We start from the raw sequence: 265,421 nt of genomic DNA, 5'->3' as shown, positions 1-265,421 counted from the left end.
TGTAATCACCACTACCATTCATCTACAGAAGCCTTTTCATCTTGCAAAATTGAAATTCTATGCTCATTAAACAATAACTCTTCATTCTCTCCTCTCTCCAGCCCCTGGCAACCACCAAACTGACACTTTATGCCTTGTGATCTTGACTGTAAGTGACTCTATAAGTTTCTCACATAAGTAGAACCATACAAGTGTTTGTCTTTTTTGTAACTAGCTTATTTCACTTAGTATGATGTCCTCAAGGTTTACCCAAGTTGTAATATATGTCATAATTTTATTCCTTTTAAGGGGTGAATAATATTCCATTGTATATATACACACATTTTGTGCTTCCATTCACCTATATAAGTTATTTTTCTTACTGACAATTTTTTGACAGATATAATAAGATCTTATTTGGCTTCTAGAACCTAAAAGTATTATGCTTAATGTCTGTAATAATTAAAGCAACAAACTTTAACTTTATTACTAAACATGGCCCCACCCATCAGAACAAGAACCGTTTTCCCCCTCAGTCAGTCTCTCCCATCAGAAAGTTTCCATAAGACTCTTATCCTTATCCATCAGAGGGCAGACAGAATGAAAACTACAATCACAGAAAACTAACCAAACTGATCACATGGGCCACAGCCTTGTCTAGCTCAACAAAACTATGAGCCATGCCATATAGGGCCACCCAAGATGGACAGGTCATGGCGGAGAGTTCTGACAAAACATGGTCCACTGGAGAAGGGAATGGCAAACCGCTACAGTATTATTGCCTTGAGAACCCCATGAACAGTATGAAAAGGCAAAAATATATGACACTGAAAGACGAACTCCCCAGATTGGTAGGTGCCCAATATGCTGCTGGAGAAGAGTAGAGAAACAACTACAGAAAAAATGAAGACACAGAGCCAAAGCAACAACAACGCCCTGTTGTGGATGTGACTGGTGATGGAAGTAAAGTCTGATGCCGTAAAGAGCAATATTGCAAAGGAACCTCAAATGTTAGGTTGATGAATCAAGGCAAATTGGAAGAGGTCAAACAGGAGATGGCAAGAACAAACATCGACATTTTAGGAATCAGTGAACTAAAATTGACTCGAATGGGTGAATTTAACTCAGATGACCCTTATATCTACTGCTGTGGGCAAGAATCCCTTAGAAGAAATGGAGTAGCCCACAGAGTCAACAAAAGAGTCTGCATTGCAGTACTTGGGCGCAATCTCAAAAACAACAGAATGATCTCTGTTCGTTTCCAAGGCAAACCATTCAATATCATGGTAATCCAAGGCTATGCCCTGATCAGTAATGCTGAAGAAGCTGAAGTTGAACTGTTCTATGAAGACCTGCCAAGACCTTCTAGAAATAACAACCAAAAAAGATGTCCTCTTCTTTATAGGGGACTGGAATACAAAAGTAGGAAGTCAAGAGATACCTGGAGTAACAGGCAAATTTGGCCTTGGTGTACAAAATGAAGCAGGCAAAGGCTAACAGAGTTTTGCCAAGAGAACGCACTGGTCATAGCAAACACTCTCTTCCAAAGACACAAGAGAAGACTCTACACAGGGACATCACCAGATGGTCAATACCGAAATCAGATTGATTATATTCTTTGCAGCCAAAGATGGAGAAGCTCTATTAGTCAGCAAAAATGAGACCAGGAGTTGACTGTGGCTCAGGTCATCAACTCCTTATTGCCAAATTCAGACTTAAATTGAAAAAAGTAGGGAAAACCACTAGACCATTCAGGTATGACCTAAATCAATTCTCTTATGATTATACAGTGAAAGTGACAAATAGATTCAAGGGATTAGATCTGATAGAGTGCCTGAAGAACTATGGATGGAGGTTGGTGACATTGTACAGGAGGCAGTGATCAAGACCATCCCCAAGGAAAAGAAACTCAAAGAGGCAAAATGGTTGTCTGAGGAGGCCTCACAAATAGCTGAGAAAAGAAGAGAAGTGAAAGGCAAAGGAGGAAAGAAAAAGAATATGCAGCGTTCCAAAGAATAGCAAGGAGAGATAAGGAAGACTTCCTCAGTGATCAATACAAAGAAACAGAGGAAAACAATAGAATGGGAAAGACCAGAGATCTCTTCAAGAAAATTAGAGATACCAAGGAAACATTTCATGCAAAGATGGGCACAATAAAGGACAGAAATAGTATGGACCTAAGAGAAGCAGAAGATATTAAGAAAAGGTGGCAAGAATACACAGAACTATACAAAAAAGATCTTCATGACCCAGATAAGCACAATGGTGTGATCACTCACCTAGAGCCAGACATCCTGGAATGCGAAGTCAAGTGCACCTTAGGAAGCATCGCTACGAACAGAGCTAGTGGAGCTGATGGGATTCCAGCTGAGCTGTTTCAAATCCTGAAAGATGATGCTGTGAATCATCCAGCAATCATCCATCAAAATGCCAGCAAATCTTGAAAACTCAGCAGCATCCACAAGACTGGAAAAGGTTAGTTTCCATCCAATCTGAAAGAAAGGCAATGCCAAAGAATGCTCAAACTACCACACAATTGCATTCATCTCACACACTAGCAAAGTAATGCTCAAAATTCTCCAAGTCAGACTTCAACAGTACGTGAATCATAAACTTCCAGATGTTCAAGCTGGATTTAGAAAAGGCAGAGGGACCAGAGATTAAATTGCCAACATCAGCTGGATCATGGAAAAGCAAGAGAGTTCCAGAAAAACATCTACTTCTGTTTTATTGACTACACCAATGCCTTTAACTGTGTGGATCACAACAAACTGTGGAAAATTCTGAAAGAAATGGGAATACCAGACCACCTGACCTGCCTCCTGAGAAATCTGTATGCAGGTCAAGAAACAACAGTTAGAACTGGACATGGAACAACAGACTGGTTCCAAATCAGGAAAGGAGTATGTCAAGGCTGTATATTGTCACCCTGTTTATTTAACTTCTATGCAGAGTACATCATGCAAAATGCCGGGCTGGATGAAGCACAAGCTAGAATCAAGATTGCTGAGAGAAATATCAATAACCTCAGATATGCACCCTTATGACACCACCCTTATGGCAGAAAATGAAGAAGAACTGAAGAGCCTCTTGTTGAAAGTGAAAGAGGAGGCTGAAAAAGTTGGCTTAAAACTGAACATTCAGAAAACTAAGATCATGGCATCTAGTCCCATCACTTCATGACAAACAGATGTGGAAACAATGGAAATAGTGAGAGACTTTTTTTGAGGGGGCTCCAAAATCATTGCTGACAGTGACTACAGCCATGAAATTAAAAGACACTTGCTCCTTGGAAGAAAAACAATGACCAACCTAGACAGCATATTAAAAAGCAGAGACTTAACTTTACCACCAAAGGTCTGTCTAGTCAAAGCTATGGTTTTTCCAATAGTCATGTATGGATGTGAGAATTGGACTATAAACAAAGGTGAGCATCAAAGAATTGATGCTTTTGAACTGTGGTGTTGGAGAATACTCTTCTTGAGAGTCCCTTGGACTGCAAGGTGATCAAACCAGTCCATCCTAAAGGAGATCAGTCCTAAATATTCATTGGAAGGACTGATGCTAAAGCTGAAACTCCAATACTTTGGCCACCTGGTGTGAAGAACTGACTCATTGAAAAGACCCTGATGCTGGGAAAGAATGAAGTCGGGAGGAAAAGGGGATGACAGAGGATGAGATGGTTGGATGGCATCACCAACTCAATGGACATGAATTTTAGTAAGCTCTGAGAGTTGGTGATGGACAGGGAAACCTGGCATGCTGCAGTCCATGGAGCTGCAAAGAGTCAGACACGACTGAGAGACTGAACTGAGCTGAACTGAAATTTAATATCAAATATTAATTTAATGTTGAATATTTCCCAGTTTATGTGAACCTGAAATGTATTGGGGTTAATTTCTTTTATATAGCTAAGAATTTATATATTCCTTTAAGTTAATTAAATCATGTTCATTTATAAATAAATTTTAATACCATTCATAGGTAAATATATATAAGGCCTACTACAGATGGTGATTGCAGCCATGAAATTAAAAGACGCTTACTCCTTGGAAAAAAAGTTATGACCAACCTAGATAGCATATTCAAAAGCAGAGACATTACTTTTCCAACAAAGGTCCGTCTAGTCAAGGCTATGGTTTTCCAGTAGTCATGTATGGATGTGAGAGTTGGACTGTGAAGAAGGCTGAGTGCCGAAGAATTGATGATTTTGAACTGTGGTGTTGGAGAAGACTCTTGAGAGTCCCTTGGACTGCAAGGAGATCCAACCAGTCCATTCTGAAGGAGATCAGTCCTGGGTGTTCTTTGGAAGGAATGATGCTAAAGCTGAAGCTCCAGTACTTTGGCCACCTCATGAGAAGAGTTGACTCATTGGAAAAGACTCTGGATGAGATGGTTGGATGGCATTACCGACTCGACGGACGTGAGTCTGGGTGAACTCCGGGAATTGGTGATGGACAGGGAGACCTGGCGTGCTGCAATTCATGGGGTCACAAAGAGTCGGACATGACTGAACGACTGAACTGAACTGATAATGTACACATAGGCATATAGACAGATACAATCAGAGATCTCATTAGCTTCATTTTTAAAACAGTCATGAATCAGGTATTACAATATAAAACTCACTAGTTTATAACAGTTGGAATAAGTTAAGTTTACTCATTTGAGTTCCAAAAGAATTTTTTTTCCTTTTATTTTTTTCCCAGTCTCAGGAATTAGAGATGGTCTAGACAGGATAAGAATTCCTGAGAACCCTAATAGGACTTTTACATCTCAAGACACAGAAAGAGAAATGCAAGCTCCTCTAAAAGGACTTGTTCTCTTAGGGTCAGAGTTCTGAAAAAATAGTATAACAAGCTGGCTTTCTCTAATTCTAACTGCATATGCAAAAAACTGGTATTGGAATGTCAAAAGATCCCCTATTTAGCCACTTTCAGAGCAAGATTTTCTCTAACTCCTAATTAAGTACTTGTAAGTATAAGTTTCCCTTGGACATAAACCTGGCAGGGGTATTAGTTGGAGACTGGCCTTCTGATGTCCCAAAGCTCAACATTCAGAAAACTAAGATCTTGGCATCCAGTCCCATCACTTCATGGCAAATAGATGGGGAAACTGGAAACAGTGGCTAACTTTATTTCTGGGGGCTCCAAAATCACTGCAGATGGTGACTGCAGCCATGAAATTAAAAGACACTTATTCCTTGAAAGGAAAGTTATGACCAACCTATCTAGGTTGCATATTCAAAAGCAGAGACATTACTTTGTCCACAAAGGTCCGTCTAGTCAAGGCTATGGTTTTTCCAGTGGTCATGTAGGATATGAGAGTTGGACTATAAACAAAGGTGAGCATCAAAGAATTGATGCTTTTGAACTGTGGTGTTGGAGAAGACTCTTGAGAGTCCCTTGGACTGCAAGGAGATCCAACCAGTCCATCCTAAAGGAGATCAGTCCTGAATATTCATTGGAAGGACTGATGTTGAAGCTGAAACTTCAATACTTTGGCCACCTGATGTGAAGAGCTGACTCATTGAAAAGACCCTGATGCTGGGAAAGATTGAGGGCAGGAGGAGAAGGGGACGACAGAGGATGAGATGGCTGGATGGCATCAATGACTCGATGGACATGGGTTTGGGTGGACTCCGGGAGTTGGTGATGGACAAGGAGGCCTGGCGTGGTGTGGTTCATGGGGTCGGAAAGAGTCAGACACGACTGAGTGACTGAACTGAACTGAACTGTTTATGAAAGACATTAGGCCAGCCTCCCACCTAATCAACCCAGTCCAGACCTTTCATTGTGTTTCAGTTGAGCAAATCCCAGAGTATTCCAATCAGGTTCCCCCAGTATTTTTTTCAACTGGGAGGCATTTTTCCCTAGTGTCTTTCAACTGGGTTCTCCCAGTATCTTTCAACTGGGAAGTCAAGTACTTGTGTTACATCACCAAATAAGATCATGAACAATAGTTGGGAGGTTGGAGAACCAGGAAACACTCACCCAAATTCATCTGGACTTGCCAAGGAGTCAGATGGGCAAAAGAGCCTGCTGGTACCAAGGCTCCTGATCCTTGTAGAGTTCAGGCAAAGGAGAGCAGTCTGCTCTAGGTCCCTTCACAGTTGCCAAAACTTGTCAACTGAATTAAAAATGCACAACACGAGAACTGTGAGTTTCAGTTTCATTGAGGAACTTACTGAGGAATGTAGCCCAGGATACAGCCTCTCAGATAGGTTTCAGGCACTGCTCCAAAGAGGTAAGGGGAGAGGTCAGTATATTTGTGATTTTGGAGAAGGGGTATGTGCAATTAAACACATGTCTCAGTAGAACGCTACTGCTAGTCATGGGGCGCAAAGATCTCAGTTAATGATTTTAGTGCTTTCTAAGTATGGGGATATATAAAAAAAATTGGGTTCATAACATTTTCTCTTGAAAATATCTGACTATCTGTAGCCCTTTTCTGATAGTTTTCCCAGCACACGGAGTGCCTCATTCCCGATCCAGGGGGTGTTGAAGATCAGTGACTAATGACCTAGTCCTTATAGAGCTTAATGGTGAGTGACATTCTCTGTTTGGCAGTGTATTACACTAAATGCATATTGCACTGTTCTTCACTTGGTCCTTAAAAAAAACTGTATAATTTATTACTATAATTTTATAGATGGGGGAACTTGGGCTTAAAGGGGTTATAATTAATTTGTCCAAGGTCACACACCCGACAAGTGATAAAGCTGGGGTTTGCCCCTAAGTATGGCTTCCAACATTGTAGCCTTCTCTCTTACTCTGACATTTTCAGCTAAAATTCCCTGGGTTTCTCATGGCACTTTAATGTGTGTGAGTCATTTGTGCACAATCCAGGATGTGTTTCCTGGGTAGGAGATGCAAAACCTACTTGGCATTTGAGGTCAGTACATTACAGGAATAAATTGTGCTTGTGTCTAGGCTTTTAAGTATCTAAATGACTGAGAGTTTGTCTTCAAAGGGGAAAAATAACAGCCTTGTAAAACAGGATTACCAGTGCAGAGCTTAGCATCTTAGAATCTTTAAGCCTCAGAACACAGAGAGCAGAAGAGAAGAAATGTTTCTAGGTACAAGAGAACTAATAAGCTCCAGAGGAAAGAGCCTGTCCTTTTGCTTAGCAACACCAAAAGCTGATTATTTAGTGCTTCCTCTCTGGGCAAAAGGCAGAAAAACCAAGTGATGAAAAGATACCACCTCATTTAACAGGCACTTAAAGCGTTACTACGCATGCTACTTTACCAAAAATAGTCTCCATTTTAAACACTAACCTTAGTTGAACATCAAGTGTCTTATGCATGCTGGGTGCTCAACAGATCCACAGTCTCAGAATAATTTTTATCACCACCTAACATAGCTGTGTACAAATACAGGTGAGAAAGCAAGGCCAAGAGGTGAACAACCGGCCCGAGGTCACACAGCTCTTTTCAGTAGAGCTGAAACAAAGCCTAGGTCTGTGGCAGGTAACAACCCTGGACTCCGAAGTCAGACTGCCTCAATCAAAGGCAAATTTAAGAGTTGAGAGTTGAGAGTTCAGCTCTTAGATTTAGTGATAGTTACCCAGGCCAGTGTACTTGATCATCATGCCTGACTCACAGAGTTATAGTGAAGGGTCCTGTGATAATACAAAGGAAAGACTAGCCACGTGGTACATGAGCTCTCTGTAAGTTCACTACCCTTAATGCCGTTGTTACTGACCGGATTCTCTGAGCACCCTCTACCACACAGCTTGACAGTTCCACACAGCTTGACAGGTCTTTCTTTTTATACAGATTTTTTTGTTGTTGTTTTATGTGGATGATTTTTAAAGTCTTTACTGAATTTGTTACAATATTGCTTCTGGTTTTTGTTTTTTTTTAAGCTTTGGTTTTTAGCTTCAAGCAGTGTGGGATCTTAGCTCCCCAACTCAGGACTGAACCTGCACCCCTTGCATTGGAAGGTGAAGCCTTTACCACTGGACCACCGTGGAGGTCCCATGACAGCTCTTTCAATAATGTCTTGAAGGCTACCAGACTAGCCACTCCAAAGTATAACTATTTGGCACATGGATTATTTTGAGCTACAGGGGACTTCCTTCACAGGTGAAGAATCTGCCTGCAATGCAGGAGACCCTGGTTCGATTCCTGGGTCAGGAAGATCCACTGAGGAAGGGATAGGCTATCCATTCTAGTATTCTTGGGCTGCCCTTGTGGCTCAGCTGGTAAAGAACCCACCTGCAATGCGGGAGACCTAAGTTCAATCCCTGGATTGGGAAGATCCCCTGGAGAAGGAAACGGCTACCCACTCCAGTATTCTGGCCTGGAGAATTCCATGAACTGTATAGTCCATTAGGTCACAAAGTGTCTGACACGAGCAACTTTCTCTTTCACAGGGAATTAAAAGCCAACAGATGCAGGAAAAATTCCTTACCTCCCCTTAACTGACTATAATAGAGTATATATTTCCTCATAAAGGAAATTTCTGGGACTTCTTTTCAGTCCAGTGCTTAAGACTCTACAATTCAAACGCAGAGCAAAAGTGTTCCATCCCTGGTTAGGGAACTAAGATCCCACATGCCACATGGTGAGGCCAAAAAATAAAAAGAAAAGAGAAAAAATGCATATATATGGAATTTAGAAAGATGATAATGACGACTCTATATGCAAGACAGCAAAAGAGATACAGATATAAATAATAGACTTTGGACTCTGTGGGAGAAGGTGATGGTGGGATGATTTGAGAGAATAGCACTGAAACATGTATGTTACCGTATGTGAAACAGATGACCAGTCCAAGTTCAATGCATGAAGCAGGGCACTCAAACCCGGTGCACTGGGACAATCCAGAGATCTGGATGGGATGGGGAGGAAGGTGGGAGAGGGGTTCAGGATGGGGGGCTCATGTTCACCCGTGGCTGATTCACGTCAATGTATGGAAAACCCACCGCAATACTGTAAAGTAATTAGCCTACAATTAAAATAAATTAATTAATTAAAAAATAAAAGAGGAAATTTGCATTTGTGAAGTTGCTTCCATGTCAGGAAGACGACCACCCCCAGACACAACTCTGATCATCTGAGACCTTTAACTGCATAATATATTTCCTCCCTTCAACTCCTCCTAGTTTGCCTTTACTCTCCCAGAAGCGCTGAACTTTTTTCCTATGTTTAGTCTAAAACAGTATTTAAGCCTCAATCACTTGGCCATGACTGAAGCGACTTAGCAGCAGCAGCGGCAGCAACACTTGGCCACAATCTTGAGTATATTTTCCTTGTGAAACTCAAACACATCTTAATTCCTACAAGTCTTTTGTCAGTTTAATTCCCAAGGCCCTTCTCAGGTGGCACAGTGGCAAAGAATCCACCTGCCAACGCAGGAGACGCGAAAGTCGTGGGTTTGATCTCTGGGCTGGGAAAATCCCCTGGAGTAGGAAATGGCAGCCCACTCCAGTATTCTTGCCTGGAGAATCCTGTGGGCAGAGGAGCCTGGCATGCTATAGTCCATAGGGCCACAAAGAGGTGAACATGACTGAGCAACTGAACACACACACACACACACACACACACACACACACACACACACATACACACACACACACACACAGCTGGAGAACCTAGCTGGGTAGAAGAAAAAGGTTTCTGCCTCCTGTACAGTCTGCTTGAAATAAAGTATTTGTTGGGCTCATCTATTAAGGAGAAAATTCTGGGTTCTTTTTAAATACTATTGCCAAACTTGCAACCTAGCAGAACCCTATGGGACCCTCCTGGAAGAGGACCATCCATTCCCCCATGTCCTCTGTCTATTTCTTATCTGCAGAGGAACTTTAACCTCCTAGGCCTTCCTTAAGTTTCAAAGAGTGAATTTGATCAAAGAAGTGAGAAAACACAAAAAAAGGAAAACAGTCAAACAAGACAAAATAATAATAGTTTAGCCATTAAATAAAGTCAAGGAACTAAAGATTCCTTTAGTTCCTTCTCAAGGGCTACAGATACTATTCTGAGCCATACACTTTAAGTTATTTTGTGGACACTGAAATCCTTACCAGGTAGAAGTTAACCATATGCTGCCAACAAGCACATAGACCCCAGACTGGTTGGAACCAGAGGCTGATGACGGTAACTCCCAGTTTCCTCACTATCAACCAATCAGAAGAATGTACAGGAGCTAATCACAAATCCCACAACCCCTCTCCCTCACCCAGTCTTTAAAAACCTTTGGCCAAAAGCCCGCAGGGAGTTTGGGTCTTTTAAGCACCGGGAGTCCCAGACTCCTTCCTAATAAGCACCTTATATAAATACTGCACTTTCCTTCATCACCACTAGGTGTCAGCAGATTGACCTTACTGCTAAGCTCCCGCAGGCTAGGGGACCCAAGTTTGGTGTCCTAACAAAACCAATAGAAAGTTGTCAGCAACCAGAACTTGGAATTGGAATACTTTGTCACAACCTAAACTTGAACTAGGTTCATTCAGGGGTGTTATCAAGAGAAAGACTGCAGAACGGGGCAGACAGCTTCCTTACAGGAGGTTCATGTGTGGCAGTTCATCCGGCAGTCGTGTGAGCCAGGCAACTTGTAAGTAGGTTTTGGTCCTCGTGCTTGCAAATATGGACTACGCAGGTGCCCGGTTTCTGAAAGCAGCCTCTGTTTACAGTAAGACGAAGGGCCGGAGGGCAATCCTATTTTCCGAAAGATCAGGCCAAATCCTGGGCCCTCAGGGCTGTGTAAGTTCAGGGCAGAAGTGCAGAAGTCTGAAGGCTGTAGTGTGAAGTCTGTCACTGTTTCCATTGTTTCCTCACCTATTTGCCATGAAGTGAAGGGACTGAATGCCATGATCTTAGGTTTTAAATGTTTTTTAAATGTTAAAAACATGATCTTAGTTTTTTAAATGTTGAGCTTTAAACCAGATCACTCTCCTCTTTCACCTTCATCGAAAGGCTCTTTAATTCCTCTTCCCTTTCTGCCATTAGGGTGGTGTCATTTACATATCTGAGGTCATTGATATTTCTCTGGGCAATCTTGATCCAGCTTGTGCTTCATCCAGCCCAGCATTTTGCATGATGTGCTCTTTTCTGAATATTATTTTAGAAAAGCTTAAATTTAGGAGTTCATCCTAGCAATTTGTTAGCACACTTCCTAGAGTGGGGATGAAAGAAAGCACAAATGGTGACAAGAACGCCTCCTTCCTGAACAGATCATGTTCTAAGGTGCAGAGTTTGGTAATATAGCCCACCACACACTCCCTCAACTACAAGCTTCCTCATCTCTCTAGCTCACAGATATCAAGCAGAAACACTGATTTGCATTTTTATTTTACAGGTTTTACAGGCACATTAACAAGTCTTAAAAAGGTAAAAGTTGCCCTAACATTCTGCAAACAAACTCTTGTTTGAGGTAATTGGCATTTTCTTTCTAGATTCCACATTCATATTATATGATTTATGTAGTTTTACTTGTAGTTGAATTTGAGAACTGTCCACTAACTTATGCTCTCTTTTTCCAAAATTTTTGTTGTCAATCTAAGAGTAGAAAATCAAAAGTATATTGGTTTGCAGGTGAAACTTCTCTTGAAATTATTCTATTTAATTACTGGGAAGTTGTTCATCAATGTAAAATTATGAACAATGAGAGAAGAGAAAATGCCATCAAATTTCCCATTCAGAAGGAATTTCTTTGAGGTTAGGTTATTCTTATGTGTGAGAGAGAGAGAGAGGAGAGAGAATAAATGACCAACTTAGAATAAGTTCAAACTTACGTTGGAAAATCAAAAGCCCTTTCTAAATGCCTCTCTTATAAATAATTATATTAAAATAGCAAAACAAATAGAGTACAAATTTATTTGTTCCCAAATATATACCCTTGAACTTTTATTATCATGTAGAAAATTATCCATTTGCCATTGGTTGGAATTTTAAAAGGAAGCTAGTGTATAGAATAGGATGGGTTTTGGCATTGAGTGAGGGCGAGGAAATGGGTCCCTTAATACTGCCTGCAGAGTGTAGCAGCAACTTTCTGAGGTCACATTCTGATTTTGGATGGCCATCCTTTCCCTCAAGGAGATCCAAGACTCTGGAGGTGTGCCTATTTCATCCCGTAGTGGATGAAACTTACCTTTGCACGACAGACTCTAGTTAAAATCTGCCACCAGCTATTTACAAATTATTACAGGCACTGGACCTTCAGAGACCTTTGAAACCAGGTACAGTCCTGGCTGTTAAGAACACAGAATAGGGTACTATGTAGCATACATTATGTGAAAACATGACAGTAGTATTCGCTCAGTGGTTTCAGTAAGTTGTTGTCCACTAGACTGTAGGGGTGAGAAACATCTGGAAGGTTCTCAGAAAGTAATGGGTTAGGGGGAAAGAGGATGAGAGTAGGATTACCAGGTTTAGGAGGTGATGACTAAAACGTGAGAGGTAGGCTTGGAATCATGAACTTTCGCTGTTGTCTTGGCAGGAGCTGAGGTGTAAGAGTGTCCTGGGGCTGCACTGAAGTGAGTCGACCATGGGGAGATGGTGGAGTGACTACGCAGGGGAATCACCATCTGGGTTTGGTATCAAGAAACAATCAAAGAAGAAAAGTAAAAAAAAGACAGAAACTTCCGTGGGCAGCCCAGTGGTTAACACTGAATTTCCAATGCAGGGGGCGCAGATTCAATCCCTTGTGAGGGAACTGAAATCCCACAGGCTGCGAGGTGTGGCCTAAAAAATTAAAAAGAGAAAAGAAAACATCAAAGTAATTTAGCCAGAGAATCCCATTTGCAGGGTGTGTCTGTGTGTTAACTCTTCATAGCTGAGGATACTGTGTTGGATGGTTACAGATACCACTTCCAACATTCCTCTTGTCTGGGCTTTGTTCTCCTGTCAACCAAACGTGAGACCTCAGGCAATTCCTCGACCTCTGATTCTATCACAATGTGATAGGTAAGGTCCTGTGTCCCAAGCCCCAGGGTTTGTTTTATCTGTAACCCGATGCAGTCCTTTGGTCCCTAATCTGTTAACTGGACCATCACGGTGCAGAAGGTGCGGGTGAGAAGAGATGGTTCACTTCCCCTCGAGGACAGTGGACAAGCTCAAAGAGAGGTCAGACCACAAGGGGAAATCCAGCCAGCCCCTGGGGGCACGGGGAAGGGTGTGCTGACAGCAGACTTCTGGAAGGAGGGCAGGAGGGGCCACCAGTGGCTCCGCTGCAGTCACGGAACCGGGGCTGGGGCAGAACGGGGAGGAGAGAGGTGATGGAGCAGCATCAGGCATGCAGAACGACTGAGCCGAGTAATTAGAAGGGAAATGTCTTGTTATCGTTTTTGATTTTATGAGTATGTATATGTGTGTGTGAGAGAGAGGAGAATGTGCTATGTTTTAAAGAAGAGAGAGAGGTGATATTTACTTTTGTTTCCGGCAAGATCTTTTCTGTGATCATAAGAAATTCACATGACGGGAAGTGGAGTGGTGGTGCTGGACCTCATTCACAGTTTCAAAGAGTGGAAGACGGACGTCTAGAGAGCCATTCTCTTCTTTAAAAAAATTTAGTTTTGTTTTATTTTGACTTTTATTTTTAATGCAGCATGTGGGATCATAGTTCTCTGCTGCTACTGCTGCTGCTGCTAAATCACTTCAGTCGTGTCTGACTCTGTGTGACCCCATAGACGGCAGCCCACCAGTCTCCCCCGTCCCTGGGATTCTCCAGGCAAGAACACTGGAGTGGGTTGCCATTTCCTTCTCCAATGCATGAAAGTGAAAAGTGAAAGTGAAGTCACTCAGTCGTATCTGACTCTTAGTGACCCCATGGACTGCAGCCTACCAGGCTCCTCCGTCCGTGGGATTTTCCAGGCAAAAGCACTGGAGTGGGGTGCCATTGCTTTCTTTGCTTTTCCCTCATAGGTTATCACAAAATATTGGAGTTCCCCATGCTTCACAGTAGGTCCTTGTTGTTTACCTAATTTATATATATATATATATATATATAGAGAGAGAGAGAGAGAGAGAGAGAGACATTCTCTTAATAAGAGAGGTAAACGCTAGTCACAGTAAGATCAGAGATCCTACATGACTGATGTCATCTGGACCTTGTTACATAGGTCTGGCTGTTTCTAATCTAGGCATATCATTCTTCATTGTGTTAAGTATAACGGACCTTGCTGCAGTGGAGTGAGGGAACCAGGGGCAGCTGTGCCATAGGGGCCTTTGTGGAAAGTACTTGGTAATATGAACAGCAGCATTATCAGTTTTGGAGGTACCCTCCTCTTCTTCTTTTGCACTGCCTTTCTTTGGGATTGGAATGAAAAGTGAACTTTTCAGTCCTATGGCCACTGCTAAGTTTTCCAAATTTGCTGGCATATTGAGTGCAGAACTTTCATAGCATCATCTTTCAGGATTTGAAATAGCTCAGCTGGAATTCCATCACCTCCAGTAGCTTTGTTTGTTATGATGCTTCCTGAAACCCGCTTGACTTCACACTCCAAGATGTCTGACTCTAGGTAAGTGATCCCACCATCGTGGTTTCTGGTCTTTGAGATCTTTTTTGTATAGTTCTTCTGTGTATTCCTGCCACCTCTTCTTAATATCTTCTGCTTCTGTTAGGTCCATACCATTTCTGTCTTTTATCGAGCCCATCTTTGCATGAAATATTCCCTTGGTATCTCTAGTTCTCTTGAAGAGATCTCTAGTCTTTCCCATTCTATTGTTTTCCTCTATTTCTTTGCAATGTTCATTTAGGAAGGCTTTCTTAACTCTCCTTTCTATTCTTTGGAACTGTACATTCAGATGGGCATATTTTTCATTCTCCTTTGCCTTTCACTTCTCTTCTTTTCTTAGCTATCTGAAAGGGCTACTCAAACAACCATTTGCCTTGTTGCATTTCTCCTTCTTGGGGATGATTTTGATCACCTCCTCTGTTTATAGTTCTTTAGGCACTCTGTCAGATCTAATCCCTTGAATCTATTTGTAACTTCCATTGTATAATCCCTGGAGGCTCAAATGGTAAAGAATCCGCCTGCAATGCTGGAGACCTGGGTTTGATACCTGGGTTGGGAAAATCCCCTGAAGAAGGGCATGGCAACACACTCCAGTATTCTTGCCTAGAGAATCCCCATAGACAGGGGAGCCTGGTGGGCCACGGTCCATGGGGTCTCAAAGTGTCAGACACACTGAGCAACTAAGCACAGCGCTGTATATCATAAGGCATTTGATTTAAGTCATACCTAAATGGCCTAGTGGTTTTCCCTACTTTCTTCAACTTAAGTCTGAATTTTATAATAAGGAGTTCATGATATGAGCCCCAGTCAGCTCCTGATCTTGTTTTTACTGGCTGCATAGAGCTTCTCTATCTTCAGCTGCAAAGAATATAATCAGTCTGATTTTGGTATTGACCATCTGGTGATGTCCATGTGCAGAGTCGTCTCTTGTGTTGTTGGAAGAGGGTGTTTTCTATGACCTAAAGGAAATCAACCCTGAATATTCATTGGAAGGACTGATGATGAAGCTGAAGCTCCAATACTTTGGCCATCTGATATGAAGAGACTGACTCATTAGAAAAGCCCCTGATGCTGGGAAAGATTGGCAGCAGGAAGAGAAGGGGACGACAGAGGACGAGATGGTTGGGCACCACTGACTCAATGGACACGAGTTGGAGCAGGCTCCGGGAGGTGGTGAAGGACAGGGAGGCCTGGCATGCTGCAGCGCTTGGTTCACAAGGAGTTGGACACGACTGAGCAACTAAACAACAGTTCCTCTTTTCAAAGCACTGTGCTATGACCTGGGTTTATAGAGGTGAAATAAACGCAGAAATAAAAATAGATGTGGGCTCTGTTCCCAATGAAGCTGAAACCCATCTGTTTTTTTTATTATTATTATTTTTTTCTGTCCATTCTCTCCTGGTCTTCTGTGGGCACTGTGTAGCCCCACTAAGCACTTACAGGGGTGAAGTGCCTGATTCTGCAAAAGGATTTTGCTGTCCTGAGTGTGTTCACAAGGATGGCTCTGCCTTGGGGTTGGTGTTTTTTTTTTTTTTTTTTTTCCGACTGCACCCTGAGGCATGCGGGATCATAGTTCACCAATCGGGGATTGAACCTGTGCCCCATTGTATTGGAAGTATGGAATCTTAACCACTAGACTGCCAGGGAACTCCCAGGATGGCTCTGCCTTTGAACCACACGAGAAGATGCAGGGCATTTCTTCCTCATGTTTGTTAGTGATTTTATCATCTGGGGGTGGTTTCTGGTTGCTGCAAGCTGGAGACATTATCTGGTGTGGTCACATTTCTAAGTGCAAGATAAGAGTGTTGGAAGATAGATATTGTGGAAGAAGAGCAGTCCCTGAGGGGTCCCTCGCACTCATGGGCTAAAAGCCCATTCCAGAAACTTGATCAGTGACCTGAGGATGGCAGGCGTGCTTTGTGGAGTGGGTGGGAGATAAGAGAGCACTAACAGCCCGGTTCTATGACCTGATTTTCTGAGTGCATTTACGGGAAGTGCCTTGTGTTAGAAGACAGTTTGTGGGACAGAGGGGCAACTTTAGAAAGAAAGTTTTACCAGTCATTGAATTTATTGCATCTTTCCATCCTGGGCTCAGCACTCATTAATCTCCAGTCCAGTCAATCTGTTGGTTATAAAAATAAGCTTTCTTCTAACTGGTATTTATCATTTTGTAACCACTTTGAGCAGTGTGAATCATTCTAGCTTTATCTCCAAATACCTAATATTGTCTAGTAAAGAAAACTTGAGAGTTTTATAACTCCATAAACATTTAAGAAAAACAATAGATTCATTCTAGTTACTTTTTAATCCTGTTGATATGCCAAAGAAAGGAGATAGTAAGTATTAAAAGTCTTATTACAAAGCACAAATTGCAATTTATACTTGTCAAGATGTCATCGGTAAATAAATATTCTGCCTTCTCCAAAGCCTTTTTCCCACCTTCTAATATCTCTATTATGCTGTATAAATAAAAGCGGTTACCAGTATCCAGCTGTCATTAACCACAACTCAGCTTTCTCCCAGAAGTACAAATAAACTGTTCATTGTTTTTATCCCATCACTTTGCCACTGTTGTGGAATTGTTCATTAGCTGATTCCTAAAATCAGGAACCACAAAATTTTAATAGAACAGCAATATCCTTGATGGTATCATGGAGCTGTAAGTGCCCAGTGTAATTTTCTTAATTCATAAAATTACATTAAAATTACAGTAGATGGGCCAAGGCCATCATAAACCTCCATCAAGAAGGGTCATTAATTTGAGAAATATCCCCTTGTTTTTTTAGGATGACAGCCTCTGAGTTATGCCATTAGTTGGCACACATGTTTGACAGCCATGTGGACTTTTGGACAACTGAACAGCGTATCTGTGTTTAAAGCATTCTGATCCATTTTCTTAGTACAAAAATGCCAGTTTTTTCACCGTTCATGTTACTGTCCTCATCAGGAAAGTTCTTGCCTCAGAAGGTTGGACCAGGTCTCCAAGGGAATTTTCAGGAGACCTGCTTCCAAAGTGACCACCTGAAATATCTCCAAGATAAAGCTGAAATTCTAAACATCCATAATAACTTTATTAATATTGTTAAGGAAAGGATTTTCCCCTTAATACCATAATACTACGCACATGTATATATGGAAAGATTAAAAAAAAACAGAGCACCTTGATTAACAGAAAGAAGAATAAACACGAAACCTCAGAGGAGTGACACCACTGATACATGAGCTCCACAAGAGCAGGATTTTGCCTATTTTTTTTTTTTTTACACTACTGTGTCACCAGCACCCAGAACAGTGTCTGATGCAGTAGCCACTCAAACTTAGATTGTTTTGAATAATTCACTTTGGCCTTTGACAGCGAGATAGTTCATATCCTCAGGCAAGGCGTGGGATTTGGGGTGGGTCAGAGTACATTTCAAACATGATTCATAATGATTGTGGTCTGTTCACATGTTGATTATTTTCTTTCTTTTAAGATTTTTTCTTTTTTGATGTGGGTCATTTTTAAAGTCATTTTTAAAGTTTCTATGTTTTGGTTTTCTGGCTGCAAGGCATGCGGGTTCTTAGCTCCCTGACCAGGGATGGAACATTAGAAGGTGAAATCTTAACCACTGGACTGCCGGGGAAGTCCTGATCACTATCCTTGGAAAATGTGAGGCACACAGATGTTGTCCACATTGAATTCTCTTTGTTCATATACAGAATTACATAACAAGTCGTCCTGACTGGGCTCAACCCACACACTCCAGGATTATACATATCTCTCCCCATGTCTTTCTGGGAAATTGGATCTTGAGGATTCATATCAAAGATGAAAAAGGATTGATGCTCCCTTACTCTGATGGCCCATTCATTTTTGCTTTCTTGGTTTGGGGGGTCTACCATAGTTCCTGATTTTCTGAAGACAAGGACCACTTGACTGAGAATGATGTTCACAGAGTCCCTCTTCAGTGGCCCATGTCGGTCAAGGGTGGGGAGCACAGTGGATCTCTGGAAGTTTTTAAAAGATGCCTTTGTCCCTGTTGTAAAGGGCCATTCAAGACAAAAGTTTCAGGTAGAGTAGAGGATGATTAGAAAAGGTGAAGTTACAGCTGCTCACTGATTTTGTGGTTGATGGAGGGACAGAACTACACCCAGCTACTGGGCTGAGGTGTAGAGGTGCAGTGAGGTATGGGAAGGGAGAGACAGTCTTTCAGAACAGCCCCTGAGATCTTCCTCACAATGGAAAATGCTGCAGCGAGGTTCTTCTAAATTCTGGCAGATGCCTTAAATTGAACTGACTACTGATTCTGCCATCTCTGGCCAGATAGTCCAGACCATGATTTGATTACCATCCTCTTTTTTTTTTTTTAATTATGCCTCACTGTTTTAATTTCTATTTGCAGAGACATTTTGGGATGGTCCTGTAAAACAAGTGAGAAAATATAGTATGTGAAGGATCCTACTCTCATTTTAAAATGTAAGAGGTCAGCTTCGTGGTGATTTACTATAGCTATTAGATGCATTTTATCACAGTTGCTTAGACTGAATTCAATTCAGCAGACATCTGAAAAGATTCATCAAGTATTACTATATTACTAAATACATCAAGTATTACCTGAAAAAATGAAACAAAAGACATACAAAGTTAATGATGAATTCCATATAAATGGAATGTTACAGTTGTAACATTAGGAAGTGAACTGTTACCAAATAAAAAATTTTTTAAGGTTATACCCAAAGCAATAATTCATTATAGGGATAAATTTTGAATACCTGTAATGAATGGTTTTTGAATTGCTTCCTGCATGCACAGTCATGTCTGACTCTTTGTGACTCTATGGACTGTATCCCACCAGGCTACTCTGTCCAAGGGATTTACCAGGCAAGAATAATGGAGTAGGTTGCCATTTCCTCCTTCAGGGGATCTTCCCGACCCAAGAATCAGACCCGTGTCTAGTGTGTCTTCCGTATCGCAGGCTGATCCTTTACTGCTTGAGCCATTGGGAAAGCCTTGCACTGTTTGATAACCCAGTTAGGAAAGAGAGTGAGTCTAGACCTAGAGGATAGACATCTGGCTGCCATCGGGGAAGGAGGCTGAGAGAAGGCTGGATTGGGAGTTTGGGATTAGCAGATGCAAACTATTATATGTGGAAGAATGCCATCCTCTTAACCTGATGGAGGAGACCACCAGAAACAGCAGGGAATGCCCCCAGCTTCTGCACCTCCCATGCAATCCAGCTGTCAATACCTGTGGCCATGTTGCCCACCCCACCCCCATTCCTGGGGACATTGCTCATTCTGTGAGGTGCACAAATGCTGCTGACTAGTGGGGTGGACAAACTGGGCAAGCTGGGCTTGCACCAAAACAAGGACGAGACTCATTACTGAAGCTGAACTAGGAACTCTAGGGCTCACCAGCCTGCCAGGAAATCCCGTGGGAGGCACTTAACCTGTGCTCTTCCACTGATATGGGTCACACTGGGGGTTTCCAACAATTGTTGACAACACTCATTCTGTTGCCACCATGTGGGCCTTCTGGGGCCACACGTCTCGTGTAGAAGCCAAGCTTTAATTTACCTCCTTTCCAAAACCATACAGCCTAAGAGACCCTCAAGGATTTAAGGAAACACCACAAGGAAGTCATGTAGTCCTAAGGTGACTGCAGAGATCTCCCCCAAATGAAGCTATTCATGGGTACTCAGGGAAACCTTCCAGAGGATTAACTGACTCATTATTTATTCTCACGTTGCAGACGGTTTTCCCTACAGTGACTATCAGCCAGTTAGAAAAGTTGATTAGAAAAGATTTGTCCTGACTTTGATGAAGTGATCACTAGTTTGGCCCAAGGAGGTCATCAGGTCAGCCTCTACTCACTGGCCAGGGTTATAGTGGGTGTCAGGATTTCCCTAGACTTTTTCCTTGTGGGCCAAGGCAGAGACTGTGCAATCACTATTACGTATGCTGCACTGAGGGGGAATGCCTTGCGCCATGTAGAAAGGTCAATACAGACCCTCAATGACAATGATGGCTTATGAGATTTGTTCAGCTGGTTGGATCCAGGATCCTGAGGGTGCGTGGTTAAGGTCAGTATTATGGGTTGGTCTCATCCTGCTGCTTGGGTCCTGCTTTGATCATAACTTTAAATGCTCTATGAGACAAAATCAATGGATTTGATCCCCATCTCTACTGGTCAAAGTCATCGCAATGTCTCATTCATCAGAAAATTCCCCAGAAGCCAAGAGAATGTAGAAGTAGGGAGTGGATATTGTTGGGAGACAATTTTCCATGGATCTCTCTATTTCTGCACATCTTGTGAGCAGAGGCACTGAAAGCCCCTGTTCCAGACTGCTTTTCAAAGTTGTTTATGTAGTGAACGTCCTTGAGATATAGAAGGAATGTCTCTTTGGAGAGCAGAAGACAGGTTTGCTTACTGTGCAGTAAGACAAAGTTAATGTCTCCATCTAGGGAAAGGTCAGCCAGATTTAAAATCTATTATAAAAGATTTGGGGTCCCTATGTTCAGGGCTCCTCAACTGTAACGCAGACCTACTGAGTGCCCAGCATCTGCCTGGCTGCTCCATGTTACCCCCGAGGCACCTGAGGATTGAAGATTGGAACCAACATGAACATGAATCTCATGCCCCTTGCTTTGCATGAGTAATAAAATCCTTTGTTATTTTGACCTAAATATTGAGAAAGCTAATTCTTTGGTAGATTGATAAGGAGTCCAGGGCCCTCAGGGAGGAAGGGATCCAGGGTCCTTGAGGAGGAGAAAGGGACAAACATTTTTTTCTACACTGCTTTGTCTTAGTGGTAAGACTGACTTTCTTTAAGTCCAGAGCTAGTGATTATACAACAAGACAACTCATCTTGCTCAAGGGTATGTTTTTCCTTAAGCTCTGTACTAATTATTATATAGCAACAAGGTATATTGCTTAAGGACATGTTTCTCCTTCTTGACAAGAACCTTCTGGCTAATCTTGTTAATTGAAGATGTATTTTGTGGGAGTGGGTCTGGTAAAAGTATACAAGGCCTTGATAAGACTAGTGAGTCGGGCACTCTCCATCTCCCTTCTAATGTCTACGTCAGAAGCTTTCTCTGCTCTTTTTCACTGTAATAAAACTTCTGCCGCACAGAAGCTCTGAGTGATCAAGCCTGGTCCCTGGTCCTGAAGCTAAATCTTCTTCAGAGATCATGAATCTGACATCCTTCACTGTAAGCTGTCAATATATTGTGTTTTCTGACAACATCCATGAAACGGCAGGCTAGTTTCCAGGTAGGCTAAAATTTCAGATGCTTGCATCTCTTGGTAAAAAGTCAAGGAGGCAGTTGAATGTGCAAGCGTGCAGTTCACAGAAATAGTGTGGAAGGTGTAAGTCCTGGAACATCTCTAAATCGTGGACGAAGAGCCTGACCGTAGAGATGGATAGCTTATCCCTAGTTATGGCAAGATTACAGCAGAGCTGAAACGAGAGTCATGTCTATGTGCAGCTAAACCTGACTGTAAAGTCCATCTGTCTCCAATCTTGGTGCTTTTGCCACTTCTTATTCTCTGACCCTGTTTTGTAACTTAGGAAATAAGGATAATAACAGTACCTGCCTTAAAGGGTTATTCTCTCTCTCTGTCTCTCTTTTTTTTTCCCTTTGGTTGTGCTGCCCAGCATGTGGGATCTTAGTTCCCTGACCAGGGATGGAACCCAGGCCCCCTGCACTGGAAGGACAGAAGCTTAACCACTGAACCAGCAAGGAGGTCCCTAAAGAGCTATTCTAGTTTTTTATATTCAGTCCTTGTCAGACATTTTCCGCAGGGCTTAGCACACGCATGGAAAGTGCTTGGCCCTCAAAACACTGTTTTCCAATGTTGAGACTACTTATCAGTGCACTTTGTACCCACTGCCAATTGGCTCTTTTGCCAAGAACTGATTAAAGCAGAATTGTCATGTGAGAAACTTCTAAGCCAAACAGTGAAGGCTGTGAGAACCGGCATCTGGGAGGTTTTGTGTTGGCCGTGTACCCGTGGTTAGAAGGTGGCAGAACAGGCCTCAGAGACACAGTTCACCCCTTCAGGAGCCAGTCATTCAGGGACTTTCCAAGATTGTGAAAGCCTCAAGTTGCAAAGACCACCAGTAACAAGGCTGTTGTCTGTTAAAATCAGATGTTATTGACTTAATATGGTGAGAGGAGGGACTTCCCTGGTGGTCCAGAGGCTAAGACTCCATGCTACAAATGCAGGGGTTCTGGATTGGATCCCTAACCAGGAAACTAGATCCCACATGCCGCAGCTAAGAGTGCTCTTGCTGAACTAAGATCTAGTACAGTCAAATAAATTAATTTTAAAAAATACAGTGAGGGGGGCTTCCCTGGTGATGTTGCTGTTCAGTTGCTCAGTCATGTCCACCTCTGCGTGAACCCATGGACCACAGCACACCAGGTTGTCTGTCTTCACTATCTGCCAGAGCTTGCTCAAACTCGCGCATTGAGGCAAAGATGCACTCTTTTCCCAATTTTGATCCAGTCTGTTGTTCCATGTCTGGTTCTAACTTGCTTCTTGACCTGCATACAAGTCTCTCGGCAGGCAAGTAAAGGGGTCTGGTACTCCCATCTCTTTGAGAATTTTCCAGTTTGTTGCGATCCACATAGTCAAAGGCTTTAGCATAGTCAATGAAGCAGAAATCGATGGTGTGTGTTGTTTTTTTTTTTTTTTTTAATTCTCTTGCTTTTCCTGTGATCCAAGGATGTTGGCAATTTGATCTCTGGTTCCCCTGCCTTTTCTAAAACCAGGTTTTACATCTTGAAGTTCTCCTGTTAAAGCATAGCTTGAAGGATTTTGAGCATTATCTTGCTAGCATGTGAAATGAGTGCAATTGTGCAGTAGTTTGAGCATTCTTTGGCATTGTCTTACTTTGGTATTGGAATGAAAATGGACTTTTTCCAGTCTCGTGGCCACTGCTGAGTTTTCCAAATTTGCTGGCATATTGAGTGCAGAACTTTCACAGCGTCATCTTTTAGGATTTGAAATAGCTCAGCTGGAATTCCATCACCTCCACTAGCTTTGTTCATAGTAATAATTCCTAAGGCCCACTTGACTTCAGACTCCATGATGTCTGGCTCTAGGTGAGTGATCACACCATTGTGGTTATCTGGATCATTAAGACCTTTTTTGTACAGTTCTGTGTGTTCTTGCCACTTCTTAATCTCTTCTGTTTCTGTTAGATCATTTCCATTTCTGTCCTTTATTGAGCCCATCTTTGCATGAAATGTTCCCTTCATATCTCTAATTTTCTTGAAGAGATCTCTAGTCTTTCCCATTCTATTCTTTTCCTTTATTTTTCTTCATTGTTCACTTAAGAAGGCTTTCTTATCTCTCCTTGCTATTCTTTGGAACTCTGCATTCACATGGGTATATCTTTCCCTTTCTCATTTGCCTTTCGCTTTTGCCTTTCGCTTCTCTTCTTTTCTCAGCTATTTTATGGCCTTCCTTAGACAACCATTTTGCCTTGTTGCATTTATTTTTCTTGGGGGTGGTTTTGGTCACCAACTACTGTACAATGTTACAAATCTCCATCCATATAGTTCTTCAGACACTCTGTCAGATCTAATCCACTGAATCTGTTTGTCACTTCTACTGTATAATTGTAGGGATTTTATTTAGGTCATACCTGAATGGCCTAGTGGTTTTCCCTACTTTCATCAACTTAAGTCTGAATTTTGCTTACCTGGTGGCTCACTGGTAAAGAATCTGCCTTCCAATGCAGAATACTTGGGATTGATCCCTGGTCCAGGAAGGTCCCACATGCCTCATAGTAACTAATCCCATGTGGCACAACTACTCAGTCTGTGCTCTTAGAGCCCAGGTGCCACAACGACTGAAGCCCATGTGCCCAAGAGCCCGTGCTCTGCAACAGGCGAAACCACCGCAATGAGACGTCCGTGCATGGCAACTAGAGAATAAGCCCCTGCTCACTGAAACTACAGGGGAAAAAAGCCCATGCAGCGATGAAGACCAAGCACAGCCAAAATAAATAAACAGTAACATAGAGTGAAAGAAGACATTTCTCAGGATGCTGCTGGCCAAGAGCATAGAGGAAAGCATCTTTTGGAAGGTCTGAGCTCCCTTACAAATAGCTGTGAAAAGAAGGGAAGTGAAAAGTAAAGGAGAAAAGGAAAGATATAAGAATCTGAATGCGGAATTCCAAAGAATAGCAAGAAGAGATAAGAAAGCCTTCTTCAGCGATCAATGCAAAGAAATAGAGGAAAACAACAGAATGGGAAAGACTAGAGATCTCTTCAAGAAAATTAAGGATACCAAGGGAACATTTCATGCAAAGATGGGCTTGATAAAGGACAAAAATGGTATGGACCTAACAGAAGCAGAAGATATTAAGAAGAGGTGGCAAGAATACACAGAAGAACTGTACAAAAAAGATTTTCACGACCCAGATAATCACGATGGTATGATCACTCACCTAGAGCCAGACATCTTGGAATGTGAAGTCAAGTGGGCCTTAGAAAGCATCACTAAGAACAAAGCTAGTGGAGGTGATGGAATTCCAGTTGAGCTGTTTCAAATCCTGAAAGATGATGCTGTGAAAGTGCTGCACTCAATATGCCAGAAAATTTGGAAAACTCAGCAGTGGCCACAGGACAGGAAAAGGTCAGTTTTCATTCCAATCCCAAAGAAAGGCAATGCAAAAGAATGCTCAAACTACCACACAATTGCACTCATCTCACAATAGTGATAGCTAGTAATGCTCAAAATTCTCCAAGCCAGGCTTCAGCAATACATGAACTGTGAACTTCCTGATGTTCAAGCTGGTTTTAGAAAAGGCAGAAGAACCAGAAATCAAATTGCCAACATCCTCTGGATCATGGAAAAAGCAAGAGAGTTCCAGAAAAACATCTATTTCTGCTTTATTGACTATGCCAAAGCCTTTGACTGTGTGGATCACAATAAACTGTGGAAAATTCTGAAAGAGATGGGAATACCAGACCACCTGACTTGTCTCTTGAGAAACCTATATGCAGGTCAGGAAGCAACAGTTAGAACTGGACATGGAACAACAGACTGGTTCCAAATAGGAAGAGGAGTACGTCAAGGCTGTACATTGTCACCCTGCTTATTTAACTTCTATGCAGAGTACATCATGAGAAACGCTGGACTGGAAGAAACACAAGCTGGAATCAAGATTGCTGGGAGAAATATCAATCACCTCAGATATGCAGATGACACCACCCTTATGGCAGAAAGTGAAGAGGAACTAAACAGCCTCTTGATGAAAGTGAAAGAGGAGAGTGAAAAAGTTGGCTTAAAGCTCAGCATTCAGAAAACGAAGATAATGGCATCTGGTCCCATCACTTCATGGGAAATAGATGGGGAAACAGTGGAAACAGTGTCAGACTTTATTTTTCAAGCTTGTTTGAAAAAAATCAGTGATTGGGCTCCAAAATCACTGCAGATGGTGACTGCAGCCATGAAATTAAAAGACACTTACTCCTTGGAAGGAAAGTTATGACCAACCTAGATAGCATATTCAAAAGCAGAGACATTACTTTGCCAACAAAGGTCCGTCTAGTCAAGGCTATGGTTTTTTCTGTGGTCATGTATGGATGTGAGTGTTGGACTGTGAAGAAAGCTAAGCACAGAAGAATAGATGCGTTTGAACTGTGGTGTTGGAGAAGACTCTTGAGAGTCCCCTGGACTACAAGCAGATCCAACCAGTCTGTTCTGAAGGAGACCAGCCCTAGGTGTTCTTTGGAGGGTGTGATGCTAAAGCTGAAGCTCCAGCACTTTGGCCACCTCATACGAAGAGTTGACTTATTGGAAAAGACTGATGATGGGAGGGATTTGGGGCAGGAGGAGAAGGGGACGACCCAGGATGAGATGGCTGGATGGCACCTCATGGACATGAGTCTGAGTGAACTCCGGGAGTTGGTGATGGACAGGCAGGCCTGGCGTGCTGTGATTTATGGGGTCTCAAAGAGTCGGACACGACTGAGCGACTGAACTGAGGTGAACTGAGCTCCCTCTGAAGGAGTTTGCAGCACATCTAAGGAAGTGGTTCTGTACTGGCTACTCTTTCTGAGGTGGAATGAGTAGGAGAGGGATTAGTCAGGACTCGGGTGCTGTCGTAATTCAGGCTGCTGTCAACCACCGATCAGCACTTGTCATGAGCACTCGTCATCTCCCTGTACAAGGATCGAATCATGTGCTGCTGAAGCTGCTGACCTCCAACAACCCCTTGAAAGAATTCAGGGTGGAGAGCAGAAATGAGGCACTTTGTGCTCTGGGAAAACTGACAGGACAGGTCTTCAGAGAGTCAGATATCCTCAAGAGCAGATTTTATGAGCCCAATTCTTGTATCTCCTCACATCTCGAAAAGCACTGAAGTCCTTCATGGTGTCGATTGTTTCTCGTGACTAGCAGAAGCTTCATGAGATCAGAAATTTTCTACAAAAAATGTGATTGATGGCGTGTACTCCCCCTTTACCAAAATCACGTATATACTATCCTGCACACACCCCCACCCCACCCACCCCCTACACACCCCCTACCAAACCTCTTCTGAGCAGTTTCTCAGAGCGTCTGCGGTGCTGTCTTCTGGGCTGCAGTCCTCACATTGCCCCCAGATACTTAATTTGCATCTCTCACATTGTGCACTTTTTCTTTTTTTAGTCGACACTACTATAACAAGTAACCTTACACTGGGTGGCTTTAAACAACAAACCTTTATTACTCGTGGTTCTGAAGACTACAAAGTTCAAGATCAAAGTGCTGGCAGATCAGATCTGATGCCTGGTGAAGACCCGAATCCTGGTTTGCAGACAACCATCTTCTCATGCTGTCCTGATAGTGTGCACGGCAGAGAAAACAAGCTTGCACGTCTTTTCTTACAAGGACAATTATTCCATTCATGAGGGCTCCATCCCCGTGATTTAACCACCCCAAAGACCATGCCTCCTACTCCCATCACTTTGGGGGTTAGGGTTTCAACACATGAATTTGGGGGATCATAACCATTCAGTTTCTAAAAAGTGCTGCCATGAGAACAGGGTGGTTTAGCAACTGGGTATCCCCAGTGATTTGTTAATTTTGTTGGTCCTTTAAAAAAAACCAACTCTTAGTTTTGTTAATTTCCCTTATTGTTTTTCTATTCTCTATTTACCTCAGCTATAGTTTCCATTGTTTCCTTCCCTCTGCTAGTATTGGGTGTTTTTTTTTTTTTCCCTAGTTTTTTAAGATGTAAAGTTAGATTTGAGATCGCTCTTCTTTTTTAATATAAGGACCTACAGCTCTAAGTTTTTCTCTTAGCACCGCTCTCAGTGCATCACAAAAGTTCTGTCATTAATGTGTTTAATTTTCACTTGTCTCAAGATATTTTCCAATTTTCTTTGTGATTTCTTCTTCGGACTGTTGGTTAGGAGTTGTTTAATTTCCACGTATTTGAATTTTCCTATGTCCTTCTGCTGTTGACTTCTAGTTTCATTCTATTTTAATCAGAAAAGGTGCTTTGTATGGTTTCAATAACTTTAAGACTTGTAGCTTAATAGATGGTTTTTCCTGGAGAATATTCCATGCCCCTTGAGAAGAATGTGTATTCTGCTTTTGTTGGGTGGATGTTCTCTTTATGTCTGTTCAAGTGTTCTATCTTCTTATGGACCTCATGTCCAATTCTTCTATTCATTATTGAAAGGGGAGTACTGAAGTCTCTTACTATTAATATAGAGCTGTCTATTTCTCCCTTCAATTTTATCAGTGTTTGTTTCATATATTGAGGAGCTCTAATTGGCACATACATTTTATATATATCTCACTGTATAATTGGTACATATATTTTATAATTGTTGTGTCTTTTTAGTGAATCAACCTTTCTATCACCATATAACATCCTTTGTCTCTTGTGATGCTTTTTTGCCTAAATCCTACTTTTTACATTGGTATAGCCACCTCTGTTCTCTCCCGGTTGCTATTTGTATAGAACTAATCATCAACTCTTTCCGCATTTGACAAGTCAACCGAAAGGCAGGCATGGTAGGATGACAATATATTTGCTGGTGTCATGGAAATGCAAATATTGAGTGCAACTTAATTCACCCAATCATTACAGTAATCTAACAAGGAGCTAGGAGGATTTGGTTGTTTAAAAAATCCTTAGCCATTTGAAGTAGTGCTTCAGAGAAAACTTTGAGCTGACAGGATTCTGTGCATTGGTACCAACATGTAGGATAACCAATTAGACATTTTGTCTTTCTGGTGTCCTTTATTTAAAGGAAGCTATAATTCTTTTGTTAATGAAAGATCACTTTCCATCTTATTGCCTTTTCAAGAAATGCCATATTAAGCCACCTAAAAGAAATATTCAGGATATCGGAACACCAAGATTCACATTTTACTGTTAAAAGTCATAAAATGTATTTTTCTGAAAATGACTTGAGAAAGAATATTAGGAAGAATGTCTTAGAGTTTCCTACCTAAAAAGTAAATTTATGCTAAATATATATTGGTGAAATTGTAGAACAAAGGTATAAGGTCAAATGGAAAATTAATCATCCCACTGATGGTGTATAGATTAAAGTTTGGGTGAGTAAATTGAACTTCTACAACAAAGAAATCTAAAAATTATATCTCCCAATAGTAATCACATAATAAATACAGTGAAAGTGAAAATGTTAGTCACTCAGTCTTTTCCGAGTTTTTGTGACCCCATGGACTGTAGCCTGCCAGGCTCTTCTGTCCATAAAATTTTCCAGGCAAGAATACTGGAGTGGGTAGCCTTTCCCTTCTCCAGAGGATCTTCCCAACCAGGTCTCCTGCCCTGCATGCAGATTCTTTACCATAAGAGCCACTAGGGAAGCCCAAAATTAACACAGTATCTTACAACAAATATGTAACTCTAGATTCAAAGATTAAATTCCATAAGAGACCACAATTTTACATTTAAAAATAGATTATTATAGGAGGATGTTTTCCTTTTCACAAAAAATAATTGTTAGAAGCCCAACTTCATAATGCTAAAGTTAAAAGATTCAGAACATTTCAGTCCATACCCCCTTGTGTCGTTATGGTGACTGATAATATTTTTCAGCCTTCTCCTTTTTCTCTGTCCAAGAGTAATGACAAGTTCAGTGTTGCTTTCTCAACAGCGCTTGCATCATTTATTTTATCCTTTCAAGGAAATGTTATTCTGTTGTTTTGTTTTGTTTTGCTGATGACATTGAATTTAGTAAGAGCTAATTCAAAATATTTAAGGTTTATAATTTTCTCTTTCCACAAGGGGCACCAACTCTAGGATGGTCATTTGGGATATCCTTTGAGATCAAAAAAAAAATTCAGGGACTTTTCTGGTGGTGCAGTGATTAAGACTCTGAACTCCCAATGCAGAGGGCATGGGTTTGGTCCCTGGTTGGGAACTACCCACATGCTGCTCGGCACAGTCAAGAAAAAGACAAAAGAAAATTCAAACAATATAGTGATTCAGTCAACAAAAGTTTATGGGCAACTGTGTGTGGGTACTGTGGTTAATAATCAGAGAGCTATTACATAAATAAGGAATTCTCCAAAGACATTACAATCTGAAAATTCCCTGGTGATGCACTGGTTAAGTCTCTGAACATTCAAGGCAGCGGCTGTGGGTTCAATCCTTGGTAGGGGAACTAAGATCCCACATGCCTGGCTCACTTCAGCTCAGTTCAGTCACTCATTTATGTCTGACTCTTTGCAACCCCATGGACTAAAGGACACCAGGCTTCCCAGTCCATCACCAACTCCCGGAGCTTGTTCAAACTAATATCCATTGAGTCAGTGATGCCGTCATACCATCTCATCCTCTGTTGTCCCCTTCTCCTGCCTTCAATCTTTCCCAGCATCAAGGTCTTTTCAAATGAGTCAGTTCTTTGCATCAGGTAGCCAAAGTATTGGAATATTCATGGCTGATTTCCTTTAGGATGGACTGGTTGGATCTCCTTGCAGTCCAAGGGGCTCTCAAGAGTCTTCTCCAACAGCACAGTTCAAAAGCATCAATTCTTCAGCACTCAGCTTTCTTTATGGTCCAACTCTCACAGCTATCCATGGCTACTAGAAAAATCATAACTCTGATGAGATGGACCTTTGTCAGCAAAGTAATGTCTCTGCTTTTTAATATACTGTCTAGGTTGGTCATAGTTTTCTTCCAAGGAGTAAGCATCTTTTAATTTCATGGCTGCAGTCACCTTCTACAGTGATTTTGGAGCCCCCCAAAATAAAGTCTGTCACTGTTTCCATTGTTTCCCCATGTATTTGTCATGAAGTGATGGGACCGGATGCCATGATCTTAGTTTTCTGATTATTGAGTTTTAAGCCAACTTTTTCACTCTCCTCTTTCACTTTCATCAAAAGGCTCTTCAGTACCTCTTCGCTTTCTGCCATAAGGGTGGTGTCTCTGCACATCTGAGGTTATTGATATTTCTCCCAGCAATTTTGATTCCAGCTTCTGCTTCATCCAGACCAGCATTTTGCATGATGTACTCTGCATATAAGTTAAATAGGCAGTGTGACAATATAGACAATATATAACCTTGATGTACTCCTTTCCCAATTTGAAAGCAGCCCATTGTTCCATGTCTGGTTCTAACTGTTTCTTCTAGACCTGCATACAGATTTCCCAGGAGGCATGTAAGGTGGTCTGGTATTTCCGTCTCTTGGAGAATTTTCCAGTTTGTTGTGATCCACACAGTCAAAGGCATTGGCATAATCAATAAAGCAGAAGTAGATGTTTTTCTGCAACTCACTTGCTTTTTCTATGATCCAACATGTGTTGGTAATTTGATCTCTGGTTCCTCTGCTTTTTCTTAATCCGTCTTGAACATCTGGAAGTTCTCAGTTCATGTACGTTTGAAGCCTGGTTTGGAGAATTTTGAGCATTACTTTGCTAGTGTGTGAGATGAGCTGCAGTTGTGCGGTAGTTTGAACACTCTTTGGAATTGCTGTCTTTCTTTGGTTGGAATGAAAAGTGACTTTTACCAGTCCTGTGACCACTGCTGAGTTTTCCAAATTTGCTGGCATATTGAGTAAAGCACTTTCACAGCATCATCTTTTAGGATTTGAAATAGCTCAGCTGCAATTCCATCACCACCACTAGCTTTGATCGTAGTAATGCTTCCTAAGGCCCACTTGACTTTGAACTCCAGGATATCTGGCTCTAGGTGAGTGATCACACCATTGTGGTTATCTTGATCATTCAGATCTTTTTTGTATATTTCTGTGTATTCTTGACATCTTTTCTTAAAATTTTCTGCTTCTGTTAAATCCATACCATTTCTGTCCTTTATTGTGCCCATCTTTGCATGAAATGTTCCCTTGGTATCCTTAATTTTCTTGAAGAGATCTCTAGTCTTTCCCATTCTATTGTTTTCCTCTATCTCTTTGCATTGATCATTGAGGAAGGCTTTCTTATCTCTCCATGCTATTCTTTGGAATTCTGCTTTCACATGGGTATATCTTTTCTTTCCTCCTTTGCCTTTCACTTCTCTTCTTTTTTCAGCTATATGTAAGTCCTCTTCAGACAACCATTTTGCCTTTTTGCATTTGTTTTTATTGGAGATGGTCTTGATCACTGGCTCCTGTACAGTGTCACAAACCTCTATCCATAGTTCATCAGGCACTCTGTCAATCAGATCTAATCCCTTGAATCTATTTGTCACTTCCACTGTATAATTGTAAGGGATTTGATTTAGGTCATACCTGAATGGTCTAGTGGTTTTCCACACTTTCTTCAATTTAAGTCTGAATTTGGCAATAAGGAGTTCATGACCTGAGCCACAGTCAACTCCTCATCTCATTTTTGCTGACTATACAGAGCTTCTCCATCTTCAGCTGTGAGGAATATAATGAATCTGATTTTGGTATTGACCATCTGGTGATATCCATGTGTAGAGTCATCTCTTGTGCTGTTGGAAGAGGGTGTTTGCTATGACCAGTGCATTCCCTTGGCAAAACTCTATTAGCCTTTGCCCTGCTTCATTCTGTACTCCAAGGCCAAACTTGTCTGTTACTCCAGGTATCTCTTGATTTCCTAATTTTGTATTCCAATCCCCTATGATGAAAAGGACACCTTTTTTTTGGTGTTAGTTCTAGAAGGTCTTGTAGGTCATCATATAACCTTTCAACTTCAGCTTTTTCAGCATTACTGGTCAGGGCATATACTTGGATTACTGTGACATTGAATGGTTTGCCTTGGAAACAAGCAGAGACGATTCTGTTCTTTTTTGAGATTGCACCCAAGTACTGCATTTCGGACTCTTTTGTTGACTCTGAGGGCTACTCCATTTCTTCTAAGAGAGTCTTGCCCACAGTAGTAGATATAATGGTCATCTGAGTTAAATTCACCCATTCCAGGCCATTTTAGTTCACTGATTCCTAAAATGTCCATGTTCACTCTAGCAATCTCCTGTTTGACCACTTCCAATTTGCCTTGATTCATGGACTTAACATTCCAGGTTCCTATGCAATCTTGTTCTTAACAGCATCAAACTTCACTTCCATCATCAGTCACATCCACAGCTGGATGTGGTTTTCGCTTTGGCTCTGTCTCTTCATTCTTTCTGGAGTTACTTCTCTACTTTTCTCCAGTAGCATATTGGGCACCTACTGACCTAGCCAGTTCATCTTTCAGTGTCGTATCTTTTTGCCTTTTCATGCTGTCCACACCTGGTAGTGTAACGAAAAAAAACAAAACAAAACAAAACAGTGTTACAGTGTGAGTAGTCTAGGAAGCCCGCCAAACTCGTCTTCCCGAGGGATTTTTCAGGCAAGAATGTCGGAGTGGTTTGCCATTTCCGGCTCCACTGTCTCCTGCATTGAAGGTGGATTCTTTACCCGCTGAGCCACTGGGGAAGCTCTTAGGTCAAAGGAGAGAGGATTATTTTGACCTGCAGTCGTGAGATTGGCTGCACCTCAGGCTAAAGATGGCTTTGGAGCCACGAGAAGAGTTAAAGGATCAGTATCGTATGGAGAGAAGGGAACAGCTAATATTGAATTGGGAGAAGGGGAGATACTTCCAGAGCAAACTGAAAGGATCTGTCATGAATTGAAGTGTGCTTTAGTAGGTTGGAAATTAATTTAGTATATTTCTAATATATTCATCTGTGCATATTTTCACACCATCCCTTTGGAAAGCTGGAACATTTATCTCTGCCTCTGTTGGCCCCATACAGAGGACTCTGCCAAGGCCATGATGGAATCACCCTACTTCAAGCCTTCCCCCACTCTTAATCTCTTTCATGTCCTAGATATTCAAGCCACGCCCCTCTTCCATATCCAATACTTTGCTTCAATGTGTATTAGGATTTATAATCTTATATCATCAGGTCTCACAGAAAATTCTCACCCTTTGTCTATGTAACAATCTTTTAAATTGTGGCACTGCTCAGAATTCCATCTCCTAACAGGACCTGGGTCAATGGTCATTTTCACTTCAAAAAATCTCATTATCAGCTTCTCATTAAAGATTTGAGTTTCAGACTTGAGCCATAATTTTATTAGTCAGGATCAGAACAAAGGGTGAGTGGGGCTCCAGAAATAAAATAATCAAATTAAAGAATTCAGAGGAAAATTCCACTAATGTCTGCCTGTACACAGACATCCCTCCCTGGAGGTCCATTGTAGGGGGCTCAAGAGAAAGATCATAAGTCCCCTCTCACACCCCTCCCCGACTTTGTAAGCCTGACATTTGCCTTCCTCACTAGGGAAAGCAATGATCCCCAACTGACTGTTGCCAGTAATTTGTGATGCAAACTTCTTTAACTTGCTGGAGTCTCAGTATTAACTTCATGGGTTGTTGAGAGAATTAAATAATAACTTCTAAAGTGAAAAGAGCACTAGCGAGTGGCAGCAGCGATAACAAGTAGAAGCAGCTGCTCACCATATAATCCAGTTGCAACCTCAATTTAGCCCTGGTATGATAGATAGGGGGCTTGCCGGGTGGCACCAGTGGTAAAGAACCCACCTGCCAATGCAGGAGATGCAGGAGACTTGGGTTTGATCCCTGGGTCGGGAAAATCCCCTGGAGGAAGAGATGGAAACCCACTCCAGTATTCTTGCCTGGAGAATCCCTTGGGCAGAAAAGGCTGGTGGGCTATAGTTCATGGGGTTGCCAAGAGTGGGACATGACTGAAGTGACTTCTCATGCACACATGTGATGGATAGGAATGGTACAGAATAGGAAGAAGGGACAAAGAAACCATGGGAATTCACTGCTTCATTTCTCAAAAATTGGTGGAATATCTGTGGAGCTTGAATTTTGAAGATGTTTGATGAGGAGGATGATAATTCTTTTAGATTAACAGGGTTTTTTTTTAATGGTTATTTATTTTATTTATTTGGCTGTGCCAGGTCTTAGTGGCAGCATGTAGGATCTAGTTCCCCGACTGGTGATTGAACCCAGGACCCCTGCATTGGGAACACAGAGTCTCAGCCACTAGACTACCAGGGAAGTCCCAATAGGATCCATCATTTTGAACCCAGATGAATGTATTCCTATTGGTATAATCACCACAGTCTTCATTCAATATGTTCACCTTATTAACAGGTTACATTTCAACAGTTTCCTGGGTTTGCTACTGCAAGCTTGGACCTAATGGTGCATGTGTTAAATTGTATAAATAGGTAAGAAAGCTACCCCATGACGGAGCAGTGGTTCTTAGGCAATTTGGCTAACATTTTTGACTGTCACAACTGGGAGGGTCCTCCTAGCTTCTAGTGGGTAGACCAGAGATGCTATTAAACACCCTACAATGAGCAAGACAGCACCCCACTCCCTCTGCAAAAAGACTTATCTGGCCCAAATTGACTAACTTGCCAAAACTGAGAAACCTGATGTAGAGGAAGAAATACCAAGACTTAGAGTGATGGGGATGCTGGTTTTGAGCCATATGAGTGTTCCTCTCATTTATGCCCTCACTATGGCTCCAAAGGGCCAGAAAATACACTTCTATCCTATTGTAGATGAAAATTTTTAATTAGGAAACAAGACAACCTGTTTCCCTTGCCAGCCCAGTGTAATCATGAATCTATCATCCCTAGTGGCTGGACTTCAAGTTATGTGAAAGCTCAGTAAGACAGACTTTCAGTCACCAAAGCTGCCACTGTGCAGTACCTAATTTGCTTAATTTGTGGGCCACCACAATTCACAATGAACCCTCCATCTGGCACCCTGATCTGACATCACCAGCCAGCTGTCTAGTGGTAGGCCAATAACTCTGGACTCTTTCTTCTCAGAAAGAACAGCAACTTTTCCTCGACTGGGACAGAATCTGGACTCGTGTTTTTACCTGTCCTGTTTCTACCTGTCCTCTCCCAAAATCATTTTCTGTGAATTCACTTTTGCAACAGGAAATGAACAAAAATGAAGTAATGGGATGACAAGGCAGTTTGAACTGTAAACATAGTGGGAATGCATTAGAAAGAATAACTGAAAGATTTTTTGAAGATCCTTAATCTGCTATAACGGAGGGGGCAATGGCATCCCACTCCAGTACTCTTGCCTGGAAAATCCCATGGATGGAGGAGCCTGGTAGGCTATAGTCCATGGGGTGGCTAAGAGTCAGACATGACTGAGCGATTTTACTTTCACTTTTCACTTTCATGCATTGGAGAAGGAAATGGCAACCCACTCCAGTGTTCTTGCCTGAAGAATCCCAGGGACGGGGGAGCCTGGTGGGCTGCCATCTGTGGGGTCGCACAGAGTCGGACACGACTGAAAGGACTTAGCAGCAGCAGCAGCAATCTGCTATAAATCGTTTTATGATGGCTCAAACTTGATTTCTAGGAAAAAGAAATAATATTAAGGCCAAGCGTTCAATTAGTCATTGAAATGTTAAGTAACGAAAAATGTTCTATCTTGCCTTTGGGTAATTTGGAAAAACAGAGTTCTGCTTTAAGCAGTGTGCTTTTAAAATAAACTAGAAGTGAGCGGCAGGAACACAGGGTTGTAAATCTAATAACCTTTGTTAAATATTTAAACAACATCATAGAAAAGATCGCAGACTACCTTCCCTCAAGATCACAACTTAGCTGCTAGTAGCTTGTAGGACAAGACACTTCTTCACTTTCTAAATCCCAGTTGTAATGAAAGCTCTTCCCATACACCTGACTAGACCAGCTTTGGTCAGATCCCTATCCCTACGCCAATAATCACTGCTTGATGTTGTCATGTGTTGACTGCTTCCAAATTGGGTTTCTGATTCTCTTATTGTGAGGCAAATGGAATCACTAGTCAGGACCCCTCTCTGTGGCTGGGAATGGGATTTTTATCTCTGAAGTCACATGAGTCATAAGGGGAATAAATGGATGATTGGTGGAAATTGGGGTTCTGATGCAAAGGAGGAAGAGAGAAATAGATGCTAAGGAAAGGTGTCCATAGGAGTAGAACTCTCTTTCTCTTGTAGAGAGAGTCAGGGTCACAGTCCCTCCAACACTTACACCTTCCATCTCATCTGTTTTCCTGATTGTGCAAAAAAGCCAAACACAGACAAGTGGCGGTGTCAACTTCTGTTTCAGCGACAGACTTACTGTCTTGAGGATGGAGTGGGAGGGACGGAGAACATGTTGGTAAAATCTCAGATCAACAGAATCAAGACACTGGGGAAAGAAAGCAGGCAGTTCATGAGCTGTAATGGCATAAAGACTCCTCTTGTCCATTTCTCAATTCTACTCTTGGGTTCCTATATCTGTGCATTTTGCCATGAGAAATATAATATATGCCAATAATTCAAAGTACATGTTGCATCTGAAATGTGGCAGACAATCCCCCATTGTGTCGCTTTTGATAGCACAGATAAAGCTAACCACAGAGAAGGTCAGAGTAGAGAGAAGACATGAGAAATTAAGCAGGACCTTTGATCAAAATGTGCCTGAAACCTATTCTACCTTCTGACCTCATGTTCTTGAGAATATAAAATTCATTGGTTTTGATTCAGTTTTCTAAAATTTTATATTTTATTGAAGTATAGTTGATTTACAATGCTGTGTTAATTTCTGCTGTACAATAAAAGTGATTCAGTTGTACATATGTATATGTACATTCACTTTCTTTTTTCAAATATTCTTTTCCATTATTTAGGATATAGAATATATCCTAGGTTTATAGGATATAGATTTAACATAGGATATTGAGTATAGTTCTCTGTGCTATACAGTACAAACTTGTTTCTTCGTGCTAATCCAATGCATCAAAGTTTACACGTGCTAACCCCAACCTCCCACTCCATCCCTCCCCTAAGTCTTTCCTTCTCGGTTACCAGTCTGTTCTCTATATCTGTGACTCTGTTTCTCTTTCACGGATAGGTTCATTTATGTTCTATTTTAGTTTCCACATATAAGTGATATTATATGATGACTTACTTCAGTTAGTATGATAATCTCTAGGTCCATCCATGTTGCTGCAAATGGCCTTATATCATTCTCTTTTATGGTGAAGTAATGTTTCATTGTGTATATACCACACTTCTTTATGCATTCATCTATCAATGGATATTTGGTTGTTTCCATGCCTTAGCTATTGTGCTATGAACATAGGAGTGCATTTATCTATTTGAATTAGAGTTTTGTTCAGATACATGCCAGGGAGTGCAACTGCTGGATCATATAACTCTATTTTTAGTTTTTTAAGGACCCTCCATACTATTCTCCATAGTGGCTGCACCAATTTAAATTCTCACCAATTCCAGCATTTGTTAATTGTAGACTTTTTAATGATGACCATTCTGACAGGTGTGAGGTGGTACCTCTCTATAGTTTTGACTTGCATTTTCTAATAATTAGCAATATTGAGTGGTTTTAATTCAGTTTTAAATGGTATTTCTGTTATTTATTTTCCTCCCCAAAGATCTAAATAAATATACTGATACAGGGGAGGCCATGAAGAGAGTTGAGAGGATCTGAGGTTCACTTTGGGCTCTTCCTTAATTACTATTTCTGATGAGAAAAGTGCATGGAGACTGCTCTCTTTCTACACTGGCAGAAGAACTGTGGAATATGGTGATGTTGAAATAGAAGTGTTTTTTCTTCCCATCATTTGGAGACCAGTCCTCACCTACTCCACATGACGCTTGATATCTTAATCCAGTTTCTTTAAGATCAGATGAGAAGATGGATTTAAATGTGTGAGAAATTTGTTGGGGAAATGCTTAACAGAGAAAATGAGGGAGGAGGCTGGAGATGATGGGAGGGTGGTGAGACTTGGATACAGGTCTGATTTAAGAAAAGAGAGAAGATAGGAAGGAGGTGGAGGAGCATGGGCTTTGTGCTAACCTAGTGATGGCCCTCAGAGCACAGCATCAGGGCCCTGCAGTTGGAGATCTGAGAGGCACCTTCCCTTCGGCTGCACAATCAGTAATAGAAGGGAACTTGCTGGACTATGCACACCCACCACCAGGGCAGTGAGACTGGGTTGGGTCAATGATATACCCTTTCAGGAATTTTCATTTCCAAAAAGAAAACCTATACAGAACTTAAGGTGCCAGAAGCAGAGTGACAAAATGGCAGGGCCCACTTCTGCTGAGGACTTAGGTACTGCCTTGATTGCATTTCAAGATTTTATGGTTCAACATTTTCTTTAACTATGTGGGTATTTCAATATGAGTGCAATACATCTCTTTGTTTTGAAAAAATTTAGTTATTTTCTATTGCTTATAAACATCAGAGACCCTTGGCTGAGGTAGGAGGAAGGGGTTAGTTTTCAAAATAAGTAAATGTTTTTAGAGAAATAACAGCAGGTATTGCTACTGCTAAGTCACTTCAGTCATGTCCGACTCTGTGTGACCCCATAGATGGCAGCCCACCAGGCTCCCTCGTCCCTGGGATTCTCCAGGCAAGAACACTGGACTGGTTCCAAATAGGAAAAGGAGTACGTCAAGGCTGTATATTGTCACCCTGCTTATTTAACTTATATGCAGAGTACATCATGAGAAACCCTGGGCTGGAAGAAGCACAAGCTGGAATCAAGATTGCTGGGAGAAATATCAATAACCTCAGATATGCAGATGACACCACCCTTATGGCAGAAAGTGAAGAGGAACTAAAAACCCTCTTGATGAAAGTGAAAGAAGAGAGTAAAAAAGTTGGCTTAAAGCTCAACATTGAGAAAACGAAGATCATGGCATCTGGTCCCATCACTTCATGACAAACAGATGGGGAAACAGTGGAAATCATGTCAGACTTTATTTTTTGGGGCTCCCAAATCACTGCAGATGGTGATTGCAGCCATGAAATTAAAAGACACTTATTCCTTGGAAGAAAAGTTATGACCAACCTAGATAGCATATTCAAAAGCAGAGACAATACTTTGCCAACTAAGGTCTGTCTAGTCAAGGGTATGGTTTTTCCAGTGGTCATGTATGGATGTGAGAGTTGGACTGTGAAGAAGGCTGAGCGCTGAAGAATTGATGCTTTTGAACTACGGTGTTGGAGAAGACTCTTGAGAGTCCCTTGGACTGCAAGGAGATCCAACCAGTCCATTCTAAAGGAGATCAGCCCTGGGATTTCTTTGGAGGGAATGATGCTGAAGCTGAAGCTCCAGTACTTTGGCCACCTCATGAGAAGAGTTGACTCATTGGAAAAGACTCTGATGCTGGGAGGGATTAGGGGCAGGAGGAGAAGGGGACGACAGAGGATGAAATGGCTGGATGGCATCACGGACTCGATGGACGTTTGAGTGAACTCTGGGAGTTAGTGATGGACAGGGAGGCCTGGTGTGCTGGGATTCATGGGGTCACAAAGAGTCGGACGCGACTGAGCGACTGAACTGAACTGAATAGTAGGTTATAAAAACACTGGATATTCTTTTAGAAAGTATCAAATCTGTAAAACAACAACAACAAATTCAGGCCACATATTCCAATTTGGAGGACTGAAAAACTTCTCATAAAGAATTATCATGAAGAAAATTCTCTCTATGAAGGATTGTCTTATTCAGTTATATATCTTCTATTTCAGGAATTTTCAATAGTCCCTTCATAAGTTGGCTATACCTGATCCTCATTACAGCTTTCTGCAGGCAAGACCTTTGGAGCATATTATCTGTATAATTTTGGCACTTCATCTGTGAAATGAAACACAATTCCCTAAAGTCTTAATGTATATATTTTATGCTCTGAAGACTATTTATCATCAGGTAAGTCCTGCTGAAAGGCCATTTGATAAAATGGATTTTCTGCATACCTGAAATCCTCATTATTAACACCATTCCCTCAAATGGCTTTGAAGGAGATGTTTGCATTTTAGCAAGTCTAAGGGTTTTTTTTTTTTTTTTAACCTGGATATAGCCCCTAATTGAGTAAATGAAGTAAACAGATCACCCAGAAAAAGTATTAGACATCTGGTGAAAGGGGGCTGATGTCAGGGAAAAGGGGTAAGAGGCTAGAATAGGGATGGTCACTTCGGTTGCTATTAGGAATCCAGGAGGTCTGAACATTAGTGAAATGAGCTGCTGGGGGTGGAAATTGTGTTCATGTCTGTTCCAATGACTGCAGCATCTGTTAAGCTCCAGTTGATGGCTGATTGTGGCACTGTTGTCAGAACTTCAGATTTTTCAGTAGGCCGACAACTTGGATATAACTGTGAACACTTCCATGCCGCCTGCGTTGGAAGCGTCAAATGTTAAAATGTTAACCACTGGACCTCCAGGGAAGTCCCCGTACTCTTCTTATTGCCAAATGTGAACAACTAATAACATTAAAAAGAAAATCTGTAGGTCAACAATTTCCAAGCCAAACAGGTTAGTTCTGTGGGCCATGTGAAGCCACAGGCCACCAGTTTGAAATTCTCACAGTAAAACATTTTCCAAAAGGAAGCTGGAAAATACTGGGGACAAACGTTGGTCTCTTCTCTGTTGAACCTGCAACTGACACCATAGGGAAGCTCACCTCTGCTCTTTGCAAGTGTCTCTATGAGCTAGGCCAACTCCCTCCCTAAAGATGGAGTTCAAAGACAGTTTTCCACTCTCAACATGTTTAGAACAAGCAGACACCCTGTCCTGTCTCAGAAGTCACAAGTCAGTCCTTCTGAGTTGAATAGAATTATGGGGGATACTGCTGTTACTTCTACCAGGGATTTAAGAGCATGAAAGTTCTTAGATATTTACCTTGCTCTTCATCCCTCCCATATACTGGTTAGTACTTGGTTTCTTCAGTGACAAATCAGTGGGAGCTGAGAGTATGAAAGTCTAACCGGGGACTCCCCTGGTGGTCCAGTGGCTAAGACTCCAAGCTCCCAATGCAGGGGGCCCAGGTTCAATCCCTGGTCAGGGAACTAGATCCTACATACAACAGCTAAAAGATCCTATGTGTCACAATTAAGACCTGGTGCAGCCAAATAAATAAATAAAGTCAATTAATTAATTTTAAAAAGTCTAACCAGGGAGCTGGGAGTTGACGTTCTATATATGACTAAAGGGTCAGACACGACTGAGTGAACTGAACTGAAGCCAATCAAGGTTCTGCTATGGTTAACAGCATGAGTCTGATTCATGATAATGTTTGGCAGAAACCAACACAATGCTATAAAGCAATTATCCTTAAATGAAAAATAAATTTTTTTTAAAAAGAGTGTGAATTTGGAGCCAATTGCCTGGTCAAATTCTGACTCCACCACTAACTTGGTAACTACTTAAACCATCTGTAAAATGGGGAAAACAAAATACCTATATATGAGGCTGTTGTGAGGATGAAATATATTGTTACCCAGTGCTCTAACAGTTAGTTTGCTCTTATAGGAAAAAAAATTATTTTGGAAATTTGAGAAAACCAATGCTCCAAAAAGCTAATTGACTTGTCCAAGTCATACTACTTAAAAAAAAAAAAAAAAGAAAGCAGATGTCAGAATTTGAACTCCAGAAGGAAATGGCAACCCATTCCAGTATTTTTGCCCGGGAAATCCTGTGAATAGAGGAGGCTGGTGGTCCATGGGGTCGAAAAGAGTCAGACACGACTCCGTGACTGAACACATACACTCTTGAATTCCAAGTATGGTATTCCGGTCTACTTAGTGCACCCCAGATTTTCTCAGAATTACATCAGGTTTATCTGAGTGCTTAATAGAAGTGATTTGTACAAAACCAGGTTTTGTTACAGATCCTGGTTGCATTGGTATGTAGTATATTATAGAAATCATTGGTGGTATTTCTAAGCAAATTGTCATCTAAATGATTAAGTTTGAGTTCCTCAAAGAGGAAAACAGGTAAAGGCAACAAGGGGAGATTCACAAGGCAAAGCTGGTCCCACAACCAGACAGCAAGGGAGAAAAGAAACCTCTCTGGAAATAGAGGTATGTGTGTATTCAGTCATGTCTGACTCTTTGCGACCCATGGACTACAGCCTGCCAGACTCCTCTGTCCGTGGGATTTCTCAGGCAAGAATACTTGAGTAGGTTGCCATTTCCTCCTCCAGGGGATCTTCCCAACCCGGAGATTGAACCCAAGTCTCCTGCATTGCAGGCAGATTCTTTACTGCTGATCCAGCAGAAAAGCCCAAATATAGGGGACTTCAGATTTAAAGATTTGTCCAAAAGAGGAGAAAATCAATGTTTATCTTTTGGTGCTTGTTTGGGGATGGAGTTGGTCATTTCAAGATTGAGTAGAAACCTAGGCAGTAAAACCCAGTGATCAAAAGAGGCCTCCTGAACTAAGTGGCCTTGCAAAATTCATGGACATGAAAAGGTACGTTTCAAACATTTTTATTTATTAAACATCTATCCACTAAAAACTTCTAAATATCAAGTGCTCAAATAATAGTCTTAAAACTTCAGCTCATAGGCAGCTTGATCACTGACAGGGAAGGAAAACAAAGCCAGACTTATGAATGACTTACACAAGGTCACGTGGGAATCTGTGGCAGAAGGAAAACTAGACTCCGGGAATATGCACATCAGTGGCTGGGACTATGACCCCGGACTCAGATCACACACGGACCATGTTATTTTAAGGATTTTTAAAATTAAATAATGAACTAGGCTCCATTGGGTCTTAGCTGTGGCATGTGAGAGCTTTAGTTGTGGCATGTGGGATCTAGTTCCCCAACCAGGGATTGAACCCGGGCCCTCTGCACTGGGGGTACAGAATCTTAACCACTGGTCCACCAGGGAAGTCCCTGGAGTGTTTTACTGAGCTGAGATAGAAAGGTGCCTCCAGGCATTTTCATCACTACCTCAGCTCACAGCAGCAAAAGTCCTGGGCCGTTCATACCTGCTAGATTTTATCAGGCCTACAATGAGGCTTCCCAGAAACCAGGCTCACTTAGGGATCCTGAATCCATCAAAAAGGGGTGGTGAAGAGGGTTTCCACGGGGTAGTCAGACTCTGTGGACAGGTCCATTACGTTTCTTTTTAAGACTGAAAAAAATCCATTGAATATATGTACCATATTTAGTTAATCCATTCATCTATTGATGGCCCCTAGGGTTTTGAAACAACTAGATATTTCATTTCCAAGATCTTTAAAAGTTTGAAAAATATCCAATAACCTTTCATGTATGTAGTCTCTTTTCTTAAAATGTTTTTTTAATATAAATGTATTTATTTTAATTGGAGGCTAATTACTTTACAAGATTGTATTGGTTTTGCCATACATCAACATGAATCCACCACGGGTGTACACGTTTTCCCAATCCTGAACCCCCCTCCCACCTCCCTCCCCATACAATCCCTTTGGGTCATCCTAGTGCACCAGCCCCAAGCATCCTGTATCCTGCATCGAACCTGGACTGGCAATTCATTTCATGTATGATATTATACATTTTTCAATGCCATTCTCCCAAATCATCCCACCCTCTACCTCTCCCACAGAGTCCAAAAGACTGTTCTATACTTCTGTGTTTCTTTTGCTGCCTTGCATACGGGGTTATCATTGCCATCTTTCTAAATTCCATATATATGCATTAGTATATTCAAAAGCAGAGACATTACGTTGCCAACTAAGGTCCATCTACTCAAGGCTATGGTTTTTTCTAGTAGTCATGTATGGATGTGAGAGTTGGACTGTGAAGAAGGCTGAGTGCTGAAGAATTGATGCTTTTGAACTGTGGTGTTGGAGAAGACTCTTGAGAGTCCCTTGGACTGCAAGGAGATCCAACCGGTCCATTCTGAAGGAGATCAGCCCTGGGAATTCTTTGGAAGGAATGATGCTAAAGCTGAAACTCCAGTACTTTGGCCACCTCATGTGAAGAGTTGACTCATTGGAAAAGACCCTGATGCTGGGAGGGATTGGGTCAGGAGGAGAAGGGGACAACAGAGGATGAGATGCTGGATGGCATCACGGACTCAATGGACGTGAGTCTGAGTGAACTCTGGGAGTTGGTGATGGACAGGGAGGCCTGGCATGCTGGGATTCATGGGGTCGCAAAGAATCGGACAGGACTGAGCGACTGAACTGAACTGAACTGAACTGATACTGTATTGGTGTTTTTCTTTCTGGCTTACTTCACTCTGTATAATAGGCTCCAGTTTCATCCACCTCATTAGAATGGATTCAAATGTATTCTTTTTAATGGCTGAGTAATACTCCATTGTGTATATGTACCACAGCTTTCTTATCCATTCATCTGCTGATGGACATCTAGGTTGCTTCCATGTCCTGGCTATTATAAACAGTGCTGCGATGAACACTGGGGTACACGTGTCTCTTTCAATTCTGGTTTCCTCAGTGTGTATGCCCAGCAGTGGGATTGCTGGGTCATATGGCAGTTCTATTTCCAGTTTTTTAAGGAATCTCCACACTGTTCTCCATAGTGGCTGTACCAGTTTGCATTCTCACCAACAGTGTAAGGGGGTTCCCTTTTCTCCACACCCTCTCCAGCATTTATTGCTTGTAGACTTTTGGATCACAGCCATTCTGACTGGCATGAAATGGTACCTCATTGTAGTTTTGATTTGCATTTCTCTGATAATGAATGATGCTGAGCATCTTTTAATGTGTTTGTTAGCCATCTGTATGTCTTCTTTGGAAAAATGTCTGTTTAGTTCTTTGGCCCATATTTTGATTGGGTCATTTATTTTCTGGTATTGAGCTGCAGGAGTTGCTTATATATTTTTGAGATTAACTCTTTGTCAGTTGCTTCATTTGCTATTATTCTCTCCCATTCTGAAGGCTGTCTTTTCACGTTGCTTATAGTTTCATTTGTTGTGCAGAAGCTTTTAATTTTAATTAGGTCCCATTTGTTTATTTTTGCTTTTATTTCCAGTATTCTGGGAGGTGGGTCATAGAGGATCCTGCTGTGATTTATGTCAGAGAGTGTTTTGCTTATGCTCTCCTCTAGGAGTTTTATAGTTTCTGGTCTTACGTTTAGATCTTTAATCCATTTTGAGTTTATTTTTGTGTATGGTGTTAGAAAGTGTTCTAGTTTCATTCTTTTACAAGTGGCTGACCAGTTTTCCCAGCACCACTTGTTAGAGATTGTCTTTTCTCCATTGTATTTTCTTGCCTCCTTTGTGTAAGATAAGGTGTCCATAGGTGCGTGGATTTATCTCTGGACTTTCTATTTTGTTCCATTCATCTATATTTCTGTCTTTGTGCCAGTACCATACTGTCTTGATGACTGTGGCTTTGTAGTAGAGCCTGAAGTCAGGCAGGTTGATTCCTCCAGTTCCATTCTTCTTTCTCAAGATTGCTTTGGCTATTCGAGGTTTTTTGTATTTCCATACAAATTGTGAAATTATTTGTTCTAGCTCTTGTGAAAAATACCATTGGTAGCTTGCTAGGGCTTGCATTGAATGTATAGATTGCTTTGGGTAGTATACTCATTTTCACTATATTGATTCTTCTGATCCGATCTCCATTTGTGTCCTCTTTGATTTCTTTTACCAGTGTTTTATAGTTTTCTATATATAGGTCTTTTGTTTCTTTAGGTAGATATATTCCTACGTATTTTATTTTTTTCTTTGCAATGGTGAATGGAATTGTTTCCTTAATTTCTCTCTCTATTTTCTCATTATTAGTGTATACGAATGCAAGGGATTTCTGTGTGTTGGTTTTATATCCTGCAACTTTACTATATTCATTGGTTAGTTCTAGTAATTTTCTGGTGGAGTCTTTAGGGTTTTCTATGTAGAGGATCATGTCATCTTCAAACAATGAGAGTTTTACTTCTTCTTTTCAATTTGGGTTCCTCTTATTTCTCTTTCTGCTCTGATTGCTGTGGCCAAAACTTCCAGAACTATGTTGAATAGCAGCGGTGAAAGTGGGCACCCTTGTCTTGTTCCTGACTCTAGGGGAAATGCTTTCAATTTTTCACCATTGAGGATAATGTTTGCTGTGGGTTTGTCATATATAGCTTTTATTATGTTGAGGTATGTTCCTTCTATTCCTGCTTTCTGGAGAGTTTTTTTTATTGTAAATGGATGTTGAATTTTGTCAAAGGCTTTCTTTACATCTATTGATATAATCATATGGCTTTTATTTTTCAATTTGTTAATGTGGTATATTACATTGATTGATTTGCAGATATTGAAGAATCCTTGCATCCCTGGGATAAAGCCCACTTGGTCATGGTGTATGATCTTTTTAATGTGTTGTTGGGTTCTGATTGCTAGAATTGTGTTAATGATTTTTGCATCCATGTTCATCAGTGATATTGGCCTCTAGTTTTCTTTTTTTGTAGCATCTTTGTCAGGTTTTGGTATTAGGGTGATAGTGGCCTCGTAGAATGAGTTTGGAAGTTTACCTTCCTCTGCAATTTTCTGGAAGAGTTTGAGGAGGATAGGTGTTAGCTCTTCTCTAAATTTTCGGTAGAATTCAGCTGTGAAGCTGTCTGGACCTGGGCTTTTGTTTGCTGGAAGATTTCTGATTACAGTTTCAATTTCTGTGCTTGTGATGGGTCTGTTAAGAATTTCTATGTCTTCCTGGTTCAGTTTGGGAAAGTTGTACTTTTCTAAGAGTTTGTCCATTTCTTCCAAGTTGTCCGTTTTATTGGCATATAATTGCTGATAGTAGTCTCTTATGACCCTTTGTATTTCTGTGTTGTCTGTTGTGATCTCTCCATTTTCATTTCTAATTTTATTGATTTGATTTTTCTCCCTTTGTTTCTTTCTTTTTATTTTCCTCTCCCTTTGTTTCTTGATGAGTCTGGCTAATGGCTTGTCAATTTTATTTATCCTTTTAAAGAACCAGCTTTTGGCTTTGTTAATTTTTGCTATGGTCTCCTTTGTTTCTTTTGCCTTTATTTTTGCCCTAATTTTTAAGATTTCTTTCCTCTACTAACCCTGGGTTCTTTATTTCTTCCTTTTCTAGTTGCTTTAGGTGTAGAGTTAGGTTGTTTATTTGACTTTTTCTTGTTTCTTGAGGAATGCCTGCATTACTATGAACTTTCCCCTTAGCACTGCTTTTACAGTGTCCCACAAGTTTTGGGTTGTTGTGTTTTCATTTTCATTCGTTTCCATGCATATTTTGATTTCTTTTTTTATTTCTTCTGTGATTTGTTGGTTATTCAGCAGCGTGTTGTTCAGCCTCCATATGTTGCAACTTTTAATAGTTTTTCTCCTGTGATTGAGATCTAATCTTACTGCATTGTGGTCAGAAAAGATGCTTGGAATGATTTCAAGTTTTTTGAATTTACCAAGGCTAGATTTATGGCCCAGGATGTGATCTATCCTGGAGAAGGTTCCGTGTGCACTTGAGAAAAAGGTGAAATTCATTGTTTTGGGGTGAAATGTCCTACAGATAACAATTAGGTCTAACTGGTCTATTGTATCATTTAGAGTTTGTGTTTCCTTGTAAATTTTCTGTTTAGTTGATCTTTCCATAGATGTGAGTGGGGTATTAAAGTCTCCCACTATTATTGTGTTATTGTTATTCCCCTTTCATACTTGTTAGCATTTGTCTTACATATTGCAGTGCTCCTATGTTGGGTGCATATATATTTATAATTGTTATATCTTCTTTTTGGATTGGTCCTTTGATCATTATGTAATGTCCTTCTTTGTCTCTTTTCACAGCCTTTGTTTTAAAGTCTATTTTATCTGATATGAGTATTGCTACTCCTGCTTTCTTTCAGTCTCTATTTGCATGGAATATCTTTTTCCAGCCTTTCACTTTCAGTCTATATGTGTCCCTTGTTTTGAGGTGGACAACATATATAGGGGTCTTGTTTTTATATCCATTCAGCCAATCTTTGTCTTTTGGTTGGGGCATTCAACCCATTTACGTTTAAGGTAATTACTGATAAGTATGATCCCGTTGCCATTTACTTTATTGTTTTGGGTTCGAGTTTATACACCCTGTGTTTCCTGTCTAGAGAAGATCCTTTAGCATTTGTTGGAGAGCTGGTTTGGTGGTGCTGAATTCTCTCAGCTTTTGCTTGTCTGTAAAGCTTTTGATTTCTCCTTGATATTTGAATGAGATCCTTGCTGGGTACAGTAATCTGGACTGTAGATTATTTTCTTTCATCACTTTAAGTATGTCCTGCCATTCCCTCCTGGCCTGAAGAGTTTCTATTGAAAGATCAGCTCTGATCCTTATGGGAATCCCCTTGTGTGTTATTTGTTGTTTTTCCCTTGCTGCTTTTAATATTTGTTCTTTGTGTTTGATCCTTGTTAATTTGATTAATATGTGTCTTGGGGTTGTTTCACCTTGGGTTTATCCTGTTTGGGACTCTCTGGGTTTCTTGGACTTGGGTGATTATTTCCTTCCCCATTTTAGGGAAGTTTTCAACTATTATCTCCTCAAGTATCTTCTCATGGTCTTTCTTTTTGTCTTCTTCCGGGACACCTATGATTTGAATGTTGGAGCATTTAACATTGTCCCAGAGGTCTCTGAGATTGTTCTCATTTCTTTTAATTCATTTTTCTTTTTTCCTCTCTGATTTATTTATTTCTACCATTCTATCTTCTACTTCACTAATCCTATCTTCTGCCTCCATTATTCTACTATTTGTTCCCTCCAGAGTGTTTTTGATATCATTTATTGCATTATTCATTATATATTGACTCTTTTTTATTTCTTCTAGGTCCTTGTTAAACCTTTCTTGCATCTTCTCAATCCTTGTCTCCAGGCTATTTATCTGTGATTCCATTTTGATTTCAAGATTTTGGATCATTTTCACTATCATTATTTGGAATTCTTTATCAGGTAGATTCCCTATCTCTTCCTCTTTTGTTTGGTTTGGTAGGCATTTATCCTGTTCCTTTACCTGCTGGGTATTCCTCTGTCTCTTCATCTTGTTTATATTGCTGTGTTTGGGGTGGCCTTTCTGTATTCTGGCAGTTTGTGGAGTTCTTGCTGTGGGTGGAGCTGGATTTCTTCTCTCTGGAGTGCAATGAAATATCCAATAATGAGTTATGAGATGTCAGTGGGTTTGGAGTGACTTTGGGCAGCCTGTATATTGAAGCTCAGGGCTGTGTTCCTGTGTTGCTGGAAAATTTGTGTGGTATGTCTTGCTCTGGAACTTGATGGCCCTTGGGTGGTGCTTGGTTTCAGTGTAGGTATGGAGATGTTTGATGAGCTCCTATCGATTAATGTTCCCTGGAGTCAGGAGTTCTCTGGTGTTCTCAGGATTTGGACTTAAGCCTCCTGATTCTGGTTTTCAGTCTTATTTTTACAGTAGCCTCAAGACTTCTCCATCTATACAGCACCATTGATAAAACATCTAGGTTAAAGATGAAAAGTTTCTCCACAGTGAGGGACACCCAGAGAGGTTCACAGAGTTACATGGAGAAGAGAAGAGGGAGGAGGGAGTTAGAGGTGACCCAATTGAGATGAGGTGGAATCTAAAGAGGTGAGAGCAATCTAGCCAGTAATCCCTTCCCTATGTGCCCTCCACAGTCTGGACCGCTCAGAGATGTTCACGGAATTATACAGAGAAGAGAAGAAGGAGGAAGGAGACAGAGGTGGCCAGGAGGATAAAAAACGGGAATGCAAAGGAGAGAGACAGATCCAGCCAGTAATCAGTTGCCTAAGTGTTCTCCACGGTCTGGATCACACAGAGATTCACAGAGTTGGGTAGAAAACAGAAGGGGAAGGGAGGAGATAGAGGCGACCTGGTGGAGAAAAAGGAGAGTCCAAAGGGGAGAGAGCAATCAAGCCAGTAATCTCGCTCCCAAGTAAAAATGGGTACTGAAGACTGGGTTCTTAAAGGTACAAAATTGATAAGAAGTACCAAAAAGCAAAGATTAAAAATCTAAAGTAGAGGTTGGATTTTCAAAACTACAATATTAAAGAAAAGAAAAAAACAAAGTCACAAAAATTATGAAAAATATATATATTTGAAGTTTGCTTTAAAAAATAGGGTCTCTCTTTTTTTCTTTTGCAAAACTTATATGCAGAGTACATCATGAGAAATGCTGGGCTGGAAGAAACACAAGCTGGAATCAAGATTGCTGGGAGAAACATCAATAACCTCAGATATGCAGAAGACACCACCCTTATGGCAGAAAGTGAAGAGGAACTAAAAACCCTCTTGATGAAAGTGAAAGAGGAGAGTGAAAAAGTTGGTTTAAAGCTCAACATTCAGAGAACGAAGATCATGGTATCTGGTCCCATCACTTCATGGCAAACAGATGGGGAAACAGTGGGAACTGTGTCAGACTTTATTTTTGGGGGGCTCCAAAATCACTGCAGATGATGATTGCAGCCATGAAATTAAAAGATGCTTACTCCTTGGAAGGAAAGTTATGACCAACCTAGATAGCATATTCAAAAGCAGAGACATTACTCTGCCAACAAAGATCCGTCTAGTCAAGGCTATGGTTTTTCCTGTGGTCACGTATGGATGTGAAAGTTGGACTGTGAAGAAGGCTTAGCACTGAAGAATTGATGATTTTGAACTGTGGTGTTAGAGAAGACTCTTAAGAGTCCCTTGGACTGCAAGGAGATCCAATCAGTCCATTCTGAAGGAGATCAGCCCTGGGATTTCTTTGGAAGGAATGATGCTAAAGCTGAAGCTCCAGTACCGTGGCCACCTCATGCAAAGAGTTGACTCATTGGAAAAGACTCTGATGCTGGGAGGGATTGGGGGCAGGAGGAGAAGGGGACGACAGAGGATGAGATGGCTGAATGGCATCACTGACTCGATGGACGTTTGAGTGAACTCTGGGAGTTAGTGATGGACAGGGAGGCCTGGTGTGCTGGGATTCATGGGGTCACAAAGAGTCGGACGCGACTGAGCTACTGAACTGAACTGAATAGTAGGTTATAAAAATGAAAATTAAAGGAGTAATAGAGGACTTAAAATTTTTTTTAATTTTTAAAAATAAAGAATGATAGTAAAAATATATCTAGGACTTTCTCTGGTGTTGTTGTGGGCAGGGTGGGGTCAGTTCATTTTCGGATAGTTCCTTGGTCCGGCTTATATTTCTCAAGATCTATAGGCCCCTTCCTATGTAGTTGGTACTAACTACACGGTTTTAATCTATTGCACCTGTCACTTCCAAGGTCGGGCAGTCCTCAGAGGCGCAGACTGTGTTGGGCCTGCATTTTGTGCCCTTCCCAGGTCCGAGCAGCTCAGATGATCAGGTGTTTGGTGAGCGTGGTTGCTGTGACTCATCACCTCCCCGTCACTGCCACTCGGTTTCCTGTGTGTACAACCGGTGCACCTTCTCAGGCAGATGTTGACTGTCCAGAATCCCAAGAAGTTTTAGTTAGCAAAGAAGCCTGCTTGCAGTTTGGAAGATAATGCCTCTCTGGGGCTGCGATTGCCCCCTTCCAGCTCTGGCTGCCTGTCACGGGGCTTGGGGGTGGTGGGGGCGGGTATGGTCTGCAGCCAGCTAGCTCTGTTCAGTCCTTTGTTCTGTGAGCGGGCCTGATGGTGTCTTAGGTTAGGGCTTTTCACGTGGTAGCTATCCCGCAGTCTGGTTTTCTAGCCCAAGTTAGTTCCTGCAGATTGCCCTCGGGGCATTCAGGCCAGATCCTTACTCTGAGCAATGCAGCCCTCGCCTCCCTGCCCAACCCCTGCTAGCTAGTGGCGGATGCAGGCATCTGCGCTGCCTCTCCACTGGGGGAGTTACAACTGGACACATAATCTGTGGGTTTTAATTATTTATTTATTTTTCCTCCCTGTTATGTTGCCCTCTGTGGTTCCAAGGCTCGCCACAGACTCGGCAGTGAGAGTGTTTCCTGGTGTTTGGAAACGTCTCTCTTTTTAAGACTCACTTCTGGGGACGGAGCTCCATCCCTACCTCTTTTGTCTCTCTTTTTGTCTTTTATATCTTTTCCTACCTCCTTTTGAAGACAGTGGGCTGCTTTTCTGGGTGCCCGATGTCTTCTGCCGGCATTCAGACATTGTTTTGTGGAATTTACTCAGCGTTTAAATGTTCTTTTGATGAATCTGTGTGTGGGGGGAAGTGGTCTCCCAGTCCTAGTCCTCTGCCATCTTGAGTTCTTTGTTCTAAAATGTTTGAAGGTATTAATTATAGTTTCAAAATATCCCCACGCTGTTGGCTCTGTTACCTTCGTGTTTGGGCTGACTCACTGCAACTCCTTTCGGAGCTGAAGGGAGGAAACCCAGCCTGGAGGACTAGTGTTCAGCCTGCCTCTTCCCCTTGCTTTACACGCCCCTTGACTTCCTCCCTTTTTTGCCCCCAGGTCATGGGCCCGTCTTCTTACTTCTCTCACTGCAAATCTCCTATTCTGCTGGGGACCTGGAGACCGTAAGAGAAGACTCCAACTGTCCCAGTGCAACTGGCTGAGAAGGAAGGGGGAGGCCAGGGCCCCTTGGAGGATAATAGGATAAACGTCCAGTGAAACCTGGATTTTTCAGGTTTCACCTAGGGCTGCTAGAAGCTGCAAGGAGACTTTGCTGCCCTTTTAAAATGGTCAAATCACTGATTCTGCAGTCTCTCATCTTCTGAGACTTGTGCTCTAGAAGCAGAATAGTCTGGGCCGCGGTGGCCAAGAGGCCCCTGGCGGTGGTGGGCTCCCCGGGGCACCCCCTGAGGCACCCACTAGGAAGCACACGTGGGCACAGGTGTTGGCCAGGACACAAGGCCAGGTGCCCAGAACAACCAGTGCAGCCAGGCTGAGGCCGATGAAGTGGGTGGGGATGGGATGGACCCTTTGTGTGATTTCTCTGCTAGAGACGTTGATGAGGAATGATGACATCATATAAAATATATGTGGGCCAGTATTGGAACTTTTAAATGTATCTGCCATGCCTCTTAACTTTGTTTGAAATTTTTCATCAGCTGCTAGTGTCATTCACCTATGTTACCCAAAGTACCTCTCTTTTTTATTGTGGTAAAATTTATACAACATCACCTTTTAACCATTTTTACCCTTTTAACCATTTTTAAGTGAACAATTCAGTGGCATTAAGTACATTCATAATTTGTATAACCATTATCACTCTTCATTTCCAGAACTTTTTTCATCATCCCAAACAAGCCACACCCATTAAACAATAACTCCCCATCTTCCCCTGCCTCAGCCCTTGGAAATTTCTGCTATACTTTCTAAAGTCTCTATGTAATTGCATATTCTAGGTGCCTCATACAAGAGGGGTCATAAAGCATTTATCTCTTCATATCTGGCTTACTTCACTTTAGCATAGTGTTTTCAAGTTCACCCAAATTGTAGCCTGTGTCAGAATTTCATTTCTTTTTAAGACTGAAAAAGATTCCATTGAGTATAGTTACCACATTTAGTTAATCCATTCATCTGTTGATAGCTCCAAGGGATTTTGAAACAACTAGACATTTCATTTCAAATGTATATAAAAACATTTCATGTATGAGACCTCATTTTAATGTTTGAAGACGTTAATATATTCCTGCCCTGTTTTCTCTGCTATCTTTGTGTTCTCCCAAGTCAATAAGTCCCTTTATTTTCTCTCTCCTGTAGTGTCAGCTTGCCCCAGGTAAGTGGTCATTGTAGATCGTGGACTTATCGTCCCAGAAGAGACTCTCTGTAGAATGTCTGTTGCCTTCATTTGTACATCCTCTTGGGAGAGGGGGAGTGAGAATCCAAGGGAGCATCACTGACTTATATCTTGGCCAATTCCTGGTGGGAATGAGGGAGAAACACAGGATGTGATACCCACACTCACAACTCCAACCAAGAGACAGATGCCCTCCCCTCTTAACACCCCAGGCCATAAGAGAGATGGGAGGGCCCAGGGCACTGGCAACCTTTGCTTCAGTCTCCCAATTAATCAGCTTAGCAGTGGTCCCAAGTTCTCCTTCTGTGATTGTTTCTCCCACCTCCATTTCCACATCTATAAAATGGGCATAAAATAGAATGATTCTAGTTAACATTATTGTTTTATTTAATCTTCTTTTTTTCAGTATTTCCATTAGAGAAAATTTTTTCTGGCAATATCAAGGATGAACACTTAACTCTTTTTAGAAAAGTATTGTACATTGTACCTATGGGTATGTGCTTCTGTGTGTGTGACTTTAAGTAATGCCATGTAAAAAGGAGCTGTGATTTTTAAATTTTATTTATTTTTAATTGGAGGATAATTGCTTTACAATATTGTGTTGTTTTCTGCCATACATCAGAACTGCTATTTTTAAGTTATGTTTTCAAAGTGAAAACATTGGAAGCAAATGTTTCAAGAGGAGGCATTAAAATATTTCCTTAGTGCTTGAAACTGGGGGGTTCATACTGTAAATTAAACTAACAATAAAATGATGATATATTCTTCTTAGGTAAAAATAATTCTCTTCAAGCTGTATAAAGAAGTTAACATCTGATACTTAAAAATATATAGAGAACATTGATTCAATATAATTATCAAATTAGTTCTTATCTGGTACAATAACTATAATTTAAACATGGAACCGATGTCTTTAGTAGAGAATTTGTGTGTGTGTGTGTGGATAAAGATTTAATTCTAAGCAAGAAAAGACAGGCAGAAAAGACAAATACAAAATTTCTAAACCTCATATATATATGGTCTTATGAAAAATAAAAGTAAATGATGATGAAGTAGAATACTTCAAAGTAACAAGTTTTTAATATAGTATTCCTATTTTCAGTTCAGTTCAGTTCAGTCTCTCAGTCGTGTCCAACTCTTTGTGACCCCATGAATAACAGCACACCAGGCCTCCCTGTCCATCACCAACTCCCAGAGTTCACCCAAACTCACGTCCATCGAGTCAGTGATGCCATCCAGCCATCTCATCCTCTGTCGTCCCCTTCTCCTCCTGCCCCCAATCCCTCCCAGCATCAGAGTCTTTTCCAATGAGTCAACTCTTCGCATGAGGTGGCCAAAGTACTGGAGTTTCAGCTTTAGCATCATTCCTTCCAAAGAAATCCCAGGGCTGATCTCCTTCAGAATGGACTGGTTGGATCTCCTTGCACTCCAGGGGACTCTCAAGAGTCTTCTCCAACACCACAGTTCAAAAGCATCAATTCTTCAGTGCTCAGCCTTCTTCACAGTCCAACTCTCACATCCATACATGACCACAGGAAAAACCATAGCCTTGACTAGACTATTTTAAGTTATCATAATTTTGGGATGAATAAAATGTTGCAAGCCATTACAAAGTGCTAGCAATTTATAAACCTGCCCTCAAGAAAGCAGGCATTCGTCAGTTCCCAGGCTTTCTGGCCAGGCTCAGCTCAGTACAACCAATGCCGGGATCAGGTTTTGCTCAAATTGTAAAAAGTAATCTTTCTTTTTCCTCTTTCCTATTTCCCCTCTTTCTTTTCAGGTGAAAGAAATGTTTGGTCCAAGGATCCTAAGTGTATTTGTCTGGTTTCTAAGATAGAGACAGGGCTTTTAAGATATTATTTATTTGGCTGCACTGAGTCTTAGTTGGGACCTGGAAACTCTTAGTTGTGGCATGCAGGATCTAGTTCCCTGAGCAGGGATGGAACCCAGGCCCCCTGGACCACCAGAGAGGTCCTGAGACAGGATTTTTAACAAAATGACCTGGAAATAAAGAAACTTATGTCATTATGTGCTCAGTAGCTTGAGTCATAGCCAGCTCTTCACGGCCATATGGACTGTAGCCGCCAGACTCCTCTGTCCAGGGGATTCTCCAGGCAAGAATACTAGAGTGGGTTGCCGCTTCCTACTCCCGGGGATCTTCCTGACCCAGAGATCGAATCTGCATCGATTCTGTCTCCTGCATTGGCAGGCGGGTTTTTTACTTCTAGTGCTACCTGGGAAGCCCATGTAAGGAGGCACATTCAACCCATCCTTTATGATACAACTACATAACCTGGTAAAAAGAATAAGTTACTAAATCCAAAACTGAATGAACCATGAATAACAATCAATTCAGAAAACACTCTAGCTTGCACCAAACTACTGTCTACTACCTTCCTAATAAGGTTTGAAGAGCCAGTGATTCTCTTAACTCTGTAAGACATATCAAGTAATACATTGCTATTCTGTCTCGTTTCTAACCGCATTGCTCATATCTGCAGTTATACAATGTGTAGGGTTCAAAGTCAAACACAAAACACTGCTTAAGCAAACAAGTAGAGCGCCATTAGTATACATTTTCCAAATTCCTCCCTCTTTGGTTGCCTTGCATATAGGTAGAACATTGAGCACTGCACTCAGATCCTATAAATGGGCAGCTTTCTCAGTCGGCTTCTCCAACGCATAATCACATAATCAGGGCTATTCTTCAAGGCCATTGAGTGCCTGGCTTTTCATTGCTTCTTGGCCTGGGGCTGAGCATTCAATTAAGATCAACACAGATCCCTATTCCTGCCTTCATGAAGGTTAAAGTCATTTGGAAAGTTTTGGCATTCTTACTTTGCAAGTCTTATAATCTAAAATATGGTTTTAGTTCTAGTCCTTATTTAAGAAGTTGGAATCTCCAATGAATCTTCATTGAAATGAAAGGAAATGTGCCTGGAGATATAGCGAGGAGTCAGTACCACCAAATCTTATGTGTTATTTCATTTTACTCTTGTGGCAGCCTTATCAGACTTAAAGTAGGCAGGTATTATTGCCCTCACTTTACAAATGAGCTTTTATAAAGGGAGGTTGTAGACAACTTGATCATGGTCATAAAAGCTACCAGTGGGTAGAAAAAGGGACCTCAACTTTGGTTTCCTGCCAGACTACCAGTGAGTGACATTGCTGTTCTTTGTTCCTTTTGTATAAATTTGACTTTGTACTTCCTCCAAAGCGTCCAGCTTTGCCTGAAAAAGAAAAAAAAAATTCAAGTGCGTCACATCCCAGTGAAAATTAAGTGTGATCAAAATTAGTGTTCCTTGGGCTTCCCTGGTGGCTGAGTCAGTAATGAATTTGCCTGCAATGAGAGAGACCCGGGTTTGATCCCTGGGTGGGGAAGATCCTCTGGAGAAGGGAATGGCTACTACTCCAGTATTCCCGCCTAGAGAATTCCACAGACAGAGGAGCCTGGTAGGTTACAGTCTATGGGGTCGCAAAGAGTCAGACACAACTGAGTGACTAACACTTTCACTTTCAAGGACCCTTGATGAGTCAGTTGTCTCATCAAATTCCCACTGTAAGACATCCTTTCCAGAGACATTACAAGTTCTGACACTCTGAATTTAGGGCTATTCCTAGAACTGTTAGTAAACCTTCAGCAACAGAAAAGGGCATGTAGATATCTATCTAGAAGCTTTCCTAGGTTTGAAAGATCATTTTCTTCAGAAAAAGATTTGTCCAGACCTACCTGCCTGCCCCCATCTGATCTCCCTCTTTCACCAGTAGACCTTTAGTGTTATCACTAACTTTGATACCTTTACTAATTTATTTCATATATAAGGTTAATGTCAATGCATGTTAACATGCATTCAACTAAAAAATTTACCTATATTCTTACAAGCATATCAAATTGCTTTCATTTCTCTGTATTTTCCGTTCAGATCTGATTTATGTGCAAACAAATGCCATATATAGTTTTTAATCATGACACAATCTCATATTGATCTATATTTATAGCACATTAAAAATAGGGGGCTAACGTTAACCTGACTTGACAACAAATAACAAAATAATAGCTCCTAATATAATAATAACTCAGAATTTCTAGGTAACAGTACTATTAGTCCAACAGTCTGGAGATGACTATTCACAATTTCAAATTTTTCTCTAATTTGTATATTTGCCTGGTGGTTTGTTTTCAGTTTTTGTTGAGCAAGTGACACGGATGGCTTATTTCCAAGAGTAGAAGTCTGAACACTTCTCCCCACTGTGTCATGCTGTGGGAGTTGCCAAAAAAAACCAAAATGCAGTCAAAGCACTGGATGGAGAAACACTTTACTCACATGGAGACAGAGCAAGGGGGGCTTCAGCAGTGGGTACTGGCCACCAGGGGCCTCCTGGCTGCCTATTCAGGGCAGCTGTCTCACATGCACCCCTCTCGATCTGTACCAGAAGGATCCCACACCCTCTCCATAAGGGACAGTAGAGCAGTGATGTTGGCCAGGCGCCATATGACCCACATGCTGAAGCAGAACAAAGGAGTACAGCTTAAGTCTGAACTAGGGAAAAGTGTTTCCACCCAGGATGGTAAGTCCAGCACAGGCTGTAAGGACTCTTTATCTCTTCAGAAGAAAGTGTTCCAGGCTTCCTGGGGCAGAGTGGGAGTTGAAAAGCTGCACACATGAGACTCCTTTCCCTACAGTTTTAATTTTAGTATCCCCCCACCTTACATTCAGTTTGCATAAAGCTATTTCATGTACCAGTTACCTAAATGGAGAAGGTTCAAAAAATGAGATCAATCCCATTTTCCCTCACTACGTTGGCCTGGGGATATTATTCCTGCTTCTCTTGAATGCAGCCAAGAACCGCAGCCTTTGAAGATACTTCTTAGGTGACCAGATAATGCCCTTAATAACTGCCTGAGAACCTACTGTGAGCCTTACAGTGGCACGAACAAGTGAATTACATCACACGTATCATTGCTAGATCAAGTGTTAGGTTTTGTTTTTGATCTTTCTTCCACTGAGTGGCCAAGCTAGAACAGTACACACTGTTCCTTGGTGTCATGAACTATCTTTATAGAATTTCCAGTGAACAGGATCCCAGGGCATCTGGGCTATTGCTAATAAACTGGACCCTTGATGGCCTAGCTATGGACCCATGGTGGCCTAGCTATGTAGTACTGAACAGCTGCCCTTAGCACATGTAGTCAGGAAAAGTAGAAACAAACTGACTATGCAGTGTTTACGTTTAGAAGCAGCCAGTCTTGGGAGATTGGAGGCTGCTCTTGCTTGTCACGCTCCACAAGCACTCTGTGGATAACGTGTGCTGTGAGGTTACTGCAACTCTGTTGGTGGTATACTTCATTGAACAGAAATCATTAATTTTGTTGTAATAAATGTATCAGTTAGGTTTGTGTTTTGAAGTTGTGTTTAATAATTCCTTTTTTTTTTCTCTTAATTGGGGTATAGTTGCGTTACAGTATCACACAACAAAGTGAATTAGCTATATGCATTGACATATATCCCTGCCTTTTTTGGACCTCCCTGACCCTCCCTCCAATCTCACCCCTCTAGGTTACTACAGAGCACTGAACTGAGCGCCCTACCCTGTGCAGCAGGTTCCCACTAGCTGTCTACCTTATACGCGGTAGTGCGCTCATGGGAGCGCTCTTGCACTGTTGGGGAGAATGTAAACTGATACAGCCAAGATGGAAAACAGTATGGAAGTTCCTTAAAACACTGAAAAACAGGACCACCGTATGACCCAGCAAGCTGGTACTGGGCATATACCCTGAGAAAACCAAAATCCAAAAGGAGAGGTATACCCCCATGTCCACGGCAGTGCTATTTACAGTAATTCCTTCTCCAAGGATGTTCCAAAGAGGTTCTCCTGTATCACTTTCTATTCACTTCATAATTTTGCCCCTCAAATTTAGATATTTAATCTTCCTAGAGCCCTTTTGTATGGTGTCATGTAGAAATAATTTAATTTTCTTCATACAGTAAACTGGTTTTACCAATGGCCTATAGTAAATAATCTGTCCCTTTCCCTTTAATTTGTGGTACTATTTTTTATGGTATACTTGGTTCTCATCTATACACAAATCTAACTTCTGTTCCCAGGGGATATTTATCTGTTCTTTGACCACTGTCACCATTTAAAAATTTATTTTAAATTTTAAGCTATATCTTTGAGGTATGTCTTAATACCTGAAAGGGAAAGTTTTCTCTCTTTCTTTTTAAAGATTGACTTAATTATTTATGGACCTCTATTAGGTAAAGTTTAAAACTTCCCTAGTAGCTCAGATGGTAAAGAATCTGCCTGCAATGCAGGAGATCTGGGTTTGATCTCTGGGACGGGAATACCCCTGGAGAAGGAAATGGCAACCCACTCTAGTGTTCTTGCCTGGAGAATTCCATGGACAGAGGAGCCTGGTGGGTTAAGTCTATGTGATCACAAAGAGTCAGACACGACTGAGTGACTAACACATACCCAGTGATATTGGGTATCACTTGTCTTGAAGCTATCTTAAAGATTTTCCATTAGGTACAATGGTTGTAGTATTTTTGGAATATAAGCCTTACTGAATAAAGGATGTTCTCTTCTATTATTAATTTGCTAAGCGTTTTCCCCCTTAACCATAGCTATTGAGTTTAATACTTGCTACATCCTTTGATGATTATATAGATTTTCTTTTTCCAGTCTTTGATGCACTGGATTGTGTTAATTGATTATTTTTTATGTTATTGCACTCTGACATTCCTGGCATATACTCAGCTTTGTCATCGTCTTCATATGCTGCTAGATTCAGCTTGCTAATATTTGATTTGAGATTTTTGACATCTTATTCATGAATGACACTTCCTGTCATTTTCCTTTCCCAAACTGTCTTTGTTTAATTTCACTTTTAAGTTTACACTAGTCTAACAGAATGAATTGGAGACTATCCCCTTTGGAGACTTCCCTCGTGGCTCAGATGGTAAAGCGTCTGCCTACAATGCAGGAGACCCAGGTTTGATCCCTGGGTCAGGAAGATCCTCTGGAGAAGGAAATGACATCCCACTCCAGTACTCTTGCCTGGAAAATCCCATAGACGGAGGAGTGTCATATGCTACAGTCCATGAAGTCGCAAAGAGTTGGACATTACTGAGCGACTTCACTTCATTTCACTTCACTTCCCTTTGTCTTTATTTTCAAGAGGAGGTTTTGAAAGTTTGCTTTCAACGTTTGAAACAATCTGCACTCAATATGCCAGCAAATTTGGAAAACTCAGCAGTGGCCACAGGACTGGAAAAGGTCAGTTTTCATTCCAATCCCAAAGAAAGGCAATGCAAAAGAACGCTCAAACTACCGCACAATTGCACTCATCTCACACGCTAGTAAAGTAATGCTCAAAATTCTCCAAGCCAGGCTTCAGCAATACGTGAACCATGAACTCCCTGATGTTCAAGCTGGTTTTAGAAAAGGCAGAGGAACCAGAGATCAAATTGCCAACATCCGTTGGATCATCGAAAAAGCAAGAGAGTTCCAGAAAAACATCTATTTCTGCTTTAGTGACTATGCCAAAGCCTTAGACTGTGTGGATCACAATCAACTGTGGACAATTCTGAAAGAGATGGGAATATCAGACCACCTGACCTGCCTCTTGAGAAATCTGTATGCAGGTCAGGAAGCAACAGTTAGAACTGGACATGGAACAACAAACTGGTTCCAAATAGGAAAAGGAGGACATCAAGGCTGTATGTTGTCACCCTGCTTATTTAACTTCTATGCAGAGAACATCATGAGAAATGCTGGACTGGAAGAAACACAAGCTGGAATCAAGATTGCTGGGAGAAATATCAATCACCTCAGCTATGCAGATGACACCACCCTTATGGCAGAAAGTGAAGAGGAGCTAAAAAGCCTCTTGATGAAAGTGAAAGAGGAGAGTGAAAAAGTTGGCTTAAAGCTCAGCATTCAGAAAACGAAGATCATGGCATCTGGTCCCATCACTTCATGGGAAATAGATGGGGAAACAGTAGAAACAGTGTCAGACTTTATTTTGGGGGGCTCCAAAATCACTGCAGATGGTGACTGCAGCCATGAAATTAAAAGACGCTTACTCCTTGGAAGAAAAGTTATGACCAACCTAGATAGTATATTCAAAAGCAGAGACATTACTTTGCCGACTAAGGACCGTCTAGTCAAGGCTATGGTTTTTCCTGTGGTCATGTATGGATGTGAGAGTCGGACTATGAAGAAAGCTGAGCACTGAAGAATTGATGCTTTTGAACTGTGGTGTTGGAGAAGACTCTTGAGAGTCCCTTGGACTGCAAGGAGATCCAACCAGTCCATTCTGAAGGAGATCAGCCCTGGGATTTCTTTGGAAGGAATGATGCTAAAGCTGAAGCTCCAGTACCGTGGCCACCTCATGCAAAGCATTGACTCATTGGAAAAGACTCTGATGCTGGGAAGGATTGGGGGCAGGAGGAGAAGGGGACAACAGAGGATGAGATGGCTGGATGGCATCACGGACTTGATGGACGTGAGTCTGAGTGAACTCCAGGAGTTGGTGATGGACAGGGAGGCCTGGCATGCTGGGATTCATGGGGTCACAAAGAGTCGGACACGACTGAGCAACTGAACTGAACTGAACTGATTCCTTTCAAATTTGGTAGAATTTGCTTTTAAACTGGCCAGATACAGACATTTTTCTTTCTTAAAAAAAAAAATATATATATATATATATGAAAATATATATGTATATACACGTGTGTGATCATACTTTAACTATGTCTTACACAGTTACTTTATATTCAGAATCTGATGATTCTATACAGTTATACCTAATTTTATTGATATTGTATTTTTCACAAATTGAAGATTTGTTGTTGTTGTTATTGTTCAGTTGCTAAGTTGTGTCTGACTCTGTGACCCTATGGACTGCAGCACATCAGACTTCTCAGTCGTCCACTATCTCCCAGAGTGTGCTCAAATTCATGTCCACTGAGTCTGTGATGCCATCCAACCATTTCATCCTCTGTCACCCTCTTCTTCTCCTGCCTTCAATCTTTCTCAGCATCAGGGTAGTTTCCAATGAGTCAGCTCTTTGCATCAGGTGGCCAGAGTATTGGAGCTTCAGCTTCAGCCTCAGTCCTTCCGATGAATACTCAGGGTTGATTTCCTTTAGGATGGACTGGTTTGATCTCCTTGCCCTCCAAAGGACTCTAAAGAGTCTTCTCCAGCGCCGCAATTCAAAAGCATCAATTCTTCAGTGCTCGGCCTTCTTTACGGCCCAACTCTCAGATCCCTCCATGTGAAGGTTTGTAGCAACCCTGCATCCAGCGTCTGTCAGTGCCATTTTTTCCAATGTTAATTGCTCACTTTATGTTTCTGTGTCAAATTTTGGTAATTTTTGCAATCCTTCAAACTTGTTATGCTGATCTGTGATCAATAATCTTTGATGTTACTACTATGACTTGCTCAGATGGCTAGCATTTTTTAGCAAATATGATATTTCAAAATTAAGGTTTATACATTGTTGTTTTTTAGATATAAAGCTATTGAACACTTAGGAGACTACAGTATAGTGTAAACATACTCTTTTCTGCACTGGGAAACCAAAAATTTGTGTGACTTCCTTTATTGCAATATTCATTTTATTGTGATCTTTTGGAAATATATAATATCTCTGGGGTATGCCTACAGTTTGACTCCTCAGAGGTCTAAATCTGTTATTTATTGTTTCTGCTGACTTTTACTGAACTGGTGATTCCTGTGGCCTGGTGATTTTTTTTTTTTTTCAAAATTGTGAGTTTACATTTGACTGTGGTTAACCTGTGGGAATTCATAATGCCTAAACTGGGGTTTTTCCCCTCAATAGAGGATTTTGACTTTGTTTCTACAAGGAGCAGACAATCAATAGTATCAGCATGAGATCACTTTAGCCTGACTTGAGGGTCTTGGCTACATGGAGAGCCTTAAACTGGACTATTTCATCATACCAAGGGTTATAGGCTTCATCTAAAAATCATAGTAACACTGTCTGCAGTTGCCTTGGAGAAAGAACAAGTTTCCTTTGTTTTCTGTTCATCAATCAGCTTTCAACTCACTAGTCCTTTTCATATCTTCATATTCCTTGGTTCCTAGACTATTTGTTGAAATAACTTCTTTACAGTATAAAGCATAGGACTGCTTCTGCTTCCTCACGGGATAGGACCTTGTTTTGTTTTGATCATATCAGAGCTCTCCAACCTTGGATTAAGAGAGGCTACTTACTGTTTCCTCTGGAGAAGGGAGGAGGACTCACAAGGTAATGGAGCAGCGAGGAAAGATTAATCCAGGCCCTGAAAGTAGATGCATAGAATGAGGTACACAGATAGAAAAATCTCAATGAGAAATTGATACCAATTGGAGTTCTCGGCCTCCTTAATCAATAGAAATTGAAGAGACCAGACAAGAAATTCAGGCAAGGCTTTACTGAGGCTCCTGCTACAGTAGAGGGGAATAAAAACAAGTAACAAATTCCCTTACTCGTTCCCCATGGGAGTGAGCTGGTTCCTATTATTCAGTGAGGGAAAGGGTGTGTTCAGGGGTTGGGCTGGACAGGTGGTTGAGGTGGTTTGCTCACCACTTTGGTGGTGGTGTGTGCAGCGGGGCATGTGCAGTACCCTGCTTTTGCTTCCAGCTCCTTAGACGTGGCAGTGGGGTTTTGGGTATCTTTGTATCTTCTTATCCATAATTTGCCCCACTGTACAGGCACAGTTTTTAGTCCCTTATAGTTTCTTTTATTTTTTGTTGCTTGAGGAGAAGTTTGGCCAGGTACAAGCACTACAGCAAAGGACCCCAGGTCCCAGCCTGCTTCAAAACCTCAGAGTGGAACACTAGTGTAATTTATTGTTGTTGTTCAGTCATTAAGTCATGTCTGACTCTTTGCTACCCCATGGACTGCAGCACGCCTGGCTTCCATGTCCCTCACTATCTCCCAGAGTTTGCTCAAACTCATATCTATTGAATCGGAGATGCCATCCAACCGTCTCATCCTCTGTCACTCCCTTCTCCTGCCTTCAATCTTTCCCAGCACCAGGGTCTTTTCAAGTGAGTCTGCTCTTCACATCAGTTGGCCAGAGTACTAGTTTCAGCATCAGTTCTTCCAAAGAGTATTCAGGGTTGATTTCCTTTAGGATTAACTAGTTTGATCTTGCTGTCCCAAGGACTGGTATAATTACTCCACTGATTATGACTGAATTTCTGGTAAACCTCTTTATAAGCCAAAAAGCAGGTTTGAGAGATAGATGTAGTGGAGAAGCATTTACAGTACCTATTCCTGGGAGGAGCTCCTGTCCTCCATAAAGTAAAACCACAGTAGATTGTTTTTCGTTTGTTTGTTTTGTTTTTGCCATGCCATACGACTTGCAGTATCTTAGTTCCCCTACCAGGGACTGAACCCAGGCCACCCAGGCCACAGCAGTGTAAGTACTGAGTCTTAACCACAGGACCACCAGGGAATTTCTGTGTTGATATTTCTGTTGATGTGCCAAACATGAGGGGGAAATTAAGCCAAGGATAATCACTAATGATATTTGATCTTTTGTTTCAGATGTCTGTTTATTGTGAAAAGCATGCATATAAGAATCAAAATGAAAATCCTATCCCAGACTACAAACGCAGCTTGAAAGAATTCAGAGAGACTGACACCCTAGCCATCCCTGGAGATACTGACTCAATGGACATAAGAGACAGATATTTGGCAAGCCTATTTGAGGATTGTTGAAATATACTGGGGCTTATATAATACAGATACTCTTTAGCTATTTATTTATTCTGTTACAATGATTCCTACTAATGTCAAATCCTCCTAGGTGTTGTCAGTTGCTACCAACACACGTGTTTTAGTTCTATAAAGTCAGAAAAACTAAAATATCTGTGCCACTTAATGTTTTTATTGAGTAACTTGGGTATCCTTTCTTTCTTATAACTCTTTCCCCCATCCGTGTCAACAGTGTTGAAGAGTTTTGTTGAATCCTGTTTATAACAGTGACAGCAGACGTTAACACAGCCCTTATTCCAGGCTTAATAGGATGAATGGGGATTCAGCAATGATCAAGTCAAGCTTGATCCTTCCTTACTTTCATTGATCTTAAAGTTGTCTCTTCTTTTTTGAAAATCCCACTCTCTTTCTTACTTAACCTCTTTTGTGGTGCTCAAAGTAAAAATGATTGCCCCAATCTTACCATAAAATACTCACTGCCTTTGAGAAATCAGACTGAACTTTAACTAAGGAGTGGCAAAACTCCCTGGGCTTCCTTTGCAACTGTTCTTTTTCTGCCTTCAAGTATCTGTATGTCCACCAGATGAATTCCTATTCTGAGAGAACCCGAAGAAGTACAGTAGGGAGTCACTAATCATTTGTTGGATAGCAAATGATACAACTTTGGGTTACTTATACTATGAGTCTACATTTTGCCTCTTGAGTCTGAACCAGCAATAGTATAGAGAAGTTTCCCTCAATAACTTCTGGTACCTGGAGAACCAGAAAAATCTTTCATGGGTTGCTTTGACTATTTGTCTTGGTACACTCATTTAGTCATGCTAAAGAGAAACCTAGACAAACTAGCTATGACAAGCCTAGACAGCATATGAAAAAGCAGAGACATCATTTGCCAACAAAGTGATGTCTCTGTGACTAAAGTGCCATATAGTTAAAGCTATAGCTTTTCCAGTAGTCATGTATGGAAGTGAGAGTTGGACCATAAAGAAGGCTGAGTGCCGAAGAATTGATACTTTCAAATCGTGTTGCTGGAGAAGACTCTTGAGTGTCCCTTGGACAGCAGGGAGATCAAACCAGTCAATCCTAAAGGAAATCAATCCTGAATATTTACTGGAAGGATTGACGCTGAAACTGAAGTTCCGGTACGTTGGCCACCGAAGAACTGACTCATTGGAAAAGACCCTGCTGTTGGGAAAGATTGAGTGTAGGAGAAGAAGGGGATGACAGAGGATGTCAATGAACATGAATCTGAGCAAACTCCAGGAGTTGTGAAGGACAGGGAAGCCTGGAGTGCTGCAGTCCATGAGGTCCATGGGGTCACAAAGAGACACTCCTTGGCTAGTGACTGAACAACCACAAAACAGAAAGCATGATCTTATCCTTAGCCAGGGCAATTGTATCAATATTACCCTAACTGCTCACAAGGTTACTTTTGTTAACTGAGGATTGTAGGATTTCTAACTGCATCCTGGGTTTAAAAGTATTTGACCACAAGTCTAAACTGTTATTCATTCATTCAACAAATGGTTATTGAGTGACTACTCTGACTGTAGAAGATAAAACAGAGGACAAATTAAACAAATATTCCTACTCCCATGGAACTTACATTCTATCTGGAAAGAAAGGAAAGAAGCAAGATAAGTAAAATACTATTTTAAAGTAATGTTAAGGAGAAAATAAAACAGAGGCATGAGAGAAACACCAGGAAAAGGGGGATTACAATTCTTGATATGAAAAGCCTACCAAGGAGTTGTATTTTGAGTGTAGACCTGGAGAAGGTGAAGGAGTGAGCTATGTAAATATTTGGAGGGGAATATGCCAGGCAGAGAAGAGTAGGTGCAAAGGCCCTTGGTGGAAGCTTGCTCACTATGTCTTAAGAATAGCAAGGAGGCAAATCTGGCTGAAGAGGAATGAGCTAAGGAGAAAGTAAACAAAGGTAAAATTAGAGAAAAATGGGGCAGATTACACAGGGCCTCAAAAGTCACTGTGAAAACTTGGGCTTTTATGAGATGTGAAAAAGGAACCACTAACGGTTATAAGGAGGAATTACATGATTGATGTATGCTTTATCATGAGTGCTACTGTTGCTTTGTTGAACTAAAAATTAAAGAGGGGCAAGGAGGGACTTCCCTGGTGGTCTAGTGGCTAAGACTGCACACTCTCAATGCAGGGGGCCTGAGTCCAATCCCTGGTCAGGGACCTAGATTCCACATGCCACAACTAAGAGTTTGATTGCCAACTAATGATCCCAAATGCAAAAAAAGAAGAGGAAGACCCCGTGTGCTGCAGCTAAGATCCAGAACAGACAAATAATTTTTTTTTTTTTAAAGAGGAGCAAGGAAAGAAGTAGGAAGAGCTGAGGAAGATGTTGCAGTATTCCATATGAGAAATGATGGTGACTTGAACTTGAGTGGTAGTAGTGGAAATGGTACCAAGTGATCAAATTCTGGATGAATTTTGAAGAGTGAGCCAGTAAGATTTACTTGTTGGATCAGATTGGGGTGAGAGAGTAAGGGAAGACACCAAGGATTTTGGCCTGAGTAACAGGAAGAAAGGAGTTGCCATTTACTGAGATGAGGATGCTGGCAAGAGGAGCATCCTAGAGCAGGGATGCTTGTCAGACACCAAAGCGAATGTGCCGAATAGGCAGGGGAATGTGAGTCTGGAGCTGAATGCAGAGGTCTGGGCTGGAGATTGAAATTTGGGAGTCACCGTCACATGATGGCATTTAAAGTGACCAGAAGGGACTTCCCTGGTGGTCCAGGGGCTAAGATTCCTTGCTCCCAATGTAAAGGGTCCAGGTCTAATTCCTGGTCAGGGAACTAGCTCATGCATGCCACTACTAAAGATCCTACCTGTTGCAATTAAGACCCGGTGCAGCTAAATAAATAAATAAAGTTAATTAATTTAAAAAAGTCTAACCAGGGAGCTGGAAGTTGTTGTTCTATATGACTAAAGAGTCAGACACGACTGAGTGACTGAACTGAACTGAAACCAGTCAAGTTTCCACAAGGTTCTGAAGGTTCAAGATTCCTAGCTGCACAAAGATGAATGATCCTGTGTGCTGTGATTAAGACCCAGAACAGCCAAATAAATAAAAACATATTTTTTTTAATTAAAAAAATAAATTTATTTAAAAATAAAGTAACTGGAGGAAACCTCCAAGGAAGTGACAATAAATAAAAGAGTGTGCTCAAAGGTCACGGAGATGAGGAAGAACCAGCAAAGGAGACAGGGGACAAAAACCAGCAGTGTGGTATTCTGGAAGTGAAGAACGTGTTTCTAGGGGAGAGTGATCAACTGGGCCAAACACTGCTTTAGGTCGCAAGAATGAGAACTGAGACGTGACCTCTGGATACAGCAATCTAGAGGCCTGCGGCGAGCTCTGATAAGGGCAGTTGGTGGAAGAGTGAGGACAAAAACTTAATGGGTTTAAGTCGATGAGGAAACAGGACGCGCAGAATTGGACACAGGCGAATATAGAGAATTAGTTCATGGAGTGGTCTGTAAAAACAAAGGCCTGGCAGAAACAGGGTCAAGAAAGGGTTCTTAAAGGATGGGTGTTTAAAAAAAAAAAAGGATGGTGCAATTATGATACTTTGTTTTGGAGTTTTTTTTTTTTGTTTTTTTTTTACTGTACCTCTCAGCATGTGGGGTCTTAGTTCCCTGACCAGGGATCAAACCCATGTCCTCTGCAGTGGAAGCATGGAATCTTAACTGCTGGACGACCAAAGTAGTCCCTGACAACATGTCTTTATATATTGATGAATAAGTGTATATTAGAAGAGAGAATTGTTAGAGCAATGCTTTTAAATGGACAAAAGGAATAGGGCTAGTGTGTAAGGGGAGGGGTGGACAATGAAAAACGGCAGATGCAGGCTGGGAAGATGTGGCAGGAGACATGACTATCCTTTGGTTTCTGTATACTTTTTACAAAAGAAATGAAACTTTTGGTTAATGTACTTATACATAATGATAGTGATGGCTGACATACTCACTTTGGGATAACCAGATTATCTTTGGGTTTTTTTTAAGATTTTTTTAAATGTAGACCGTTTTTAAAGTCTTTATTGAATTTGTTACAACACTGCTTCTGTTTCGTGTTTTAGTTTTTTTGCTGGAGAAGCATGTGTGATCTTAGCTCCCCGACCAGGGATTGAACATACATGGCACTCCCTTGCTCTTGGAAAGTGAAGTCTTAACCACTGGACCACTAGGGAAGCCCCAAGAAGATTATCTTTAAAATTTGAAAAGTATGCATGTTGCTAATGCTGTTGCTGTCAACACTGGGAGGAATGTTATAGAAACATTCCAAGACAGTCTGGTGACCTTCCTCCCAAATTGTTCTTCCTGGATATGCCTCTCTGGTTGTTTTAAAGTGTTTCCTTAATAATCAACTCTACTAAAATAACCCCACAATAATTAGCTCCCTTCATCTAAACACCAGCTATTTTTTAGTTTGGATCTTTGAGTCACAAAGTTTTTCTTTCTTTTTTTTTTCTCAAAGTAGCCTACATTCTTGTTTCCTGAGCTTGATTATAAAGTAGTCTAGTCCATTTCAAAAACTGGTAAAATACAGCTGCTGACTGCTCCATTCAGTTAATTTTCAATTTATAGCTACTTTCCAGTTCAAGTGATTAAAGGTAGGAACATGAGATAATGGGTCATTTACTGAGTTGTTGATATTGATGCTCATACTGAAAATGGGAAAGGATAATTCTAGAATGCTTAAAATATGTTAGAAGAAGACTTTTTGTTTGTTAGTTGATAAAAGGCTTGGCATAGCTGTCTGTTTTTTCGGTGAAAGCGCTAAAGTCAGGATTGAAAACCTTTTAAGGATCACCTGGCCCAATTATTCATTTGATGCTTCAACTCCCCTGTAACATCTCTGCTAATGTGTCCACACTTTCCTTAGCTCTAATGCCAGGAAAGTGACTACTTTACTCCTCTACATCATAGAAATTAACATACAAGGACACATCTGAAGGTTTCTATTTAAAATGATGATGAATTGTATGAAAGTTTTCAGGACAGTCAAGAGATTTTTCAGTTGCTATACAAAAGATTATAAATCAGAATTCTGGTTTTACAGAGATGCAAATGGGGACATGCAGGTGGAAATGCAGGCGTAAGTACCTTGTACAGCAGGCTGAGATGCTGAGTCCCAAGCTAATCCTGGTCTGAAGCACTAGTCACTTCACAGTTGAGGGCAGAGGATGATGCGGAAAGTCTGAGCTGTAGGCTGCTCTCCTAAAGCTATCCTGTGTCTTAATTTTCTTCCCTAAACTTGACAGAATGGCTGACAGCTTTCTTGTCTTTGATTTAGCTCAAGGCACCTGGTTTGCTGCAAGATTTAAAATCCCCCCTTCCTGGTTCATCATTTTGGTCAGAAGATTTAGTTCATAATCATTAATGTTTGATAAGATAACTGGACAAAACTATGCATCCTTTTTCCTCTTAAACACACATAATATACAGACAGGGTGAAATCATTTCAGGTTAGTGAAGTTGATGTTTAATTTTTGCTTTAATCGATATGGTTAGCATTAATTCCAGCTGAAATAATGTTTTCCATTTTCTATATAAACCTCAGAGACATTACTTTGCCAACAAAGGTCCGTCTAGTCAAGGCTATGGTTTTCCAGTGGTCATATATGGATGCGAGAGTTGGACTGTGAAGAAGGCTGAGCACCTAAGAATTGATGCTTTTGAACCATGGTGTTGGAGAAGACTCTTGAGAATCCCTTGGACTGCAAGGAGATCCAACCAGTCCATTCTAAAGGAGATTAGTCCTGGGTGTTCTTTGGAAGGAATGATGCTAAAGCTGAAACTCCAGTACTTTGGCCACCTCATGTGAAGAGTTGACTCATTGGAAAAGACTCTGACGCTGGGAGGCATTGAGGGCAGGAGGAGAAGGGGATGACAGAGGATGAGATGGCTGAATGGCATCACTGACTCGATGGATGTGAGTTTGAGTGAACTCTGGGAGTTGGTGATGGACAGGGAGGCCTGGCGTGCTGCTATTCATGGGGTTGCAAAGAGTCGGACACGACTGAGCAACTGAACTGAACTGAACTGAACAGGATAGTAAGTTTACTAAAAAATTATTTCACTGGGGAGAGAGGGATGAATGGGTGGAGCACAGAGAATTTTAAGAGCAATGGGACTTTTCTGTGTGTGCGTGCTCAGTTACTTCAGCTGTGTCCAACTCTTTGAGACCCTATGGACTGTAGCTCACCAGGCTCCTCTGTCCATGGAAATCTCCAGGCAAGAATACTGGGGTGGGTTGCCATGCCCTTCTCCAGGGGATCCTCCTGACCCAGGTATTGAACCCGAGTCTCCTGCATTGCAGGCAGATTCTTTACCGCTGAGCCACCAGGGAAGCCCCGGAATACTGCTGTATGATACCCTAATGATGTCAATGTACACTTATCAAAACTATATTTTATATGTAGAACACAAAGAATAAACCCTAATATAAACTATGGACCTCGGGCAATAATAGTGTGTCCATATTGGTTCATTGATTGTCACAGGAACCTCTGTGTTGGAGGATGTTGACAGAAAGTGAGGCTGTCCTTGTACGGGACAGGGGTATAAGGAAAGGGGTATTTTCTGCTCAGTTTTGCTGTAAACTTAAAACAATTCTAAAAATAAAGTCTATCAAAAAATGATTTCACAAAGCCTTCAGAGTTTTGAAGAAGTACAATTACTCATTTCCGAAATGTTCTTTTGTTATTAGAAAACTTGGAGTCATTGTAAATAAACTGTTACCAATGGCAATTAAAAACTATAGTGAAGGCATTTACTTCTTTGTTAAACTATTTTGTACAGTGAAGAATCACTCTAATTTAGTTGTATGACAAACTTAGGGATGTCTGAGAAAAGCATCATAGATGAGGAGTATAGATTTTCAGATTTTTTTTAAGGCAGAACCTGAAAACTGGGCAGAAAGATTCTCTCAAGTAATTGCAAAGTAATCCCTGGGATAACTGGATATTTTCCCTGGGTCTTCTGATGGTTTTATAACCTGGTGGCAACTTCAGACTAGTGAAAATAGGTAGTATTTTCTAAGGAATAGCCAGTTGATTTTATTGTACAGCATGATGGAAAGTGAACCTTTGGAGTCATGGAAGAAAGGAGAGGCATAAATGACCTGTTTCGTTCTTGGGGGCTGGGAGAACCCCTGGAATGCAATTTAGTATGATGGCTCATCCTGCCTCCGTGGGTGTCTAAGACAATTGTCACAAACAACAAGAATTCCACTGGGATTCCAATCCTAAGAGGTATTGGGTGAGGGGTACTTAGAGTGCCTTGTAGAGTATGTGTTATACTCATTTTTTCCCCAGAAAAGTGAATGGATTTTTTTGTTTAATTAAAAAAGAAAAAAATAATTTTTTTTTTAAAATTCTTTGGCTGCATTGGGTCTTTGTTGCTGTGCATGGGCTTTCTCTAGTTGCGGCAAGCAGGAACCACTCTTTAGTTGCCGTACTTGGGCTTCTCGTTGCGGTGGCTTCTCTTGTTGCAGAGCACGTGCTTAGTTGCCCAGCTGCCCCACAGCATCTGGAATCTTCCAGAAACAGGGATGGAACTCATCTGCATTGGCAAGTGGGCTCCAACTTCTGAACCACCAGGAAGTCTTTTTCTTTAGGCACCAAAATTTTTATTAGCCCACTTTCTTGCTCAATTTTATCATTATAAACCAAATGAATCTCTTTTTGACCCAGAGTTGTGATGGGAATTATCACGTTCCAACGCGCCTTTAAGTTCCTCTGGCTCCTCTGAACCTCTGGCTGTCACTTTTCTTGTCCTCTCTTGCTTAACAGTATATTCCAGCCCTTGTAAAATAGGGACTAGAAGTACCAGTCTCTTTGCTCTGAGGTTGGAGAGAATGCCAAGCCCTAAGCCAGGCTCTCAGGAGCCTCAAACTCCAACAGTTCCTCCCCACCCTTTGACAAATCCCCTTCTTCCTTGTCATGGGCTGAGGAACCAATGAACTTGTCATCAAGAACATGGGTATGAAGTCCACAGGCCAAGCGAGGGCCTGGATGGTAAAGTGCATGGGCTTTGTTCCTACCATTGCCAACTTTCAGCCTAAGGAAGAACTGACTGAGTGAGAAGTTCAAAACCCCCTGAGCTCAAGACTCTTTCCCATGGGTAACTCCTATGCACCTCCATCATGACCAGGGCTTGAGGGAGGACTTTTCAATCCCCCCTGCCACACTTGGGACGGCATGAGGAGTGCAGCAGAGGCTGAAGACTGAGTGACTAGCCCCAGGGAGTCAACGGGGGACATTATCAAACCAATTTCAGAGGTGGTGGCATTTTTGCTCTTGCGGAGGACAGGTGGGGGGCTTCCCAGGTGGCTCAGTGGTAAAGACTCCGCCTGCCAATGCAGGAGATGCCAGAGATGCGGGTTCCACCCCTGGGTCGGGAAGATCCCTTGGAAGAGGAAATGGCCACCCACTCTAGTATTCTTGCCTAGAAAATCCTATGGAGAGAGGAGTCTGGAGGGCTACAGTCCATAGGATCACAAAGAGTCAGATGGGACTGAGAGACTGAGCATGCTTGCAGGAGAGGAGGGACGCAGGTAAGGACAGCAACTGGCAGGCAAAGGGCAGGCTTGGTTCTCAGTGGTCAGGCTGGAAGGAGCCATCATGGGACACACCCAGGTACTGGGCCTGCTTCTCAGTCAGCTCGGTCAGCTTCACATTCAGCTTGCCCAGGGGGGCTTCAGCCACTGCTTTATCCAGGTTCTTGGGCAGGAAGGAGACCTCCACAGGGTGCTTATCTGGGTGGGTGCACAGCTCAGTCTCCTCCAGCACCTGGTTGGTGAAGGAGTCGCTCATCGTGAAGCTGGGGTGGCCCATGGTGCAGCCCCGGTGGACCAGCTGGCCCTTGGCCAGCCCGATGAGCAGTGCCCATTCTGCAACAAGTAGCCGTTCACCTGGGGCTTGATGTTTGCCTTCTCCACAGTACTCTCATTCAGGCACTTGATATCAGTCTCCATGTTAAAGCATCTGATTTACACACAGTGATGTAATCTTTCATCTGTTCAAAGTGTGGGTTGACGGATGATGTTGGTACAGCCAATGGTGGTAACCAAATGCTGCCCTCCTGATGGGTCTCATCCATGATGGTCACCTCACACCCCTCCATGGCGGCCTAAAGCACATTGATGGAGCTCATCTCCCCTATGATGAATTGGGCCCCGAAATCCCTTAGGGCCTGGGCACAGCCGTTGCCCTCATTGCCACTCCCCACTACCACTGCCATCTTGCCCGCGTTCATCATGTCAGGAGTCATTGACACTGGCAGCAGGCACCTTCAGGACCCCATTGATCATCATGATACAGGTTGTGGACCCGCATTGTGGTCTCTTCAGAGATGCCTCAGATGTGAGACTGGAGCTGCAGGTACTCGGTGTGGATGCAGTTGGTGAGGTTAGCACCATTGCCCAGCATCATGTTGAAGGGCACATCCCTGAAGCACAGAGTCTGCTGGAGGCACCGCAGATACTCCTCATCCGTGTCACTCTTCTGGGCATGGAATGCCAGCCTTGGCAATGGCAGCTGTTGCGTGGTCCTGGGTAGAGAAGATATCGCAGCTGGACCACTGCACCTCACCACCCAGGCAGACGTGGGTCTCACCGAGGACAGCAGTCTCCGTGGTAATGTGCAGGCAGACAGCAACATGGCGCCTTTCAGTGGCTTGGAGGCAGAGTACGTCTCCCGCACGCGCATCAGGCCTGGCAGTTCGTTCTCGGCGAGGTCCAGGGCTTTGCGTCCCCAGGCAGCCAGGCTGAAGTCAGTGGCTTTGTAAAGCAGCTTGTTGGACAGGCTGGTAGCGTTTCTCTTTCTGCAAGGAGTGGTGAATGTGGGCAAAGGGGACTGGGCCTCAGGCTGGGAACAGGAATTGGCAGGGCAGCATCGTGCAGGGTGAGAACAGAATATTTTAGGTAACATTCTAAATGTTGGTCGTCTTGCTCAAGTGGTTGTCTTGCTCCAGTGGAAGGGAATACTTGAATGTGTATATATGAGAGAATATAAAAAATAAACAAGCTACAAGGATATATTGTACAACACAGGGGATACAGCCAATGTCTTATAATAACTTTAAATGGAGTATCAGTTCAGTTCAGTCACTCAGTCTGTCCGACTCTGCGACCCCATGAATCGCAGCAAGCCAGGCCTCCCTGTCCATCACCATCTCCCAGAGTATAAAATGGGTATAATTTATTTTAAAAATGGAATCACTATGTTTTACACTCAAAACCAATAAAATATTGTAAATCAACTATACATCATTAAAAAACAAAAACCAAAGAGTTCCCTGGCAGTTCAGTGGTTAGGGCTCCGAGTTCATACTGCAAGGACATAGGTTCAATCCCTGGTTGAGGAACTAAGATCCCATATGCGAAGCATGGCATGACAAAGAAAGCAAACAAATAAATAAACAGAAACGTTCCTAAACAGAACAAAGGAAATAATACACAACAGAAACCAGCAAGTATGTGATTCTGTTAAGGCCAAATGGGATCTAAATCTGAGTCAAGATGTTGGCCAATGGGTGAGAATGATGGCGTTCAGATTCCTGCCCAACTGAGACCGGACAATCAAAACCAGACTGTACTGGGGGAAGGGGCTGTGGAAGGGAGACAGTAGGGCAGGAGGGATGGCGAGAGGAAGTGGGAATGTGGCCCCTGGAGGAGCAGCTGCACAAAGATGAAGCAGCTGACTGAACTCTATATGTAATGTATGCTTGATTGGACTCAGGTAAAAGCACTGAATTTGAAGAAACTGAACTTCTTGAGGATCCCAATGACTGGGGTTGCAGATCAACAGGAGGAAAGAACTCAGTCATTGCCGACATAGAAACACCTCCAGCAGGCACTGAATGACCACCTGGAACCATCGCTGCCGTTCCCTGTCTGCAGTCACCGTCTCCGTGACCCTGGTATCCCATTCCATTCCCTGGGGTGTTCATTTGTGCGTTATGCAAACATTCTTTCCTGGTCGTGTGCCCTGGAGCCTTTGCGGAGTGGACTGGAATAGGAGAGTGGTTGGAAGACAGACAGTGTGCCGGAAGTAACAAAGGACTTTGTGATTACACAGTCTTTTGCATTCTAGAAATTAGAGTAGGGGGGATGAAATCAGCAGAATTATGACTCTAGTTTTCCCAGTTATTTACATTTAATAGGAGTTTCCCTGATCACATAATATATGAACTTTCTAGCATAATATCATATGTTTGTTATATAAAAGAAAGTTTTATCCAAACTACGTATATCACTATGTAAACTCCTTTAGAAATGGAAATAATTCTGACTCAAGTTTATCAGCTTTAAAGCTGTTAAGTGAAATAAGTTAAGTGTCACAGCTGAATAAATATTCAAGAAAAACAATGAATGCTTTAGGTAGGCAACGAATAGCAAGCCATGGGCAGCCAAGTTCTTTTGTTTTTAGTACTTTTCATCTCTATTGTGAATTGAAAAGGGGAGGAAATGCCCACAGTAAAATTTAGAAATCCTATCATCAGGCAAAAATTCTTTTTATAGCTAAGTTACAGGTAGACATTCACTTTAAAAAATGCTGTGGCCAGTTGTTAACACAGCATTACCATCTACAAATACAGTTCTTTAAACACAACAGATTGTCATTACGCAGCAGGTTCATTAATCACAATTCAGCTTGCTATCAGGAGTGAAAATTACTGGTGTTATTAAATTTCCACCCCATTACCTTGACTTTTATTTAGAAACATTCATCAACAATCTCCTCCTTCATTAGAAGTCACAAGTTAACCAAGCCAAAAAAAAAAAAAAAAGTCATCAAAGAAGCACAATTTGATGATATATTGGAAATGCAAATACTTAGTGCAATTTGGTTAATTCACAAAGTCTCTTAAGCATTATAGTAATCTACTCCAGGCAATTCTCAAGCCTTTGCTTCAACTGTTAGCTATGGACATTTCAAAAATTGCTTGAGAAAAAAACCGAACTCTTGACATAGTAGATTTCTAGTAATTGTCTCAACCCGTCCTCTGACAACTACTCCTTCAGTTGTCTTTGTTTTTGTTTTCGCTAGTCCCCCAATACCCTCTGTTAAACGAAGTGTAATTCACTGCCTTAAAGAAAAGCTGCAGGTTTCATCTTAGTGCCTTCACCAGAAATGTTCTGGTCTAAGAAAGCCACTTTCCATCTGTCCACAGGAAAAGTTCTGGGTACCATACCCAGAACTGGTTCTCAGATAGATGTCCTCCAAGATAGATTAAGATCCTAACTCATATTAACCAATCAACAAATGTTTATCAACTGTCCATTGGAACTGAGATAGCCATTAAAGAGAACCGAGCATAAGAAGATCAAGCCCTCTACAGCTTTAGCCTCTAGATGTCTATAATATACGTATTCACAGGACAAGCTAATACAGAGCAGCAGATTGTTGGCGTTAAAATGAATGTGCTAGGTAGGAACTATCAGCATGAATGTTTGAATGTCTTATTCCTGACTACAGAGATGAGAAAATTCAGTCATCCTCTCAGAGCAGAAGTGAGATAGGCTGTGAAAAGTAGGGGAGGGAAAACAAAGCGTCCAGAGAGATGTATTTGAAAGCAAAGTGAAATCTGCAATAAACACTGGGTTGGCCCAAAATTTCATTTGGGTTTTCCCATAAGATGTTATGGAAAAACGTGAACTAACAGTTTGGTCAACCCAATATAAATATATTTTTGTGTATGGTGTAAATGTGACATTTCAAGTATAAATATTAATCTTGACTTCGCGTGTTTTGACAGTATTCATTTCAAAAGCTGAAGCACACTCAGGTCATCCATGGCTGATTGTTTGGTTCCATGAAGAACCATGGGAAACACAGTCATGACTGACTCTAGTAGGATCACCATCTACACGAAGATTGTACCTCCAGGTTAACTGCCTGCAATAATCTGTCCCAGCAAAATCAATTGTAAATTGCCATTATTTGCAATGAGAGAGTTGTACTGACTGACAGTTCTCATATTAATCGATCTGGGAGGTCCAGAAATATTTTCATCTGAGAAATGTGGTCAATTTCTCTACATCTTCAGTTCAGTTCAGTTCAGTCACTCAGTCATGTCCGACTGTCTGCGACCCCATGAACCACAGCGTGCCAGCCCTCCCTGTCCATCACCAAATCTCGCAATCTACCAAAACCCATGTCCATTGAGTCAGTGATGCCATCCAGCCATCTCATCCTCTGTCGTCCCCTTCTCCTGCCCTCAATCTTTCCCAGCATCAGAGTCTTTTCCAATGAGTCAACTTTTCACATGAGGTGGCCAAAGTACTGGAGTTTCAGCTTTAGCATCATTCCTTCCAAACAAATCCCAGGGCTGATCTCCTTCAGAATGGACTGGTTGGATCTCCTTGCAGTCCAAGGGACCCTCGAGAGTCTTCTCCAATACCACAGTTCAAAAGCATCAACTCTTCGGTGCTCAGCCTTCTTCACAGTCCAACTCTCACATCCACACATGACCACAGGAAAAACCATAGCCTTGACTAGATGGTCCTTAGTCGGCAAAGTAATGTCTCTGCTTTTGAATATACTATCTAGGTTGGTCAAAGCTTTTCTTCCAAGGAGTAAGCGTCTTTTAATTTCATGGCTGCAGTCACCATCTGCAGTGATTTTGGAGCCCCAAAATATAAAGTCTGACACTGTTTCCACTGTTTCCCCATCTATTTCCCATGAAGTGATGGGACCGGATGCCATGATCTTCGTTTTCTGAATGTTGAGCTTTAAGCCAACTTTTTCACTCTCCTCTTTCACTTTCATCAAGAGGCTTTTTAGTTCCTCTTCACTTTCTGCCATAAGGGTGGTGTCATCTGCATGGCTGAGGTGATTGATATTTCTCCTGGCAATCTTGATTCCAGCTTGTGTTTCTTCCAGTCCAGCGTTTCTCTATGTACTCTGCATAGAAGTTAAATAAGCAGGGTGACAATATACAGCCTTGACGTACTCCTTTTCCTATTTGGAACCAGTCTGTTGTTCCATGTCCAGTTCGAACTGTTGCTTCCTGACCTGCATACAGGTTTCTCAAGGGGTAGGTTAGGTGGTCTGGTACTCCCATCTCTTTCAGAATTTTCCACAGTTTCTTATGATCCACACAGTCAAAGGCTTTGGCATAGTCAATAAAGCAGAAGTAGATGTTTTTCTGGAACTCTCTTGCTTTTTGCATGATCCAGCGGATGTTGGCAATTTGATCTCTGGTTCCTCTGCCTTTTCTAAAACCAGCTTGAACATCAGGGAGTACACGGTTCATGTACTGCTGAAGCCTGGCTTGGAGAATTTTGAGCATTACTTTACTAGCATGTGAGATGAGTACAATTGTGCAGTAGTTTGAGCATTCTTTGGCATTGCCTTTCTTTGGGGTTGGAATGAAAACATCTTTTCCAGTCTTGTGGCCACTGCTGAGTTTTCCAAATTTGCTGGCATATTGAGTGCAGCACTTTCACAGCATCACCTTTCAGGATTTGAAACAGCTCAACTGGAATTCCATCACCTCCACTAGCTTTGTTCGTAGTGATGCTTTCTAAGGCCCACTTGACTTCATATTCCAAGATGCCTGGCTCTAGATTAGTGATCACATCATCATGATTATCTGGGTCGTGAAGATCTTTTTTGTACAGTTCTTCCACGACCCGGATAATCACAATGGTGTGATCACTCATCTAGAGACATTACTTTGCCAACTAAGGTCCGTCTAGTCAAGGGTATGGTTTTTCCAGTGGTCATGTATGAATGTGGGAGTTGGACTGTGAGGAAAGGTGAGCACTTAAGAATTGATGCTTTTGAACTGTGGTGTTGGAGAAGACTCTTGAGAGTCCCTTGGACTGCAAGGAGATCCAACCAGTCCATTCTGAAGGAGATCAGCCCTGGGATATGTTTGGAAGGAATGATGCTAAAGCTGAAACTCCAGTACTTTGGCCACCTCATGCGAAGAGTTGACTCATTGGAAAAGACTCTGATGCTGGGAGGGATTGGGGGCAGGAGGAGAAGGGGACGACCCAGGATGAGATGGCTGGATGGCATCACGGACTCGATGGAGGTGAGTCTGAGTGAACTCTGGGAGTTGGTGATGGACAGGGAGGCCTGGCGTGCTGCGATTCATGGGGTGGCAAAAAGTCGGACAGAACTGAGCAACTGAGCTGAACTGAATCCAGATGGTGTTAATAGGTAAAATATTACAGAAAGTACAGAAGGCATTAGTTGTTACTGTTGGTGTTCAGTCACTAAGTCCTGTCTGACTCTTCGTGACAGAAGGGATATTGTTTCTATTTCGGGGCTACCAGTGTTCTGAGGTGTGTTTTTTTGGTGTTCTAAGCTCAGGATGTCTGGAATGATTAATGAATGTGTGAATACATGCTGAGCTTAAAAAAAAAAAAAAGTATGTGCAAAGGGAGTACCTGAATAAATCCAGGACTTCGTGAAAGGGACAACTGTCAGTTTTGTCTGACCAAACATTAATTTTCCCTTCCATTAATGATTGAAGGCAGTAATACTCAATCTTCATCTGTGTTATCACCTTGTGCACATCCCACATAGTACTGTGCAGTTATCAATCAAATAGCTTTCTCCCTCTCCCCAAGGTAAACTCTAGAAAAAATTTGAATTTTGATAGGTGGGACAAAGACTAAAATGAATGGAGTTGCTCAAGCCAATGTCAGTGTCCTAGAAAAGACTACTTGGAGTCCCTGAATGCTGTCCTGATGGATTTTCCTTTCCTGAGGTATGAGCAGCAAAATCTTCCTGTGTACTAAGAACTATTCCACACTTTTATAATTTGCTGAAATTTAATTTTTTTTCAAGCTAGAGCTGGTTTTTATGGCTTACAACCAAAGGGAATTAGTGCATTCTCTTTACCTGTGTTACAACTTCCAAGCATATCAAGTAAAAACTGTTTTTGTTTTTAAGCCAGGGATGAACTAGACATGTATGGAGGCAGAAGAAAAAGGTGTTGAAGAAGAAAAGGACAGCGAGGCTGACTTCTGGGCACGTGACCTGTGTGGTAATGTTCTGCTATTGTTATCTTGAAATTCTTACTATTTTTTTTTTTTTGAGCCAGGACCTTGCATTTTCATTTTGCACTAGGCCCAGCCAGTTATGAAAGTGCTTCATATGCTGTTTATAATAGCCAGGACATGGAAACAACCTAGATGTCCATCAGCAGATGAATGGATAAGAAAGCTGTGGTACATATACACAATGGAGTATTACTCAGCCGTTAAAAAGAATTCATTTGAATCAGTTCTGATGAGATGGATGAAACTGGAGCCGATTATACAGAGTGAAGTAAGCCAGAAAGAAAAACACCAATACAGTATACTAACACATATATATGGAATTTAGAAAGATGGCAATGACGACCCTGTATGCAAGACAGCAAAAAAGACACAGATGTGTATAACGGACTTTTGGACTCAGAGGGAGAGGGAGAGGGTGGGATGATTTGGGAGAATGGCATTGTAACATGTATACTATCATGTAAGAATTGAATCGCCAGTCTATGTCTAATGCAGGATACAGCATGCTTGGGGCTGGTGCATGGGGATGACCCAGAGAGATGTTATGGGGAGGGAGGTGGGAGGGAGGTTCATGTTTGGGAACGCATGTAAGAATTAAAGATTTTAAAATTAAAAAAATCAAAAACTAAAAAAAAAAAAAGAAAGTGCTTCATATGATATAAAGCACTATGTGAAGACTGATTAATGCCCCCCCAAACATGCTCACACCCTAGTTCCCAGGTCCTGTTAAGTATGTTACCCTATGTGGCAAAAAGGACTTTGCAAATGTGATTATGTTAAGGATTTTGAGTCGGGAAGATTATTTCGGACTATCTGGTGGGCCCGAAGTAATTGCAAGGGTCCTTTACAAGACAGAGGCACCGAATTAGGGTTAGAAAGAGAAAGCATGTGATAACAGAAGCAGAGGGCGTGAAATCTGACTGTGTGATGCATGGTTATGAGCTAAGGAATGTAGGTGGCCTCTCTGTTGTTGCTCAGTCACTCAGTCGTGTCCGACTCCTTGAGACCTGTGGGCTTCAGCATGCCAGGCTTCCCTGTCCTTCACTGTTTCTCAGAGTTTGCTCACTCACGTCCATTGAGTCAATGATACCATCCAACCATCTCATCCTCCGTCTCCTCCTTCTCCTCCTGCCCTCAATCTTTCCCAGTATCAGAGTCTTTTCCAATGAGTTGGCTCTTCTAAAAAGGTGGCCAAAGATTGGAACTTCAGCTTCAGCATCAGTCCTTCCAATGAAAAGGCAAGGAAACATATTTTCCCCTAGAGAAAGCCTCTGGAAAGAATGTAGCCCTGCTGATCTTAATTGAACTCATCTCCAGAACTGTAAGATGATAAATTTGTTGTAAGTCACTAAATCTGTGGCAATTTGTTATAAAAGTGATGGGAAACCTACACACTACAATGTTACTACAAGGTCACCTTAAGGTGATGCCTTACTAGTTTACCAGAAATCAAGACTATTAATAAAACTAATAGCAGCTATTTATTGAGCATTTCTTTTGTCCTAGGACCATACTAAGCCCTTCATGTATGAAATCTTATGCAATCCTAGAACAGTGTTTGAAGTGGATATGCGTGTATTTACTTTAGAGACAGACAAACGGAGGTTCAGAGAGGTTAAGCAACTTGTCTAAAGTCACATAACCAACTAGAATGTCTTAGAGGTGGGAGCTGAACCCAGTTATCACTCCCAGTTCAACCCCATTGCCGGATTTTATATAAACCTGGGTTTGTTCCCATCCTTTAACGTGCATTATGTTTGTATGGGTCAACACAGGAGTCGGAGCATGGCCAGGGAGTCAGAGCTTGACCTGCCAGAGGACCACATCCACATCTGGGGCGTGTGAGAAGGAGGAGCCCAAGCCAACTCCGCTCGTCTCAGGTGGCTCATCTAGGCGCGGGCGATAGATGGGAGGCTACAGAAAAGCGGATGAGCCAAAGAAAGCGCCAGACACTGAAAGTCGAAGAGCCCTTGTTTCTCGTTTGCCTAGGTCGCGGGCGAATCCTGAAGCCTCGTGGCGGTGCGGGTGTCAGGGGACAACGACAGAGGGAGGGGCCCCCGCCGGGTTTCCATGAGCAACTGCCAGGCGAGGGGGCGCGGCCGGCTGTCAGCGGGAAGGGCGGGCGTTCCTTTCCACCGGCCAGCACCGCCTCTTGTTTTGAAGGCCCGCGTGGTCCCGCGTCATTGGCCGCAGTGGAGCTCAGGCTCCGGAGAGGCGGAGCGGTCTTCGCAGCCGTAACTCTCCAGTTACCCCCTCCGCCGGCCCCGCCTTCCGGCCGCCGGCGCCCCCCGGGTCGCACTGGACCACAACTCCCACAAGGCCTCGCGCTCGGAGGGGGGGGGGCGTGGCCGGGCGCAGGGGAAGCCGGGGGCGGGGCCGCCTGGGGGATGAAGTGGGGGCGCTCGACTCGTCAACCTCACTCACAGCTGCCGGGCGGCGGGGAGAGCGTCCTTCGCTTCTGGACCGGCGTGTAGACCTCTGACCCTGGAGTCTCTCGGCCGCCGGGAACCGTCCTCTTGGGTCGTCGCCCGGGCCGCCCGCCGTTTCCCGGCCCCGAGGGGCCCGGCCGGCCGCAGCGGGGGGAGAGGTCAGCATGAGCCCGGGGGTCCGGCGGGCCGGCGCAGGGCAGGGGGCAGCTACCGCGGTGCAGCTTCTCATCACCCTGAGCTTCCTCCCGAGCGTCGTCGAGGCCCAGGTGAGCCGGAATGATGGCGGTGTGGGGATCCCCGGCCGAACGGCGGCGGTGGAGGCGGCGACCGGGCCGCGACTGAGGCGCGGGCGGGCCGGGGAGGGAGCCCCGGGAGGTTTCTGACGAGCGGAAAAGCCGAGGGGCTGAAGCCCCGATCATCGAGCCCAGGAAACGCCTGCGAGCCGCTTGTGGTGTGAGGGGTGGCGACACGGGGTGATGGCAGGAAAAAGAGGAAGATGGTGACGGTCCCCTGAGGTGTTTTCATTTTTATCTTTCTGATGTTTCAGCGGCTCCGAGTGTGGCGGGAGATGGGACAGGGATGAAAACCTCTGCAGCTGTTCTGGGACGAGAGCACGCAGAGAAAAGGGGAAGCCCTCAGGGAACTCAGGGGATTGGGGGGGAGGGGGGGGGGGGGGAGTAGATGACAGACCCACCGGCCCTGCAGAAGCCAAGTCGATCGCAAGGGGGACAAGTCTGAACTTCCTTGACTTTTGGACTAGAGAGTGCCTCACCTCTCCTCTTACTCAGGACTGTTGTATTTTTACCCAGCTTGTACTCCGTCTGCTGAGTGGCGCCGCCAGGTGAGCTCAAGTACGAGGGGAGGGGGCCCGTGTCTGACCTTGTGGCTCCCTCAGCGGTGAGTGATGGCCAATAAATTAGAGTTTGGGGGTTCTTTGTGAGGCGTAGCTTACAGAAGGGTTCTCAATACGCTGGCTCTCAATAGCTTCCCAGGGTCTTTTGCCTTAATAAAGGCTTCTTTTTTTATACAGTAGAATTTGAATAGGCTTCTGCCAGGTGCTGTCTAGTCTGCACCTGCTGCAGAGTGGCAAAACTGCTAAGAGATAAAAAAAAAAACACACACACACACACAAAAAAAACCAAACAAGAAAAGGTGTCTCATGTGTTGGGACGATGAGGGTAGACATGGTTTGAAGCAATTAGTGCTGATGGTTAAGTCAAATTGAAGGTAACTCTTGCCTGGAAACTCCCATGGACTGAGGAGCCTGGTAGGCTGCAGTCCATGGGGTCGCTAAGAGTCGGACACGACTGAGCGACTTCCCGTTCACTTTTCACTTTCGTGCACTGGAGAAGGAAATGGCAACCCACTCCAGTGTTCGTGCCTGGAGAATCCCAGGGACAGGGGAGCCTGGTAGGCTGCCATCTATGGGATCGCACAGAGTCGGACATGACTGAAGTGACTTAGCAGCAACAGCATGACGGTAATCCCAAAGAAAGGCAATGCCAAAGAATGCTCAAACTACCGCACCATTGCACTCATCTCACATGCTAGTAAAGTAATGCTCAAAATTCTCCAAGCCAGGCTTCAGCAATACATGAACTGTGAACTTCCAGATGTTCAAGCTGGTTTTAGAAAAGGCAGAGGAACCAGAGATCAAATTGCCAACATCCGCTGGATCAGGGAAAAAGCAAGAGAGTTCCAGAAAAACATCTACTTCTGCTTTATTGACTATGCCAAAGCCTTAGACTGTGTGGATCACAATCAACTGTGGAAAATTCTGAAAGAGATGGGAATACCAGACCACCTAACCTGCCTCTTGAGAAACCTGTATGCAGGTCAGGAAGCAACAGTTAGAACTGGACATGGAACAACAGACTGGTTCCAAATAGGAAAAGGAGTATGTCAAGGTTGTATATTGTCACCCTGCTTATTTAACTTCTATGCAGAGTACATCATGAGAAACGCTGGACTGGAAGAAACACAAGCTGGAATCAAGATTGCCAGGAGAAATATCAATCACCTCAGCTATGCAGATGACACCACCCTTATGGCAGAAAGTGAAGAGGAGCTGAAAAGCCTCTTCATGAAAGAGGAGAGTGAAAAAATTAGCTTAAAGCTCAACATTCAGAAAAAGAAGATCATGGCATCTGGTCCCATCACTTCATGGGAAATAGATGGGGAAACAGTAGAAACAGTGTCAGACTTTATTTTGGGGGGCTCCAAAATCAGTGCAGATGGTGATTGCAGCCATGAAATTAAAAGACACTTACTCCTTGGAAGGAAAGTTATGACCAACCTAGACAGCATATTAAAAACCAGAGATATTACTTTGCTAACAAAGGTCCGTCTAGTCAAGGGTATGGTTTTTCCAGTGGTCATGTATGGATGTGAGAGTTGGACTATAAAGAAAGCTGAGCACCGAAGAATTGATGCTTTTGAACTGTGGTGCTGGAGAAGACTCTTGAGAGTCCCTGGAACTGGAAGGAGATCCAACCAGTCCATCCTAAAAGAGGCCAGTCCTGAGTGTTCATTGGAAGGAATGATGCTAAAGCTGAAGCTCCAGTACTTTGGCTACCTCATGCGAAGAGTTGACTCATTGGAAAAGACCTGATGCTGGGAGGGATTGGGGGCACGAGGAGAAGGGGATGACCCAGGATGAGATGGCTGGATGGCATCACCGACTCGATGGACGTGAGTTTGAGTGAACTCCGGGAGATGGTGATGGACAGGGAGGCCTGGCCTGCTGCGATTCATGGGGTCGCAAAGAGTCGGACACGACTGAGCAACTAAACTGAATTGAACTGATGATGGTAACAGTGCAAACATGTTTTTCTGACTTTATTCAGACACTTTTTTTCATGACCCTATGGTGTTCTGAACTCCAGAATGCCTGAATACTTAGTTTCTGTCCCCGTGTGAATATTTTCTAAATGAATAATAAAAATAAAAGGGGCAGACTTTTAGTTTGGGAGGGTGGGATGTTAAAAATGCACATTCTGTGGGCCCACTACCAACTATTCTGATTTAATGGATCTGGATGTGATCCAGGAATCAGCATTTTAAACCAGGCTTGCAAGTAAGTAATGTAGTTATCCTTTTAGCTATCTTACAACACCACTTGGAAATACTTGAAATATATACTGGCAATCTACCAGACTTATGAAAAGTATATTTTCTAAACTGTCTTTGATAAAATTATTTTCTAGTTATTAGTGGGCTATTTCTTTTTGAGTAGTGTTTACATTTAGATATTTTTCTAAAGTTCATTTTTTTCCCCTCATTTCTTTCTTTGTAGATAGTATATTTTAATTGTATACTTTCTCACCAATTTAGAAGCTTCATTTTAGGTTCCTATCACAAATTAATGTGTATTAATGTTTTATAATTGCAGATGTACTCTAAATGTTATTATATCCAAATGAATATATATGATTTAAATTTCATTATGTTCAAATGAATATATGTAGCTCAACAGTTAAGGATTTGTGCATATTCAAGGTTCAGTTCAGTTCAGTTCAGTCACTCAGTCATGTCCGACTCTGCGACTCCAGGAATTGCAGCATGCCAGGCCTCTCTGTCCATCACCAACTCCCGGAGTTCACTCAAACTCACGTCCATCGACAGTGATGCCATCCAGCCATCTCATCCTCTGTCGTCCCCTTCTCCTCCTGCCCCCATCCCTCCCAGCATCAGAGTCTTTTCCAATGAGTCAACTCTTCACATGAGGTGGCCAAAGTACTGGAGTTTCAGCTTTAGCATCATTCCTTCCAATGAACACTCAGGACTGGCCTCTTTTAAGATGGATTGGTTGGATCTCCTTGCAGTCCAAGGGACTCTCAAGAGTCTTCTCCAACACCACAGTTCAAAAGCATCAATTCTTCGGCGCTCAGCTTTCTTCACAGTCCAACTCGCATCATACATGACCACTGGAAGGTAGCATGTGCCAGAAGTCCTCAAAATTGAATACATATGGTTTTTGTTTCCAGTGGTACTTTCTTATATAGTATTCCATCATACTTCAATATGTAACATGTTTAAAAATACATTGTCTCATTTCATTTGACACATCTTTCATGCAGTGAGGTAACTGACATTCAAAGAGCTTACAGGATTAATATTACAGGTTAAGTAAGTGAAGGAGAGTATCTTTCTGGTCTGTACAGTTGCATCTCAGTATGCTTGCTTCTTTGTGGTATAGAAAGTAAAGGGAGACCCAGGAAAATACCAAGGTGGAACTAAGCCAGTTTTTTCTCTACTCTTTCATTCACTAACTTGGAAGAAAACCAGTAAAGAATAAAAGGAAGAATTAATTTTTTGAAGAATATTTCTGTTCACAAGTAAGCATTTGTACAACACATACCCCATGTTCTTGTAAATGAAATGCAAGTGTGCTTTGTATTGAGTTGGCCAAAAAGTTTATTTGAATGAACTTTTTTCCAACCTTGAGTATGATAAAACACTAGAAACAAATCATAGTGCATACAAATGATGTAACAAGTTAATCTTCCCATAAAGAAGTAGCTTCAGATTTTAAATTTTTTCTAAGTGCATTTCTGAGCTGGCAAGAAATCAAAGTATATATAAAGCCTCCCCCAACCCCCAGAATGGAAAGCCAGAATTTTGAGACTCAGTGCTGCTTCAGTGCCATTACCCTGACGACTTCCCCTTAACTCTGAAGACCTTGAGCTTCTGCTCTGACAACTGTATGGAGTCATGTAAACAAGAAATAAAACCCATGTCTGCCCAAATAGAGGGAAGTAAAAGGGGCCCTCACCATAAGCTTGGGCTCCAAAGAGCTACATCTGAAATATAAGGGGAAATGAAATCCACCACAAGTAAGGGGAAAATGAACAAACTTGCTAGGGGAAGAGGGGGAAAAACTGCCTTGAGAATTTGTAACCATGAGCTGGGAAATTCATGCTACCTGTACTGGGAAAATCTTCAAGTGGAAAATTTAATTTGTAGCAATCTCAGGTTGGTGTGCTCTGAGTTTACAGGTAAAAACAAATATCCATCCCCTCTGGAGGGCTTCCCTGTTAGCTCAATGGTAAAGAATCTCCCTGCCAATATAGGAGATGTAGGAGACATGGGTTCATCCCTGGGACAGGAAGATCCCCTGGAGAAGGAAATGGCCACACTCCAGTATTCTGACCTGGGAAATTCCATGACCAAGGAACCTGGTAGTCTACAGTCCATGGGGTTGCAAAAGAGTCAGACATGACTTAGTGATTAAACTACCACCATCACCATCCCCTCTGGAGGAATTCATTGTCTACACAGGTCCTATAGAATTTTTGAAGATAAAGTGTCAAGAAAAATAAGCTAATAGTCAAAAATCACAGAACACACAAAGGCAACATGAACGTGATATTTAGAAATACAGATTATAGAAATAGGTCTGTAATAAGCGTAGATTTTTTTCAAATAATCAGGTATTATTTAAAATCACCATGTTTAAATGGGGCTTCCCTGGTGGCTCAGACGGTAAAGTGTCTGTCTACAATGCAGGAGACTGGGTTCAATCCCTGGTTTGGGAAGATCCCCTGGAGAAGGAAATGGCAATCCACTCTAGTACTATTGCCTGGAAAATCCCATGGACAGAGGAGCCTGGTAGGGTACAGTTCATGGGTTCGCAAAGAGTTGGATACAACTGAGCGACTTCACAAGAAAATGTTAACACCTGAAGGGAAGAGATTTTTGTCTTTCTTTTCTTTTATTTCTTCTAATGTTACATCCCCAGTACTTAGGACAGTACAGGGCTTATGTTAGGCCCTCAATAAATATATTGGATAAATGAATAAATGAATGGAAAAAAGTGCAAATAAATTATTCAGAATGAAGCTCAGAAAGGTAACAGAATAGTAAATGTTATAGAGAGCTTAAGAAACATGAAGAATAAAATAAGACAGTTTAGTATGATGAGTTCCAGAGGTTAAAATAGAATAGGGAAAAAGCAATATTGATTACTATATTGAAAAAGACAACCCAATAGAAAAATGAACAAAAGATATGAACAGAAATTTTGCACAAGCAGAAAGACAAGAATTTTATAAAACATTAGAACTTTGTACCTCATTCAGTTCAGTTCAGTCGCTCAGTTGTGTCCGACTCTTTGCGACCCCATGAATCGCAGCATGCCAGGCCTCCCTGTCCATCACCATCTCCTGGAGTTCACTCAGACTCGCGTCCATCAAGTCAGTGATGCCATCCAGCCATCTCATCCTCTGTCGTCCCCTTCTCCTCCTGCCCCCAATCCCTCCCAGCATCAGAGTCTTTTCCAGTGAGTCAACTCTTCGCATGAGGTGGCCAAAGTACTGGAGCTTCAGCTTTAGCATCATTCCTTCCAAAGAATACCCAGGGTTGATCTCCTTCAGACTGGTTGGATCTCCTTGCAGTCCAAGGGACTCTCAAGAGTCTTCTCCAGCACCACAGTTCAAACGTATCAATTCTTCGGCGCTCAGCCTTCTTCACAGTCCAACTCTCACATCCATACATGACCACAGGAAAAAACATAGCCTTGACTAGGTGGACCTTAGTTGGCAAAGTAATGTCTCTGCTTTTGAATATGCTGTCTAGGTTGGTCATAACTTTCCTTCCAAGGAGTAAGCATCTTTTAATTTCATGGCTGCAGTCACCATCTGCAGTGATTTTGGAGCCCCCCAAAATAAAGTCTGACACTGTTTCCACTGTTTCCCCATCTATTTCCCATGAAGTGATGGGACCAGATGCCATGATCTTCGTTTTCTGAATGTTGAGCTTTAAGCCAACTTTTTCACTCTCCTCTTTCACTTTCATCAAGAGGCTTTTTAGTCCCTCTTCACTTTCTGCCATAAGGGTGGTGTCATCTGCATAGCTGAGGTGATTGATATTTCTCCTGGCAATCTTGATTCCAGCTTGTGTTTCTTCCAGTCCAGCGTTTCTCATGATATACTCTGCATAGAAGTTAAATAAGCAGGGTGACAATATACAGCCTTGACGTACTCCTTTTTCTATTTGGAACCACTCTGTTGTTCCATGTCCAGTTCTAACTGTTGCTTCCTGACCTGCATACAGATTTCTCAAGAGGCAGGTCAGGTGGTCTGGTATTCCCATCTCTCTCAGAATTTTCCACAGTTTCTTGTGATCCACACAGTCAAAGGCTTTGGCATAGTCAAAATAGATGAATAGCAGAAATAGGTGTTTTTCTGGAACTCTCTTGCTTTTTCCATGATCCAGCGGATGTTGACAATTTGATCTCTGGTTCCTCTGCCTTTTCTAAAACCAGCTTGAACATCAGGGAGTTCATGGTTCACATATTGCTGAAGCCTGGCTTGGAGAATTTTGAGCATTACTTTACTAGCATGTGAGATGAGTACAATTGTGCAGTAGTTTGAGCATTCTTTGGCATTGCCTTTCTTTGGGATTGGAATGAAAACTGACCTTTTCCAGTCTTGTGGCCACTGCTGAGTTTTCCAAATTTGCTGGCATATTGAGTGCAGCACTTTCACAGCATCATCTTTCAGGATTTGAAACAGCTCAACTGGAATTCCATCACCTCCACTAGCTTTGTTCGTAGTGATGCTTTCTAAGGCCCACTTGACTTCACATTCCAAGATGTCTGGCTCTAGATTAGTGATCACATCATCAAGATTATCTGGGTTGGAAGATCTTTTTTGTACAGTTCTTCCATATATTCTTGCCACCTCTTCTTAATATCTTCTGCTTCTGGTAGGTCCAAACCATTTCTGTCCCTTATCAAGCCCATCTTTGCATGAAATGTTCCCTTGGTATCTCTAATTTTCTTGAAGAGATCTCTAGTCTTTCCCATTCTGTTGTTTTCCTCTATTTCTTTGCATTGATCTCATCATTGCAAAAAAAAAAATCAGATATCCTTTACAATTTTTTCTCTGTATTTATGAACTTGGATTTGTTGTCGTTTTCTGTTTAGACTACATGTGAATGTTAGAGCATATAGTATTTATCTTTCTCTGACTTATTTCACTTAGCACAATGTCCCCAAGTTCCATCCATGTTGCAAATGGCCAGATTTTTTTTTTCCCATTACTGGCTGTATTGTGTATATATCCGACATCTTCTTTATTCATCCTTCAGTTGATACTTAGGTCACTTCCATACTTGGTTATTGTAAATAATACTGCTATGAACATGGGGCTACATATATCTTTAAGTTAGCATATTTGTTTTCTTCAGGTGAATAACAAAAAGTGAAATTGCTGGATTTTGTGGTAGTTCTATTTTAAAGTTTTTTTGTAACCTCCATACTCTTCTCCATAATAGTTGCGCCAATTTACAGTCCACCAGCAGTGCACAAGGGTTTTCTTTTCTCTACATCCTCACCAACACTTGTTACTCTGGTCTTTTTGATAATAGCCATTCTAACAGGTATGACATGATATCTCATTATAGTTTTGATTTTCATTTTCTTGATGTTGGTGATATTGAGCATCTTTTTGTGTACTTGTTGGCCATTCATATGTCTTCTTTGGAAAAATATTTAGATCCTTAAAAATATTTTCCCATTTAAAAGTACTTTTACTTATTCATTTATGTTTGGCTCTGCTGGGTCTTCATTGCTGCTCAGGCTTTTCTCTAGTTGCAGTGCCTGGGCTTCTCATCGCAGTGACTTTGCTTGTTGAAGGGCATGGGCTCTAGGGTTTTCGGTTTTGTTCAGTAGTTGTGGTGCAGGGGCCTCATTGCTCCTTTGCATGTGGGATCTTCCTAGAGTGGGGTTGAACCAGTGCCTCCTGCACTGGCAGGTGGATTCTTTACCACTGAGTCACCAGGGAAGCCTTCACTGCTGATTTTTTAATCAGGTTGTTTTTTGCTATTGAGTTATGTGAGTTCTTTATATATTTTGGATATTAACCCCTTGTTAGATATGATTTGGAAATATTTTCTTCATTTCCATAGGTTGTCTTTTCTTTTTGTTAGTGGTTTTGCTTTGCTTTACAGAAACTTTTTAGTTTGACATAGTCCTACTTGTTAATTTTTACTTTTGTTACCTTTTAATTTGGTATCAAATCCGAAAAGTCATCGCCAAGACTGATGTTAAAGAGTTTAAAATCTGTATTTTCTTCCAGTAGTTTTATGGTATCAGGTCTTATTATGTTCAAGTCTTTGATCTATTTGAGTTAATTTCAAATGCGTATGCTGTAAGGTAGTGGTACAATTTCGTTCTTTTGCATGTGGCTGTCTGTCTGGTTTCCTCAACATTGTTTGTTGAAAAGACTGTCCTTTCCCCATTGTATATTCTTGGCTCTGTTGTCATATATTAATTGACCATATATTCATGGGCTTCTTTCTGGGCTTTTTATTCTGTTTTGTTCTTCTGTGTTTGTTTTTCTGCCAGTATCATACTGTTTTGATGACTATAGGTTTGTAATTTAGTTTGAAATTGGGGCACATGATGCCTCCATCTTTGTTCTTTTTCATGATTGCTTTGACTATTCTAGGTCTTTTATGGTTCCATACAAATCTTTAGGACTGTTCTATTCTGTAAAAATGCTGTTGGAATTTTGACAGGGCTGTATTGAGTCTTTATCCTGCTTAGAGTACTAAGGACATTTTAACAATATTTTTCTAATCCATGAGAATGGAATAGTCTTCTATTTATTCAATATTTTCCATCAGTATATTATAGTTTATAGGCATTTCACCACTTGGTTTATTTTTTCCCTAGGTATTATCTTATTCTTTTTGATGTAATTGATTGTAAGTGAATTATTTCTTAATTTCTTTGTCTGATAGTTTGTTATTAGTGTATGGAAACACTGTACACTATTTTCATATATTGATTTTGTGTCCTAGAACTTGCTGAATTTATTAGTTCTAACTGTTTCAGTGAATGAAGTCTTTAGGATTTTCTGTATATATCATCTGCAAATAGAGCTTTCTTCTTCCTTTCCACTTTGGATGCCTTTTTTTTCTTTTTCCTATCTAATTTCTATTTAAAAAAACTTGGTTATACACAAAGTTTTTGTCTTAATAGTAGTCTGTAAGAGTTAGAAATAAGTACATGGTAATTTTGTATACCTTACTCCAACCCCTACCACAAATAATATGTTTGTAAATGCTGCAGTTTACTAACTAAAATCCAACAATTTAAGAAAAATTTGTAAGAATGAGCACTCACTCATTCTTACTGGGTAAAGTATTTTTCAAGCCTAAAAAGCTTTTTGGTATGTATTTTGTTTCCTTTTTCCCCCTAATATTATTTAGGGGCCTAGAGTGTAAATGGGACACATTTACACTCCCAAGGAAAAAGCATGAGACAGAAACAACTAGAAAGTTTCCATTTTTAAAATCATTCTTTGCATATATTACACCTGTGGATCACATGAATAACCTTTAACAGGCTGAATTCCATTTTTGTTTTTAAATTTTAGTTTTAATTGCGATAATTGTTTGTTCCATGCAATTGTGAGAAATAATACATAAAAATGTCATTTACCCTTTATCCAGTTTTTCCCCGGTGGTAACATTTTGTAAGGGCTTCCCAGGTGGCACAGTGGTAAAGAATCTGCCTGCTGATGCAAGAGATGCAAGATATGTGGGTTTGATCCCTGGGTCAGGAATATCCCCTGGAGTAGAAAATGGCATCCTACTCCAGTATTCTTGCCTAGGAAATCCGAAGAGGAAATCACCAGAGGAGCCTGGTGGGCTATGATCCATGGGGTCACAAAAAGTCAGACATGACTGAGCACATACACACATTTTGTAAGCATATAGTGTAATATTATAAATAGAGCACTGACATTGATGTAATCATGTATGTTCATTTCACTTGTTTCATTTGTGTATCTGTGGATTAGTTCTATACCTTTATATCACATGGTATGAGTTTGTGTGTCCACCACTGCAGTCAGGATACTGAAAAATGTCATCACTGCAAGGATCCTTTCTGCCCGTTTATAGCCACACCTACCTCCTTGCTTCCCTACTCCAACTCCCATCCCCTGCTCTAGTCCCTAAGCACTGGCAACCAGCAGTCTGGTTTCCATTTTTAAACTTTTGTCATTTCAAAAATGTTATATAAATGAAATCTTGTAGTATCTCATCTTATGGGTTTGACTTTTTTTTTATGTAGCATAATTCCATAAAGATTCATCCAAGTTGTGCATGTTAATGAGTACCATTTTTAAATTTAGCCGAAGAATGTTTTGTGGAATTTTTCGACTCTGAATTCACTTTGTAAATATTAATTTCTCTTCTTTGATTACTGTGAGTAGTCGATAAGATCATTTAATTTAAAATACAATAGACCTGGGACTAAGTCTTATGTCTACTTTGGAAAAAATTATTTTAACCTTGCTAAGTTTAATTTCCTTTTATGTAAAGTGAGAATAGTGCCATTTCATAAGGTATTTAAAGGGTAAATGTGTTAACATATGTAGTGCTCTTAGCATCTTGTCTGTTATGAAAGGGTTCCATGAATGAGAGTCTAAAAGAAAGGTACAGTTACTGTGGCAGTATTATTACAGCCTGTGATTTCTAGGTTAATCTTGGAAGTAGTTGCCTTAGTATTCCAGTGACTGTTTGGATTCTGTATATGTTAGACAAGGGTGAGAGTATTCAATACCTTTCTTTTGACCACTGAATAAGAATGTTTATTTTTTCCGAATGGGTATATGTAATCCTTCTGTTGTTTTTTCGTTTAACTGACCATTGTAAAACGTGACAGCTTTAAATGTTATGTGTCTTAATCAGCAAATACTGGCTAAGTTGAAGGCATAATTTATCTTATTACATAATAGTACAGATTTGCTAAAGTTGAAACATTAATTCACATCTTTTCTATTATATATGTGTTTTTTCCCCTAGGTCACCGGAGTCTTGGATGACTGCTTGTGTGACATTGATAGCATCGATAACTTCAACACCTTCAAAATCTTCCCCAAAATAAAGAAGCTGCAAGAACGAGACTATTTTCGTTATTACAAGGTGTGGTATAACTTGATTCCATCGGTCCTGAAGATTTGTCTATAGCTCTCTATAGAGGTGACTTTTATAACTCTTTGGAAAATCCTTTTCTTTCTTCTCAGCACTCTGTGTATATCCTTTATCACTGGACTGTATTAGCTCTTGTAGTGAAAGCCTGTTAGTCTTTTTGAACATTACGAATCTGAACTCCCTTCCTGTGTTTGGGGAATTTCTCATTGGTCAGTTTGGGTTTTCAGGCGCAAAGACTCATTCCTCTAAGATGTTGAAAATACCTGGGACTTATTTTGTCAGCCTCCCTTGGGACTTAGGTTTTGTCATCTAGACACACTTACCCAGGCTTTAAGTTGTGCAGTTGGCAGTGTTGTGTGCTATCAGTGTTAGAGGTGCAAAGTCCCAACAGATGTATTTGTTGGGTAGCTCACTGGGGGAGTGATAGAACAGCTTGAGGACATAAGCAGAACAGACTGCAGCATTGGTTCTTAAGTCTGAGAGCCCACTCTAGACCTTCACAGAATAGCCAGTGGTAGTTTAAAGGCAGTAGCGATAACACAGATTCAGCGAACGATAGTTAAAAGCCGCTGTTATACTTTTTTGCCTCTACTCTTGCTCTCAGTATTCAATTGGGTTTATAATTTCTTTAATTTTCATTTTTAGTTTATTTTTAAAATTGAGCATGATTTTTTAAAATCCTTTTTCTGTATAGGTTATCTTAGTCTTTTAAATAGCTTTGAGGGTTAAAGAATATACTATTTGTGAAGTTTTAAGTTGTACAGAAAGATACCAAAGTAGAGACCTAAAGATTTGGGAACCCGTCCCCTTTTCCCATCAGCACCAAGAATATACAAAAAGGTGGATATATCTCCTCAATACAAAACCCTTTAGAAATGCAGATCCCATAAACTTATTTCAAAAAGAAATCTATGCCTAAGCAAACTCTTCTAATATTTTAGACGTTTTTCATACAAACAACACAGGTTAGAAAACCTTCTTCTAATTCCTAGTCCTAAATTTATGTCTGTCTGCATTTGTAACTGCTTTCTCTTGCTTCCTTTCTATTACTAGGCTTACGCATATGAAATTGTTGCTTTTAGAAGCTGGAAAGGTTGACTATTGCCTATTTCATATGGTTCAGTCTATTTCCTGTGTTTAGTGAACGAAGTGTTCCTTCTACCAAAGATCATCCCTTCACAGAATGTCCAGATCACATCTCCATTCAAAATGTCATGGCCTCATTCTTCTACTCCTCCCTTTTTGGAATTGTTTTTACTGTTTCTGCATCCTCACCCATCTGGTCAATAATAAGCACTAATATATTCAAATACATGGATGAATATCTCATTTAATCATTCATTACACTGGAATCCTGTTAGGTCAACATCATCCACATTTTCCAAAAAAGATACAATGGTTTACGTACCCTAAGGTAGGGTACTTTTGTTGGCTTACAAACAAAACAGAAGTTTTATTAAGAAATGTGAGGCAGCTCACAAAATTGAAAGATAAGCTAAAGAAGCATATTTCAGGTGAGACAGAAATTATAGCAGGTATTAATGGCCATTCTCTTTGTGATACCAAAATTTTGAATTAAATTAACCATTTCCCCATATTTTTATATTATACAAGAGTCAGATTTCTGGGAGGAAAGGTCTAAATTGGTCTTGGTAGGATTACGTAGCCCTACCCCTTGACCAAAAGACAATTTGGTTAATAGTTCTATTTGTATTTGCATATTTGCAAACTGTTTCTCAAAGGAAAATTAGGGGACGTTACAGAAGGAGGAAAAATGAAAGTCAGGTAGGCAGAAATAACAGTGTGCTTGGCTAGCCAACATACAGTTCATCCTTATGCATGTGATTTAAAAAATGTTCCAACCAATATATTGAAATTACTCTAAATGTAACCACAATGTATTCAGACCCTCTTTCAGAGGAGAGTAATCTAATAATCTAGTTAATCAGTTAGTTTCAAGTCTAAGATGTTCGGGTGCTATCTACTCTTCGAATTCTGTCAACATACGAATTTTAAAAAAAACAACAGGAAAGCTAAGAGAAGAGGTTAATTTTAAACACACATGCATAGTTTTGATTCATCTAGCAAGGAAATACAAGTAGAAGAAAGAGCCTAACCTCTGACAGCTGATCAGTTGGCTGCTGTAACTGGTATTTATATTTTCTGTCTTCTACTATCCATTCCATTCCTTTATTTACCAAATATTTATCAAATTACTTTGTAGCAGAGTATATTCTAGGTGCTGTGGATAAAATAGTGAGTAAAACAAAACCTCCAAACTTATGAAACTTATTATGATTACAGAGACAAACCTTGAACAAGTAAAAAATAAAATATAATTTCCTGTGATAATGTCAATGTTATGGAGAAGAACAAAGCAAAATAAGAGAAATAATAGGGGTGGGGAAGGTAGATAGCCCTGTTTTACAGAAGATGGTCAGGAAAGGACTGTTTGAGCAAAGACCTACCTAAGGTGAAAGAGTAAACCATGACAAGATCTGGAGAAAGAACATTTTGGGGAAGGGGAGTAGAACTATGGGTATAAAGGCATAGGGTGTTTGAAGACCAGTATAGCAGGAGGAAAGTGAATAAGAGGGAGAATTGGAGAGGTAGTTAGGGGCCTGATTTATTTATTTATTTTAATTAATTAATTAATTTTACTTTACAATATTGTATTGGTTTTGCCATACATTGATTTGAATCCACCATGAGTGTACAGGTGTTCCCTATCCTGAACCCCACTCCCACCTCCCTCCCCATCCCATCCCTCTGGGTCATCCCAGTGCACCAGCCCCAAGCACCCTGTATCATGCATCGAACCTGGACTGGCAATTCGTTTCACATATGATATTTTACATGTTTCAGTGCCATTCTCCCATATCATCCCACCCTTGCGCTCTCCCACAGAGTCCAAAAGACTGTTCAATACATCTGTGTCTCTTTTGCTGTCTCGCATACAAGGTTATCATTACCTTCTTTCTAAATTCCATATATATGCTTTAGTATACTGTATTGGTGTTTTTCTTTCTGGCTTACTTCACTCTGTATAATAGGCTCCAGTTTCATCCACCTCATTAGAACTGATTCAAATGTTCTTTTTAATGGCTGAGTAATATTCTGTTGTGTTTATGTACCACAGCTTTCTTATCCATCCATCTGCTGATGGACATCTAGGTTGCTTCCATGTCCTGGCTATTATAAACAGTGCTGCGATGAACACTGGGGTACACGTGTCTCTTTTGATTCTGGTTTCCTCGGTGTGTATGCCCAGCAGTGGGATTGCTGGGTCATATGGCAGTTCTATTTCCAGTTTTTTAAGGAATCTCCACACTGTTCTCCATAGTGGCTGTACTAGTTTGCATTCCCACCAACAGTGTAAGAGGGTTCCCTTTTCTCCACACTCTCTCCAGCATTTATTGCTTGTAGACTTTTGATAGCAGCCATTCTGACTGGCGTGAAATGGTACCTCACTGTGGTTTTGATTTGCATTTCTCTGATAATGAGTGATGTTGAGCATCTTTTCATGTGTTTGTTAACCATTTGTATGTTTCCTTTAATACCGGACCCTTAGATGAAATAGTGTGTGTGTGTGTGTGTGTGTGTGTGTGTGTGTGTGTGTGTGTGTGTGTGTGTGTGTATTGTGCTTAGTCACTCAGTCATGTCCAACTGTTTGTGACCCCATGGACTATTGCCTGCCAGGCTCCTCTGTCCATGGGATTCTCCAGGCAAGAATACTGGAGTGGGGTTGCCATGCCCTAATCCAGTAGATGTTGAAATAGCACCTACGGTGTCATTTAACTGGAGAAGGCAATGGCACCCCACTCCAGTACTCTTGCCTGGACAATCCCATGGACGGAGGAGCCTGGTAGGCTGCAGTCCATGGGGTCGCTAAGAGTCGGACACAACTGGGCGACTTCACTTTGACTTTTCACTTTCATGCATTGGAGAAAGAAATGGCAACCCACTCCAGTATTCTTGCCTAGAGAATCCCAGGGATGGGGGAGCCTGGTGGGCCGCCGTCTGTGGGGTTGCACAGAGTTGGACACGACTGAAGCGACTTAGCAGTATGTTGTTTAATATTGGACCCTATTGGCCAATAGAGTTGAACAAGAAAAGGGAACTAGAGGCGTAAAATTCTTAAAAGAATAAATAAAGCTATCTCCATGTGTAAATGACAAAAGTAGACCTAGAAAAGTAGACCTGCTGCTGCTAAGTCGCTTCAGTCGTGTCCGACTGTGTGTGACCCCGTAGACGGCAGCCCACCAGGCTCCCCCGTTCCTGGGATTCTCCAGGCAAAAACACTGGCGTGGGCTGCCATTTCCTTCTCCAGTGCATGAAAGTGAAAAGCGAACGTGAAGTCGCTCAGTTGTGTCTGACTATTTGCGACCCCGTGGACTGCAGCCCACCAGGCTCCTCCGTCTAGAAAACTCTAAATAATAAATTGCACACAAATAATAAAAAATACATTAAGATAGCAGGCTATAAATTTAATATTGAAAAATCAATATCTTCTTAAATACGAACAATGTTAGAAGATATAATGGAGACGAAATCCCCATTACATTAGCAAAAAAGATAAAATATACAGGAATAAATCTATCAAAAAATATAGTTATTATTTCTAAAAGAAGAAAGCTTCAAAACACTTCTTCAAGACACAAAAGTAGGCTCAAACAAATGGGCAGATGTCTTTTGTAGCATAAAGACGTTACCTCTCCCCCAAGTTGTGGTTCAGTCCTTAAATTGTGTCTGACTTTTTGCAACCCCATGAACTGTAGCCCACCAGGCTTCTCTGTGTCTGAAATTCTCCAGGTAACAGTACTGGGGTGGATTGCCATTTCCTTCTCCAGGGGATCTTCCTGACCCAGGGATCAACCCTGTGTCTCTTGCATTGGCAGGCAGATTTTTGACCACTGAGCCACCTGGGAAGCCCCAGAGTTAATATATAAATTTAATGTGATCCCCCAAAATAGCAGTAATTTATTTTTCTAGAGCTGGACAAGTTGTCACAGGTTAAGTTCCTGGGAAGCTGACTCTGAGACTGTGTTTAGTGTCCAAGAGGTTAATTAGGGGCAGCTCTTGGAACCAACAAGGTAGAGAAGGAAAAGGAAGGGAGACATCAGGACTGGGCAAAGGGGGAAATAAAGCTGTGACCTCAGGTGACACTTTAGGGGGAGTTCTTAATTTTTTGAATTTATTTATTTACTTTAGGCTGTGTTGGGCTTTTCTCTCGTTGCAGTGAATGGGGGCTCCTCTCCAGTTGCAGTGCTCAGGTTTCTTCTTGTGGTGGCTTCTCTTGTTGCTCTTCTCTGGAGCTTGGGCTTCAGGAGTTGTGGCTTGTGGACTCAGTAGTTTCAGCTCCCGAGCTCTAGCCCTCAGGCTTAATAGTTGTGGCGCACCAGCTTAGTTGCTCTGAGGCATGTGGGATCTTCCTCGACCAGGGATCGAACCTGTGTCTCCTGCATTAGCAGGTGGGTCCTTTACCACTGAGTCACCAGGAAAGCCCCTATGGGGAGTTCTTAAGGTAATACAACCAGAGCTGTCCCTACTTCAGGGGGATGTCTAGCCCTTTATTTCCTTACACCAGTCATTGGATGTAGTGACATTGTGCACAGTGGCTCTCATTAGCCAAGGTTGGCTGCCTGCAATGTTTCCAGGGCTGGGGTAAGAGGCCCTTTCTTCCTGAAGGGTAACCTGAGCAGCCTGTTGCAGTGTGTGCACAGCCTATTCCTTGCATTTTGTATTAATTATCTATCACTCTGTAACAGATTAGCCTAAAACGTAGCAACTTAAAACAGCAAACTGAGAAGGTGCTATTGGAGGAACCCTCAAGGGAATGAGAAAGCAAGCCTTGTGGCTATCTAAGGAGCAACAAGAGTCAAGGCTCAGGGACCATGGTGTGCTTCATGTATCTGAGGAACAGCAGGAGGAGGCCAGTGAGCAAGGGTCAGGAACCTAGGGAATCAGCCCATGGGAGGGGCTCTCGGCCATTGAATTGGACTTGTGTTTTGAACTGACCTGATTTTCAGAGGTATCTGTGTGGGGTGAGAGAAGAGTTAGGGTGATCCAGGATTTTGGCCTGAAGAACTAGAATAATGGAGTTGGTATTTACTAAGATGGCAAGAATTACGACAGGGCAGAGCACAGTTTGGGGTGTCTTAATACATTTGAGATGTCTGTGCCTGTCCTGTGGAGGTGTCAGGGAGGAGCTAGATTTACAAGCCAGCAGCTCAGGGGCACCTGCAGTTTCCAAGGGTGCCAGGTGATTTTAAGCTTTTTTGCCTTCAGACATCCTGATGCCTCTGCCTAGAAATCTCTTTCTCTAGGAAACTTGTAGTCGTAGCCATTTTACCTGTTGCCTTGGAGGCCCTCCTGACATCCCATAGGCAGAGTTCACCGCTTTCTCTTTGTGTTGCCAGCTTCTACCTGTTTTTGCCTCTTTCTCTGTAAATTTGGGTATGGCTTACCTCACCTCACGTTTAATTTATTGAGGTGTCTATTATGTGTTGTAGATACTGGGGTAAAATAATGAACCAGGCTAAATCCCCATTCTTACAGTGAGGGGTTCAGACAATAAGCAGATAATGTTCAGGTAGTGATAAATGCTATAATGATACAGCGTGTAGGGTGCATACTGGGCACTACTTTAGAGAGTCTGGTCAGAAAGGTCTCTGCTGAGGTGATCTTTGAGAGAACCAGAGTCGGACACGACTGAGTGACTGAACTAAACTGAAGGAGGCGAGGGGGTTGAGCCGTAAAAGATCTGGAGGAGCCACCAAGAAAGGCCCTGAGACAGGAAGGAGCTTGGTGTGTTCCCAGCCAGAAGGCCATTGTGCCTGGAGGTCTGTGGGAGGAGACAGGTCAGAGAGGTGGTAGGAGGCCAGGCAATGGAGGGCCTGTGGATTTAAGGTGATGGGAATCTGTGGGACGGTTTTGAGCAGGGCTTGGTATGCTCTGAATTGTGTTTTAAAGAGCTCATTGTAGCTCCTGTGTTAGAGACTAGCGAGCAGTAGATGCAGGAAGACTTGCAGTAGTCGGGGCAGGAGTGGGTGGTGACAGAAGAGATGGTGAGAAGTGAACAATGAATTGTTTTCAGGGGATAAAGGAAGGGAGGAAGTAAGAATAAAGCTTTGATTTTTGGCTTGGGCAATCCATGTGGAGGTCCTATTGAATTAATGCCTTCCTGTTAGGTTAGAATATGAAAACCAGAGTTTGTCCCTGCTGAAATGTCCTGCATTGTGTTGCCTACCTCTCCCTCATTCCCTGCCACTCCCTGCCTTCCCCTCTAAAAGTCAGTGAAACTAAGTCAGCTTCTCAATTCCCGGAACCGTCCCAGTCGTGTTACCTTTCCATACACACATTTCCACCAGCTAAAACACCACCTCCTCAGATGTCTCCAGCCACCAGCCCGATATTTTCCATCAAAGAACTCTGGATTTTCCTTTGTAGCACTTGCCAGAATTTGTAATTAAGTAAACACTCAAATAGATGATTCCTGGTTACCCCAGAAGACTATAAGCTGCAGGGAGGGTGTGCTTTTTCTGCCTCTGGAGCCTACACAGTGCCTGGTGTAGAATGGGTGCTCAGTGCACGTCTGTTAAGGGAGTGGGTGCCTGGGAGAACCTGGTCAGTGGGTGATGGTAAGGAGATGGGAGACATTATAGAGTGGTCCTGTAGTGCTTTCCAGGTTCTTCAGATGAGCAGTGTGCTTGGACTTCATTCCTTTTTGAAGTGTCAGAGGACTAATAGCATTTATTTTTAAAAATTTATATTAGACCTTGGATGTCTGAAAAACTTGAGTGGTTTTAACTTCTGAGCTGTACAAATGCCACAGGACAGGAAGCTTGCTTTTCACCACCAGGTCCCTGGTGCCCAGCACAGTGATACTTAGCACTGTAAGGCTGTGACACACGTTGACTAATGCTCATTCATTCTTTCTCTCAAGGTTAACCTGAAGCGACCGTGTCCTTTCTGGGCAGAAGATGGCCATTGTTCAATAAAAGACTGTCATGTGGAGCCTTGTCCAGAGGTAAAATAAATTTTTTGAAAATCAAGAAAAGAAATGCTCTCGCTTGGGCTTTTAGATAAGAATGAACTCTACATTTTAGGCTTATATCCAAGCATTTGGACTTGGCATCAGATTCATATGCCCTCAGCTTTCTTTAACCAGATTATGGAAGATTTAGTCTGTACTTGCCACCAAGTACATTCATGTATCCAGTGATGTTGGTGACTGGATGTAGCACTAGAGTCCGATTCTAAAATGGAGGCCTATTCTAGGGCAAGATCTACAGTTAGCTGTTACGTCATGCCTTATTAAACCTGCATCTTGTTTCGTGGGCAAAGAAAATGCTACTGGACCTTAAATTTCAAATTTAGAGTGGGCATTAGAGTGCAAAAAGTTGGAAAATTCAAAGCTTGGAATTAGATCTTCACTTGGTCTCGTTACATTGGGAGGAAAAAGGGCTGTACTTATTAGTAGGGGAATTCTACATTTCAGACTTTATTTTTTGACATCTAGCATTATTAATTATATTCCTCTTTGGCAGTTTCTTGCCGGGAAAATCCCATGGACAGAGGAGCCTGGCGGGCTATAGTCCATAGGGGTCACAAAGAGTCGGACAGGACTGAGCGACTTCACTTTCACTTTTGACAGTAATTAGTTAGAAGCTGTATTTTCATTTTACTTTCTTTGTTCTATTACCTAAAATCAGTTAGTCTAGTTTTTACCTTACAGACAGGAAAAAAACATCTGAACCAATGTCCTTTCTAAAGGGAAAAAATTTTTTTTAATTATTTACATGTCCCTTTAAGAATAAAATGTTTTAACTTTTCAGTTTGAAATAATTTCAGATCTACAGAAAAGTTGCAAGAATAGTACAAACAATTCCCATTTCCTTTTTATCCATATTTTCCCAAATGTTAAATGTTGATCGTTTGCTCTTCTTCCATCTATATGTATATATTAATATTATTATATTTTGAACCATTTAGATATGTTACCAACATAATATTTTATCTTTAAATACTTCAGTGTATATTTCTTTAAAAACAAGATTATTAACCACAGTGTAATTAACAAAATCAGGAAATTAATATTTATATAATACTAATGTCTGTAGACTTTAATCACAGATCACCGGCTGACTTAATAATGTGCTTTTACAGAAACAGCAACAACAACTAAGTTTCTGACCCAGAATCATACCTTGCATTTGGATGTCATATCTCTTTAGTCTTCTTTAGTCTGGAATAGTCCTTCGGTGTTCTTTCTCTCTTGTCTGTTTAACAAACCCTTTCCCTTCCTCCTTTCCTTAAAATACACTAGTTATTTTGAGACTACCTCTTATTTTGGGTTTTTCTGGCCTTTTCTGATGATTGCATTCAGGTCATGCACTTTGGACAGTACACCACAGAAGGGATGTTGTGTCCTCAGTGTCCTATTGGGAGGCAAAGTACGTCATCATACTTACATGATTAGGCTTGTATGGGCCGTATTTCTGCATGATAAACTGGGAAACATTTTTTGAAACTATGAAAACATCCAGTTTTCTATCGTATTTTTACCATCATGGTTTTAGCATCCACTCATGATTCTTGCCTGAATTAATTATTTATATGATGATTGTCCATTTGTGATTTTTCTGATTCCATTTCTTCTACATTAGTTGACATTCTACTGCATAAAGAGCTTTTCCTTTATTTATTGTATGTTTATGTCATTATGGACTTGAATCATTTTAATTTAATATCATTACTATCATTATGATTTTTAATAACAGCTTTATTCAGACATAATTGCCCTACAGTAGAATTCACTCATTCTAAAGTGCACAATTCAGTGAGTTTTAGTATATTACAGAATTGCACAACAGTCATCACTATCTAGTTGTGATACATTTCACTACCCCAGAAAGAAACCCTACCCATGAACAGTCATTCCCTGTTTCCTACTCTCTCCTGCTGGAAACCACTAATCCATTCTGTCTCTATGAATTTGCCTATTATGGACACTTCATGTAAATAAAATCATACAGTATGTGACCATTTGTGACTGGTTTCTTTTGCTTAGCATAATGTTTTGAAGGTCCATCCATGCTATCGCGTGTGTCAGTACTTCATCCCTTTGCCGAGTAATATTCCACTGTATGGGTATACCTCATCTTGTTTATTTATCAGTTGATGCACATTTGGATTGTTTCCACTTTTTGGCTACTATGAATAATGAATAAATATCCAGGCACAGATATTTATGTGTACGTATGTTTTTCAGTTCTCTGAAGTATACTTTGGAGTGAAATTGCTAGATCATATATAGTAACTTTAACTCTTGAGGAATTGCCAAACTGTTAACCATTGTGGCTGCATCATTTTACATGGACTCTAGCAATGTATGATGGTTCCAGTTTCTCTACATACTTGTCAACACTTACTGCTGTCTTATCATTGCCTTTTTTTTTTTTTTTTTTTTTTATGGTGTGGGCTTTCTCAAGTGGAGGCTGTTCTTCATTGTGGTGCACGGGCTTAGAAGCCATGACTTCTCTTGTTGGGGAGCACAGGCTCTAGGTGTGCGGGCTTCAGTGGTTGCGGCACACAGGCTCAGTAGTTGTGGCCTATGCGCTTAGTTGCTCTGCAGCATGTGGAAGCAGGTGGAATCTTCCTGGACCAGGAATTGAACCCATGTCTGCCGCTTTGGCAGGCAGATTGCTGTCCACTGTGCCACCAGGGAAGTCTTCTGTATTATGTTTTGTTTTAGCCGTCCTTACAAATAGCATCTCATTTTGGTTTTGATTTGCATTTCCCTGATATCAGGTATCTTTTCAGGTGCTTATTAGCCATTTGTGTATATTCATCAAAAGCATGTCTGTTCAAATACTTTGCCCATTTTTTGAGTTGCCGTTTTATTGCTGAGCTGTAAGAGTTACTTTGCACAGTATGTGTCTCTAAGTTGTTTCTATGTTAAAATATCAGTTTCTTATTGTCTGCAGTGGATTAGCCTCTGTAGTCTTAATTTTTTTTTTTTAACTTTTTATTTTGTACTGGGGTAAAGCCAGTTAACAATGGTGTGATAGTTGCAGGTGAACAGTGAAGAGACTCAGCCATACATATGCATGTATCCATTCTCTTCCAAACACCCCTCCCATCCAGGCTGCCACATAACATTGAACAGAGTTCCATGTGCTGTACAGTAGGTCTTTGTTGGTTATCCATTCTAAATATAAAAGTGTGTACATGTCCAGCCCAACCTTCCTATCTCTTCCCTCCACCCTATCCCCCATAAGTTCATTCTGTTAAGTCTGTTGAGTCTTTCTATTTTGTAAGTTCATTTGTATCATTTCTTTTTAGAGTCCACATATAAGGGATATCATACAGTGTTTCTTCTTCTCTGTCTTGTAGTCTTAAATTTCTAACAAAAATAAGTGAAAATGTTTATTTGCATGTAAATCGCCAACGTAAGAAATCTAACACAAGTATTTAAAAATTTGTCTCTTCCCTTCCCAATGCCATCTTCTTTCATTTCTTTCTAGAGATAAAAACTATCCCTTTATGTTGGTTCTTTTAACTAATGTGAGGATATTTGTATTTCTCTGTCTTTGAGGGAGAATTTAGTAGGCATTTCATATTGAATCCGAACTTGTCATGATACAGAGTTACAATTTGCATTCCATAATTTAAAGTCTAATTTAATCGTGAGGCTCACTTAATTTTGTAATTTGCAGACTGCTTCATATTGTTAGTGGCAATGGCCAGGTTTATTTCATGTTTGATTTTAGTTATCAGCTTTACATTTGTCATTGCTGTTAATAATTCTCTTTTGTGGTTTTTATGTTACACATGACTATCATCTGTAGTGCCTATCTGAATATTTCTCAGTAGCCTGTATTAAGATTCGCTTAAGTCACAAGTTACTGCATTTAGCATCAAACCTTTTAAAAAGCTGCAAGTACACTTTTATTTTAGCGTATTATGTGAGTTAGAAGACAACAGTGAGAGGGCACTTTTGATAAGTATTCCATACTTTAAATTCAGGGTCTTATAACTGTAACTGTTACATTTGGCTTGAGTTATAGTTTTCTCTCTTCTGCCCTCTATTAATGGTGCTAAAAACATTGAAATTATAAAGTATTGGCAGCAATTAATGTTTTAACTACATGATCTCTTTGTTCATTGGGGAAAAATTTCTTATCATTTTTGTTACTTACATTCTTCAGCCTGACAGAAAAATATTTATTCTGAAAATTTGATTAAGTTGGAAACATGAAAAAGTTTTAATAGGTAATTTGCTATTAATTTGATAATCCATAGATTCAGATGTTGGAAATCAGTCTCCTGGTATGATCTGAGGATCAACCCGAGACTGTCTGCTTTCAGATATGATTTTTATTTAAGATTGTGTTTGATAAACCAGTTGTAATAATTCATAGATTTATGCTTGAGATGAATTATTGGTTTTACAGAAAAGATAAACCTATATACAGTTCTTACTGTATACAGTAAGAACTGATGCAATTCTTACGTTGGTAAACCTTAGTTTAATCATGACCCAAAGAGCTTACTCTTTAAAAAAAAAGTGATTGAAGTGTGGTTGATTTTGTTGTTTAGACATTACGTCATGTCCACAATGTTGATAATTTCTGCTGTATAGCAAAGTTACTCAATTATACTTATAATACTTTTTTATATTTTTTCCCATTTTGTTTTTTCACAGTATGCTGAATTTAGTTCCCTGTGCTATACAGTAGGGCCTTGTTGTTATCCATCCTACATACAGTAGTTTGTATCTCCTAACCCCAAACTCCCAATCCTTCCCTCTCCCACATCCTTCCCCTTGCCAACCACAGTTCTGTCAAGGAACTTACTCTTGCTTTTTAGTATTAATTCAAAATTATCTAAACTTTAAATGTCAACTTTGAGTAAAACTTTTAATTGAATATAATAAATTTCAAATAATTTTGAATTTTTAAAAAGTTGTTTCTGTGGAAAGAAAGTTTATGGAAAAAGTGATTTTGCTAGGGTCTTTTTGAACCTAAAAATTATATAAACTATTATTTACTATGTTGAGAGTTATTAGAGCTGATTATGACAACCTTTGTCTTTTAGTTTTCTGTACTGTGATTTACAAGCCTGTACATTGGGGTAGTTCTTTACCTTTCATCTCAAGAGGTAGTGTGAAAATGAAATTTGAATGAATGTATATTTTCTCCTCGTGGACTAAAACAGTCTTTGAATTAGGATAATGGCATTAATAATTTATGAAAAAATCTCAAGAAATATAAAGATCATTTTCTAAATCTTTATTGTTGTTCTTTTAAGAGTAAAATTCCAGTTGGAATTAAAGCTGGAAATTCTAATAAGGTAAGTCACTTTTCTTCATTAAATATTTCTGCTTTATGTAGAGAAACTTGCCCCTTACTGCTTGATGCAGTTGCAAAAGAGAACCATAATATGGTTAGCTGAGAACAGACACGTTTTTGCCTGAAAATCCCAAATCCCTAATTTTGTATTAAGTCATGAGGTGTAATATATTCTTACAATTAAATTATATAGCTTCTTTTGAAATACTTTAGTTCTGTTTTTAGAACTTCTAGAAGAACTATAAAACATAACTACAGTGTCAGTTTACCTAATCAGCAGGTGTTTTATCAGGCATGTGTTTTTACTCCTCTTTTTCATACCCTGTCTCTCTGCTTCCTAATGCTTTTGCTCTCCATTTTGTTCTTATACTCTCTACCATTTGCAGTCTTTTGTGCTCACCCTTTTTTATGTATTTTCATTTCAGATCTAAAATAAATAGTATAAAGATAATTGAAATTCCGTCTGAACTCTGTCCCAGTCCCATTATATAATAATATTTCCTCCCTCTTTAGAGCTAGCCACTTTGCTGAAGTTGTCATGTATCCTTCTGTGATACTTTTTATGTTGTATTATACATGTATCTACAAGTAATATATAGAACTTTTACTTGAAATTTTTAAAACTTTAAAATAAATTTATGTTTTGTGTTCCTTCAAGTTAAAAACATTTTTTGCTTAATAGTTTTACTCAGTATTGGCTTTTAACATTTTGTCTCTGCTAATATATGTAGATTTTGTTAATTTTAATAGCTGTAGAATACTCAGTTGTATAGATATTTGTATAATTGTGTGACTAGCCATTCCTCTGTTGATAGACATTTCAATTGTTTTCAGGTTTTTGCTATTACAAACAATGACGCACTGGCATCTTTGTCTTTCGTCGAATTGTGCACATATGTAAGAGTTTCTTTAGGTCTATATTTAGAAGTAAGATTGCTGGGCCAAAGGGTATGCCTATCTCAACATTATGAGAGAGTACCAAATAACTTTCTAGAGTGATCTTGTTTTTATTTTTATTTATTTTTATTTTTTATTTTTGAGAGTGATTCTTGTTTTTAAATGTTGCTCTGGATATAGATTCAGCAGTAGGACTGCTGGCTCAAGGATTTATTCATATTTGCAGCTCTACGTAAATATTAAGTTACTTTCTCAAGAGTCTTCTCAGTTCACATCATCACCAACATACCACTGCAAATTGCTACATTTTAAATGTCTTTGCTTACTTATTAGGTGGAAATTTGTGACATATTTTCATTTGTATTTCTTCTCTGTGTTAGGGATTTTGATGATAGGATGTATCTATATTTAGTATATATTATCATTGACAAATTGACTCTTCTGCCAGTGGAAAATGAAATAAAGGTAATAATTGTCACTAAACTTACTTATTATGAACTTCCTTTCAGTACTCAAAAGTGGCAAATAATACCAAAGAATTAGAAGACTGTGAGCAAGCTAGTAAACTGGGAGCAATTAACAGCACATTAAGGTACATTTTATTTTAGTAGTGTTAAGAAAATATTCTCTTGTTTAATTTATTTGCATTAGAAATCTTTGATTTTTTCTTGTGATTTTGATTAAACACTAGTTTCAACCAATTTTTGAAAGGAAGAAGTTATTCTTTATCCTAAATTCCATGATAGCTTTCCTTCTTCTTGTCTAATTTGTTCTTAAATTTCTGTCATCAGTAATGACTATGAAAAATGAAAAATTCAGGCAGTTTCTCAGCTAACAGGGTTTATGGGTCATTCTTTCTGATTATTATAGAAAAAGAAACTTGAATCTCTAAGTTTTTTTTAAACAGTAATTCATTGTGGGAAGGAGAGGGTGAGATGATTTAAGAGAGTAGCACTGAAACATACATATTACCATATGTAAAATAGATAGACAGTGGGAATTTGCTATATTCCTAAAGCCAGTGCTCTGTGACAACCTGGAGGGGTGGGATGGGGAGGGAAGTCTAAGAGGAAGGGGACATACATATACCTGTGACTGAATCATGTTGATGTATGGCAGAAATCATCACAATATTATAATTATCCTCCAATTAAAAATAAAATTGATAATTCAATCTATATATTACATTTTGACTATTAAAGGTTTCTATTAACATAACTGTTACAATGCATGAATTTTTTTTTCTGTTGACTTTTCTTTATTTGCTCTAAGTACAAACCTGCTTTTGAAGGCCAACATAAATAATTTGTAAATGGTCTCAGATAATGCAGTATAAAATAACTGAGCAGAAGGCAGTATTATAGAAATTCTTTTTATTTTTCTTGTTTAGATATGTAGTTGTGTATTATAAATGTTAAAGACTTAATAAAGTTAGCAGTTTTATGTATCTGATTTACTGATGAAAATTCTAATGTAGAAAATTAGAAATGACAGTATAATAAACACTCATATATTCACTACTCCAAATGAATAAGTGTTAACATTATCTACCATGTTTTTGAGAAAAATGTCAAAGACAAATTTGAAATTCCATATGTTTCTTCCTCAGTCCCTCTTTTCTTCCGTATTTTCTTATAAGTAAATTTAGTGTATATCTAGTCCATATTGTTTTTTTAGTTTATAATATAAACTATATGTAGATACATAGATGTAGTTTGTGTAGAAGATTTTATTTTTCCTTTATGTAAATTATATGTGTTAAATAACATTCTGAAACTTTCTTTTTACACTGCACATTTTGCTTTCTAGATATATTCATGTTAAAACTAAGAGATTTGCCTCGTTCTTTTAGCTGATGAATGGTTTTCATCGTATAAAGTAAAAGTCGCTCAGTCATGTCCAACTGTTTGGGACCCCAGGGACTATCTACAGTCCATAGAATTCTCTAGGCCAGGATACTGGAGTGGATAGCCTATCCTTTCTCCAGGGGATCTTCCTGACCCAGGAATCGAACTGGGGTCCTCTGCATTGCAGGTGAATGCTTTACCAATGAGCCCAGTGTTCATCAGTGGGAAATGGACAAGTAAAATATGGTATTCCCCTACTGATGAACATGTTTTACTTTTACAAATTATGCCACTTTGAGCATCCTTGATAATTTTTTTTATATACACCAGAAGTGAAATTGTTGAATCTTAGGATTGCCCTCTTACAGCTACTCTTTTTTGTTTGTTTGTTTATTGGCATGTAGTTGCTTAGCTGTTCTTGATATTGCCTAACGGCTTTCTAAAATACTTATGTGGCTGTGTTGCCTCCAACACCAAGAACTTGTTTTGTTGTCCACATCTTTGACAAAAATTGATAATGTTTAAGTGTGAAATAGTATCTCATTTTTGTTTAATTTATATTTTGTTGATTACCAGTGAGTTTGGGCAGTTTTCCCTCTGTTTATTGGGCATTCGGGTTTCTTATTCATTCAACAAATGACTGCCAGGCACTATTCTAGGGATATAGCAGTATACATGAGAAACAGATTCCTGCCCATGTGCAGCTTAAAACAAGTAAAGTCAATGAGAAGTAAGTCAGATGATAATGAGTGCCAGGGAGAAAAATAATGCAGGGAAGACTGTGAGAGAGGCCTTGGAGTAAAGGTGCTTGCACTGTTTTAAATTGGTGGTCCAGTGGTTAAGACTCTGCCTTCCAATACAGGGAGCCCACTTTTGATTCCTGGTCAGGGAACTAAGATCCCACATGCCTTGAGGTGCAACAATAGATAAATAAATAAATAGTCCAAGAAGACCAGAGTGATAACAGGCAAAGTGTTCTTGAAGGCATGAGTCATAATATGGCTGCAGGGGAGGGAGTGGTGGTGTTGGGGTTGATGGGTGGCTGGGGGTTGAGTACTCCAGGCATGCATAAAGGTTAGTAAAAGGCCCTGAGGTTGGAGTCTGCCTTTACTTCTTGAGGAATCACATGGCCAGTGTGGCTAGAGTACAGTGATCAAGAACAAAATCGTAGAAGAGAAGATCAAAAGGTGCTGGGGGAGGAGTGCCAAGGGCAGTGTAGGGTGGAGATCTCATAGAGTCTAGAAGACACTTAACTATGAATATTGATTTTAGACTGAGTGGAATGAAAAATTACTGGAGGATTTTGAGAGATTGGGTTTGGCGGAGCCAGGTCTGTGGAATCCTGGTTGTATGGCTGTAGTATTATCCTTCTAAGACATGATGGTGGTTCAGTTTAGACTGGAGTGATAGCAGTAGAACCCCCAGGGAATTTGACTTTGGAGAGCAGTGGGATTTGAATCAGTTCAGTCAGTTAAGTCACTCAGTCGTGTCTGACTCTTTGTGACCCCATAGACTGCAGCATGCCAAGCCTCCCTATCCATCACCAACTCCCAGTTTACTCAAACTAATGTCCATTGAGCCAGTCATGCCATCCAACCATCTCATCTTCTGTCATCCCCTTCTCCTCCCACCTTCAATCTTTCCCAGCATCAGGATCTTTTCAGATGAGTCAGTTCTTCACATCAGGTGGCCAAAGTATTGGAGTTTCAGCTTCAACATCAGTCCTTCCAATGAATATTCAGGACTAATTTCCTTTAGGATGGACTGGTTGGATCTCCCTGCTGTCCAAGGGACTCCCTAGAGTCTTCTCCAACACCACAGTTCAAACACATTAATTCTTCGGTGCTTAGCCTTCTTTATAGTCCAACTCTCACATCCATACATGACTACTGGAAAAACCATAGCCTTGACTAGACGGACCTTTATTGACAAAGTAATGTCTCTGCTTTTTAATATGCTGTCTAGGTTGGTCATAACTTTCCTTCCAAGGAGTAAGCATCTTTTAATTTCATGGCTGCAATCACCATTTGCAGTGATTTTGGAGCCCCCCAGAAAAGTCTGTCACTTTGTCCATTGTTTCCCCGTCTATTTGCCATGAAGTGATGGGACCAGATGCCGTGATCTTCGTTTTCTGAATGTTGAGCTTTAAGCCAACTTTTTCACTCTCCTCTTTCACTTTCCTCAAGAAGCTCTTTATTTCTTCTTTGCTTTCTGCCATAAGGGTGGTGTCATCTACATATTTGAGATTATAGATATTTCTCCCAGCAATCTTGATTCCAGCTTGTGCTTCATCCAGCCCAGTGTTTCTCATGATGTACTCTGCATATAAGTTAAATGAGCAGGGTGACAATATACAGCCTTGGCATACTTCTTTTCCTATTTGAAACCAGTCTGTTGTTCCATGTCCATTTCTAACTGTTGCTTCCTGACCTGCATACAGATTTCTTAGGAGGAAGGTAAGGTGGTCTGGTATTCCCATCTCTTCCAGAATTTTCCACAGTTTGTTGTGATCCACACAGTCAAAGGCTTTGGTGTAGTCAATAAAGCAGAGATAGATGCTTTCCTGGAACTCTCTTGTTTTTTCAGTGATCCAGCGGATGTTGGCAATTTGATCTCTGGTTCCTCTGCCTTTTCTAAAACCAGCTTGAACATCTGGAAGTTCATGGTTCATGAGCTGTTGAAGCCTGACTTGGAGAATTTGAGTATTACTTTACTAGCGTGTGAGATGAGTGCAATTGTGCAGTAGTTTGAGCATTCTTTGACATTGCCTTTCCTAGGGATTGGAATAAAAACTGACCTTTTCTAGTCCCGTGGCTCCTGCTGAGTTTTCCAAATTTGCTGGCATATTGAGTGTAGCAAAGGGATTTGATTACAGAACTTTATATAGGACTGGGGAAACAGACCCTTGGAGGGCACAAACAAAATCTTGTGTGTACCTGAACCCAGGAGAAAGGAGCAGTGGCCCCACAAGAGATTGACCCAGACTTGCTTATGAGTGTCCAGGAGTCTCTGGTGGAGGTGTGGGTTGGTGGTATTCTGCTACAGGGTCAGGAGCACTGAGTGTGGCACTGCATGCCTGGGACCACATGCATGGGACCTTTTGAAGGAGGTCGCCATTATCTTCATTACCTCCACCATAGTTTGGTCTCAGGTCAAATAACAGGGAGGGAACACAGCCCCACCCATCAACAGAAAATTGGATTACAGATTTACTGAGCATGACCCATCAGCAGAAAAAGACCCAGTTTACCCCACAGTCAGTCTCTCCCATCAGGAAGCTTCCATAAGCCTCATATCTTTATCCATCAGAGGGTAGACAGAATGAAAACTACAATCACAGAAAACTAATCAAACTGATCACAGAAAACTAATCAAACTGATCACATGGACCTGTCTAACTCAGTGAAACTATGAGCCATGCTGTGTGGGCCACCCAAGACAGATGGGTCATCATGGAGAGTTCTGACAAAACATGGTCCACTGGAGAAGGCAGTGGCAAACCACTTCAGTATTCTTGCCTTGAGAACCCCATGAACAGTATGAAAAGGCAAAAGATATGATACTGAAAGATGAACTCCCCAGGTTGGTAGGTGCCCAATATACTACTGAGAAGAGTGGAGAAATAACACCAGAAAGAATGAAGAGATGGAGCCAAAGCAAAAACAGCACCCAGTTGTGGATGTGACAGGTGATGGACGTAAAGTCCGATGCTGTAAAGAGCAATACTGCACAGGAACCTGGAATGTTAGGTCCATGAATCAAGGTAAATTGGAAGTGGTCAAACAGGAGATGGCAAGAGTGAACGTCAACATTCTAGGAATCAGTGAACTAAAATGAACTGGAATGGGTGAATTTAACTCAGATGACCATTATACCTACTACTGTGGGCAAGAATCCCTTAGAAGAAATGGAGTAGCCATCATAGTCAACAAAAGAGTCCAAAGTGCAGTACTTGGGTCCAGTCTCAAAAATGACAGAATGATCTCTGTTTGTTCCCATGGCAAGCCATTCAATATCACAGTAATCCAAATCTCTGCCCCAACCACTAATGCCAAAGAAGCTGAAGTTGAACGGTTCTATAAAGACTTACAAGACCTTCTAGAACTAACACCCAAAAAAGATGTCCTTTTAGTTATAGGGGACTGGAGTGCAAAAGTAGGAAATCAAGAAGTACCTGTAGTAATAGGCAAGTTTGACCTTGAAGTACAAAATGAAGCAGGGCAAAGGGTAACAGTTTTGCCAAGAGAACGCACTGGTCATAGCAAACACCCTCTTCCAACAACACGATAGAAGACTACACATGGATATCACCAGATGGTCAATACCAAAATCAGATTGATTATATTCTTTGCAGATGAAGATGGAGAAGCTCTATATAGTCAGCAAAAATGAGACGAGGAGTTGACTGTGGCTCAGATCATGAACTCCTTATTGCCAAATTCAGACTTAAATTGAAGAAAGTGTGGAAAACCACTAGACCGTCCAGGTATGACCTAAACCAGATCCCAACTGATTATACAGTGGAAGTGACAAATAGAGTCAAGGGATTAGATGTGATAGACAGAGTGCCTGAAGAACTAAGGACGGAGGTTCATGACACTGTATTGGAAGCAAGGATCAAGACTATCCCCAAGAAAAAGAAGTGCAAAAAGGCAAAATGGTTGTCTGAGGAGGCCTTATAAATAGCTGTGAAAAGAAGAGAAGCGAAAGGCAAAGGAGGAAAGAAAAGATACACCCATGTGAAAGTAGAATTCCAAAGAATAGCATGGAGAGATAAGAAAGCCTTCCTCAGTGATCAGTGCAAAGAGATAGAGGAAAACAATAGAATGGGAAGGACTAGAGATCTCTTCAAGAAAATTAGTGATACCAAGGGAACATTTCATGCAAAGATGGGCACAATAAAGGACAGAAATTGTATGGACCTCACAGAAGCAGAAGATATTAAGAGGTGGCAAGAATACACAGAAGAGTATTCAAAAAAGATCTTCATGACCCAGATAACCACGATGGTGTGATCACTCACCAAGAGCCAGACATCCTGGAATGTGAAGTCAAGTGGGCCTCAGGAAGCATCACTATGAACAAAGCTAGTGAAGGTGATGGAATTCCAGTTGAGCTATTTCAAATCCTGAAAGACGATGCTGTGAAAGTGCTGCACTCAATATGCCAGCAAATTTGGAAAACTCAGCAGTGGCCACAGGACTGGAAAAGTTCAGGTTTCATTCCAATTCCGAAGGAAAGGCAATGCCAAAAAATGCTCAAACTACTGGACAATTGCACTCATCTCACACACTAGCAAAGTAATGCTCAACATTCTCCAAGCCAGGCTTCAGCAATACATGAACTGAGAACTTCCAGATGTTCAAGATGGTTTTAGAAAAGACTTAGGAACCAGAGATCAACTTGCCAACATCCGTTGGATCATCGAAAAAGCAAGAGAGTTCCAGAACATATTTCTGCTTTATTGACTACACCAAAGCCTTGACTGTGTGGATCACAACAAACTTTGGAGAATTTTTAAAGAGATGGGAATACCAGACCACCTTACCTGCCTCCTGAGAAATCTGTATGCAGGTCAGGAAGCAACAGTTAGAACTGGACATGGAACAGTAGACTGACTTCAATTAGGGAAAGGAGTACGTCAAGGTTGTGTATTGTCACCCTGCTTATTTAACTTATATGCAGAGTATATCATGAAAAATGCCAGGCTGGATGAAGCACAAGCTGGAATCTGATTGCCATGAGAAATATCAGTAACCTCAGATACGCAGATGATACCACCCTTACGGCAGAAAGTGAAGAAGAGCCTCTTGAGAAAAGTGAAAGAGGAGAGTGAAAAAGTTGGCTTAAAGCTCAACATTCAGAAAAGATCATGGCATCTGATCCCATCACTTCATGGCAAATAATTGGGGAAACAGTGGAAACGGTGACAGACTTTATTTTGGGGGGCTCCAAAATCACTGTAGATGGTGACGGCAGCCATGAAATTAAAACATGCTTGCTCCTTGGGAAAATAGGTATGACCAACCTAGGCAGCATATTAAAAAGCATAGACATTACTTTGCCAACAAAGGTCCATCTAGTCAAAGCTATTATTTTTCCAGTAGTCATGTATGGATGTGAGAGTTGGACTATAAAGAAAGCTGAGTACCGAAGAACTGATGCTTTCAAACTGTGGTGTTGGAGAAGACTCTTGAGTCCCTTGGACTGCAAAGAGATCCAACCAGTCCATCCTAAAGGAAATTAGTCCTGAATATTCATTGGAAGAACTGATGCTGAAGCTGAAACTCCAAAACTCTAGCCACCTAATGTGAAGAACTGACTCCTTGGAAAAGACCCTGGTGCCTGGAAAGATTGAAGGTGGCAGCAGAAAGGGAGTGGTTTAACTTTATTCTCATAAGAGAAAATTCCATGGTAAATTAAATTGGAGATTTTTATTGGTAAAGTGGTTGTAGTGCAGACAGCCTTATATACTTCATACAGTGGTTATGCTATGCAGCAGCTTCTCAAATGAAAAATAAATTATTGGCTATGACAGTACCATGTTTAGGAATACCTGATTTATACTTAGTACATAATTTTTTTGCCTTGTTTTTTTTTTCTTTTTGTGTTGTGAGTAAAGAAGGGTAATAATACTTCCCTTATATATGCTGCCACTGTGTATTTAAGATAGAGAAAGTCTGAATATAGGTTAAAGGTAATATAGGTCAGGGTTTATTTTGAGTGTAGTTGTTCCTTTATCAGTTCTCCTGGCCAGAAATCTTGTCATAGATTTTGCTAAACGTGAGGTAATGTGTAAAATGAATAATACAGTGTGATAAAAGTAACATTGATGTTACTAAGGGATGTTGGATGGAAGATCCTAGAAATGCATTTTTTTTTTTTTTAGTATTTTTGAGTGTAATATAAATACAGAAGCAATTTAAATTAAAAGAATCTTGAAAGTAAATTTAATTCCTACTTAGGAAAAAATAATACATATTTACTTTGTTTCTAAGTCAACTGAAAAGACCAGCTTGAGTTTTGTGTTTAATTGCATCTTATACATATTTGTAAATTAGTTTTCTGGTCTAAGTAATTATCATTGAACTAGGCCTAAAATAGTTTTAATGTAGTTAAGAAATGAAAATCACTCATGGAAATTAATATCTCTTTCATATCACTTGTTTTAATCATTGCTTCATGTGACCACTAACTGAATTTGTAATGCCATCTAATTAATGAAGAAGTGATCTCAGATTATCCATTTTTAATACACTAGAATACAGTGTCAAACTTTTCAACTCCAAATTTAATCCTTTTTCTCTTTTATTCCTCCTTCCCCTAGTAATCAAAGCAAAGAAGCTTTCATTGACTGGGCAAGATATGATGATTCACAGGATCACTTTTGTGAACTTGATGGTAATAAAATTAACTTGTAATTACATTATTTTAACTTTAACCCTTTTAAGATACTTAAATCAGTGAAAATAAAAAGTTACAGCTATAATACACAGGATGTTATATGTGGATCTTATTATTCATAATAGTAGTTATTAAGAACTGGTGTTCCCAGCCTTGTACTAAGTGCCTTAAGTTCATCATTTCTTAGCTTTACAGCTACACTGATAGGTGTGTATTATTTTATATCTGAGGAAACTGAGTCTCAAAAAGACTAAAAACTTGCCCAAGATCACAGAGTAGCAAGAGGCTGAGACAGGATTCATTCCTAGATCTCATTCCCACACATGTCTTCTTTCCACTGTGACACCCCCATCTCCTGTGGACCTCTAATTCAAGCCACTTAGTTATAGGTCTGTGACCATATTATAGAAATGTTCACAATGAAATTAGTTGGAGGTCTCAACAAACTAACATAAAGACACCTTCCAATATTGGAGAGGACTCTAACTTGATCCCCACAGCCCTGTTTGGAATGGAATAAAGCCAGGCCACTGTTCAATAGTAACTACCATTTCTTTCAGCAGAAGATAATTGACGTGTCTCCTGATCTTTTGTCTACAGGAGAATACTCCCAATAATTGTGTTGCATAGGCTTAGGACAGTTCATTCAGCCTCTCTTTACCTTTTACCTTGGTATTGTTATATTTTTTGAGGTGGAAAAGGATTTGAGATTCAAGCACACATAATTAACAGGCAGCAGAAGTTCTTCTGAATTTTTAAAGCATCTAAAGTGGTCTGCTTTCTAAAAATTTTTTAAAGATTCATATGTAGAATTGTGCTGTTAATACAGTCTGTAATGGGATACTTACAGGGCACTTCTCCAATATTATGGTAAATTGAGGAGCCACTGGGAGAGGGCGTGTTATTACCACGGTTTATATGGTTTCAGCAAGGAAATTGTTAAGAAATCTGAACAAAGTTTTTTTGGATATAGTGATAGGCAAATTCATAAAATATTCCTGTTAGGATATTTAGAATCGGCAAAGGTTTCATCAGAGCAAGTCACTATACCCGGGTAAGCACTCACATGGCTACCTACATAAAATCATCTTTTAAAAATTTTAGGATTATGTAATTAAAATAACTGGTAGTTTTTATAGTTTGTGTAGGTCTTAAACATGTGAAACCATGCAACTAGTTGGATTACCACTTCTTCTGGGTAATAATGTTCATGTGTATCCCAAAGATTTTTCACCTACAATTAAAAAAAAAAATACCATCAGAGTAGCTTTGGTATCATTGTTATTTCAATAATCTAAATCATTAAAGCAAAAAACCTAAAGAATGTTCACCCCAGTATATTGGAATATAGCCAAACACGCCTGTTATCTGCTGATTTGTTTTTGGCTTTGTTCTTGTTTGAAAGAAAGATGATCCTTATAGATCAAATAATAATTTTAAATAATTTAGTGGTTTAAGGTAGGCTGCTCTCCCTACCTCTCTCTATTTATTTTTTTGTTATTGTTTTTTATGCATGGCTTGCTGCTTCCTTTGCCTCAGGTTTCTGCTCAAATGTCACCTCATTAGAGAACCTGCTGTCATAAAATAGCAACCACTTTCCCTCTCTGTCTCTGTGCACTGCTGTCTGCTCTCAGAGCACTAAGAGCTATGTGTGAGACATTATTTAACTGTTTATTGTCTGTCTTCAGCTAGACTGTGAGCTACTTGAGGGCAAGGACTTTGTCTTTTTGTTCATAACTGTGTCCCTAGTGCCTAGAACACTGCCTGGCCATGGTTCATTCCCAATAAATATCTGTTGATTGAAGTAGTTGGTTCGTGTCTGACTCTTTGTGAACCTACACACTGTAGCTCACCAGGCTCCTCTGTCCATGGGATTCTCCAGGCAAGAATACTAGAGTGGGTTGCCATTCCCTTCTCTAGAGGATCTTCCCAACTCAGGGATCAAACCCAGATCTCCTGCATTGCAGGCAGATTCTTTACCTTTTGAGCCACAAGGAAGTGCTAGTTGGTTCATAAATAATGTGATAGATTTTTACTTTTTTATTTTTCCCCTTTCAGCAGGTTCATTGATATGTTAAAAATACTGCTTGAAACAGGAGTTTCTAAATCTGGCTGTGTATCAAAATTACTTGGGTGCTTTATAAACTATAGTTTCTCCTTGACTGAGGAAATTATGTTTTAATAGTAAATTGCAGTTTGGAGTAGCTTCAGAGATAGAAGACTGTGGGCTTAGTCCTGAGTCTGTAACCTAATATTTCTGATCTGTGTCCATAAGCAAAAAGCCTGCATATTAAGTTGGCCTGTGCCACCGTTACATTTTAAGAGATACATGTGTCAGGAGGGCTAGAGAATGCAATGTGGCCTCAAAACACTAATACTAAATTAGAGCAGTGAAAGGAAAATTCAATCAGATAAAAGGGGTACTTGAGGAGGGAGAAGAAATATTAGTTCAAGTTGACAAATTTACAGAATTAGATATTTAGACTTAATAGAAATTCTTTGAATCCTTAGGTAATTGTTAGAACAGTCAAAAAGAAGGAATATCTTTGGAGTAGGTTTGTAGAGGGAGGAAGAAGAGAAACCTCTTTGAGGGGAGGATTTATTAGGGATCCAAGAGAGCTATCTGAAGGAACGGTACAGTTGTACAAATGAGAAGAAATTATGGTTTAGGAACAAATTAGTTAACATCATGTCACAGGTGATCCCAGGAGTAAGAATGGGTGTGTTTTGTAGGGGACCTCAACCTGTGTGTGCTTTTTCCCACATATGTTCTTCATTCTGGATGTCATGAAATTATTGTCAGTATAGGACAGGAGTTGACAGACTTTTTCTTTTGTAAATGGGCAGATAGTAAATATTTTAGATAGACCATATATATTATATATATTAGATAGACCATAGTTTACATGGTCTCAATTGTAACTGCTCAAGTCTGCCATAATAGTGTGAAAGCAGCACAGAGGCAAATGAACAAGACTTGTGTTCCCATAAAACTTTCTTAACAAAAATACATAGCAGACCAGACTTGACTTGTGGGCCATAGTTTGCTAACACTTTCTGTAGGTTAACAAAACTCACCTTTTTCATAATTTGAAAAAGTATTAAATTTTTTAAAACAGCTTGTGGTTGAATTAAAGGAATACACAGTAAGAACATGAAGAATGTAAGTTTTACTTAATTTTAAAACCTGTATAATTGCTTTTGCTCATATGACTTTCTACTCCCTTGAAGTATACGTTAAATCCATATACTTTAATATCTGAATCCAAGGATTTTTTTCTTTACTGTTTAGTTGGTTTAATTGGGTGAAAAGGGTGATACTAATTCAATCTGCACATTCATAGATGACTCTATGTAAGTGTAGGCTTATGTGTGTGCACGCATGTACTTTATACATATGGACATATATGTATATGAGTATATATTTATGATATTAATTTAGTATTTAAGTTCATATACATAACTCACTTTTGTAAGGTGAACTAAGAATGGCTCAAAGAAATTTAAAATAATTAACAGAAATTAGTTATTATAAAGCTTTTAAAATTTTACTGTAAAAGTAAAATTCATTAACTTAATTATTTAAATTTTAACTTGTTAATTAAAAATTTTAAAATTAATTAGTCTTAAGTCTTGATTAAGAAATGTCTTTAGACAGTTTCTGTTCTTCCATTTACAAATAAACTGTTTTCTATGCCTTAATTTACATAGTGGAGTATCTGTATAATGTTAGTGCTAGAAATAGAGCCAGTATTCTTTAAAATCATGTTTCCATCATCTGTGAGATACCACTCGTTTACTAATGGGAAGTTGAAATTATCTTTGTACTCCTCCTGCATCACGAAAATACCAGGTAGTTCTCAGAAGACATGTGTCAGGATGCTCTTTTTTCCCTTTAGGATTGTGGATAATCTTAATCTATGGTCATTGAATGGCCAGTGAATATTTTTGACTGACAGGTAATGAAACTAAGAGGGACTGTATTTTAATGCCCATATTTGGTCTTGCTTCAAGTCAGGTGACTATATATTAATATCATTGATTAATACCATGACACCAAAAAGTAGGAAGCATACAAATAAAAGGATACATCTGTGTCAACATACATAGCACTTCAGCCTATGAGAATTATTAGATTTGTGAAGCATAGTCATCATGAGTTTTGTATAGGTAAGAAAACCTGTACTTCCCTTTTCTACCCAAAATATGAACCTCAATAATTAAGATGATTTTTCCTTTTATCTTTTGTATCCCCCAGAGATCTCTCTCAAAATACTGTCCAAATATTAGAGATGTAGTAAATACTTATTTGGGTTTCAACATGGAAAGTCATTATTTAATTTTAAATGTGCTAATAAGTTCTTGAAGTTGTGCCTACTAACCAATATGTTAACCAGTTAATATGTTAAATAATATATTAACATTAACAATAAATTTGTAACTTCTTTTTTTAACTAGAACATGGTGTAACTCTGAATGATCAAATTTGAATCTCAAAGCTATTGTACCATTTACTTCCTAAATCCAAGCAGAGAGTAACAGAGAGATCTTTTTTAATATAATATGTACTAACATGTCTCAAGTATGTGTTTAGGTAGCTATATACATGGAGGGGGGCAAACACATGAAATATTAAAACAGGTTACGATTTAGTTAGGTCTTTTCAGTCTTGGTGGTTTAAACTTGAGAAGTAATTAATGCCTCTAATTAAGGTAAGGGATGTTATGTTACTTAAAAGAGCACTGAGCGTCCAAAAGAAAGGGAGAAGTTATTTTTCCTATCTTAAGTTCAAGTTATTATAAATCCTGGGTCAAGGACAGTCACAAGTGTGCTAACCACTCTACCTTTTAACTTGGAGATGACTTGAAAGTACAGTATTTCTCTAACTTTTGTGTAGCCCTGTTTGCTTTGTAATGGTAAATTTTGCATAGATGGTGACATGTAGCTGGTTTTATGAGTTGTTTCTTCTTCAGATGAGAGATCTCCAGCTGCTCAGTATGTAGACCTGCTGCTGAATCCCGAGCGTTACACTGGCTATAAAGGGTCCTCTGCATGGAGAGTGTGGAACAGCATCTATGAAGAGAACTGTTTCAAGTAACTGGAGGGGGTAGGGGAAGGAGGAGGATTGACTAGAGGGAAGGTGGAAGAAAGGGAATATTTGTTTCCTTTGGAAAAAATTACATCAAAATGTCAAACCATTTTACATCTGAATTTTGTACTTTTCTTTTTCAGGCCTCGATCTGTTTATCGTCCTTTAAATCCTCTGGCACCCAGCCGAGGTGGGTGTCTCATACATTTTCATGTTTTTGGATATTGTTTACAAAATACCTTTGTAACTATGTATTGAGAAAATTTTCAGCTATTTTGTATATTTGTTAATTTGAATGATTAAAAGAATAAGCTTAGTTCTTAGTTGTGTCAAGATTTCCACATGTTTTTTTATAATTACTGTCCTTTATTGATTGTTTGATATGTGCCAGGTCCTAAACTAGCAGCTTTATATAAAATAAATTAGAAATATGAGTAATCCATATATATTAGAGGTTCTGGGGAACTCCTGAAAATCTGGGTGTCCAGGCCTTATCCCATACCAGTTGTCAGAATCTTTGGAATTAGAATCCAGGTGTTGGTGATTTTAAAGCTTTCTAGATGATGCTAGTATGCAGCCAAGTTTGAGAACCAGTGGCTCCTCCTGTGCTTTTCAGACTTCAGTGTGCATACAGATCACCTGGGAGCCTTGTTAAATACCAGGTTCTGCTTCTGTAGGTCTTGGGTGAGGTGCCCAGGCGATGCCCACGTGCTGATCTGTACACAACACTCTGAGTCAGAAGGATGCACAGAAGTACCAAAAAGCTAGGTTGCCACTTGCCACATCAGGCTGTTGAGCACAGAAAGTGTGTCTTGTGTGAAACTAAATTTCCCATTTTATGTAATTTTAGTTCATTTAAATAAAAAAACTAAAGCAGTATAAAATATTTTTGCCCTTAAATAGAATCTTATTGTTTTGGTATAACCATTTTAACTCTTGCATCACAAAGCAAATTGTTGATGTACTGTAATGCATGTATACCATTTACTTTTCAAAATGTGGATACGAGAATACATTACATTTTTATTTGAAAAAAATTTTAATCACATACATGGCGGGTATTATAGTTCTATGTGACAGCATTATCGTACACAGTTGGAGGTTATTCAGTATAAAACTATTAGGCATATCTTCAATCTGTTCTCGACGAGGACCCAAACTCTGGGAGCAGCCCTGTGATTGACATTCTAATGCTTTCTTTAGACCAGGATTGATTTAGGAACTTGAATTTCCTGGTCTAGATTCATCTTTTTAGGCATTTCTCAAAACCAGAGAGATTTGGGAAGGTGGAATGAATGGACTGCTCTCAGATGTGCGCTGTGTTACAGTGTGGCATATAGTCTTCCCAAATTCATTCTGAAACTGCCTGGACAAGGTAATTGGAGTATGAAGACAATGTGGATGGCTTCCTACCCTTTCTCTCTTTTTACTACTTTTACCTCATAGCTTTTCTATTTTCAACTTAAATGTTTTTATTGTAGAAGATTTTATGAAAATTGAAACAATACAAAAATAACATAAAGTAAAAAGAGGACACTCTCCCCCCGGGCCCCCCACCCCACCCCCCGCCTTCATTCCTACCTGCCTCCACACTTTTTCTCTTCCATAGTACAGTTTGGAAGGTATCCTTCCAGACCTTTTCTATGATAACTTACTCTTTCTTTTTTTTTTTTGGCTGTGCAGGCTTTTCTGTAGTTGCAGCAAGCAGGGGCTACTCTCTAGCTGTGGTGCTTGGGTTTCTCTTGTTGCAGAGCATGGGCTCTAGGGTGCTCTGGCCTCAGTAGCTGTGTTTTAAGGGCTTAGTAGGTTTGGCTCCCGGCCTTTAGAGCACAGCCTCAACAGTTGTGGCGCACAGGCTTAGTTGCTCCATGTCTGTGGAATCTTCCCAGATCAGGGATCAAACCCATGTCTCCTGCACTGGCAGGCAGATTTCTTACCACTGAGCCCCCAAGGAAGACCATATGATGACTTGTAAAGCAGAAAGTACAGTTGTTCATTTAATGAAAGCATCAAATCCTAAGAAACACTTCACTTCCATATTATGATAAACTAAGACTTGAAACTGTAGGAGAGATGAGGAAAGGAAGCAAAGTGCTCAGAGAAAAGGATAGAGGGAGGAAAGAGGAGCAGAAAAGAGAAAACAAGTGTAGAAGAGGGAGACAAAAGACTGGGTAAGGGAGAGCGTGGGTCCCAGGTGATGGTGGTGCCCTAGGAAGTAATGGAACAGCTCTTGCTAATGCTGTTAATGAGCTTTCTTCACTCAAACTGTGAATTGTTGATGAACAGCTGTTTAGTATTCTTAGCTATGTGTCTTCCACGCTATTCCTGAGCTATAACAGCTGGGCTTCTACAACTAGCTTTTGAACAGTTTTTGTGCAACAGAACTTTTTTTCAAAAATGAAATCTTATGTCAGAATTCCACATGTAAAGCCAGTAAAGGCAGGGCTGCTGTGGAGCCCGATAGTCCAGCCTTCTGGCCTCTTCCCCATGTCTGGGCAGTCCCACAGCACCTGCAAGGATGCTTTCATTGACGACAGGTTGGGAAGGGCTTTTATTCAGGCGACTGTGTGCTGAGGAGCAAGCAGTAAATTAAGAAAGAAAAGGGCTCCAGTCTGAAAACACATGTTCAGAAAGAGTTGTATGCATAACAATTAAAGGAGTAACTTTGTGAATTATTGAAACTAGTGGTTTTTATGATTACATGCTGTCTGATACTATTTATTGCATAAAACATATATGAAAATCTTGTGCTGTTTGGCTTTTATTCTTATTAAGAAGTCTTACTTGTAGGATAACTACAAGCCAACCAACGTTAATGGTATGATTAATGGTTTAACACACAGTAAGTTTTAATCACATATTAAAATAAATAGGATTGGAATCTGAACTGTGAAAGCCATTTTCTGATATCCTATCTATTTATCTTATCTTTCAGGAGAAGATGATGGTGAGTTAAAACTCTCATTTTATGTTTGCTTCAAGTGTAGAAGAAATGTCTTTAATGATCAAAATTTGATTTTTTCCTGTTTTAAATTCAAAAGTATTTATTCTATTTTTTTTCAGAAAATAATTAGCAATCAATGGCAACAAAATAAATGAGAGGTTTTTTAAATATATATAATTCAAAGTTACCCTATGTTAAAAACAGTATAACAGCCAGTCTACTTACATGTTTAGTATAGAAACAGGATCACATTCCAAGTTTCCCTATTTTTTTGGTTATTGTGATCTACTTGAATATGTTCTAAAGAAATGGAGGGAAATTAAAATAGTTTTACCAGATATTTGTCTTTGTGATTTCTTTATTTTCTTATTGATTTTGTAATGTATAACCTCAGTCATCATTATTACACTTAATCTGATGAATGATAATTTGTCAACAGTAGGTTATTCCAGATTTCTAAATGAATATCAGTTATAACATGCCCCCAAACAGCCAACATAAATGTTTCAAATGAATATTTACTTAGCTGTGTTCAAGGGCACCATGATAAGCATTGTACACATTGTACAGGATGGAAAGATGTATAAAACATATCTTTCCTCTAGGAGCTAAAAATATGTACAGTAGGAATGATAAGCACTATTCATAAGAGATGATAAAGAATTATTACATACATAGTACAGATAGTAAGTGGTGTAGTAGTTTGTTCAGAGCTGAAATAGATCCTATCTCACTTGGAATATTACTGGGAAAGGTGGCATTTGAGATGCACAAATAATGGACCGATTTAAGCCAGTAGAATTGGATAGTATGTGCTACCTGAATGACAGCATGGACCAAGGAGTTGAAAAAGGAAAAACCAAGGCATGTTTTGGGAGACCCTGTTAGCAGTTGGAAAGACTTCACATGGGGTAATTTAAATTAGAAAGATAAGTAGAGGACAGATTGTTGAGGACCTTGGAAGCTAGACTTTTGCTATTAACTGTTGGGGCTTTCTGAATAAATGAGTGAGATAATGAATGATCCTTTGTAAAAGTATCATCTAAGTAAGAGCATGTTGAATGAATGAATCTCTAGGAAGGTATTTGTGTTGTTGCAAAGGGTGAAGACTCAGGAGACAAAGTAATTCCCCACCATCTTAATTTATCCTCTATACTCCTTGCTCAGCCGTCTGTGTGTTGAGTTTTCATCCTCATGCTTTGCTTTAAACAATTAAAATAAGGATGGGTAACTTAGGAAGTATATTAACTATTTTTATCCTTATTGACTGCCATTTTCCTTTTCACTCAGAACAATAGTGGGCTAGGATTAGTTCTTTTAGCATGGTACACATAGTAAGGTCCCTTCATATTCTGGTCACTAACTTTTCTGAAGAATTATCTTGAAAACTAGAGAACTTTTTTTATTATCCCTTGAAACTTAGTATTTTTAGATAATTAAGGAAGTATATGTAGCTTTACTGGTTCAGGAAAAATAGGATAATTAGTAATTTGATTTTTGTATTATAATTGTTTTTTTCTGGAATTTTTGAACAGTGCTTTGGTTGTTATCATCAAAGGCAAACTTAAGATTGTTTCTCTTCAACCTTATGGATATTTAAGCCTTTAAGTAAATATGTATATATAATTTTTATTGTTTTTGCTTTGTTTTTTAGGAGAATCATTCTACACATGGCTAGAAGGTAACCTAATGTCTGCATTTTAAACGTATTGGCATCTTACAAAAAGATTCGTTTAATATATATTTGTAAGTTTTAGGATTCATTACCTAGACAACTAATCTTGACAGTGTTTGAAAGAAAATAACAGGTTTTATGTTATTGTAGTTCAGGATAAAATTATTTGAAAATGTTGAGGATATTGGTCAGCTAAAAACCAGTGTTATGGAAATACACAGGGCAGATATGGTCATCACATTTTCATAACTGGTTCCCAGTCTTATTTCCATTCTGTATGTAATAGTCATCCAAACTACTTTTCTAGGGAGCATTATGCAAGTCTGGTTTGTTAAGTAGAGACATTCTGTTTGAAAGAAAGTGGGTTTTTTTGTATATGAAATTAAGGGAAGATGAATTTGAATTCAGAAGATTTTAAACATGTTTAAACATACAGTCTAAACTAAAGAATAAAGTAATATAATCCCACTATACTAGATTCTTATGTTTGTTAGTAATGTTATATTATGAATGAGATTTCTCTGTTTTTTTAATGAATTATTTTCGATGTGCAAATACTGCTAGGAATTACACTGACAAATGGCCAATGTGGGAAAAGATGCTTAGCGTTGTTTAATTAGCTTTATTCTAAAAGTACAAATTGCAAAAAATAGTATTTAGTTTAAAAGAGGTGGGCAAAGACTCTGCATATTGATAATGGAGGATAAGAATGAAATTTATGGGCAGTGTCAAATTCTGGGATATATACTGTGTACCCCAGAATCTCCTAGTATCCTATTGATGGAAGTTCAATGAGCACCCCCAAATATAGGCAACTGACTCAATTTCTCTGAGATTCAGGTTGCTGATCTGGGGCACAAGAGTGGCAGTAGCCATCCAACTTACCTACACTGTGAGTGTAGATGATGCCTATGAAAATTGCTTTGAGAATCACTAAACAATGTACAAATGCCAAATAATAGTATTGCAGTAAATCTAGCCCTTTTGTGAGAAAAAAATTATATATTGTCGTCCTATAGTTTGGTTAGTGAAAATGAATTTGAATGAAATTAAATCCAGAATAGAAAGAGGAGAACCACTTTCTAAAGTCAGCAGCTGGATTTGCTAGGCATTGGCCTGGCAGCAGACTGCAGGTGGGGGTCAGCTCTCCAGCACTTTCCTGCTAAGAGTATTGTATATCTTCTTGGTGCATTCACTTGGCATCTTTTATTGATAAGATTTTTCTTGAAGTTGCCTAATTTTCAGTTTATGGATGTATAGATTTTTCTTCCTTCCTTCCCACTTACTACCCATCCCTGTTTTAGGTAAGGAGCTCTGTAGACTTTGCAAATTTGAATTGCCTCTCTCATTTTTAGGCATATGAATTTTCATGAGCTTTGCTTTGCTTATTTTCCATTCTCTTATCTTTAGATATTTTACTGCTTAGGTTGAAAGGAAGAAAAAGTGAACCTCAAATCTGATCATTTTGCTACTTGATAACAGATTTGATTAAAAGTTTTACTACAAGAGAATTTAGTACCTAATGTTTTATCAAAGTTATTTGTATTGTTTATATCCCTTGTTACCATAAACTTGGCCATATGATTTTTTTTTAAGAGGTAAATGCTGCATTTTATTTTTATTTATTATGAGGAAACCACAAAATAGAATTTAATTTCTACCTTTATCCATGGGGTTTCCCAGGTGGCGCTAATGCTAAAGAACTGCATGCCATCGCAAGAGACGAGGTCCATCCCTAGGTCAGGAAGATACCCTGGAGGAGGGCATGGCAACCCACTCCAGTATTCTTAGCTGGAGAATCCCATGGACAGAGGAGCCTCGTGTGTTACAGTCCATAGGGTTGCAAAGAGTTGGACACAACTGAAGCGACTTAGCATGCACACACTCTATCCATGAGATGAGAAGAGAATATTCTAGGAAGAATTCTGAATTAGGAAATGAGATCTCAAAATAATTATTTTTTCCTATTAGAAGCTACTTGATTCAGAGCCATCTGTTGTAGAACACAAAGGGAAAGTAAATTGAAGATCTAAAAGATCCTAAGAAGATGCAAAGTAAGCCACATCCATACTCTTAATGGCTTAAAAAGCCTCCCGCATATAAATGAGATTATTTCTTAGTTTCCACTATTGGAGCCGATTTTTTCCCCATGGGGAAAGTGAAAAAAAAAAAGCAAAAAAAGACATAACTCTGTTAAGTGGTAGAAAAGGGGAAAAGCTCATTGTTCTGGATCTGGTGGATTCTTGAAGACTTGGTTTTTGCATTTTTGTTTTTAAATTTTTCTGTAAAGAATATTTTCTAAAAATATTGTTCCCTTTTTACTGTGGAAAATACAGTATAAAATTTACTTTCTTGGGCATTTCAAATTTTACTTAATAGCAGTAAGTACATTCACAGTGTACTCCACATTCACATTCACTCTTATAATAAGAGAAAATATTTTTAAGTGGAGGCAGGGGTAGGATAGGATGACGAAATTATCTTGACCTCTGTTTTCAGCAAAAGCCTATGGGGCTTAAGAAGGCTACATAAGATAAACTTCCATCACAGTCCTAAACACCATCTTGATGCGGTTTTACTCACAGAGTAAATAGCACACATTTTTCTATTGGCTGGATGTCTGTCTTCTAGGTCTGGGCTCCTGAGAAGCAGAACATGTAGTTAAGTAGAGAAATCCAGGACAAAGGATTAATAAGACACAGTAAAGAATCTAGAAGAAGGGGAATTCCCTGGTGGTCCTTTGGTTAGGATTCCCCACTTTCACTGCCGAGGGCCTGGCTTCAAAAATAAATAATAATAGTCTAGAAGAAGGAGAGAATTCAGTTTCAGTTTCTTCTTCCTCCACTATCAAGTAGGTTCAAATAAGACATGTGTAGGGAAGGGAAAAGGAGAAACAGCTATTGTTAAGCCAAAGCAGTGACTTTATGTCTGCTTTAGTTTAGCCTGAACCACAGAGTATCTGTGCTGTTGCCTTCTGGGTAACATGTGGACTTAACCAAGCGCATCTGCTCGAGTGTTTGGACCTTCAGAAGTCCAGACATTTGTATCTTATTCTGCATTAAGTTATCATATTCAGTTACCTCCTGAAGTCAAAATCTTATTTTATCTGCTAGTGAGAGGCTCTCAAACTAATTATTTCATATAGTTCCTTGATTTATTTTTAATGTCCTTGAATCTTAACTTTAAAAATAAGCCTGCATACCTAATCCTCTTGATTCAGTATTTCTGTTATCTAAACGGATGTAATTTCTTTTTCAATATTTTTCTGACTAGGTTTGTGTCTGGAGAAAAGAGTCTTCTATAAGCTTATATCGGGACTTCATGCTAGTATTAATTTACATCTGTGTGCAAATTATCTTTTGGAAGGTAATCACATTTTTTCTATTAGTATAAAAATTGTTGGGGAAAAGAATATATTCTCTAGAGAAAAAAATCCTACTTATTAAAAGTACATAATATATTTCTTTTTTAGAAACCTGGGGTAAACCTAGCTGGGGACCTAACATAAAAGAATTTAAACGCCGATTCGACCCTGTGGAGACCAAGGGAGAAGGCCCAAGAAGGCTAAAGAATCTGTACTTCCTATATTTAATTGAGCTTCGAGCTTTATCAAAAGTGGCCCCATACTTTGAGCGCTCAATTGTCGACCTTTACACTGGAAATGTGCAAGAAGATGCTGACACAAAAACCCTTCTACTGAATATCTTTCAAGACACAAAGTAAGACTTGAATTATCAGTGATCTGAAATTTTCCACTCTATAATTGGATGAGGTAGTTCTTGAAATACAACAAAAACTGACTCCTGAAAGCTGGTTAGGAAAAGGGAGAATTAGAACTGAGAAGGACAGTGTTCATTGGATGGCAGCGTTTTAAATTTTTTTTCTAAAAATGTTGACCGAAAAGTTTTATTACATAAACTTCCACACTCGAGAATAGGCTGTATTTTTAAATATAACTTTAAATTTTATGTAGTGCCAAAATTTAATGTTATTTTAGTGTTTGTTTTCTTCCAGTTGCTATTTAAATTCATGGTAATATGTGTTAGCATAAGGATAGATTACCTAAGAGAACATTAGCTTTACATTCTACAGTTTAGCCTTAAAAAAAATATCCTGGGTCTATGAAATTGCAGTTTACTGATTGTTAAAATGAGCATGGAGGAAAGTTGGGTTAAAAAATGCTTAAGGTAAATTGTGCATTACATTTTTTGAAATGCTAACAATGTAAACTATTGCCACTTTCTTATGTTACCCAAACCTTACACATGAGTAAATTATGAATTTTAAATATTTGTAGGGATAGAAAATTCTACCAGAACTTGAATTTTTCATCTGTAACTTACAATATTTTCGTTTCATCAGGTCCTTTCCCATGCACTTTGACGAGAAATCCATGTTTGCAGGCGACAAAAAGGGGGCCAAGTCGTTAAAGGTAAAAAGTTCTTGATTGGTGGGAAGAGTGGAGAGCAGCTGACTGGTTGTGTTTTAACATTTTTCCTCTAAACTTCCTTTCCCAGTTCTCAACCTGGTTGGTCTGATTGGATTTTACTGTAAATGATACAAAAAACTCCTCTCAATTCCTTTTTTCTCTCTAGTTTGCCCCCCTGCTTAGTGAATCTTCAGCTGTAGCTCTAATGACACCTTTGTAATTGTCCTTTTAAAAGACATTATTTTGAGAGGAAGTTTTCTTTCTTTTCTTTCTTGTCGTTTTGATGCATCTTAAAAGCAATCATGCACTGTTAGCCACTTAGAAGATAGTATATTTTCAAAAGTTTATCTTATGAACTATTACAGTTTTTCAAACTATTATGTTTTTGTACTTATGGACTAACATATAAGGCAAAACTTATCTGTTGGCTTGGGATATCAGAAAGAGACTATATTTTAGGGACATTATGAAACTTCACATTAGGAGCACTTCCTTTTCATTTGCTTACAGCAGAGGGCCCCCGTCTCCCGGATCTAATGCTTGACGATCTGAGGTGGAGCTGATGAAATAAAGTGCACAATAAATGTAATGTGTTTGAGTCATCCTGAAACCATCCCCCCTCCCTGTTCATGGGAGAATTATCTTCCATGAAACCGGTCCCCAGTGCCTAAAAGGTTGGGGACCATGGGCTTACAGTAATTAAGGAATACATTATACCTTTACAGTTTGATAGAAGTATTTGAAATTGACTGGCAAATAGTCTTCTCCTACAGCTCTATACTTTTTTATATACAATTCTGAAATCCAAAAGCTCCAACCACTGGAACATTTTTCTTATGTTTGGTGCAAATTAATTTGTTAGCAAAACCTAACCTGAACTGATGTAAAGATAGATAGTGAAAGTGAAGTTACTCAGTCGTCTCCAACTCTTTGCCACCCCATGGATTGTAGCCTACCAGGTTCCTCCATCCATGGGGTTTTCCAGGCAAGAATACTGGAGTGGGTTGCCATTTCCTTCTGCAGGAGATCTTCCTGACCTAAGGATTGAACCTGGGTCTCCTTCATTGTAGGCAGACGCTTTACCGTCTGAGCCACCAGGGAAGTCTAACCTGAACTATACCGTCTGAGCCACCAAGGAAGTCTAACCTGAACTGATGTAAAGATAGTACAATGTTTTTTTAAAAAATTCTGCTTTGTATGATTATTATTACATTTTGCTACAAAAACAATCATATATTTGATTATAAGGTGTTGCTGTATACTCCAGTGGGGTGTTTCATAATAAACAGTGTTATGTACTTTATTTTTAAAATCTGAAAAATTCTGAATTCTGAAACATGTTTGGCCCCAGGATATTTTAGATGTAGACATGCTACAAGAATGAATAAATTAGTCAGCGTTGCTTAGTATTTCTGAAATGAAATAGTTTAGCCACACTGTATTTTAGTTTTGGAAGGTTGTTTTGATTTATGGTTTTAGAGGTATATTAGTATTTATGGTATTTAACATAATGTTAATTCATTTTTGTAATGCGTCCTACTTTATAAGTGTTTATATAAATTTTATACTTTTGATCAAGACAACTGTAATTATGTATCTTTTTTTATAGATGAGGAAGGTAAGATTGAGACCAGACTAAAGTTTCACAACTAGCTTTTAAAGTGTAAAATGCTGGAGATTTGGTTTGCTACTTTTCAAAGGTATATAAAGGAGAATTTAAATCCATTTTTCCATCTGCTCCAAAGCATGTGAATTCTATGAGAATGGAGCACAAGGGAGTTTTTGGATGTTTCTATTGTCTTTCTTTTGGCCAAGCTACAGATTCCTCCAAACACTTTGGGCAGCAGGGCTGGGCTTTTGATGAGCCAGAGTTTTCAGGTGACTCACTCCAGCCCTTTGCAATGAAACGTTTACCTCAGTACAATAAAATGATGTTTATTTCCTACACTTGCCCAGTGAAAAGGATGAGGAAACTTTCTCTTAGTGTTGTTCTCAGAGAAGCTGAGACTGACCTTAGTGTCATAGAAGCCCGTGCACAGATCACAGGCAGAAGAGTTACCTAATTGTGTGGGGAACTAACCCAGCACCATTCAAGGATCCAGTGCGTGAGCGTCCCTGGAGAAGCAGCCTTAGCGAATGTGGGGGACTGCGAGACCACATGCTGTGGCCATCCATGGTGACAGAGCGCATGCACAAATGTGGGGTCGTCCTAAGGAGAGGCGTGGGAATTGGTCATTGTTCCAGGACTAGCTTTCTGATTCACGCTTACACAAAGCAGTGCATCAGAAATAAATCAAGCGTAATGTAGAAATGTATTTGCCACTGGTTGTATGCAGACATCAAATGGAAGCAGCAGTTAAGCTCGTTCAAAGTAAAAACCATGCATGATTTACTCGTGTCCCCCACAGTGAACATGTTGGTGCTTTGCATGGAGTAGCCTTTTATTAAAAGATTGGTTGAATTAATATGTGGAGTGAATTTTATAAAATGCTATTAATGTTAGCTATTTCATATGCATGCTATGCTGTACAAATCCAGATTATTTTCTTCATTGTTGAAAAACACAACTCATTCATTAATAAGCTTCAAAATGGTTTTAGAATTCAGATAAATGCAGTTTAATTTTTAACATCTAATCAGAATGGAAATATTTTCTGCACATTAGGAGGAATTCCGGTTACATTTCAAGAACATCTCCCGTATAATGGACTGCGTGGGATGCGACAAATGCAGGTTATGGGGGAAGCTACAGGTTTGTGTGTGGCTTTCTGTTCTGAAACTGTTACTAACCTTACGTTTCTGCACTGAGAAGTTGAAAGTTTTTGTTGAAATGTCCTCATTGTTCATTGAATTAGAGATCCAAAGTGTGGTTTCGCTATTTTATGAAAAAAATTAGTGTGTTATATGTATGTGTGTAAGGTTGTTTTTTCTGTTATTCTAGGTTAATGATTTTGGTTTTATTATATCTGTTTCTGTTGGTACAATATCAGATTTCATTTCTGAAGCTGGGTGATTATAAATAGACTGTATTGGTATTTTACATACCTATTTAGAAGGTAAAATGTAATCATATAAAAAACTTAATTATCAAATTTTAATCACTGATTTGGCATCAGTGATCAGAAGAAGGAGGTCCCCTAGTCACAAAATAGGAAAGTCTGCACAGCAGGCCCATTTCCCTATATATTTCAATGTAAAAAGGCTTGTGTGATATTTTCTATCATCTTTTCACAAAGATGATAGTAAGTCATAGAAAGTCAGGAGATGGAATATTTTTTAATGGTGAATACACTGAAATCAGATTTTTCTTTTTCTCTAGTGCTAATAATTGAGAAATTATTAAGTGTAGGTATGACTAAGAACTTATAATTTCTAAGTTTTGAATTGCTAGGGGCTAGAAAGAATGCTTTCAAGGTTACATATTGAACACTTTTAATCCTAATGTGATATTTTCTTGGTTAAAAAAATGGCATTTTAGTAATTTGGAATAGTATGATGTATATCCAAAAGGTGTTAAACTTTTCAGGTTTCCTTAACAGCTTCAATAAATTTATCATATGCATAATCTGTGAGAAGTAGAAACTATATTTTGCATAGTTGAATATTTTGGTGAAAAGTTCAGTTCATTTGAATTTCCTGCCATCGCATCACAATGACTGAATGTTTCTTTAAACTTTTATAGCAGTTATTATTATGTGAATTTAATTGCAAGTTTATCACTATTTTCTTTAGACTCAGGGTTTAGGAACTGCCCTGAAGATATTATTCTCTGAAAAAGAAATCCAAAAGCTTCCAGAGAACAGCCCATCTAAAGGCTTCCAACTCACTCGACAGGAAATAGTTGCTCTTTTAAATGCTTTTGGAAGGTGAGAACTCTTCTCATGGGCTTCCCTGGTGGCTCAAATGGTAAAGAATCCTCCTGCAATGCAGGAAACCTGCATTCGATGCCTGGGTCAGGGAGATTCCCTGGAGAAGGAAATGGCAATCCACTCTAGTATTCTTGCCTGGAAAATTCCATGGACAGAGTAGCCTGGCGGGCTATAGTCCATGGGTTGCAAGAGACAGAGGTGACTTAGTGACTAAACAACACACTACAACAACTCCATTTATACTTATTATAAAATGTTGGCTGTATTCCTGTGGTGTACAGTGTATCCTTGTAGTTTATTTTGTGTATAATAGTTTGTACCTTTAACTTGTTACCCCTATATTGTCCCTTTCCCTTTCCTCTCCACCACTGGTCACCACTAGTTCTCTGTAGCTGTGAATCTGCTTCTTTAAATCTATTTAAATCTAAATAAAATTAAATTGAGAAAGAACCAGATATCAACTTCCTCGAAATTTCTCTCAGTCTCATAAGGAATATTCACAAATGCAGCCCTTCCAGCTTCAGTTCTCTAGCTCAGTTCAGTTCAGTCGCTCAGTTGTGTCTGATTCTTTGGACCCCACGGACTGCAGCAGCCAGGCTCACCTGTCCATCACCAACTCCCAGAGCCTACTCAGACTCATGCTCATTGAGTTGGTGATGCCAGCCAACCATCTCATCCTCTGTCATCCCCTTCTCCTCTCGCCTTCACTCTTTCCCAGTATCAGGGTCTTTTCCAGTGAGTCAGTTCTTCACATCAGGTGGCCAATGTATTGGAGCTTCAGTTTCAACATCAGTTCTTCCAATGAATATTCAGGATTGATCTCCTTTAGGATCGACTGGTTTGATCCCCTTGCTGTCCAAGGGACTCTCCAGAGTCTTCTCCAACATTACAATTCAAAAGCATCGATTCTTTAGTGCTCAGGGCTTCCCTAGTGGCTCAGAGGTTAAAGCATCTGCTTCTAGTGTGGGAGACCCGGGTTCGATCCCTGGGTTGGGAAGATCCCCTGGAGAAGGAAATGGCAATCCACTCCAGTATTCTTGCCTGGAGAATCCCATGGACGGAGAAGCCTAGTAGGTTACAGTCCACAGGGTCGCAAAGAGTGGGACACGACTGAGCGACTTCACCTCACCTTCTTTATAGTTCAACTCTCACATCCGTACATGACTACTGGAAAAGCCATAGCTTTGACTAGAAGGACCTTTGTTGGCAAAGTAATGTCTTTGCTTTTTAATATGCTGTCTAGGTTGGTCATAGCTTTTCTTCCAAGGAGCAAGCATCTTTTATTTCATGGCTGCAGTCACCATCTGCAGGGATTTTGGAGTCCCCCCAAAATAAAGTCTGTCACTGTTTCCATTGTTTCCCCATCTATTTGCCGTGAAGTGATGGGATTGGATGCCATGATCTTCGTTTTCTGAATGTTGAGCTTTAAGCCAGCTTTTTCACTTTCCTCTTTCTCTTTAATCAAGAGGCTCTTTAGTTCTTTTTCACTTTGTGCCATAAGGGTGGTGTCATCTGCATATCTGAGGTTATTGATATTTCTCCCAGCAATCTTGATTCCAGCCTGTGCTTCATCCAGCCCAGCATTTCTCATGACGCATATAAGTTAAATAAGCAGGGTGACAATATACAGCCTTGATGTACTCCTTTCTCGATTTGGAACCAGTCTGTTGTTTCATGTCCAGTTTTAACTGTTGCTTCTTGACCTGCATACAGGTTTCTCAGGAGGCAGGTCAGGTGGTCTGGTATTCCCATCTCTTTAAGAATTTTCCACAGAGGCTGTTTTACCTTTCATTGCTCTCTAGAGAGTGCTGGACTCAGTCAGATATTAGCATTCTGGAATCCCGGCCCTGCCATTTCCTGGCAGCATGAGCTCAGGTACATCATTCCTTTCTCCCAGTTTATTTCCTTTCTCTGTGCCATGAAGATAAGTAAAAATCTTTCCCATGGAGTTAACATGAAGGTAAAATGAGGGTCCACGTGACACTTTTAAATTATAAGAAGCCCTCTGAAGTCCACGGCAGTAGGGCTGGTGGTGATGGTAATTTACAAACACCACTGGGCGTCCAGTGCTCTAATACACTCAGTACTTAAAAATCTGTCTATTTTTCTATGACTAGACTAGATGTGAGAAACCTTTCTTTTCTTAAGGGTTATGATACTCAGGGTGGGATGGTTACACAAATAAGGAACAGCCTAATTTAATCACCCTTATCCTCCCAGGAAAACAAATAACAGCCATCTGCTTTTTAAAGCTCTTTTAAAATATTCATCTTTCTCTACCCTTAATTATTAAAGTAATTCATGGTCATTATAGAAAATTTAGAAAAACATGTGAAAGTAAATAATAATTGTTAATCAGATCTGTTCATTGTGTCTTCCACCTGATTATTAGTTCATTTATATAGTAAATGATTTTGGCTGCACTAACCACAGAATTCTTTTGTTATACTTTGGGGAGTTTGTGTACTCGTTCTTAAGTGAACTGGGAGTTTTCTTGGTCTAACAACCTATATAATGCAGTTCTACCTCAGCTAGGGCACCCAGCGCAGCATTGCTTTGTCCATAATGCTAGTGGGCGGAGACATATAATGAGCGCTGTTTTTGGTTCTAGCCACAGAATGCTGGGAAATGTGCTTTCTTTATTTTGAATACCCTGCAAATGTCTTTGCTACACTAGCAGCCAATTTTTGATAGTTTCAGCATTTCTATCAAATGGTTTATTTTCCTGAGTATAAATAGAGAGGGGATTAATAACCTGTTGAGTCCTACAGCATATTTTAGTGTCCCTCTGAGAGTACCAGTGAAGCAGTAGATCGATGCAGCCATGCTGTGTCTGTCTGAGAATAGTAACAGGGAGTGTGGGCACTCTGTCCTGTGTCGTAACGTGCGAGCTCTCGGATGCATCTTCACAGAGACTCAGGTCCCACACGTGCTGCCGAGTCTGCACGCTCCTGGTAAAATGTTAGCTTGTGTAAAACCTTGAGTTTTCTGATACTCTCCATTTTTGTATCTAAATCAGACTTTGAGCATACTTTTTTCAACTGCTGCTCTTTACTGAGCTCTCTTTTCTTTAGTTAAGGGCCTTGGTCTCTACCATATCTTCATATGTATTTTGATAGTTGTTTTTTTTTTAATGGGTAATTTGAGGTACAGAATATGATTTTACACATTTATTTTGCTTAATAATCATATTTTCTCCTAATAAACATTTTTACTTCTCTAATATTCTGAGGATTTGAGTAAGAATTCATTTTCTGTTCATCTACAGCTTGTAAGAGTATAAAGAAAATGTTCTTGAGACCATAGAGAACATAGATGTTTTTTGAGAGGCCGTATGGTCCTGGGATCTGATGAGCCTGTTAGAATCCTACCCACTAGCTGAGTGACCCTGAGAAAATTACTTATTTAAGCCTCAGGGTTCCTAAATGGGCGTCCCAGGTGGTAACAGTGGTAAAGAACCTGCCTGCCAATGCAGGAGACCTAAGAGATGCGGCTTTGAGCCCTGGGTGGGGAAGATCCCCTGGAGGAGGGCAGGCAACTCACTCCAGTGTTCTTGCCTGGAGAATACCTTGGACAGAAGAGCCTGGTGGTCCATAGGGTCACAAAGAGTCCAACACAATGGAAGCAACTTAGCATGCACAGTGTTCTTAAAATATAAAATCAGGATTAATTTTATCTACTTTGTAGAGTTTTTTGTTTTGTTTTGTTTACAATTAATGAGATTACATGTGTGATGGGCTCAGAACATTGCCTACCATACCTTAAGCTCAATATAAGAAAAGTGATTACTTATTATGTACCTTTAAGTACATAAAGGTCAAAAAATAAATAAATAAAAGCTCAGTACTGTATTCTATATCATCTTAAGTTACAGAAAGAAAAATGTGAGATTTTTATTGTATAAACCTGAATTATACATAAGGATAATTGAGCTTATAGAATTTCTTTTTTAATGATTCCCATTTCAGAGTTTTACTTCTGAGTTTGGGCTGAGAAGTATTTTATTCATTCATTCAGTCAGCCAGTAATTATTTATTGAACACTATAAATATGGGTCCCTGGAGACGGAAATGACAACCCACTCCAGTATTCTTTGCCTGGGAAATTCCATGAACAGAGGAGCCTGGTGGGCTACAGTATACAGGATCGAAAAATTGGACACGAATAAGTGACTAACAACAACAAATAAATATGGGTGGCTGGAGGGCATCGGGGTTCAACAGTAGGCAGATAAATAGAATCTGTACCTTTGTGTTAAAATAGATCAGTGTTTGTGTTGAAACAAATCCATTGTTTGGGGAACAATAAGAAAGAATTGGACATTTACAGAGGAGAGTGCAAAATGAATTTTTAAGGCCAAATGTAAATGATTTGAGATTCTTTATTGTAATGAATTATCATATCACTGTTCCCATCGTTGATCTAGAATTTGTTGCTAATAGGAAGTAACTTTGCCCCTTCTAAATCAAAAGTAACAAACTACAGCTCTGTTTTGCCAGTCTTTAATAATTATAGCATATGCTTTAAAAAATGGAAGCTTCATTGTTCACTGAAACATTATTTTATTTTCAGTTTGCTTTCAAATTATAGTCCATATGACAGCATCAATAATATGAAATGTGTACACATCATATTAGCTGTACTAATATGCTTTTTTTTTTCCTCTTGTAGGCTCTCTACAAGTATAAGAGAGTTACAGAATTTCAAAGTTTTATTACAACACAGTAGGTAATAGAGGCTTTTATATGTCTAATTAGAGACATAAAGTGACTGTGTGAAGCCTTTTTAGTCTTGGACATTTCAGCAAAAGGAGACTAATCAGATGTCAAGAATTCTGAGCTCTTAAAGAGAAAATTCAAATGTTCACTTGAATATTTATGTTTCTTAATAGATTATCAACTAGAGATATTTATAAATGAAGTATATACTTTTAAAACATGTAAGTTATACTAATTTTGTGTTTAATTCCATGTGTTACCATCTGTTGAATATATTCTGAACAGCAGAATATTCACAAAGAGTTGGCTTTGTGTTTATTCTGTTCTTTATTTCCATTAGTCAAACTTAAAAATGTCTGTCTCCATCCAAGTAACACTGTTAAAAGGAGAGCTAGAGAGCAAATGATGCTTAGGGCCGGTATCAGTAACAAAAATTTGTCAATGATTTTTAAATGTATTTAGCCTTGCCTAGCTCGGTGTGTCACCATCTATCATACGGAAGTGTCTGCGTGACGAATGACCCTTTCAATGTATAATTACAGTAGTTACTTAAGAATCCCCAAGACTCCAACTTCAATGTCATTGGTTTTAAGATTAATACTTGCTGTTGTTGTTGCTGTTCTGTTTTGGTCTAAAGGTGAATAAATACCTTCAGCAAAGGTGAATAAGTACTGTCCCCTATGCTACCCATTCAGATTTCCTGGCCTGCAGTGGGCTGGCTCAGGATTCTTTACTGAGAATCTAGAAAACAGTTTCTGTTGGTTTTGTGTCTCTTTGCCCCTACTCCAACTTTAGAAATTTTTGTTTAAGAAAACAAAAATGGCATAAATACTTAAGTTTCCATATTGATAAAATTTGAATGGGATTATATGGATTTATAACACCAGTTGGAAACATTATATACACAAAACTTACTATTTTGAAGTAAGCATTTTTAAAGGATTTTATTTTTGAATACAGTCTATGCAATCCTCTCTCAACCTGATTTTCTTTGGTGTTTAAATAATTAGTTCATACTTCTGTAAGCTTCCTTTTTCCTTACCTTTTCTTTTTTAGTTCTTTGTATATAAATGAACTTGCAACTTGTACCAACAGATGACTTTATAAGTCCTAAACTGTCATTTTCTAAACCTGGGATTTAAGTATCTTTAATATTTAAAATATTGATTATTGTTAAAGGTGTTAGTGTATATATAATGTGATTAATTTAGAAGGTTGCATCTGTGTAGAAGTAATGCGGGTATCAGTCTTTTATGAAGTAAATAAGTGCTCTTAAATCCACATCTTATCCTGCCAAAGTCTGAAATGTCTTCACTGATGGTTTAGTGGCATATTTGTACTTAGTTGGTTCATCCCCCCTTTAAAAATATGTAGCTATCCCTTGCAGGGATATGGTTGGGGGGGGAGTAAGAGCTCACTAGTTATTTTCTTACCCAGTTTCTAACCCTTGTAGACCTGGAGTTTTCATGTTGTTGATGGTGGTGGTGGTATATTTTTGTTGAATAAAACAGACTGATTTGGTTGGAGCCTCCTCCACTTTTTGTTTTCATTTTTAGGGATACAAGTACTCTCTGGTGGGAAAGGGGGACCTTAAGGTAAATTTGTCTAAAAAGTTGAATATCTAGGTAATCTTGCTGGTAAATTAATAAGAATTATTCTTAGTGTTTTTCTAAGAAAATGTGAATGTTTTGCACTTTGTCTATTATTACTGTAAGTTTAAAAATCTTTTTGGTAGTGTTACTTCACCATTCTCCCAGTTAAAGTCTATTGTTTAAGTTCTATTTCCTGGAAAAAAATCTTTGGTCATTTCCATTTGTTTTCTTTACTGTGATTCGTTTCAAGCTTAGTTAAAATTGTGTCTTAGAGTGAGTTCTAGGAATTAAAAATTCTAGTTAGGGTAAAAAATTCTTTTAAAGGTTTTAACAAATCTTTCACTATCAAGAAAATAAACAAATGAAGTAGTCTTAAGCTGAAATCTATTTGATTAACTTTACCATAAATGAGATTGTTGGGGGGAACCTACTTTTTTGTGTGTGTGTATATTTCTTAAATGAATGTGATAAAATCTCTGTTTTGTGAGCCTAGTGTTTTATGATCCTTGTGATACAAACTTTTTTCCAACTCCTACTTTTTATTGTGAAGTGATATTGGAGTACTGACTACATTGTGACAATGCTTGGCTGGCAATACCTCTTGGCATTTTGTCTTTATCTCATCACCTAATTTAAAAATCCAGCACTTGATAATATAACTTGACAGAAATGATTGTACCAGCTGATAAAGTAATGAAAATGAAGAGAAGGAACATATTCCTTCCTTCAATAGCGTGAGTTTTTTTTTTCCCCCTTAAGTGACATCTGTGTAAATTAGAAATACTCTGTATTAAAACTGATAAACTTAAGTGTTTCTCTTGTGTTGATTCTTAGATCACAAGGAGGATCAGACAGAATATTAGAATGGTTTTTTACAGTTTTGAAATTTGCTAAGTCAAACGTTTTATTTTGACACTTTAACGTTGTGAATTGTTCAATACTTGTAATCTCTGTATGTCTATGAAACACTGTGCCATATTCTCCAACTTTACCTAGGTGCCACTGTATATAAGCAAGGACAGCTATTTTGATCTCCATCAGCATTGCCTTCATCTGGAAATTTGGGAACAGTTCACAGTAAGCCTCCTAGCAGTTTTGTAAACTGAAGTACCTGCAGAAACCATAGCTATTCACCAAAATACACAGACTGGGTGCATGGTATCATGGAAATTATTTGGTAAAACAAAAACAACACAGACACATACCAGGTTTATGTGTATTCTATTTGAAGTAACATCTACAGGTGCAGCTTTGATTTTGAACAGAATTCCAAATGATTTGCTGTTGTACCCACAAGATTACAGAAAATGTGAATTAAAGTAAATGTTTCTGCAACCTTCCTATCCTGTTTTTTTTAAACCCCTTTTAAATGTTTCCTTTTATGAGATGAAAATTTGGTTATAATTGGTAAAGAGAGAAAATAAGTAGTCTGTGGTGGTTTCCTTTTTAAAATAATAATTGCAAGCATTGGCAGCCACTGTTGAAGGGCTTTGCATGGGTTATTTATCCTCTCAGGAGCCCTAACAGGTAGGTACAATTACTTCTGTTTTTAAATCAGAAAACTGAGGAGAAGAGAGGCTAAGTAATTTGTCCACAGTCACATTCTAGGTTGTGGGACTAGAACTTGAAACTAGAAAGTCTTACTCTGGTGCCTCTGCTCAGAATGTGGTATATTTGTGTTATTTTAGACACTGGCTTATTACCAGTCAACTAAAACTTGGGGAGCTTTTAGTATCTTTTGACTGATACTGAATCTCATAAAGCTTTTTAAATGTATTTTATTTAATTTTTTGAATAACTAATACATTCACATAGTTCAAAAACCAAAAAAAATATGAAAAGCTATACAGTGGAATGTCTTCTTTCTGTCTTTGGCCCGACTTTCCATACTGCACATCCTTCCCCCGCCCTTACCACAAATAACCTCTGTTCTTGGTTTCTTATATTTCCGTCTATACATTTTTAAGGCATATACAAACAAATACAAATGGAAAGTCTCATTTTTTCCTTCACTTTTACCCAAAGAGTGGTGGTATATACATACTGTTTGCTTTTTTTCACTTAGTTTTTCTTGGTAGTCTTCCCATGTCAATAGATAACTTAATCACACTTTTTTTTAAGGTAACTGCTTAGTATTCCATTATATGAATGTACAGGGCTTCCCTCATAGCTCAGTTGGTAAAGAATCCGCCTGCAATGCAAAGACTCTGGTTTGATTCCTGGTCAGGAAGATCTGCTAGAGAAGGGATAGGCTACCCACCCAAGTATTCTTGGGCTTCCCTTGTGGCTCACCTGGTAAAGAATCCGCCTCCAATGCGGGAGACCTTGGGTTCAATCCCTGGGTTGGGAAAGTCCCCTGGAGAAGGAAAAGTCTACCCACTCCAGTATTCTAGCCTGGAGAATTCCATGGACTATATGGTCCATGGGGTCGCAAAGAGTTGGACACGACTGAGCGACTTTCACACTTCATACACTTCACACCTCACATATGAATGTACAATTGTTTAGTTAGCCAGTCTTCTATTAATGGGCATTTGGATTATTTCCAGACATTCTATATAAGCCATTTTACACATATGTAAATAGGTACTTGTAGTCTAAATTCTTGCAAATGGAATTTTTAGGTCAAAGACCATGTGCATTTGTAATTGTGAAAGATAGTAGTATATGCCCTCCACAGGAGATGGTTACCAGATGATACTCGTGTGCAATTTAAAACAATGCCTGCTTGCCCACAACGTAACCAACATGAGTATTATTAAAATGTTGGATTTTTGCTATCCTGATAAGATGCAAAATTATATATCTGTGTTTTAGTTTTTTCCGTATCACAGGTAAGGCTTACTACCTTTCATTTGTTTAAGGTTTATTGTTTATCTTAATTTCCTTTTGTGTTTGTATCTTTTCCCCATTTTTCTACTGCACTATTGATCTTATCGATTTCTAGAAATGTTTTATTTGTCAGGGATATTAATCCTCTGGGGGCTTCCCAAGTGGCTCACTGGTCAATAATCCACCTGCCAATGCAAGGAGACGTGAGTTTAATCCCTGGGTCAGGAAGATCCCCTGGAGAAGGAAATGGCAACCCATTTCAGCATTCTTTCCTGGGAAATCTCATGGACAGAGGAGTCTGGTAGGCTACAGTCCATGGGGTGGCAAAGAGTTGAACACTACTGAGCATGCACACCCTTATTAGTCCTCTGTCTATAATAAGCTGTACACTTTTTTCCCAATTTGTTGTCTATCTTCTGACTTTGCTTATGGTGGTTTTGTCATGGAATTTTTTTTTAATGCAGTCTAATTTATTGATTATTTTAGTGACTTCTGGACTTTGATAGTTAAGAATGCCTTGTTCACAGCAATAGTTCATCTATATGTTTTCTAGAACATTCATGGTTTTTTTTTTTTTAGATCTAAATTTTGATTCCTTGGCGTGTATCCTGGTATAAAGTGCAAATTAAGTATCCAACCTATTTTTCCCCCAGGTGATTCCCCAGTTATTCCAGCACCATTCATCTTTTCCTCACTAGTTTGAGATGCTGTGTAATCATATCTAAAATTCTAGGTTCTCTATTCCATTGGTCTGTTACTCCTGTACCTGTTCCACATTGTTTTAATTACTCAGGGCCTAGGTTTTAATAGCTACTGTATTCGTCCCCTCAGTCTCCCCCCACACCCCTTTAAAATCATTTTTTTAAAGCTGTTATTTGTTCCATTAATGCTTCAAAAAGAAAAAATCCTTTAACATATGAATGATGCTAAAACTCTGCCCACCTCAAGTGTTTGGAGGGTTGCACTTTTAACCACAATATGTCACTGTCCTTTTGATACTTCACTTGATAAAAAATCTACTTTTTTACTATCTGCTGTGTTAATCACATCAGTATTCTATTTGCCAGTGCCCAAACAGGTAAGGACAAAGAGACAGAAGATGCAGTTGAGACTCAGCTTCTAAGAATGATTTCAGAATGATCTTGCTATACAATCCTTACTTGCTTTTTTATTCCATTATGGATTCTTTGTACAAAAGTTAGATATCTGTCAAAGATTCATGAAAAAACAGGGAGGGGCCCTTAAATGAGTATTAAACTTATAAAATCTATATGCAGTGGATAAAAATGCAAGTGTAATAAGTCACCTTAAAAAACCCCAATAACTTGTCAGAATAACAGGATCTGAGTATTTGCTCGCTCTTCTAGGAGCTGGACATAGAGCAGTGAACAAAACAAATATCCCTGCCTTCAGGTAAATTCCATAACCTCACTGGGTTATATCTAGTTTATAATAAGAATATACCCACAGAAAGAATACAGTTGACCCTTGAACAACATGGGTTGGAACTGCATGAGTCCACTTGGAAACACACGAGTTTTCTTCAATATATACACAGGGGCTACAGCACTACCTAATGTGTGGTTGGCTCAATCTACAAATTTGGAACTACAGATACAGAGAGCTGACTATAAAGTTATACATGGATTTGACTCCCTGGGGCTCAGCCCCCACTAACCTTCATAATGTTCAGTAATCAACTGTATTTTAATAGAACAGGAATAGGTAACATAGAAACTTGTCTAGTGGAGAAGGTACCCTCCATACCAAAATCACTGCAGACAGTGACTGCAGCCATGAAATTAAAAGACACTGGCTCCTTGGAAGAAAAGCTATGACAAACTTAGCATATTAGAAAGCAGAGACATCACTTTGCTGACAAAGGTTTGTATAGACAAAGCTGTGGTTCTTCCAGTAGTCATATATGGATGTGAGAGTTGGACCATAAAGATGGCTGAGTGCTAAAGAACTGATGCTTTCCAATTGTGCTAGAGAAGATTCTGGAGAACCCCTTAGACAGCAAGGAGATCAAACCGGTTGATCCTAAAGGAAATCACCCTTGAATATTCACTGGAAGGGCTGAAGCTGAAGTTCCAATACTTTGGCCACCTGATGCGAAGAGCTGACTCATTAGAAAAGACCCTGATGCTGGGAAAGATTGAGGGCAGGAGGAGAACGGGCCACCAGAGGATGAGATGGTTGGATGGCATCACCGACTCAATAGACATGAATCTGAGCAAACTCCCGGAGATAGTGAAGGACAGAGAAGCCTGGTGTGCTGCAGTCCATGGGGTCGCAAAGAGTCGGACATGACTGAGCGACTGAACAACTGTGTGAATGAATCTTAGTGTCTGCTTAAAAGTGCCATCAATTTGTCACAGATCAATTAAAATCAATTAAAACAATCTACCTACCACCCTTGGTCAGGGCAGAGTCAGCATTCACCACACATCATTCTAATATCATTTAAGTTTTCCATGCTGATTTCCTTCACAGACCATATCACCAAATGGGTAAGTGTTCTGTCCTTTTTGACAGGTTTTCAGTCTGTAAGCCTGAAGCCCAGACTTTGAGCTAGTGAATGCACCAAGGGATAAACAGTGGCATAAACTGAAAGGTGCTGGTAAAACAGCATTTGTTTATGCTAAATGTACCCCATTTATACTTCAGTTAATCCTTTCAAGGGTACTTATGACTGCAAAGAGACAGGACAGACTGTTGTAGCTTAGCAAGGTTCATGGGAAATTGAGGGTCAGAGTCAAGAAGGGTCAGAGTGACAGGAATCAGTGGAGAAAGAGGCAGATTTTGGAGGTCATACAAGCTAAAAAGAAACAGGTCTACCTGAAGAGATCAGGCCACTCATCTGAAGTTTGGAGTGGGCTTTTAAAGTTCAGAGGGAGAATCTGTTCTACAGATGGGAGAGTCTAATATTCTGCATGGCAGGGCAGCCTCTGACCTGTCAAAAGAACAGATCAGAATTGGAGGCTAAAGAAGGAATGCTGGCAAGGAAAACAGAGGGGAGATCCAGCCACAGGTCAAGGGACAGAGAGAAGCAACCCAGCTTTAGAGAAACCAGGCAGATACCATTAGGAGCTCTTGCATCAATGGGGTTGCACCTAAGGACCCTGGCTGCCAGGTCATCAAGTAGGGGTTTTAGTCTCAGAACCCCACTCGGAATGAGCCCACATCACTGCCCAGGTCCAGAAGATCTGGGTGACAGGAATGAGGAATGCACACAGTTATCTAGGTTGGGGGCACATGGACGACATTAGCTGATGTTCAGGTATTTTGACCCTTTAATGAAAGGGCTCTGCATACATGCCTGCTTAGGGCCAAGAGCAGGGTTAATGTAAGGACTGTGCTGACTGGACCCACAAATACCAAGCCCAGGGTTTAGCACATAGTAAGTTTTCAATAAACACTTAATTCCACTTCCTTACCCTCACTGTCCCTTAAAAAAATGTTAAAAGTTTCCTCACTTTAATCAGTTTGTTTGTAGTCTCAGAATTCCGCTATTTAGCTTGATCATTTCCAAAAGCTCCTACACCTGCACTTTGAAAAGTCTTAGGTAATACTGTGCACCATTAACAATGCTTTTAATTAACAAAATTCTCACCTATATGGGATAAAAATCAGAAATACATATTAGATGTGTCTTTGATCAGCCTTATGCTAGTCTATATTTTATCATGCAGTAATCTAAAGCAAAGCAAGTTGTTTTTTTAAGTTTCTTGGACATCTTGACGGCTTCAAATGTTTAGACCCATTTAGTTCTAATACAAGTTCATCTTTATTGTCAAAAAGTAAAAGCAGTATTCTTGTAATACTTAACTATGTAAATGTAAATGAGAACCTTTTTCTCAGAGTACTTCTCACGCTCTAGGATTTACTAATTCTTACTCCTTTCCTCTTAAATAGGGGTTAATTGTTCAAGGCCAACAAAGAGCAGTTCTTTTGGATTTTGGTAGAGAAAAAATTGGGGGATACATTAGCAAGTGTGCCTGATGTAAGCAGCTAAACACAATAGCCAGCATAGTCATTAACACTGCCTGACATATTCAAGAAAGAATTGGCATAGCTAAATGTGACTGACGTGTGTATACTGTCAGAATCAAAACTTCTTAGAATTCACAGTTGTGTGTGAACACACTGGATGTTTTAATCATCAGCTCAATTAAATGGGTTCACTGTAGAAAGGGAAAAAAGCCAATGAAAGGTATCTACAGGCAGACCTCATTTTACTGTGCTTCACGTTTCTGCACTGCAGATACTGCATTTTCTACAAATTGAAGGTCTGAGGCAAGCCTATGTGGCTCAAGTCTTCCAATGCCATTTTTCCAGCAGCACTGGTGTCTCTGTGTCACATTTTGGTAATTCTCACAATATTTCAAATATTTTTCATTATTATTGTCATGGTAACGTGATCAGTGATCTTTGCGGAAGATTCAGATCATGGTTAACATTTTTTAGCAGTAAAATATTCTTAAATTAAGGTATGTGTATTTTTTTTATATAATGCTACTGTACACTTAAAAGTATAAATGTAATTCTTAAAAAAATGTAGACCATAGTTATTTATTGAATTTGTTACAATATCACTTCAGTTTTTTATGTTTTGGTTTTTTGGCTACTTGGCATGTGGAGTCTTAGCTCCCCAACCAGGGAATGAACCCTCACCCACTGCAGTGGCAAAGCCCTAACCACTGGACCTCCAAGGAAAATCCCTAATGTTTTATGCACTGGGAAACCAAATTTGTGATTCACGTTTTTGCAGTATTTTGCTTTACTGCAGTGGTTTGGAATCACACCTGCAATCTCCAAGGTCTGCCTGTACACAAACCAGTTGGCATTCTTTCGACAGTTAACTCCATAATTAATCCTATTGTGTATATTTCCAGTGGGTGCACAAGAATATTCATATGTGGCCTTTTAGTGCTGAATCAGAGTTAGCTAAATGATGGTACAAAATTTTTGGTGATACGGCCTCTATCCCATTCTTAAACTTTCACATTATGGGTGGGGAGGGGGTAATTTCATCATGTTGCCTTAAAACAAGAGGATGTTTGGGTATTTTAGAACCAATAATCTCCATTTCTTGTCTTCTTGTGACCTTTAGTATTTCACCTAGGAGTAGGGCTGTTAGTGTACTTGGAGCACAAGTAAAAAGAAATTTAAGGGAAACTTAATTTTCCTTTCCATACCATACGTGCAACATTTCAGAGTAAAAGTGATCATTTACTATGAGATAGAGTTTGTTACAATCACAGTTTTTGATATTCTGGATGTGTTTACAATTGTACTTCTTTTAAAAGGGAAGAGAAAAACAGGCACTTAGGACATTTTTATCTTTTCCAATAATAATAATAGTTCAAATAATACTAGCAGCTTAATCATAAAAACAGGCTATCAGTTAATGCTGAGTATTTCAATCTTCCTGCCAATAACAACAGAATAATAAAATATTTGTATGTCATAGGATGAATATAGGACTTGTATGATTTTAGTAATGTTTTAAAAAAATATATCTACCTTCAATGACCTAATACTGCAGAACTGCATTACTTCCTGAAAGCATGACTTAGAGGATTTTTAAGCATTTTCTGAGTCTGCCTTTAAATTCTAAGTATCATTAACAAAAATAGTATGAGAAGTAGGGTGTTCTTAAAGCTATTTAGAATAACAGCTTATAATATTTTAAGGCAACCTGAATTATCAGTGCAAATTTTGCTTCACTGTAGAGTTTTCCCTGGCAGTAACTATTTTAAATATGTGACCCAAATTCTTCCACATATTGGAAAGCAAAGTTGTTGTGTGATTATGCAGGGTGAAGCTATCCCATACACAAGAAAAACCCTATTGTGATCCACTGAAAACTCAAAATTCTGATTTTAAATACCATCAGGGTAAGAAAAGCAGACTTGATCCCTATGAAGTCAATGCCCAGAGATAAGTTATTTCTGAAGGCCAAACTGGGAAGTAAGATATCAGAAATGGGTTTCTCCATGAGGACAGAACTTACTAAGTTCCTTTTCACCTGCCCCTCCCTCTGTCCCCAAATATGGTACTTTCTCTTTGGTAATAATACTTCCTCAACCATGTACAGCCTCTAATTATAGGCAGTTTTATACCTGCAGGCCATATATATATATAGTCTTGGAGATCTTTAGAATGGCACTTATGGTTGGGGAACTATTTTTATAACCTGTGCTTTACTTAGATGAAAGACAACTTACAAGTAGCTGTCTGGAACATGTGCTTTTCCATGACTTAAGAGGCAGGCATCATGCTATAGAATATTGCAATGCTACTATTAATATCTTTTTAAACAAGCAGCTTCCAGTAGGCTGCTTTCAGAGCTATTTAAAAATAAAAGGTATAATTTTAATATGTTTGGAAACGAAAATAAAACTGTTAGAATTCCGCATAGATGTTCTGGCTCAAAGATGCAAGGATATCTGTTATTCATCCCCTCTTAAGAACTTCTTTGTTCAGTCACGAATGTTCAGTAAGCTGGAAAAGGTGCAGTCTTACTGAAGTTTCGAGGTAATGGCTATTAGATTTACTGGGCTGACAAACTATGCAAAAATCTCTGAATACAGAAGAGGAGGTTTAATAGTGTAAATCAATTCTATCCATGTTTCTAATGTTATCAACTTATCATTGGAGTGTGTACATCAGGACCCTGTTGAAAGGAGGATTAAATTTTGGAAAAATGTAGGAGATTCTTTGAGGAACCAACCATCTTTGCTTTTCAACACTGTAAGGAACCAACTACCTACTGTGTAGTCTGCTGACATTCTGCTGCATTATAAATTTCAACACTTGAGTTGCAATTGGCTTCCTAGACGTCAACTATACTTAAGAGTCTACAGAATCTTAGTGACCTGACGAGGTAAGGGTCTGAGGAATACTTTAGTCCAAAAGCCTTTTAAAAAAAAAAACCATCAGACTATATACTGTATACTTTTAAAGTGAATTATGCATAAAAGTCTGTGCAAACTATGACGTATATTGCAATAATATTCTCAAAAAATCCTAGTATATTTTAGCATTAAGTTATATAAAATACATCTTTATAAAAGTACAGAATTTTTTAAAGTTTAAATTATACTCACGGAATAGGCAGCCAGGCTCACTTTTTAGTACTAAAATAAGATTTTATCAATCTAAATTATTGCTTAGTCCTACAGAGCCATCAGAAACCTGTAACAAATTCAAGTCCTATTTCTTAAGGAAACATGCCCTAAAAATTCAGCTGTCATTAAGTTAGTCTTTCTTAAACGTTTCAACTGAGGCATATCTTCCGTAAAACTGTTAACTGACGCTACCCATGGCTTGGTTTGTCAGGATCCAGAATTGAGTCTGGTTGTAAAGTTCCTACTTGTGCCAGGAAGCTGTTCGCTGTTTGTTGTCCCCAGTCGTAGTAGTCTGGAGCAAAACTTGAAAAGGAAAAGAGAGATTTCAGTGACTTGAAACATTATGCTGACTGCTGATGACATGCCTATTTTAGGTTGACAGAAGTGGGCTTCTATATAGATAATCCTAAAGCTTTTCAAAGTAGTTTCTTGAAGCTAGTTTTCCCACACAACCATGCTAGCTATGCACAGTGGCTAGAGAAGACCTCCCACAAAAGTCACCTCAACTCTAAAGAGCCTGGAAGAGTAGTATTACTGATATACATAGTAATACCAATCACTAAGTATATCACAATGCTTTAGCCACAAATTGTATCTGAATCCTAATGGAGAGTCTAATTCACTACCAGTGTGTTTTTGGACAAACAACTTCTGTGCCTCAATGTTAATATCTGTTAGGATGGGAGTAATATTAGGAACTAACTTGTTGGGCTTTTGTGAGTTAATACCTGTAAAACTTTTAGAACATACAGTATCTTAATATACGGTCACCATTCAATCATGCACGTTGAATTATTGGTGTTCCTATTACTATTTCCCTCTATATAATGGAAAGACTGGCAGGTGGAGGGGTTAGGGCTGCTCCAGCAGATACAGGGGGACATAAATAGGGAGCCGGCACTGCAGGGGCGTGACTGGGTAAGAGGACAGTTTTAGGGAAGAGTTAGGTAGGACACCTTTGACCTCAGGAAGTCCTTCTAGTTCTCCCTTCTTTATCTGCTCTTTAGAGCTTCTGACTGGATGGATGGCTCTACTCTTTCTTTTTCCCTATCACCATCTATTCCTCTATCTGACCGGATGTTTCCACTCCCTGGTCCACTGAAAGAGTAAGGTATTCTCCCAGCTTTTCCTGAATTCTCCTGTGCCCACAGTAAGGGCTCCTTTCAGACTTCTTATGAGGTTTTCTAAGGATTTTACTATTGGTAATAAAAAGCAGAAAAGCAAGCATATCCTCTCTTTATCATTTTACCCCAGGAGGAAAAGAATTTACCTTAAAATGTTAATGGCAGGTCTTTAAATTCACAAAGGATTACATAAGACTGGCTTTCACTGCAAAAAAACCCACTCTGCCTGAACCTGTCCTTTCATAGGAACAGCGGAGTGGTTCTGGAAGAACCAGCAGAGAGAAGAGAGGAGCTTGGCAAGCATGAGGTCAGCGCTTTAGCCCCAGAGTGAAAGAGGGGACAGGAGCACTGGGCAGTAGAGTATGGCTGAAACGTCCCTGGGCTGGGGCGGGGGAGCAGAGGGGAGAGCAGGGGGCAGAGAAGAGGACCCAGGAGCGACCACACCTCCTGTTTGCAGACCACGACCACAACCATGGCCTTGGCAGCCATGGGAAAGCGCACGGTCCCTGGAGGGAGGGTCTCGACGCTGGCTGCAATCAGTCTCACTACTCAGGTGCTTCCCCCTCCTTTTTCTGTCTGCCTCACCTCCCAGCTCCAGGGTTTTAAGTAGATATTCTGCGCCACCCTCCCCCTGCCCCCATTTAGTTTGAATCTATCTCATTGGCTCAGCCTTCAGCCCCCTAGCCATGCCCCTCTAACAGGAACTAGGTAGGGTCTTACCTTCCCTGAAGTCCCTGAGGGGCAATGTTCCAGGCAAGGTCATCATCACTGTCATATCTTCGAGGGTTGTCAAAGAAGTAAGATCTGGGACCGAATCCATGGCTGGGGACCATTCCAGGGTTTGTCTGGAGGGACAGTTTAATTGTTCAGTGTGCTTTCAGTCACTGTGCCTCGCACAAGGCAAAGAAAAACGTCCCTTTCTTGCAGGAGACTAAAGATGCCTTCACCTGAGTGCCTGCCTGCATTCACCTGAGTGCAGGCACCTGTTCAGCTGGAGTGTTCATTTCAGCTGCTTTTATATTTAAGAGTATTAACTGTTTCTCTTAGTGGTATGCACAAAATCTTGCAGAGTTCTGCTTGAAGCACTGAACTGTTGTTGTGTTAACTCACTCGGTCATGTCTGACTCTTTGTGACCCCACGGACTGTAGCCCACCAGGCTCCTCTGTCCATGGGATTTCCCAGGCAAGAATATTAGAGTGGGTTGCCATTTCCTTCTCTGTGGAATCTTCCCAACCCAGAACCAGGGTCGAACCTGGGTCTCCTGCATCGCAGGCACATTCTTTACAGGCTAAGTCACCAGGGAAGCCCCACAGCAATGAATGATCACTGTTTCAATCTCTCACAGAAAAACCAGACAATACCCCAATCAGCCAAACTAGACAGTCCCAAATAAGATCTAAACCTGTATAATCAGATGTGGGCATTCACAGCAATGAATTAAAATAATGAAATGATGAAATTTTAAGAGTTTCTTAGCCAGTTTATACAATCTGCCTCTCCTGTTTCTGTCCCCAAGCTGAGTTTACCGCTTAAGAAAATCACAGTTACCCACAGGGCACTGCTTCTAGGACCCCACACGGATACCGAAATCCAAGGATGCTCAGGTCCCTTATATAAAATAACATACTACAGTCAGCTCTCAGTCTACACAGGTTCCACATCTGGGGATTCAATCTGGCCTTTGTTTGGCATCTTTGTCCGTATCACTGGTGGTACATTTAAAAGTTAACCAAGAGAGTTTGAAAAAAGGTTATTTTAGGATGGGTATCTATATGTGAATTTCTGCTTTTCTAAGACTAATCTAGCCAAACATAGGAAGCAAAGCAGAACTTATACAAGGTGGAACACCTTCAACTTTACTATTTGTAGCAGTTCAAGAATATCTATACGTAGAATGAAATTGAACCCTTACCGCACACACACATACAAAAGTAACTCTAAATGGATCAAAGACCTAAACATAGGAGTAAAAACTATAAAACTCTAAGAAGAAGATATAGGGGCAAATCTTCATGACCTGGCAAAGAATTTTTAGATATGTCACCAAAAACAAACAACAAACCAAACAATATAATTTGGATTTCATCAAAATTAAGTATTTTTGCTTCAAAAGACACCATCAAAAATGTGAAAAGACAGCCACACAGAGAGAAAATATTTGCAAATCATGTATCTTACAAGAGACCTGTATCTAAAATATACAAGAACTCTTACAACTCAATAGTAAAAAGTCAACTCAATGCAAGAAGCTCAAATCAGGTGCTCTGTGACAACCTAGAAGGGTGGGAGATGGGAGGGAGGTTCAAGAGGGAGGGGGACATATGTATACCTATGGCTGATTCACGTTGATGAATAGTAGGAACCAACCCAATATTGTAAAGCAATTATCCTCCAATTAAGAAAAATGTTTAAGTGGGCAAAGGATCTTAATAGCCATTTTTCCAAGGAAGATCTACAAATGGCCAAATAAATACATAAATACATTTTTAAAATGCTTGACATCTGTAGTCATCAGTGAAATGCAAATTAAAAGCCAAAATGAGATACCTATCACAGTGTCCAGAATCAAAAAGCCAGATAACCAAGCACTGGGGAGGATGTAGAAGAAACTTCACTATTGGGAATAAAAACTCTCTGGCAGTTTTTCAAAAAAGTTAAACCTAGAATTACCAAATGACCCAAGCAATTGTACTGCTAGATACATACTGAAGAGACACGAAGACCTATGTTCAAATAGAAAATTGTAATGAATATTTATAGCAGCATTATTCATAACAGTCAAGAGGTGGAAACAACCCAAATGTCCATCAATGGATGGATAAACAAGATGTGGCATACCCACACTATGAAATACTGGCCATAAAAAGGGATGAGGTACTAACACATACTACAGTGTGGATGGACCTCGAAAACACTCTGCCAAGTGCAAGAGCCAGTGACAAAAAGTGGCATACTATATGATCCCATCCTTATTAAAGTCCAGAATAGGGAAGTCTGTAGACACAGAAAGTAGATCAGTAGTTGCTTGGGGACAGGGGTATGGGGCATGGTAGATAAAGGGTATGACGTTTCTTTCTGAGTTGATAAAAAATGTTCTTTGGTGGTGATAATTGCACATACCTGAATATATCAAAAACCATTTAATTACACACATGAAATGGGTAAACAGTTTGTTGTATGGAAATTATATCTCAATAAAGCTGTTTAAAATATGTGTGAGATTCTCAAACAAATGGAGATTCTCAAACATTACAGTGCATTCAAATCACTTGGGGTGGTTATTAAATTATTTAAAATGTAGATTCCCAGAACCTACCCTGAGAGATTCTCAGCTGAGTCCAGGACATGGCCTAAGCATCAATACTTAGACCAAGCAAGCACCCCTTGGGTCTGATGTGGATCCAAAGAGCCACACGTCTAGTACACTGTTACACTGGCTCCAGTGATAAGTATAGAGACTTGTTTATACCCACTGTGTTCTGGATACAAATGGTAGAGAACATGTTTTAAAAACACCCCACCTGCAGGATATGCTCTTTTAAAAGTCAGTGAGTATTAATTAAATTACAAGTTTCTCCCCAAAAGAATATCTGATTTTTGTCAAATTACAGAAGTTACAGATTGTTATTCACTCGCTAAGTCATATCCAACACTTTGTGACCCCATGGACTGCAGCACTCCAGGCTTCCCTGTCCTTCACCATCTCCTGGAGTTTGCTCAAACTCATGTCCATTGAGTGAGTGATGCCATCCAACCGTCTTATCCTCTTATCACCTCCTTCTCCTCCTGCCCTCGATCTTTCCCAGCATCAGGGTCAAAGTTACAGATAGTAATAGGACTATTACTGAGTCATTAGGAATTTAGTTTCTTCTCCAAACCTTACTATGCTGAGCAAAGCCACAGTGTAGGACAGAATTAAAATCATGGACCTGACTTCCATTTCAAGATGGTGGCGTAGAAGGACGTGTGCTCATCTCTTCCTGCAAAAGCACCAAAACTGCAACTAGCTATTGAAGAACCATTGATAGGAGGATGCCAGAATCCACCAATAAAAGATACCCCACATCCAAAGACAATGAAGCCACAGCAAGATGGTAGGAGGGGTGCAATCACAATGAAATCAAATCCCATACCCTCCAGGTGGGTGACCCACAGGGAGAAGAATAATACCAAAGAAGTTCTCTCACTGTTGTGAAGATTCTAAACCCCACATCAGGCTTCCCAGCCTGGGAATCCAACATAGGGACTGGGAATCCCCAGGGAACCTGGCCTTGAGGTTCAGCAGGATTTGATTATAGGACTTCCAGAGGGCTGGGGGAAATAGAGACTCCAGTTTTGGAGTGTACAAACAAAACCATGCATGCACCAAGACCCAGAGGAGAGGGGCAGTGACCCCACAGGAGACTGAACCCAAACTACCTGCTAGTATTAGAGGGCCTCCTGTGAAGGCGTGGGCTCTCAGGGGCATACCACAGGGACGGGAGGCCCTGGAAGGTCCCCCCTTGGCATAAACCCTCTTGGAGTTTGCCATTAACCTTACCATAGAGCCCTTAGACCCCAGGGCTGGGTCATCTCAGGCCAAACAACTACCAGGGAGGGAGTGCAACCCCACCCATCATCAGATAATTGGATTAAAGCTTTACTGAGCAAGGCCCTGCCCACCAGAGCAAGACCTAGTTTTTCCCAGTTCCTCCCATCAAGAAGCTTACACAAGCCTCTTAGCTTCATCCATCAGAGGGCACACAGAAGAAACAAGAAGAAACACAGTCCCACAGCAGCTAAAACAAAAACCATAATACAGAAAGTTAATCAGGATGAAAAAGCAGAAAGTTATGTCCCAGATGAAAGGACAAGATAAAACCCCCAAAAAACAACTAAATAAAGTGGAGATAGGCAACCTTCCAGAAAAAAGAAATTCAGAATAATGATAGTGGAAATGATCCAGGATCTCTGGAAAAGAATAGAGGCAAAGATTGAAAAGATATAAGAAATGTTTACCTAAGACCTACAAGAACTAAAGAACTAACAAACAGAGATGAATAATACACTAGAAGGAATCAATAGCAGAATAATTGAGGCAGAAGAACCGATAAATGACCTGGAGGATAGAAGGATGGAAATCACTGCCACAGAACAGAATATGGAAAAAAGAATGAAAAGAAGACAGTCTGAGAGACCTCTGAGACAACATTAAACACACCAACATTGGCATGATAGGGGTCCCAGAAGGAGAAGAGAGAGAGAAAGGACATGAGAAAATATTGGAAGAAATAATAGCTGAAAAATTCCTGAACATGGGAAAAGAAATAGTCAACCAAGTCCAGGAAGCACAGAAGAGTCTCAGGCAGGATAAACCCAAGGGGGAACACTCCAAGACACACAATAATCAAACTGACAAAAATTAAAGTCAGAGATAAAATATTAAAAGCAACAAGAGAAAAACAACAAATAACATACAAGGGAACTCCCATCAGGCTATCAGCTGATTTCGCAACAGAAACTCTACAAGCCAGAAGGGAATGACATGACATATTTAAAGTGATGAAGGGGAAGAACCTACAACCAAGAATACTCTACCCAGCAAGACTCTCCTTCAGATTTGATGGAGAAATCAAAAGCTTTCCAGACAAGCAAAAGTTAAGAGAATTCAGCACCACCAAACCAGTTTTGCAACAAATGCTAAAGGAACTTCTCTAGGCAGGAAACACAAGAGAAGGAAAAGACCTACAGAAAATCAACCCAAAACAATTAAGAAAATGGTAACAGGATCATACATATAGATAATTACCTTAAATATAAATGGATTAAACGCACCAACCAAAAGACATAGCCTGGCTGGGTGGATGAAAACATATGCATGTATGCGCTTCCACTCACCACATCACTCTGCTTGATGCTCCCAAATTGTACATAATTATTTTATATTTTTACGTTAGTCATGTTCCCATTATGGCTTACAATTATAATTATGTTTTGTTTTTTGTCTGGCTATTGATTGTGAAAACTGATAAACATCTTTTACCATTGTGATTATGTAACTATTACTCACTTAATACCATTGTATCATGATTGGTCAACAGAAAAATAACAGAACTCTCTGTCACCAAAACTAGGATCTAATAGAAAAACCTATAATCACTTTTTAAAATCCAGATGCATATAAGAATTATCTTGAATGTTTTTGAAAAATACAAATGCTCAGTTATTGCTTTTTTTTCTCCAGAGGGCCAGATATGTTTCTAATGAGCAGTCATGCTTAAAAACATCTGGACTATATGACGATCTTTTACTTTTATCTAGTTTGTTTCACTTTTTCTATCTCATATTCAGTGCTCCCGTCTCATTTAGTTTATGTTCTCCAGTTTCTCCATCTCTTTTTTTAATGTTCTTTCTCAAGTCTTTATCAGGTATAGTAGAAAAGCTTTTATATACATAAATATAAATATGTATGTATTTTAGAAAACTTATGAATTTTCGCCTAACTAAAAAAATTATGACATTTTGATTCTACTTGTTTGACCTAGTATAAATAGAAGGCTAGATTTCTAACTAAAAAATAGATAAGCAGCAAAGGTTTAATGTATAGCATAGGGAACTATAGTCAATATCGTATAATAATCTATGATGGAAAATAATTCCAAAAATAATACATGTGTACTTGTAGAACCGTATCACCTTGCTGGGCACCTGAAACACTGTAAATCAACTATACTTCAATAAAATACATAAAAAAAAAAAAATCATGGATCTGGGAGCCAGGATGCCTCAGTTTGAATTGGAGCTCTGTCCCCTACCAGCCATCATTCTGAGCCTCAGTTTCCTCATCTCAAAATGAGTATTATATTCATCTACTTTACAGAGTTGCTGTGAGAATTAAATACTTTAGTATATTTTAAATGCTTAGAACAAGACCTAGCACATATAAGTGCTATACAGTTGTTAGCTATTTTTACCAAATACTGTATGTAATAATGCTTTTAACCCTGGCAGTCTTGCTCAGGGGTATTTTATGAACACTGGTGCTTCACCAAGCCAAATCTGATACTCAGATTTACCTGCTAACGAGAATTACTTCATGACTACAATATAAAACATGGGAAGGGCTTTCTATTTATGATTTTACATTGTTCATGCTGAATTAACTCTCTCAGGATGAATCAGGAGATAATGTCCTTTAGGGAATAAAGAATCATTTTCACTCATTAACACGCTACTGCAGATGAGCAGTTAGCAGTGTGACCCAACAACTGCTGGATGTTCCCGGGATGCTTTCAAGGATCAGCAGGGTCATACCTATTTGCATAATTAGCATATTAAGAAGCTATTTACCTTTTCTATTGTGTTGACACTGGCACCAGTGATCCAAAAGCTGTAGTTAGCAAAACTGGTGCTGCTTGAGCACATTTCAAAGCAGTGAGCACATTTCAAAGCAGTGACACCAACTGTACTAGCAGTTACTGCGCTCTTCACCACTACACAGTCACAGTTTAAAAAAGATTCACTTAACAAAGCAGAAAAAACTGACTACTGTAATTTTATTGCAAGAAAACCTGTACAACTCCGAGTTACAGTTACTTTCTGCATGCAACATGACAGCTTCCTGACAACCATGGCTTTTCAGCTGTGGACATTTGGCAGACACTCTCGCAAAAATGAATGAACTGAGCTGTAAATTCAAGGAAAACATGTGACTATTTGTTTTCACTGATCAAATTTCACCTTTTAAGCAAACATTAAGGCTTTGGAAACCTTGTATTCTCCACCGTGAGGTTGACAGGTTCCCAATATTTGATTTTTCTGATGATCAGTGGTGAGATTAATGAATGAGATATTCTTCTTGTATAATGGAAATATCACTTTTGAAAGATACGCATAAGTCAATAAACCAAAATTTTCCAAATGACCAATACATGACATGACAAAACCATGCATGGGTATAAAGATCCATTCAAAGTGCAAGGTAGATGGGGAGGAGAGAAGACAGCAGAGGAAAAGGACAGGAATAGCACACAAATTCATCGAAAGATTATCTGAACGCTGAGCAAATATCAAAGTGCAAGGTAAACCGACAGATGTTATCATAGAAAACAACGTGAAAAGGTCACTGATACAGGTTTAAATTCCAAATTGCAGCTACGAAATCTTAAGAAATCATACCTCATTGAGTTTGGGTATATATTAAAAAATACATTTATATTAAAATGTGAGGCTTGATTTTCTTCATATACTTCAAAATAACATATCACAACAGAAGCAGATAGGAGAATCCAGCTGTCTTCTATTAAGCCAGATGTTAAAAAGAGTCACAGAATTTAAACAATGAAGAAGAACTAAAGAACCTTTTGATGAAAGTGAAAGAGGAGAGTGAAAAAGTTGGCTTAAAGCTCAACATTCAGAAAACTAAGATCATGGCATCTGGTCCCATCACTTCATGGGAAATAAATGAGAAAACAGTGGAAACAGTGGCTGACTTTATTTTTTTGGGCTCCAAAATCACTGCAGATGGTGACTGCAGCCATGAAATTAAAAGATGCTTACTGCTTGGAAGGAAAGTTATGACCAACATAGATAGCCTATTAGAAAGCAGAATATGCTTTTGCCAACAAAGGTCCATCTAGTCAAGGCTATGGTTTTTCCAGTGCTCATGTATGGATGTGAGAGTTGGACTGTGAAGAAAGCTGAGCGCTGAAGAATTGATGCTTTTGAACCGTGGTGTTGGAGAAGCCTCTTGAGAACCCCCTGGACTGCAAGGAGATCCAGCCAGTCCATCCTAAAGGAGATCAGTCCTGAGTGTTCATTGGAAGGACTGATGCTAAAGCTGAAACTTCAATACTTTGGCCACCTGATGCAAAGAGCTGAGTCATTTGAAAAGACCCTGATGCTGGGAAAGATTGAGGACAAGAGGAGAAGGGGACGACAGAGGATGAAATGGTTGGATGGCATCACTGACTCAATGGACATGAGTTTGAGTAAACTCCAGGAGTTGGTGATGGACAAGGAGGGCTGGCATGCTGTGGTCCATGGGGTCGCAAAGTCAGACACAACTGAGTGACTGAACTGAACTCTTCTCACTACTTTGTTTTGGAGACTAGAGTTCTTTTTCATAAAATAATTATAGTAACACATTATGGGTTTATTTATAATTAATTAACAAATATTTTTTTTAATTACACATATACATACCTCCAAACTAGCTTGTTGGTGTACTCAATAACTTATCAATGTAACCCCAAATAGCCAAAGCAATCTTGAATAAAAAGAACAAAGCTGGAGTAGGCATCATGCCCCCCTGATTTCAAACTATTTTACAAAGCTATAGTAATCAAAACAGTATGATACCGGTATAGAAACAGACACAGATCAACAGAACAGTATAGAGAGCCCAGAAAGAAACCTATGAATATATGGTCACAGCAATATGTGAACCGTGAACTTCCAGATGTTCAAGCTGGTTTTAGAAAAGGCAGAGGAACCAGAGATCAAATTGCCAACATCCGCTGGATCATGGAAAAAGCAAGAGAGTTCCAGAAAAACATCTATTTCTGCTTTATTGACTATGCCAAAGCCTTTGACTGTGTGGATCACAAGAAACTGTGGAAAATTCTGAAAGAGATGGGAATACCAGACCACCTAACCTGCCTCTTGAGAAATCTGTATGCAGGCCAGGAAGCAACAGTTAGAACTGGACATGGAACAACAGACTGGTTCCAAATAGGAAAAGGAGTACGTCAAGGCTGTATATTGTCACCCTGCTTATTTAACTTCTATGCAGAGTACATCATGAGAAATGCTGGACTGGAAGAAACACAAGCTGGAATCAAGAATCCCGGGAGAAATATCAATAACCTCAGATATGCAGATGACACCACCCTTATGGCAGAAAGTGAAGAGAAACTAAAAGCCTCTTGATGAAAGTGAAAGAGGAGAGTGAAAAAGTTGGCTTAAAGCTCAACATTCAGAAAACGAAGATCACGGCATCTGGTCCCATCACTTCATGGGAAATAGATGGGGAAACAGTGGAAGCAGTGTCAAACTTTATTTTTCTGGGCTCCAAAATCACTGCAGATGGTGACTGCAGCCATGAAATTAAAAGACAGTTACTCCTTGGAAGAAGTTATGACCAACCTAGATAGTATATTCAAAAGCAGAGATATTACTTTGCCAACGAAGGTCCGTCTAGTCAAGGGTATGGTTTTTCCAGTGGTCATGTATGGATGTGAGAGCTGGACTGTGAAGAAGGCTGAGTGCTGAAGAATTGATGCTTTTGAATTGTGGTGTTGAAGAAGACTCTTGAGAGTCCCTTGGACTGCAAGGAGATCCAACCAGTCCATTCTGAAGGAGATCAGCCCTGGGTGTTCTCTGGAAGGAATGATGCTGAAGCTGAAACTCCAGTACTTTGGCCACCTCATGCGAAGAGTTGACTCATTGGAGAAGACTTCGTTGCTGGGAGGGATTGGGGGCCGGAGGAGAAGGGGACGACAGAGGATGAGATGGCTGGATGGCATAACGGACTCGATGGACGTGAGTCTGAGTGAACTCCGGGAGATGGTGATGGACAGGGAGGCCTGGCGTGCTGTGATTCATGGGGTCGCAAAGAGTCGGACACGCCTGAGCGACTGAACTGAACTGAACTGAAGTTACCACAAAGCAGTCAAGAACACACACTAAGGAAAGAACAGCCTCTTCAATGAATGGTGCTGGGAAAACTGGACTATAATCTTACATCATACACAAAAATTAACTCCAAGTGGATGGAAGACTTGCATGTAAGACCTGAAGCCATAAAACTAGGAAAAAGGATTGGCAGTAAGTTCCTTGACATTCATCTTGGTGAGGATTTTGGGGTCTAACTCCAAAAGCAAAGGAAACAAAATAAAAAATAAACAAGTGGGACTACATCAAACTTAACAGGTTCTGCACAGCAAAGGAAAACCATCAACAAAATGAAAAGGCAACCTACCAAATGGGAGAAAATATCTTCAAGCCCTAGACAAGATAAGGAGTTGATATACAAAATATGTAAAGAACTCATACAACTCAATAGCAAAAACCACTGCACACCTGTCAGAATAGCTACTATCAAAAAGAAAAGTGCTAGCGAGGATGTAGAGAAAAGGGAATCATTGTGTATTGTTGGTGAGAATGTAAATTAATGCAATCACTATAGATGTTCCTCAAAAAATTAAAAACAGAACTACCACATAATCCAGCAGTTCCTCTTTTGCATACTTATCTGAAGAAAATGAAAATATTAATTCAAAAGGATATACACATCCCCATGTTCACTGAAGCATTATTTACAATAGCCAAGATATGGAGACAACCCAAATGTCCACCGATGCATGAATGGATAAAGAAAATGATATGCGCACACACAAAATATTCAGTCCTAAAAAGAATGAAACCTCCTGATAAAGCACGATGGGAAAGAATGTGACAAAAGAATACATATATGGATAACTGAGTCACTTCACTGTACAGCAGAAATTAATACAACATTGTAAACCAACTACACTACATTTTTTTTAAAAGAATGAAATCTCACTATTTGCAAAAATATGGTTGAACCTTGACAGCACTATGTTAAGTTAAATAAGTCAACTAGAAAAAGGTAAAAAGAGATAAATAGCATATCATCTCACTTATATAGGGAATCTAAAAGCAAACAAACCCCAAGCTCACAGATATAGAGAACAGATTGGTGGCTGCCTGAGATAGGAAGGAGGTGGGCGAAATGGGGGAAAGGAGTCAAAAGATACAAACTGCCAGTTATAAAAATGAATGAGTCATGAGGATTCACATACAGCATGGTGACGATAGTTAATATTGTACTGCATATTTGAAAGTAGCTGAAAGAGTAGATCTTCGAAGTTCCTATCACATACACAAAAATTTGTAAACTATGTGTGGTAACACATTAGTTGGACCTATTGTGGTGATCATCTTGCAATATATATAAATACCAAATAATTACACTGTATACCTAAAACTAATTTATATCAATTATACCTCAACAAACAAATAACAACTAATAGTGTATCAGTGTAAAGTATCCTGAGGCCAAAAAGTTTGGGAACCACTGCTCTAGATAATACCCTAAACAGTAGATATATTCAAACACAAGAGCCAAGTAACTCCATATACACATAGGGTGTGTTAAGGCTGCAGGTTTCCCTGGATAATGCGACCTGAGAGGACAGACGGACTATTCATTTTATTCTGTCTTCATTTAACTCATTATTTACCAGGGAATTTTGTAGAAACTAAGGCCTGTGGCTGGCAATTTTAATTTTGGCCAGCCAAAAATTAATTCTGCTTTTTCATTAGCACTTTGTGGGTTGTTATATTCAGTAATTACACCTCTCACACCTGTAAAGTCTCCTCCAGCACTGTGAGCTTCATTTTCACTTTCCATATCAAAACCAATCACTTAGGCTTTCTGTCTTCTTTTGGGCCAATATTCACAATGTCTGAATCAGAACTGTATTTTTCAGAACTATCATCTTTTGAGACACTAGTATACAGGTCACTCAGATAATTAGAGAAAGGATTTGCATAAAATTCACCAAAAAAATCTTCATTCAAAATTTCGAGATGCATTATTTTGAAAATTTTACAGTAATACATTTGCATTTATAATATACATAGGGTTGGAACAAAAATCTAATGAAGCAAAACGTGAATGATAATGACAATCATAAGCTATAGAAGGAACCCTTGATCAATTTTAAGCTCTAACAACTTGGCACAGTGATGGCAACTGTATCACTCTCTAAAAACATGTCCCTGGCCAATAATGTTTGCGTAACAAAAGACATATTAATGCATCTCTGGTCAATAACGTGTTGATAAAATAGTACCTTGAATGACAGTCTTTCACTCCTTAGGGCTCAGATGTCCAGTCTCTCCTTCAGACTGCCTTGGATTTGGGGAGTATAGTTGCTAAGCCTCTGACATACTAAGAAGTGGTGAGAAGGCTGTGGAAAGCCAAGGAGAAGCATAGAGAGCAGAGGGATTTTTGTTAAGAGGCTCCTCCCAGAAAACTTCAACTTCTTCAGAAAAGGAAGAAAAATAAGGCACTGGACTCTAGCCTGGAGTCCACTGCCCACTCTCCACATGTTTCTCTGCTACCAATGCAGAAGAATTTGAGTCTGACTTTACAGAAGCCTCCAGGTGTTTCCAATGCCAGGAATAGTCAGCGGGGGCATCGAATTGCTGTTCTGAAGCTGAAAATGGCAAAAGGAGATTTTGCCAGATCTGGAAAATGGTGCCCACTGCCACTCTATCTTCAGGGGCTCATGGGTCAGGCTGCAGTTCTCCACCAAGCACCCTCTTCCAGTCTTACTTTTATTTTTTATTTTTTCCTATTCATGGCTCACCAGTGACTATCCAGAGATGAATAAGAGAGAAAAGATAAAACACAAGTTGGTCATGAAAATCAGTGCTTTCCTTGCCACCCACACTGTGCTTATGTTGACCAAAAACCATCACTCTACTTTTCTGTGGGTTTCTCTGGTGGCTCAGACGGTAGAGAATCTTCCTGCAATGCATGAGACCCGGGTTCGATCCCTGGGTTGGGAAGATCTTGTGGAGAAGGAAAAGGCTACCCACTCCAGTATTCTGGCCTGGAGAATTCCATGGACTGTATAGTCCATAGGATTGGGAAGAGTCAGACACGACAGAGTGACTTTCACACTCACTTTCTGCAAATACAAAGTGGTTTACTTACCAGGTCCTTCGTAGAATTTCTGACTCGGAAGAAGTAGACTACTAAGGTGGTGGGTAAGAGTTCCCACACAAAGAGGACCACTCCAAACACTATGTAACCGGCATCTCCCAGCTGATTCTTCAAATCTGCCTGTTGAGAAAAGAGGGAGAAAATGGAGAGTCACCAGACTGAGGGCAGAGTGAGTTTGATTCAGTTCTAATATGGCAGAGACTAAATCTAATACAGTGTAATTTCTTCCCCCTAAAACATGCATGTTAAAATGAGATACTATTAATACTACTGTGCCAGGCCTTGGTGGTGGGGCGGGGGTGGGGGGGAGTTATTTAAACTATATAGGATGGATAATTTTAAAAACATTTTATTGACGTAGTTTTTGACTGTGCTGGGTCTTCATTAACGCACAGGCTTTCCTCTAGGCACGGAGAGTGGGGGCACTCTCCCGCTGTGGCGCTCGGGTTTCTCACTGTGGCGGTTTCTCTTGTAGAGCGCAGGCTCTGGGGCTTGCAGGCTCAGTAGTTGGGGCACACCCACTTAGTTGCCCCTTGGCACGGTGGGTCTTCTGGGACCAGGGATTGGATCCATGTCCCCGGCATCAGCAGGCAGATTCTTAACCACTGGACCACCAGGGAAGTCCCAGGATAGACAATTATCTTCTTCAAAATATTCAAAGACAGTAACTGCTGGTCTCTGATGCTTCATTCCTTCACCCTCCAGGAATGAATCTTCCTTACATCCAAATAAAGTCTCTAAGCTGACTTTTCTTCGACAACTGAATAATGATAATGTTCTGCTGCCTTCTCCCAATTCTTCTTTAAAATCACTTTTTGGCTGCACTGTGTGTCATGCAGGATCCTAGTTCCCCAGCCAGGAATCAAACCCGTGCCCCCTGCATTAGAAACACGGAATTCTAACTACTAGACCACCAGGGAAGTCCCTCTCCTAATTCTTTTTTTTTTTTTTTTAATATTTATTTATTTATTTGGCTGCACCAGTTCTTGGTTGCAGCATGTGAGATCTATCTAGGTCCCTCACCAGGATGCTGGCCTCCTGGAAGCAGATGGGGTGCAGCAGCGCTCTCCTTTCTGTAGGCCAGAGGGAGAGTGGGTGATGCTATTTCTGGGCAAGTCTATCAGAAAGGCCGGCATTTCAAAGGAAGACAGAAACGTCATCAAACTATAAAGGGCCAATCCCCTAAATGGAATCCTCTCACCTTCTCTACCACATTGTGTTTAAAGTATATGGATGCATGCTAAGTCGCTTCAGTCTTGTCCGACTCTTTGTGGCCTCATGGACTTGTACCCTACCAGGCTCCTCTGTCCATGGGATTTTCCAGGCAAGAATACTGGAGTGGGTTTGCCATGCCCTTCTCCAGGGGATCTTCCTGACCCAGAGATGGGGCCCAGGTCTCCGGCATTGGCAGGCGGGTTCTTTACCACTAGCGCTGCCTGGGAAGCCTTAAAGTACAGTATCCAAAACCAGTCTCGCTCCTCTTCAGAAAGATGACTCAAACTCTGCACTGAAACTCCACTCACATGTCTCAAAAGTGCGCTGTGTGTGCTTCTACCATTCTGCACAAATAACCTGCAACTTGGGGCCATCTGCTTGCTCCTAGATTATTTTGGCTGCAACACATAGATCTAGGCATCTATAAACAAACAGCCACCCAAAACAACAGAACTGTGTTGTCTGTGATAAAAATCTGCGATATTTTAAATTCATTGTACTTATAAGCTCATACTTGAAAGAAGCATTGAAATAAGTATTCTGTTGAAACCAAATCCTTATTGTTTAATGGGGGGAGAGTCTCAGTTTGGGAAGATGAAGACATTCTGGAGATGGATGGTGGTGATGGCTGCATGACACTGTGAATGTACTTTAATGCCACTGAACTGTGTACTCAGAAATGATTAAAGTAGTCAACTGTACCTACATGTTACCACGATAAAAATCCTCTGGGTATTATGAATAAGTCTCTAATTTATCACCGTTGAACGTTTAGATTTTTATGCATTTGATTTCTCACAACAGGGAAATTCTTCACCAGCGCCCTGCCCACCTTCCTCCCACCCTACATTTGTGCTGTTGGTTTGATTGGTGGTGATTATGACTGTTGTGGTTTGAATCCAGTCTAATACCTTGCACGAGCTTCTTACGGATTTCATCTTGCCCTCAGTTTTTGTTGTTTTTTGGTAGAATCTATCTATTTGAGCTGCACCATGTGGGATTTTAGTTCCCTGATCAGGGATGGAACCCGAGTCCCCTGCCCTGGGAGGGTGAAGGCTTAACCACTGACCCACCAGGGAAGTCCCTGCCATCAGTTTTAACTTAGCACGGTTGTTTTCTTCTTTCCTCCAGAGTGTTAATTCAAGGTTTGAGCACTGTTTGGATTTTAGAGGTGGATTTGTCTCTAGTTGGATATTCAGTGTTTAGCCAGGAAAATCTCAGGAGCGTTTGCAACTCAAGCCCGTAAACCCCTACTATAGACGCTTCTATTTCTTTGCTGCCATGGCGTCTCTGTGTGGCTCTTTTCTTCAGCGGACATAAACTTCTGCATGGAAGGTTGGGTCTGTTCACTTTTGTGTGTCTGGCACTTTGTCCAGGGCAGGAGACAAAGAAATGATACTTTTCAAATTAGGGAATGCTGATTCATTCTCATTCTTTTTTTCCTTCTCTTTGTTTGGCCACACCATGCAGCATGTGGAATCTTAATTCCCCAACCAGGGACTGAACGCACGTCCCCTGCAGTGGAAGCGCAGAGTCTTAACCACCGGACAGCCCGGGAATTCCCCTCTCAGTCGTTTACATTTTGAGCTTTTGTGAACATGGATGCCATATTATATTTCATTACCTTTGTTTACGAATTTCTAGAATACATTATAAAAAAGAAAGAGTTTCCTACTGAGATGTAAAACGGGCTCTTTCTAACCCCCTAATATTCTTGGTTACTTTTGTCTACATTTCTTTCGCTTACTGCTCCATTAAAAAAAACACTTCATCATTTTACGTGTTTTCTAACCTGAATACCATTCATTTTTATCTTTGCAAATTTCACCCTTTAATAAAATCATATTACATTTATATAAAAACACTTAAAAATTTTAGGTACCGCTTGAAAAAGCCCCAGAAAGTAGCAAGGAGAAGTGTGTCTGTTTTCTAATTTTCTCCGAAATGTGTGAGCTGGAACCAGGCAGGTACTGTGATTCCATCTGACAGGTGAGGATGTAGACACCACCCAGTTAAGTGACTCCCAAGGTCACCCAGCTCTTCAGCAGCAAAAGCAAGGAGCTGACAGCTCTCTGCCACACGGCCTGCTGCCAAAGCAAGGATCCAGCGCCCACTGACCTGGTCTGACACATTGTACCAGTCGTAATCAAAGGAATGGACATTCTTGCTCTGAGAGAACGACAAGATGAACAGGTTGTAGCAGGCCCGAGAGGTGTAGAGCAGGATGACGGTCACGCCGATGGCGGTCACCTGACACACGGAGGAGCCCTGGAAGAGTAGGAACCGTGAGCGGGGGCCCCGATCCGGGCCCAAGACCACAGTCCCCTCCCCAGCATGGCCTCTGCTCAGAACTGCTAAACCCTCCCAGCTTCTCTTCCACTCTCAGACTCTCAACCCCACTGCAAGCCTCCCCTCACTCCACACCCACCCTAAAACTTCCAATTCTCTTCAGAGAGATGCTTCAAAACCTGAAAACACGAACTATTTGCCTAAGACCTCGGCTTGGAAGAACAAGACAGTCAGATGACTTACTTGGTTAAATCTCTAAGTGCCGCCGCTCAGCTCCAAGGATGCTCTGAGCTTATGAGCCCAGGGCCTGCCCCCTGGCTTGGAAACAACAAAACCAGCTCAGAGGGATGCCAGCCTGGGGACAGTGGAGCTGTGGACAGTGGCTCTGGGTGGGGAGCATGTCTTCAAGACCCAACTGTCCTAGGCTGGGAAGGCTAGGGTCCCAATGTGATTCAGAGCTTGGGACTGTGTGAAAATTGGGCATCTGTGCCCCCACTAATGAAGCTATCAATGTCCAAAGTTAGCTAAATGACCTCTAACTGAAAACAGCTGTCATAGTTGTCACAGTTGTCTAAGTCGTGTCCCACTCTTTGGCAACCCCATGGACTGTAGTCCACCAGGCTCCTTTGTCCGTGGGATTTCTCAGGCACGAATACTGGAGTGGGTTGCTGTTTCCTTCTCCAGAGGATCTTCCTGACCCAGGGATCAAACCTATGTCTCCCACACTGGCAGGTGGATTCTTTACCACTGAGCCACCAGGAAAGCCCTGGTGTTAAAAACAGTTAAGCAAAAAACTGAAATTCATTTTTGAAGTCACTAACTAAATCTAAGCTATTATTTTATTTTGCCAATGGTAGTCTATCAGATTGTTTGCACAGAGGTGATCTAAATCTGACAATCTGACAGTCTAAAATGTGACCCCTCCTGTGAAAACCACAATTCTGTTTTGTTTTGGCTGCACTACAAGGCATGTGGCATCTTAGCTCCCTGACCAGGAATTGAACTCAAGCCGTCTGCACTGGAAGCATGGAGTCTTAACCACTGGACCACCAGGGATGTCCCCATAATTCTGTTTTCAAAAAGCCTTGAATAGACCTTATACAGGAGACAGTGTAAATAATAAAGCTAAGGCAAAGTCAAGTATAAAATTTGTCAACATTTATCAATGAAAAAAGGACCCAGCCACATTAACTTTTCAGACTTTGCAAGAGCTCAGGCAAATCACAGGATACCTTGATACAGAAGGCTTTGTAATTTTGAAGTTGGAGGCACAGATTTTAATCTACTGATAGCTGCTAAAGACCAGGTATCTTAAGAAGCAGAGTGCTCAGGTCTTCAGACCAGCAACGTTACAACCACATGGGTTCCCTGGCAAGGGTTAGGGCACCACAGACTTTCAGAAGCAGAGGAGCTATGAAATCACTCAACTACCTTACATGTGAGAAAACCAAGGCTCAGTGGGCAACGTGCTGGTGGGCCAGGGTCCTGTGGCCAGTGGGAGCCCAGAGCATCCATTATGACCTCCGCACATCACCAGGCTCTTTAATGAGGGGGAACTGGGGACCAAGCTGGTGAGGGGCACTTCAGAACCACCGCGCCAGGGAGCACATCTGCCCCTCTCTGTAACTCTGGGGGAAGGAAAGGAGAAAACAGGGACTCCAGGGCTGGGGGCGCAGCAGTGACACCAGAGAATGTGCAGGGGCTGCCCTCTCGGGGTGTGGCCAGGCCCCTCTAGGGGACTGTTCTATCGTCTCTGCACATGCCCTGCCCGACCACTGCCTGCTTCTCCTACACCCATTCACACGACTGACCTTCCTGTGGACTTGCTCCCAGGCCCAGCTGGTGACTCTTCTTATCAAAGTGGTTGTGAGTGTCATGCCCCTCTGCTGGTTTCCCTGGTAACTAACAAGCCCATGCGTGCTCAGTCGCTTCAGTCCTGTCTGACTCTTCGTGACCCCATGGACTGTAGCCCACCAGGCTCCTCTGTCCATAGGATACTCCAGACAAGAATACCAGAGTGGGTTGCCATGCCCTCCTCCAGGGGATCTTCCCAATCCAGGGATCAAACCAGCATCCCAAGCATCTCCTGCACTGCAGACAGATTCTTTACCATTGAGCCACTGATCACACCTGACATCAGCTCCCTCTGCAACTGGTCGTCTTCCTTCCCGACCCCCGACACTGGAATGAAGGCCGCTACCATGTCCTGCTGCCGTCCACTGCACATGTGGAATGTTGCTCCATGACCGTGCTTCAGACGTGTAAGATCTCCGATCCATTAAGCCATCGCTGACTCCAGGCTATTTCTTCAGTACTGAAACTGGGCATGCCCTGCCCTTGTAGGACTACGGGGTGCAGCCCAACACACAGTCTGACTCCATCTCTGAACTGTCACCTTGAGAGGCCTGCTGTCCCGAACCCCCAGGAGCAGCTCCCCCTGTTAAGGGGGACCCTCATAGGGGCACAGTCAAGGCAGGGGCACGCCTGGATCTGAGTGTCTCTGCACTACGACCCGGTGCTAAAGAGGACAGACCCCAGAGCCCGGAGCCAGGCTGCTGCGGCCACACCATGGCTCTGCATCTCCCAGCTTGTGTAACTCGGGCTGAGCCTCTGACGTCCGGTGCCTCCATTTCCCTAGGTAGGTGACACCTACTCCCCCTGAATTTTGAAGGTTACATTCCTACCTACATGCAGAGTGCTTATAAAAGGGCTAGGAACAAAGGGAATACAAGCTGTGTGTTTCTAACAACATTAGAGCCACAGTCAATGCCATAGGTCCTCTAAACTCTCACTTAAACCTGTTTCCAGAAACCAGAGATTTACCTCTCTGCACACCCCAGTAAACCTCGAGCCACCTGGAGTCAATTCTTCTCACAAAGTTCAATGAACTACACGGCTCTGTGTCTTGGCAACACCACCACAGCTAATCATTTGCAGGAGGTCAGGTGGGAGAGGCATTGGTTGATTTCTGTTTTCTGTTGCAAACCAGGGAAAATCTTTTTGGTGGAGGTAAGCCTCACTGCATAGTATATGGGATCTTAGTTCCCCAACACGGGATAAAAACCTGTGCCCCCTGCATTAGGAGTGCCCAATCAAAACCACTGGACTACCGGGGAAATCCCAGAAAGCTTAATGGCAGGATCTCAACCACGTGTCCGCCTTACCTTAGACTCCAAGTAAATGTTGGCCAAGGACATCTTGGAGATTTTGTAGAGGCAGATGGACAAGGAGACAGCGCAGAGCACAAAGAGCGTGTCATTGACGGCCACGCGCACGGACACGATCACTTTCCTCTCCCATGTGCCCGTCTTGACCAGCACCGCACAGGTTAGGTTCACCAACAGGAAAACGAGGCTGATGAAGAGCGAGGCCAGGTAGAGGGGCAACCTGGGAAGGAAGAGAGAGAGGCTGAAGGCCACCTTCCCCACAAGCTTCTGTACATTCTGGATCAATCCCCAAGGAAACTGTGGCTTTTTGAGGGTTGTTCGTTTGTTTGCTTGTTGGTTAAATGCTAGAAGCAGAACATGCCAAAGTTAACACTTCAGAGCTCGGAGTTTGGGGTTGGTAGATGCAAGCTATTATATTTAGAATGGACAAACAAGGTCCCACTGCACAGCACAGGGGACTCTACCGAATATCATATGACAAATCATGATGGAAAAGAACATGAAAAAAGAATGGATACATGTGTATAACTGAGCCACTCGGCTGTAGCCTGGAGACTGGCGCACACTGTAAACCAACATTTATACTGCGATGAAAAAAGGGTTTGGACTTTGGAGGGTCCCCAGATTTAAATCAACTACGAACAGTGCCCTCGGGGAGGTCCTTTACCTGAGCCCTGCTTCCCCGTTCCCCGGAGGCTACGAGGATCAGAGGGGCTGTGTGGACATGAGCTGATGCATGCACTGCTCACAAGGATGGTAGAGCAGAGCCGGGCTCCGAGGCAGGGCTGGGATTCGGGGAGAGCACCAGCCATTCTGCACACTGACAGCCTGGGCAAGGTGGCCCTGGGTGAGCCCTAGTGTCACCAGAAAACAGCCTAAATAACACCGACCTTGCAGGCTCTTCCTGAGGATTAGGTGAGATAATGTTTTAAAAGGGTTTTACCCCTCAAAAGCCATCAAGTCTGGGCAGTACCCCTTTGCATGGGAACACTCACTAGTAGTACAGCTATCCCCAAGCTTTTGGGCAACAGGGACCAATTTTGTGGAAGGCAATTTTTCCATGGACCGGGGTCGGGGATGGTTTTGGGATGATTCAAGCGCATTTTATTTATTGTGCACTTTATTTCTATTACTATTACATCAGTTCCACCTCAGATCATCAGGCATTATTAGATCCTGGAGGCTGGGAACCCCTGCACTAGCCTTGGGGCAATGGTGGTGGCCATTTTTAACTTGCGGTTTCTCAGAGCTGCATGCTGCCTACGTGACCTGTGCAGAGTCTAGAGAGACACTTTTTACATTTACCAACATGGAGATCAGTTCAAGTTTCTCTCTAGGACTGTCCATATTGTGTTTACTTCAGGGAAGTATCACTCAAGCAGCAAATATTGGTTTGGCTCAAGAATAGACCATTCAGGTACTGATGAACCTATTTGCAGGGCAGGAATACAGATGCAGACATAAAGAACAGATCTGTGGACACAGCAGGGGATGGGAGAGGGTGGGAGGAATTGAGAGAATAGCATTAAAATGTATATATTAACATATGTAAAACAGATAGCTAGTGGGAAGTCGCTACATAGTACAGAGAGCTCAACCCCTTTCTCTGTGATAACCTAGAGGTGCGGGATGGGATGGGGAGATGGGAGGGAGGTTCAAGAGGGAAGGGACACATGTATACTTATGGCTGATTCACATGTTGTATGGCAGAAACCAACACAACATTGTAAAGCAATCATCATTTAAAAATTAAAAAAATAATTTTTAAAGTCATATCCTACACTACTTTTTTAAACTTAACAAAAAAGACCATTTAAGTTGAATATGTCTGCATCTGCCCAAAGGGCTGCTGAGGCAAGGGGAGAGAATGGACATAGGGCATTAGCACAACATGTAACTCATGGTAAATTAGCCACAAAACCTTAAATTATGAAGGTTTTCATTAGCTCTCTATACGTTCCCAAAGTGATGGAGGGAATCAGGGGCTTAGAGAGAGACAGAGGCAGGACCAACTGGGAGTCACCAGAAATCTGCAATCTGCTTCCTCAAAAGCCCTGATTCTTATTGTTCTATTATTATCTGCTGTACTTTTGCGCAGAACAGTTTGGAAACATCTGGAACCTCTGGAATCAGCCCTGCTGTTCTTGACCCCTTGCTGGTGTGTATGCACAGTCTATCCATGTGACGACAATGAAGCTCCGGAAAAAAACATAATATGGACGTTCAGCTTTTCCAAAGGACTCCTCCTGGGTGTTGTTTTAAATACTATGCTCAGTCCTGTCCGACTCTTTGTGACCTCATGGACTGTAGCTTGCCAGGCTCCTCTGACCATGGGATTCATCAGGCAAGAATACTGGAATGGGTTGCCATGCCCTCCTGCAGGGGATCTTCTGGACCCAGGAACTGAACCTGTGTCTCCTATGAGGTGCCTCCTGCACTGGCAGGTGGGTTCTTTACCACTAGCGCCACCTGGGAAGCCCAAAAGTCTGTATTGAATTTGTTACAATATTGCCTCTGCATTATGTTTGGTTTTTTGATCACAAGGCTTGTGGGATCTCAGCTCCCTGACCAGGGATCGAACCCGCACCGCCTGAATCGGAAGGTCAAGTCTTAACCACTAAGGTGGATATAAATCCTTACTCCTCTTTCTTCACTGTGAAAATTCTATGGGACAGAGGGCACTGGGAACAGAGGAAGCAAAAGACAAGCAGGCCCCGCTTACCACCGCTTACCCCGCTTACGGTGCAGCCCCCACTCTGCTGGAGTGTGGCCCCAGCCACCCACTCAGCTTCTGCTCCCCCTCCTGGCCTCAACTGCTCTGCTTGCATCTGCTGGATGTGGCCCAGAGAGCAAGGGTCACAGATGCGACACCAGGCAAGTCCTTGGCCACCCAGGGCTGCTGTGCCCCCACATTTGTAACGCAGAGCTGACCCCTCCTCTCCAGCCTCCAAGAGCTGCCGTGAGAACTCAAGGGACCCTGTGCTTCTCCTCCAATGTCACCCAGGGAAGAGTGAGGCCTCATCCTCACCCTCAAGAGCAACTTCTAGAAAAAGGTGTCCTCTCCTGCCTCATCACCTCCTCTGCAGGTACCCCCTGCTGGCCCCGCCTCCTCCCACTGTCTTCTCCCTGACCCCCGCGGTGTGACCCCCGCTCCATCCTTCCCCCATCTGAGCCTGTCTCTGGAGGCCCTTGGCCCCTCTTCCTCCTCTTCATCTACCAGAGTGACGGTGTCCGTGTCTCTCTGCACAGCATCCTCTTCTTCGGGAAATACATTCCTTCCTCCAGCCTCTGTCATAGCTCTTGTTCAACCAAGTTCCAAAGCTCTTGTCTCAAACCACTGCCTCTGCCCAAATCAGCTCACACTCCAAACAGACTCTTTTGAGGCCCACACCCAAGCTCAATTCTTAATGTTCCCCCTCCTACCCCTCCCCAAATTTTCCTAATACAATCATAACTCGGTAACTGCAAGGGACACCTTTCAGGCCCCCACAGCCAACACTGAAACCCAAAGATACTCAAGTCCCTGACAGAGAGCGCTGCAGTGCATGTCATCTAAGGCATATCGGGCCTCCCACCCTCTGTATCCACAGGTGTGGAATCCTTGGATTCCACAACGGAGGGCTGACTGTAAAGCATTGTTACTTTAAACTGACCTTCTTAAAATCAACAGTCTGGCAGAAACATGAACTGAACTTCTCAAAAAGCAGTGAAGGGACAGACAAAGAGGACAGATTTGTGGTTGCTAAGAGGAAGGGAAGAATTGGGAGTCTGGGATTAGCAGACCCAACCTAGTATACACAGGATGGATAAACACCAAGGTCCTACCGCACAGCACAGGGAATTCTATTCAATATCTAGTGATAAAGCATAGAAAAGGACATGAAAAAGAAGTCATTCTGCTGTGAAGCAGAAATTAACACAACATTATCAATCAACTATACTTCGATAATTTTTTCTTTAAGTAGTGAAGGGAGACAGCAAGATCAGATGGAAAAAAACATAGCACACAAGTCTCATCACTTGTATCCTGGCCTGAGTACACTGTCACCTAACTTCCTGAACTTCAGCGTCCTGGGATGCAAAGGAGGATCAGAATATACACTTTCAGAACTTTAAATAAACAGTCTTTGTGAATTTAAGACGGTACCTGTTTAAATGGTGGCTCAGGCAGTAAAGAATCTGCCTGTAATGCAGGAGACCTGGGTTCGATCCCTGGGTTGGGAAGATCCCCTAGAGAAGGGAATGGCAAACCACTCCAGTATTCTTGCCTGGAGAATTCCATGGACAGAGGAGCCTGGTGGGCTACAGTCTATGGAGTTGCAGAGTCAGACACGACTGAGTGACTAACGCTTTCCCTTTCAACGTGTTTAAATAAAATATAATAGGAATATAGTTTTACATATTTGTAAAGTAATAAAATAATTTAAATTTCACTTTGACTCCAGAAGGTAAGAGGCCAAAGTCTCCTTCCCAGAAATGTGTGCCTGGACAGTCGAGCTCTCCCGGGCAGGGAACTGACACACCTTGACTCATGTGGCGACTGTCTCGTGGCTTCTTGACACCTCGTCTCCCTTCCCATTCTGGCCAAGGCTGACCATTCAAGCCACAGGGGAAGTCAACAGGTCTCTTTGAAAACCTGGGGCAAGTAACAGATCCTGCCCACAGGAAAAATATGCAAGTCCACCTCCTGCAATAAATTCAGCCTATGATTTCAGGCCTCCTCTGGTCCAGATTATGAGCCTCTCTTACTCAGCCTTGCCCAGATCTCAGCTGCACCTGCACCCGGGGTGGGCGGGGGAGGGGGCCGCCTGGCCACACAGACATCTTCAGGGAGCCCCTCTTCCTTCTGCTGAGGCCCAGTCCATCCCAAGTGCCTCCAAAAGGTTTAAACGCCACGTGCACGGCTTACTTCCCTTTCCACTCTCTGGTAGGAAACATACCAGACTCTCATTTCTTTTTTCATTTTTGGCAGTTCCACGTGGCATGTTGGATCTTAGTCCCCCAACAGGGATTGAACCCGAGTCCCCTGCATTGGAAGCACCAAGCCTTAATCACCGGACCGCCGGGGAAGTCCCTACTAGACTTTTATTTCTAATCAAGGCCAATATGCTGCAAGGCCTGGTAAGCGGTGACCCAGTGAGCAGTGAACTTGACCCCTGACAAGCAGGCAGGTCACAGAGGAGTGACGTGTGAAAACCCTGGCTAGAAAAACGGTTACCTGCAGCCACAAAGAGAATTGCCTTAGGGGGTACTTACCGGTATTTGAGTAATTCTGGAGAATATTTTGACTTGGCTTTAAAAATCACCTGGAATGACAAAACAAAGACAAAAGCAAAAAAATACAGCAAGTTGGGGCCACAATATACTTGTACTGACGAACTAATGTCATTGCTTGGAACTTCTCTTTCCCTTCATGCCCAGGTCACTGTCTCTGTCTCTAACCCTGAAATGTCTACTTTGTAACAAAGTTCGTGAACCTAAACATTTTCTAGGTCGTGCCTAAATTTTTTAAAAAATTGTAATTAATTTATTTTTATTGAAGGACAATTGCTCTACAATACTGTGTTGGTCTCTGCCAAACATCACCAACAGTCGCCCATGGGTGTACTTATGTCCCCTCAACTTGAAACTACCCCTCCTGCCCTCCCCATCCCACCCCTCTAGGTTGTTACAGAGCCCAGGTTTGAGTTCCCTGAGTCATACAGCACTTAGTCGCTCACATTGTGATGCATGTGGGATCCTAGTTCCCCTACCAGGGGAATCTGTACCCTCTGCAGTGGAAGCATGGAGTCTTAACCACTGGATCAAGTCCTCAGTCAGCCTAGTCGCTCAGTCATGTCCAACTCTGTGACCCCATGGACTGCGGCACACCAGGCTTCCCTGTCCATCACCAACTCCTGGAGCTTGCTCAAACTCACGTCCATCGAGTCAGTGATGCTATCCAGCCATCTCATCCTCTGTCATCCCCTTCTCCTCCTGCCTTCAATCTTTCCCAGCACCAGGGTCTTTTCCAATGAGTCAGCTCTTCGCATCAGGTGGCCCAAGTATTGGAGTTTCAGCTTCAGCATCAGTCCCTCCAAAGAATATTCAGGGCTGATTTCCTTTAGGATTGACTGGTTTGATCTCCTTGCTGTCCAAGGGACTCTCAAGAGTCTTTTCCAACACCACAGTTCAAAAGCATCAATTCTTTGGCACTCAGCTTTCTTTATAGTCCAACTCTCACATCCATACATGACTACTGGAAAAACCACAGCTTTGACTAGACAGACCTTTGTCAGCAAGTAATGTGTCTGCTTTTTAATATGCTTCCAAGCAGCAAGCATCTTTTAATTTCGTGACTGTCATCACCATCTGCAGTAATTTTGGAGCCCAAGAAAATAAAGTCTGTCACTGTTTCCATTGTTTCCCCATCTATTTGCCACGAAGTGATGGGACCGAATGCCAAGGTCTTAGTTTTTTTAATCTTGCACTGTTAAGAAAGTTCTAGGCCCCACAACAGATTTCCCAACCTGGGGATCTGGCAAAGGGACTAAGATCCCCCAGGGAAGTCCTTAAGCTGTGCCTAAATTTTAATTTTAATTTAATTTAAATTTTAAAAGCAAAAGTATTTAAAAATGGTTAAACGGCTTTAAAAAAAAAGTATTATTGGTCTACCACTACCTAGTACCAACTCTTATTTTAAGATTTGCATTTGAGCTTATACTTCCCCCAGATATAAACAACTCACTCTCACACTTTATCAGGATTTTCACTGGTACCAAAAGAATGTGGTTTGAATATATGTGTCCATCAACTCAGGCCTTAAACTTGGCAGCCCACTGGCCTATAGGAGTGTCAAACTCAATCGTTATCTATGGATGAAACATTGCTTGTGGGAATTTCTCCAGATTTTCACAGCCTGCACAATTGTTAATGTGCTCCACCCAGGGGGCAGAAGCTGGCCTGGGAGAGCCTGCGCCAGGCGAGGAAGGGAAGGGAAGACAGAACGCAGGTGTCAGCCCAGGCTCCAGCCCCACCAGACACATGGCTCTTCCCACAGTGTGTGTGAGGGAGCCTGAGGGGGTCACCAGTCGGGGTCCGGCTGGGGGTGAGGAGGGGCAGCAGGACACCTGCTCATACATTTGCTCTCCTGACTCCTGGTGTTTGGGGGGATGGGGGCAGAACAGAGAGAAGGAAAGGAGGGGCATGGGAAAGTGAGGGTATTTGTTCAGAGATGCTCATGCTGTGGACGGAGGGTACCAGATGGCCTGCCTCCAGGCACCCCCTCTCCAAAGAGCTCCTAACACAGGCCCTGGTCCCCACCTTGCCTCGTGCTGGCCCTGAGGGCTGCCGTGACCCTCTGGGAACTCACTGGCCCCGCCCTCCTGGCCCCGCCCCATCTCACTAATCTGCTGGCACTATGTGCCCTCCCCTATCCTCAGTCGTGGGGCCCCTGGTACTTCCCTAGAGATTTGCTCAGTGCCTCCACTTCCAAGCACCTGTCTAAAGGGGAGAAATCATGCCTGAGTGGTAAGAAGCGAAGGACAAGGGGAGTGAGGGCATGGTCCTGGCAACAGGGGAGGAGGGGACAGGCAGCTCTAGGGTGCAGTGGTGGGGTGGGGTGGGGGGGTGGTCACAGGGCTTTGATACTGTCATCCTGTCTGAGGAGCAAGCAGTGAGAATCAGTTTGCTAGAGGGGTATGTGAACGTAATCTAGGGGAAGCCTTCAGTGGATCCAAATGCCTGGTGGTGTGTCTGGGGGTGCAGCCAGATGTCACAAGGGGCAGCAAGCCTCCAGGTGACTCTAGGGGCCAATTCCCATAACCCATGTGCAACAGAAGCAGTCAATCCCCTTGGAATCTTTTTAGAGACACTCTTCTGAGGACCATCAGTAGTAATTCTCCAACTTACATGTGTACAGGAATTGCCCAGGAAACTTGCTAAAGACGCACATCCCAGGGCCCCACCTTCAGAGATGCCAAGCCAGGGGGCCTGGACTGGGGCCCAGTGCCCACCTCGAGTAATTCAGATCTGCCTAGCCCAGGGACTGTGCGTTCATTTGCTCAGTCGTGTCCCACTCTCTGCGACCCCATGGACTATAGCCTACCAGGTTCCTCTGACCATGGAATTTTCAAGGTAAGAGTACTGGAGTGGGTTGCCATTTCCTTCTCCAGAGGATCTTCCCAACCCAGGGATGGAAACTGAGTCTCCTGCCTGCATTGGCAGGTAGGTTCTTTACCACAGTGCCGCCTGGAAAGCCCAGCCCAAGGACTACCTCTTAGGAAATATTAAAGAGATTAAATTGCCTGACCTAATATTCTTTTCTCTGGAAGAACCATAAGCTGGAATCAAGATTGCCAGGAGAAATATCAATCACCTCAGATATGCAGATGACACCACCCTTATGGCAGAAAGTGAAGAGGAACTAAAAGCCTCTTGATGAAAGTGAAAGAGGAGAGCGAAAAAGCTGGCTTAAAGCTCAACATTCAGAAAACGAAGATCATGGCATCTGCTCCCATCACTTCATGGCAAATAGATGGGGAAACAGTGGAAACAGTGTCAGACTTTATTTTGGGGGGGCTCCAAAATCACTGCAGATGGTGGCTGCAGCCATGAAATTAAAAGACGCTTGCTTCTTGCAAGGAAAGTTATGACCAACCTAGACAGCATATTCAAAAGCAGAGACATTACTTTGCCAACAAAGGTCCGTCTAGTCAAGGGTATGGTTTTTCCAGTAGTCATGTATGGATGTGAGAGTTGGACTGTGAAGAAGGCTGAATGCCGAAGAACTGATGCTTTTGAACTGTGGTGTTGGAGAAGACTCTTGAGAGTCCCCTGGACTGCAAGGAGATCCAACCAGTCCATTCTGAAGGAGATCAGTTCTAGGTGTTCTTTGGAAGAAATGATGCTAAAGCTGAAACTCCAGTACTTTGGCCACCTCATGCAAAGAGTTGCCTCATTGGAAAAGACCCTGATGCTGGGAGGGATTGGGGGCAGAAGGAGAAGGGGACGACAGAGAATGAGATGGCTGGATGGCATCACCGACTCGGTGGACGTAAGTTTGAGTGAACTCCGGGAGTTGGTGATGGACAGGGAGGCCTGGTGTGCTGCAATTCATGGGGTCGCAAAGAATTGGACACGACTGAGTGACTGAACTGAACTGAACTAAATATTCTTTTCTTATTTTTAAAGGTAGCCAAATATCAAAAAGGTTTTTTGTGGTTTTTTAATTGGTGAACCACCTATGGTTTATTGCTTAGAATGCCCTCTCCCCATCGGGCCAGCAGAAATCCTATGCATCTTTATTTTTTTGCTGCACGATATGTGGGATCTTAGCTCCCCAACCAAAGATCGAACCGAGCCCCCTGCAGTGGAAGCACAGAGTCTTAACCACTGGCCCACCAGGGAAGTCCTTGACCCAATATTCTTAAACAACTTTGCGATCATTCATTTCAAACACTGAAATAGGTGATCACGGTAGTTAGGTGACAGCAAGAGTGCAGATAGGGGTGCCAAGCACAGAGATCAGGAGACACTCCGAGTCCACGGACAGGACCCCCTCCCCAAGTCTCAACCTGACACTAACGCGCCGCCAATCGAGAACTCTCATCAGCAGAATCCACATCTGGGGGAGAAAGGACTGCAGATATTCCCACAGACTTTCCAATAAGCAAATCCACACCTCACTTTTTGAAACACATTTCAGATTGTCACAGGAGAGCATTCCAGACTTACAGAAGAATCATTCTGTTTCTGACATGAGTTTTGTCCCTGTCCTAGATTGTTTTTGGAAGGAGGTAGGAAGTAGGAGTTCACATCGTAAATAAAGTGCCCGGTGATAACACAAAGAGGTGACGTGAGTACACCGCCCTTACGTCAAACAGGCCCCTAGCTCAGCTTTCTCTGACAAGCTCCCATGGGACTTTAGGCAACTCACATCACCTCTGGTATTTCTCTTCAGTCCATAAAGAGAAATGTTATAAAAACAACCTCTCTTAGGAATAAGGCATAGATTAGTGACTCCAAAGTTCTGTTACAAAATAAAATCCTGACCCATGCAACATATAACAATGTTCTCAGAAAAACGCTACTAGTACTTGTACATAGTACTTGAGGATTTTGCTTTTAAATAATCAAGAGAATTCTTCACAGATATCAGAGTGAGGAGATGAAACTATAGCATTTTTAAACCTCTTTAAAAACTGAAGTATATCTAATTTACAAATTTCCTGTTAGTTTCAGGTGTACAGCAAAGTGATTCAGTTACACACACACACATGTCACTGTCTAGGTTTGTCATAGCTTTTCTTCCAAGGAGCAAGCATCTTTTAATTTCATGGCTGCAGTCACCATACACACACACACACACACACACACACACACACACACACACACACACACACATATATAGAGTCTTTTCCAGATTCTTTTCCATTACAGGTATCACAAGATTGTGAACACAGTTCCCTGTGCTATACAGTAGGTCTTTACTTATTTACCTACTTTATACATAGCAGTTGTATCTGTTAATCCCTGTTAACGCCTAATTTATCCCCATCTCTTCAGTAACCATAAATTTGCTTTCTATGCCTATGAGTCTATTCTGTCTTATAAATAAGTGAAATTATCTTTTTTTTTTAGATTCCACATATAAGTGATGTCATATGATATTGATTGAAAGTACAGTATTTTTTTAAAGTGTTTGAACTTATCAAGGAAATACACAAGTAATATTTTAACACTTTGTGGGGGCTTACTCAGTGGCAGGTAACTCAGCTGACTCTCATACCAGGGCCATCGCTGGGCTCCTGAGAACCACCCACAGGTCTATGCTATGGACTCAGCTCTGTGCAAAGTGCTGTCATGGATCAAAGAAAAATTTGAACCCTTCTGCCTTCAACAGGGTTATGGTCCTACTGGCAAGGCAAGACCTGGACAGGGCAAAGGACAAGAGAAGATGTAACCCGGAGAGGCTGTGGACTCAGGTGGTCAGAGCACAGGAGGCTGATCTGCAGGTCAGAGGCTCAGCCTTGTGGTGGGCACATCGCTTCATCCTGCTCATCTCACAGAGACGGCTCTTGGCACAAGGGCACATGTGTGGATCAGAGTCAACTCACGGCCCATCAGGTGCCCAGCTCACTGCCACCACTTGGCCAGAACTGGGTCTTGGGGGCAAAAGCAGCTAAGTCCTCCCAACTGAAAGCATAGCCCACCTGCACACCATCCTCCTCTATAAACAAAACAAAAGCCATTTGTCTACTTCCCACAGCTGGATGGGGCATGAACTAAAAGAGAGTCAGGCATGGGAGGACAGCCTGACCCGAGAGGCTCCTTCCTGGAACACAGTAAAGGTCAGGGTTCCCAGCCATGACCATCAGATATCTGGGCTAGGACTCAAACTTTATAAACCATTACATGCTTTGCCCCCACAATTTTCCTTTTAAGAAATGACTCTGAGGCTGGGCGTCTCACGGTGCACTCACAGAACTGGGAAATCACAAGAGTGACTAAGAAAACAGGTCATATTAGGAAATAAATTTAGAACCTGCTAGGCTACCCTGCTTTTCCCTGCAGGAATTCCCAGAGCCTTTCAAAGGCTTTGCTCTACACTGTCAGTCTTCAAGGGAAATGCACCGTATGCAGCAATTTTCCAAAGCTATCTGGCCACTGAAGGTGTTCCTCGTGAGTGTTCCAGGAAACAGAGTTTGGGAAACACTGCCTTTAAGGCACTAAACATGGATGGAATGTTCACTGCAGCCTTCATCATCATCATCACTATCGCCACAACAAACAGGAAACAATGATAACTTTAAATCACACTCAGCCTTCAACCCCATGGACACAGGCACCAATCAACCAAGGCACTGAGCACAAGGGGTCCCCCAGGTCAAGCATTCTACCCCAAAGGGGACCCAGAGCCCCACCTCGTAAAAAGATGGGGGAACCCCACAAAACTCATACCCTCTTAAAATCCACATCCCTGGCCAAAGGAGAAAAGTCATTATTACCAGGTAAGGGCACAATCTGATACACAATATTAATAAACTGTTTGACACTCTTGAATTTAAAAGCAAGGGTGACAGACAATGACCTCAAAATAAAAGCCTCCACCATGATTTGTAATGGCTCTGTCCAGTCTGCAATTTGTGGCAATTACTGTTGACTCCTGAACAACAAAGGAATTAGGAGCACCCACTGTCCACACTGGTGGCTCAGAGGTTAAAGCGTCTGCCTGGAATGAGGGAGACCCGGGTTCAATCCCTGGGTTGGGAAGATCCCCTGGAGAAGGAAATGGCAACCCACTCCAGTACTCTGGCCTGGAGAATCCCATGGAGGCAGGAGCCTGGTAGGCTACAGTCCATGGGGTCGCAAAGAGTCAGACACGGCTGAGCGACTTCACTTCACTTCACTGTCCACACAGGTGAAAATCTGAGTAGAATTCATCATGGGTCCTCAGTGCAAAGACAGCTTCTATGTATCTATGGATTCTATGATGTAGTTCTATAGTATCTATTGCAGAAAAAAACCGACATCAAAGTGGACCCGTGCTGTTTAAGAAGCAAATGTTTATATCTTGGGACTTGCCTGGTGGTCCTGTGATTAAGACCATGCATTTCCATTGCAGGGGGCATGGGTTTGATCCCTGGTCAGGGAACTAAGATCTCTCATGCTGTGTAGCACAGCTAAAAAATTAATTATTAAAAACTTTAATTAAAAAATGTTTATGTCTTGAATTCAACTGGGCCTTTTCAAGCTGTACTTAAAAATTTTTAAACTGCCCTGTCCTTCAAGTTAACCCTTAAACCTAAGTTCCTTAAAGCTGTATTTAAATTCCTGGCATTTCAAACTCACATAGTATATATTTAACTTTTGCCCTCACTAAATAAAGTACATAAATGTCTGGACCAAGTTTTTTTTTTTTTTTTAATCCAAACTCTCCTACTCATCCCTCCCCGCTTCCTGTCTATGCTCCAGGGAACTTCATTAAAGATTGATTAGTACCCAGAAGTAGAGCTAACCCTCCTGGGCTGACTCCAGCTCTCTTATCAGGCTGTCCATCTCCTAGAGTCTGTGCTGGCTCCTGCTGACCTCAGCAGGAACTGGCTAGGAAGGGGACGGGGTTCCTGAGGGAGGGGGCAGACAAGGATGAACTATTCCTCCATATTTTACAGCTACTGCTACTGACAAGGTAAGCTCAGGCTCCTCCCTGTAAAACCAGACCCACCAAATTAGAGGGGGATGACAGGGACCATCAGAAGGGCTGGGGGACAAGTGAGACCAGATAAAAATTCCAATTCTCCCCACACTCAGATTGGTGGTATTTGTGGTAGATCAACTGACACTGAGCACCAAATCTGAGATTAACAATTAAGAAAAGACAGAAAGACTGGCCCCTGACCTCGGCAAACTCACAACCAGAGACAGACATGGTGTGAGGAGCTATGAGGAGATGTGAGAAGGTGTGAGGAAGTGTGAGGTGATGTGAGGAAACCTGATGAAATGTGAGGAGGTGAGAGGAGACCTGAGAAGTTGTAAGGAGATTTAAGGAGGTGAGAGGAGACCTGAAGAGGTATAAGGATGCGTGAGGACATGGGAAGAGGTAGGAGGAGATGTGTGGAGGTGTAAGGTGTGAGGTGATGCGAGGTGCTGTGAGGAGACATGAAGAGGTGTGAGGAGATATAAGGAGGTGTGAGGAGACGTGAAGAGGTGTGAGGAGATGTGAAGAGGTATACGGAGATATACGGAGGTGTAGGGTGTGAGGTGATGTGAGATGGTGTGAGCAGACATGAGGAGGTGTGAGGAGGTATGAAGAGATACGTGGAGGTGTGAGATGATGTGAGGTGGTGTGAGAGACATGAAGAGGTGTGAGGAGATGTGTGGAGGTGTGGGGTGTGAGGTGGTGTGAGGAGACATGAGGAGGTATGAGGAGATGTGAAGAGGTATATGGAGATATATGGAGGTGTGGGGTATGAGATGATGTGCGGTGGTATGAAGAGACATGAGGAGGTGTGAGGAGACACGAGGAGGTGTGAGGAGATGTGTGGAAATGTGGGGTGTGAGATGATGTGAGGTAGTGTGAGGAGACATGAAGAGGTATGAGGAGGTGTGAGAAAGTATGAGGAGATGTGAGGTGGTATGAGGAGACATGAAGAGGTATAGGAGACATGAAAAAGTATGAGAAGTGTGGCGGTGTGAGGTGGTGTGAGGAGATGTGTGGAGGTGTGAGGAGATGTGAGGAGGTGTGAAATATGAGGAAATGAGATTATGGGGAGATGGGGCTATCTGAGGGGAACCTGGACTCCCTGGGAAGGGTCAGGGCGGCAGCAGGCTAGGCTGGGATGCAAGTCCAGGAGAGGAAGGAGGCGGCAACCTGAAGTCAGTTAAGGCAGGTGCATGTCCCTGGTAAGAGATCACAGAAGGTTTCAGTAGAATCAACACAATCACAAATCGGAGCTGTGCTTCAAGGTCGGGGGTGGGGGTGCGAGGGGACCAGAGTCAAAGGGCCAGCTAGCGGTTCAGAGACAAGTTTGTGAAAACAGAGGTGGGTGTTTATACGGAAATCGAAGACAAAATGTAGTCTAGGGGATGCCTGGGTCTGGGGGCTTGGGGAGATATGGGGTGACTGCTAAGGGTTCCAGGATTTCTTCTGAGGGCGACAAAAAATATTGCGAACTTTTATGAAACAAAACAGACTCAAAGACATAGAGGAGAGACTTGTGGTTGCCAAGGGGGGGGGGGGGGGAGGGATGGACTGGGAGTTTGGGGTTAGCAGGTACAGACTGTTACATTTAGAATGGATAAACGAGGTTGTACTGTATAGACAGGGAACTACATTCGACATCCTGGAATAAACCATAATGGAAATGAATGCAAAAGAGTGTATGTATGTTTGTGTGTGTGTGTATATATGTATGTGAGTGTGTGGGTATGTATAACTGAATCACTTTGTTGTACAGCAGAAATCAACACAACTTTGTAAATCAACAGTACTTCAACTTTTTAAAAATGTTCTGAAACCGATGGTGGTGATGGCTATACAAGTCTGTGAACACTGAACTTTAAATGGGGACCTGTATAGAGTCTGAATTTGTCTCAATCAACATAAAGTAGCAGAAAGGCAGGAAAGGAGCAGGTTGGGGAGGGGCGGGGAACAGCACATGGGTGGGCAAATGGGGAGAAGGAAACCCAGGTGTAGGACCATCAGGGTGTTGGATGCAGCCCAGAAGAGGGACAGGATAACTGCAGAGAGCTGGGCTTGGCTCTGGCAGATGAGAATGCGCCTGGAGGAGGAAGTGGGGATCGCTGGACGGAAGGAGGCAAGAGGAAGTGGGAGCGGGGAGTCTATTCTAGAGCACCATCTACTCTTTAAAAATGTCTTTGTGAAATGAAAGAGAGATTATTCAAGGGAACTAGGACCAGGTTTAAGATCAGCAGCATGGGCCCCGCGATTACAGAGCAGAGGGAGGGAGGGATGCAGAAGACAGAGGAGCTGAGCAGCAGTTCCCATGGAAACTCCCATCCTGTGGTGGGAATAATGCATCTTCCTCTCACAGAGGCCTGTTGGTCTCAGCATCATTTCCATGGCCTTTAAAAGTCCTACCTAGAACAGATGCCCACGACAGGAAAGCCAAGTGACATTCTGAAGATTTAATTCAGGTTTGGGGAAGCAGAACTATCACCCCCAAGTTGGCCTGAAGGAGGCTGGGGGAGGGGAGAGCCCACCTCTGTTCCCAGCTTCCCCCTCCCCACTTTCCTCACTCCCCCACCAGCCCCTCACCCAGATGCAGGCTCTGTGCCCTCTTGGCAACCTCAGGCCCTTCCTATCACCTCTCAGATGACGCAGGAGGGCCCAGAGAGCCGCAGCCTATGACGTACTCTCTTGACAGAGGCACAAAGGTTCCAGAAGCGGCCGCTGCCCTGGGCCTCCCTCCCCTCATAAATTACAGCCCCTGTCTGCCTCACTGATTCTATTCCCAGCCTTTGAAGTCCTGCCTGCCTGCCTTTTCCTCCTACCAACCCCAGCTGGCCTTTGCTGCTTCACAGTCATTTCTCCTCCGGTCATACTGGCTGTTTCTGGCAGAAAGGTCTGTGGCTCTTTCCTGTGGGGATGACAGCGTCCCTTGTGCATTATGCGAAACTAAACAAAAGTAACCTCTTCTGTCCCCAGAGGCAGCGGCTGTGACAGCTCAATGAAGCACTGTGCCTCCAGACCTGTGCTTGATTCACAATTCCTCTAGGTAGCCATTTTGCTTTACAAATTCCAGCCCCCGCCCCCCTCCCCAAGGCCTGACCCATGTCAACAGTTTCCATTTTGGTGCCACCACCTCCTGAAGGGCTGTCCCCTCAGAAGCAAACAGGCAGGTGGATGCTTTGCAACCTTCCCACCCTGAACAGGCTCCAGATCCCAGGCCCAGGCTGGACACTTGGTCCTGCATCTGTGATCCTGCCGGGGGGCTGAGGCCCCTGGGGACTCTCAGAGCAACTGAGAGGGTCTGCAACCCTGCGTGCACCAAACACAGACCCATGTCTAAACCAATCTCTGCCACCCCCATACTAGTTTTAAGTGTATGTATGACAATTTATTTGAAAATGTTACACATTTATGGTAGGTTTAAACTTTACCATAAACCGTGTCACCTACACAAAGAAATAACCTAACCAAAACTCTTGACCCCACCATGAAGTTCAGTTCCTTTGACACTGCTCTGCTTGTTCCAGGGCATTTTCTCTTTTTTTTTTTAAGATTTTATTTTGATGTAGACCATTTTTTAAGTCTTTATTGAATTTGTTACAATACTGCTTCTGTTTTATGTTTTTGGGGTTTTTTTTTGGCCACAAGGCATGTGGGATCTTGGCTCCCCAACCAGGGATTGAACCCACACCCCCTACATTGGAAGGTGAAGTCTTAACCACTGGGTTTCCAGAGAAGTCCTGAATTTTATCTCTAATTAAAAAAGAAAAAGCACTATTGAAGCCCCCAGCATCTCTCGCCTTGGTTCTGATTCCTCAGAACAGAGAGAATGTCCACCTCACTCTGGTGTTCTAAGAGCCAGCAGGCTTCTACTCCTTAAGAGGATAAATAATACATAGTCCGATCTCGCATGGCATCTCACTTTGAAGCAATGCTTTCCATCCCCTTCTACAACTTGTCTGCTCACCTGTCATGAGGAGTTTGCAACATATCGATGCTGAAACACGTGGCTCTGGTTCACGTGTTCTCACTAAGGGCGGTAGCCCACTGTCTGTAGGTCACAGATGTGTGTCCATTTCAGCACAGAGACATTTAAGAATTGTTAAGAGTGTGGGAATTCCCTGGTAACTTCAGTGGGTAGGACTCAGCTCAGAATTTAGATATACATAAAACTTAAAAGGGGCTTCCCTGGTGGCTCAGACGGTAAAGAATCCACCTTCGACATGGGAGACCCAGGTTCGACCCCCGGGGTCAGGAAGATACCCTGGAGAAGGAAATGGCAGCCCACTCCAGTATCCTTGCCTGGAAAATTCCATGGACAGAGGACCCTGACGACTATAGTCCACAGGGTCACCATGACAAAGAGTCAGATATGCCTAAGTGACTAAGAACACACACACACCAAAAAAAAAAAAAAAAACCTTTAAAAAAGTGTGGACTCTGGAGCTGGTTTCCCTGGGCTTGAATCCTGGCTCTACCAGTGATCAGCTGTGTGACTTTAGAAAAGTTACCAAACCTCTCTGTGCTTCAAGAACCTCATCTGTAAACTGAAACTAATAATAGTGCCCATCTCATAGGTTTCTCTGAGGATGAGGTGAATTCACACAGAGCACTCACCTATCAGACACCTTCTCAGTGTTTACGTGTGTGGCCTCTGCTGATCTGATTATTATTAGTCCCGGCATTTGCTCTCAAACCACAACTCTAAGCGCACGACCACCAAACTGTGATCATAAATGCTCTCCTGACCATAAAAGGCACTTTCATACTCAAAAAGGCTAGGAGCCACTGACACATCCACCATGTGTGCTCGTGATCCCTCTGCGCTGCCCACTTCCTGATATATTGGGGAAATTATGCAAAGCCTGAGGCCCCGGGCTCCCTGGCTGACAGTCATTAGTCTGTGTTTCCACATGCTGAGCATCCTCATTCACCAGAGCAGGGTGGCTCAACCTGCATTTTGTTCATTTCTGGAGTCTGCTGAATCCAAATGCAGATGTCTCCCTTTCTGTGCTGTTGCTGCTGCGTCGCTTCAGTCGTGTCCGACTCTAGCAATCCCTTAAGAAGAGCAAGACGGGTCCAGCATTCCAGGTCTCCTCTCTGAGACCGCAAAGGCAGGGGTGACGTCTCTACGTCAGCAGACACTGGCCATGTGTTTAAAGCCACAGGATATATGAAATAGACAACCACCAAAGACCTATGACATAGCACAGGGAACTCTACCCAGTACTCTGTAAAAACCTCAATGGGAAAAGAACTTGAAAAAGAATAGATATACGTAAAATGGAATCAGTTTGCTGTATACCTGAAACACATTTTTCAATTAATTAATTTTAGTTGGAGAGTAACTACTTTGCAATATTGTGACGGTTTTGCCATACATCAACATGAACCAGCCACAGGTATACCTGTGCCCCCTCCCCATGTGTGAACACCCCTCCCACCTCCCTCCCCACCCTATCCCTCTGAGTTTTTCCAGAGCACAGGTTTTGAGTGCTTCATGCATCGAACTTGCCCTGGTCATCTATTTTACATACAGTAATGCACATGTTTCAATGCTATTTGCTCAAATCATCCCACCCTCGCCTCCTCCCACTGAGTCCAAAAGTCTGTCCTTTATGTCTGTGTCTCCTTTGCTGCCATTCATGCAGGACTGTCGGTACCGTCTTTCTGAATTCTATGTATGTACGTTAATATACAGCATTTGTCTTTCTCTTTCTGACTTACTTCACTCTGGATAATGGCATCAGGTTCCTCCACCTCATTAGAACTGACTCAAATGCATTCCTTTTCATAGCTGAGTAATATTATCACCCTGCTTATTTAACTTCTATGCAGAGTACATCATGAGAAACGCTGGGCTGGAAGCGACGCAGCAGCAGAAGCACAAGCTGGAATCAAGATCGCCGGGAGAAATATCAATCACCTCAGATATGCAGATGACACCACCCTTATGGCAGAAAGTGAAGAGGAACTAAAAAGCCTCTTGATGAAAGTGAAAGAGGAGAGTGAAAAAGTTGGCTTAAAGCTCAACATTCAGAAAATGAAGATCATGGCATCCAGTCCCATCACTTACTTCATGGCAAACAGATGGAGAAACAGTGGAAACAGTGTCAGACTTTATTTTGGGGGGCTCCAAAATCACTGCACATGGTGACTGCAGCCATGAAATTAAAAGACGCTTGCTCCTTGGAAGGAAAGTTATGACCAACCTAGACAGCATATTCAAAAGCAGAGACATTACTGTGTCAACAAAGGCCCACCTAGTCAAGGCTATGGTTTTTCCAGTGGTCATGTATGGATGTGAGAGTTGGACTGTGAAGAAAGCTGAGCGCTGAAGAATTGATGCTTTTGAACTGTGGTGTTGGAGAAGACTCTTGAGAGTCCCTTGGCCTGCAAGGAGATCCAACCAGTCCATTCTAAAGGAGATCAGTCCTGGGTGTTCTTTGGAAGGACTGATGCTGAAGTTGAAACTCCAGTACTTTGGCCACCTCATGTGAAGAGTTGACTCACTGGAAAAGACTCTGATGCTGGAAGGGATTGGGGGCAGGAGAAGGGGACGACAGAGGATGAGATGGCTGGATGGCATCACTGACTCGATGGATGTGAGTTTGGGTGAACTCCGGGAGTTGGTGATGGACAGGGAGGCCTGGCATGCTGCGATTCATGGGGTCGCAAAGAGTTGGACACAACTGAGCGACTGAACTGAACTAAACTGAACTGAATATTCCATTGCATATATGTACACAACTTCCTTATCCATTCATCTGCCAATGGACATCTAGGTTGCTTCCATGTCTTAACTATTATAAATAGTGTACATTGGGGTACATGTATCCTTTTCAATTCTAATTTCCTCGGGGTGTGTGCCCAGCATTGGGATTGCTGGGTCACATGGCAGATCTAGTCCCAGTTTTTTGAGGAATCTCCACACTCTTCTTCATAGTGGCTGTACCAGTTTGCATTCCTATCAACAGCTAAAATAGCATTGTAAATCAATAAAAAATTTTTTAAAAACTTTTAAAACCATGGAACCCCATGATAGAAAAAGGAGTATGCTGTCCACATCAGGTCATTCTGGGTGCAGGAACCAAGGCATGCTCTGTGTCCCAGCCTGGCTGGGTGTCACAGGCCCCCAGAGAGGTGACTGGCTCCCAAGGTCAGGTCTTCACCCTGTCACCTCCTGCCTTTGAACTTGGCAAGTGCAGGGTTCAAGGAGCAAGTCCTGCTCACTGCTCAGTCTCACACTGACCCTTGAGACACAGAGGCCCCCTTAGGTGAGCCGCTTTCATATGAGAGGGGCTTCTCAGGTGACTCAGTGGTAAAGAATTCACCTGCCAATACAGAGATAGAGGTTTGATCTCTGGGTCAGGAAGATCCCCTGGAGGAGGAAATGGCAACCCACTCCAGTATTCTTCCTGAAGAATCCTGTGGACAGAGGAGCCTGGAGGGCTACAGTCCATGGGGTCACAGACAGTCGGACATGACTGAGAATGCATGTTTCATATGTGATCTCGAGATCAACAACGACTCTCTTCTCTGAGCTTCAGTAAAGCCCAGAACTCCCTGGAAGCATCCTCAGCCTTCACCTGCCCTCCTGAGAGCTTTCCTGCCCAGTCCTGTCCTGTCCAGCTGAGCCAGCAGCTGACAGCCCTCCTTAGGTTCGTGCACGTTTGCATCCTACCCCCAGCGCCAGCCTGGTAGCCCCAAGAGACAGGAGCTCAGCTTCATACCTACCCCCCACTCCTCTCAGGGCCCCCTCATAAATGAAGGGATGAGGTCTCAGTGGAGAAGGGCGTCTCCACCTGCCCCCTCCCTTTCTGAAAGCGCCTCTCCTCCTCTAGTTCCCAGTGGTTCAGCCAAGCTCCTCTCTCCTCCAGCCCTGCCCCAGCGGCTCACCAGAGCCTCCCTGTCCCCATCTACTGAACCGCGGCTCCATCTACCAGCATCTACCCAGGCTGCCCTGCAAGCTCTCGGCTCCACACTGGCCAAGCCAGGCCTGCAGGCACCACCCACGAGGGCTGGCGACCATCTCAAGGCCTTGGAGAGTACACTCGTCCAAACACGCTCAGAGTCACTTAACACAGCACCAAACTTGCCTTCAGTTGCCCTGCTTTTTCCAGTGGCCTCTCTCACCACACGAACATCTGCGTCCAGGTGTGAGGCTGGCCAGACTGCCATGAACTTGCCATTTTTGTTGTTGGCTGCACTCAGCTTACTGCATCTTAGTTCCCCAACCAGGGACTGAACCTGGGCTCTCGGCAGTGAAAGCATTGAGTCCTAACTGCTGGACTTCCAGGAATTCCCTGAACCTGCTTTTCTTCTCGTCCCTGATAAACTCTCTTTACCTTCCAGGGCCTCAGTGCTTCTCATAAGATAAGGGGGTCAGAACTAGAGTTCCTCGCAGTGACTTCTGCTTTTCAAACTGTGACGCAAAATTCTCAAGAGGGCAGCCCCACAGGGACTGGCAGTCTTGCTTCAATTGGAGATGGGCCCAAACTGTTGCGAAAGAGGGAAGGGACGTGGAGCCAGCCACCCCTAGGGCTTCCCCAGGTCCCCTCACTGGTGTGGGTGGAGATGGAACAAGGCCCATGAGCCTTCCTGGCACACATCTCCCTCCCTGGGCTCATGAATGGGAAGGGCTGTGGCCACACAAGGTACCATCATGGTTCTACGTTTCTGAATTGCTCCTGCCATCATCCCAGTTCACAGTTTACCAGCCAGGGCCCTACCCGTAATTGTTCTAAATGTGCTTAAATAAGGTGACACGTTGCATGGCGGGATACATTTCTCCACCTGGGAAGCCTAGATGGGTTACCAGCCAGCCAGACCCCAAGGCTCTAGAAGGAAGGTTTTGGTGTGGCTACAGCAGCATCGTGCTGTCTCATCACTGGACCCTGAGCCTCGAAGCAAATGATGTATAACTACAAAATAGGTTAACAGCGAAGAAGCCTCAGGTTTATTTTTTTCCTGCAGAAAATAACTTTCTGCCTCAGAAAGAAGGAGAATTCTCTTGTCCTTGCTGGGAGCAGGGTGGTATTTATTTTGAACTTTACATCCCCTGGAAATTCACAAGTTGAAATCCTAACCCCCAGGGTGATGGTGTTAGGAGGTGAGGGCTCTGAGCACTGAGGTCACGCGAGCGGAGCCTTCATAGGTGGTATTTGTGCTCTTATCAAAATGAACTCAAGGAGCCCTCTCTCTGCTCTCTACCACGTGAGGACACAATGAGAGGTTGGCCATCCGCAGGCAGGAAGAGGCCCTTGCTAGAACCTGACCCTGCTGACACCCCGTCCTTGGACGACTATCAGAAAGTCTACAAACAATAAATGCTGGAGAGAGGGTGGAGAAAAGGGAATGCCCCTACACTGCTGGTGGGAATGTGAATTGGTGCAGCCACTACGGTAAACAGTATGGAGGTTCCTTAAACTAAAAACAGAGCTATCATATGACCCAGCAATCCCACTCCCGGGCATATATCTGGAAAAAAAAAAAGTCAAAAAGATATACACACCTCATCATCAAGACATGGAAGTAACCTAAATGTCCACTGACAAATGAATGGATACAGAAGATGTGGTATGTATATACAATGGAGTACGGCTCAGTCATAAAAAAGAAGGAAATAAAGCCATTTGCAGCAACATGGATGGACCTAGAGATTATCACACTGTCAGATAAAGACAATATATGACATCACTTATACGTGGAATCTAAAGCAAAGAGTCGGACACAACTGAGTGACTGAACTGAACTGAAATAAAAGAGAGATACAAAAGAACTTATTTACAAAACGGAAACAGACTCACTGATTTAGAAAACAAACTTACGGTTACCAAAGGGGAAAGGCTGGGAAGAGAGAGATAAATTAGAGGAGTTTGGGATTAACATACACATACCACTATATTTAAAACAGATAACTAACAAGGGCCTACTGTATAGCACAGGGAACGCTATTCAATGCTCTGCAATGACTTAAATGGGAAAAGAACTTGAAAAAGAATAGATACATGTATAAGTATAACTGAAACACTTTGCTGTAGATCTGAAACACGACATTGTCAATCAGCTATACTCAAATATAAAACAAAAATTAAAAAAGAAAGCAATGGATTGATTATAAAGAAAGAAAGAAAAAGAAAAGAAATATCTGGTGTTGAAGCTGCCCCAGTCTGCAGTGTTCCGTTGTAGGAGCCAAACAAACTTAGACAGGGTCAGAGGATGCTCCAGTATCCTCCCCAGAGAACGGCCAGTGGGACCCCCTCCAAGAGAAGGAATGTGGTGACAGAAATTGCTCATGGGAGCAGACACAGGTCTGCAGCTAGACTGCCCCCAACTCACTATGGGATGCCAGGCAGGGGCACATACAGCAATGACCAGGGCAGAGGGGAACAAACTCACATCCCATCAGAAGCAATGAAGGGGAGCTTCTCGGTGGTCCAGTGGTTAAGACTCTGTGCTTCCAATGCAGCGGGGTGTGGGTTCAAACCCTGCTTGGGGAACTAATGTCCCACATGCCATGTGGGATGGCCCCAAAAATCTGAAAATAAAAATTAAAAAAAGAAGCAAGGATGGGAACTGAGAACATCACAACCCAAGTAGGGACGACTCAAGAGGAAGCAATGAGTGCCACCAACCCTGGGAAGAGCAGTGTGTTGTGGGAGGGGTGGCACCACTCACAGGGGCCCCAAGGGTTGGGGCCAGCCCTCCCACCTTTGCATCCCTGGTGGTGGCCTAGATCCCAGGAAGCTGCCGTGAACAAAGGAGGGTAAAATGATTTGACTCACACTAACAGTCGCAATGAGAAACGCTGGGCTGGAAGAAGCACAAGCTGGAATCAACATTGCCAGGAGAAATATTAATAACCTCAGATATGCAGATGATACCACCCTTATGGCAGAAAGTGAAGAGGAACTAAAGAGCCTCTTGATGAAAGTGAAAGAGGAGAGTGAAAAAGTTGGCTTAAAGCTCAATATTCAGAAAACGAAGATCATGGCATCTGCTCCCATCACTCATGGCAAATAGATGGGGAAACAGTGGAAACAGTGTCAGACTTTATCTTTTGGGGCTCCAAAATCACTGCAGATGGTGACTGCAGCCATGAAATTAAAAGACGCTTACTCCTTGGAAGAAAAGTTATGACCAGCCTAGATAGCATGTTGAAAAGCAGAGACATTACTTTGCCAACAAAGGCCCATCTAGTCAAGGCTATGGTTTTTCCTGTGGTCATGTATGGATGTGAGAGTTGGACTGTGAGGAAAGCTGAGTGCCGAAGAATTGATGCTTTTGAACTGTGGTGTTGGAGAAGACTCTTGAGAGTCCCTTGGACTGCAAGGAGATCCAACCAGTCCATTCTGAAGGAGATCAGCCCTGGGATTTCTTTGGAGGGAATGATGCTGAAGCTGAAACTCCAGTACTTTGGCCACCTCATGCAAAGAGTTGACTCAATGGAAAAGACTCTGATGCTGGGAGGGATTGAGGGCTGGAGGAGAGGGGGACAACAGAGGATGAGATGGCTGGATGGCATCACTGACTCGATGGACATGAGTCTGAGTGAACTCCGGGAGTTGGTGATGGACAGGGAGGCCTGGCGTGCTGCGATTCATGGGGTCGCAAAGAGTCGGACACGACTGAGCGACTGAACTGAACTGAACAGTAGCAAGGGGCTTCCCCAGTGCCAATGCAGGAAATCCCGCAGGTTTGATCCCCAGGTTGGGAAGATCCCTTGGAGAAGGACATGGCAACCCACTCCAGTATTCCTGTCTGGGAAACCCCATGGGGAGAGAAGTGGCAGGCCACAGTCCATGAGGTTGCAGAGAGTCAGACACGACTTAGCGACTAAACAATGACAACAAGTAGCAAAGCCACCTGTTCTTTGTCAAGTGTGTGTCCTGCAGGTAGAATTACAGAGATGATGGAGTGAATTAAGGCCCCAACCTTCCATCGGAAACTTCTCACTCATGGTGTCACCACCATAAGGACTGTCACTAAGTCACAGGGGCTGCTGGCACCACAGAGACAGACTTGACGTGGTCTGTTCTCCCCACTCATGGTCAAGGTCCCTGAAGGCAGGAACTACATGTGACCATTACCCAGTCTGCACAGCCTGCAGGGAATAACAGGCCTCAGAAGAATGTGTTAAGTGTCCCTCCAAGGATGAGCACATAAGTGAACTGTGGAAGATGCTTACGGTGGCATACCATCCAGCCTTAAGAAAGAAGGAGCTAGGACATGGACGAACCCTGAAAACATCATGCTAAGTGAGAGGAGCCAGACACAAAAGGCCGCTTAGTGTATGATCCCTCTGATATGAAGTATCCAGAACAGGGGGCCTCCCAGGTGGCACCAGAGGTAAAGAACCTGCCTGCCAATGCAGGAGACATAAGAGATTCAGGTTTGACCCCTGATTCAGGAAGATCCCCTGGAGGAGGGCATGGCAACCCACTCCAGTATTCTTGCCTGGAAACTTCCATGGATGGAGGAGCCTGGCAGACCTCAGTCCACGGGGTCGCAAAGAGTTGAACACGACTGAAGCGACTTAGCATGCACGCACGCATGCACATCCAGAGCAGACGGGTGTTTGCCAGGGGCTGGGGTGAGCGGGGAAAGTGGACTGACTGCTGAATGCGCATGGAGGGTGTTTCTGGAGTGACGAAAATGTTCTGGAACTGAACCGCAGTGGCTATTGCATAAAAATGTCAACGCACTACAGGCCACACTAAGTCGTACATATTAAAATGGTTAATTTTACGGCATGTGAATGTCACCCCAATTTTAAGAACACACTTGTCGAGTGAATGAAATGAATCTCCAAATTCATGTCCACAGACTGTGTGACTCAGGATCGGGGTTCAGGGGCCAGCCAGGCTCCCATTCAGCCCACGTGCCTCTGCTCCTGGTCACACATCACCCACGGACCGTCACATCACCTGATGGGCAGCACGACCTCTGGCATCTCTTAGGTCTGGGTAGCAGGGGGAGGGTATATGAGGCAGGGTGCAGGCCAGAGAGCTGATTTCAGCCCTTGCAGACATTTACCCTGTGTTTTACACACTATGTAGCCTGGCTGGTGGGTGTGTCATTAAAAGGCGGGGACCGGAGGACATCATAAGACACCCAGCCCAAGGCCCCTCACCTGTGTTTCCCCAGGCTCTGCAGGCGGGGAGAGGACCCCGTGGGTGGCATGTGGCTCTGTTTGTGTCCATCTTCCCCTACAGTCTGGGGCCCCTCAGGGCACAAATCCAGCTGTCTCTGACCCTGGACACCTGCGCACAGGTGACTGATGTGTTCACTGAGTAAATGACACTGTAACCAGGAGACGAGAAGCCACAGCCTGTTATAGCTTGTTTCCAAAGTGCCCGAAGGACCTGCCCCCAAAACAGCAAGGTGACACACACTGGACTTGTCCAAAGTTTCTCCCAAGAACTGAGTCCAGCCTGCAATCTGTGGCCTACGAGCTTAGAACAGCTTTTTTTTTTTTTAACCTTTTTAAAGAGATGTCTAAAAAGAACAAAAAAAATTACACAACAGAGATCATGTGTAGCTACAAGGCCTAAAATATTGATGTGGACACCATCACGACTTCCTTTCCTGTGCTTTCCACACCCAAGTTTAAGGAAACGAGCCACTAAAACCACGGGGTCATCTGTTGTCCTCAGAGGTTAACAGACTCTAAACTTCAGCCATGGGATAAATCAAAAGTAAAATATTTACAAGCTTCTGTAGACCTCCAGGGGCGCATACGTGCCAGGGATGGTCAGCACTGTGTGCCGAGCCCATCCGTCTGGAGAAAATTGACCCGCCACACCCACAACCGAGAGGCTTCTCTCCTCTCCCTGGAGCTGCAAGACAATCAGAAATCGGGGGATGACAGTGGATTTTGGATCAAAAACTATGTCGTTCTCAAAAACCTAAGACTGAGGGATGTCATTCGGATGAGGGGCTGTCAATTTCACCGACGCTGCTCTCCGATCATCCTGCCCCTCGGTGCTTCACCCCGCACCTCCGAGCTGATGGCTCTGGGGGCCGAAGAATGGGGCACAGCACAGCCCTCTGGTGGGGAGGGCACTGCCGTTGGACATGCCAGCACAGCCCACCTGAGCAACCAAGAGCCTTAGGACGGTGCTCTCTTTCTGCCTCCCTGCTAGCTCCTGCTTGTCTGACCGCGGGAAAGTCAGGTAAGCAGAAGGATGCAGCCGAAGCTTACAGGCGTGAGAGTGTGGGGGCCCCAAACTCCGGCCCTCAGTCACGTCCGCCTCTGTGTGTGTGTTTAGCCTCTCAGGCATGTGCAACTCTCTGCAACCCTCTGGATGAGAGCCCGCCAGGCTCCTCAGTCCATGAGATGTTTCAAGCAAGAATACTGGAGAGGGTTGCCATTTCCTTCTCCAAGGGATCTTCCTGACCCAGGGATTGAACCTGCCTCTCCCGTGTCTCCTGCATTGCAGGCGGATTCTTTACCCGCTGAGCCACTGGGGAAGCCCCTCAGATATGCTGAGAGGAGGCTAACTTTTCCCATAAGGGCCGAGGGCATGAAATTTGGTTCCCCTGACGCTGCTGCCCTACTACACAGAAGCAGCCAAGGAGAACAGAGAGCGAGGGCTTCGAGGAGAGATCTGAGGAGACGGGGCTGTAAAATTACAAAGCTGCTTTGGGGGCGTGGGGGATTTTTAGCAGTAAAATTAGGAGTTGACTTCCTGGGGGCTGCTGGTGATAAATGGCAGACTGAACGCTAGTAAGGAAGACGTCTCGTGAACCTGTGCGTGTGTGCATGGACATACTACAGGCGTGTACACACACATACCACACACACAGCTCTGGCCGCTGGGAGCCCACTGGGCGACCACAGGAAGCCGGTGCAGGGGTCAGGAAGCCACAGTGTGGTGCAGACATGAGGATTCCCCACCCCTGTGCGACTGCGTGGCCCCGGTTCTGAAATAAAATCCTTGGCGACCAACAAACTTGCCCTGTGTGTTCCTAAGCTTCTTACTTCTTCATAATCACCAAGAGGCCTAGAAGCTTCCCTCCTCACAACTCCTAGATGAGGGCCTGGCACACAACAGATTCAGCCAACGTTCTTGATGAAATGGACTGCCAAGAACCACAGCGAGATCCACTCCTGCCTGAGGTCCCACCTCCTCCTCCCTTTTCCTGGTGCAGGTAAAGACAGGGTCCCCGGACTAGATTTTCAGATGCCTCCTTCTTTCCTGTCAGCAGAGATAAGGACCAGGATGCATTTCAAGGGGCCAGGGGAGGCGGGGGGCAGGGGTTGTTGTGTGCAGCAAGCACTCTTCCTGGCTCTGCGTGCCTAGCTGGGGACCCTGGACAAGTCACCAGGATCCTCGAGGCCTCGGTTGGCTGTGAGCAGAATGAAGGTGGAGCTTCTGGACCTCCCAGGCCCATCAGCTCTTGGGGTCAGGAGCCGCAGCCGTGACAAACCAGGGACTTCCAACCTCTTCCCAAGGAGAGGCCCAGTGCCACTGCCATTCGACAACATGAAAGTTGCCAGTTGGAGGAAAAAGGCATTTCAGCGCCACAGTGGGCAATGAAGAGCCGAGCCAGTGCTGGGGCCTGACCTTCAGGACTGCGGTTTGGCCAGTCTGGGCTCTGGCTATTAAAAGATGAGGCAGAGCATCTCAACTGCAGGAGAGGGAGAGGAGGGGATGAGAGACTCCTTTAACCTGCTCCAACCCGGAGGGAGGGCACTAGGGCCGTCCTTGTCCTACAGCAGGTCAGTAACCCAGCTCTGCCCAGAGAGCCCAAGGAGAGCTGGCTCCTTAGGCTCCATCCCCTGATTCACAGGTCTTTGTAAGCTCACCACGACTCCCTGGCCCACCACGAGTCCCAAGCCCTCACTGTGAACTCTAACACCTACCAAGACCCCTAGGATCCCACCATGAGATGCAACACCCATCATGACCTCTAGGCCTACACCATGAGTTTCAACCCCCACCTTGACCCCCAGACTCCCACCATGAGACCTAACATCCATCATGACCCCCAGACCCCCACCATTAGCTCCAAAACCCACCATGACCCCCAGACCCTAACCATTAGCTCTAACACCCAACATGACCCCCAGACCTCCACCATGAATTCCAACCCCCACCATTACCCCCAGACCCCCGCCATGAGACCCAACCCCCACCATGACTCCCTGGCCCCCAGCAAGAGCCTCAGATGCCCACAGGAAAGCCCCTGCATCCTCCCACCCACACTCTTAAGGCATAGTAGGTGCTGGCTCCTGCGTCACTGTTTGTTAATCAAACCACCTCTTTTCCATGGGAGGGTTCACTTCTTTTCCTTCCTCAAACCGGCCTGTAATGGTAGGAGTCTGTCTCAGGGGTCAAGACAAGGCTGCACCAGGGGGAAGCTGAGCCTGCCACACTCCTTCACACCCAGGAACCCCAGGAGTCTGAGGTCCAGGCCCAAAATTCTAGTGGGGGACAGCTGGGGGACATACCCAACCAGGTGTCACTGAGCTGCCAGGACCCTCCGACAGTTCTACAGACAGACCTGCCTCGCAGGGGACTTCACTGGCCCAGAAGCTGGCGGCCTTGGCCCTGGTGCGTCTACCGTATAGCCTGGTGGGCAGAGGGCTTACCACACCTCATGCACAGAGACCCCTGTGCACCTCAGGCCTCAGGGTCCTGCCCCCTCTAAGACCCCTTTAAAAAGCAAATGAGCACTGAGCTAGAAGAACAGATTCTGGAGTGTATGCCTCCACTCCAGCCTCGGCCCTGCAAACTCCTAGAGCAGCAGGAGCTGAGCAGGAGTCTGCTGGACCCAGCAAGGGCCCGGAGCTGGAAACAACTCAGTGCCTGGGGCTTCAAGGAGAGCTCAGACACTCGGAGCCAGACATAGACACACAGAGCCTGCTAATGACTGAACCAGTCCCACCAGGAGCTGGAGAGAGGAATCTCCTGCAGTCTTCGGAACTGAAATATACTCTCCCTTAAATCCCTTGACTTATTACTCAGCTGTGTTGGATGTATACTTGGCATCTCCTCAATTGGATGCCAAGCTCCCAGAGGACACGATGTGACATTCACAGGAGGGTACGCTTTCCCACTGTAAGATGTTTCAAATACTGTACCATGAAGGACAAGCCTGGCACTCTGATGTCACAGATGTGGGTGTGATTCCTGGCTCTAGGGCTCACTGGCCGTGTGACCCTGAGGGAGTCATATATAACCTCCCTGGCCCTCCTCTGAAAAACAGGGACACCATCCATCCTTCCTTCAGAGGGTAGTTGGGAAGAATAAATAAGACCGCTCAGAATCGTGCCTAGCACACAGCACAGGGTTCTTCATTGTTAGCCACTACCCACCAGCCTCCAAAATCTGATTCACATTCTCTAAGACGGGGCTCAAGCCGCAGTAATCCTTAATGCTCCCCCAGCCGTTCCAGTGGTTGAAGAGCCTGACCTAACAGAAGGCACATGGGAGGGGTCGGGGGAGAGGGATGTTGGAGCTGGGAGTCAAAGGGCGACCCCTTTAAAACACCCTGGAAGTATCAGACTATTTGCCAGGAAGCCAGGAAACAGCTCATCTGCCGGTGTCTGTGATGCCAGCAGTTAGTACCACCTCCTCCTGCCAGCCACCCTGGAGATATAAAGAAAACAAGACCTGGGAGTCATCAAGAAGCCAGGGCGGTGGCTTGTGGCCTCTCGGCTTGCGAGGCTGTTGGCCTGGTCACTCTTTCCCTCACTCAGCATTTACTCGCCAACCAGCAGATGGTGCAGAAAATGTGTGGCTCTGCGCCTAATCCAGCTCTGAGCGCAAACTTTGCATGTGACTACCAGACAGCCACGGCCGTGCTCTAAGTTGTCCTTTTTCCTTCTCCAAAAGGGACCTGACCACAACATGCCATCAGACCACTGTCACAGTTCTTGAAGGAACATCAACATACCTGACTTCTGAATCTTCCTGGAATCACCCGCTTTGGATCCAATTTAAAAAAAAGAAGAAGTCAGAGTGTCTGCACTGTAGCTGACTGCCTGAACTGGTTTTTGGATTTAAAAGCTGTATTTGGACAGATGACATACATGACTCGTGGACTGGAAAATATGCTGATACACTGGACGGAGGAGACTGCTTTATCTATAGATCCCTTTTGATAAAATTACAATAGCTACTTATGCTAGCTTTTAGCCAAAAGTATTTCCTCCAAATTGTCATTCAGGGGCTCCCATTACACCAGAGTAATTCTTATTCTACCTTTTCTTCCTTTTTTTTTTTTTTTCCAACAACAGCATTTTTTTTCTTTTTAAGGTTTTTTTGGATGTGGACCACTTTTAAAGGTTTTATTGAATTTGTTACAATAATGCTTCTGTTTTATGTTTTGAATTTTTGGTTGCAAGGCATGTGGAATCTTAGCTCCCCAACTAGGGATCGAACCTGCACCCCCTGCATTGGCAGGTGAGGCCCCAACAGTATTTTAATAAATAAGGACACTATTAAAAGGAATGTAATACTTGCTGGCACAAAGCGTCTAGCCAAGCGACAGTTCTTAAACTCCCCTTACCAGGTGGTATCATTGGCCTTCCCTCTGGACAGGGTCCTAGTGAAAATGGACATTTTAGTGCTTGGAAAGCCAATGGGAAGCAGAGATGCTGCTGCTGACGACGGTATTGTGCTATTTCACCTTTATACAATACTTCACACGCTCTTTGCAAGACACTTTCCAATTACTGTACTTAAGTCAAGCGTCGCAGCAGCCAAGGCAATTCGCACGTTCTCCCATTAGCTTATTAACAATCTGCTCATAAAACGACTCCCCAGTGCCTGTAAAAGGGCGCCAGGAAACTTTCGGCTTTTTCTCGGGGCCTCTCAGATGAGCTCAGGGCAACCCTGAGCTCTCGAGGCATCAGCTCGGGAGCTGGGTGCTACCCCGACGGCTGTGTAGCAATCCTGTGGAATGAGTGAGCAGGCTGCCCTTCAGCAGGGCTCCCAGGCTGGAGGCTCCAAACATTCCATCCAAACCAGGGCAGTCCCACTCTGTCCTCAAAAAAAGCCAGCGTCTGGCCCCAATCTGGAGGCCAAGGTGGCAGCGACTTTTCCAGGCTGGTGGTCAGATGCTTTGGGACGAGGGGGCAGAGGGGAAACTGGAGTGCCAGTCTCCTTGGTGAGCACGTCTCCCATCAGTACCGAGTCTGCTGTGTGCACGGAGATGCTGCCGCGCCCTGCGCGCTGAGTGATGCCGACTTGCGGGCAGAGGATGACGGGTGGCCGCCAGCCCTCAATCTCCTTTCCCTTCCCCTTCTCCCCCTTCGGGAATGCGACGGCGTTACCTGGGACAAAGGCCTGCAGGTGGGACAGGGCTCGGACCACCCCAGGATCAATGCTTCTCACACACGCACGCACACTGAGCCCCAGGGCTCTGCGACCCGCTCCCGCGGCTGCCATCGGCCCCGCCAGGTGAGCACCCCCAGGCGTTCCCGCCAGCGGGGGCGGCCTCCCGCGACTCACCTGCGTGAAATACAAGTTCATCAGCGTCAGGGTGAAGAACTGGAGGCACACGGGGAAGCAGTAGAGCAGCCAGAAGACGAAGGGGCTGAGCGCGTTGGCCGCCACAAAGTCTTTGAAGTAGAAGGAGAAGAGGACAGTCCGCAGGGAGGCCCAGAAGAGGCAGAGGAAGAGGAAGACGCTCTGGTAGCTGAGCCGCTTGTGGCGGTAGCGCAGCACCAGCCAGAGCTGCGCGTAGATGAACAAGAAGAGCAGCGAGTAGAACACGGTGTAGACGACGGTGAGGCCGAGCTTCACGTAGGGGGGCACGGCCGGGGTCAGCGTGGGCGGCAGCGAGTCGTTGCGGAGGGGGTCCCACGGCGGGGCCTCCATCGGGCCGGGGGCGCTGCGGCGCGGCCCGCGCGCTCCGGCTTCATCTGGGCTCGCGGCCGCCGCCACCCCCGCGGGGGTCTCCGCGCACCGCGCTCCACCCGGAGCCGCGCGCCTGCAGGAAAGAAAACAAGCCGCACTTCCTCCCCCGGCACCACATGATTCACCGGGGCGGCCTTTGTCTGCGATTGGCAGCGCCGCGCCCGCCGCCCCCGCGCGCCCGCCGGCCCCGCGCGCCCCGGCTCTGCCCTGCGCGCCCCCACGAGCCCCGCCCCGCGCGCCGCGCCCCCCCCCCGGCCCGCCCCCGGCCCGGCCGCCGGGCCCCCGGAGCCCCGCCCCCGCCCGCGCGCCCCCGCGCCCCTCCCGCCCGGCCCCGCCCCCGCCCCGCCCCCGCCCCGCGCGCCCCCGCGCCGCCCGCCCGCAGCCCCCCAGAGCCAGCCGCTGCGGCGTCGCCGGCCGGGCGGGTCCCCGCGCCCCGCGCTCTCGGCTGATGGTTAGGTGTTGTTTTGCAACGAGAAGTTATTTTCTTTCAACAGCGACAAACGTTACAAAAAACATTTTTTTTAACTTTCAAAATAAAACTTTGCGACTCTGTGGCAATGAAGTCACTGCCGTTTTTCCTTTTTCATACTGGAGTGATGTTTATTTCTAAATCCAGAAATGCCAAAGACAGGGTTTGTGTTTTTGAGGTCAGGTTTGTATACGCCGGGTGAGGAAAAGAATGGTCCCTGTGACTGCCTCCTGGTCTCGGTGGTAAGCAGGGCTGTTTCCTCCCGGAGAGCCACAGGGAGCGCCCCACACGGTGCTTCCCACACGGTGCTTCCCACACGGTGCTCCCGCGGCGGGCTGGGGATGCTCACCCCTCACCTCCCGGGAAAGCAGCTGGGGCAGCGGAGGGAGCCCCCCGACCTCAGAGTGCGGGTGACCGCCTCTGATTCCGATGCAACCCCTGCCACCCGTGCAGCAGGGCGGTCTGCGCATCAGACAGACAAGCCCTCTCCTTTTGCCGTGGCAGAGGAGTCGCTCTTCGGAGGCCATGACTCAGTTTACATCCCCAGGGGCCTCTCCAGCATCACCTTAAGGGTGCTGGAATTGTAGAGTGCCGTGGAGGAGAGGGCTCGCCAAGCTGCCCTCTGGAAGCCGTTCTAGGCAAGCGGTTTCGGTAAACAGAAGAAAGAGACTGATATCTCCAAGACTCCAGTAATATCTTGTGATTTTTTTTTTTTCATCTCAAGTTAATAGTCGACTTTGTTCCTAATCGTGTGTTCTCTTCCGTTAAAACAGCGTCCTCCCCCTCCCGGCCCCGCACCGGTGGATCATCGAGCAGCCATGCTTTTCCAACCACTTATTTAGTGCTTGCTCCCTGCTCACGCGCTTCAGGTGATTCATCAGGTGTCTTTGGTGTCAAGCTCCTTTTCTAGTTACTCTCTCCTTTCCCTTTCTCGCTTGCCCCTCATTGTTCTGAGGATAAAGTCCAAACTCCTACCCTAGCTTGCCTCATTGACTTGTCCCGTAAGAGGTGTTAATGAATGTTAACACCTCTTAACTGCTGTTGCCAAGGAAACCTTTCCACCCCCTACTCCACCAGCTGGCCAAATCCTATTCCTTGTAAGGGGGTTGGTTACTTCCTCCAGAGAGTCTTTCTTAACCACATCACCATGGACTCAGTACTAGGGTGGGTGCAAGAAACAAGGTTTCCCTGGTGGCTCTGTTGGTAAAGAATCTGCCGGCAATGCAGGAGACCACCTGCAAGGCAGGTGACCTGGGTTCTGCCCCTGGGTGGGGAAGGTCCCCTGGAGAAGGAAATGGCAACTCACTCCAGTATTCTTGTCTGGAGAATCCCCAAGAACAGAGGAGCCTCGCAGGCTGTATAGTCCATGGGGTCGCAACAGTTGGGCACAACTTAGTAAACCACCACTATCAAGAAACAAGTGACGTGAGTGACAGTTATGCAAGGATGCCTTTGTCTTCACGTGTGTTCTGTGTCCAAATTTCCTCTTTATGTACTAACTCCAGGGCTTCCCTGATAGCTCAGTTGGTAAACCGTCCACCTGCAATGCAGGAGACCCCGGTTCGATTCCTGGGTTGGGAAAATCTGCTGATGAAGGGATAGGCTACCCACTCCCGTATTCTTGGGCTTCCCTTGTGGCTCAACTGGTAAAGAATCCACCTGCAATGTGGGAGACCTGTGTTCGATCCCTGGGTTGGGAAGGTCCCTGGGAGAAGGGAAAGGCCCACTCTAGTATTCTGGCTTGGAAAATTCCATGGACTGTATCGTCCATGGGGTTGCAAAGAGCTGGACACAGCTGAGTGACTTTCACTTTCACCAGTCATGTTAGATTGGGACCCACTCTAATGATCTCATCTTTTATTTTTATTATTATTGTTATTATTAACTTGGGTAAATTTATTTAATATATTATTAACACAAATATAATATAACATGCATATAACACAGCAAGGAATTGAGTCCTCAGGCCCTCGTAATCTCCCCATTCTTACTCTTTCCAGTTGGTCCCCTAACCATCCATGAGAGACAAGAGAAGGTTTTGGTTAAAGTCGGATATTTTGTCAGGAATCCGAATAACCTCTCTTTTGGTTTAGTTGTGGTTGCAAAAGATAAGATACGATTTTAGCATAGTCAGTGAAAGTCCCTGGTTTCCAGACTGCCTGGAACTAGAATTTAAGATCCTGCCAAGGGCTTTCCCGGTGGCTCAGATGGTAAGGAATCTGACTGCAATGCAGGGGCCCCGGGTCCGATCCCTGGATGCGGAAGATCCCCTAGTGAAGAGAATGGCTACCCACTCCAGTATTCTTACCTGCAGAATTCCTTGGACAGAGGAGCAAAGAGTCAGACATGACTGAGTGACTAACACAACTGCAATCACTTCTTAAGCCTTCTGGACGTAGCATCAGCCACTCCACCCCACAGTTTTCCAATCCTTTGTGCCCTTCATGCTGTTCCCTGGCAGCCACCCCTTGGTTTCTCAATGCCTTAACTTCAATGGGACCTCCACTGTGCTGGGTGACCTTCACACAAGCAACCACAAGTTGACATTGTGCCTGTCTTAATACAACTTGAATTTTAACTGCCCTTAGATCCAACCAGACAATCAATATCAAATTCAATCCCATCCCCTGAAGGTATATGGCTGTCGCTAACCCTGCTGTCAATTTTGGTACTTCTCAGGATTCTTGATTACACGCAAGAGAAATAAATTTTGTTTAATTTCTTTTACCCCAGTCTCTGCCTTCTTCTTCACATGTGTTCTCTCTGTGTCCAAATTTCCTCCTTTTCTACTGACTCCAGTCATAGTGGATTAGGACCCACTCTATTGACTTCATCTTTGATTATTAAACTTTGGTAAATTTAAGCAGAAAAAGAATGTATAAAAGGTACTTTATGTAGCTCACAAAATCCTCAGGAGCTCTGGAGGAGTTTGGAAGCTAAGAAAGGAGAATGACACCCAAGATAATGCTGCAGAACTGGTTCTGTAGGAATACTGTTGCTGCCACCCCAGGCTCTTACGTGGTAGCTTGCACCACAGACCTCCCCAGTGCTGGACGTTGGAAATGGCCTCTATCAACTAGGAATGAAGATAATGCAAATGATAGAAAACCTGGCTAATAATGGCTTAAACATAAATGCTTATTTTTCTCATCTATCTAGAAGTTAGTAGCTGCAAACGTGGAATCAACTCTTAAAAATCTGCCAGGAATACTGGTTCTTTCAGTCTGCTTTACTACCCTTAGCTTATTGGCTTTAATCTTCAGAGTTGTTCCCTCCTGGTTGCGAGATGGCTGCTGCAAGCCTAGATATTGCATATACATTCAAGGTAGAAATTGAGAGAAGACAGAAAGGGTGATTCCTATATCAAGAAGGCAAAAGTTTTCCAGAAATCTCAAGACAAAGCTCCATCTATATCTCCCCCAGCCAGAAGTGTGCCATACAGCCATCCAGAGAGAAGGAAAGAAGTTAGGAGTGCATGCCCAGCCTGGATGAGGCTTAGAAAAAGGTTGGTAAAGGGTGTTGGGGGAGTGAATCCCTTTCTAGAATAGAGGATGTAGTTCATGCTGCTTTGAATCAAGAGCTTCCAATTCGAAGTCTGGGGCAGATCCATTTGATTGACTGAGACTAGACCACGTGCCCGCATCCCAGCAGCTATAGTGGCTAGGAACATGAGAATGTAGCATCTTCTGCTTCCACGGTGGGTGCTTCTACTTCCGAGAGTAGGAAACTCCCCAGTGTAGCAAGGGAGTGCAGATGCTGGGGGTACAAACTGGTGGCAGATAATTTCCTATACAGCTATAGACTTCCCCAGATGATTACACATGTGTGCCTGCTCAGTTACTCAGTCGTGTCCAACTCTTTGTGACCCCATGGACTGTAGCCTGCCAGGCTCCTCTGTCCATGGGATTTTCTAGGCCAGAATACTGCAGTGGGTTGCCATTTCCTACTCCAGGGGATCTTCCTGACCCAGGGATCGAACCCACATCTCCTGTGTCTCCTGTACTGGCAGGCAGGTTCTTTCTACTGTACCACCCGGGAAGCACTAGAAGATTATACGCACATAGTTAAAAGTTTAGATGTAACTTTTTGGAAAAGGAATATAACATTTGCATGAAATTATCTCTTTTAAATTATCTGCCAGCTATCCTCAGAAATACCTTTTTTTTTTTAAATTGTGGGGTGTTTTTTTTCTTCTTTAATTTCTTAGCCACGCCCTATGGCATGCAAGATCTTGGTTCCCTGATCAGGAATTTTACCTGTACCCCCTGCAGTGGAAGCTTGACGTCTTAAGCACTGGGCTGCCAGAGAAGTCCCTCAGAAATTCTTTTAAATATTTAAAGGGTGAGAAGAAGGCAGGCCAAAGAAGGAATTTCTGTTTTGCCTCTTGGCTGGTCAATGAGATCCAACTATTACCGGGCATCTCTCCCAGCTCTGAACTTCCTGTCTTGACCGAGTGCCCAGGTAGCCAGGACCCCCAGCGGTGCAGCTGCCCCGGGCCTAATGACCCGAGCAAGCCCGGCCTCAGACCTTTGTCACACCTCCAGCCAGGCTCCACACCAGGTTGAACGTGTCTGTCTGTGTTCCACTTCAGAGAACTAGAATTTCCAAGGTGGTAAGTATTAACAGCTCAGTGTGCATGCTCGGTCACTGAGTCGTGTCAGACTCTGCGACCCCACGGACTGTAGCCCATCAGGCTCCGCTGTCCATGGGATTTCCCAGGCAAGAATACTGGAGTGGGTTGCCATTTCCTCTAGAGTAGCTTATTTCAATAAATAAATCTTTGTTGGCATTTTCCTGGGAAAGAGCACTCCTCGGTACTGCTGATTCCAACTAGAGAAATGTATGATAGTTAGAAACAACAGAACTAACCACAGCCTGCTCAATCTAGGGCACAATGACAGACACCTAGAAGGGACGTACTAACCAGGAACTGGGTCAGGTAGAGAGGGCACACCCCCTGCACAATGGACACTAGGCTTATTTGTATTCATAGACGTAAATTGTTAGATGAAACTGCTCAGCCATTACAGCAGCCACAGAATTATTGCTTTTCTACATTTTTAAAATTCAGCCCCTGAACACTTCGTGTCATGTGGCTTTCAGCCTTCAGATTCCACTCCGAACAAGACTGGCTTTATTGGTTTGGTCTGGTATTTGCTCTAAGTGACATGTCCTGCTTTGCCAAACGTAAAGAGATTTTTTTAAAAAATGACAACCCCTTCATGTCTATGATTAACACAACACATAGTTAGGTATGTTTGATTAATTACTGAATGAGCAATGAATTTGCTGGCAGTAGTTTGCTTAGCAATTCAGGACAAAGTAAACATCACTTGTGAGGTTTTTTTTTTTTTTTTTTGTCTAAATTGCAATCAAACTTTGAAAGCTAAGGGTGTCAAAGGTTTCAGGAATGCTAAGAGTCAAGGGGTGAGATAGCAAAAGCGATAAGGGTTTTGCAAGCTGATTCTCGTGGGAAAGTTTTGTTTCAACAAATACGTCTCATGTTTTATGAAATATGATTCACTTATCTACTCTTCTCAATCTCATGTTTGTAATTCCTAAATGTAAAGACCATGAAACATATCAGAGTTTTAAAACAACTTTATCGGATCATAAAATTCACCCATTTCAAGCGCACAACTCAATGATTTTTAGTAACTTCACCTCGTGGGGCAACTATCATCATAAATCTATGTTAAACTGTTTCATCCCCTCCCCCCCCATAATAAGCATAACAGATTTTAATTCAGCCAGGTATGGGATTATTTATAGCAAAGTCTAAATCCAAGGCAATCCTTAACCACTGTCTAAGCAAACAGGCAGATGATACAGCCCTCCTAGTGTTGCTCAGAAGTACTCTTTTATTGATTCAGTCATCTCATTAAAACTTTGGCATTAAGTAGAACTGAGGTAGAAAGGGAACTTAGTATAAACTGACGCCAGTGGTAATCAGGAGCATGCACTATTGCTTATTTGCTTGAAAACAGAATGGAATGTTTCCTTCCAGCAAATCCCAGAAGCGTGTTCACCTCATACTCTGCTCCAGGGAAGGTACTGTCAGAGGTTTCCTCAAATTTCTATGGGGAAAACTAGATCCAGTTCTTTCCAGAAGTTGTTGTTTGGTGTTTTTTTTTTTCATTTTGTCCATGCAACACATGGGATCTTATTAATAGTTTCCCAACCAGGACTTGAACCTGAGCTCCTGCATTGGAAGCAAGAAGTCTTAACCACTGGACCACCAGGGAAGTCCTTTCTAGGGATTCCTGGAAAGGCATGGTGCTGGCTAACGTTCTGTGATCTTATAAGCCCTTTCGTCTCCAGAAATAGCACTTCAGGTAGCTTGACTCCAAGAGGACAAGGATTCTACCCATCGAACTTCATTCTGTCTCACGGCCTGAGAATGGCCACATCTTATTTTCAGGGGTGTCTGTACTGCAGGAAAATGATCTGTTACGATGGCACCATTGGTCTTCCTGTCATACATATGGTCAGCCTCCAAGAGGGGTTGGAGTTTCTAGGTCCAGTGAACTGTGGAGATAGACTGGCTGATACCCCAAGGGCAGAACCAAAAGGATGAAGGATAAATCTCTTGAAAATTCTTCTGGATTTCCCTGATGGTCCAGTGGTTGGGAATCCACCTGCCAACGCAGGGAACATGGGTTCCATCCCTGATGTGGGAAGATTCCATATGCCATGGGGCAACGAAGCCCATGCGTCACAGCTACTGAGCCCGTGCTCTGGAGCCTCTGAGCTGCAACTACTGAGTGCATGTACCCTAAAGCCCATGCTCCACGACAAGAGAAGCCACCACAGTGAGAGGCCCAAGCACTGCGACTAGAGAGCAACTCGAGGGCAGCAAGGAAGCACTGCTGTTGCTGAGTCGCGCCAGTCGTGGCCAGCTCTGTGCGACCCCACAGACGGAAGCCCACCAGGCTCTGCCGTCCCTGGGATTCTCCAGGCAAGAATCCTGGAGTGGGTTGCCATGTCCTTCTCCAATGCATGAAAGTGAAAAATGAAAGTGAAGTCGCTCAGTCGTGTCCGACCCCTAGCCACCCCGTGGACTGCAGCCCACCAGGCTCCTCCGTCCATGGGATTTTCCAAGCAAGAGTACTGGAGCGGGGTGCCATTGCCTTCTCTGAAGACTAGTGCAGCCAAAAAATAAATAAATGTTCATCTTAAACAAATAAAAAACTATTAAGATTTTTCTTAAGAAAAAGAAATCCTTCTGAGAAGGCAGTTCAAGAGGTTGAACTACATCCAATTTCTGTGAGTCCTGAAGCTTCTTCTTCACTGTTAGAGATCTTCTTTAGGAAAAGAACAACGAAACTACAAATACAAAACTGGGTACTAAAGTGAATTATTTATTTAGAATAACACATCACATTTAAGAAGTCTACCAGTCCCACGAACACCATAAAATCCAGAAGAATCGTAAGTATTTTCACTTATCTGAAGCATCTCTAAATACCCTTTCCTTACATTTTTTGGTCTTCATACTCCTCTTCATATAACAGTGATTCTGCAATATAATTTTCTGTAGAGAAATAGAATTCTCTTTCTATAATAGACAGAGAATTCTTTTCTCAAGCCCAGTTGATGAAACACTGCTTTTATTATTGAAGTTCAGGAGAGTTTCAGCCACACAACTCGTTATTGTTAGTCATGGGGATTTTTAGGATTGTTGTCAGTTTGGGAAAACCTCAATGAGCTTTTTTCTTTGTTTTTGAGCTTTCTTTTTTAAATTAGTTAATTCATTGGCTGTGCTGGGTCTTCGTGGCTGTGAGGGCAGGGCTTTTTCTCGTTGCGGTGAGCAGGAGCTAGTCTCTGGTTGTGGTGCCTGGGGTTTCCATCGCGGCGGCTTCTCTTGTTGTGGGGCACAGGGCTTCAGAGCTGTGGCTTCCAGGCTCTAGAGCAAAGGCTTAATAGTCGTGGTCCACGGGCTTAGTTCGGGGGATGGTGGGGGGCAGAGAAGCCTGGCATGCTGCAGTCCATGGGTTCGCAAAGAGTCAGACATGACTGGGAGACTGGACAACAGCAGCAACAAAGGGCTTAGTTGCCCCCAAAGTATGTGGGAATTTCCTGGTCCAGGGATCAAACCCATGTCTCCAGCATTGGCAGGCGGATTCTCAATGAGATTTTTTTGCTTGTGATCTGTAGCTTTGAGGGCATCTCAAGTTTTCTTGTGTGGTGATACATCTTAGGGAGTCTTGGAGTTGGTGGCAGTCTTTACCCAGTGCACTGTGAAGTCCAGGTCATGGTGTATTGAGTTTTGAGGTCCCTCCGTATTTCAGGCCAGTCAGCTGAAAATGAAAACAAAGGTCTCCCTAAGGAAAAATGCCTGCCAGCTCCTGGAGCCCAGACTCGCCACATCCAGAGCCTCATTTGCAGTTTTCCTCTGTGAGACAGTGCATAGAGATTGCTTTGTGTTTAGAAAGGGAAGAATGAGTTCCTTGCCTGCAGTGCCAGGACGCTGCCCCCCACATCCTCTGGTCTTCCATCTGGAGACCAGGGAAAAGGGAGGAAGAGGATGCAAAGAAAGCAGTCCAGGTATGAAGGCCGGGCTCTGGGGGTCCGGGCAGGGGCTGGCAGGATCTCAGAGATGCCCTGGGAATGGACCAACACTTCTATAGTAGATAGAAAATTTAAAATTGACCCAAGAGAACCCAGAAGAAGATCCTTTACAAGGTGCTTGCCCGTTGTGCCCTCGAACTGTGAAAACAGCCCCTGGGACAATCATTCCAACCTTTGTATATTGTCTTAGACCGAGAATAAGGAAGCTAACTGTATTAGTTTGTATCTGGAGGCTTAAATGACAGACGTTTATTGCTCAGTTCTGGAGGCTGAAAAGTCCAAGTTAAAGGTACCAGCATGGTGGGGTTCTGCTGAGGCTCTCCTGGTTTGTGTGTGACCATCTTCTCCCTGTCCTCCTGTGGCAGAGAGAGAGTGAGTGCTCTGGTCTTTTCTTGTAAGGGTGTTAACCTCATCATGAGGGCCCCATTCTCATGACCTCACCTAACCCTAATTATCTCCCAAAGGTCCTGCATCCAAATATCATCACCTTAGGGGTTAGGGCTTCCATGTGTGAATTTTAGGAAAGGGGGAGACACAATTAGGTTCTTAGTAGCACCAACTAAAGGGAGGGAATGGAAAAACCTGGAAAAAAGTTCAGGTGTGTTGGGGAGAAGCAGAGTCATAGGTATTGAGAGGCAGCTTGGGGAGCCGATATGTGGGTGAACGGCTGCTCCCCCTACTCACAGTGACAGCTCAAAGCCACACTGTAGCCACAACAGACTCAGCCTGACCAGCAAGTGCTGCCTCAGCACGTCCAGGCCCCGGGAACACTGCCAGCCTTCTGCTTCGACAAGCCCAACAACCAAGCTGCAGAGCAGTGAACATGGTGATGCAGGGAGTAAAAAGTGAAGGTGAAAGTGTTAGCCGATGAGGGGTGTCTGACTCTTTGCAGTCCCATGGACTGTAGCCCACCGGGTTCTTCTGTCCATGGAATTCTCCAGGCAAGAATACTGGAGTGGGTAGCCATTCCCTTCTCCAGGGGATCTTCCCAACCCAGGGAACAAACCGGGGTCTCCTGCATTGCAGGCTGACTCTTTACCGTCTCAGGCACAAGGGAGGCCTGGTGCAGGGAGAGCCCCCCGCCAGCTCAGGGCAGGCAGCCTGAGCCCCTCCCAGCAGTGAGCTGAATAGGTGGCTGTGGAGATGTGAGGCCCCTGAATAGGAGGCAGGCCATTGGCACCCCTGGTGCCATGCTGTTGGGGCAAGAAAGGGGTTGCTCTGGCCTCTGTCCGTGATGGATACCTGTGCCTCATGGATTGACTGAATTTTTTGTTGGCCGTGCATGTGGGATCTTAATTCCCCTCACCCCCTGCATTGGAAGCACAGATTCTTAAACACAGGACCACCAGGAAAGGCCCACCTCATTGATTTAAACACAGCCTTGCTGATAACCATGGTTCTTCTTGTCCAAACTAAGTGATTAGCCTCATAGGGCTGTTGTGAACATGAAACAAGATAATGCATAGGAGCACTTAGCCCTGGATCTGGAAGAGCCCACCCGCTGGGAATGGTGAGAGGTGTCAATGCTGAATGTCAGTTCAGCCATGCAGTGGACAGGGACCGCCTTTACCTTAGGATGTGGGAGTGCACTGGCTCGTCTGTCTCCTCTTATCTGGTTCCCTGTTGTAACAAAAGTGACTCCGCTGGAAGTTCCCTGGTGGTCCAGTGGGCAAGACTCTGTGCTTCCAATGCAGAGGGAGTGGGTTTGATCTCTGTTTGGGGAACTAAGATCCTGCATGCTACACAACGTGGCCAAAGGGGAAAAAAAAAGTGACTCAGCTGCAGGTGGCCCCGAGCTGAGCAGGCACTTGGGAGCTGTGTCATCCCCCAGCTCCAGGACCAAGAGTCACGAGGGCAGGATGGAAGGAGAAGGAAGTGTCTAGAGGTAGGGAGGGCTCAGGAAACAAGGAGTGTGAACAGAAAGAGAAACGTTTGGCGAACAGCCGAGAAGGGTCACGTATCACAGGCCATGACAACTATAATGGTGGACAACAGGCAGGTTTGGGATTATCCCAAGGAGGCTTGGACAGAGGAGCCTGGAAAACTACAGTCTATAGGGTCACTAAGAGTCGGACACGACTGAAGTGATTTAGCACGCTTGAATGCACGAGGAGGTCAGAACATGAGGAGACGGGGATGGGGAGAGCCAGGGATAGAATTAAATAGGCTCGAGGAAAACCAAACCAACCAAGCAACCACAAACACTTTTAAGGTGTTCAAATAAAACATTTTCATGCCTAGTATTTCAGTCATTCCTAAGCATGTCCCCATTAATTTATAATATGGTTCTCTCTCGCTAATGAGTGATGAAAGGCTCGAGAGGTTAGGGGGCTTCCCTAAAGGCATACGGCATTCTGAGGGCAAAGCCGGCCCAGAAAGCCCCGTGTCTAACTCTGAGCTACCACACAAGGCAGCCCAGGGAGCATGGGAATGGCCCACACCTTCCAGTCTGGGGTGAGACCCCAGTCGCTGCCGTGGGCTGCGTGGCCACAGCAGCAGCCTTTGGAGCTGGTGACTTTACGAACCGTAACATCCTCTGTCTTTTAATGAGCAGCCAGGAGCTGAACTCCGGTCAGCTCACAGAGGGTAGAAAGCCCAGGCCAGCAGGCAGGCAGCTCAGTTCCACTCCAGTACGAGCTGCCCAGTGACTGCTCTGCAAAAAGGCATCATAGCCATGAACTTCTTTACAGGCTTGTTTTGGGTCCCACGTGACTCTTTAATAGCAGACACGTGAGATCATGGCATCCGGTCCCATCACTTCATGGGAAATAGATGGGGAAGCAGTGGAAACAGTGTCAGACTTTATTTTTTGGGGGGCTCCAAAATCACTGCAGATGGTGACTGCAGCCATGAAATTAAAAGACGCTTACTCCTTGGAAGGAAAGTTCTGACCAACCTAGACAGCGTATTCAAAAGCAGAGACATTACTTTGCCAACAAAGGTCCGTCTAGTCAAGGCTATGGTTTTTCCAGTAGTCATGTATGGATGTGAGAGTTGGACTGTGAAGAAGGCTGAGCGCTGAAGAATTGATGCTTTTGAACTGTGGTGTTGGAGAAGACTCTTGAGAGTCCCTTGGACTGCAAGGAGATCCAACCAGTCCATTCTGAAGATCAGCCCTGGGATTTCTTTGGAAGGAATGATGCTAAAGCTGAAACTCCAGTACTTTGGCCACCTGATGCGAAGAGTTGACTCATTGGAAAAGACTCTGATGCTGGGAGGGATTGGGGGCAGGAGGAGAAGGGGACGACAGAGGATGAGATGGCTGGATGGCATCACTGACTCGATGGACGTGAGTTTGAGTGAACTCTGGGAGTTGGTGATGGACAGGGAGGCCGGCGTGCTGCAATTCACGGGGTTGCAAAGAGTCAGACACGACTGAGTGACTGAACTGAACTGAACTGAACTGAGAGACAGTCATCTGAGAGACCCGATGCTGGCCCAGGGCTGCTGTCTGTGAGCTCAACCAGACTCAGGGGAGTGAGCAACAAACCACCAGGGATACAGGAGAGTGTGCACAGATGTCTCCACAGTTGTTGAGGCAACACAACACAAGCTGGGCCTCAAGGAGCCCAAGACAGACGAGCTTACAAGGCCTGTGACACGTGCAGCCCAATAGAGGGAAGCTCAGCTGCTGGCAGAGAATCCGGGCCACGTCCCTGGAGGGGGTGCCTGGGTGGGTGTCAGCAGGCACTGCACAGTGAGGGTGGCTCTTCTGGTGGAAGGCCTGTCTGAGTGTCCCAGGGGTGAGAGAAGCCCCCAGATCCTGGAGCATCCTTGCACCACCAGGGCCACAGGGAGAGGGAAACTGGAGCCCAGCCAGCAGCTGCTGAGTGAGGACCTTATTCTGCAGAGATGTACTTGTCAGGATGCTCTGCAAACACATCCTGGTGGCTCAGTTGGTAAAGGACCTGCCTGCAAATTCAGGAGAGGGAAGAGACAAGGGTTCAATCCCTGAGCCGGGAAGATCCTCTGGAGAAGGAAATGGCAACCCACTCTAGTATTCTTGCCTGGAGAATCCCATGCACAGAGGAGCGTGGTGGACTACAGTCCATGGGGTCAAAATGAGTCGGACATGACGGAGTGTGCACACCATGTTTGCAAACTTAGACACCATCTTGATTCACTTAAGCACAAAGAGGTGAGCCAAGGGGTCAAAGCTCAGGGCAGGCAGAGGTGGGGAGAAGCAGGCAGGCAGAGGTGGGGAGAACCCGTCAGAGAGGTTGGGTGAAGGCAGGACTCCAGACAGGCATCTGCTGTGTCTCCTCTTTTGGGGTCAGCTTCTCAGGCAGGGCAGCGGCTGCCACCTCTCTGCACACACACCTCAAGGAGCTGGCCAGGAGGGTGTGTCCTTCCCCAGGCACAGCTGAGAAATCTTGGGGCAGTGTTGAGCAGTCCACCCTGGAGTGCACATTCCTCCTGCCCCCCTTCTGGGTGGGAACACCTTCACAGACGCCTGGCGTACCTTTGTGTCCTTGTGATGGCAGGCACCTGGCTCTAAAAGCTAAACACAAGTCTTCTCTATTTTAATATGTTTGGGAAATGAAGGGCTAAAATGGGTGTCTTCATTTGCACAGGCTTCCGTCACCAAGTCCCACAGAGTTGGTAGCTTAAACAATAGAAGTTCCTTGTCCCATAGTTCTAGAGGCTGGAAGTCCCAGACCAAGGTGTCAGTAGGGTTGGTTTTTCAACAGTCATCTTCTCCCCATATCTCTATATCTTCTTCCGTATCTCCACATGGTCTTCCCTCTGAGTGTCTGTGTCCTAATCTCCTCTTCTTATAAGGACACCAGTCAGGTTGGATAACTTAATGACCTCTTTTTACCATAATTACCTGTCTAAGGACCAAATCTCCAAACACAGTTGCTTTCTGGGGCATGGGGGTGGGGAGGGCCGTAACATCTGAACTTCAGAGGGACAGAATTCAACCCATGATGCAGAATTAACTGGTCATCTGGGGTAGGATGGAGGAGTAATAATAATTTCTAGTGATCCCAAGGTTTTGTCTTTGTGCCAGACTCTGTTCTAAGACCTTGACATGATGTCACACTTTTCATCCTTGTAACAACCAAGGAGTTGAGATGTTCCCCCAAAACTACTTGCCTCCCTTACAAAGATAATAAAGTAAAAAGCTGAAGGAAACAAAGGTCCAGATGCTGGGGTTAGTCTTGGATGGGAGCAGGAAAGATGTAGGCAGCTGGGACAGTCTGAATTCAGCATGAGCATCCACTCATCTTTAATGCGTATCATGAAGTCATGTTCCTTCTTGTTCAATTTTTGTTACAATTGTGTGTAGTTGTTCAGTCGTGTCTAACTCTTTGAGACCCCCATGGACTAGCCCACCAGGGTCTTCTGTCCATGGGATTTCCCAGGCAAGAGCACTGGGGTGGATTGCTACTTTCTTCTCCAGGGAATCTTCCCGATCCAGGAATCGAACTCTCATCTCCTGCATTAGTGGAGATTCTTTACCCGCTAAGCCATCGGGGAAGCCCACTAGTGTCACCTAGGAAACTACTTTTGTTATAATACCCATTAGTTAATCAAATTCATCAGCAGATATTGGTTGCAGACTCACTCAGTACTAGACCCAGAGTAAGATAGTTGGAAAACTGCAAGTGTTAAGACGTGCTCCCTCGAGGGAAAATCATTTCATGTTTTTGTTTGCATGTGGATAAAGATGCTCTGGAAAGTGACAAGAGGGATGCATGGTAGTGTTAGCTGTGGGGGAACTGGGTGGGGACAGAGGATTCAAGACGGATTGTCACTTTACACCTTTTTGTATAACTATGTATCTGTATGGGCTATTCACAAAATGAAGGTTTTGAAAAAAGAGTGAAACATGAGCTCAGGGAATTCCCTGGCAGCCCAGAGCTTTCACTGCTGTGGCCCAGGTTCAATCCTTGGTTGGGGAACTAAGATCCCACAGCTGAGCATGGCACAGCCAAAAAAGAAAAAAATTATTCCACTATCTTCACCAAAGAAAATGTGGGCCCAGACCTGTTGTCCTTGCTTTGCAAGTGAAACACTGAGGCCAGGAGAGGGTGTGGACGTGCCGACTCAGCCAGGGGCTCACTGACCCTAAACTGGGGGACAGTTCTCTGATTCCTCTTCACTACACACGTGGTTGGTTCTTAGAAAATGAGGACAGTGGGCATTACTATTGTCAACTATTCAACAGGAAACCCTTCTGCACTGCTGGTGGGAATGTAAACTTGTACAGCCACAGTGGAGAACAGTATGCAGGGTCCTTAAAAAACTAGAAATAGAGCTGCCATATGACCCAGTAATGCCATTCCTGGGGGTGTATCCTGAGGAAACCATAATTTGAAAGGATACACGCACTCCAATGTCCAATGACTCACTATTTGCAGTGGCTAGGACATGGAAGAAACCTGAATGTTAGACAACAGAGGAATGGAATAAGAAGATGTGGGACACATGTACAATGGGATATTACTCAGCCATAAAAAGAATGAAAGGATGCCATTTGCAGCAACACGGATGGACATAGAAACTGTCATATTGAGTGAAGGCTGTCAGACAGAGAAAGACAAATATCATGATATCACTTACATGTGGAATCTGAAGAAATGGTATAAGTGAGCTATTAACAAAATAGAAATCTAGTCACAGATGTAGAAAACAAACTTTTGGTTCCTAAAGGGGAAGGCAGGGGAGGGACAAATTGGGAGATTAGAATTGACATAAACACACTACAATTCATACATAAATAAGTAATTAGGACCTACTGTATTTCACGGTTCACTTTCATGCATTGGAGAAGGAAATGGCAACCCACTCCAGCATTCTTGCCTGGAGAATCCCAGGGATGCAGAGCCTGGAGGGCTGTTGTCTATGCGGTCGCACAGAGTCGGACACGACTGAAGTGACTTAGCAGCAGCAGCAGCAGCATAGCACAGATAATTATATTCAATATTCTGTAATGACCTATGTGGGAATAGACTCTAAAAAGAGTGGATATATGTGTATGTATAACTGATTCACTTTGCTGTACAGCAGAAACAAACACAACCCTGTAAATCAACTCTATTCCAACAAAAATTAATTTAAAAACTGATTCAACAAATACATTTTGAGTCTCTGGTTAACTAAACGCACATAGTCCCCAACCTTTGGGGTTTACCTTCTGGTGGAAAACAAGTAGATACTCAAATGAGCATATAATTACATGTCATGGCAAGTTCTACAAAAGAGAATAAAGAAATACCATGAGCAAACAACAGAGTATATTTATATCTGATGCTATGGTGTTAAATATTCAAAAATTGCTAGTAAGTACAAAATGGAAAATCCTCCCAGTAAACATTTGAGCCTAGTAAGTGTCGCTGTCTACACACACTAAAAGTTCCTTCCTTAAAACCAAATCATCATTGATCAGGATGCCACATCCATCGTCCCTTGGACCAGGGTACTTCCCTGTTGAGGTGGATAAGAGGACCTCTTGAGCCACCTGATAATCAGGAGCTTATCAGATGACATCCAGAGGGCCAAAAAAAAAAAAAAAAAAAGGGAAAAAACAATCAGGGCATACCATAGGAGAGAAAAAAGCCTTCTTCTACCTATCACAGGTTCTCAGATGAAACTGTATAATACAAAGACAGATTAGCAATAAAAAGCAAAACAAGTTTGTTAACATGTTTATCTTATACATACACGGGAAAGGATAACTAGAAAAGAGGTGGCTTAGAGTTCTTGCTTATATAACACCTTCAACAACAAGAACAGAACAATAAATTGATAGGGAAATGAAAAGAAGGGAGAGCAAGAGAGAGACTAACCAGGGATAGCACTTGATGTTGGGCGGCCTGGGAACAGGATGGCGTTTATAGGTGCTCTGCTGGCCCATCACCTGTCCCACATGTAGTAATGTACTCAGCTTGGCACCAGGTTTGGGGAGGGAAAACACAGTAGAAAACACACTCCTTGACCTCAAAAACCTGCCTGGAGAGCTGAAAGTGACCTGTGGATCAGAGAGGTGTAGAAAGAGGGGGGATTGGGGAAGAAAGAATGAGGGATGGAGCTGGGTGTGATTTGTTCAGTAGATGGCGACACAGCAAAGGCCTGATGGGCAGGAATTGAGGCTGGTGGGTCTGGTTATGCAGAAAGGCAGAGCAAGGCCCTAGGTCAGTAGTGACGCCTCTATGCACCAGTGGAGTGACATTGGAAAGTTATGTTTTCTCTCTGATCCTCAGTTTCTTAATCTAGAAACAAAATCTTATGTTTATTACTCCTTATACGGTCATGAATAAACATGAAGTAAGGTTTATGCGGGGATTTGGAGGGTGAGATGCCCTTGACTCCCAGTCGTCTAGAACCTGGGGGTGCAGCCCCTCCTGGGGCAGCCCTTCGTCAATTTCCAGGGTCTGCTGCAGCCACCAACTCAGCCTTCGAGCTGGTGAAGACCCAGTCTGGGGGCTGGCAAGTGGTCCAGAGCTGTGCCACCTGATTACCTGTCTTGGTTAAATGAGAGGGGGGATTTGTGCGAAGCATGATCTAGGTCCATAAAGGAACATCAGTCCTCTCTTTCTCTCTCCCCCGTCCCTTCCCCACCATTTCCCCCCCTTCTCCCTCCTTCCTCTTCCTTTCCTTCCTCCCCTCCCCCCCTCCCCTCCCCCCACCCTCCTTTCCCTCTGGGCAGCAGCTCAGGTCTCCTTCAGTACAGCCATCTTTCAGAGAACTCTGAGCAGGAGCCTTCTCACGTGGATTAATCAAATATATCATTTACTTCAACTCATAACACATGAAGATGGTGAAAACCAAGGGTGCGATTAGAGTTCTTTCTTGTAAGGAGGCTCCTTGAATGACCTGGGCACTCACTTACATGAGCACAGGAGAGGCTGTGAGTACTACCCCAGAGAGAGGACTCAGCCTTTGCTTCGATATCTTGGAAAATGAGGATTCATTTATCCTTAAAAGCGTGCAACAAGCCTTTGAATGCAAATGTTTCCTGTTTCTGAATTTTAGAGTTGAAAGAGATCTATCTAAATATCCTTTGTTTTACACATGAATAAGGCTCCTGGGCCTCATGAAGTCACATGGCCAGTTAGTGGTGGATCTAGAAACCCACAGAATTTGAATATCCCGATGTAGACAAGATTTTGTTCAGCTACACTGCTCTGCCCATATTATGTAAGTTCTTGTGGGCTAAGATTAATTAAGAGGTAGACAGAGCCCCCCTGGCCTGGGGAAGACAGAGTGACCCCTCCCCCATGCCCACCCACCAACTGCTCCTCCTCTGGGGGACGGAGTCAGGAGAGGAGCCCCTTCAGCCCTGGGTTTCTTCACTATTGTGGCATGGCCCTCAAACGCCAACTGTGGTTAAATTATCCAGTTTGGGGGTATTTGTAAAGTGCTTTCGGATAATAAGTCTTTCTAAGTGTAGGATTTCTGACTCTGTTTTCTTTTGCCTCACCACGGGGCATGAGGGATCTTAGTCCCTTCCCCAGGGATTTTCAGATCACCATCCAGACACCAGTCTGTTTTCTAGAGCTGCTTATATTTATTTGCTTATTGTACAAATGAAAGCTATTATATACTCAACACTGAGATATAAAGAGGTTAAGCAAGATCTTTGCCATCCAAGAGCTTGCCCTGCAGTGGGAGAGAAACAGGCAATTATGACACGATTTCTAGGATGGAGTGACCACCTGTATGGAGACACTGAGCCATGAGGCAGTCTGGTTTGCCAACGCCGGAAATCCAAATGGTTCTGTATTATAGTTCATAAAGGGGCGAGAGTAAGGATAGTGTTAGGGGTCACCAGGGGCCATATTACAAGGAGCATTCTGCACTTAACTAAGGAGGTTAGTTTTTATCCTGTCAATTGAAGCCACATTTGCAAACCTGAGGGCAGGATTTGGTTTCCCTGTTAGAAAGATCCCACTTGTCTAAAGGGCAAGCCAAGAGGCAGCAAAATCAGCCAGGCAGTTCTTGCAACCATCTACAGAGTAGGGATGAGTTTCTGAGCCAGGAGGAGACATTAGAAGACTCAAGAGGTGGGAGGAAATCCAAGGGAAAATGTGTTACAGAAATAGCAGAGGAGATTTGCAGAAAGGACTGCAAAACAGGATCCCAGATGATACAGACCAGAAGCCAGACACAACCAGGACACAGCCCCATGAGACTTGACCGTCAGGAAGGGCTGGCAGCCCCACTGGGACCAGTTCCAGGGCAGCCATGGGCAGAAGCCAGGCTGCAGGTTTGAAGGAGAAAATGGGAAGGGAGATGAGGGGAGAGGAAGAAAGCCTCAGGCTCCTCACCTGACCAGTAATAACATGTGTTATGAGACTGTGGATTCACCAGCTTCCAGAGATATAAGAACATTCTGGAGATGGGTGGTAGCGATGGCTGTACAACAGTGAGGGTGTACCGAATGTCACTAAAGCGAAAATGGTTAAAACAGTACATTTTATGTTATGTATATTTTTACTACAGTTTTTTAAAAAGTAAAAAAGAGTTTATAGAAAACTATAGCATTCTGTGCACATTTTTATTTATTTGTGTAAAATATCTCAACAATAATTTGGTCTACGGATTACATGTGGAAATGCTAATATTTAGGATCTATTGCACAATAATGGACAGAAATAGTACGGACCTAAAAGAAGCAGAAGATATTAAGACGAGGTGGCAAGAATACATAGAACTATACAAAAAAGAACTTCACGGCCCAGATAACCATGATGATGTGATCACTCACCTAGAGCCAGACATCCTGGAATGGGAAGTCAAGTGGGCCTTAGGAGGCATCACCCCAAAGCTACTGGAGGTGATGGAATTCCAGTTGAGCTATTTCAAATCCTGAAAGATGATGCTGTGAAAGTGCTGCACTCAATATGCCAGCAAATCTGGAAAACTCAGCAGTGGCCACAGGACTGGAAAAGGTCAGTTTTCATTCCAATCCCGAAGAAAGGCAATGCCAAAGAATGTTCAAACTACCGCACAATTGCACTCATCTCACACCTAACAAAGTAATGCTCAATTTCCAATCATGCTTCAACAGTACCTGAACCATGAACTTCCAGATGTTCAAGCTGTATTTAGAAAAGTGAAAATGAAAGTCACTCAGTCGTGTCCGACTCTTTGCGACCCCATGGACTATGCAGTCCATGGAATTTTCCAGGCCAGAATACTGGACTGGGTAGCCTTTCCCTTCTCCAGGGGAATCTTCCCAACCCAGGGATTGAACCCAGTTCTCCCACATTTCAGGTGGATTCTTTACCAGTTGAGCCACAAGGGAAGCCCAAGAATACTGGAGTGGGCAGCCTATCCCTTCTCCAGCAGATCTTCACAACCCAGGAATCAAACCGGGGCCTCTTGCATTGCAGGCAGATTCTTTACCAACTGAACTAACAGGGAATTAGAAAAGGCAGAAATCAAATTGCCAACATTCACTGGATCATTGAAAAAGCAAGAGAGTTCCAGAAAAACATCTACATCTGCTTTATTGACTATGCCAAAGCCTTTGACTGTGTAGATCACAACAGACTGTGGAAAATTCTGAAAGAGATGGGAATACCAGACCGCCTGACCTGCCTCTTGAGAAATCTGTATGCAGGTCAGGAAGCAACAGTTAGAACTGTACATGGAACAACAGACTGGTTCCAAATCAGGAAAGGAGTATGTCAAGGATGTATATTTTCACCCTGCTTATTTAACTTATATGCAGTACATCATGAGAAATGCCAGGCTGGATGAAGCACAAGCTGGAATCAGAATTGCTGGGAGAAATATCAGTAACCTCAGGTATGCAGATGACACCACCCTTATGGCAGAAAGTGAAGAAGAACTAAAGAGCCTCTCGAGCAAAGTGAAAGAGGAGAGTGAAACAGTTGGCTTAAAGCTCAACATTCAGAAAAAGAAGATCTAGGCATCCAGTCCCATCACTTCATGGGAAATAGATGGGGAAACAAGGGAAACAGTGACAGACTTTATTTTGGGGGGCTCCAAAATCCCTGCAGATGGTGACTGCAGCCATGAAATTAAAAGACGCTTGCTTCTTGGAAGAAAAGTTCTGACCAACCTAGACAGCATATTAAAAAGCAGAGACATTACTTTGCCAACAAAGGTCCATCTAGTCAAAGCCATTGTTTTTCCAGTAGTCATGTATGGATGTGAGAGTTGGACTATAAAGAAAGCTGAGTGCTGAAGAATTGATGCTTTGATATCTGGTGTTGGAAAAGACTCTTGAGAGTCCCTTGGACAGCAAGGAGATCAAACCAGTCAATCCTAAACAAAATCGGTCTTGAATATTCACTGGAGGGACTAATGCTGAAGCTGAAGGTCCAATACTTTGGCCACCTGATGTGAAGAACTGACTCATTTGAAAAGACCCTGATGCTGGGAAAGATTGAAGGCAGGAGGAACAGGGGACAACAGAGGATGAGACAGTCGGATGGCATCACCGACTGGATGAACATAAGTTTGAGCAAGCTCCAGGAGCTGGTGATGGATAGGGAAGCCTGGTGTGCTGCAGTCCATGGAGTCGCAAAGAGTTGGACATGACTGAGTGACTGGACTGAACTGAACTCACTGGGCTACATAAGCTATATTATTAAAATTATTGCCACATTTCTGGTGGCTCAGATGATAAAGAATCTGCCTGCAATGGAGGAGACCTGGGTTCAATCCCTGGGTCAAGACAATTCCCTGGAGAAGGGAAGGGCAACCCACTCCGGTATTCTTGCCTAAAGAATTCCATGCACAGAGGCTACAGTCCATGGGGTCACAAAGAGTCAGACACAACTGAGAGACTAACACACACACACACACACACACACACACACACACACACACACAAAACCCTTGAAATTATATATGGGGTTAAGCTTTGCAACTTGAACTACATTTGTACTGGACTGTCTATCTTGGACTCTCAGACAACATGGAAGATTCTGTGGATTCACTGTGTGTGTGTGCATTTTAGGCCTCATGATAGGCACTGCTCTAAAGGAGCACAGAGAAGGGGGCCAACTGTAGCCACAGGTATCCTGAGTGGGATAACTGGCTATAGGACATCAGTCATAGAAAGGACTTTAGAAAAAGTCAAATTAATACGTCTCAGAAAAAAATAATGACATTTTGCCATTTGCCGTGACATGGACAAACTTGGAGGATATTATGGTAAATGAAATAAACTAGAGAAAGACAAATAACTTACATGTAGAATCTAAAAATATGACAAACTAGTGAATATAACAAAAAAAAGCAGCACACTCATAAATTCAGGGAACAAACCAGGTGACCAGTGGAGAGAGGGAAGGAGGGAAGGACAAAAAAGGGCTAGAGGATTAAGAGGTCCAAACTATTAGGTATAAAATAAGCCTCGAGGACACATTTTACAACACAGGGCACTGAGCCAATATTTTATAATAACTATAAATGGAGCATAACCTTTAAACACTGAATTACTATAATACACACCTGTAATTTATACAATATTATACAACAACTATACTTCAATTTAAAAACAGTCAGGGACTTCCCTGGAGGTCCGTTCAAGCTTTCTCTGCTGTGGGTGGGGATTCCAGGAATAAGATCCCACAGCCCTTGTGTAGTGGGCTCCGCGTCTTGGGGGTGCAGTTCGGATATTCTTGCTTCCGTGACAATCTCTAGCCCCAGATCCATTTACTCACAGGCAGTTTAAGAAGTTAAGTGTCGGTTGAGGCTGGAAGGGCTTCAGAGATTTCAAGATGTTTCCCATAAGGAAGTCATCCAATGAGGTGGGAAAACATCCGTTTGGCAGATGAGAACACCGAGGCCCCAGAGGCAAACACCCTTGTGTTAAATAACACTGTTCACTCTGTCTACATCAAATTTTAAAAATGAATGTTCTGACTCCAGGAATGATGTCTTTGAGGAATTATGATTCACTGTTGGAAATGTCTGAGAAAAAGAGTTGGTAGAGACCAGAAGGCAAACATGAGATGAACATAATTAAAGCGACCACTGATTGGGATAAAATGCTTATTTACCCCAGGCAGCTTTCAAAGAGAAAAGTCAAAGAAACCAAGCTGTCAGTCGAACATTAAAAAAAGAAAGAAAAAAAGGAAACAAGTCAAAGAAAAACAACCATGCTGGAGTAAGTAGATACATCAAAAAGCCGGAAAGATAATTAAAGATGAGAATCTAATTACAGAGTATATAAGTTTAGACTAATAATCAAAACCTCTGCAAACACATTTGGAAAGAGAAGGAAGAAAAAACAGTTGAATTTATAGAAAGAAGTCCCACTAGCACAGTTACTTCATTTCCCTGAACCTCGATTTCCTCATCTATAGTGCTCTCCAAGATCCCTTTAAAATTCACATTTAGGATTCAAATTACACAACAGCTAACTGAAAAATTTTATTATTAACTCAAAAATCACATAGCTAATTTTTTGTAGATAAAGTAAAAATTACACATGAGGAGGAAAGAAAAGTAAAAATCATCAATATTACCACCCAGAGAAAGATACTGTGAATATTTTAATGTATAATCTCCCAGATTACACACATATACACATAATATGTATGAATTTTATTACAGTCACCAAAATATTTCAAGGATATTTTCTTGTCATAGTTTTGTTTCCATGCCATTGTTGGTTATGGCCGCCATATATTACAGTTTAAACAAAGGCATCAGAGTATAATATGAGTTGTGGGTACGTTATAGTGCAAATGTGGGTGTGTGCAGATAGGAAGAGATGAAGTTGAGGAAAAAAATGAATGACATCTTCTAATTTACAAAAGAGTTTCATATAAAAGTTTTATAATTTACAGAAGGTTTTTACATATTCTCTACAACTGCCTAGCAACCACAGTGTCTAATATATAGGAACCATCAGTAAACACTGATAAAGTGAAAAAATAAATGTGCATTACCTTATGTATTCCTCACATAGCTGTGATGAGATAGGCATAATTGGGATCATTTTACAAGTTGGCCCTGTTATGTTGGTAAACTCCATTATGATTGACAAAGCCTTGTCAGTGGCGAAGAATCCACCTGCCAGTGCAGGAGGCACAAGAGACTCGGCTTGGGTCCCTGAGTCGGGAAGATGCCCTGGAGTAGGAAATAGCAACCCACTCCAGCACTCTTGCTTGGAAAATTCCATGGACAGAGAAGCCTGGTCAGCCACAGCCCATGGGGTCGTGAAGAGTTGCACAGGACTGAATACACACACATACATTGTACAAACCCAACTCATTTGAGCTTCACAACTGCTCTGTAACTAAGCAGGATTTTAGTCCCATTAAAAAAAGATTTGATTTCCTAAAAGAAATCAACCCTGAATATTCATTGGAAGGACTAATGCTGAAGCTGAAACTCCAGTACTCTGACCATCTGTTGCAAAGAGCCAACTCATTGGAAAAGGCCTTGATGCTGGGAAAGATGAGGGCAGGAGGAGAAGGGGACGACAGAGGGAGAGATGGTTGGATGGCATTACTGATTCAATGGACATGAGTTTGAGCAAACTCCAGGAGACGATGGGCAGGGAAGCCTGGCGTGCTGCAGTCCATGGGGTCACAAAGAATCAGACTCGACTGAACAACTGAACAACAATAAAGAAAGATGGATCATAATGCTGTTAGATGGCTGTACTCCAATATAAAATAAAAAGTTTAAAACTTAAAATAATTTTTAATTATTAAAAATTAAAACTGTGGCTGAAGTAGTCAGGGCCAGGTAGTCAATAAGTGAAAGAGTTGGACCTTGACTCCAAAGTGAAACTTGCTCAGTCGTGTCCCACACTTCGTCACCCCATGGACTGTATAATTCTCCAGGCCAGAATACTGTAGTGGGTAGCCATTCCCTTCTCCAGGGGATCTTCCCAACCCAGGGATCAAACCCAGGTCTCCCAAATTGTAGGTGGATTTTTTTTTTTTTTTTTTTTTTTTACCAGTTGAGCCACCAGGGAAGCCCAAGAACATTGGAGTGGGTAGCCTATCCCTTCTCCACCGGATCTTCCCAACCCAGGAATCGAACTGGGGTCTCCTGCACGGCTGAGCTACTAGGGAAGCATGCCGTTTGCCATTGCTTCCCACCTGTGAAATGTTCCACAATTTGCAGTCCTGGAAGCTGCTAGCTACACGAACCAAAGCTACAATCCGTGGGGCTATTTTTCCCCCTAAACATCTTACTGGGGATTTTTTACTGAAGATCTTTACTAGAATTGGGCTGTGCTGTTACAGAAACTGTCACTTTTTGGGGCGGGTAAAATATGCTGACTGTGAAACGGTAGAGAAAAAGGAGGAAGGTGAGGAAAAGGTAGACTTTGGCGCCATCTTCTGTGAGCTGCTGTTTTTACAAGCCATGCATGAATGAAGTAAAATCGACAAGAAATTTTGTATTCTATTCTCTGATACGCGATCGATTTTGAAAATCTCTTGTAAGAAGAAATATGGAGAACAGACACCTAATAAAACATTAGTTAAATGCTAAGCTTCTCCCCTACTAAAACACTGATCAAATCTGCTCCCAGATTGAGGTTTTACTATGCTCCAACCTTCCCCTCAAACACTAATGTCCTGTAGAATAGCAAAGACTAGAGAAGAGAGAAAGGGAAAAAAGCAAAGACTGTGTAAAGCCACGGACCTGGAGAACCTGAGAACTGATTCTAGACGCAAAGCTAGCGCAACTCGCACTCTTAGGGGCAGGAGAGACACGTACTTCCAGCAACTTCTGAAAAACAGGTAACCACAGCAGAACGGAATCGAGGAAAGCCAGGCCAGCTGCCTGCAGCAACAAGCCTCACTCGCAGCATCTTGGCTGGAGAGCCTCTCGCGCTGCTGTCCGGGGCCCGGAGCTGGGATCTCCGGGTCCTTCCTTCGCCGCTGCTCTGGGCGAGTTATCTCCGCGGAGCCGGACCTCGCAGCTTCATTTCACACCCAAGAGCAGCTTCAGACAAGCTCAGGATACTTTTCTCCTGTTCCTCTCTTGAGTTTAACTTCATTCACGTTTATTTTCAACGACTTATTTGTAGGACACTGATCATCACCGCCCCCTACCTTCCACCCCGGAAGACTAAACCTATTTTCCCAGTGATATTACCCGGTGCTTGCGCATTGTTTGATGCTTTTCAAAGGCCGTCAAGAAATCAGCTCACAGCACCCCGCGAGGTGGGCAGGAAGGTGCTGCTCTGCTCTTATTGCCACGCGGGAGAAACCCGGGCTCGGAGAGGACGGAGTGCGTGGTCCGGACGCCGCAGAGCCATCGCCCACGGTGCCTCGTGGGGACCCGGCGGCTCGTGCGGTGTGGAGTGGAGACGGGGCCACCGTACCAAGCCTGGGTGGCCTGCTCTTACCGCCACCCCCTACCCCAGGCTGCCGGCGCCGGTGCTCGTGGAGCGGGAGGCAGGCAGGGAGGGAGGAGATCCGGGAGAACCTGCTGAGAACACCTGAGTTGAGCGCGGGATGGATTCACCGTCACGGGCTGATGGTTGAGCACCTTCCAGGAGCTGCTGCTCCGGGAACCCGAAGCCGGGCTGGGCCCCGTGCTGTCCTAGGGGCTTTCGGTTACTTGGGGGCACAAAATGGTTACAAATAACCGTGATACAAAGCAGAAAGCCGTCATTATCGTAAGAGAAGAGGTTTTCTTTCCGCTGGGAGCTGGGCCGGGGTGGGGGCCTGGTGGCGGCAGGGGAAGATGGGGGCAGGGGTAGAACCAGGAGTGGGGTTAACGGGGGCCTGGAAATGTGTGAGGGATGGTGTGAGATCAGACGCACACACTCAACCACACTCACATATACTCACACGCACTGACAGAGGCACCCTCCGCGCCTGGCCCAACCAGGGGCCAGCTCCACGTAAAACCCTATGGAGCAAGTCACAAGAGGTATTGATGAGGCTGAAATTCATGAAGATTTTCTCCGCAACTGACGATGGCAAAGGCCTTTCTCGCTTCACTTTTTCACACTGTGGATCTGTTTTGGCTTTGCTGGAACCGTGTGTGATGGACTGTAGCCCTTCAGGCTCCTCTGTCCGTGGGATTCTCCAGGCCAGAATACTGGAGTGGGTTGCCATTCCCTTCTCCAGGGGATCTTCCCGACCCAGGGATCGAACCCGAACCTCTTGTGTATCCTGCATTGGCAGGCGGGTTCTTTACCATAAGGCCACCTGGGAAGCTTGCTGAGACCAGGCTGTGCAAAGTGTCACTGGCTTGGGCCAATGAGGCAGCTTGGCCTGGGTTCTGGAACCAAGGGGTCTGGTGGTGAATTATAGGCCTGCGAGCCATTTCTGTTTGCCGGGGTCTCCAGAGGTTCCTGGAGATGGGATAGTGATCACTGAAATTGGTCCACGGTGGAGTGTATGCAACTGGGCAGCAGGAACTCTCCATCATGGGGACACTCTGCCTGTGACGTGTGTCACTCTCTCCCCTCACGCCCCTTTCTCCCCTCCCCCATGGCATGACTGCTTAAGGAGCTTGGCAGATGGAGCAGGTTCCTGAAAACGCCTGTGGCAATTCCTATTGGGTGTTTAGAACACAGAAAGCAAGGAAGTGATTTCAGGTGTTCAAAAGTGAACTGCAGTTTCCATTTGGATGTTAAAAGCATCACCAAGATCCAAGATAGGTTCTGTCAGTGGGAGAAAGCAAAATCCTACCTTCCTTGGCCTGTAAAATTTCTACCTAATAGTATCAAGATGGCAGTGAGGTAGTTCCCTGGAGGTCTGGTGATGAGGGCTCTATGCTTTCACTGCCAAGGGCACATGTTCAATTCCCAGTCAGAGAACCAAGAGTGCACAGGAAAAAAAAAATCCTAATTAAAAAATTAAAGATTTTTATCTGGGCCTCAAGCCAGGGGCCCCTAAATAGATCATGTGGGGATCCATTGCTGCGAGTACAGTGCTCGTCCCCAAAGTGTACTTTGGGGTTTTCTTGGACTCCTCTGTGAATGTTAGTTTGAGAACAGGAGGCTGGTCTCTCAATGGAGATTTTTATTCTTGTTCTTCACTTCTGTTTTCAATCCATAAATTGGATCAGAAGTAGAATTCAGATTTGTTCATTCATTTGACATTTTTTAACACTTACCCGGAGCATGCCTTATCTTAAGCATTAGAAATGTAATATGCATTTAGAACCTGGTCCCAGGCCTATGGGATTAGTTACATCCTAAAAGCGTATTTGACATGAATCAAGGACTCGTCAGTGCCTTCTCCCTGCCTCATTTTCCACCCCTTGTGCTTAGCACAGTGTCTGAGGTTTAAGTGAGGGAGCTCAGGTAGGGTTTATTTAATGACTAATTGGCCAATGACTGAGAATCTACTTGTAACCATGGCAAAAAATCTGCTTGAGAAGAGAAATGACAATTCTAGGGTAACTAACACCCAGATAAAGGATTGATCACTACTGCTTATTAAGAAATAAAGTAATATGAGCACAGGGGGAAAAACATTTAATTCTGCCTGGGAGAATTGGGATGTCACAAGAGAAAAACTCACTGTTTCTCTTCTACTGACCACTCTCTGGTTGATACATCTGGCTACCAAATATGAGAGGGGTTTTCTATACCAAACGATTCTCCAACACCTGCTGAGTGTCCTACAGTTCAATTCAGTTCTGACACTATCTCCCAGAAATGGCATCAGCTCCCACGGGTTAAGGGCTCTCTCCCACAAAACTGACCTCCTGCCCTCACTTCAGACACCAACCTCAAGTCCAGGTTGTTACCCATGCTTCTGACCGACTATAAATTGAGGATTCCCACGAACCCCTCTTTGGGTTCAATAATTTGCTAGAATGGCTACAGAACCCAGGGAAACAGTTTGCTTACTGTTAGATTGTAGTTGTTGTTTAGTCACTAAATCATCTCCAACTCTTTGCGACCCCCATGGACTGTAGCCTGCCCCCCAGGTTCCTCTGTCCGTGGAATTTTCCAGGCAAGAATGCTGGAGTGGGTTGCCATTTCCCCCGCGAGGGGATATTCCCCACTCATGGACTGAACCTGCACCTTCTGCATCGGCAGGCAGATTCTTTGCCACGGAACCGCCAGGGAAGCTCCACTGTTAGGCTGCTGTTGTTCCATGGCTGAGTTGAGTCCAACTCTCTGCAAACCCGTGGACTGCAGCAAGTCAGGCTTCCCAGTCCCTCACCATCTCCTGGAGTTTGCTCAGACTCATGTCCATTGAGTCAGTGATGCCATCCAGCCATCTCATCCTCTGTTGCCCTCTTTTCCTCCTGCCCTGATTACTGGTTTCTAATTTAAAAATGCAACTCAGGAACAGCCAGAAGGAGGAGATGCACGGGGTATCTGTGAAGGGGAAGGGCTCGGAGCTTCCCATGCCTTCCCTGGGACTCCTCCCAGCATCTCCCTGAATAGCAGAAAGTATCTGAATAGCATCCCTTAGGGATTTTCACAGAAGCCTTATTACATAGGCATGCTTGATAAATCACTGGGCATTTGGTGATTGATTCAACCTCCAGCCCCTCACCTCTCCCTGGAGGTTTGGGGGCTAACAATTCCAACTCTCTCAGCCATCATTAGTCCCCTGGGAACAAGCACCTATCCTGAGGGACTTCCCAAAAGTCACCTCATTAACATCAACTCGTGTGTGGTTGAAACGGTCGTCTGATAAACACAAAAGACACTTCTTTTAATTATCTTATCACTTCAGAAATCCCAAGATTTCAGGAGCTCCATGCCAGGAACTGAACTGGACAAAAACCAAATAGATCTTTCTTATTATACACTGCAGAATCACAGATATTTTCACAGGGAAATTCCCATCTAAGCTGAGTCTTAATGGACAAGTAGAATCATAGAAGGCAGAAAGGCAGGTCCCAGAGAGTAAATAACTTGGGCAAAGCCCATAAAAAGTGAAAGGTCATAACCCCCATGGAGCAGATGGAAATGCAGGACATGTGCAGGCAAGCAGGGAGATGATGCTGAGAATCCGGGCAAAGGAATTTGTCAGTCTTTCTCTTATCAGTTCAGTCTCAGTTCTGTTTGGCTATTTGCCACCCCATGGACTGCAGCGCACCAGGCTGTCCATCGCCAACTCCTGGAGCTTACTCAAATTCATGTCCATCAAGTCAATGATGCCATCTAACCATCTCATCCTCTGTCATCCTCTTCTCCTCCTACCCTCAATCTTTCTCAGCATCAGGGTCGTTTCAAATGAGTCAGTCCTTCACATCAGGTGGCCAGAATATTGGAGTTTCAGCTTTAGCATCAGTACTTCCAATGATGATTCAGGACTGATTTCCTCTAGTATGAACTGATTTGATCTCCTTGCTGTCCAAGGGACTCCTAAGAGTCCTCTCCAACCCCACAGTTCAAAAGCATCGATTCTTTGGCACTCAGCTTTCTTTATAGTCCAGCTCTCACATCCATACATGACTACTGGAAAAACCATAGCTTTGACTAGATGGACCTTTGTTGGCAAAGTAATGTCTCTGCTTTTTAGTCTACTGTCTAGGTTGGTCATAACTTTTCTTCCAAGGAGCAAGCATCTTTTAATTTCATGGCTGCAGTCACCATCTGCAGGGATTTTGGAGCCCCCCAAAATAAAGTCTGTCACTGTTTCCATTGTTTCCCCATCTATTTCCCCTGAAGTGATGGGACCAGATGCCATGATCTTCTTTTTCTGAATGTTGAGTTTTAAGCCAGCAGTTTCACTCTCCTCTTTCACTTTCCTCAAGAGGCTCTTTAGTTCTTCATTTTCTGCCATAAGGGTGGTGTCATCTGCATACCTGAGGTTATTGATATTTCTCCCAGCAATCTTGATTCCAGCTTGTGCTTCATCCAGCCTGGCATTTCTCATGATGTACTCTGCATATAAGTTAAATAAACAGGGTGACAATATACAGCCTTGACATACTCCTTTTCCTATTTGGAACCAGTCTGTTGTTCCATGTCCAGTTCTAACTGTTGCTTCCTGACCTGCATACAGATTTCTCAGGAGGCAGGTCAGGTGGTCTGGTACTCTCATTTCTATTATAAGAATTTTCCATAGTTTGTTTTGACCCATACAGTCAAAGGCTTTGGTGTAGTCAATAATGCAGAAGTAGATTTTTTCTGGAACTCTCTTGCTTTCTCTTGTGTTGGCAATTTGATCTCTGGTTCCTCTGCCTTTTCTAAACCCAGCTTGAACATCTGGAAGTTCACGGTTCACTTACTGTTGCAGCCTGGGTTAAATTTTGAGCATTACTTTGCTTGCATGTGAGATGAATACAATTGTGTGGTAGTTTGAGCATTCTTTAGCATTGCCTTTGAGATTGGAATGAAAACTGACCTTTTCCAGTGCTGTGGCCACTGCTGAGCTTTCCAGATTTGCTGGCATATTGAGTGCAGCACTTTCACAGCATCATCTTTCAGGATTTGAAATAGCACAACTGGAATTCTATCACCACCACTAGCTTTGGTCACAGTGATGCTTCTGAAGGCCCACTTGACTTCCCATTCCAGGATGGCTGTCTCTAGGTGAGTGATCACACCATCGTGGTTATCTGGGTCATGATGATCTTTTTTGTATAGATCTTCTGTGTATTCTTGCCTCCTCTACTTAATATCTTCTGCTTCTGTTAGGTGAATACCATTTCTGTCCTTTATTGTGCCCATCTTTGCATGAACTGTTCCCTTGGTAGCTCTAATTTTCTTAAAGAGATCGCTAGTCTTTCCCATTCCATTGTTTTCCTCTATTTCTTTGCATTAATCACTGAGGAAGGCTCTCTTATCTCTCCTTGCTATTCTTTTGGAACTCTGCATTCAAATTTTCTCCTTTGCCTTTTGCGTCTTTTCTTCTCTCAGCTATTTGAAAGGCTTCCTCGGACAACCATTTTGTATTTCTTTTTCTTGGGGATGGTCTTGATCACTGCCTTCTGTACAATGTCATGAACCTCTGTCCATAGTTCTTCAGGCACTCTATCAGATTTAATCCCTTGAATCTATTTGTCACTTCCACTGTATAATCATATGGGATTTGATTCAGGTCATACCTCAATGTTCTAGTGGTTTTCCTACTTTCTTCAAGTTAAGTCTTGAATTTTGCAATAAGGGGTTCAAGACCTGAGCCACAGTCAGCTCCTAGTCTTGTTTTTACTGACTGTATAGAGCTTCTCCATCTTTGGCTGCAAAGAATATAATCAAATAGAGTCTTCTCTTGTGTTGTTGGAAGAGGGTATTTGCTATGACCAGTGCGTTCTCTTGGCAAAACTCTGTTAGCCTTTGACCTGTTTTGTTATATACTCCAAGGTCATATTTGCCTGTTACTCCAGGTATCTCATGGAGAAGGAAATGGCAATCTACTCCAGCACTCTTGCCTGGAAAATTCCATGGACTGAGGAGCCTGGTAGGCTACAGTCCATGGGGTCACAAAGAGTGGGACACGACTGAGCGACTTCACTTTCACTTTCCAGGTATCTCTTGACTTCCTACTTTTGCATTCCAGTCCCCTACGATGAAAAGGACATCTTTTTTGGGTGTTAGTTTTAGAAAATCTTGTAAGTCTTCATAAAACCATTCAGCTTCTTCAGCATTATTGGAAAGGGCATAGACTTGGATTATTATGATATTGAATGGTTTGCCTTGGAAACAAACAGAGATCATTCTGTTGCATTTGAGATTGAAATGCAAGTACTGCATTTCAGACTCTTTTGTTGACTATGATGACTACTCCATTTCTTCTAAGGGCTTCTTGCCCACAGTAGTAATGGTCATCTGAGTTAAATTCACCCATTCCAGTCCATGTTAGTTCACTGATTCCTAAGATGTCGATGTTCACCCTTGCCATCTCCTGTTTGACCACTTCCAATTTGCCTTGATTCATGGACCTAACATTCCAGGTTCCTTTGCAATATTGTTCTTTACAGCATCGGACCTTGCTTCTATCACCAGTCACATCCACAACTGGGTATTGTTTTTGCTTTGGCTCCATCTCTTCATTCTTTCTGGCGTTATTTCTCCACTTTCTCTTATAGGTGGTGCCAAGACATTGAAAGGTTTTAGATCTCATTAACAATATGGAGGTGGAGGCTTGAAGCTGGAGAATTAATAGAGGGTAGCATTGGTCCATGTGAGAAATGATGCAAGCGAAAAACAAGGCCATCCCAGGAGATGGAAAAAAAGGATGCAGAGGAGAGACTGTTTAGGACAAGTGATCAAGGCTGGTGCAGGGTGGTGACAAAGAGCTTGAACTTTGGAATTAAACAGATCCAAGTTTCAGCCCAGCTGTCTATTAGCTCTGTGACCTTAAGCAAGCAATCTCTGTGCTAGTCTCCTCATGTATAAAGCACTGCTAATAAGAGTACCTACCTTGTACAATGGGTGTTTCAGATGAAAATGTGTGGGATTAGTATACTAATGCGCTCATTCAGTATTGGCTATAATTACTACTGCTGATTGGGCTTCCCTGGTAGCTCAGCAGTAAAGAATCTGCCTGCAATGCAGAAGACTGGGACTTGATCCCTGGGTCCAGAAGATCCCCTGGAGAAGGAAATGGCAACCCACTCCAGTTTTCTTGCCTGTGAAATCTCTGGTGGGCTAACTGGTTCACGGGGTTACAAGAGTCAACCACAACTCAGCAACTAAATCACCAGTCACCCCCATCACGACTAATTAGACGTGGGGGTGGAAGGAGATGAGAAGGGAGAGGCTGAAGACTCAGGTTTTGAGACAGAAAGCAGGGGAAAGACGGTGTCCAGACCAGGTGAGGAATCCAGATAGAAGAGCACACTTGAGGGAGGGAGTTTCGAGTTCTGCGGGACATTAGCGGAAATGTCCAGTGGGCATTTGGTAGAGAGATTTGGGCAGGAGTTGGAGAAGTGGAGGACACACAGCACAAAAGAGGCAGTTTAAGCCAGTAGAGCTGGGGTCCCCAACCTCTGGAATCTGATGTCTGATGATCTGAGGTGGAGCTGATGTAATAATAACAGAAATGAAGTGCACAATAAATATAATGCGCTTGAATCATCCCGAAACCATCTCCCCCTCTCTGGGTCATGGAAAACCTGTCTTCCACAACATTGGCCCTGGTGCCAAAGAGGTTGGGGGCTGCTGCTGGGCTTCTAAATGGAGTCATTTAGAAAAAGGCCTTCAAGAAGGCAGAGGAGAAACCTGGGAGGACACCAGCATGAAGAGGGGGCAGAAGAAGTGCCCCCAACAAGGATGCTGGGATAGTTGCTGATGGAAGAGAGAGGCCCCCCTAGAAGAGGTGCTGCCATCCAGTGGGTGGGTGCCTGCTTTTTGCAGGGGAGCTCCCAAAGACAGATAGGACAAACACTTACAAGAAGAAGCTTACAAGAAGGCTCCAGGAGCCCCTCAAACGTCCCCTGAATGGGCTGCGATTCTGTTTCAGTTCCTCTTTGCTTTTCTCTTCCTTATGAATTAAAAAAAAAAAAATTCTCTTACAGTTTTTCTGCCTGTCTCTGCTCATAAGGTGGAGGCTGCGTAAGCCCCCATGTAGAGGGCAGATCCTCTGAATGCATTACGTGGGCGGACCAGGGAAACCAGATGTCCCACGTCACCTTCCAACCCCAGACAGTTGTTACTTTGAGAAGTGGGTTAAATACTCTAGCCAGGAAGGAAGGAAGTGTTGGAGGTCTGTGGGAATGCAATGCAATTGCTTTACCATCTTTGGCATTGCAGAGGACACATGCATTTCAAATTAACTTTAAAGCTTGTCTCATTTTGCGACAATGCCATGCATGTCTGGGGCAGGCAAGAGGCTATATTTATGTAATTTGGTTAAGTATAACTACGTATTCAGAGTTTGACTGAGTGGAACTAATGGGTGGGAACCCTTAATATTTGTTGCCACTGTCAGCAGATTAGTGTGGAGCTCTTCCTGGGTTCCTAGGTGATGCTAGTGGTAAAGAACTGACCTGCCCATGTAGGAGGCCTAACAGACATGGGTTTGATCCCTGGGCTGGAAAAGATCCCTTGGAGGAGGTCATGGCAACCTACTCCACTATTCTTACCTGGAGAATCTCATGCACAGAGGAGCCTGGTGGGCTACAGTGCATGGGGTTGTGAAAGAGTTGGGCACAACTGAAGTGACAGAACCTCTGCTGCTCCATTGACTGCCAAATTCTGCCTCCCAGCATGAAAGGGTGTCCTAGTGAAAAACTGCAAAACTGCAAAAGATGCTCCTTAGAGCTCCCTCCATGGACTAGACAACTGTGTCTCAGAATCAAAGGCTGGGGTACTTGCCCTAGGATGGCTCATGTCCCCCACTACGCTGAGTGTGCACAGACCCTCAGTATCATCTGGACAGTTATTTTGGTTACTGTGCAAGGAAATCTTGGGATGCCAATGAAATCCAGTTTAGTTGACTTCTAGATCCATAGAGATGAGGATGAGGGGGAAAGAATAGCAAACCCATCCCTGATGTTTAGTGGACCCAGACATTATTTATAGTATTTTACATGTAAGAGCTTCATCCTTGTGAAACAGGAGGGAAGGGGCAGGGCAATCCTTTTCTTACCTATCACTTTGTCTCTACCTGAATTCTTTCTGTGACCAGACATAAAGAACTCAAGCTTCATTAAGTCCTGAGACCAGGTGTGTGATTTCAATTAAAAGACAGTGGGTTCAAGTCCCACTGACAGGGCCAACTATAAATTAAGATAATCATGTATGGGTGGGGAGGGCCGCTCTTGCTCCATACCCTCTCTCCAAGGTTTTCAGATGGAAACAGTTGTCACTCCAAAGGGGAGATTTCACCTCTGTAGATACGATGACGTGAAGACTCTCCTATATTGTTCTTGCTCATGCTCAGTCACTCAGTCATGTCCGACTGTTTGCAACCCCAAGAACTATAACCATCCAGGCTCCTCTGTCCATGGGATTTCCCAGGCAAGAATACTGGAACAGGTTGCCATGTCCTCCTCCAGGGCATCTTCCCAACCCAGGGATTGAACCCATGTCTCTTGCACCTCCTGCATTGGTAGGTGGATTTTTTTTTTTTTAAACCACTGAGCCACCTGGGACACCCTGTATTGTCATGAGAGCACAAACTGGTACAATATTTTCAGAACAGAATTTCACGGTATGCAAAAAATTGAAATACATATGCTCTTTTCCTTAGCAACCCACTTCTGTAACCCTATGACATGGAAGTGCTAGCAAAAAAATATCTATGTAGAAGGATGCACCTTGCCCCTTTGTAAGAATGAGGGTTGAAAACAACTTCAATGCCCATCGCTAAGGTTTGGTTCAATGAATGTCATTCACGACATTCATTATATTCCATTTCCTGGAATCTAGTGAGCTAACAGGCAACATAAACTAGCTTTGTCTATTTTAACATAGGGAGACCTACTCAATATATTGCTAAATGGGAAATCTATGTCTGGAATGACACCATTAATATTACTAATAGTATCATTAAATGATACCATTAAAGAAAGTGTGGGGGGCAGAGATAGCTAGTTGTTTGCAGGATCCCTTCTTTATTTCCTTTAGTAATAGAATTCAGGTCTCCTCCCATTCTTGTCCATTTTATTAGTAAGTGGGTAGCTCAAGATGATATTGGGTTTCCCTGTGGCTCAGATGGTAAAGAATCTGCCTGCAACACTCGGAGACCTGGGTTCGATCCCTGGGTTGGGAAGATCCCCTGGAGAAGGGAATGGCTACTCACTCCAGTATTCTTGCCTGGGGAACCCCATGGACAGAGGAGCCTGGTGGGCTACAGTCCACGGGGTTGCCAGGCGTCGGACACGACTAAGCAACTAATGCACAAAGACCAGGTTAGCCTAGGTTGGGGGATGTAGCCCAATCCTACATTTACGTGGGTGATCAAAGCTCCTTTTAGCCAGCTTTGGCAGAGAGCCTAAATTCTGGCCAATGGGATGTGAGCAGAAGTAATTTGTGCAACCAAATGGTCACATCCTTCTAAAGGAAGTTAGTGGTTCACTTCCTCTATCCCCTTCCTGCAGCTGTGCCCAGAGATAAGGCTTTGATGCAGACAAGGACCCCTAGTAGGGGATGAAACCTCATGGAACAGAGGCAACTACCTGCCCTCTACCACTCCTCCAAACACTTCTAGAAAGAGAAAGAAACATCTATCTTGTTTGATTTACTGTAATAGTTAACCTTATATTCTAAGTAGCATGGTATGTATTTATAGTATTACCACTGCTAAGAACCGTAATGAACATACATCTAGTGCTTGTTACGTGCCATGCTCTATTCCAGCCACTTTACATGCAATAGCTTGTTTAATCCTCACAACAGCCCTATGAGGTGAATACTGTAATTGTCCCCATTTTACAGATGCAAAAACTGAAACATGAGGAGATCAAGGGACTTGCCCAGGGTCTTCCAAGAAGCATGGCAGAGTTGCACCCAGGCACTGACTCCAGAGGCCATGTTCCTAACGAAGAGAAATCCCTAATAACCTCTAGAGTATGGGATGCAGGACGCAGAAAAGAGAAACTTTCTTTTTAACATTATACAAGCTAGAATGTTTGAAGTTTTTATAATAGGCATGCACCTATTTTCATAATTTAGAAAAGGGAAGTTTAAATCTGATATTTTAATGGAAAATACACACCATGGAGAGAGGTAACATTAGCTTAAAATGCAGCTCAGAAAAGAAGACAGAGATTTCCCTGGTGGTCTAGTGGCTAAGACTCCATGTTCCCAATGCAGGGGGTCTTGGGTTCAATCCCTGGTCAGGGAACTAGATCCCTCATGCCACAACAAAGACCTGGCAGAGCCAAACAAATAATTTAAAAAAAAAAATTTTTTTTTTAAATAGAAGACAACCCACTTCGGGGTTCTAATGGCTCCCTCAGCCTCAGAGAGAGCAGGGAAGTAGGTGGAAAGCCCTGGTACTGTAACAAGACAGTAATAAAGGGTGGGTCGAAAGCTAAGACGAGCAGAATGAGACTGAACTGCCCCACAGATGGGCCAGACTAGCCAGCTGGTGAGATGTCGTCCAAACAACCTGTTCAGCACGCTTCTCATTTTTCATCATTTGTTTTGCCATAATCTATCATTAGTATAAACCTAGAAAGCAAAAAGAAAAACGTCTCAGCTAAACACTCCTCCCCTGAGAGGATCTCAGGCGTACTGTCTCTCTTTACATCTGTAAATATTTAGCACTCAAGTTCCTGGAAGAAGAAAAGTACTTGACTTTCCTAAACCTCCCAGGGCTGCAGGACAACCCCATGGGGCACATGTTTTGAACCAAAACGTCACACCTTATTTGGGCTGAAATGAGTGGACGGCTGATGGTTTTTGTTTCAGATCTTCTAATTCGAATGAAAACTATTAGGTCTACAGTTACCAGACATAAATAAACTGTATAAACTGTATGGGTAGTAGGTCTGTACACTCACAAAAATAAATGACCTCAGGGGTTTCTGGCCATTTATTTATCTGCAGGGTTTCAAGGCCAAGAGAAAATTCATGTGCGCTACACACAACACCATGGGAGCCCCAAGCTGGCAGACATATGTAGTTACATACATGTTTCTATATTCTTTATGTGAGTCTTCCCTGGTGGCTTAGCAGGTAAAGAATTGGCCTGCAGTGCTGGAGATCTGGGTTCGATTCCTGGGTTGGGAAGATCCCCTGGAGAAGGGAAAGGCTACCCATTCCAGTATTCTGGCTTAGAGAATTCCATGAACTGTATAGTCCATGGAGTCGCAAAGAGTTGGACACGACTAAGTGACTTTCACTTTCACTCCCTGGTGGCTCAGATGGTAAAGAATTTGCCTGCAATATAGGAGACCCAGGTTTAATTCCTGGGTTGGAAGATCCCATGGTGAAGCAAATGGCAACCCACTCCAGTATTCTTGCCTGGAGAATCCCATGGACAGAGGATCCTGGCAGGCTACAGTCCATAGGGTCACAAAGAGTCAGACATAACTGAGCAACTAACACTTCCACTTTTCATTCTTTATGTAAAGTGTATTTTTCATAATTAACCATATTCAGTTAAAAGAACTCTTCTTGATTCTGACCCTGTGTCATTCCTATATTTAAGTGTGAAATTGTCCTGTCATTTATCAAATGATGGTGATGACAACTGAAAGCTGCTGATTCTATGTTGAGCTCCTCAAATTTCACTTTAAATTTCACAGGTCTCAGGATTCCACAATTCTGGGAGCTAGTAAAAGAGATATTAATAACAGGGTCCCAGCTGGCCTGGCTACACTAGGTGATACCCTAAAACAGAGAGCACCCTTTGTGTTCCCCTCCTTTCGGTACACATAGGCTGGGGTTAGGGGTGGGGTAGGTCTTTCCTTTCCCAGGAAGTGGTTCATTTTTCCCTCCTCCAGTAAAGATCCTGAAAAACAACCACCCAAAATATCCACCCCCCTCCCATTTGTCCTTTCCCCTCTAATAGGAAATCCTTTATATTTTCCCTTCATTTCCAATCTGAGAGGTTAACTGGTGTTCTAGTGAGTTTTTGACTCCCCCTTAACACAGAGGCCCTGCTCGTTAGCTCGTACTCTTCCCCACAGACCAGGAGAAGCAGCAGGCCTGGGTCAAGCCATTGCACAAACTGGAGAGAATCAGGTGAGATGACCCTGGGCCAGGACTCATAGCAGATCCTTTATGGTTTAATTGGGAGGAACAGAACAGAATCAGGCTCAGAAAATAAGGCAGAATTCAGACACCAGGTGGTGGCCCTTCCAGCAGTTGCTCTTCACACCCCAAACACCACAGAAGCACACGTATACACACCACGTACACTCACATACACATGCACACACGTGAGTCTACACGCTGACCTCACCTACCACTCCCCTCTCTCACCCTGGCTCAGCCACTCTGACTGCCTCACACACCAGGCCTGTTCCTGCCTCAGGACCTTTGCACGGACGGCTCTCTCTGCCTCGAATACTCATAGCTCATCCCTTGGCTTCCTCTTAGTTTTCCCTCAGTTGACAGTGAGACCTTTACAGTGAGACCTTCCTTGACCACCTTATTTAAAACTCGCACTTCCCTATGGCAGAAAGTAACCCAATATTGTAAAAAAACTATAATTTGATAAATAAACAAAATCCACACTTTCCTTCTATCACTACATTCCCAATACCCAGCTCATCTCTGTTTTCTTGACAGCACTTAGCCCTTTTTACATAACAGATAATTTACTTATTATATTTATTCTCTGTCTCTCTCAATTAGAATGCAAGTTCCATGATAGAAGGAAAGTTCACCCTTTCATTCAACGCTCTATCCCCAGTGCCTAAAACCAGGGGTCGGCAAATAATAGCCACTGGCCAAATCCTACCCACCCTAGTTTTAGTAATAGTCAGTAAGCTCAGAAATAATTTTATATTTTATTGTTTTACTATATTCATTTATTTTGATGGAAAAGCAGCTTAATGAAATGATTAAAAAATAAGCTTATGTGAAATAATTATTGACTTAGCCAGGGATATAGAATGCCAAGACCAGTGAATTTCTAAATTGAAAGTTGAAATAAGAACTTTAAAATTTCTTTTAAGTTGTAAAAATAGCTTCCCTTTTTTTTTTGAAGACTGACACGATTCAATATTTAGTCTCAGAATCCACAAGTGTTCATGATATATTCAGAATATTAAGACCAGTTTAGACCATTGTTTAATTTATTAGAGAGGTCACTCACACATCGATATCATTATCTATATTTCATTTGAATATAGATTTAATATGTTTAATGCAAAAATTTTTTACATTTTAAAATGTGTTTTTTTTTTTTTTTTAAAAAAACAAACCAAAACGACAACAAAAACTCACTATTTAGCCTTTTGGAGAGAATGTTTTAAGAGCTGAGGTTATTACCTCATGACCCACAAAGACTAAAGTCTTTACTATTTGGCCCTTTACAGAAAGCATTCACCTATCCCAGCCTAAAACAATACCCAGCACATAGCAGATGCTGAAAGAATGAACACATGAATAAATGAACACCATTTTCCTTTTAATCAAATAACTCAATAGAGATCAGACCTGTGGTTGCCAAGGGGAGGTATGGACTGAAACCCACCAGGCTCCTCTGTCTATGGAATTCTCCAGGCAAGAATATTGGAGTGGGTGGCCATTTCCTACTCTAGAGGATCTTCTCGACCCAGGGATGGAACCTGGGTCTCCTGCATTGCAGGCAGATTCTTTACCATCTGAGCTACCAGGGAAGCCCAAGTTTGAGATTAGCAGCCTCAAACTGGTGTGCATAAGATGGAGAAAAAACAAGGTCCTACTGGATAGCACAGGGAACTATATTCAATACCCTATGATAAACTATAATGGAAAAAATATGAAAAGTAATGTATACATATGTATAACTGAATCACTTTGCTGTATAGCATAAATTAACCTAATGTTATAAACCAACTATCCTTCAATAAAATAAACTTTAAAAAAAAAAGTGAAGAAAAGTTGAAATGCCCCTCCTTGATCTCTTTCCATTGTCTGGGTTTAAACTTTCTTTGTTTTTACAACTTCTTCATTTGTGGATAAGGAATGGGTTATTTGTAATCAGAACTAAATGGAATGATGGGAATTATCTGGAATGGAGCCTGAGGACAAAGTTCAGTCCCAACAGTCAGTAGATGGTCAGTTTTGATCAATGATTCTCCCTCTGTCCAGCCCCTTCCTTCCCACTTTGCTGCCCCACCTACCTCCCAGACCTGGGCACACACCCAAGCTTACTGGAATCCAGGGAAGGGAAATCTGACCCCACACCCCTTCTCCTTGCCTCTCTACCTCTCAGCCCACCCTGCTGGGAAGCACTCTTCTGGAAGACAGTGTTTTTTTGGAACCTGGTGGAGTTTCTGAAAGTTGAAGAGGCTGCCCAGCCAAGTGTAGAAGTCAGCGTTATTTCAAAAAGCCAACGTAGCCAACTCTTGGGCAGCAGCCTCTTCAGACAAAGACCAAATGGTCACTATTGATCTCTCTTATAGCTCTTTAAAGGGAAGAGCTCTGCCTTTGAAGATCGAGCAGTGCCTTTTGCTAACTGAGTGTCCCTGAGCCAAGTATTTAGTCTGAATCTCAGTTTCCTCATCTGTAGGATGAGGTTTATAGTACTTCTGCAGAATAGGTGAGATTGTAGATATACTTTGTAAACTAAAGAGTTCTCGGCCAAGATGAGATGTTGCTATAATCATTGATCTAGTAGAGGGTGAGGGCTTCCCTGGTGGCTCAGCAGGGAATACACCTGCCAGTGCAGGAGACTCAGGTTCGATTCCTGGGTCAGGAAGATCCCCTGGAGAAGGAAATGGCAAACCACTCCAGTATTCTGGCCTGGGAAATCCCACTGACAGAGGAGACTGGCAGGCTACAGTCCATGGGGTTGCAAAGGGTCAGACACGACTGAGCGCCCACACACACACACACAGAAAAAGTAAAAGGCACACGTCTCATTTCTCCAGTGTCGGTGGTGATTTTGTCCACATTCTACCTCTCACCTCTCCCTACCCTCACTCCCAACAGTGGGAATACTTTACCAAAGACCATAAAAACGTTCACATTCTTTAACCCAGTAATTCTATTTGGGGAAGAATATTGGAAGAAATAATGCCCAGAGAGAAAGAGCAATATTCACTGCAGATGTTTTTAAATAATAGTGCCCCAAAAGGAAACACCCTAAATGTTAACAGATGGGAAATGCTAAGATTAATTAAGTGCTAATAGGTGCAATGTTTGCAAAGTAATTATGAAAGCTTTGTCACAACATGGACATTATCATGCTATCTAGAAAAAAAGTGAATATAAAGTGGTGGTGGCTCAGTGGTAAAGAAACCGCCTGCCAATGCAGGAGATGCAGGTTTGAACCCTGGGTCAGAAAGATTCTCTGGAGAGGAAATGCAACCCACTTCAGTATTCTTGCCTGGGAAATCCCATGGACAGAGAAGCCTGGTGGGCTACAGTCCATGGGGTTGCAAAGAGCCAAAGGCAACTTAGTGACTAAACAACAATGTAAACTCTAATGGCAGCTCTGTATAGAATATTTGCATATATGAGCAGATTAAAATACCAAAAAAAAGTTGTATTTCAGGAATGGTCTTCTGTTCAGTCGCTCAGTCATGTCCAACTCTTTGCGACTCCATGGACTGCAGCACACCAGGCTTCCCTGTCCATCACCAACCCCCAGAGCTTGCTCAAACTCACGTCCATCGAGTCAGCAATGCTATCCAACCATCTCATCCTCTGTCGTCCCCTTCTCCTCCTGCCTTCAATCCTTCCCAGCATCAGGGTCTTTTCCAATGAGTCAGTTCTTCACATCAGGTGGCCAAAGTATTGGAGTTTCAGCTTCAGCAGCAATCCTTCCGATGAATATTCAGGCCTGATTTCCTTTAGGACGGACTGGTTGGATCTCCTTGCTGTCCAAGGGACTCTCAAGAGTCTTCTCCAACACCACAGTTCCAAAGCATCAATTCTTCAGCACTCAGCTTTCTTTATAGTACAACTCTCACATCCACACATGACTACTGGAAAAACCATAGCTTTGAGTAGGTGGACCTTTGTCAGCAAAGGAATAGTCTCAGACTGGCTTAAAAAATGTTTACACAAACACTTGAATATCATTACATGATTACTCTTTCTACAAGAGTATCCTTTTTGCCGTTAGAAGAAGACCACATTCTTTAACCTCAGCTATAACATTTATTAGCTATTGAGACTTTGGGCAACCCTTTAAACTGTCCTAGTTTCCTCACCAGTAAAATGAAGACTATCATATCCCCTCACAAGGCTGCTGTAATAGTTAGTACACGTCCAGTCACTCAGTCATGTCCAACTCTATGCGACCCTCATGTACTGTAGCTCGCCAGGCTCCTCTGTCCATGAAATTTTCCAGGCAAGAATACTGGCGAAGGTTGCCATTTCCTACACCAGGGAATCTTCCCAACCCAGGGCTTAAACCTGAGTCTCCTGTGCCTCCTGCATTGGCAGGCCAATTTTACCACTGGGCCACCTGGGAAGCCCTGTGATACATACGAGGTTGGTCAAAAAGTTCATTCAGATTTTCCATAAGATTGTACAGAAAAAGCTGATTGAACTTTTTGGCCAACCTGAGTACTTTGGGAATGGCACAGATGTAACCATCCTCTTTGACCACCGGGCGATGAGTCAGCTGGTCCCCAACCTGGACCCATTTTCTTGGGCTTGAGGAGGATCAAGGGAGCAGGAGAAGGCAGGGAGGACCATCAGACTCAGTACAGGTCTCACGCCTGTGACAGGAGACGGGGGAAGTGGGAGGATGGGTGGGAAGACACTCAGGCTGTGGCTTGACCCTTGGTCATGTCACCTGAAGGAAGTAACTGTACCCTGCAAGAGTGGGGCTGCTCATCAAACTCAGGGAAGTGGGGCCACGGCCTGATATGGCAGTGGGTGCCGGGGGCTGCAACCAGAGCTGTCAGTCAGCTGTCCTCGCTGTATCAGATCAGAGCAGCACAATTCCACGGCTACCACAACCCCCTGTTCCTTTCTCTCCTGCTTGAGTACATCTCCATAATGGACTGATATCTTTCCATTGTCCCAGACACTCTCGTTTTCATGACATTCCTCCATTAATTCCATTTAAAGCACACTGATAGAGTAATCTTCTCAGAGGACAACTGCACTCATGTCACCACTCAGACACTATCAGTGGCTCCTCATTGCCTGAAAATATACCCCCATCTCCCACCTGTGTGAGAAGCTGGGCCAGGCCTGCTCTTCCAGCCTCTTGACTTCCTAGACTGACCTTTCTTATCTATTGACTGATCATCAGGACGTACCTGCAATGTGATTGTTCCTAGGGTTGTTATTTAACCCACAGAAAACACAGAAAGTTGGTTCTGACTTGGATTTTATCTTCAGGGAACGAGGGCTTGCTTTTGCAACCCAGTAGAGTTTCAAGAGGAGTGAATGGGCGTGTAAGAGGTTTGATAAAACCCCACTTGAGGTATCCTACAACTTGGCAGCATTTCACCTGGAGAGCAAAAATTACCTTCTGACAGCAAAGAACTCACTAGAAAAGAAGGATACTGAAAGTCAGCCAGTGGAAGTAAGTTCGGGGAGGTACATTAGGGTCAAACTCAGCAGAACTCTGAATGTCCAGAGGGACAGCTGGGAGACCTGCCTAAAGTGAGGTTTTTGACATAGAAGTCTTATACAAGTCAAAGCTGACTAGCACAAGCACATTCCCTTTCTGGGAATGGTTGGCTGAAGAATTTTCTGGAGTATCATTTCCCAAATCACCCCAATTGCCTCATGGAAAACCACATGGGCTGGTGGTTACTGAATTATTTTCAGGCGATGGCCAACTGTCCCAAGCCCTTACTGGGCTCACTCAGCTCTGCCTCCCTGGCCCAATCGCTATTCTTTGAACAGAGGGAGTCCATTGTTGTTCAGGAACTTGAAATCTGCAGTCCCTGGTGCCCCAGTGCAGCTGTGCCCAGACATTCAGCTAGAAATCTCCTTCACCCGGCACCACTACAGCTCACTGCTCCCTTCCTCAGACCTCTACTCCAAACACAGATCCTTGAATATGGCTTCCCTGATCACCCCAAATCAAACTATCTCTCACACCCACTCGTGTAAATTCTTTTAAAAAATTGGAGCATAATTGATTTACAATGTTGTGTTGGTTCCTGCTGTACAATGAAGTGAATCCGCTATGTGTATACATATATCCCCTCCCTCATGGACCTCCCTCCCAAACCTCCATCCCACCCATCTAGGCCATCAGAAAGCACTGAGCTAGGCTTCCTGTGACTGTGGCTCAGACCATGAACTCCTTATTGCAAAATTCAGACTTAACTTGAAGAAAGTAGGGAAAAGCACTAGACCATTGAGGTATGACCTAAATCAACTCCCATACGATTATACAGTGGAAGTGACAAATAGATTCAAGGGATTAGATCTGATAGACATAGTGCCTGAAGAACTATGGACAGAGGTTCATGACATTGTACAGGAGGCAGTGATCAAGACCATCCCCAAGGAAAAGAAACGCAAAAAGGCAAAATGGTTGTCCAAGGAAGATTTACAAATAGCTAAGAAAAGAAAAGACGTGAAAGGCAAAGGAGAAAAGGAAAGATATATCCATTTGAATACAGAGATCCAAAGAATAGCAAGGAGAGACAAGAAAGCCTTCCTCAGTGATCAACGCAAAGAAATAGAGGAAAACAATGGAATGGGAAAGACTAGAGATCTCTTCAAGAAAATTGGAGCTACCAAGGGAACAGTTCATGCAAAGATGGGCTCAATAAAGGACAGAAATGGTATGCACCTAACAGAAGCAGAAGATATTAAGAAGAGGAGGCAAGAATACACAGAAGAACTATACAAAAAAGATGATCATGACCCAGATAACCACGATGGTGTGATCACTCACCTAGAGTCAGCCATCCTGGAATGGGAAGTCAAGTGGGCGTTCAGAAGCATCACTGTGACCAAAGTTAGAGGTGGTGAAAACATTCCAGTTGTGCTATTTCAAATCCTGAAAGATGATGCTGTGAAAGTGCTGCACTCAATATGCCAGCAAATCTGGAAAACTCAGCAGTGGCCACAGCACTGGAAAAGGTCAGTTTTCATTCCAATTTCAAAGGCAATGCCAAAGAATGTTCAAACTACCACACAACTGTATTCATCTCACATGCAAGCAAAATAATGCTCAAAAGTCTATAAGCCAGGCTTCAACAGTATGTGAATCGTGAACTTCCAGATGTTCAAGCTGGGTTTAGAAAAGGCAGAGGAAACAGAGATCAAATTTCCAACACAGAGAAAGCAAGAGAGTTCCAGAAAAACATCTACTTCTGCATTATTGACTACACCAAAGCCTTTGACTGTATGGGTCAAAACAAACTATGGAAAATTCTTATAATAGAGATGGGAATACCAGACCACCTGAGATCTGCCTCCTGAGAAATCTGCAGGTCAAGAAGCAACAGATAGAACTGGACATGGAACACCAGACTAGTTCCAACTTGGGAAAGGAGTATATCAATGCTGCATATTGTCACCTTGCTTATTTAACTTATATGCAGAGTACATCATACGAAATGCCAGGCTGGATGAAACATAAGCTGGAATCAAGATTGCCGGGAGAAATATCAATAACCTCAGATATGCAACTACTGAGCCCATGTACCACAGCTAGTGAAGCCCGCATGCCCTAGAGCCCACGCTCCCCAACAAGAGAGGCCGCTGCAATGAGAAGTCAACACACTGCAACTAGAGCATAGTCCCCACTCACTGAGACTAGAGAAAAGTTCACGCAGCAACAAAGACACAGCACAGCCCAAAGTCAGTTTCTGTTGTTGTTCAGCTGCTAAGTCATGCCTGACGTTTTGCTACCCCATGGACTGCAGCACGCCAGGCTTCCCTGTCTTTCATTATCTCCCGGAATTTACTCAAATTCATGTCCATTGAGTTGGTGATGCTATCTAACTATCTCATCCTCTGCTGCCCTTTTAAAAGAATATAATATATGCAAGGGTTTACATTTCCAGCCGTAGAAAAAAACTGGTGTAATCATGTAACAGTAAGCGCATATATGAGATGGTTGGATGGCATCACTGACTCAATGGACATGAGTTTGAGCAAGCTCCAGGAGTTGGTGATGGACAGGGAGGCCTGGCGTGCTGCAGAACACGGGGTCAGACACAACTGAGCAACTGAACTGAACTGATTGCTACTGCAGACATCAAATGATTCTTTAAAGTACTAGGGAATCCTGAAACTGTTGACTTTTATTAAAGGTTGCGTACAGCGTTGGGTTAGGCTCCGTGAACTTTGGAAAAGAAGCAGAACACATGATCCTCACTCCAAGAAGCTTATATCTGGAAAGAAAAAACACAAAAAAACAACTAGAGAGAAACATCTAGGTGTTAAATACACTTAGATAATGACCAGAGCAAAGTATGAAATTAAATATTCTATGATGTAGACTGTGATTACACCCTAGATGTATTTGAAACTATAAATTCTAGAGTGGCTGGCACTCAGCCCATATTGTTCTAATGGGAGGCACGGCATAGATGTCATGTTCCCCCAGCCCACAAAACGTGCCGTGAGTGCAGGGCTATAAATAGGAAATGATAGATAGTTTACAGTATACCCCAGATTTAGGAAGCAAGATGATATTAATGACATTAGGGAACAGACACATATGTAAATAGGCTTCCCAGGTGGCGCTACTGGTAAAGGACCCGCCTGCCAACGCAGAAGAAGTAAGGCCTAAGGGTTCAGTCCCTGGGTCAGGAAGAGCCCCTGGAGGAGGGCATGGCAACCAACTCCAGTATTCTTGCCTAGAAAATCCCATGGACAAAGGAACCTGCCAGGCTACAGTACATAAGTTTACAGAGAATCGGACACAACTGACATGACTTTGCACACACTTAGCAAGCATACATTACATACAGCATAAACACTGTGTATAATAAACAAGGGAGCAAATATATTTTGCAGATGGAAATTGAGGATGAAAGCTCTCCATCTACAGATAAGCAGAAAGGTGTGGTAGAAATATCAGCTTTGGTTTCAGATACACTGGGATTCAAACCCGGCTCTTCCACTAACTGTGGGAAACTGGGCGTGAAGGAGTCTTTTGGGCCTAGAAAAGAAAACAACAGTTTCAAACGCCCTTGAATTATCTAACTTTTGAGAAAATAAAACAGAACTTTAGGTTCTGCCCTGATGCTCTAGGCCGGTTGCATCTATCTGAGACTTATCACCCCCTGTCCAGAAACCTTCCACCCGCTATACCTGCCCAGAAGACTTATCAGCCCCTGCCCAACTACAAATGCCATCTCAACTAAAGTATACCCAAAACATCCCGCCTGATTAACGTTTCCCTTATCACTTACACAAGCCTCCCTACAAATATGGAGCCTCCCTGATCCCTCTGCGCTCTCAGCCTGGTCCTTAGGCCCACTGTCACCTCTCCTTGCCTGAATAAAGGTAACCTACTTCTGTTGAGGTTATCTTTCCTCTTTCTGTCTCAGCGGAACTATACCTTACATTCTTGGTGCCGAAACCTGGAAAGGGGCGAGGCACTCGGCTCACTCTCTCACTCTCCCTCCCTTTCACTGTTTTCCCTTTTCCCGGAGTCTGGGAGCGTGAACATCCGCCAAGCTCACTTTTCTGCCAGGGTTCAAGTTCCCCTCAGGGACGCCTAGTGCCTTCGTGAGTGGCGCAAGCCTTGTGCTGAGGCTTTACAGGTGCTTTGCGTACCCTGAGGCCTCTGCTCCACCCCCTCTCCCTCTCTCTCCCTCTCTCTGATGGCCTCCAGAATAGGGAACTCTTGCCATTAGACTGCTCTACATGCAACACTCCACTCAAGCTGGCCCCTAGATTAAGGTAAGATCCAGACGGTGTTCTAGAGGCGTCCTAGAGCTCAGTCCTCTCCGGGTCCCGGGGACCCCCGGCCCAGGGCCACTCTGTAGGCGATGGTAGGGGACGCTCCACCTCGACACGGAGCTCTCTTCTCATAACTCCTATTGCCACTCCGGGTGACGACTCGAGCTCTCACTAGAAGCCTCTGCTTGCCTTTCAATTATGGGATCTGGTCAGTCTGTCCCAGAAGATGCCCCCCTGACCTGTGATCTCAAAAATCTCAAGCCACTCTCACTCGCTGAACTCAGAGCTAACCGCTTAAAACAACTCTGTACACAGATTTGGCCTCAATACCAATTAGACAAGAGACCGCTGGCCTGAAGTCAGCACATTTGACTTTAACATTCTTAAAAATCTCACCGACTTCCTTAAACGGAATGGCAAGAGGTCCCATATGCCCAAGCCTTTGGGGCCCTTCGGAGCAGGCCCTCCCTATGCAAGGCCTGCTCCACCCACAAGGTCCTTCTATGCACCTTGCCTCCCAAGCAAAAGGGCTCTTCTTCCTCAACTAACCGCAGACCACGACCTTCCACCGACCACGACTTTCCGCACCCCAGGAGTTCAACCCTGCCAACGAGCCCCCTTGCTACCTGCTACCCCGCCAACCCTCTCCTTCCCCTTCATCCAACTCACCTGCTGGCCCAGAAACCTCTCCCGACTCCCCCTCCCCCCTCCCTGCTCCCCCTGCCACACGGTCATGGTCAGTACCCAACACGTTTCCCCTGAGAGAGGTGGCAGGACCAGAGGGCCCCACCTGAGTCCATGCGCCATTTTCATTGTCATGCAGACGGCACCTGGACGGTCCCTATCCCTCACCCCTGACCTTCCTTTGGATCTACCCGCCTTAGACCCCCAAGTCTGGGACACTGATCACCCATCCATAGCCAAACATCACCCCCCAGTCCACATTACCCTAAAAGACCCCTTGACTATAATCACCCAACAACAGTACTCTCTCACCCTGGAGGCCCACAAGAGACTAAAGCCTATCATAGACCATCTTCTTCAAGCCTCTATCCTAATTCCTACCCATTCACCACACAACAGCCCTATTCTGGCAGTAAGGAAGGGACCAAGCTCTTGGAGACTGGTCCAGGATCTGCGAAAAGTCAATGAGGCCATCGCATCGACATTCCCAGTAGTCCCTGACCCTTACCCCCTTCTGTCCACCATACCCCCAACTGCAACCCGCTTCACCATATTAGATCTCAAAGATGCCTTTTTCACCAGCCCTCTCCATGCCCTCTCCCAACCCTTTTTCGCCTTCAGCAGGAAAGACCCCGAGACTCACATTTCCCAACAACTAACATGGACAGTTCTCCCCCAGGAGTTCAGAGACAGTCCTCACTTTTTTGGACAAGCTTTACAAAAAGACCTACAGACACTCGACCTAGCCCTGAGTCATCTCCTCCAATACATAGATGACCTCCTCCTTTGTAGCCCAACCTGAAAACTCTGCCTCCAACATACTGCTAAACTCCCTGGGGCCCTGGGATCCTGGGGTTATTGAGTATCCCAATCTAAGGCCCAAATAGCCCAGACAAACGTCACCTACCTGGGGCTCTCCATATCCTATCAACAAAAAACTATTCCCCCAGACAGAATCCAGGCCTTAATTAACTGTCCACTTCCAAAAACGAAAAGGGAGTGCCTGTCTATCCTCAGCCTCCTAAACTTTTCCATATCTGGATCCCTAACTTCTCCCTCATTACAAAGCCGCTCTATGAGGCAACTAAAGGATGTCTGGATGAGCTCCTCTTTAACCCCTCCTCGCTGGCCAATCCTCTTCACCAGCTCATCCAGAGTCTCCTCCGAGTGCCAACTCTCCACCTGCCAGATCACACCAGACCATTCTTTCTCTTTGCCCATTCCAACCAAGGACAGGCCCTGGGACTTCTGTGTCAGCAGGCCAGAGACACCTGGGCTCCCATAGCCTATCTATCAAAATAGCTTGACATGGTGACCAAGGGGTGGCCTCCCTGCCTGCAGGCCATGGCTGCTATCGCAGCCCTCGTACCTGAAGCAAATAAACTCTCTAGGCATGCACCTTTACCAGTCTGTTCTCCACACACCTTCCAAGACTTACTATCACATAGGGCTTTCCTCTCCCTTCCCCCTTCCAGGGTACAGGTCCTACATGCCTTTCTCCTCGATCCTCAGTTCTCATTCTCCCCCTGCTTTCCCGTTAACCCTGCCAGCTTGTTACCCACATCCTCTACAACAGACCCCTTTCTACATAGCTGCAGCCTAACAGTAGATCTTACCCGAAACTCTTTCCAACATTTAACAGATCAGCCCATCCTAGACCCAGACACCCCACACTGGTTCGTTGAAGGCAGCTCTCAAAAATCCCCACTCTTTGCAGCAGGATATGCCATCATCCAGGGGGACCTTCGTCACAATCACAAAGGCAACTGAAGCCTCACATCTGCCACCTCACACCACCTCCCAACAGGCAGAACTGATAGCTCTCACCAGAGCTTTAACTCTGGCTAAAAATCTAAGGGTTAACATCCACACAGACTCCAAATATGCCTGTAACATACTTCACTCAAACATCCTAATATGGAGAGAAAGAGGTTTCCTAACCCAAATGGGATCCCCCATTATTAATTCAGACTTGATCCACAAACTTCTAGAGGCAGCACTGTTACCAAACAAAGCCGCCATCCTCCACTGTAGGGGACATCAAAAGGGAAGTCTCCTATCAGCCTACAACAATGCTGCAGACCAGAAGGCAAAGGAGATAGCCCTGTCCCATCCTTCCCTCCAGTCTCCTGTCATCTTAGCTCTGACTCCTCCAGACCCTCCCACCACTAGAGAAATCCTCTCTTATCTACACTCACTTTTTCATTCCTCATCCAAGACACTCCAACAGTTCCTCCATAACCACTTCCCCATATCCAACGCTGACCAACAATATTTAGATCACCTTACCCGCTCCTGTCAAACATGTCAACGTACTAACCCCAATCCAACCTTAAACCGACATCCTTTCCAACCCATCAAATGGGAGGCAGCCTCCCAGCACAGGATTGACAGATAGACTTTACTCTTATGTCCCCGGTCCGGAGAGTCAGATACCTCCTGGTCCTTGCGGACACCTTTTTGGGATGGGTAGAAGCATTTCCCACTACAAACAAAAGAGCCCACACCGTGGCCCAACAGAATAGGCGAGCCCTGGACCTTCTCACCACAGAAAAGGGAGGGACCTGCCTTTTCCTAGGAGAGGACTGCTGCTATTTTGTTAATGAAATGGACATAGTCCAGGGCAGAGACAAAGAACTTAAGAGACGGAATTGAACGCTGCAGAAAAGAGTTACAAAACCTTTACAGTCCCCAAAACCTGTTCCAACAGGTCCTCCCTTGGTTGCTCCCTTTCCTGGGACCACTGGTACTTATCATTCTATTCCTCCTATTTGGACCCTGTCTCTTCAATCTCTTTCAAAGGTTTCTCCAAAAACAGATTCGGGCCATCTCTCAAGATCAGGTCAAGACCATTCTTCTTCTTGAGAGCCTCACCCCAAGCTCAGAAAAAGGAGACCCTGGGCCTTAGGACGATCCTTCGTTCCAGACCCAAAATCGTTGCCCTTATCAAGCAGGAAGTAGCCAGAGAGATACAGCGCCCTTTTCCCCATTTTTTTATGATTTCAGGGTCTAGAATGAAAGAGTCTTTTGGGCCTATAAAAGAAAACAAGTTTCAAAGGCCCTTGCTGAATCATCTAACTTCAGAGAAAACAAAACAGAACTTTAGGTCCCACCCTGATGTTCCAGGCCAGTTGCATCTGAGACTTACCCCCTGTCCGGAAACCTTCCACCCCCTACACCTGTCCAGAAGACTTATCACCCCCTGCCCAACTACAAATGCCATCTCAACTAAAGTGAAGTGACATTGCTCAGTCGTGCCCAACTCTTTGCGACCCCGTGGACTGTAGTTTACAAGGCTCCTCAGTCCATGGAATTTTCCAGGCAAGAGTCCTGGAGTGGGTTGCCATTTCCTTCTCCAGGGGATCTTTTCGACCCAGGGATCGAACCCAGGTCTCCCCCATTGCGGGTAGACGCTTTACTGTTTGAGCCACCAAACATCCCGCCTGATTAATGTTTCCCTTATCACTTACACAAACTTCCCTGTAAATATGGAGCCTCCCTGATCCCTCTGTGCTCTCAGCCTGGTCCTTAGGCCCACTGTCGCCCCTCCTTGCCTGAATAAAAGTAACCTACTTCTGTTGAGGTCATCTTTCCTCTTTCTGCCTCGGCCCGAACTATACCTTACAGGGCGCATTAACTTTTGCAGATCTCATTTCCCCTACATCTACTATAAAACTACTAGCTTGTGCAGTTGTTTTTAGTATTAAATCTGATGCTCTATAAAGCATCTAGCAAAAGCAGGCGTTCAACGAGGGGTGTCTGCTGTTGCTTTCTATCTTTCAAAGAAAGATAGAAACATCCCACGGTGTTAAAGATGTGTCTGTCTTTCCCAACAGACTATGAGCTGCTTGCAAAAGGGATTATGAGTTAACAGTCTTTGTATTTAGAATTCCTAGTGCAGTGTCTGACTCCAAGTGGATTCTTAGTAATTGTGGAAATAATAAGAATCATGAAAAACACATTTAGATAATGATGGCTTAATATTAACTGATTACTTCCTTTATGCTCCAGTTTGGTGCTAGGAGCATTTTGTGGATCATCTTGAGTAATTCTCATAACAATTCTTTGATTGTAGGTATGAACATTCCATGCAAATGAGTAGGATATAGAAACCTGCCCAAGTTAACAGGGATAGTAAATGGCAGAGCCCAGGCCTCAGCCAGACTGGACTCCAAGCTACCCTGACCTGGCAGAGTGGAGAGTGGCTCTTGCTTCTGTATTACCGAAGGAGATTTCCATGGACCAATGGGAGTTTCAGAAGCTGTCTGAGTACTAAAAAGGCAGAGAATTCAGGAGAAGGGGTGAGATCATTCCAGAGGCAGGCTGCGGCTTCAGAGCCGGTAGTGATGTGAGATAAAAGGTGTGGGGAGGTTTGGAAGGGGAAAATCTGAAGGGCAGGCTGGATGAGGCTGGCTGGGCACACACTGGGAAATTTGAGGCCGTTCAGGTGAGCACAGGGGAATACGAGTCTCCTGGAGACCAAAAGCACAGAAATGGGTGGTGCAGCCACTATGGATAGCATGGGATAGAGTCAGAGGGCTTCCGGGGCAGGACAGAGGCTCCGGGGCACTGCATTTCTGGGAGGGAATTGAAGGAAAGCCACTGAATTTGGGAACAGATTGCAGGCTGTGTTAATCACTCTTTAGCATCAAGGGAAACAATTGTGGCAATAATGGCTCCACTTAACCTTGTGGTTAAGGGGTCCCTGGAGTCGGACCACCCTGGGTCCCCATACAGGGTGTAACTTTGGCAAAGTGATTTAAGCCTCTCTGGCTCTCTCTGTCCGTCTTCTGTATGTGGGGGTGGTTCTGTCTCCTTAGGTTATTGTGATTGCAAAACAAGGGTGTATTTCATTGACCTTCCTTGTAGTTTCTACTGGTTCAGGACTCATGTTCCCTAAATATCTAAATATGATACAGAATCCGCTGTTTATTGGGAGAATTCTCCCAGACTGGGTCCCAGGTCCTTAATTTTAGCTGGCAACAGGGCTGGGGGTGGGCGGGGGAGAAGGGAAGGATTGATACCATGTTGACCTCTCCAGGTCAACAAGTCTAACATCAAACAAATGGAACTCCCAAAGTCCCAGCTCCCATCCCTTCAAAAGGCAGCAGAGGTTTTGCAATGCTCGGGAGAAATATCAATAACCTCAGATATGCAGATAACACCACCCTTATGGCAGAAAGTGAAGAGGGACTAAAAAGCCTCTTGATGAAAGTGAAAGAGGAGAGTGAAAAAGTTGGCTTAAAGCTCAACATTCAGAAAACGAAGATCATGGCATCCGGTCTCATCACTTCATGGGAAATAGATGGGGAAACAGTGGAAACAGTGTCAGACTTTATTTGGGGACTCCAAAATCACTGCAGATGGTGACTGCAGCCATGAAATTAAAAGACACTTACTCCTTGGAAGGAAAGTTATGCCCAACCTAGATAGCATATTCAAAAGCAGAGACATTACTTTGCCGACTAAGGTCCGTCTAGTCAAGGCTATGGTTTTTCCTGTGGTCATGTATGGATGTGAGAGTTGGACTGTGAAGAAGGCTGAGCGCTGAAGAATTGATGCTTTTGAACTGTGGTGTTGGAGAAGACTCTTGAGAGTCCCTTGGACTGCAAGGAGATCCAACCAGTCCATTCTGAAGGAGATCAGCCCTGGGATTTCTTTGGAAGGAATGATGCTAAAGCTGAAACTCCAGTACTCTGGCCACCTCATGCGAAGAGTTGACTCTTTGGAAAAGACTCTCATGCTGGGAGGGATTGGGGGCAGGAGGAGAAGGGGACGACAGAGGATGAGATGGCTGGATGGCATCACGGACTCGATGGACGTGAATCTGAATGAACTCTGAGAGTTGGTGATGGACAGGAAGGCCTGGCGTGCTGTGATTCATGGGGTCGCAAAGAGTCGGACACGACTGAGCGACTGAACTGAACTGAGGCTCAAAACTTTCCACTCAATTTAAATGTTTCTCCCCTCTCCCTTCTCATATCAAATTTATAATCAGGTTTTATTCCTTCTTTCATTGTAATGCCTTTTAGATTCATTTTTACTTCAACTTCCACTTTTTTTTTCCTCATCCTTTTTTTATTTTTCCTGTCAATGATCCTTGGATGACCCCTGCGTCTCTTCTTTCAACCCAGGGCCAAATTAATGATCAAGGGATTATTTAGGATACAGTTTACACCGTTTATCTCCCTTTGTCAAAAACTCTAAATAGTTCTGTGGATGTTAGAGAGAGTTCAAATTCCTAGCTGTGGTATTAAAGGTTTTACTAGGAATAAGATTCCTTTCCTGGGGGAACGGCATCAACTCCAGCTTCTAGAAAGTTCCTTCTCCAGCCCCCTGGGTGAAATTTTATCCTTTCTGGAAAACCTGATTTGATTTCCATATCCCCAGAGACGCTGTCCTTGACCAGTTATTCCAGTCCTGATGTCCTTTATCACTTGGGGGCCTTAGCCTGCCTAACTCTGAATGACGTTCTGCACCCATGACTTTGACTCTGGAGGTTGGACAGGATTTTTGGCCCAACTTTCCATTACGAAGCACAGGATCCCACACTCAGTGTTAAGTTGAAAGAATGGATGTTTGAGTCAATGGCCGTGGTCCTGGCCGGATCCCTTCTTGTTAATCCTCAGTACTCCCTCTTCCTACCAGTCTGACCATGTCAGTCCGACCTCCGGACGCCACCAAACAGCTT

General features: G+C 42.7%; 2 protein-coding genes, 1 long non-coding RNA gene and 1 pseudogene across 8 annotated transcripts; 1 reads left to right on the top strand and 3 right to left on the bottom strand.

Annotated features, from left to right (window-relative positions):
• Positions 1-74,610: 74,610 nt before the first annotated feature.
• On the bottom strand, positions 74,611-84,221 carry LOC101118244 (adenosylhomocysteinase-like; annotated as a pseudogene).
• Positions 84,222-84,455: 234 nt separating this feature from the next.
• ERO1B (endoplasmic reticulum oxidoreductase 1 beta) lies at positions 84,456-145,569 on the top strand. Of its 4 annotated transcripts, XM_042240943.1 has the most exons (19): positions 84,456-84,732; positions 96,287-96,406; positions 104,361-104,444; positions 109,730-109,771; positions 110,605-110,667; positions 111,177-111,259; positions 119,842-119,915; positions 124,892-125,012; positions 125,151-125,197; positions 127,943-127,954; positions 129,606-129,632; positions 132,900-132,992; positions 133,099-133,345; positions 133,989-134,058; positions 136,721-136,807; positions 137,788-137,921; positions 142,596-142,652; positions 144,199-144,237; positions 145,231-145,569. In XM_042240943.1, exons 1-19 carry the CDS (start codon positions 84,631-84,633, stop codon positions 145,244-145,246), a joined length of 1,518 nt encoding a protein of 505 aa, XP_042096877.1. In that variant the 5' UTR covers positions 84,456-84,630; the 3' UTR covers positions 145,247-145,569. The 4 variants fall into 4 exon arrangements, with proteins under 4 accessions (XP_042096877.1, XP_027818045.1, XP_060262723.1 ...); XM_027962244.2 differs by lacking the exon at positions 110,605-110,667; XM_060406740.1 differs by lacking the exon at positions 127,943-127,954.
• Positions 145,570-145,994: 425 nt separating this feature from the next.
• GPR137B (G protein-coupled receptor 137B) lies at positions 145,995-208,870 on the bottom strand. 3 transcript variants are annotated; one of them, XM_027962245.3, is made up of 7 exons: positions 208,374-208,870; positions 180,993-181,042; positions 175,734-175,956; positions 172,399-172,548; positions 169,057-169,185; positions 156,047-156,171; positions 145,995-154,505 (listed from the first exon to the last, which is right to left on the bottom strand). In XM_027962245.3, exons 1-7 carry the CDS (start codon positions 208,740-208,742, stop codon positions 154,391-154,393), a joined length of 1,161 nt encoding a protein of 386 aa, XP_027818046.1. In that variant the 5' UTR covers positions 208,743-208,870; the 3' UTR covers positions 145,995-154,390. The 3 variants fall into 3 exon arrangements, with proteins under 3 accessions (XP_027818046.1, XP_042096879.1, XP_042096880.1); XM_042240945.2 differs by lacking the exon at positions 172,399-172,548; XM_042240946.2 differs by lacking the exons at positions 145,995-154,505; positions 156,047-156,171 and adding an exon at positions 162,847-168,304.
• An 8,184-nt stretch (positions 208,871-217,054) lies between these two features.
• On the bottom strand, positions 217,055-221,392 carry LOC121817969 (uncharacterized). Its single transcript, XR_006058059.2, has 2 exons — positions 219,392-221,392; positions 217,055-217,550 (listed from the first exon to the last, which is right to left on the bottom strand). It is a non-coding gene; the product is annotated as an uncharacterized LOC121817969 (long non-coding RNA).
• Between the last annotated feature and the right edge of the window lie 44,029 nt (positions 221,393-265,421).

The sequence above is a fragment of the Ovis aries genome, chromosome 25, assembly GCF_016772045.2.
Source record: "Ovis aries strain OAR_USU_Benz2616 breed Rambouillet chromosome 25, ARS-UI_Ramb_v3.0, whole genome shotgun sequence".
Lineage (NCBI taxonomy): Eukaryota > Metazoa > Chordata > Mammalia > Artiodactyla > Bovidae > Ovis > Ovis aries.
Note: the sequence above shows the minus strand (reverse complement) of the source record. Positions and strands in the feature narration are given on the sequence as shown.

Bases quoted from the DNA above. Each gene is read 5' to 3' on its own strand.
- ERO1B (XM_042240943.1), top strand. From the start codon at position 84,631: ATGAGCCCGGGGGTCCGGCGGGCCGGCGCAGGGCAGGGGGCAGCTACC. The intron at 111,260-119,841 runs GTACATTTTATT...TCCTTCCCCTAG, and splicing joins GCAATTAACAGCACATTAAG to TAATCAAAGCAAAGAAGCTT. The intron at 136,808-137,787 runs GTTTGTGTGTGG...TATTTTCTTTAG, and splicing joins GGTTATGGGGGAAGCTACAG to ACTCAGGGTTTAGGAACTGC.
- GPR137B (XM_027962245.3), bottom strand. From the start codon at position 208,742: ATGGAGGCCCCGCCGTGGGACCCCCTCCGCAACGACTCGCTGCCGCCC. The intron at 181,043-208,373 runs GTGAGTCGCGGG...TTGTCATTCCAG, and splicing joins TGAACTTGTATTTCACGCAG to GTGATTTTTAAAGCCAAGTC. The intron at 154,506-156,046 runs GTAAGACCCTAC...TTCCTTTTCAAG, and splicing joins CCTCAGGGACTTCAGGGAAG to TTTTGCTCCAGACTACTACG.